The 243,793-nt window shown below is 49.3% G+C and overlaps 11 protein-coding genes and 1 long non-coding RNA gene across 16 annotated transcripts; 6 read left to right on the top strand and 6 right to left on the bottom strand.

The window, feature by feature from the left end:
• Window positions 1-3,256: 3,256 nt before the first annotated feature.
• On the top strand, window positions 3,257-41,353 carry FANCA (FA complementation group A; the record flags this gene model as incomplete). Of its 2 annotated transcripts, none has more annotated exons than XM_082489354.1 (43): window positions 3,257-3,296; window positions 3,896-4,005; window positions 4,990-5,062; window positions 5,512-5,654; window positions 6,267-6,362; window positions 8,553-8,626; window positions 9,760-9,875; window positions 10,628-10,710; window positions 11,176-11,209; window positions 13,618-13,684; window positions 14,265-14,377; window positions 15,340-15,416; window positions 15,872-16,013; window positions 16,592-16,725; window positions 17,714-17,824; window positions 18,242-18,337; window positions 18,435-18,494; window positions 19,956-20,044; window positions 20,453-20,513; window positions 20,612-20,661; window positions 21,829-21,905; window positions 23,802-23,906; window positions 25,125-25,267; window positions 25,729-25,799; window positions 27,240-27,339; window positions 28,152-28,351; window positions 28,803-28,899; window positions 29,139-29,315; window positions 30,307-30,380; window positions 30,845-30,973; window positions 31,461-31,527; window positions 31,775-31,941; window positions 32,542-32,647; window positions 33,798-33,857; window positions 34,243-34,347; window positions 35,055-35,167; window positions 36,384-36,525; window positions 37,905-37,967; window positions 39,109-39,214; window positions 39,615-39,690; window positions 40,090-40,246; window positions 40,650-40,739; window positions 41,246-41,353. In XM_082489354.1, the coding sequence occupies 43 exons, from the start codon at window positions 3,257-3,259 to the stop codon at window positions 41,351-41,353; spliced, it is 4,302 nt and encodes a 1,433-aa protein (XP_082345480.1). The 2 variants fall into 2 exon arrangements, with proteins under 2 accessions (XP_082345480.1, XP_082345479.1); XM_082489353.1 differs by having other exon boundaries at window positions 40,647-40,739.
• A 113-nt stretch (window positions 41,354-41,466) lies between these two features.
• Window positions 41,467-49,814, bottom strand: ZNF276 (zinc finger protein 276; the record flags this gene model as incomplete). Its single annotated transcript, XM_082489325.1, has 11 exons — window positions 41,467-42,243; window positions 42,668-42,767; window positions 43,041-43,158; window positions 43,600-43,675; window positions 43,753-43,863; window positions 44,279-44,359; window positions 45,580-45,658; window positions 46,661-47,158; window positions 47,735-47,787; window positions 47,902-48,211; window positions 49,613-49,814. 11 exons carry the CDS (start codon window positions 49,812-49,814, stop codon window positions 41,958-41,960), a joined length of 1,914 nt encoding a protein of 637 aa, XP_082345451.1. The 3' UTR covers window positions 41,467-41,957.
• Window positions 49,815-49,952: 138 nt separating this feature from the next.
• VPS9D1 (VPS9 domain containing 1) lies at window positions 49,953-54,845 on the top strand. The gene is made up of 16 exons (XM_082489292.1): window positions 49,953-50,079; window positions 50,417-50,489; window positions 50,599-50,691; window positions 50,796-50,958; window positions 51,097-51,208; window positions 51,378-51,440; window positions 51,774-51,826; window positions 51,905-51,992; window positions 52,243-52,328; window positions 52,420-52,883; window positions 53,082-53,211; window positions 53,290-53,483; window positions 53,570-53,651; window positions 53,809-53,913; window positions 54,263-54,390; window positions 54,722-54,845. The coding sequence occupies exons 1-15, from the start codon at window positions 49,966-49,968 to the stop codon at window positions 54,336-54,338; spliced, it is 1,896 nt and encodes a 631-aa protein (XP_082345418.1). The 5' UTR covers window positions 49,953-49,965; the 3' UTR covers window positions 54,339-54,390; window positions 54,722-54,845.
• SPATA2L (spermatogenesis associated 2 like) lies at window positions 54,723-56,013 on the top strand (the record flags this gene model as incomplete). The annotated part of the gene is made up of 2 exons (XM_082489634.1): window positions 54,723-55,040; window positions 55,120-56,013. 2 exons carry the CDS (start codon window positions 54,723-54,725, stop codon window positions 56,011-56,013), a joined length of 1,212 nt encoding a protein of 403 aa, XP_082345760.1.
• A 456-nt stretch (window positions 56,014-56,469) lies between these two features.
• CDK10 (cyclin dependent kinase 10) lies at window positions 56,470-60,470 on the bottom strand (the record flags this gene model as incomplete). Of its 3 annotated transcripts, none has more annotated exons than XM_082489376.1 (13): window positions 56,470-56,972; window positions 57,043-57,095; window positions 57,271-57,410; window positions 57,485-57,608; window positions 57,721-57,780; window positions 57,909-57,978; window positions 58,087-58,139; window positions 58,480-58,547; window positions 58,972-59,053; window positions 59,214-59,316; window positions 59,411-59,482; window positions 59,724-59,796; window positions 60,360-60,470. In XM_082489376.1, 13 exons carry the CDS (start codon window positions 60,468-60,470, stop codon window positions 56,869-56,871), a joined length of 1,113 nt encoding a protein of 370 aa, XP_082345502.1. In that variant the 3' UTR covers window positions 56,470-56,868. The 3 variants fall into 3 exon arrangements, with proteins under 3 accessions (XP_082345502.1, XP_082345503.1, XP_082345504.1); XM_082489377.1 differs by having other exon boundaries at window positions 60,338-60,364; XM_082489378.1 differs by lacking the exons at window positions 59,724-59,796; window positions 60,360-60,470 and adding an exon at window positions 60,338-60,356.
• Window positions 60,471-60,818: 348 nt separating this feature from the next.
• On the top strand, window positions 60,819-66,521 carry CHMP1A (charged multivesicular body protein 1A). Of its 2 annotated transcripts, XM_082489279.1 has the most exons (7): window positions 60,819-60,840; window positions 61,090-61,109; window positions 61,642-61,719; window positions 62,071-62,217; window positions 62,778-62,906; window positions 63,401-63,588; window positions 64,383-66,521. In XM_082489279.1, exons 1-7 carry the CDS (start codon window positions 60,834-60,836, stop codon window positions 64,402-64,404), a joined length of 591 nt encoding a protein of 196 aa, XP_082345405.1. In that variant the 5' UTR covers window positions 60,819-60,833; the 3' UTR covers window positions 64,405-66,521. The 2 variants fall into 2 exon arrangements, with proteins under 2 accessions (XP_082345405.1, XP_082345404.1); XM_082489278.1 differs by lacking the exons at window positions 60,819-60,840; window positions 61,090-61,109 and having other exon boundaries at window positions 61,116-61,719.
• A 1,232-nt stretch (window positions 66,522-67,753) lies between these two features.
• On the bottom strand, window positions 67,754-71,286 carry DPEP1 (dipeptidase 1; the record flags this gene model as incomplete). Its single annotated transcript, XM_082489250.1, has 10 exons — window positions 67,754-67,924; window positions 68,286-68,421; window positions 68,606-68,681; window positions 68,759-68,843; window positions 68,923-69,099; window positions 69,293-69,362; window positions 69,491-69,641; window positions 69,723-69,855; window positions 70,008-70,140; window positions 71,168-71,286. The coding sequence occupies 10 exons, from the start codon at window positions 71,284-71,286 to the stop codon at window positions 67,754-67,756; spliced, it is 1,251 nt and encodes a 416-aa protein (XP_082345376.1).
• A 1,237-nt stretch (window positions 71,287-72,523) lies between these two features.
• LOC309676754 (sulfotransferase 2B1-like) lies at window positions 72,524-74,704 on the top strand (the record flags this gene model as incomplete). The annotated part of the gene is made up of 6 exons (XM_082489383.1): window positions 72,524-72,662; window positions 73,253-73,461; window positions 73,622-73,748; window positions 73,820-73,914; window positions 73,984-74,164; window positions 74,263-74,704. 6 exons carry the CDS (start codon window positions 72,524-72,526, stop codon window positions 74,376-74,378), a joined length of 867 nt encoding a protein of 288 aa, XP_082345509.1. The 3' UTR covers window positions 74,379-74,704.
• A 3,020-nt stretch (window positions 74,705-77,724) lies between these two features.
• Window positions 77,725-84,671, bottom strand: CPNE7 (copine 7; the record flags this gene model as incomplete). Its single annotated transcript, XM_082489524.1, has 15 exons — window positions 77,725-77,862; window positions 78,047-78,283; window positions 78,455-78,588; window positions 78,678-78,729; window positions 78,892-78,946; window positions 79,051-79,184; window positions 79,416-79,475; window positions 79,563-79,649; window positions 80,193-80,291; window positions 80,517-80,606; window positions 80,693-80,776; window positions 80,889-80,963; window positions 81,504-81,578; window positions 81,650-81,832; window positions 84,447-84,671. The coding sequence occupies 15 exons, from the start codon at window positions 84,669-84,671 to the stop codon at window positions 77,725-77,727; spliced, it is 1,728 nt and encodes a 575-aa protein (XP_082345650.1).
• A 3,077-nt stretch (window positions 84,672-87,748) lies between these two features.
• Window positions 87,749-92,969, bottom strand: RPL13 (ribosomal protein L13). The gene is made up of 6 exons (XM_082489308.1): window positions 92,934-92,969; window positions 92,480-92,595; window positions 91,852-91,993; window positions 90,265-90,438; window positions 88,965-89,021; window positions 87,749-87,952 (listed from the first exon to the last, which is right to left on the bottom strand). The coding sequence occupies exons 2-6, from the start codon at window positions 92,581-92,583 to the stop codon at window positions 87,794-87,796; spliced, it is 636 nt and encodes a 211-aa protein (XP_082345434.1). The 5' UTR covers window positions 92,584-92,595; window positions 92,934-92,969; the 3' UTR covers window positions 87,749-87,793.
• Window positions 92,970-93,194: 225 nt separating this feature from the next.
• Window positions 93,195-126,645, bottom strand: SPG7 (SPG7 matrix AAA peptidase subunit, paraplegin). The gene is made up of 17 exons (XM_082489427.1): window positions 126,478-126,645; window positions 124,873-124,975; window positions 123,442-123,531; window positions 118,373-118,623; window positions 117,222-117,361; window positions 114,436-114,538; window positions 112,772-112,897; window positions 112,323-112,485; window positions 111,367-111,540; window positions 105,389-105,513; window positions 104,088-104,190; window positions 102,943-103,053; window positions 99,403-99,518; window positions 98,228-98,384; window positions 97,502-97,665; window positions 96,375-96,452; window positions 93,195-94,637 (listed from the first exon to the last, which is right to left on the bottom strand). Exons 1-17 carry the CDS (start codon window positions 126,613-126,615, stop codon window positions 94,428-94,430), a joined length of 2,352 nt encoding a protein of 783 aa, XP_082345553.1. The 5' UTR covers window positions 126,616-126,645; the 3' UTR covers window positions 93,195-94,427.
• Window positions 126,646-135,969: 9,324 nt separating this feature from the next.
• LOC309676696 lies at window positions 135,970-227,795 on the top strand. The gene is made up of 3 exons (XR_014269616.1): window positions 135,970-136,226; window positions 163,366-163,445; window positions 227,775-227,795. It is a non-coding gene; the product is annotated as an uncharacterized lncRNA (long non-coding RNA).
• Window positions 227,796-243,793: the final 15,998 nt, after the last annotated feature.

Here is a 243,793-nt window from a genome sequence, read left to right as displayed (position 1 = left end):
CGGTGTGACCATCGCAGTAATGATCTCCCCGGTTGGTTTTCTTTGGTGAAACCAGAGATGAGTCCCTGACTGTGCCCAGTCTAATGGAGCACTTGCTGCTCCCAGACTTTCTGGTTCCCCGAAATGCCCCGGCCAGTCCCAAGTCAGTCGAGCCCCTGCCCCAAGACTGGCATGTCAGTCTCCTGGGGAGGGACGCCGAGCCCTGTCCTGTGTTCACCACTGTTGCCCTATACCCCAGTCTGGGCAGGAGCAGGTCTGCACCATCGCTGCCTGTCACGCAATGGAGGCACCAGGCTCCTGCGCACAGACACTGTAAGAGTTCCCCAGTCTGCTCTCCACATGAATAAACTTCTGGAGCATGCCAGAAACCTGAGCTCTGGGTCAGACAGCCAGCTGGGGCCACCCACACTGGATGATCCCTTTGGAGGAGCACAAGCACCCTGATCTGCCCCCTTGATGAAAGCAGTGGGGTTGTGAGCACTGGTGGCCAGTCCTGTCCTCAATGCAAACGAGGAGGACCTGGGACACGGATAAGCCTGTTCCTGCCAGGCAAGGGTGGCTCGCACGTGTGATGCTTGAACAGATCAGGCCGGATTCTGCACTGCCGTCTACCTTGCAGACGGTTTTATTGCAAAGGTCTCTGGGGTTTCGCACTCCTCTTGTCCAGGTGCGAACAGCTAGGTCAAGCCTTCCTCTGAACAAGGCGAGTGAGTCCACCACCTCCCCTGCCCTCCTCCAGAGCTGCCAGCCTCACGTTACTGCCTCTGGGCCGGACCCTGTTCTCAGCACAGCCATACCCGGTGCTGCTGCCCAGCACAGCCGGGCTCTGCCAGATCTGCCCTGCTGCGGGAGCAGAGCAAGGCACTGAGAGGGCTCAGGGGCTGGAGAGGCAGACAGAATGAATCACACAACATTTGTTAAAGCTCCATTTCCTTTCCAGAGCCTTCTTCATTAATATTTTAATTAAAACCAATTCTCTGAGCAGACTGCATTAACTCGGTGTACCTCACAGATAATGCATTGAAGGATTAAATATAGCAAGTGAGGCTCTTTGCAGGCCGGTAAACCAGTGAGGCTGCAGAGACCTGCCGGTGGTGTTGATAACAGAGACATTTACTGTTCCATTGCCACCCGTGGGTGATGGTGTCCCCGGCCCGCAGCGTGGGACCTGACAGACGCGGGTCTCTGCAACACATGGAACGCCAGTACCGGCCTGCCTGCAGGGAGGCAGGGATGCTCAGGGAGGAGGGGACAGGGGACATCCCGTTGGCCCTGAGCCCCCACGTTCTTGGGACATGTCCTGGTGGCTTGAGCTCAGCTCAGCCCCCAAGGCTGTGGGTGCAGAGCTCACAGACCGGATGATTTCTCCTCACCTCCAGCCAAAATTACCCTCCCTGCCCGATCCCACACTCCTTTTTATCTTTGTACCTTGCTAAATAATTCCTTTTCTTCCTCCCTGCTTATCTCCGAGAAGGTTGGAGACAGGTCTTTTCCTTCCCTTCCTGATATAAATATTTCATTCTGTTGCAGATGAGTCCTTCCAGCCTCTTAATCACATTAATTGCTGGCTCTAACCTCAGTCCGGCTCCACTCAATTCCTCCTTACCGACCCCCAATCTGACTCAGTACTCCTGCTCCCCTTGCCCCTCCTGTTTCTCCTGCCTGTGCCTTCCCAGGGACAACACGGAGGTGTCGCGTCCCACAGCCCCACTCCCGCCCGTGTCCCTGCTCCCTCAGATGTCACCGTGTCCTCTGTTCCCCGGCCTAGGCCATCCCCACCATCTGCAAAATGAGCCCCCTGCAGATGTCTCCTGTGGCTGTGGGAGAGGTTTTGATTTGCTTTGCCAACTCAGGGGCAGAGGGGACAAATACTCCCTCTTTTGATGTGTCTCTCCAAAATCTGAGGCTGCCGCAAACTTGACAGTGGCTTAAAGCAATTCAGAAATGTGATTCTGGAAAGGGTGTCACTCGCTGTCTCCAAGCAGAGATTCGGTGTTGTGGCAACTTTCCACAGCCTCCCCGGCATGGTGGCAGGCTGGCTTCAGGAGCCCATCACACTGTCAGTACCAGACCCAGAGCTTTGCCTCCCACCAGCGCTGCCGGGAAGGGTTTTCTCTGGCTCTCAAGGGTTTTCTCCGGCTCTCGGCAGTGAGTGCTGCTGACTCACCCACTGCTGGGGCCAGCACTGCAATAAAAACATCCCATAGCCAATTCCAGCACAGCGTTTTCAACGTCTGCAAACAGAAGCTAACCTCCTGATGGTTAATAGCCTGGGGTTGTTCGTTAATAACCCAGGGTTGTTCGTGCTGCCATTCCTCCCCTAACGAATTACTGCCTCCTGCCCCAAACCCTCTGCGGGGCACGCCAACGGCTGTTCATCTCCAGGAAGGATCAGATGAGAGGCAACTGAGGAAAATCCCTGTGGGAATTCCACACTGCTCCCTCTGAAACTTTCATTGTCCCCAGCAATGCCCGGCTGCGTGTGGATGGTGATTTCTCCCTGTGGGAGTTCCAGCCTCCTCATCCCCTTCCCTGGGCAGTGCCAGGGGCACGCAGCACCCTTGCCCCCAAGTGAAGCGGGGCTACAAGGGGCCTGTTTCACCCTGAGAGCTGTCTGCAAGGGGATTCCGGCCAGGAGCGGGGAAACGCTGTGGCTGTTGGAGCCGGAGGTGGGAGCCAGTCCCAGGGACGCTGCACCAGGAAGAGGCCTGAGAGATGGTGGATGTCCTGGAGTGGGGGATGGACACCACCAGTCCTCACCACCCCGACCGAGCAGGTCTGTGGGGGTGCCTGTCCTCGCTGTAATGAGCCCCCCACAGCTGGGCCCCAAGTGGATGGCTTCCCCTCAGGGCCTGTAAGGGGAAAGCCCCTCTCCTGGTGGCCATGTCATGGCCAGAAGCCAGGGCCTGGGCCACCCACCCCTGTCCCACACACTGCCTTTGTAAAGTGTGTTCCTCTCTTTCCGTGCACTACCCCAGCGTGTCCCCCCACACCCCACCTCACCCATCCCGCCCCACCGCCTGACACAACGGCTCCCACCCCCCCAACCCATCGACACCCACCGCCACCCACCGCCCTCCCCAACATGGCAGCCCCCGCCTACCGCCACTACCAAGATGGCGGAAACGTGGGCGGGACCACACCGCGCTTCCAGCCAATGGGCGCAATGGGCAGCGGCGGCTTCCCCCGGCGGGTAGCCAATGGCGGCGGAGGGCGGGCGGGTTTGTTTGGCGGGAAGCGGGCGGGGGCTGCCGTGATGGCGGGCCCAAGCGGGAGGACGTGGCGGGATCTGCTGGGTAGGTGGGGGCTGAGGCAGCGCCGGGGTTCTGAGCGCGCTCTTGGCCTGGCGCTTCCTGCAGGGACGGCTGAGGGGAAGGGAGGGGTGAAAGTCACCTCTCTGCCCTTATGCATACACCCCCCTCCCCTTCACCCCCTGCTCCTCAGGCCTGTGTGGTGCTGTGGACTCCTGGCAGCCCCTCGCCTCAGCCCCTCCTCAGCCTCGCTGGCCCTGCTCTTCTCAGTAACGCTCTCCCAACGGCTGGTGGACTTCCTGTGGCCCAGCTGCGGCTCCTGTCCTGTGGTAGGGGTGTCAGGGCAGGCAGGGTTGTTTCGGGTCAAGGGCCTTCGGAGGCCAATGGCTGACAGTGCTTGACAGGGTTTTGGCTGTGCTGGGCTGCTCATGCTGAAGGTTGTGGGGCTTTGCCTGCAGAGCTGCCCAGAGCAAACAATACAGAAACATCCTGCACTGCCCCTGCCACGCTGCCAGATAATGAGGGTCTGACTGGGGCTGTCTTTGCCCTGTCCGTGGCGTGTGCTGTAGCAGCAGGGAGAGGGTGGTGTCATTGGGGGGCTGTCGGAGCAAGCTGTGGTTATAAAAGAAATCCAAACTTCTCAGCAGGGAGAGCCAGGAAACGAAAAAGCACCTTTGGGACCGGAACAGAGCTCCAGGAAGCAGCTCTGCGCCTTCTGGATCGCCATCAGAACCTGAATGACCTCCTTCTGGAGGTAGGAGTGGGTGGTTCAGGGTGTAATGGTCAGACTGGGGATCGCAGGAGATCCCAGCTGGAGGTGGGATCCAACAGGATCCTTCCTAGGGCAACTGTTGAATGAATGTGCTGGGAAAACAGTTTTCACGATAATTGAAAAGAAAAAACAGCACTGTAGGAGTAAGCTGAAGTTGAGAGGCCCGTGTTGCAGAAATTAGCTATTTTTTTTTTCCTTTATTCCTCTATGTTTTACTGTTACAGGCTAAAAATGGTTGAGCGTGGTTTGGATTTTGGATAAAGGGAAATCCAGCACCTTTTTCCTGAGGTCAGAACTGGCTTTTTGTGTTCATAGGAAAAAAAAAAAACAGGAGAAACTATTGTTTTTTCTCTGAATTACCAACCATTTCTGTCTAATGTGACTGTCTTTATGAAAACCTGTGTCATTGGCCTATATAGACACTTGAACCAATCTTCTGAATTGGCCACATTCTACCTTCTCCTCATGTACTGGAGAGAGCTTTTGATTTTGATAACTTGAACAGACAATTCAAATACTTCCCACAGTTCAACCACATGGATGTTTCTTTCTGTATAGAATATTTGCCTTCATAAAAAGAAAAAAGGGAATTTAATCAGAAAAGGATCCAACATTTTGACATGTTTCATCAACAATTCATGTCAGTGTGGCTTCACAGACGGAACTTGAAAGACAGAAATTCTGTTCCTGGTGCTGCTGATGATCTATTGGATAGCTGGGGACAAGTGACTTTGACCTGTATCTTCTTTTCTCTCCATAAAATGAAGATAACTGTACTTAGGCATCTTGTACAGTGCCCTGAAATCTCTGGTTTACCACGACTATCTGGGAAATTGATATTAATTTCATTTCAGTTGCTTCAGCCCCCAAGAATGCCAGGGTTGCTCAGTATGCTTTAGAGGGAATAGGTTTGTAAATGTGCGTACTAGACATGTAAGACTATTTTTGTTTTTATTTGGTTTTCAGGTAGAAGATTCAGTCAAGCCAGGTGGACAGGGTGGTGTAGAGCACCAGGAAGTATCGTCAGAATCATTTATAGGTGAGTGAAAGATTATCTGTTGGAGACAGATGTGGGAAAGAACTTTTCTTAATGTACTGAATTTCTGCTTGTTAAATGCAATCCCAGTTTTATGGTTTTTTTTCATTGTTTTGGTCTCCCATTTGGCTACTCATTTCTTACTTGTCTGGTGATGACACCGCTGGCAAGATCTGATTGTTAAATATATGATTATTTGAAAGTGTTACTGTGAGTCCCACAAGACTAAAATACAAAAATCTGCTTAGCAAGGTTATCCCACCTCTGGCCCTGGTTGTTCTGCACCTGTTTTATGTACAGTAAAGGAATGATATGTGGAAATAAAAATTACTTGCAATAAATGACATCTGTGTTGGAAGGAGTTTAAGACTTGGGAATTCTACTTTCATAGTCATGTTTTCAAATCTTTTTTTTCCCCATGCTGACAGCTTTCTGTTTTGGTTTTTGTTTAGTCTCAGTTCTGCAGGAGCAGGCCTCGAGATTGGGTGTACCCACAGCAGTCTTGGCAGCCAAAAATGCTGTTACCAACATTGAGTGGATCTGCCAGACTTCTGCAAGCCCCTCTGAAGTACCACTGCTGAATGTGGACCAGAGAGTAAGGGAAAATGTTTAGATTTTGTTTATCAAGAAAACAGTAATCTTAGCTTTGACTTTAAATCCAGTTTTATCTGTTCTGATAAAGTCACCCAAACACACAGGACCTGAGCAGCTGATTATTCATTTATGTGTCCAATATGCTCACAGAAGTATGGTGGTGTTCTCCTATATAAGAAAGTGGCTGGTTTTGACAGCTTGGAAATGAAGTTTTTTGTCTGTCGCTAAAGTGCAGCATTACGCAGGTCTCTCTAAGTAGATCCTGTGTTATTACCTCTGGTGTACCTCAGCCTTCCCTGGCGTGGTTTCGTCTCTTATCCACAGTTCCATCTTTATCTATCATCTCAGTTTGCGATGTAACCAGGCGTGGTGATTGCCATCCGTACAAAAGCTATGCAGTGGCTGCTGGCTCAAGTCACCTCTAAGGAGCTGTCAGATGTCACTGTTATCAGCCTGGCTGCCTTCAGTTCTGCCTTAAGATAAAAATTTGGGGCCTTTCCCATGAATTCTGTTTTTAAAAAGCAGTGATCAGGGAAAAGCAGCAAATTGTTTTTCTAAGAATGTATTATTTACAAAGGAAATTATTTCTGTTTCATTTTTGGGGTGATTCCAGAAGAGGTTGTCTTGCTTGCTTCAAACGGTCAAGGACTTGCTGGTGAACAATGTGTTCTGTCGCTCACTCTTCTGTCAAGAAATGTGGAAAACGAAGGTAAGAACTTGTGGAGAAATGTTGCCATATTACAGACCATTTAGACTTCATCTGTGGGATCTGGTAGTGTGTTTTCAACCCTCCTCTCCAGTGAAGGCCAGGGATAACTGTTAAATGGACTACTGAAGTGCTGTGATTTCCATCCAGTTTCCCTCTGGTTTTTTTTTTGGTGACCTAGAGCCGTCTTGCCACTGCTCATCCCTGCTCATGTTCAACAGCAGTCGTGAACTCCTCCTGAGAACGACTGTGGTCTTTCTGACCTTTCAAAAGCATGAACTGAATTATAAATGGTGGGGCTTTTTGTTTGTTTTCTTTTAAAGCAAGTCCACTGGGAGCTTCCTTGCCTCTGTAGCAGGATTTGCTTTTTTGAAGAGGACTTAGTAGAGGTATGGAAGTAGGTGAATTATTAAAAAGGTGTGCCTGTTTCTGCTGAGAAACTGCGACAAAGGAGGGCTTACAGCATCTTGGTGACCAAGCATTGGGTTTTGGGGAGCTAGGCAAGCAGAACCCTTGCCTCTCCGAAGGACATGTCTTAACTCTCACTAGGAACCAGCTAGGAAGGGCATGGCAATGGTTACAGCATGGTAATGGGATTAAATTCATCTGAGATGACACTGCAGTTAATAGAAGTTTTGGGGGTATCGTTTTCTTTCTTATTTAGCTTCACTGCTGCAATGAAATATACTCATAACTCTCTCCATCTGTTGGTGCATAGATTTGCTGTCTGGGCTAAGCAATCTAGGTCGATCCAGGCAGTGCCGAAGCTACCAGCTGGCAGTGGGGTGGCATGGTCCCAGAAGTCCTTTATGTGTTTTGCCAGCAATATTCAGTCCGTCTTTGGCATTCTGGTTCTCCACTCTATTTATCTGGAAATGGTGATAAGCTGAAGTGAGTTCACGTAGAAAATGGCTTGAGAGAAATACAATAGCAGATAACAGGTTGTGTTGCTTCACAAATGTGTTGTCTTGATTTCATTTGGGTGGTTTGTTTTCTTAAGATAAGTGGTGCTCTAAGTAGAGTTAAAGACTTTTTGTGAGCAGGACAGTTTTGGTGGCTTGCTGCTCTGGTGGGAAAGAAGGAAGAGGCTGATCTGCCAGGATAAAGAGGCATGCTCTAGTCTCAAATATCCAACCCTGGGCTGAAAATAGAATCCTGTGTGTTTTGTAGGCTGATTAAGATCTCCTTGTTCTCAGGGAGACATGGAGATCAAGTGCTGCTGTGTAATTGAGATTGTTACAGTAAAGAATTAGGTTGTCGAAGGCAAAGTATGTAGGTGAGTCTAGGGTCATGCTATGAGGCAGCTGCCGGTCACTGCAGAAAGCTCGTGGGGTTCTTCTGAATGGCTTGTGTGTTCAGGACTCCCAAGCACCTCTTCCTTCACAAGGTGTGAAGATTTTGTTTCTGGCTTGGAGCGTTTCTGCATGGAGGCTGGAATGAGCAGAAGTTGCTGCTGCACATTTTTCCCTGCCAGGTGTACCCTGCAGTCCTGTTTTGCTGGCACAGGACTCTCTCCAGGACACGCTGTTCCAGGCGGGAGCTGGAAGGGATGTTGCAGGGAGGCACGAAGGGCAGCAGTTTCATCTGCACAGAAGCAATGTGTAGTGCTGACTTTGCCAACGGCGAGCCTGGTGTTTAGTTGCAGTACAGCCTGAGTGATGTTGGTTTTTCCTCTGCATCCATCGGCCTCTCTACCCATACAGTTGCAGTGTCTCTTCCTTTAGTCTCCTATTGAGAAATGGATTTGAGACCAACAAACTTGCTTCACAGAGACTAATAAGCAGTTAATACGCTAACAGATAATTCTTCAATCTGTTTCTGGATCTGAATTAACAAGACTTGAAACTTAGTGGTATTAGCTGTTTTCTGGGATACCCACTGCTCCTTTAAATAGGCAGCATTGGCATTATTCCAGGTGGACAAATATGGATATATTTACTACTTGACCATGAAAATTTAAAATGATGATGCATCTACAACCCTAAACCATTCAAACTTTGTAGGAAGGAAAAATAAAGTACAGTCTTTTCTCATCTGGTATTTCCTATGTTGTCATTTTTAAATTTTAATAAGTTCCAGATAGTTTGAAGGAACAGAATTTAGTTTCATTTTTTTTATATGTAGTTTACATTAGCCAAATGTTAATGTTAACTGCAAAATGCAGACTATCGCCTAATTGTGACATCTCATTAGGACCATCCAGTGCTGGAAGCTGTGTGGCACCTGCACAGAGACGGCATTATTGGACTGGAAGAGCTGCTGGAGAGGTGAGCAGAGGTTTATAGGTTTGCAGATGTATTAAATCTCTTAAAGCCTATTGAAATGTAATCGCAGATTAATCATGAGTATTCTGGACTAAGAATATAGTCAGATGCTGGCAAGTGATCAAGATTAGAAGGATTTAAGAAGTTACCCCGGGTTTGAGAGTTTACTTCGGGTTAATTGGCACAGTTTAAGGTGTGGTGGCTGGTTGTCTGGTGGCTGCTCCATCAGTTGCAATGTGAAGAGAAACGGTTGGGTGAGAACCACCACTGCAGACCGTGCCAGGTGATGTTTTATCTCCCGCTTCGTTTCGCTGGCGCAGATGGCTGCGCGTGGGTGGTTACCACACTGCGTGGGAAAGGGCTCAGTAACCCAGCTCCTTCAGTTCATCTGGCTGTGCCTCCACATCTGCTGTAGAAACTCCCATTTAGCCTGAAAAAAATAGCACTGGTCTTGATGAGAAGTCTTCCTTTGCAGAAGCTCTGTGATTCTGTCTTCACAAAACCTTACATTTCAGTAAGGTTTGGCAGAATAATCTCCAGAGAACAGTTATTCTCAGGATTGATATTTTTATTTTTTTTTTCCCCCCAATACAGAGCTAACAACTAAAACCATTCTTTGTGAATCTTGGGTTGTTTTCTTATGGTGTTGAGGGAATATTATATCACACCGAACTTGTAGGCCTTTGATATTGGTTTACTTGTCTGATAATGGGATAGGTAAAAAGCCTTCAGTGGCCACTGTACTTCAAATGTAAGGAAACCAAAGGAGTAGATGAAGAGCTTATTTATTTTTTTTTTTTAAGCATTTCTATCCAACTATCTTAGAAATTGGAAGTAAAGTCTTTCTTCTAGCAGAACTTTTACAGTGGAAATATTTTAATGTCAGAGATGCGGAAATACATGAACACACAATTTCACATGTATTTTTTTCCTTTTGATGTGTTTGTTGTGGAATCTTTTTATAAGGCAAATAAAGCTCTTGCTGGTCCAAAACTAAAGAAAGGAAATGCTGCAGAAATGGGGCAGAGTTCTGCACAGATGGCTCTTTCCTGAGTCGAAGAGGATGGTGGAGCAAAAACCCAAGCGTTACAAAAGTAGGAGGGATTGAACTGAATGTGCTTTTTGTTCGTTCTCAGCAACCCGTCGGCCCCTGCTGTGGTGGAGTGGCTGTGCAGCAGCCTTCGTGGCCTCTGTCAGCAGGCGGAATCCTCCTCCTCCGGGGACGTGGAGCTCGCTGGGTGCCTTCTCTCAGGCAAGGCTTTCTGCTGGGCTCTGGAGAAGAGGGGGGCCCGGCTGCTGGTCTGCACAGCCTGCAGCAAGGGCTCTGCAGCTCAGAAGCTTGGAGGTGTCAGAACAGGCCTTACTTTGCATTTTCTTACCTCGTTTCAGTGAGGGGAATATGCATTTTTATATTTGGCAAATTTAGCAGTTTTTTTTTTCCCCTTAAAAGATAATTGGTTTGGAATTTCTATATCCCTTTGAGTTATAGTATCACAAGAAAGTGTAATGGCAGGGTGTGTGGGGTCAGGGATGATATATTGAGAGTGTGACGTTCCCGCAAAGTCTCTGAGATATTTTGGACCATAAATATTTAACAGTTCCATTTTCCCCCCTGTCATTCTCTATTATTTATTTTATGGTTTTGTTTAGAAAAAAAAATCACTACACACTTTGACTGAAGAGCTGTAATCAGACCTTTGGACCAGTGCAGTTGGTCAGGTACAACCCATATGAGCTCTGCAGTGGTAATAGAGCGTAAGACCTGTAAATTCTCTAGCCTCATAATCCTTTAAGTTTCTGTGCTCTTTGCCATCCATTGTTCTAGGTCCTTTTGTCAGGGGGTGATTTTACTCCAAGAAAATAAATGATTCCTGCTGACTGCTGTGTATTGAAAGAGGCTTTTCAGGCACTAGTCTTGTTGTGAGACTGAGATGGGGAGGCGAAAGAGCAAGTGACCTTTATTGAAAGGGCATGCTGATACACTAATTCCTTCCTGATTTGCAGACTTTGCAATCGTGTTTCTTCAGAATGGCTTTCAGCAAACTTCGGAGATGGGAAGGAAGTTGGAGTTCAAGAAGGTCCCCTATGTAAGGACAAAATGAACCTATTTACAAATGGTTGTTTAAAAAAGTAGTTCCATTATATACCTCTGTGCCTTGCTGAGTATAAATAAATGTGAGCTTAGAGTAGTAAAGAAAGGGTGGTGGTCCAAGTGCTGCAGTGGGTGAGGAGGAAATGGTGAAACCAGAACAAAGACTTTTTTTTGTAATAGAGAATTTCTCCAAGGTGAGGTGTCAGGGGCTTTTTAAGCTTCCTTGGTTTCACCTTGATTGCTCTCTTTTTCCATTTGAATGTGAGGCATGGAATGCTGGTAAGCACGGGAAATGCTTGCCCTTCTGTCTATTGTATCTGTTCTACTGTAAAGCCTGAGATAAAAGTTAAGCTTTACATTAAAAGGGACAAAACACTTTCTTTGAGTCAATGTACTTATTCTGCATAGAACTGTAGCTCTTTTAAACTCTAAATGGTCTTAATTTGTCAATTTTGAACAGATCTGTCATGCTGTCTTGCGAAGGATGTTGACATGTAAGTGTGTTTGTGATTCATAGCTTTGTGCATCACTGCTGTAAGTTCCTTGTTCGTTGCTAAATCTCTAAGCAGAAATCCTTTGCCTGGGATGCTTTTCCTCTGTTGTGCATAATACTTATGTCACTGATTTTATGTGCCTCTGCTGTCCCCTTCCCTCTTGTAAAGTGGGTGTCTTCCAACACTGAAGATAATTTCTTGCCTCTTATGCTAGTTCATTCTGATGCTCCCAGCTGCAACATCAGGTTGATATCTGAGCTGTTTTTTAACAAGTTTGGAAGCAATCCAATCTGTTGTAGCACAGAGGTTAAGCTAGGAGAATTTTTTCTGCTTAGTAAATTAAACTTCGAATTTACAAAGTTATGTGCAAGTAAGCTGTTTTGCTGGTTTGTGGTTTGGATTTGCAGACTAAAGTTTTGTGAAACTTTTTTTTTTGTGCTGAGCAAAGACATGTAATGTACGTGCATAGTCTTTAAATGGCCAGTCTTCAAGTGCTGTCCCACGGACAACATGGCCGTTTTGGCCTGGGCAGTCCTGATGCTGCTGGTGAGAGCTCCAGCGTAGTAGTGCCTCATTTGCATTGCAAATCTCGATGCAGCAAGACTAAACACACACGAGGGTTATTTTTGTCTTGTGTCACAGATGATCTTCACGGTAAATTGCTGTATCCGCTGTACAGCAGAGGAAGGGTTCACTCACACCTCCTCATGTGCCCTGCACCAGCATATTAGTATAATCTGACTGCGCGGCTGCCGTTAGTTTCCTGTCTCCTTAGTGACAGCGCTTTACCACTTTTCTTCCTGGCATGTTTCAGCAACATGCTCAGTGCTGCTGCAGAGGTTAGTGCCTTTCCTCTGCTGTAAGATGACTGAAAAGCAGGGCACGACACCAGGACTGCTCCCTCCCTTCCGCGTCTCTCCCCACGGGCACTGCCAGCCTGATCCCTTACCCCGTGTCTCACAGGGAGCGTTGTCTGTAGACAGAGATGCATTACAGACCTTGCGGAGCAGTTCTAAAAAGAGAAAGCTGTAAGAGAAGTGCTTTATTATTTAATGTGTATGAGTCCCATCTCAGGTTAGTGGTGTTGATATTTGGAAAATAACCCTTATAAACACAGGACTGGGGGGATTTTGGAGGAAGAGAAGCAGGCTGCTGGCAGTCAGGGGGGAGTCTGTGCTCACCTGCTCTTCATTTGACCTTCGCGTTTGTGCAGCCTGTGCTGCCACTGACTGACTTGCAGGCTATGTGGCTGAAAACGTATTAAACGAGTTCTAGATAAGATATTTTTGCTAGTGTATCCTTTAGGTCACCTTTGAGGGGTTTCAATTAACTAATCCGCTGTTTTGAAGAACATTAGGATTCTTTATGTAAAATAATTCACAATTAACGAAGACCTTCACAGGAGAAGGACAGGCTGAGTAGCATGGGAGCACTGTGCTTCATAGTAATGATCTTGCTATATTGAACTCCTGTGCCTGAGGATAAGTGGAGTTTATCTCCTTTTCTCTATTCTCCTCTACTTAACCTTAAAGTATTCCTCAGCAGGGGAGGAGAGTATTACATATTAACACTGGACTGCTTTACCAAAATCACGCAAGGGATGCTGGTTTTGCTGCCCCAGCTCAGTAAATTTCATTTTCAAGGGTGCTTCACTGAATGATCCTAATAAACAAAACAAACTTTTTCAGCTGTTAAAAGATGAGGCTTTTAAAGGTAGGATGGGACAAGAAACAGAAAAACTGCTGCTGCAGCAGGTTGTAAAGCACAGGGTTTCTCAGTATGTGGGCTTTGAGTGGCATGGGCTGATGGTCAAGGCAATGTGCTGTGCAAGCTGCCAACCTGTTTGACCTCTAAAAGTCATTTGGGGGCAGATCTAGATTTTGAAGGAATTTCTGCTAAGCAAATGTGAAGTCCCACTGCTGTAACAAACATGTGACACTAGCAGCAGTGTGCTTTTTGTTTGGTGAGGGCGGATAAGACCATTGTTTCCAGAGGTTCTTAATTCAAAGCTTGCTTGGGCAAATCCCTGCCTCCAGACTGACTTCTTTCACACAGCTTTGCAGTGTTTACACTCGCAGATGCACGGTACAGCACAGTTGGGATTGGGTTTGGAAACTGAATACTAATTTATGTGCATTTTTAGATGGCTTAATTATTAGCATGTTCGTGGGAATGCTTTTAAATTGATTCAAGGTTAGCGTTAATAGTTTTTGAGCCTGTGTCGCTCTTGACAAAATTTTGTAAGAATTTAATGCTGCTGAATGGCTTCTGCACATTTCCCTAATAGGTTCACTTTCTTAAAGGTGCACAAATTGCTTGTTCTATTTAGTTCCTGTGTTGCTTAGTGTCGCAGTCCTTCCATTTCCATTTCTCTCATTGTGTTTTTGTGTCTCCGCTTTGGGGTACAGGGGTGCTTGATGCTGTTGGTAAAGAGAAGCAGGAAGATGTTTCCATATTGCAAGCTATGAGGTTCTGGTAAGAAAAGCTGTTCCCCCAAGTAATTTCAGGAGGAGTTTTTTTATCCACTGTTACACTTGTTACTGAAAGAGGATGAATGTTCCCCACCCTGTGCTACTTATGTTTAATATTCTCCTCGCTAGTAAAATATGTGCAAGTGAAAATGCATATAAAAAAATAAGCGTCAGGTAGGAAAGGGTGTTCTGTCAGGGCTGGATCAAATCTTGGAGCATCCTCTTGGTGTGTGGTGAGTTTTCCCTGTCAAGTTTTCTCACTCTGCTTCAGAACAGAAACGTCTTAAAGGTGCCATCATCTTCTCCTCTGATTCCTGCTTCCAAACCCATTTTGTCTAACAACTTTGTACATGTCAAGCCAGTCCTGTCCTGAGCAGGGGTATATATGACTCAAGCTTGTAAATCTGGTAGCTACATAATATTGAGTAACCAATAGATTTTAAAAAATACATACAAAAAAGCATATATCTTTGGCAATTTGATAAGAGAGATGCAGAAGAAAAATGAGTCCTTCACCCTAATCAGTACCTTGGTTGATCATACTTCCTGTGTATTGTTTCTGAATATTTCCTTGTCATTTGTAGGCTGAATGTGTTCAGTGCGTCAGTTTATAAAAGTGCGGTTCATCCGGATTCCTTGCAGCAGTTTTTTAGACACACCCTGACCGAGGTTCTTACTTACAACCCATTGTTGAAAGGTAGGACTAGGCCGGGAGTAGTGAGTGTCTCCAGGGTGTGTTATTGTGGTGTGTCCGGAGCTCCATCCCAGCCAGGCCTTGCTGAGTAGAGTCCAGCCTGGAGGACCCAGAGCCAGAGAAGCTGCTTGTCTCCCCAGCTCTTTCCCAGGGGCTATAAAAGCAGGGTGCCAGATCAGACAAAAAAAAAAAAAAAAAAAGGTAATCTGGGCTTTAGAGGGCTGTAGTTCAGGAGAACACTTTAGATGGAAAATCAGTGCCTTCAAACAAAGCTTCAGCCAATGTCTTGAGAACAGAAATTTGGAGTAACGTCTAATAGCAGCCTTTATGGAGCAGACATGGGAGAGCTCTGGCCTCTGGGAGCAGCTCTGGCAAAAGGATAAACTGAGTGGGAGAGCTGGTACTGCAGAGAGTGCTTGGGGCTAAAATAGCCTGGCCCCTGTGTGTTTGGGTTAAAGCACAAAACATGGCCTTTCTCTACTGACTGGGTGTTTCTTTTGGTGGATTAGAGATAAAGGCAGGAAGGCTTCTAATCTGTGATTGGTAATTGTGAAGCTTGATGTTTTGGGGAAGAAATACGTTTGGGCTACAAAATCATTGGTAAAGTCACTCTGAACTTTGACCTAGAGCTGTGTACCTGTTGCGTGGGAGAGCTGTGTCATTGCTGTCTTCCAGTTGAAAGAGATGATTGAGGAAAAAGATGAATCCTTGCTGGTTCTCTGTGCATGCGTTATGCTGGGCTACGAACGTGTGATCTCAAGAACAGCTTTGAGATGACAGTGCTTTAGTGAAATGGCACAGTCCTTGTTGCCACCATTTATGTTCCAGAGGCGAATAAGAAAGGATTTCAGCAGACAGTTTTTAATGTCAAAGCCAAAGGGATATCTTGTGTGGTTAAGTTATGTCTTTTGGGTGTATTTTAAAATCTATTGCTGAAGAGTAAACTTTTCTTTTTCTGGGTACAGTGTCTGATGCCATCAATATGCAGAAAGAGTGGAGCTTTACAAGAACTTGTTCGCTGCTCACTACCTTGTATCGCAAAGTATGTCATCTTGGTTTCACAAAGAGAACTTTACTATGTTTGGTTTATATTTATTGAAATACCTAAAATGAGATTATTTAAAAAACAGTGCGTTCCAGTTGCAGAATCTGAACCAGCTGCCAGGAATTGTAGTCAGGATGCAGCATGAACAAAAAGTACTACAGGGACTTTTGTGCAAAGCTATTAATGAGAACAAAGATAATGATTGAAGATAGGCGTTTTTACTGTTACAGAATATGACATAACTTCTGAAAGAATTGGAATATTACTGTTTATTTTAACCAATGCTGGTTCCAGGCCAGAATGATATCTGGCCCTGGAAAGCTGATGCAAAAGACACATGCAGGATAGCTTTTTTACAAGTCATGCAAAAGACATGTTAATATTGACAGTGTATTTCACTCTTATGGGTGGCTGTATGTCATAGCTAAAATGAATTGCTATTGCTTTTCCAGCTCTTTGTGGCATTGAGTGCAAAGGAGTCGATCTGCCAGCTGCAGCAAGTCCTGGAGACTCATGAAGTGAACTGGCAGCATGTCCTGTCCTCTGTTTCCACGCTGGCAATCTGTCAGGCTGAGGCTGAGCAGCTGTTCAAAGGTACGTAGGTATTGGCAAGCCTGCAAGCTAACGTGTGCTTGTTGCTTCTCAGGGACTGAAGAGGGAAACCATGCCGACTGGTGTAGCAGCATAGTCAATTGTAGTTGCAGTTTTGAGATTCTTGCACAGAAAAGACCAGCAGAAAATCTGTTTTTCCATTCGGGCATTCTGTGTCAGTGGCGACATGAATGCCAGGTGTTGGGCCTGACACTTCTCAAACTTTGTGTACAGCGAAGAGTTGCTATTTGATAATTACCTTCATCATTAATTGGAGTAGTGATTACTGAAGCTTAGTTCTTCTATCTCACGTTTGCTAGCAGACCTTGTTTGTTAGAGTTTCTTACTGATTATCTCATTGCTGGACTGCCTGCAGTTCTTGCAGGCTGAAATCCTACAGTATTTGACCATTGAAAGCGCATGATAAAATATAAGTGAGTCCCAAAGTTTCCCCAAGGAGCAATACGCATCCTTCTTTATGTGGCAGATGTTTTATCACAGATATATGTCTTCATTTACTGTAGAAAATTACAGCACGGTTGTCAAGAGCAAAGTTTGAGGTTACTGGTTTATGTTTCTAGATCTACTGAGCCATCTCCTGATAAAGGCCTTTGAGAATTATGATATGGAAAGTATGATCACTGCATTCCTGATAGCTCGTCAGGCTGCTCTAGAGGGCCCTGCTGTGTTCATGCCTTACTCTGAATGGTTTAAGGTAAGACTAAATGAGGCCTGACTGGTGATCTTTGTTTTAAGTATGCAAGAAACCTGCACGTAAGGAGCGTTCTGCTGCACAGCGAAAGCCTATTTTCAGACAAGATAGCCAGGAATTAGCAGGGGGGGAAAGAAGGACTAACAAGTGATTGTATTGGTACTAGGAATGATTTAATATTTATTACTGCCTTTGTGTCTGCAAAGAATATATTGATTTGGCTTTCTCTGGTCTTCCCTTCTTTCATCTTTCAGGTCCATCTTGTGTTCTCTAGTTATTTGTCAGGAATGCAGACATGTAATTCCTGTCATAATCATAATCTTGGATGTATTTCAGTATCTTGATAACCAGCACTGTTGTTATTGCGTAAGTTGTGGGTTATTGCAGATGAAGCATTCCTATTTCCTGGATGTTTGCATGCAGCTGTAATTGCTGTGTTTGACCTTATAGATAATTGGTCATTAGCTTTTAGTTGTAAACATCTAGGTATTTTAGGTATGCAAATCTCCACATAATTTAAACCTGTAAATTTCTTTGTATAAGTTTGCAAATCTAAGCTCAGCCTTTGCTGATAGTGTTCAGGTTGTATCAAAAGGTAAACTAGTTATGTTCTGTTTAGACCTCAGACTGGCTTATTTTCCTTATAATGCCCCAATAAAGTTGTGTAGAAACCGGCAGATTTGTGGTTCCCTCGTGAATCTCAATCCTTGGATACATTTTGGTGTTGCCTTGTTTAACTCCTCTAAGTGTTCTTATGGTAGCACATCAGAACAAACTTTGAGCATCCATGGCAGGCTTTCTGGAAACTGGACAAAGAAACTCAAAGAAAACTTCCATAGAGATTTCTATAAACTTTTCTCCAGAAAGATTCCCTTGACAGAAAGCAGATAACTGTGGTGGATGTCTGGGATTTGTGTGCAGAGTTTAGCAAAGTGCTGGGATGCGGATTTTCTCCATGCGGAAAGGCTGTGTTGTTATTTTGCCATTTCAGGCTTCCTTTGGGAACGCTGGTGGTCACCATGGGAGCAGTAAGAAAGCTCTGGTCTTCCTCTTTGAGTTCTTGTCAGAGCTAGTGCCCTTTGAAGCAGCGCTGTACTTGAAGGTGAGAAGATGCTACTAGAGATGGTTTTCTAAAGACTGACACAGAACTGCTCCAAAATGAACATACCTGTGCCTTTGACTAGGTTCAGCTTATTATTATTGTTATTGTAGTAATTGCATTACTTCTGATACATTATTCAAAACCTTTTCTGCCTGAAATAAGGAAGTACAAGATTCTTTTATTTACTTGACAAGAAGGAGAATTCCTTTCATGGAGTTAAATTTAAACACTCCAGTGGTTTTTGTTTGTTTGTTGGGAAAAACTGCATGTTGGTGTCCATGAAAAGAGCTTATCTTAAAGCAAGCAATAACATCTTCCTTGAGGAATATTTGAGGTAAATGACTGCAGTCATTAACCAGAATTTTACACTGATTTCCTGTAAAAATGGCAAACCTTGTTTTGAATTTCACATTCCAGGTCCATATAATGTACCCGCCTTTTGTGCCAGCAAAACATCGGTCTATTCTCTTGGAGTACATCACTTTGGCTAAAACCAGACTGGCTGACCTCAAGGTTAGTAAAAATTGTCTCTTTGAAAAGAGTTCTTTCTGGATCTTTCAAAATACTTGCTATGTTGTGACCACGTGCGTCTCTCTGTAACCTCACACAGGTTGCTATAGAAGATATGGGGCTCTATGAAGACTTGTCTTCCACAGATGAATCTGTGCAGGTACTGCTGGTCTGTCTAATGGTTTTCTCATCAGTCATGCCCCCTTTCCTCTGGGAAAGAGCTTACGTTATCCACCTGTCTGCCATTCTTACCGAGTTTGAGCATGCTGCCAAATCTTCTCCAGCTTTAAGACAGAGTGGTGTCTGTAAATATGCAGGCTCTCCCCAGATTTTATGAAAACTAGACTTACGCAGGGGACAAACAGAAAAATATGATGATTATTCCCTGATGAGGCTGCAGAGGAACTCATTAATTAGCCAGCCAGCTACTGGCCAAGCAGCACCTACATTAGCCACCCAGTCAGCACCTGCTATTTGAAGCAGGGAAGTGCTGGCTCCCCCTTGCCCATCCTGTGCTGTGGGGTATAGAAAATAAATGGAAGATTTTGTGGGAGAGGATTTAAGGGACAAAGGGAGATCTAACGATGTTGTGTGGTGTGGGGATGCAGAGCACAGGTTTGCAGGAACTGGGGCTGTGTTAGCTCTGCTGATTGACCAGCATGTTACAATGGTGACACTTCCCTCTATGGATTTGTTCCCAATGATTTGATCACGTAGGAAAGCATTTTATATATATATTGATTCTTTTCAGTATAGCGTGTCATCTATTTTGTGTTGTGTTCATATTTAAAGGAGATTTGAGGAGGGAACCTACAGTCTGCAGTTTCACACTGTGGTTCCTAATAAGTTTTTGGGTAACAACAGTAATGGATAAGGAAGCATTTGACTCCATTGCTCCTTCCTATATATTGAGCACAAATATGGCAGTCTAGGGGGCCTCTTTATACAGTCAGTCAACTGGAGTAGATGAAATCCAGGCTGGTGATAGGGTGGTTGAATGTACTGCAATGAAATCTAGTCCTGTGATGAACTGAAAGTCGCAAGTGAAGATTTCATTTAATTTCTTCCAAGTTTGATCTGTTTGTCTGAGAAACTTGCCTGGGTTGTTGCAGTCTTGAGACGTCTTATGGCTTGAACAAGAGAAACCTGGGGTGGCAGTTCCTCTGCCTGGAGTGTAGTAGCACGGGCTGGAAGCAAAGATTATAGGTCTTGATGCCAAGTGTATGAACTAAAATAGAATAAAAATAAACCAAATTCAGAACAGAAAAGATACTGCCCCCATGGGGGACAACTGAATAAACAATGTGACGTTAAGCAGGAGTATCTGCTGCAGTTGCTGTAGGAGGTGTGTACAGAACTACACGGACCTTTGGGCTGACCCAGAAGAGCTGTTTTAAATAACAGCCTTATCGAGGCAGGCTGATGGTTCAGGCCCCGTTTCTCCATCCTGCAGTTTTAGCCTGCATAACAGGTAGTTCTTGTTACTCAGATGTGTTCCTTCAGTCACTTCCCTTCACAGCACAGACAACTGTTACTAACCCTGAAAGAACAAGCAGGGAAGATTATCATCATCCTTTATTTCTTACAACATCTTTTTCTCGTTTTCACTTGTGTGAGCCAGCCCCAGGGCCAGGCACTTCGTGACGTTGAAAAGGCCCTTCAGATATTTGAAAACACAAGGAAAATCCCAACATCTGTGATAGAAGCCAGGTACTGTGTGCTTCTCATGTCGTCTTGTTGTTACTTATAGTAATAATGTAGGCCAAGTCCAAATCAAAATAACAAAACAAGGAAAATTGAGGATGTGGGCAAAGGAGGCTTTGGAAAGTTCTTCCCATATTATGCACTTCCTCAGTAGTCATCTAAAGAAAGGCAGAGAGTGCAGAGAGTGAAAAAGCATATAAACACCTGCAAGAGAAGTCCACAATTGTTGTAATGAATAAAAAGCAAAATTAAAGAAATTATTTACTATTGGCTAATTTGAGCTTGATTTGTCTGTGTTTATTCATGTTTCCATGAATATTTCTTATTTGCAGGAACCAAATTCTTGAGGTAATGAAATGTCACTTTGCAGCTTTGGCATTGTTAATGTTTTGCTGTATTTCTCTTCTGTCTCAGTATTTTCAGGCGACCATATTATACTTCCTGGTTTCTTCCTGCTTTGCTCAGGCCACGTGTGGTTGGTATTTGTTTTTTGGCTTTTTATTTTTTTTGATCCTCCCATTTAGATGTGTGACAGGTAATTTGCACCTAACCTGCCTGTTTTTTCTATTGCAGCTCCCTAAAACCCCAGATGTGTGCATGGCTTTTATAGATTCTTTAAAGAGGTATTGAGACTTCCCAGTGTTATTTTCTGTGCTTCTGGACTTTCTCTTCAGAACATTTGACTTTATATCAGATTACTGGAGGCTTTGACATCTTGTTTACAAAATGCTGAGTGTAGGCTAACCCTTGGCAGGGCTTCCTGGCCAGGCTTCTGGCTTGCAGGTTGTGGATGGGTTATCTGTACAGCTTACCTATACAGATAGCTTATCTGTATAGGTGAATGTCTTCAGTTCTGTAATTAGTCCTCTAGCCACTCTAAAACCATTATCTAGAAGTTGTCCAATGCGGCTCTTTGACTGCAGGCTGGATATATTTTTATGTGAAGTTTGGACGATGCTGCCGAATATAAAATTTGACTGGGAAGATGAGCCCCCTGTGAAGTCTCCCCTCTCTTGCGAGAGGGTATGGGAGAAGGGGAAAATGAAACTTAAATGTCTATTAAAGCTTTATGAGCTGTTCTTAAGGGACACCAGGATAATGTCCCAGGAGAACACAGCCCCTCTCAGAACTCAAGCGTGTCCTGTCTGCATGTTTAACAGTGCTCTTCTGCATTGCAGAAACAGCTTTAGTTTAAATCCAGTAATTCCTCTGTAACCTATCATGAAGAAAAAAAGTTTGCAGCACTGCCCACAAATGAGGCATTCGGTCCTGCCTTGTCATTCCAGTCTGACTGTAAGAAAGACTGGATCATATTTTTAAAATTAAAGTTTTAAGAGAAGCAGCTGAGTTCTAGGGAGCCTCATGTAATGTGTTTTTAGTATCGAGTGCCTGCCCAGCAAGTGTTGGAGGTCAAACTTTGATCTCCATCACATTAGTGTTTTAGAAGTGTGAATACTATATGTCACATCATATAAGAGTTTAAGTTATCTTAGTCACGTACTCTTTATGAAATAGGTATTAATGCATGCATTAATAATATATATATTATTGTTTTTGTGTAGTGTGTTACACATGTACAATACTCGCTGTGAAAGCCTTGGGTATAAATTTCTGGCCCTCATGTCAGATGATGATTAAAAAATGCTTCAGATGCTCTGTATGCTTTGGAGCTGGAGCCTCTGTAATTACATTTCATAGCATAGCTGTTGTTTATGCTTATATTTAATAAAGCTGAAGTTTGAATGTGATTATGTGGTATAATAAATGTCTTATTTATTTATTTATTATAGAGCTGATAAAATACCCTCAAACTTGTACTCCACGTACATACAAGCCTGTCATGCTATGAAAGAGAAAATGCTACAAGGTAAAAAATACAACATTTACTTCTGGATCAGCTTGAAAAAAAACCTTAATATTTCCATTGATGCCCTCCTGAATTGAAAATTTTCAAAAAGTTACATCTGGTTACGTCTTTAATCTGTATGTAAATATGCGTATGTTCTTTATGTCTTATTCAGGTATTAAATAGTCACTCTCATAATGACTTTCTCTGCCTGTCCTGCTTGGATGGGATTTTTGCAGTCCATGTGGAGCTGTGTGCCGTGCTGAGGCTGCAAATGATGCCTGAGCTACCTGATTTACATCTAGCTCAAATACATCTCCATGAATCAGCGTTTGCAGCTTGAATGCTTCTCAGCCTCAGCTAGCCTGGGGTGTGAGCCTGCTGTGTTGATCCCTTGCGTAATGGCACTTGTGCTGTCTGAACTCACCATCATCCCCTTTTAAGAATGGATTACTCTGCGTGACTGAGATCTGGGGAAACAGGAGGGGCTAGGAATGGAGCCAGCCATAAAGGGATTGCAGCGCATAGTTTACATGCGCTTGGGTGGGAGGGACCCGCTAATTTCAGGTCCCATCACTGCAGCCACATTACTGGTGCAGTGTGTGTCAGTGTAAGAGATATTTAATGAGCTCTCCTGTCTCTTTCAGCAAGTGGGCGTTTCAAACGCACCTTAAAATGGGCAATGTCCTTACCACAGGTTTATATGAAATGAAAAGGTCAGGTTGGCGAGCAGAGATTATTCCCAGAGTGTGGTGGAGATAAAAGTGTACTCCATGTACACAGAGGAATCTGTAATTGACTCCTACTCAGGGCATTTTGGGCGTTTGAAGCTTTTCTGGAGTTGCTGTAGCTCGAGAGGCGTGACAAAGCAGTCCTGGGGAATCGCAGATGTGCAGCAGTCTGGCTGCGGAGGTTGTCCTGGCAACCGGCAGGGATGAAGGATCCCTTCGTGCCTGGGTCGGCAGCATCCCAACGGGCAGCCAGAGCTCTGCAGAAGTCCTTGAATTGCCAGGGGCCTCTAGTGGCACAGCCTGAGCCGTGTCCCCTGCATCCTGATCAGCCCGATCTGCATCCCCTGCGTCCTAATTCCATCCCCTGCATCCTAATCCATCCCCGGGGTTCTTGCAGAGACGCTGGATTGAGGGCAGGATTGAGTATTGGTCAGCTCTAAGCCTTCCCTGTTCCTTAGTGCTCACTCTTGCACATAAAGGTGACTCAGCAGTCCCATAACACTTTGTTGCTTTACAGTGTGTTTATAACAAGTATTAATTTTAACCTTTGTTATTTACTTCTCTTGTTCATGGTTGAGTTATTTCTGGTCCATGTACAAGATGCTGTTCCTGTCTAACAAACCGTACGGGTGGTTTCTGAGGCTGTGCTGTGGCAGCGTGTTGCTGGTGGCACTGTCTTTCTAGTGGCAAAAGGAGTTTCCTTTTATTTGTTTTTCTAAACAAAAAACAGAATAGAGTAACACCCAACATCTGGACATGTTGCGTGGTGTTGGGCTAGAGGAGAAGCTGATGATGTAGTATTCATGCTGTAATAATGTCTGTCTCTGTATTTTGAGACAGGTCTCAGTCTTTTGAGGGCAGCAAATGTTTCTGTGAAGGGCAGAGAGCTAAAGCAAGTAGAAAGAAAACTCTGAAAGGAGAACTCTTGCCTTTTGTGTTTAAAAACTGAATTCTTTTCTGCAAGTAGGAGTAAACTCATAAATGATTTATCAAATAGTAAATTTTGAATGTAAAAACAAAGCTGTATATGTGGCAGATTGACAGTTTGGGGATCCATTATAGCTTATAGAAAAGTAAATACTGCTTTTACAGAAAATGTATGCAAAGATTGCTGAATGCCTTTTATGAACTGGTGTAATGCACAAAGGTGAGGATAATGTGTTGCATTTCTCTCTTACTTGTCTAGATGAATCAAAAGTAGAGACCAACCATTCCAAAGAGCCGGTTGAGCAGCTGGAGGCTGAACTGGCTGCACTAAGGATGCTGACTGTGGACCAGGCTAATTATGAAGGTATGCAGGAAGGCAAGTTATAACTACCCATAAGTGACTATTACAAAAGCTGTGTTAATAAAAAGTGGCTAACACTAGCCACAGCAACAGCAGTAGTCACTTGCTACTGGTACTTGAAGATGGTAATCTTTCAGACCTGTCTAATCCTTCCAGCTATGGATATATATATTTTGATGTCTGATGTATTTCTCATGTTTGAACTTCAGGTCTGCATCTTTGTGGCAACTGCTTGGTACCACATTGACCTTTGCTAAGATGGGCAGCCCTGTTCCTGGGGCTCGCCTGGAGACTTGGGCCCCCTTTGGAAGGCTGTTTCCTTTCTGGTGTGAAAAACTGTTCTTGATGTGTGTTGGTGTTATCGTTTGAGAAAACCCACAACAGTTTATTGTCATTTAGACAATTATTCTATCACCTGATGACCCCTTCCTACCCGGGAAGTGGAATCAGGAAAAAACAAGGAAACCCAGGGGTTGAAATATAAACAGATTTAATACAATAAGATTAGATAATTAACATTAACAGCACTAAAGAACCAATATTGATCCTGATACCAATATAAAATATACAAGAATTATACTCAGCCAATTCTATCAGTAGGAAGCTGTGCACTCCCAGCTGTGGACAGTAAATGTTGGACACTGAGCGCTACGGCTTTGGGAGGAAGGGAAGGCCTTAGGGGTCTGGCAGTGGGGCAAGAAGTTCTCAGGATAGTAGCTATCAAGGGACAGAGAACTTTGCTGCAATCTTTCTAATTTACATTGAATGTGACATTCATGGTATGAAATAATCCTGTTGGCCAGTTTGGGTCAAGTGCTCAGGTCTCGCTCCTCCTCATCCCTGCACCTGGCAAGCTCGAAAACACTGAGATCTTGAAACCAACACACCATAGCTGGCTGTAAAGTAAATATTTTCACAAAATCGGACACTAGAGTCTTCTGAAAGTGCAGTTTTCCCAAGTATTAGAAAAGAAATTAGTCCTGTGTGGCTCATACCAGGACAGCTGGTAATAGTACTGGGGAAAAAATAATGCTTCTTCTAAAATGAAGGTGATGATCACTGTGTTCCAGCTAACAGTTTTTGCTCAATAAAGCTTTTCATAACATTCTTTGGGCTCTGATCAATTCGAGTATATATTTCACTTGTTCGTCTTCCTGTTATGAGGAGTTGTAAATCCTTCATGCCTTCTGTCCTGGTTCTCCTCCTGTTACTTTCCTGCAGATGTGCCAGCACAGATTGCAGTGATTTCTGACAGACTCAAAAGCGTCTTGGGTCACAGCAGTGACGAGAACGAAGCTGCTACTTTGAATTCTCCAATCCAAGTTGACATTTCTGCCCCCAGGCTGGAACCCTGCCATCAGAATGTGAGTACCATCTGGCTTGGGGTGAGAAACGAGGGGGCTGGGTAGGTAAAAATGCATCTGGGCAGTATGTGTGAAAGGCTGCTTTGTCTGCGGAGAACAGGAAATGCATTCTCCTTTTGTCTACCTTGTGCACAGACTATTCATATGTTTTAACCTCCTGGAAGTTGTTGGATGTCTGGTGGGGAGATCTAGAGATATATTCTATCAGAGCAATCCTGTGATGAGCTGGGCTTTCTTCACCAGACTTGTCTAGGTATTTGTGCGCTGGGATCATTCCTGGGCTGTTATGGGCTTAACTTTCCATCTCTTCTCAGTGCCAGTGGATTTGTATGACTTGTGAATGTCACTAACCAATTGTCTCCTTGTTTTATGTCGGGGAAACATAATACATATGCAGCACAAAACTAGATCTAGGTATCCAGCCTGACAAGTAGAAATTAGCAGTGTCTTTCTTATTGCAGGTTGTTGATCTTCTGCTGACATCATTCTGCCAAAACCTAATAGCTGCTTCCTATTTTAACCCTCCCGACAGGTAAGATGCAAGCAAAAGAGTAGGGAAATCAAAACTGGTTCATACACTAGAATTCCAACGCTTGTCCAGGGGCGAGGAGGGACTTCTGGTTGTTCATACCCACTGTGCCAGGCTGGCAATTGCAGGCTGCTTTATTCTGAGTTTCTGTAATCTAAGAACTAATGCACTTTGTATGTGTGTAAATAAAACATGTCTCTCCTCTGATGTTACTGATCTCTTCAAAAAAGGTGGCATTTGTCTCTACTTTGTGCTCTGTGACAACATATTAAAACTTTCCACAAATAGTACATGCTCAGGTTGGCATTTTCAGCTCAGTGGTGGGGGATGGGGAACAAAGCACATTCTTTTTGTCTGGGAATTACTTGCTGGCTGGCAGTAGAGATCAGGAGAGGACAGTGCTTGTCTTCTGACAGCGAGCACTGATGTATCTTTGGGTGTCCTTTTGGTATGTTCAGTGCTTTTGGTACACTCAGCCTTCATCCCTAATGCTGTCTCTAATATGAAATGAGTGAGGCGTAAAGTTTAATGCTGCAGGCACAGGAAGAGCTGCATGATACACTTTCTCTCTACCTCCTGGCCCCTCTTCCCCCTGGAAGTGACTCTGTGATTCTGGCCTGTATAAGGAGGGAGAGGTAGTGCTCCTCCACCACTGGAAGGACCCTATTAATGCCATCTCCTTCATGATCTAATAATTTTGTAAACATCATGATTAACACTTCAGTGGAAAATCGCTTTCTTGGAAAAAAACAATGTATTTACAAGCTGCCTGTGATCCCAGCTGCTGTCGGTACTGAACTAGGTGTCTGCCTCTCTGGATTGCAGCATGCTTTGGCAACCAGTGCGTCTTTCCCTCTTTTTTACACTGTTTTGCCCTGGAGCCGATGAATCTGTGTTGAAAAGCTATGCTGAAAAGTAGCTGTGATTAAACAAGAGTATCCCAGGAAATAGTTTCTAAACCCAGCTCGCCATCCAATCTCTTCTGAGGATGTCTTTTTCTGTCAGCTGGGTGGGAAAGTCCCTTCCTCCCTTCCTCTGTTTTACAACAGGACCTTGTCATATTAATTCCTTTTTGCTCTTGCTTTGTTTTTTGATCCCATTTATTGCTCTGCCTCTGTTTACCTTGTGCTCTCTGTCTGAAAGAAGCTGTCTGTGCCCCAGGCAGCTTCCTCCTCTCCTTGTCGGCTCAGAACACCTCTTTGACTAGATATTATCAAGTATTTGAGGCAGGGCACTGATGGAGTTCATGTCTTTTTGGGGTCCTCTGTGCAAATACTCGAAAAATTAAACTTCCTTTGAGCCTGTAAACAGAACGATAATTGTCCTGTATTTACAGACAAGCGTGGCTCAGGTTCATTCTGTTTAGGCATTTTTAAATACCTCTTCCTGTATTGGGGATAAAAAGAAGTAGTAAAACAAGCATGTGGTTTTTACCTTCTGCAGGCAGGGACCATGTCTCTCCTTGTTTGTGAAGATGATGTGTGGACACAAGAATCTCTTACCTGCCCTTCTGGGCAGGCTCTGCCAGCTTATTTATCATCAGGTTAGTTTTCCAACCCTGAATCCTATGGTTATAGTGTGCTGAAGGCTATCCTAGCTCCATTTCCTGAGCTGTGGGGCATGTACCTGTCTGGATTGGACAGGGGAGGGACTTCACTAGCTCTCAGGCTTCCAAAAAAACCCCACTTAATTTCAGACAAGTAGTATGGGCTTGCTCTCCGGAATGGGAGCTGAATGTTTTCCTACAGAACTGCTACTCTAGTAGATTAATGCATTCTGAGATGTATTTTAACAGGAGCTAAAATAAGCAAGCTTATGAACAGAGCCAAAAGAATACCGTAGAATGCTTAATTCCCAAGCTTCCATGTTGAATATTTGAGTTATACACCCTTTTTAAACATAAAAGAAAGACCCCCAAATCTGGGATGCAGCAGTGCATGGTTTTCTTCTAAAGAACTGTTGGTTTTATTTCCTTTACCCTGTGATATTGCAAGGGTGAAATTAAAAGGCTGATAGACTAGATCAGCTGTCGTAGAAGCTAAAAAGCCTTGAGGGTCTCAAATTCTAGGCTGAATATACAGCTCGTTGCTTCAGGTTACTGTGTTACAGAAACATACAAATTTTGCTGTGGGTTGACCAAAAATAGCTGTACGATTTCAAGGAAGGAAGAACATGTTTGATGTAACTGGTGTCTCTGATCTGCTAAATTGATATCGCTGCACTAATTAGTCAATGGGCAGCAGCAGTGTTCTGCTAACTGATTCATTCTGGGTTATTTTTTTTTTCTGAGAAAAGTTGTTTTATTACAAATGAAATGTGTCTCTCTTCAGTTCTTTACTTATGCTTGCTTTGCAGGGTCCTTCACTAAACAGTGCACACATTTTAGGACTAGCAGCTTTTGTGATCCACTTAAGTGAATCCAGAGCTTTAATTCCTGAAGTGGAAGCCAATTTTGGGATTTCTCATCCTGTACCCAAAAAGGTCCTTTCCATTTCTGAGTACTGGAACGCCTTGCTAGCGTGCAGGACGGAAGCGTCGTTTGCCTTCTGCATGAGGTGAGATCACAAATCCACCACCACGTCCTCGCTTCCCCAGGTGATGGGTTTAGGTTTGCCACAGGAGGGGCGCTGGTAAAGCTCCTGTGCTCCTGCAGAGTATTTCCAGAGCATCTGTAGATGTTTGTGCTTCACAGAGGCGCTACACAGAGAAACAGGTTGATGGTGGTCCCATGTGAAATAGCGTCCTGATTGTACTGCCTGCTAGAGAAAGGACTGACTGGATGCTGTCACAGGTTTTAGTTTAGTCTCTGGTTATGAAATTTGTGCCATTAACGTACTTGGGGTTGGGAGCACATAAATAGGAGTGGTCCCAAAAGCAAATAGGTTTGGAACGTGTTGGTTAAAAGCATTTTTAACACTCAGTCTTTGTTTTGACTTTGGACTTTGACTGGGAAAAGACACGATTGAATCAACCAGATAACGGAGTTCTTTCTTTTTTCTCTATCAGGTTTTGCACTGCAGCAGCGTCTTATCTCATGTGCAAGTTTCCAGCCTATACTCATGAAGATTTGTGTGCCATGCTTCCTCCTGGCCTTGTTAAAAAGGTAAAAGGAAAAACGTTTTGCTATTACTTATGAGAAAGATCAGTCTCAGTTCAATTTTCTGCTGCAGACTCCTGTGCATCTGTAACTTGTACAAAGAAAACTATATAAAAATGCATCTTTGTACCCTCCCATCTTACCATCTTGTGTATTTGCTTGTTTGGCAGCTTCACACAACCAGAGGTTGCACTGGGCCTTTTTTTGTGGTGGAAGTGTGCAGGGGTTTTATGCCTTTGTTTTAGCTGCAGTACATCGTGCCACGGCTGTGCTTGGAAGCTCGGGGAATCCTGTGTGAGGAGGGTAATACTGACCTCATCTGGAGTTCGCTGTCATGCCCCTCTCTAAACTACAGAAGAGCCAGTCTCTCTTTGTGGAAGCAAGCACGCTTTCAAGAGCTGTTGAAGGAAAAAGCATTCCAGGTATAAATCTTTTCTGTGACTTAAGTTCGCACTGTAATCTCTTTTTTCACATCTGCCCTTTGCAATTTCCTTATTGGTGATAAAAAGGTTCTTGTAAAAACTTAATGCCTGGAAAGCTGGTCAGACAGTTGGAAGATGTCATGCGCACTAGGTTATGTGCTTAATGTTATTTGTAGATTTTGACGATGATGATAAGGTAGAAATAGAAAACTAGAGGTAAAACTTTTGTGTCCTATTTGTTGCTAAAACAAAGCTTGACAAGATAAACCTTAACAGTAAGAAAATGATCAGGAAATGTAGAGAAAAGACCTGTCCATAGCCTTGGCTTCCTACTGTGTACTGTATCTGAAGTGATAGTGAATCAAATAGCTGAAAATACTTGCTTTTTTTGGAGCTTTGTCTAAATGTCAGTGTTCTCCTCAACCACCTGTGTAGCTTGGGTTGTTTTGCTCTGCCTTGCTATGAAGTGGGTTAACATCTCAGATATTCTCTTTATATCATTTGTGCAATGTATCTGATTTGACAGGATTTCTTTTTTTAACCTAGTTCATACAAAACCAGTTCCTCTTTGTGCAGAGGAGTTTGTCATGTTACTAGAATGACTCCTTGTGCTTGGCTAGCTTGATGTACAAGGCTAAAATACTTTTGTGTTATAACCTTTCTTTGATGCTTATACCAGTCTGCCTGACTATAGGGCTTTGTTTATTTTAGCATTTATTTCTAATAACATACATTCATTCTGGTATCTAGGCTTTAAGAAGATGAGCATGTTTGGAAATATCAAAGGGGTGGGTGTGTGTGTGTGGCTGTGTGCGAGAGATGCTTTGTAGGCTTATTTTCAGTACGTTTTTGAATGCTATTTCTTAATCTGCACTGGATTGTGTTTGAGTGTGGGTGAAGGTGGGTTTTATGTTGGGAAGAAGATGGCTGTTCTGCACAAGTTACTTGCCTTGCTGGTCTGCCCTTTTACCTAAATCGTTGCTTTTCCCAGTTGTCTTTCAGAGAGTGGCTGCTGTTGGAGCTGGAAGTGTACCCTGAAAAGGATATTCTCTCTGCTTCAGAAAGGTAAGTGCAGGGAGGCTCTGTTGAAAAGGGAAATAGTTCCAGAGTCTTTCCCACACAAATAAAGAAAAAGCATTGAAGATCAGGAAGTTAACAACAAAAGTAAATAAACAAGCTTCAGTGGGACACCAGTGCCTATGAACTACTATGGTTTGTCCAGAGTTCAAGCAGTGCTAGAATGAGCCGTGTGTTTTAACTGCAGGAAGTTCACCAGATAACCTCTGGCCTGCATATGGAGTCCTTCCAATAACTTTTCTCAAAAAACCCTCCCCATTTCTGGAAGCAAGAGATGGCTGACATCAGGACATGTGGTATCTGGTGCATGGCTCTTCTTAAATCTGCACTTATGTGGGTGCTTGTATCTGTCATTCCGCTTCACTTGGTGCGTGAACTTCCTTTTATTTTAAGGGAAGGCACCATTAAAACACTCTGATAGATTTTCTGTCTTCTCATTTTCAACATTGCAGACAGGATTTCCATTATTGGGCCATCTACCAACGGTATCTTCCAGCGCCTTCTGCTTCTGGTGGCTGCAACGGAGACCTGGAGAAGGCATGTGGCATTATTATCAATACCATTCTGGATTCCTCACAAAGGTATTCTGTATCATGACTTGCATTTCTGCAGAAGCAATGGTTCTGCTAATGACCTTGCCAGCTCGGATTTGTGAGGTTGTGCCTTACATGGGGCTGTGGAAGTGGTTCCTTTCTCACAGGTCAGGCTGGCAGTGAAAGCTGGGAGGTGGCTCTGTGTGACTCACCAGTCTTTGCATAAGAATCTTGCTTTAGGTGACAGAGGTCTGGGGTGGAAGTCACAGATAGTCCCTAGTCTGTCTGTCTTTTTTTAAGTTGAATTTGTATTCAGATTTGTTTGGCCAGACAAGCATCAGTGCCCCTGAGGAAGTGGCTGAGGCTGGAAAATAAGGAGGGAGGGTTAGAGGAGAGTTGCTTTCTCACCTACAGCTTATTTAAGGAACATTAATGTTAGAGCTTTATGTTCATCTGAAGCCATTTGACTTTATTTGAATTGCATTGCCCTCCTGGGCTAACAGGGTTAGTTACCTGGTGCGTCTCTTAATTTCAGGTTGGACCTGGGTAGCTGTGGCCAATCGAAGACGTCAGTCAGTCCCGATATTCTCTGCAAGCTGCAGGTGATTTCAGACTGATGCATATCTGTACATGCAATCCTTGAATTTGACCACTCAAAGTATTTCCTAATACCTCGGTGTATGTAAGGCAGATGTTCAGGTCTCAGATGCGAGCAGCGGCATGGAGATTGAGAGAGATTTTTCTTATTGATCTCTTTGTATGACTTCAGAGAAACATAGAGGGTTTGAATGCAAACTAGTGTGTAGTCCTGACAAACGCTGTTTCCTCCCTGTCCCCCTCCCTGTTTAGGAGATGGTACTGGAGCTGCGGTGTAGGCGAAAGCTGCTTTCTAGCTGTGGTGATGCCCAGAGACACCTCCTGTTTGAAATTCTCCAGGAAAGACTGAAGGACAGAAAACAGAGCTCTGCTTTGGGTGAGCAGTTAAGGAGGCAGCAGGAGCTGCTGCTGCACAGAAGGTAAATGCAGATGTGCACAGCTGGGAATACCTTGAACAAAACTGCTGTTCAAAGCAATTATGGTGTGTACCTGCGCGGTTGGGAAGCCTCCCCTGTGATTCCACTGCAAGTGAAGATGACACTATATGTCACGGTAACCATTGTGCAAGAGAGATTTATTCCCTGGTACCCACATGACTTGGTTGCGTTGCAGTGTGTGCCATATTGGGCTATGAGTTGCCCTTCCCAGTAGACTGGATTTCAAAGACTACACATCTTCATGGACTCTTTACAGCTGGCGACACTCTTAATGCCACCACTTGTGTTAACTATTGTTAAATTACTCTATTTGCTGCTGTAATCTAGGTGCACATTTCCATTTTTAAGCCACTGATAGTATCTTTGAAAGTGGTGTGTGTGTGTGTGTGTGTGAAATGCCGGTTCTTTTCTGGGCAACTGGAAAAATTCCTGGTGCAGTTTCTGTCAACGTGTTTGAGATCCCTCACATTTGACAGACTGTCAAACTGCTCTGAATATTAAAGGCACATGCCCAAAGAGTGTGGAGTCTGATTCTCTTCTTGATGGTAACCTCAATTTTGTTTTTATTCTTCCCTGCCTAAGGATTCTGGTAGGGCTCCCTGCATCTGCTCTGATCATGACATGTCGAAAAGGAAAGAAAACAATGTTGGACTGTGAAGACTTTTTTCATTTTGTAAACTCAGAGCTGGTATGTGTCATTAGCCAAATGATAATTTCTTGTTGGTAAATGCTGTAGATAAATACCTTAAACTTGGGTTTAGGACAGGAGTTAAAATGCAGCCAAACTTGAGACAAACTTGGCTTATATCAGTGTTGGGAGGTTCAACTCATTATGCTTGAGACTTTCTGGCTCCTAGGTCTGCAGAGGTCATCTCAGCACTGTCTGAATGAACTTTTGGGTTCATTCATTTGCAATTGTGGTGGCATTTTACGCTGCTGAGAGAGAATCCTTGGGAAATAGTGTAGGCAAAAGTGGGGTGGAGCCAGCCAGCATGTCAGTGGCTGGAGCTGGGTGTGCTCAGTCCAGGGCTAAAATCACCGCGGGTGATCAGAGTAGCCTGGTAGTGGCTTGGCTGGTTCTTGAGCAGTAGGAGTGTTCTTCTCAGTCACGTTGTTCATGACAATGTATGTCTCTGGTGCACACACAGGTGCAGCAGCCTTGGGGGTGCTCTCTCTTGTGTGGATACGTCATCCTTTTTGCCACCTGCTCTTCATTTATTGACAGTGGGTTAGAGAAAAGCCTGGAGGCCTAGAAGTAGGGGACTGAACATGAGCTCTTCTCTGATTCCTCTGTCATATCAGGGTGTTCAACTAATTTTCTGTGCGTAGAGTGAGATTCTGCTCATCCTCCTGTCTTATGTACGCTAGCGAAACGTTCAGAAACATCTCTGCAGCTTCCTGGGGGCAGATCAGTTGACTTGCAGGTCCCTCAGAGCATTGTTTTGTGCTCTGAGGATAGCTATTATTTCTATTTATTCATCCTGACTGATGCAGCCCTTTCAAGCCTTCCTGCACTGTTGTATTAGGCACAGCCAGAAACCTCCATTCATTCCAAGACTGTTAAACTGCTTCTGCCATCCACAGCATGTGGTAAGCAGCACTGTCTGATTTGCTTTCTAGTGCTGGGTCCGTAAAGCCCTGCCTAGGCATTGGTGTTGCTTTGTGTAGAAATGAAGTTTCTGCATTCTGAACTGATACTCAGGATCTCGCATGATGAATTTGTGCTATGAGTCCTGTTGTGCCAGACACACAAAATGTTCAAAGAATATCATAATTCAAAAGGGAAAGAATGATTTTTATATATATATATTTTTTTTTCTCTCCTTGTCTTCCTATAGAAAAATGTCTGTTCCAGAGGGTATGCGCTCTCTTACGACATCACTGCTCACTTCTTCCGGGTAACTCCTACTTTTGTCATTCTGCTCTATTGTTTGTGCTAGCCTGAGTAGGTGTTTCTTTAGCGGGATACCTGACTATATGCTATTCTTAGCAAAGAGATGTGCCACTTCTACCCTTGTTTTGAGACTCGTTGGTGTAAATTCCAAAAAGAGCAGTGCTAATTCAGGAAAGTGAAGTACCAGGAGGAAGTAGTGATAAAACTTAATTTTAATACAGTACAGCAAAGCTGATGGGGGAAGGAGAAGCTGTTGGGCACATGTTTCTTTTGATGGGCCATGCTGACCCCTACAGTTATCTTTGATTAGTTTATACATGACTTGGTGAGGTACTTCAAAGCAACAAAGACACATGTGTGTTATCATCTTGTAATTTATCCTCTTCCAGGGCCTGCTTAATGCCAGCTTGGACTGTGAGGAATCAGCAGAAGGGGTCAATGATGTTCTAAGAGCATGTCAAACCAAATGTCCCATTGTGCTTTTCTCCGCAGCGGTAATAGTTCATATTTTGTCTTAAGAGTGCTAGAGGAGAATTCAGTATCAGTTCAGAGCATTTGTTTTAAACTTCATTTAATGTAAACTGTGAAGTGTGAGGGTAGTAATTCTTAATGCCTTTGGAAAATTGCAGAGTGTTTTAGTACACTTGATATTGCTGCATGCCCAGGGTGAGGCATGCAGCCTTGGTTTTGGAGTGCCAGTATCGAAATGGAACAGAGGCTGTTTAAGAGTAAGAAGTTGGGAGACTTGTCTTGGTTTCAGATGCACTATGGATGGTGCTGGTTCTTACATGCCAAGCAACCATAAAGTCCATAAAGCACAGATTTTTCTCATTCCTGTGCATAACTCTTCATGTGTTGTTTTACATGGGGATACATGTTTTTGTTGCATGTGATAAGCACGTACATCACCTTTGTGGAACAGCTGAGTTTTGAGCTCCTTTACAGAGTGAGCAGAGGTCCTGCTAGAGGGCTTTCAGGGCACCGTGGTATGAACAGGGTTACAAATGATCCTCTTTGCATTTCCAGGATGCGGAACTTCTCACGTTTATTATGTGTGTGTATAACTTGGACTTCTTCATTGGGGGGGGAGGGAATCCTTTCTCGCTTTCTCGGAGTACCTGGCTGAGATAGTGTGCATACCTGCCTGCAGACAACTACTAAATACACCACTAATGCTGCTGACTTCGATCTTTTTTCCTAGCTTTGGTGGCTGAGGCTTGAGCCAGTACTTTGCTCCCAGTGGAAGAGACTTTTTGGGGCTCCACTTGCAGAAGAACTGGAAAGACTGAGGGAATGGCACTCCTCAGCTACCAGGTGTGTATGAGGAACTGAGCGTGGATCTGCAGGCAGGAGAACCTGCTTTTTGAGGGATCAGCGCCCAAGAGGCCGGTTCTCTGAGGCAGGCTGGGTTTCAGCAGGCAGTATGAAATGCTAATGTGGACTGAGGCTTGTAGGACAGCTATATACAGATTCCTTTGTAAGTTTAAACTCAAAAATGGGTCATTATAATTATTTAGTCTGGCCTTTGTTGTAATATGGGTCAGAGTGTTTCACCATAAGGAAAAGGGAATCTTTTTAGAGGAGACTGGAAGGCAGTCCTTGTTAGACAAACACTGGAAATAGCCTTTAGCACAGTGTTGACTCATTCACTCAAGCCGCCGCACCCTTTGCTCCCTGGATTTGGTGAATCTCTGGTTTCCTGAAGCTACTGACTGCTGCTCTGATGCATGCTTCCTTCTTTACCTGTCGTTACACTGTCTGTCCAGCATCCTGCAACTTTTCTCCAAAACCAGGGCATTTACACAGAATCACACAGAATCATGTGGGTTTGAAGGAACCTATGGAGATCATCTAGTCCAATGCCCCTGCTGGAGTAGGTTCATATAGAGCGGGTTGCACAGGATGGCGTCCAGGTGGGTTTGGAATGTCTCCAGAGCGGGAGACTCCACCACCTCTCTGGGCAGTCTGTTCCAGTGCTCTGCCACCCTCAAAGAAAAGAAGTTCCTCCTCATGTTAAGGTGGAACTTCCTGTGTTCAAGTTTGTGCCCGTTACCTCTTGTCCTATCACTGGGCACCATTGAAAAAAGACTGGTCCCATGCTCCTGACACCCTCCCTTTAGGTATTTATAAGCATTGATAAGATCCCCTCTCAGTCTTCTCCAGACTAAAAAGACCCAAGTCCCTCAGCCTTTCTTTTTCTTAGTATAAGAATCTCCTTGCAGATTATTGCAGGTAATAATCACATGCTTCTGAAGTAGAGTATACAGTTAACTATCTGTACAACCTCTGAGAAAAGAGATTTGGAAATGCTGCTGTATGTTTCTAGACTTTTAAAATCTTTTTTTAAAACTGTCTCCATGTAGCATCCAACTGCAGGGGAAAAAATTGGAGAGAAGAATTTTTTTTTTTTGGTCCCAGTCACAAATTTACACGCTTTGCCCCAGCCCCTGATTTCCTTCTTATTCACAGATGTGACTTTTTTTCTTTTTTTTTCCTCCCAAAACCATGACATGCTGGTTTTGTTTTCTAGCTTCCTTTCTTCAGGAATGGTTTTCCCTCTCTCTGGCCCTCCTTGGATTTCGGCTGCCTTCCTCCATTGTACTGTTCAACAGCAGTCACCACATGGACGAGAGAGAAATGCACTGAAGAGGCTGGGGACTGACAAAGAGCAGGCAAGACGATGCATTTTAAATGTCTGCTCTTCCTTACACTTGAAAACTAGAAGTAGAATGTCTTTAACTGAGAAACGGTTGTCCTGAGGTACAGCTGTATCCCTGGTAAACCCTGTTGTGAAATCTTGCTGGTGGCTAGTTGATGATAAAATGTAGCTGTAAATTACCAGTTGCTAAATACTTATCCTAGAGGCAAAGTTGTTCCAAACTTAAATTTTTAACTGAGATACTGGCTCCTCTGTGAAGTCAGGGAGGACTATTAAACAGCTGCTCTAAAAACTGAAGCTGGAGAGGGCGCTGCAGAGATTGAGAGCTCAATCCATGGCATGCCAGGATTACCTCTCCCTCTGACAAAGGAGTAGCGCCTGTGGATTTTAGCTCAGGCAACTTGGCTGGGAGGTTAAGGAGATGCAGAAAGTTTGTGAAACAGGCAGGAGTGCAGGCATTTTAAGGACTCTGGGAAGACATGCTGGGAATCCCAGGAACAGACCTCCTGAGGGTTTTACCAAGTGTTCCAGGAAATGCCTCCTATGTTTTGCCGTGCTCAGTGCCCTCCATGCATGGGAATTCTTCGAAGTGCTCTGCTGAGGAGGAAGCCGGGCTGCTGCCCAGTAGTTCTGTCTGTTACCTTCCAGGGGATAGTCGGAACCAGTGCACAGTATGGGGAGTGTCCCTGTACTGACAGGTACGCAGGTATTCACAGGTAAATAGTGTTGAAGCGGAACTTGTGTCTCTTTACTTTTATTGCTCCCGGCAGCAGTTACGGTAGCAGCTCCTCTTGCTATGGGATTGACTCCACTGTTTATACTGGTCTAGAGCCAAAAGCTGCTAGTCAGAAACTGGTGTCACTGAGTTGATATGAGCATTTAGTACATGTGGAATAACAGCGGCTTTCATCTCAAAAATCTGCCTTGAGATAGGAAGAGGATGCCAGGAAGGGATGTGGTAAGCGATTAACAAGTGTATGTCAGGGCAGGATTACAACGCACTTGCTGAGGTGGGAGGCTGTGCAGCATCTGCTGGTGGCATGTGGACTAACATTAGCTCTCCTCCAGGTTTATATCCATGGTAGCTCCCTCAGTTTTGCCTGTATTTGGGAGTTGTTGTCATCTGTTGTCTGATTTGCTGACTGCAGCAAGCCTTGCTTCGAGAACAGTGAATTTAGTGTGGAATTTACCCTTAGAAGCAATGAACGATGTCAGGCTGCAGTCTGTCTTTTTCAAACACACTGCCTTTACCTGGAAGGAACAGCAGTACTTGTAGTTCATCCGGGTCCATGCTGGGAATGTACTCGGTGAAATGTTATTTCCTGATTGGAAAGCACAAGTTTTGAGTCACCACCAGAGATATAACTAACAGGCAGTCTCTTTTCCTTGCAGCTTCTTGTGTCTCTGCTGTTCTTCTCACTCATGGATGTCATCTCAGCAAAAATAGCACCAAAGGTAAATTCAGCCCTGAGGGAATTCTCATGACACTAAATGTGTCTGATCTGCTTGGTTTGCTGCCTAAAAATGCTTTGTACTAGTACTGTGAATGCTGGTAGCTTGTTCTGCCAGAAGGAAGGGATCAGCAACATCCCAGACAGAGCCTGCTGAAAGCCCTTCTGTTCTGATCAGATTAAACCTGTATTTTCCTCTAACTGACGTTATCTGCCCTTTCGCTGGCAGCTTTTATTTCTCTTCCTGAATGACTTACTATTTTCAGTTCCCTGCTCAGACTTTACGCCTCCCAGGTAGTGCAGGAACCTCGTATCTCTGTCTTGGCTTTTGTGTAGCATTTCACATTTGTTAGATGATGTTTTTCCCCAGGCTGGAAATGTTCATGTTATTTCACAGGAGAAGTTGTCCCCAACACGGAGGAACATTGGTTTCCAAATTATTTAATGCTATTAAATGAAGGAGCAAAGATGACAAGTTTCTTCCAGCAGCTGTCTGCCCTAAGCATCCTCCCGCCTGTGAATGCTTGTTTCTGTCCCTTTGCTATCTTCTCAGCTTTGAAGTGCAGCCATTTGTGTAGTCACCTAACAGATTGGATCGGGGAGCAGATTCAAGTTCAAAATAATCATTTGGTCTCATAGTCTGTCTTTGGGAGAGCATGGAGGAAGAGTCATAGAGGGAAGAAACATCTTAAGCAACGCAGATCTGGGAGATTATTCCAAGTAAAATGAGTAATGCAAAAAAAAAAAAAACCCAAACCAATCCCAAGACATGCTGTCACTAGAAAGGTTAGAGGTGGGAAAAAAAACCTGCTCCGGGGATCTTCAGTGCAGAATGTGCAGTGGCTCTGTGCTGAGCACTACGGGGAATTGGGCTTGTGATGAGCTGGGTGCTTGTTGATACTGCTTCCCCCTCTCTCACAAATCATTCTTGGGGCCTAGTTTGGTGCTGAAGGCACTGCGTTACTCCTGTGCCTGATTGCCCAGAGGGAATCCAGGCTGCCAGGCAAGGGGAAAGGCTTGCACTAAATTCTTAAGGGTCCCTTAACAGAGCACTTCTTGTACATCATCTCTTCTGTGGGGTTCCTTTCTGCTTTCATGCAACTAAAGCCTAAGACAAACTAGACCTGTCCTTTATTGACACCCAGGAAGGAGTGGATTTTCAGATGTCTCTGGAATGGTCCCTGGAGATCTTGCAATGCCTGGAAGAGAGAGGCATGTCCTGGCCACTTCTCTTCCATTCAGCAGAGAAAGGTGAGCGAGTCCTGCCTCCAAGGGGTGGGAAAGCAAGGTTCAGTGCTGGGTAGGCATGCCCCATCTCTTTGATTAACAAGTGTAGCTGTAGGAAGGAACTGGTAGCCCTTTGTAAGCAGCATGAAAAACACTTGCTTGAGTAAAAGCTGAGAAGAACATCCTGCTTCTACCCTACAGTATGGTGACCCAGCTGATGATCAGGAACAACTGAAACTCAGTATTGTTCCCTCTGGTAGAGAAAGGGTCAGAGGGGACAGTGTCCTCTCAGGGGTCCCCACACCCAAGTACTAATGTTTATTGTGGGTGGGAAGGAAACTCTGCAGGCCCCGTGCTGCTGTAAAAGTATGCAAGGTGGTGTGAGGACCACTAAAGATGCTGAGTGTTTCTCTGGCTATTGTAGACCCTAGAAAATACGGTGTCCTGCGCAGCGCAGCCTCGGACCGTCACATCCGGCTCCTGCCTCTTGCATTCTACAGGTAAGGTCCTGCTGGGCTCAGATGGGAGGTGTTTGTGAGGGGCACATGGCTGATGGTTTGCATGTATGGCAGCTGGTGTGGCAATAATTGAACTGCTGACCTGTAGGTGAGCTGAGCCCTGACCTTAGCTCTGCAGGAGTGAATACTTGATCATGGCAGGGTTGCTATTTAAGAGCCCCGTATCTTTTGCTAGAACTTTCCCTTTGGCTTTGTGCTCCAAACAGCAGTGTCCCTGGCTGCTTTCCTGCTCCTGACAGTGAGTGGGGTGGCCCTGCATACAATGGGACTTGTAAAATGGACAGTGGCAAGAGCACCAGCTGTGTTTGCCTTGTGTCTTTCTGCGTTTTGAGTCTACCATGGAACCAGTGCTAACCAGACATGGTATGTGATCTCCTCTAGCCTCACTCCTTGCTTTCACCAAGAGCTGCTCACCAGAGAGCCGACCTTCCTCTACGTGGCGCTCGATTTGTACATCCAGCTGCTTCAGCTCTTTGTGGAAGGGAAAGACCTGCCACAGTCTGATCAAGCGGGGCAAAGCCCAGACCCTGCAGAGCATGTGAGTGAAGCTTGGCCTCTCTTTTTTTTTTTCCCCCTCTTGTAACTGTGAATCCTGTTCTTTATCCCTTCCCCTGCCACTTGCAGTAGCCTTCTTGTTCCCACCCTCCTGTACAAAGCAGGGGTAGCGTGTCTGGCTGCCTTTGCAGGCATTCACCTTGGGGACTGAGAAGCTGCTGGTGCTGCTGTCCCACTGCTGCCTGAAACCTAAGATGCCTCACTACTCCTGTACAAAACCTCAGGGTGAATGTAGTCACTGATCGAGTGATCTGTGTAACCTGTGAATAGCCCCTCGGTGCAGCGTAGTGGTTCCTGTTTCACTTTTGGAGGCAGGGACCGAGAGCTGAAAGTGACATTGCCCTTAGCCTTGATTGGCCATGTCTCTTCTCTGTGTTCTCCAGGGGGAACCCTTGGAGGTGATCTCCATGGCCCGGCAGTTCCTGCTTGGTGCGATCCCGCGATGCCCTGCCCAATGCTGTGGAAACATACAACCGGTACGTTGAGATTTTTTCCTCTTCCCACAGTGCGTGAAAGCTGGGAGCGCTGCTTCTCCCTGTGTAGCCTTTCTTGGGCACTGATCCTGTACTGGTGCTGCCTGCTCAACCCCTGACACACACTGCATTTCTGTAAGACATTTGGGAGTGGTGGAGGACACCTGCTGCTCAATCACTGCTATAGCCACATCCTCCCTCTCCCAGGCTGCAGGCTCCATCTTTCTCCACAACATTAAACACTGCCCTCGTGCTGTCTCGGTCCCCCTGCTTGCTTAATGCTTGGTCTTGGGGGAAATATCAAGCACAGCTAAGTGGCAAGTGTTGGGAACTTCCCACAAGCACTACATTGTCAGCCAGGAAGCACTGTTATTTCTGTGTGAGTCAGCAACAGCCTCCCTCTCCTCTACCTCTGCTTTGCCAAGAAGCAGCAAATGATCTGGTGTTGCTGTAAACTCACTTTGAGGCAGCACAAGTAGGTCTCATACTGGCTGTTGCCCTCTCCCCAGCTACTGGCCACATGTGAAGAACTTGACCCAGAGCTGGGAGCCACCCTCCTGCACTTCTCGAGGCCTGCTGTGGCCATGGAGCTGGACGAAGAGCTGGTCCTCTTCTGAGTGACGGGCAAGGCAGCAGGCAGGCACCAGCACGGCAAGCTGAGCAGAACACCCCCACTACAGACGAAGGAACAGATAAGGTGCTGCCTTTCTCACCAGTGCAGTTTCTTTCAAATTACTTTGTAAATAATTTATTACAAGCATAACCATGAAGCTCTTGTTACAATAAAAAGTAGGTTACAAATTTCAGTTTAGACTTGCTTTGGGAATCATATTTTTTTTTTCTTCAAAACGTCTGTTTAAAGTTGTTCCACTGTCCTATGTACCCTTACAGCCACCTGAGGGCACTTCTGTACAGGCAGCAGCTTGTGCAGGCAGGGAACAGTTGTGGCCAACTCTGTTTCTACAACTGTGTGCATGGGAAGAAGGGGGACCACGAAGGGGTGCTGCCGAACATCCATTCCCCTGGGATTAGACAGACTCTTAGTACAACACTGCTGAATTGGACGTGAGCATGGAGAATCACAGCATGATAACAAGCTTTTTCTGAGCAAGCTGAAGCTAATTCCACTGAGTTCTTTGGGAGACTAAAACGTAGATTAAAAATCTCCACTCTGCCATATGGTTTCTAAAGGGCTGGACTGGGAAAGCATCCCCGTCCCCCTCAGGTGGGCTCCTGCTGTGCAGTCACTTCTGGCTTTACTGCCTGGCTTTCTGAAGTCCCTGAAGTATTTAGGAGGAGAATGGGCTCTGGCTCCAGTGGCTTGGCTTTGTCCTGAGTCTGGGTCAGAGGATGCACCATGGACATGTGGACGTTAAGGTTATGGGCCTTCTCGAAGCGCTTCCCACACTGGTCGCAGGCAAACTCCAGCTCCGTCTCAGCTTTGTGTTTGGTCATGTGGTACTTGAGCGATGCTCGCTGTCTGCACTGGAAACCACAGATTTCGCACCTGCCAGACAAAGCAAGGGCTTAGAACTGAGCTTGAAACCACAGCTGTGGCGTTTGCTCTTCATTACGAAGAATAAGCCCACGAGAAGATGACTGCAGCCTCAGAGCTGCTCACTCATAGTGTCTCCTACAACTACCCTGGTCACGCAACACAATTCTCCTCCTCAGGCCTGCAGCTCATTGCTGGTAGCTAAGCATTCACCTGCTGAACACCGAAGGGCAACAGGAATAGAAGGAGGCATAAGACTTGCTCAGCAATGTAGATGAACATTTAAAGTGATTCAGCCAAGACACTACCAGCTATAGACAGGGTTTGTATCACAGAATGACTCTGTGCTAAGGACAGCAGCTGAGAGCTCAGCAGGACTTCATTTTCCCTTCTATCCCTTTTCTTAGCTATAAATGGATGGTTGGTGTACACTTACTGGAGGGGCTTTGCTCCTGAGTGCCGCATCTGATGGACTGAGAGGTGTTTGCGTTGCTTAAAGGTCTGCCCACATTCATCACAGATATAATTACGTACCTCTGCAGTGGAAAAAAGGAGAGTGTCATCAATTCTGCTGATTTCTTAGTACATGAAATGCATACACACAGCTGCCCACACTTACTGGTGGAGTCTGTATTCCTCCCCCTGCCTCACATCCCCCGCATGATGGCTTGTTACAGGTTTACAGACAAGGCAAACAGTTCTACACCCCGCAAAGAGTCTTGATGCAGCACCGACAAGCCTTGTGCAATGCATCATTGGGTGTTTGTAACACTCGTTGCCCAGTGTGAGCAGAGCTGGCCAAGACACACCTGTATGAATGAGTTTCACGTGACGCTGTAGGTACCGGTCAATCATGAACACCTTGTTGCAGCCAGGATGAGGACAGGGCCTCTCCCGAACCTCTTCATGATGCTCTTTGATGTGTTTCTGTAAAGAAAGGACACAACTTCATCTAGTGGAGATCAGGGCTTCATTGCCCCCAGTGAAAAATGGGGATCCCCCAATAAATGAGACCCCCATCTTGGCAGGCTCGCACATCAGCGCTGTTTCACTGTGAAAAAACAGAGACTCGCATCCAAATCTATCCCTGGCAGCAGGGGCTTTAACAGGACACAGCAGAGCTTGTTCCAAGGGCTGCTGCCAAGCCAGCAGCAGACTTCCAGAACAGGAGGAGCACGCAGAGCCAAAGCAGCTCCTGTTGCTTTTGGAAGCGCAGAAAAAGGCCTCTGTCTGCTTCATTTAGTCACTTGTCACCTCCTGTGGAGCTAGGCAGTGAATTCTAGCTGTCACAGATCCTCTCCTCATATGGAAACCGCTCTTTAACACTCAAAGCTACAGGTTCGGGACAGGAGCAAACCCTGAACTCACCTTCATGCCATCTGCCCCTCTGTAGACAGCCGTGCATCCCTGGTAAGGACACTTGTAAATGGTAGGCAGCTCCTCCCTGCAAAGCAGAGGCCTGCCGTCAGCCAGTGTGCCGAGCGCAGGGGTGCTGCCCGGCCACTGCCTGCTCCTTATTACCTTTCACATTTGATTTTTTTTTTCCAGCCTGGCTTAGGCCCTGGCTTCTTCCTTATTTTGGGTTCTTCCGCCTTCTTTGCTTCTTTGCTGTCGCTTTTCTTGCTAGAAACCCTCCAAAAAGCAACAAGGAAGAAGGACAGGGGTTTAATACTTGATGTTGGGTTTAGTCCTCCCACCTAATTGTCCCTGAGTGTTACACCTGGTCTGACAGCTTCACCTGATGCTTGACCCAGCAAAGCAGGAGCACGTGTACATCAAGTACATGTGAGCCAAGCTGCAACACTTAGTGCTAGGCCTGGGGAAGAGGAAAATGGTCCAACCTCAACCTGATGGGGAGCTTGGAGAACACAGGTGCTGGGGCAGCGCTGTGACCTCCAGGCAGGGACATGGAGGGAACTGAGGCCATAAAGGAAAGCAATCGTGTTGGCCCAGCTGAGTTCAGCCTGGCACAAGCACAGGGGAGGTGGGCACCAGCCCTCCCGCTCGTCCACAGAGCGCTCTGCTAACCACACAGTAAGCCCCTTACTTCTTTTCGGGGTAAGGCTCAAAGGAGTCATCTGAAGACTGCATGTTTCTCTTCTCATTTTCATCATCGCTCAAGAAGTCCCTGAGAGAGAGAAGATGCCCTTTACTGACACAGCACCAGACTGGCACTTCAGCATCAGTGTCTGAGGCAGCAGCAATATGTGTTCATCCTTCCCAGTGTATCCATCTCCCCGAGGCTCCGTGTGTTCTCCTCCCCTGTAATCTCCCCAAGCAAATACAGCCCCGGTGAACACAGCAAATAGCAAAATCAGGTCCTTTTAGGACTAGATCTCTGTAAGAATAATTGAACCACTGTCAGGAGAACAAAAAATGGTTGTTACTGCAAAGATCTATTCATTGTTGAGGATGTTGCCGCTGCTTTCTATACTATGAAAAGAAATTTTGTAGATCACGAATGGAATATAATTGCCTGGCGCGGGTTAATTAAGCTGCAGGTCATTCTGTATTTCCTCATATGTAGTGGCCACATAGGTTTTGTTCTTTTTTTCCTTTTAAATCCTAAGCTATACAAGAAGCAATTAATTCTGAAGCCAGGAGACAGGCAATAAGTTGTTGTGGCACTTTTAATGTGACAGCTGCCAGATTTAGCTGACACACTGAAATAAGTCTCGGCCATTTGGTACTTTAGACTCAGAATGACTGGACTCAATTATCAGTTATTTACAAGCCTCACTTTAAATACCTAAGCTTGAAGGATTTAGCCAAATCTTTGATCATAAAGACTGCTAAGCTGCCAGTGTCCCTCCCGCTCCCGCTTCCCATTTAATTGCTCTCCCTGTGAGCAAAACGGGTGATTTCTCTGAGTGCCACCACTTGCCTGCCTTCCCGCACCAACCGCTCTGCTGGAGTGGCAGCCTGGAGCAGCTACAGAGGGGAATTGGTCTGAAGCTGAGGGGCTGGAGCAGCGGCACCCAGGACCGAGCAAGCCCCCACTGCCCCCTACATGGTTCCCTCCCCAGAGCAGAGGGGGGGGAACGAAACAGGACCGTGTTTGCTGGAAGCAGCCAACAAACACAAAGGGCACACGTGGTGCAAACACACACACGCCACTGTGCAACACCCCCCGCCCTGCAGCAGAGGCAGCAAGGAGGGGAGATCATTCAGCGCGTCAGCGGTGTGAGCTTCATCACAGCCACTGCAGAGCCACCGCTCTACAACCTCCGAAGCCAGTTCCAAGGGGCCTCGAGGGCCAGGTCACTCGTGGAGAAAGCTCTCCAAAGTGGGTCATTTCATACTCGCAAAGAAGACATTAAGGCTATTTTAAACCCACTCTTCTCTCACCCCTCAGAAAGGTCACTGAACTCGTCTTTTACCCGCTCATCCGACGTTGCAGACAGAACCTGCTTCCCACTCAACTGTCCTAGGGAATGAAGGAGAACACGGTGCGTTACAAGGAAAAGCAGCAAAAACAAGCCAGCGGAGACAGCTGCCGAGAAGGAACCAACCACTCCAGGTTCATTCAGTGTGACTCATACCATGTGAAAATATGGGCTACACAACAAGTTAATGATTATTTAGACCAAAATCCCTGTCTCGTGTGCTTGGAGACCCGTCTCCTGGCACTCCAGGGACGGGAGAACCTTTACCCTGGAGTTCCCACAAGCATCTTTTGGTTTCCCCCCATGACACCTCCTCCGCAACTGACAGACTCATCCCCAAGTGAGTCCCAGCTGCCCTTCCTCTTTCTGGCAGCGGACATCTCCCATGGCTGTCAGAGCTAAACACAGCCTGACTTCTGTAACTCAACAATCATGTTAATGCCTCTCTTCTGGAAGTGGCGTTTGGGGGAGTTCAGCAGTAACTCAGCCCGCAAGCAAGCCCACCCGGCAACTTTCCTTTGTGGACAGAAGGGGCTCTTGCTCTTCAGAATCACCTGCAGCCACAGTGGGGTGAGGGAAACCCCTCCTTGCTGTAATACAGACGGGTTTTGGATTAAGCAGAAAGAAACATCTGGCAAACGTGCTGCTGGAGAACCAGTGACTGTTCTGCACTGCTCGACAGGCACATGTCCCCTGGCAAGAGCAAGGGGGATCTCGCCAGCCAGGCGCAGCCTGCTAAGGAATGGCCAAGTCTCACCCCTCCATCAGAGGTGGAAATAGCGCACAGGATGAGGAGACCGGCTCTTTTTGTGTGACGCAGTTGGCTGAACACATGCTCCCCTTTCCCTTCAGCGAGGCTCAGCATCCCCGATCAGAGGTGATTCTCTGGGCAACCCACACTCCCCAGCCAGGGTCTGTGTCCTTCCTGAGGAGCAGTGGTGTCTGAGGAGGGGGCCAAGCCCCGCCATCGCTCCCTGGGCCCACTCTCCAGCTCTTTGCCCTTCCCAGAGACCTGCAGGGAGATCAGAAGGCAAATCCCTTACCTGTGGCGCTGCTCAGCGGTGACACGGGCTGCGGCAGGTCTTTCTCCTGTAAGGAGGCCGTGCTGTCCAGTTGTGAGTGAGATGAATCCCTGTTCTGCGGCGGCTCATTTTCCACGTTCAGTGGCACCGATGTGGTCCCTTTGTTTGCAGGTTGCTGGCAAGGACTTGTCCTTACTGGTGCATGCTGGGGTTTGGGAGCAGAAACAGCCTCGGCATTGTCTGCTCCTGCCCCGTTGTCAGTCAAGTGCTGTGCCGTGCTCTTGTTCCACTCCCGTTTGACAGACAAGGCGTTGTCAACAAGCACCGTGCTACAGTCCGAATCCGTATCCATGACGTAGTCGTGCCCATCCCCGCAGCCCCAGACGGCGCGGATGATGCCGCAGTACTCGGAGGAAAGCACGCTCTGCAGGCTGGGCACCGACGCGCAGCTCCCGGCGTGTGTGTGTGCCCATGTCACCAGGCTGTGCAGGCACTGGGGGCTGGAGGTGATCAGGTCAACTGTGGGAGGGGAGAGGCAGAAGGCGCAGAGTCAGTCCCCTGGGCCAGCGAAGGACACAGCCAGCCAAATGGAGGGACAGGGAGGGACCTGCTTCCTCCCCAGGGAGGGGACAGGGCTGCGGACCTGCTCCTGCACTGCACTTCTGCATCAGAAGGCAGGTGGGAGACACCCTGAAGGCACTGCACCCAGATGGATTGGGGCAGAGGCAGTCCCATCAACTGCCAATATCTTTAATTTTACAGCTGAAAGTGCATTTTACAGCTGAAAGTGTATTTCCGATTGCCCCCAGTGTCTGACAGCAGCTGGAGCAGGCCTGGCACTGCCACCCAAGCCCGCTCTGCCTGCTCTTCATACCCCCCACGTGAACCTGCACTCTGCTCGGGGAGGCCGGTGCCAGTGAGGATCCTCCTGGGGAGGGAGGGAGGGAGGAAGGGGAACCGTAACCAGCCAGAGCAGAGCCAAGGGATGCAGGAACCACCCTGCTGTCTGGTTGTTCCTCGACACCCATAAAACCCAGCCCTTCACTGATGGTATCACAGAAAGAAAAGGAAAGAGCTCCAGGAGCAGGCACTCACCCAGGCAGGAGGCACCTCCTTCTGCACCCGGCTGGGCCTGGGCTGTGCCACTCCTGCAAAAGCCAGAACAGCACAGTGGGGTCTCGGGGGTTACGGAGGGACCACGCGCCAACAGACAGCAACTTACTACTCCCAATAACTCCCGGAAAGGAAGAAACTCAACGTACTTTCCTTTTGACTTCACATGGCCCGTGGGAGATGCGTTCACCCTCTGGATAAACGTCCTGAGGATGCTGCGGCATTTGTAGAACTGGGCATGGCATTTCTTGCAGACGAACTGGGGGAGCGCAGGGTCCTGCCGCACTGCCACGCCGACCAGCCGCTGGAAGTCGGTGAAGAAAACCTGATCCACGCGGCGCTGCTTCTCGGAGTTCTCCCCCATCACAGGCACCTTCCCAAAAGCATTGCGCAAGCTCCTGGAGGAGAACTTCCCGTGGCAGAGGCGACAATACCCGGTGCTCAGGGCTCTGCCAATTCCTGCCAGAGAAGGATTGAACACAGCTGCTGGGTGTCTGCTGCAAGAGTGCGGCAGATGGCTATGGCCTGAAGGATCCAGCGTGATGGAAGATGTTCCCTTCATCCAGGCCGTCTCCAAAGCCCCAGCTTCAGCACAAGTACAGAAAAGCCAGGTAGGAAGAGAGAGACCTTCCCTGTGACCCTCCCCTGCAGATCAGGGCACCGCTCCACAACCGACTGACCCTAAAATCAGCCTTTCTGGCCCGACTGCCCCTGCAGAAGAACCTCCTCCCAGCTGTGGCGTTCTCAGGGCTCGCTCACATGAATTTGTGCTTTTGCCAACACTGTCCCTTGGCTTAAGCAGTTCTTCTCCCTCCCCAGTGTTTATCTCCAAAGTATTTATAGCTGGCGGTCGCGTCCCTCAGCCGCTGCGAGCCTGAGCTGCCCCAGCTCTCGCAGCCCCATTTGAGAAGCGCCGATTCTCAGCCGCCCTGGCGTAGGGCAGGGAGCTGGGGACATGGAGCTGCTGCAGCTCCGAGCGGGGAGCGAGGCCGACATGGAGCAGCAGGGTAGGATGCAAACCATCGCTCCCGCTTCACCGACTCTCCCACCCGGCTGCCTCCGTCCCCATTCCATGGCATCCCTTCTGCCCGGAGCACGGCTCCATCGCTCCGCTGGGCCCTCACTGCCTGCCAGCACGGGGAAAACTCCCTGACGCAGCCGCTGCCCGGCCCTGATGCAGCCCAGCTGCGCCCCGAACCCCCCCATCCGCCCGCCCCGGGGATGGACAGGGAGCAGGGTCCTGCCTGCAGCCCCCCAGCCATCGCCGAGGCCTTCAGAGCCATTCGGGGTCCCGTTGCACACCGGGGACCGGTGGGGACAGCCTGCAGTCCCCCCCTCCCCCGGGGGAGGGGACAGCAGCGGGGAACGGCAGCAGTTTGTCTTGAGACACCCAACTTTGTACCGTTTAACGGCCAAACTTATCTCAGCCACACCGGCAGCGCAGCCTTCGGCTATCGGCCGCCTCCAAACCGGGACCGGACACCGGCAGAGCCCCCGAGGACAGAGGGAGGGGGAGCTCCCGTCCGCTCCCCCCGCGTCGTACTGCCGAACTCCCCCCGGTTACCTCCCTATTACCGACACCGTGAGCCCCAGCTCTTTAGAGGTGAAGCCCCTCCACGCAAACCGGCAAATCCAGGCCCCGCGGGCTCGGAGCCCCGGGAACGGGGGTCTGCTCCCCGGCTGAGGCGAGAGCCCCCCGGGCGGCGGCGGGGCCCGGCCGTGCCGGCCCTCACGCCCGCCGGGACCCACGCGCCCACCCGCGGCCTCTCCCGGTGGCCGGCGGGCCCCCGGGGCTTCACTGGGCCTGCCCGCCTCCCCCGCGGGGCTGCGCCCCGGGCCCGGCCTCCCCCCGGGCCTCACCTGCCTCCGGGGCCCCGCCGAGAGCGGCGGGCCGTTCCCAGGCGGCCGCCGCCGGGGCCCACCCCGCGGGGGGTTCGGGCCGCGCCGCCGCCGCCGTCTCGGTCCCGCGGGCCGCCGTGCCGGGCCGCCGTCGAGGCTCGGGGGACGTCGTGCCGGGACCGCCCGCGGCCGCCAGGAACCGGCCGCGCCGATCGCGCTTCATCGCCGCCGCCGCCGCCGCCGCGGGCCCGGCCCGCCCCGCCCCGCCCGGCGCAGCGCCCCCTACCGGCCGGAGGACCCCGCCGCCGGTCCAGCCCCGCCGCGCTCCCCCCCGGCGCCGCGGCTCGATCACGCCGTTCCGGGCGGCGGCCGCCATGGCCGCGGCGGGCGGCGATGGGCCCGGGGGGGCCGGGGCGGGCCGGGCCCTACAGACCGCCATGAGGGCGGCGAGCGGCGCTCTGGAGATGGACAGCGCCGGGCGGCCGCGGGTGAGCGCGGGGCGGGGCGGGAGGGGACCGCCGGGACCCCCCTTTGCATCCCCCGGGGCCTGGGGACACCGGGAGGGCCGGGGTCCCGCCGAGGCCGTGGGGTGCCCTCCAACCCCCGCGGGCAGGATGCGGGGTCCGGGGGTCCCCAGGCCGCTCCCCGCCCCGCCCGGAGCCCCGACGCCCCCGGGGAAGGGCCCGATCCTGCATCCCCCGGTCCAGCCTGCCTCCCCCCGGCAGTGCCCGGAGGGTGGCGGGGGTCTCACCGGACACCTGGCGGGGCTGGGGCTGCCTGGGGAGCCGGGGGGGGGGGGCGCGGCTCATCCCCCCTCTCTGACAGGAGGCGTACGTGGAGTACCTGAAGAGCATCGCCCTCATCGCCCAGGCCCTGCAGGAGGAGGCGGCAGGGACAGGTATGGCAGGACCCTCAGCAGCCCCTCCCGGGCCCCCCATGCCCGTGGCATGAACGAACCGGGGCCGGTGGGCACGGGGGTGAGCCTGACACCCTGCCCCTCCCCACAGACGGCAGCGAGGGGGTCACTCCCGACACCCCGAAGATGCTGAAGCTCGCGGAGCAGTGCCTGGAGAGGGTCAAGTCCATCGCAGCGGCGCTGGGTGAGCGAGGGGGTTGTGGGGTCCTGCTTCGTGCAGCCGGGCGCCCACCCGGGGGCCAGGCTGGTGGCCGGGAACGGCCAGATGACCTATCCTTCCCTCCTCAGGGAAAACCCAGGCTAAACCGGCGGCGCAGGAGCGGAGCGGGGGCCCTGCTCCCCTCACCAGGCACCGCCGGGTCTTCTCGGACGAGGGGGGGAAGCTCTCTCCCTTTCTGCCCCCGGAGATCTTCCAGAAGCTGCAGATCGCCGAGGCGCAGAGCGCACGGAAGTATGTGAGCTCGGACACGGGGGAGCTGATGTCTGCCCCACTCTGCCGGGGTCCCAGCTGGGGGGGGGCACGGCAGGGAAGGGGCCCCAGGTCTGCCACTGTGCCCCGCCGTGGGTGCTGAGGGCTGGTTCCCGGCAGGGAGCTGACGCCACTGGAGGAGGCATCTCTGCAGAACCAGAAGCTGAAGGCTGCCTACGAGGCGCGGGTGGCGCGGCTGAACCCCAGCCAGGCCCTGCAGAAGACCTCCCTGGCAAGTGGGGAGCCCTGCTGGGTGGGAGGCTGGGGAGGGGTGGCTGCTGCCGGTGGGTTGGGAGGGGAGAGGGTCCCTGTGGTGCTTGGGGGACCCCCTGCTCTGTGCCTGGTACACTGATGGCCATGGGTTTTGGGGAGGTGTCCCCAACATGCTGCCTGCTTTACAGACGCTGTCCCTGCAGCGGCAGATGATGGAGAACCTGGTGATCGCCAAGGCCCGGGAGGAGACTGTATCCTTCACAGCGGGGGAGAGCTCTGGGGGCTGGTCCTGCAGCCGTACTGGGCCCCGGCAGACCCCCACGGCTCCCAGCCCCACACGCCACTGCGGGTGCCTGTGCCCTGTCCCTGGGCTGCACTGATCCCACACAGGCTTTTGGGATCCCAGTCCTGTCCCGCTACTGGCTGATCTGGCGGGGTGGAGGCGGGAGAATGGCTGATCCTGGTCCCCGGGCTACCATGGCTGTACTGGGGCAGGGGGTTGTGCCAGAGTGGTGGGCGAGCGGTGCTGGCTGGGTGCCGCGGTGGTGTGCGGGCTCTGGAACCTTAACTCTGCCATGGCTCAGCTGCAGCGGAAAATGGAAGAACGGCGGCTGCGGCTGCAGGAGGCTGCCAACAGGTGAGCAGGGATGTCACTGCGGGGAGCCTGGGGGCCACCCTGACAGGTACCCTCAACCCGGGATCGTTGCACCCCCAGGAGGTTCTCCAGCAGCGTGGCCCTCACCCCCGAGGAGCAGGAGCAGAGAGCCCTCTACGCCGCCATCCTTGAGTATGAGCAGGACCATGTGAGTACGCACCGGAGGCTACTGCCGTGGGGACAGAGGACCATGCCGTGGGTGCAGGATGCATTGCTGTCCTTGGCTGCTGTGGGGCAAGAGGTCTTGGCACCCCTGGGTGCTGCTGGGGCAGGGTGCTGTGCTGTCCCTGGGCACTGTGGGGGCAGGATGCTGTGCCATGGGGCAGGATGCTGTGACATTGAGCAGGGTGCCACACTGTGGGGCAGGGTGCCATGCCATCCCCACTGACACTCCCCAGGACTGGCCAAGGCAGTGGAAGGCCAGGCTGAAGCGGAGCCCGGCAGACCTCTCCCTGGTGTCGGGGTTTTTCTCCTGCCTCCTCAGGTACGACTGGGGTGGGGAAGGGCCCTGCTCAGGGCGAGGGGGCTGCGGCCGCTTGCCGGTGCCCCCTGCCCACCCCTCCCTCTGCTTCCAGCTTCCCTGAGCACCCCATTGCCCAGCTCCTGCGGCAGCTGCAGTGTGCGGTGTACACCCGCCTCTACCCAGCCATCAGCCAGGGCACCGCTGATGTCCCCCCCGCCTCCCCCACCGGCCTCTCCTTCCTCTCGCTGGATGCGGGGGGCTCGCTGCCTGCCGAGCCAGGTGGCCGCCGGCTCCGAGCCTCCCGCAGCCTCCACTGCATGTTCTCGGTGCCCGAGCACAGCCCGGCCGGGCTGCGGCACAGCCTGTCCAGCACACCCCTCGCCGATGGCGGTCCTGGTACCCCAAGGGCGACGGCAGCCCCCCAGACCCCTCGGGAGAGCTCCTTCGAGGACCTGGAGCGGTTCCTGGCGTCGCCTGAGGGTTGGACCCCCGGGGAGCCCCCGGCTGGCCCTGGGCAGGAGACAGCGCTGCCGGAGCAGCTGAAGGGCATTGTGCGGGACATCCACAACGCCATCGGTGAGGGATGGCCAATGGGGTCAGGGGGATGCGTGGGATCTTGGTGGGGGCTCTCCCCAGCCGTGGGCTCTCTGGGAGGGGAGGGAGCCCCCTGCACCCTGTTGTTTTAGCCGGGGAGGACTCGGGGCACAGGGGGGGAGGACAGGGAGGGTCTCACTGGCGCCCGCTGAGCGTGCTGCGTAACTTGTCCCTTCCCAGACAGGCTGCTCTCCCTGACGCTGCTGGCCTTTGAGGGGCTCAACACCGCCGCCGGCAAGGACCAGTGCCTGGCCTGCCTGGAGGAAGCCTTCTTCCCCCCGCTCTGGGCCCCGCTGTTGGCTCTCTACAGGTACCGTGGCCCCGGGGCCAGGTCCCCCGTGGCCCCCCTGGCCCCTTCCCCTGCAGCCCCTCACCTCTCTGCCCGCAGGAGCGTGCACCGGCCCCACGAGGTGGCCCTGGCTCGGAGCATGGAGCGGCACCGGCACGCTGGCCCTGCTGACATGGGGCTGTCCTCCCGCCTGTTCCCCCCGGCCCCCGGCTGCCCTGCGTACGGCTCCGCCATCGAGGACCTGCGCCTCATCCCGCTGGAGACCTGTCCCCGCAGGAAGCTGGAGTGCATTGGTGTGTGGCGGGGGGGAGGTGTCCAGGCTGGCAGGGGGGTCTAGAGGAATGGCAGGGTGACCCTCAGCACCCGCTCTGTGCCGCAGTGCGAGCCCTGCGCAGCATCTGCGAGTGTGCCGAGGAGTACTGCGGTGCCCGGGATGGCCGGACCCCCGCCTCCGCTGCCATGTGAGTACCAGGGGGGGCAGCCAGCCCCATGGCCAGGCAGAGCCGAGCTGGGGCCATGACGGGGAGTGGGGTGCTCACCCCTCTTGCACTCGGGGTGCAGACGTGGGGCTGGGGGGTTCCCGGTGCTCATGTGACTGATGGTTCCCATTGGTGGCAGCGGGGCAGATGACCTGCTGCCTATCCTGTCCTACGTGGTGCTGCAGACGGGGCTGCCCCAGCTGCTCTCCGAGTGTGCCGCCCTGGAGGAGTTCATCCACGAGGGGTAGGAGCTGGCGGGGGGTTCTGGGACACACGGGGTGGGGGCACCACTGTCCCCTCTCCTGGGACAGGGCTGGAGGCATGGGGAGGGGAGCTGGGTGGGAGCCATGGCTACTGTGGGCGCAGGGCTCTGGTGGTGTCCTGGCTGTGATGGTGTGGTGGCCATGGTGGTGTCCCAGTTGTGGTGGTGTCCTGGCCGTGGTGGTGTCCCAGGTGTGGCAGTGTCCCAGCCTTGATAATGTCCTTGCTGTGATGGTGTGGTGGTGGTGATGGCATCCTGGCTGTGGTGGTGCGGTGGCCATGGCAGTGTCCTGGCTGTGACGGTGTGGTGGTGGTGGTGCTGTGCCGTGCAGGTACCTGATCGGGGAGGAGGGGTACTGCCTGACGTCCCTGCAGAGCGCCCTGTCCTACGTGGAGTCCCTGCAGTGAGGAGGCAGCACCGGGGGGGGGACGACCCTCTCCCCGCCACCCTGGGGCACAGGCAGGTGCTGCTCCCCATCCCCGCGGCCCTGGCGTTGAGGGGGTCCCCGTGGGGCGGGACGGGCCGAGCCCCTCGTGGAGGGGGCACCCCACGCGGGGTCCCGCGTGTCCCCCCGGCCACGCTGCTGCTGCTCCCCCCCGCCCGCTGGGGGGCGCTGTGGGCGCTGGCTCAGCCCAACTCCGGGAGGGCGGAGCTTCGGGCGGGTACCGCCCCTCTAGTTGACGTCACTGTCCGCGGTGGGCGTGGCGCGGGAAGCGGAAGTGGAGCGGGTGCGGAGCGTGGGGCAGGGAGGGAGCGGGGGAGCCGGGCGCTCACCCGGCTGTACCCCCAGGATGTGCGCGGGCTCGGCACTGCGGCAGCAGTACCGGGAGGAGTACCGGCGCTGCCTGGAGCGGGAGTTCCGCCGGGGCCGCGCCGGGACCTGCTCCGACCCCTCCTTCGGGGAGATGCTGCGGCAGCGGCTGAGGCTGGAGCCGGCGCTGCTGGGGGCCCTGCAGGAGGACGGCCCGGCACTGCTGGACCGCGGGCTGCGGGGCCGCCCTGCCCCGGGACCGGCGCTGCGGAGCCTGGCCGGCGCCTTCCGGCTGCTGGAGCTGGCGGCCGTCAACCTCTACCTCTTCCCCTGGCGCAGGGAGTTCGGCACCGTCCAGGTGAGGACCGGGGGCGGTTTTGGGGGGACACACGGATGCACTGGGAGTCTCCAGCCACGTGTCCCTGCTCTCTTTACAGACCTTCTCCGGCACGTACGTGCACTCGCTGCGCCCAGCCCTCCCCGAAGCTGACCTGGTGCGGAGCTTTGGCCGGTTGGGCTATGAACGGTGTGACCCGCACCGCCTGGCCATCTCCCGGCTACCCCCGGGGCCCGAGCTGGTTGCCGCTGCCTGCGGCTTTTTTGCCTGCCGGCTGGAGTGTGAGATCCTGGTGGAGGTGGTGCTGCGGCTGCAGCCGCACCGGCTGCACGCTGAGGAGCTGCTGGAGGCACGCTGGCTGGCTGGGGACGTGGAGGCCTGCATGGAGATGCTGCAGCAGCAGCGAGAAGCGGCTGCCAACTGTGGTGACAGTGTGGACCTTTACCAGGAGATGCCAGCCAACCCCGAGGACAGAGGGGAAGACGATGCAGCCACCCCAGCGCTGTGGAGGGACCCTGGTAGCCCACGGGGTGCTCAGGATGTGCCCAGGAGGGGCTGGGACCGCTGCAGAGACAGCAGGTGTGGACAGGAGCCGGTGCCCTCCATGGACACTTGTCCCGACCTAGACACTTCCTCCTCTCACCTCTTCCTGGAGCAGGAGCTTGGTGGGGCCAGCAGCACCCTCTCCACTCCAGCTGTGGGGAACGGAAGCCCCCAGGTGCTGGGGGAGACCCAGGATTTGCCCCCCGCTGCCCCTCAGGAAGCCCCTGAACTGCCCTGCTACCAGCTACACTCCTGCCTGCGCCGGGGCGTGCTGCCCTCCTACTGCTGCACCACCTGCCAACAGCTCCACGCTGGCGCCTGTGTGGCCGGGCAGGCCTGCCGCAGCCGCCACCACGGGCAGGAGCTGCGCAGTGAGAGGCAGCAGCGGCTTTGGCTGCAGCGGACAGAGGTGGACATGCTGCTGGCTGATGGCTCCAGCCCCTGGTCCTAGCCCCCCTAAGGTTCTGCTGCATGAGGACAGTCATGCTCCCAACCCGAGGGGCACCGAACTTGCTCTGCTGGGAGGTAGTGGGGCCTGTGCCGTGCTCTGCTTTGCCCCCAGGGTGGTAGGAGCCTGCCAGGCTCCGGAGGACATGCTCCTGCTCCAGCCCCAGTGCTCCCGCTGTAAACGGTTCGGTGCATCTCAGTAAAGTGTGGCTACCTGGCAGCATGGTGGTCTGCTCCTGCCCTGCTGGGGTGGGAGGGAGAAGGGACATGGCCTGTAGTGCCATCTGGTGCCACAAATCTCTCAGGATGGGGGGCAGGCTCCTCCAAAGGCGTTTTGGGAGGCAGAGCTCAGGGGATGTCCTCGGCCCTAGGGCTGGATGTGTGGCACAAGGGAAGCAGGGCAGAGCTGCGGTTTCTCCCAGCCCAGCTGGAGCTGAGGCAATTCACTCCACACTGCTGCTGCTGGCAGGTACTTTTATTGACAGCAAAGTCAGGGTCGCCCCATGCAGCCAGCACCGTCTGAGGCTTCCCTCTGGCCCCTTCATCCTGGGATACAGCTGGCCCTGCCAGCGACCCCTCCCTCTCCCAGGGTCCCTGGGCCCAGTCTCTCCTGCCCCTGGTGCTGAGTTTGCCCAGCGCTGTGCTGGACCCTGCCCAGCTCCAGGGCAGAAGATGCGTATGGGGGGTGGGTCACAGCACTCCCCTGCTGCAGCTGGGCAGTCCCCATGCCGGTGCAGGGAGGGGAAGTAAATCTGGGAGCTGTCCTGGGAGGGGATTGAGCCTGTGGTGCTGGTGGTGTTCTGCACCAGGAAAGCTGCCCTAGCTGGTGTGCGCCACGCCTCCTCCCACAGGCCAGGGCTCAGGGCTTGCTGCGCTTTGCCTGGCTCTCTGTCCCTGCGCTGGTGGTGGCCGCCCGCTTGTTGCGGTGGTGGGGGAAGGTGGGCATGAGCTCTGGCTCGCAGGCTGTGGGGCAGAGAGAGGGATTAGCAGGGCCCAGAGCTCCCCAGCCCTGCCTCGTGGAGGGTTTACTTACGCAGGGGCTTCTCCTTGAAGTAGGAGCTGTCCAGGCAGTCTTTTGCTGTCGCCCTGTGGGGATGAGGGGACATAGCAGGCACCCCCCGAAGGTACTGACCTGCCCCCAGCTCTGGGGACAGCCCTGTCACGGGGCCAGTGTGACGCAGGCAGCCCCATCCGCAGGCAGGTTTCCTCCTCCCCTGCCCGCCCCAGGTTCTGCCCACGCAGAGCAGCCGAGGGCTCTTACCGCTTCTTGGGATCATACATGAAGAGGAAGTTGAGCAGCCGCAGGCCGGCCTCCGAGAGCCAGGGGAACTTGTGCTTGAGGTTGTTGTAGGGCTGCTTCCGCAGAGTGTACTGACTCACCAGGGGCAGCTTGGAGAAACCCTGAAGGGGACGGAGTGTGAGGCGGAGGCAGGGAGAGCAGGCAGGGCAGGCAGCAAACAAGGGACTGCTCTCACCGGCCAGATGTTTTCATTGGGCGTCCCCAGGAGCTGCACAATGAGGTCGATCTGGTGGATCTCAGAGGTACCTGGCAGCAATGGCTTGTGGGCCAGCAGCTCAGCAAGGATGCAGCCCATGGCCCTGCAGAGCAGAGAAGGTGCAAGATTCATTAGGAGCAAGAGAAGCCCCTGCATTGACATGCCCTCCCCCCCCGGGTCTGCAGCCCCTAGACCCCCTCCTGCCCTCCCCTTACCACATGTCGATGCTGGTGGTCTGTGTTGTCATCCCCAGCAGCAGCTCGGGCGCTCGGTACCTGTGCAGGGGACAGCACTATCTCAAGGTGTCTGTGGCAGAGCCAGTGCTAAGGAAGCCCCCTGCTGTACTGCGAGGACTCACCTGCATCACTCCCAGCCAGCACATCCCCCCACACCGACCACTCACCACAGCGTGACGACTTTGGGGGTCATTGGCTTTGACGGCATCCCATAGGAGCGTGCCAGTCCAAAATCGGCTAAAACAGAGACTTGAGATCAGGAGAGAGGCAAGCTCCTTGCTCTGATTGTGTCATGGTGCGGAGGGAGAGCTGCAGGCACATCCGTGGCGGCTGCCAGGAGCTCACCTATCTTCACACAGCCTTTGTCAGTCATGAGCAGGTTGGACACCTTCAGGTCCCTGCCAAGGAATAGAGAGTGGCTGGTCAGCATCATCCTTCAGACAATAGCTCCTCCTGTACCTGTGCTGCCCCAGGGCTTGTGGGCAGCTGCTGAGCCCCAGAGCTGAGCAATCACAAGGAGAAGCGGATCTCATCATTCAGTGGCCTCCCTGCCCCGCCAACGCTCCCATACAGACACACTGATTTGCTCAGAGCTACTCCACACCATGCTCCTTGCTCACAGGACATGGGTGTGGGAGGTGAAGAATCACACCACAGTTTGAGGATCAGCAGGCTCCCTTCCATCAGCCCCTTCTCCCCACATGCCCGTTCCCACCACGTCTGTCCTGTTGCTCCCACCTGTGGATGATGTAGTTCTCATGAAGGTACTGCAGACCCTTGAGGACTTGCAGGATGATACACTTCACCTGCAGACAGGGAACAGGAACACCGACCTCTGTGAGAGCAGCATCAGCCAGGCAAATCCCCGGAGGTTAAACCCGCTCGGGTGCCCTGCGGTCTGCCACATCTGTCACTGCTCTGCAGTGCCTCAGTCCCTGTGTCCTGCCACAGTAGCTCACAGGCTGTCTAGGGGCACATCTTTCCCAGCTCTGTTTCTGTGCCAGTTTGCTCCAGCCCAAAACCCAACCTGGAGAGTCCCTGAAATGTTCTGCAAGTGCCAGCTAAGCCCAGGAATGCTGGTTCACCTGGGCTTCAGCAGGGCTGGGGAACACCAACACAAGGTCCAGGCGTCACAGGGTCTTAGGGAGTCCATGCTGGTGGCCAGCATGTTCTGGCTGGAGTAGCAGCACCCTCTCAGGGGTCACATACCTAAAGCTTAGCCCAACTTACCTGAGCCTCTGAAAAAGGTGTCTGCATGTTCTCGAGAAGGCTGGCTAGGTCCTGCTCGCAGTAGCCCATCACCAGGAAAATACTGTCATAGACAAGACACAGTCAGGAGTCTCTCCTGGGACACCTCTCTGGTGTCCCAGCACTCACAGCGCAGGTCTGTGCCACGAGAGGCAGCTCAGGGAACCAAGAAGGGTCTGAAAGGCAGAGAGAGCAGAGGGAGGGGACAGAGGGGAGACTCTCACCTCTCCAGATGGTTCCCTACAACCACGTCCTTCAGCTCCACAATGTTGGGATGCCGAAGCTGCAGGAGCAGAGTGATCTCCCGCAGGCTGCTAATGGGCATTCCTGCAGAGAGCAACAGCTGTGCTGCATGACTGCCTCAAGCAGGGGCTGGGGATGCTTCCACCCACCACAGGAGTCACCCCTGCTCCTCCATTACCATCTTTCTCATTGTCCATCCGCACCTTCTTCAATGCCACAGTCTCATCTGTCAGGGTGTCCCGGGCCCGGTCTGAAAGCAGCACAGGGCATGCACTCAGCCCCAGAAGACAAACACTGGTTTTATCGTGAGCCAGGGGGACCCCGGTGCTGATGAGCCTCCTCCCAACCTTAGCACCCCACAGCCCCAACCCCAACTGGAGCCCCAACATGCTCCTGCTACTAGGATGCAGGTAGATAGGCTACAGCCCCTCCTTCTGACCAGGAACTGGCTCTGCCGCAGGCTCAGAGAGTGCAGCCAATGCCACACTTACACACTATGCCATAGGTGCCTTCTCCAATCCGATTCAGCTTTTCGAACTCCTTCACGCTCCGGCATCTTCCCAGCTGGAACCAAAGAGCCAAGTCACAGGGGAGCACTAGCTCTGGGGCAGCCCTCAATGGTTTCTCACCAACATTACCAGGGACACACAAACTTGATGGCAGACTAACACCTTAAGCTACACCTCTCCCTCTCACCGGGCAGACTGTGGTGCTGCTCCAGTGCTTACAGAGCAAACCAGCGCTTACAAAACACCACAGCCATATCAGCTCAGCCAGCAGCCACGACAGAGACTGTTTCTCTGGTCCCTCCTGCCCCCAGCCAGGTGCCAGCACGCCACCCCTGCCACTGCCCCCACCGAGGAGCCTCCCTGTTCCCCACACAAGCTGCTCCCAGCCGGGTCTACAGGCACCGCACGCTGCCCAGCTCCCACCCTGTTCCCAGCCCGCCCCGGTAAGGGGGAAGCCCACGTAGCTGCTGGCGCAGGGCGGCCGCTCCCCCTCAGCAGGCCCCGGGCCTACCCGCAACACGGGGGCCTGAAGGCGCTGAGACCCTCCTCCCCCTCCCCAGACACCTCCAGGAGCCCGGGGACCCCGCTCTGCTCACCCACATGGTCCCAGCTTCTCACCCGGTCGGCCGCCGGCACCTCGAAGAAGCCCTCGCCCCGCAGCCGCCGCAGCCGCAGCGGCTCCAACTCCCCCTCGGCAGATCCCCCCTCCGCCATGACGGCCCAGCGCATACGCAGTGTCCCCGCCCACTTGGGGAGGGGACTCGCCTGTACGCATGCGCAGTGTAGCACTCACAGCTGCCACGCATGCGCTATACCACCTGCCCCGCAGACCCCGCCCCCCCACGCTGTTCCATGGCAACGGTTGCTAGGCACGGCGTCGGGCCTGGGCGGTGGGGCCCACCGCCGTCCCATTTGGCCACGCCCCATTTGGCCACGCCCCACATTGGCCACGTCCCCTGCGTGACAGCGCCCCCGCCCCCTCGCAGCCGACGCTACTCACGTGACCTCCCCGCCCGGCCGTGCTCTCGCGAGAAGCGGCGCGCCCACCCCGGAAGCGGTGGCGGTAGAACCCGGAAGCGGCGGCGGGGCAGGATGGACGGTAAGGGCGGGCGGACGGGAAAGAGGGCTCCGACGCACTGGGCTTGGGGGGGGGGGCAGGGGGGAGGGCTGGAGCTTGTACTGGTGGGTGGGGCCGGGGGCATACCGAGGGCGGGGGAGCGCGGAGGCTGTGGCCGGAGCCGGGGCCTAGCACCGGCCCCAGTCCCGGCATTGTCCCCGGCCTCCGATCCCGGCCTCGGCGTTGTCCCCGTTGTGCTGTCTCTGAGGCTGTACTCTCCTTTTCTTCTAGACACGCTCTTCCAGCTGAAGGTGAGGGTGACGGCGGGCCCTCCACCTCCTCTCCCTCACGTGTCTCCGGTCCTGGAGGGCCGGCGACGGCGTCCACCTCTCCGGGAGGAGCCGGGGACCGTTGCGTCGGCTGACTCGCGCCTCATCGGGGCAGGAGACCCTGGCCTGCAGAGATCCGCCTTCCAGGAGGCGCGGGTTTGCTGCCGCTCTGCCCTTCCCGGCCGCGGAAGCCCCGCCGATGCCGGCGGCTGCGGGAAGAGGGAGCTCTTTAGCCGAGTTTGTTCTCTGGGGCCACTGTTCCGGGGCTACCGTTCCGGGGCTGTTCCCGGCGCTTCCCTTCTTGGAAGCGAGGAAAACGAACTTCCTGGTGTGCTCAGGGAGCCTCCGGTCCTCGGGGAATTCCGTCTCCCTGGCCCCGCATCCCGCAGCCAGAGGTTTGGGGAAGCCGTGGCTGGCGTTGCTGGGGGGTGGGAGGCAGCTGGGGACTCTGCTCACACCAGTCCCTGGTTCTGCGCTGCCGTATCCTGGCACTAACCCTTTGTTTTCTCCACAGTTCACAGCGAAGCAGCTGGAGAAGCTCGCTAAAAAAGCTGAGAAGGACTCCAAGGCTGAACAAGCCAAAGTCAAAAAGGTGGGTGGGAGCTCGCTCTGTGCCGGGGGGCTGTGGATCCTGCTTCTTGCCGTGTTCCAGCAAGGGAGTGGGGAAAGGGGTGGGTTCCCCTCTCCAGGCCTCACTGTGCGCGCCAGCTCAGCCTCCAAATGTTTTGCATCTCATTGTCAGTTCTTGAATCTGCCTGGTGGATGTGGTGCATCCCTGGAACACTGAGAGGGATTTAATTCCCGTTCAAGGGCGTGCTCAGCATTTTGAGGGTCACAGGAGGGCTGTTTCCTGCTGGAAACCTGCCAGGCAGAAACAGAGCATGCTTGTTTATAAAATCTGTGGTGGATTCTCTGTCCAAGCAGTTGCCCTTTGCCTTTCCAGGCCCTTCAGCAGAAGAATGTGGAGTGCGCTCGTGTCTATGCAGAGAATGCCATCCGCAAGAAGAACGAGGGCCTTAACTGGCTCCGCATGTCTTCTCGAGTGGATGCGGTGGCCTCCAAGGTCCAGACAGCAGTGACGATGAAGGGGGTAAGAGCCTCTGCAATGACATGGGGCTTTGAGATGGGTCTGGGTCCTGCAGAGAGCGAACATTGGCTATTTCCCTCTCACTACCTTGAACCACTTTGAACTTTCATGTCCCTGGAAAGAATCCTGCCATGCTTTGCAGTTAGCCAGACCCCCTGGCTTTGGTGCAGCCTGTGAAGAACCCGTCTGGGATGGCTTCACAGCGGGGCTGCTTCACTGGGGGCTCAGATTAAAACCTTAATCCGTGGCTGCAGAGAGGGAGAGGCTCATGCCTGAAGCCTCTTGCCTCATGGTGTGTATGAGGGGGGTGGGCTGGGACCTGTCCTGCCAAGAATGCTGCCTGAGGTCTCCAGTCGCTGAACGTGGCTGGAGAAACCTGTGGCCAGCCTGAACCTGCAGAGATCTAGCTGCAGCATCTGGTGAGCAGGCAGAGCCCATCCTGCCTCGTAGTGCTGCTGTGAGCATCAGATATGCTCGCTTTTCTCTCACTGGCCTGGGTTTTACTCTCAGCAGTGGTGTACCTTGCTTTTGGGGAGCACCGGTGAAGCAATCTCCTCTTACAGGTGACGAAAAACATGGCCCAGGTGACCAAGGCCTTGGACAAGGCTCTGAGCTCCATGGACCTGCAGAAGGTGTCTGCGGTGATGGATAAATTTGAGCAGCAGGTTCAGAATTTGGATGTTCATACGTCGGTAAGTGCCAGTGGCCTCTGCAGGGTCTGGGAGCTGCTGGGTTCGGGAGGGTGGGTGGGTTTGTCTCTGTGAACCGTAATATGGTGGCTCCCGGGAGAGAGCTGGGTCCCAGCTGTAACTCTGGCTTCCACAGCAGCGCTCTCTTCCCCTTTGGGGCTCCAGCCTCCGGTGTGGGAAACCCCCTGAGCTGTTCATGTAGTTGTGTTCTCTGCATTTGAAGGATATGAGAGACACTGGGGAAGACACAACTTTGCTGCCTGACGGGGAAGGAGCTTGCTGGGCAAAGAGGCAAATGCGGCAGTCGGGGAGAAGAGGGAGGGTGACTGTCCCTGTGTCATAGCTAGTCATTGCTCAGAGGGGGTCTGGGGAAGAACCAGACCTCGTGCCCCTTCGCTGTAGCCCTGCTGTCAGGCTTGAGGCTTTGGAGGCTGCTCTGGCTAAAGGGGCGGGTGGCTTTGCCCGTGGGGCAGGGTGACACGCTATCTCTGTCACAGGTCATGGAGGACTCCATGAGCTCCGCTACCACGCTGACCACGCCACAGGAACAGGTGGACAGCCTCATCGTGCAGATTGCAGAGGAGAACGGCCTGGAGATCATGGACCAGCTCAACCAGCTTCCTGAGGGGGCTTCGGCAGTTGGGGAGAGCTCAGTCCGCACCCAGGAAGACCAGCTGTCACGGAGGTTTGTTCTCTCCTGTGTCCTTTGCCTTGTGTCGAGGCAGTTTGAATCCTTCCCAAGGATCCCTCACCAATATGAAGGGCACGAGTTAGCCTGTCAAAGCAGGCTGAGTGGGTGCTGAGCCCCCTCTATCATGTTCAGGCAAGCCACAGCCCGGCTGTCCCTGTGGTACCCTGGGCAGGCAGGCAAGGTGGCTGTTCGGGACTCTGGGACCGCTTTGGGCCTGGGGATGGGGGTGGCTTCTGGCACTCACCAGCGAGCTCTCGTTGATGAGGTGCAGAACAGTCTCCCCCTGCTCTGTGCTCGCCCTCACGCAGCTGCTGCTGCTCTGGGAATGCTTGGCTCTGACCTTCAAACAGCTCCGGGAACAGGCTGTCTCCCTGGAACTGCCCCAGGAGAAGCTGATGAGCTTCCTTTCCCTGGTCCCTCCCTGCTGCTCCCCACGCAGCCGCCACTGGGGTCCATCTGGGGACAGCCCTGAGGCTGTGGTATGCTGCCGTGGAAGCTGGGAATGGCCCTGGGAGAGGGACCAGGTGGGCTGCAGTGGCGAGACACCCAAAAGAGAAGCCAGGAACCCCTCCTCTGCAGTACCCTGCCTGTGTTGATGGCAGACACCCCAAGTTAACCTCAGGCAGCCACAGCCATGTGCTCCAGTACAGAGTTTCTTGCACCTCTGCTGCAGGAGGGAGGTTTCTGGGCAGATATGTTCTCTGCGTGCGCTGCCTGAAGGGTCCTTCTGAGTCATGGCCGTTTCTTGCTGCTATCAAGTCTGTTCCCTCTCATGTTCTCCCTTCCAGGTTGGCTGCCTTGCGGAATTAAGGTCTCCTGTTGCCCCTGCGGACTGCTGCCCTGCACTGGTGGTATGGTGTGTGGGGTGGAGGGGCCCGGGACTTCCTCACCTCTGCTACATCCTTGCTCTGACCCACTGGCCAGGCGGAGTCGGCCATTCCCTCCTCCAGCAGCACGTCCCCAGCCCTGCCTGCCTGTGTTTAGACTCTTTTTTTTTTGGGGGGGTGTGATGGTGACAACTTCTCCCAGAGCAGGCAGCGATCCTGGCAGGGGGTTTCTGAGCAGAGACAGCCCCTCTCTGGGCTTGAGGAATGCTTTGCTGGTTCTGATTTCGGGGTGTTTTTCATTTGATGGTCGCTGCTGGTTTCTGGCAGCATCTCACAATTCAACGTTCCGCTCCTGATTGAACACTAAAGGAATCCTTCTGGAGGCGGGTGGCAGAATCTTCTGGAGTGCTGCTCGCCGCCTGACTCCTCTGTGCATAGCACACTTCTGTTACCTGTTTTAGACCAGGTCTCCGAACTGCGGGCTGTGTTTTCCTCAGGGCCCGCAGCAAGGAGCTGTTTACAAGGAGCAGGGAGATCCCCACAGGGCTGCCTTCCTCTCACAGCTGTTTGGGAAGGGTTGTTTTCCCGGCTGTGGTGTTTCTGGGAAGGTTAGTGCCTTGCAGGAAGGGGAGGTTATGCTGTAGCATCTCTTCCCTCGCAGTGACCTTCCCGAGCCATAGCTGGGTGCCCTGTTTGCAGACTTTACCTTCCCAATCGCTAGCTCCTTGTCCTGCCGGGCCAAACCTCCCTGTACCACAAAGTGACCTTTGAAACACTCATCCTGCCCTGCATAAGCCTGTGTATGTGTGCGTGTAAATCCACGCATTCCACGTCTCCAGCTGCTGTGGTCTGGAAATGGTTATCCAGGCACTGACCTCCCACATGGAACCAGTCCCTGCCTGATGTCCAGCAGCTGGGAATGGATCACAGCAGCTTTCACCCCCAGGCTTGGAGCTGTGGTGGCCACAGCCTCGTCCCCAAATGTCCCCCAGCTGGATGGGTGTGACAGTAAATGCTAAACCATCCTGAGAGCATGTCTGCCTGTGCTGGCTGTGGCTCGTCCTCTGGATATCTGCTGCCATTTCCTCTCTGTTGTCCCCCCCTTGCCGCGTCTGCTGCCTGTGGCCACCTGTAGAGCATGGTACTGAGCTGGATGAGCTGGGGGCTGCTTCCGGGGCACTGCACTGTCCCCTTGCCTCCTGCTGCTCACTGGGAAACGTGGCTGCTTGTCCCTTGGAACCTACCCTTGAGGCTGAAGTTTTCTGTGCCCCTCGTCTATGACTCCCAGGCACTACTGAGCTGCTGGATTGATGGGAAGCTCACCCGGAAGGAAATGTAGTTTCCTTTGGCTCTCACGAGGAGGATCTTTAACCTTCTCTCCGCGGGCTGTAAATGGGTCCTGTGCAGGTGCTGGGTCTGGCAGTGCTGAGCTGTGCTGTGAGCAGCCAGGGGCGGGCAGCTGGTCCTGCTGCAGTGGGGCAACTCTGATTCATCGCTTTGAAAGGGAATTTTAACGCGTGCGCAGCTGCTTTGGGCTGTGCTGAGAGGAGGAAAGGGGAGAGGGGGAGGCAGCTCCCTCCCACACCCAGTGCTGGCTGACCTCCCGGGCTGCCGGTGCGGACATGGGGCAGCACTCACTGGGCCAGGGGCCATCTTCCCAGCACTTGCAACACAAACACTTTTCACTGTCTTGATTATTTCTTCTGAGTTCAGTGGCCTTGGCAGTGTGTGTCTAGTGACCGACAGAGCCTTCTTCCCCGCTGTGTGCTGTGCTGGGGACATGGGGTGGTGACCCAGGAGGACAAGGTGGCTTTGGGCTACAAAGTCACTTGTGCATGGTGAAGCATTGGATCATGTCCCCCCTCCTGCGGGGCCAGGCAGCTTGGCCCTGCACGGGTGCCATGCATGGGTGCCACCTGTGGGGCTGCGGGCCACGATGGGCCCTGAGGCCCAGGGAGCCCCTGCCCCTGGAAATGCTCCTTCCAGTGTGATGTATCTGTGTGTTTTTTTTTTTAAAGCTTGTCTCATTTGCCTTTTTCTTCTTCTCCAACTCCATGTTGATTACCTTCTGCTGTTTTAAATAAACAATCCCTGAACAGCTGTCGTGGTGTGTCTGGGCCTTCAGGTGCAGAGAGGGGGTTTGTGGTCCCCTCTGCCCTGTGGTGCAGCGCGATGGCTGCGCCCTGTCCCCTGCCTGGCACAGAGGACCTGGTGCCACGGGGCTGAGGTGAGGAGGAAGGGGCTGGCGGCCTCCCTGCCTCCTCTTGCCTAGGGGGATGGAAGCAGTCACCGGGGCAGAGCTGTGGCTCCCCACCGCCGGGGTCACCACCTCTGGGGTGCAGAAGGGGAAAGGGCCCTGACAAGTCCCCCCATGCTTTCCCTGCAGGGACAGGTTCCTTTCATGTAGCCGAGCCAGGGGGGAAGTGGGGCGAGCAGGAGCTGCTATGGCCCCGGTGCAGCCACGGGCAGCTGGCTTGAGTTGAGCTCCTTTGCCCCAGTGTGGTTTTTGGGCTGCCCAACTCCTTAAGTTCTCTGCACCGTTCCCTGGCCTTTGCTCATGACCCCATGGAGGAAGCCCTGGTGCTTTCCACCCTGGTCCTGCCATCGGCACCTGCTGACAGCAGCTTCACCATCAGGGATGTTGCCATCCCGGCAGGGACCGGGCACATCCCTTCCCCGTGCCCATCCTTTCCCGGTGCCTGGCTGGCAGACGGGGCTCTGTGCCTCAGCCAATTTGCGAATGCCACAGGAAGATGTCTCTCCTTCTCCTGCCTGTTTTCCTGGTGCCCAAAGCCGCCTCCGCTCAGAAGACAGGCTGTTCCCAAATGTGAGAGGAAATTGCTAAGAAGATAATTGAGTAGCCAATTAATTAGCTAATGATTAATGTAAGCATCCTGCGGAGGCAGCCCTACAGCCACTCTGGCCGTGTGTTGCAGCGATGTGTCACTCCCAGTGTGGTGACAGTGTCTCAGTGCCCCGGGCTGGGCACCCACCGGGCCCCTGTCCCTCTGCCCTGCCGGGGCCGTGCAGGGGTGGCTGGCAGGGTGTTGGCATGGTTGGTGACCTGCCAGGGTGGCTGGTGACCTGCTGGGATGGCTCATCCCCTCCAGCCAGGAGCAGGGCAATGGGGCTGGGGCTGGTGGTCCCCGCAGGGTTCCAGCGTGGATGCACGTTGCTGGCGGTGCTCGAAGCACGGCTTTATTTTACTCGCGGGGCCGGTGCGCAGGTGGGAAGGGGCGGCAGGGTTGGGCACAGCCTGGCAGCCACTGGGCTGGCCACCGGCATCCTGCCAGGCAGGGTGCTGGGGCTGCGGCGGGAGCCGGGCCCGGGTGCTAGGAGAGCAGGGAGCAGAGCAGGCCCAGTGCCAGCGCCAGGGCTGCCGGCAGGTGCCGGATTGTGGCAGCACCGTTGGTGTACCCATAGCTGGTCCTGCATGATCCCTCCAGCTCCTCGAAGGTAATGGGTGTCTCCTGAGCAGCCATGCCTTGCATATTGTTCTTCACCTGTGATGGGGGGACAGGGTGGGCTGCCGCAGTGAGGGGAAGTCCCCGTGCCGCATACAGCCCCCTGTCACCTTGCAGGTCCCTGTGCCGCCATTCCCAAGCTCTGTGTGTCTCTGTGCCCCCGTTCATCCCACTATCTCCCAAGTCCCTTTGCCACCTCATGTCCCCGTACATCACTGAGTGCCATGCATCCGGATGTCCCACTGGTCTCTGCTGTTCCATGTGTCCCCATGCCCTGTCCCCATGGGCATCCCCATTCCTGGTGCAGCCCTGTGCTTGGTGCATCCCCATGCCCCATGTGTCCCCGTACCTCCCTGTGCCCGGTGTTCCCTGTGCCTAGTGCTCTCCATGCCCTGCTCACCTCCTCCACCTTCTTGAAGACGCGGAGCAGGTTTTCGGCCAGGGCCATCTTCACCTCTGCCTCCGTCCAGTTCCTTGCCAGCAGCTCAGCCACCAGTGCGGGGTACGTGGAGACGTCCTCCAGGTTGGTGGGGAGCCTGTGCCACCCCACAGCTCACAGCTGTGCTGGGGGCAGCCGAGTCCAGCAGCACCCACCCCCCGCACCACCCAGCTGCCCATGCAGGGCACAAGGGAGACACCCCCCCCCCCCCCCCCCATGGCCAGGGACACGCTGCCCTGTCCCAGCAGCACAGCCCATCTTGTGCTCATCACCTGCATTACCTCGTCACACCGTCATAGTCCCCACCGAAGCCGACGGACTGGGCACCGGCCACCTTCTTCACGTGGTCCATGTGATCTGTGGACGTGGAGAGGACCGGGTGAGCAGGGTGGGGGGACACTGCCACCTCCCACCCACCCAGGCGCCCACCTCACCTGCGACGTTGGCCAGTGTGGCCGTGTCCCCGCACGTCACGTACTCGTTGTAGAAGTTGACCATCACCAGGCTGCCCGTGGAGGCCTGGGGGAGAGGCACCCTGAGCCCCGCAGCCTCCCCGGCCAGCCCCCCTCCCTGCCCATGGCCATGCCCCGGCGCTCACCACTATACTCAGCACGTCATCAGGCACGTTGCGGTGATGTGGGCAGAGGCTGTAGGCGGACGAGTGGCTGAAGATGACAGGGGCTTTGGAGAGCTTCAGCACAACCTTCATGGTGTCCACCGAGACATGGGCCAGGTCCACGATCATGCCCAGGCGGTTCATCTCCGCCAGCACCGTCTGCGGGGACGGGGACAGGGCAGGTGAGGGGTGTGCAAGGCGCCATGGCAGCCCTGCATGGGGGGACACCATGCATCCAGGGCACCCACTGCTCGGTGTAGCAACCTGGCGTGGGGCTGGTGGGTGCCAGTACCACAACCCCCATCCTGAGCCATTGCTCCCAGATGCCGCCATCAACCCTGTCCCCGCTCACCTTCCCAAAGGATGAGAGGCCATGATGTTGGGGCTGCTCATCCTTGGTGTCCACCAGCCAGTTGTCAGCCCTGCGGAGTGGGGAGACCATCAGGGTGGACCCCCCTGCCACGTACCCCTGCTCGGCCACACGCCCCATCCCCCCCCATGCTGGCCCTGTCACCCCGTCCCCGTCCCCATCCCCCCCAGCGGCTGCTACCAGGGGGTGTTGCAGCTGTGGGTGAGGGTCATGTAGCGGACGCCCAGGCGGTAGAAGGTGCGCAGGACACCCAGGCTGCTGTCGATGGAGTGGCCGCCCTCCACCCCGATGAGGCTGGCCACCTTCTTGTTCTGGAAAGCCTGCTGGATGCCTGTGGGAGGAGGGGGAGCATCAGCCAGGGAGGGCACCGGGGCACCCACGGCACGTGTGTCCCAGCCCTGCGCCCACTCACCATTGCTGTCGATGACACAGGAGAAGGTCTCGGGGTACAGCTCGCACATGCGGTGCACCACGTCGATCTGCTCCAGCGTGCGCTTCACCGCATCTTTGTTCTGCGTGTCGCAGGGCACGTACGCCGACCAGAACTGCCCACAATGGCACTCGGTGAGCACTGGGAGCCCGGCCCCGTGCCCACTGCCACCCACCCTGGTGTCCTCCGTTGTGCCCCTGCCCACCCCGGTGCCCACCCTGGTGCCCACCCTGGTGCTCCCCCTCCCCCCCCGCCTCGCTGTCCCACCTGCCCGCCCACATGCCCCCTGCGCAGTTTGGGGATGTTGGTGTGGGTGCCGTTCAGCGTGGTGAGGTTGGCCTCTGGCAGCCCCAGCTGGTTGTTGAACTTCTTGAGGAGCTGCCAGGGCAGGTCGTTGTGCCTGGGCAGGGGAGAGAGTGGGAATTGAGAGGCTGTCTGCCCGCCTGTCCGTCTGTCCGGCCAGCCTCCTGGCTGCCCATCTCCCTGCCCATCTCCCTGTCTGTCTGCCCACCCATTCCCCACTTATCTGTCCATCCTTCCATCTATCCACCCATCCATCTGGCTGTCCATCCATCATCCATCCATCCACTCGCCCACCCACCAGTCCATCTGCCCACCCATTTGTGCTCTCTGCCAAGAGCTACCCGAGCGGCTCTGGCCAGGAGTTGTGGACAAGTGACTCCCAGGGGACATTCCCATATGGGACCCCCTTTGCCGGCTGCAGGGAGGCTGGGGACCCCTCTGTGCACCCCTCCACCCACCATGCCCACTCAGCCCTCTCACCCGGCGTGGTCCAGCATCCCTCTGTCAGGGACATCACTGTCACCGCTATGGGGATGTCACCGCCACGGGGACGTCACTACCACACAGTGTCCTGCACACAGCAGTATCGCTGGGGAAGTGCTGGGTGCCACACGCATGGGCTGCCTCCCACTTCTCCCCTCCTGCGTCACGGTCCCCACATCCTCCGGCACCCCCCGCCCCGCGCCTGCTTCCAGGGGCTGCGCTGCACCGGGCTGCCGTGGCTCAGGTCTGGTGCCATGGGGGACCCTGTGGAGGACCTGAGCCGCCTGAGGGTCCTGGCGTGAGACTGGGGACATCCCTTAGGACACAACCCTGCAGGACCTGTTTGCCCCAAGCAGGGACTTCCCCTGGGGCAGTCTGGTCCCCGGCTTCCCGGCACCCTGCCTGCTTCCAGCAGAGTGGCTCTGCCGGGGATCCCCTCGGCTGCGTGGCCCCGGGGTGCCCGGCACGGGGATCCCCCAGGAGAGCTGTCCCCTTACAGCCCCGGGGTGCCCGGCACGGGGATCCCCCGGCAGGGCTGTCCCTAATGGGGTTTTCTGGCTGGGGTTTTTCTCAGGGTGCCGAGAGCCGCAGCCCTGCCGCGGTGGCCGGGCACGCCACGGGGTCAGGCAACCTTTGCTCACCCGTCGATGACCGGCGTGGTCGTCATGATGCGCTCGGCCTCCTCCCGGTGATGCTGCCCGGCGCAGGGCAGGAGCAGGCGCAGCGCCAGCGCCAGCGCCAGCACGTTCCCGCCTGGCATCTTCGCCCGCTCGGTGCTGCTGGGGGATGATCCGGCGTGATCCTCTGCCACCGCTGCCGGGAGACTGCTGAGCGCAAGCACCGGGACGGCTACCCCGGCTCACTGTCCGTCCCCTCCCGCTGTAAATAAATAACCAGGAGTCGCAGCCGTAACCCCACCCTGCGCGCCCTGCGCCCCGGCCCTGGCAGCGTCTGGGCACAGCGGGCACTGGGGCGGCGCGACGGCAGCCTCCCCCATCCCGGCCCCGGGTGGCAGGGCTGTGCCAGGGCCTCTCTGCATAGCTGCGGTGACGCTCCCGGCCCCTCTAATGCAGCCCAGATTTTTTTTTTGCTGGGAAAGTGCCGGTCCCATCCCCGCCTCGGCATCCCCAGTGCCGGCTCCCGCCGGCACCCCCAGTTCAGCGCTGGCACTGCCGGCACCCCCACAGCCAACGGGCAGGGCCCGGCACCCCTGTCCCTCGCTCACCCCGGCCCCGGGACGCTCGGGCTGCTGCTGCCTGTAACGGCGGTGAAATAAGTTTTCCGGCTTGCGTGCTGGCGGCGGAGCTGGGACGGGCTCCGGCCACCCCAGATGGCGTCGGGCGCTGGGGAGCGGCCGAGTGCTGGCGTATCCTGCGGCTCTGTGGTGAGGCCGTCCCGCCATGGAGGAGCTGGGGGGCAGCAGACAGGGTGGGACGTCTCTGGTGTGTGGCTGCCAGTGGTGTCCCATGTGTGCCGGGCTCCCCCCACCCGCCATCCTGCTGCAGCATTGTGTGGGGGGAAACTGAGGCACACATCGGTCCTGCGGCACAGCACCCGGGGTGGGGGAACCCCGGCTGGGGCTGGCAGTGGCCACGGGGCTGGCGGTGGCTGCGGTGTCGTGTGAGGCAAGAGGCACCGCGGGGCTGCTGGGAATGGCACAGATCCACATGGAGACGGCCAGCCCTGCTCCTTGTCCCTGGGTGTGCCAGGACGGGAATTCCTTCCTCCGGCACGGTGCTGGCTGTGGGGAGCTCGGCTGTGTGGTGTGGTATGCCGTGGGGCTGACCTCCATCCCTCCCCAGGGGTGCCCCCAGCCCGGGGCTGTCCTGCAGCCCCCCGGCCCCGCAGGCAGCGCTCTCCCGGCGATGGCCCCAGCCGGATCCCCGTTTCCCTGGCAGGAATGTGCCGGGGGAGCCCGGCCCCCTCACGCCTGGACGGCTTCCTCTTTTCCAGCTATTTAAGGCCGATTGCGGCGCATCCCCTGCAGTGACTGGGCCATGGAGCGGATGGAAGTGACCGAGACCTTTGCTGGCATCTCCCTGCCGGGCCACCTCCACACCCAGGAGTCCCTCAGCTTCGCCACCGCCTTCTCCTTCCGCCCCACCGACGTGGTCATCGCCACCTACCCCAAATCGGGTAAGGGCCGGCGGGGTGGCAGGCAGGTGGGGTCTAGGGGGGGGCGAGGAGGGTCCCAGAGGGATGGGGACAGGGAGGGGACCCAGGTGGGTGGGGGGGTGGGGGGTCAGTGGGGCAGCACTGGGGACCCCCAGGCTGGGGGTGGGGATGGAGGGGCACGGTCAGGCTCTGCCGCGCGGCCCCCGGCTCTCCGGCAGGACCGAGAGCTGCCTGCGTGGCTGGGAGGTGGCCGGGCTCGGGGCCAGCCCCTCCCTGGGCAGAGTCCCCGCGTCCCCGCAGCCCAATGGCTACTGTCTCCTCTGGCCACAGCACAGGGGAACCCAGCCCCAGCCACTGGCTCCCCCCCCCCCAAAAAAAACAAACCCTGCCCTGCGGGTGGGGGGCAGCCACCCCCACCCCCTCCCCTGCCCCAGCCCTGTCCCCAACCAAAGACTGGTGTGGCTGGTGGAGGTTCTGGGGGTCCCACACGGCACTGCTGCCCCATGCCACATTGTGCCGTGCCGAGCCATGCCATGCCGTGCTGTGCCATACAAGGGCACGCCGTGCTGTGCCGTGCCATGCCGAGCCGTGCCTGATGGCCGCCTCCCCAGGCACCACTTGGATGCAGGAGATCCTGACACTGCTGTTCAGCCATGGGGACGCCCTGCCAGCCAAGACCATCCCCAACTGGGAGCGGGCGCCCTGGCTGGAGCAGATCTACTTCAGGGATGCGCTGCAGGACACGGCCGCCCACCGGCTCATCACCACCCACCTGCCCGCCCGCGTCCTGGCACCTGCCCTGCAGCAGAGCAAGGCCAAGGTGAGGGGGGAGCCGGGACGGTCTTAGGGGGGGGTCCCAACTGGGGCATCCCGTGCCCACGGGACTTCCCGCTGTCGGGGTGATCGCAAGGGGCTTTCTGAGCGAGGTGGAGTGGAATCCCCCCCCCCCGGCCATGTGGCTGACACTGTCAACCCCCCAGGTGATCTATGTGGCCAGGAACCCCAAGGATGTTGCTGTCTCCTTCTACCACTTCCATCGCCTGGCCAAGTTCCTGCCTGACCCCGGCTCCTTCGACACCTTCCTCACACGGTTCCTCGAGGGCACGGGTAAGGGCCGGGGGTTCCTGGGGTGCTTGGGCTCAGCTGCAGGGCCTCCCATCACCCCCACCTCCTTCCAGTGCACTACGGCTCCTGGTTTGACCACGTCAAGGGCTGGCTAGGCCAGCGGCACCTCCTGAACATCTTCTATGTCACCTATGAGGAACTGCACCAGGTGAGCCCCAGCATGTCCCCATCCCTGTCCCTGCTGGCTGCCCTGGGCTGACCGTCCCCTCCGCCGCAGGACCTGCGTGGCACAGCACAGCGCCTCAGCGCCTTCCTTGGCTGCCCGCTGGGAACAGAGACGCTGGAAGCCCTGGAGCAGCACTGCAGCTTTGTCTCCATGAGGGACAACACCATGGCCAACTACACCCTCATCCCCTCTGAAATCATGGACCACAGCCAGGGCCGCTTCATGAGGAAAGGTGAGGGGGGGCGGGGGGATGGGGTGAGGGAGACATGGGGGGCCACCGGCCCTGGCTGAAGCCCCCCCCCCCACCACTCCGTCCCCTCCATCCCGCAGGCGTGGTGGGGGACTGGCGCGACCACTTCTCCCCCCTGCAAAACGCCCTCTTCAACCGCCTCTACCAGGAGGAGATGGGCGACTCAGAGCTGCCCACACGCTGGCCCATGGCCTGAGGGGCTGGGAGACCGAGGGGGGGGGTCTACACGACTGCTTTGCTGCCTGCTGAGCCCTGCCATGTCAGGGGGGGACCCTGCATGGGGAGCCCCCAGCACCCCCATAACTTATACACCCCCATTCATTGCCCTGGGGCTGCGGCGGAGATGGGGGTCCGGCGGGCGGGCACAGGCTGCATGACATCCCCCCAAGGGATGGGGGGACTTTTCCGGCCACACATTGCGGCCATCCCCGTGGCCTTCCTTCCCCTTGGGTGGGGGCATGTGGCCGTGACCCCCCTTTCCGCCCAGCCTGCCCTGGGGAAATAAATATTTATTGCTGTTTCCATCCAGGCTGCGTGTTCCCATGGGCGTGGGGTGGGAAGCGGCGTGCTGGCAGCGCCAGCGGCGGGAAGCACCCGGCGTTATCAGGATCCCCATCAGGGTGGGGACCCATCTTCAGGGACCTTATCTGCGGCGGGGGGGCAATGGCCGGGTGGGCAGCGCAGGGGGCCGTGGCGGGCTGCCAGGCGCCATGGTGGGGTCATGGCACGGTGGACGGTGACGGTGTTTGCTGGCGGAGCCTGTGGCACAGAGCTGGTTCCTTCACCAGCAGCCAGGGCTGCCAGGCCCTCCCAGAGATCCCCCCCAAGTCTGGCATCCCCCTGCCCCTCCAGATACCCTCTGCCCCCCGCCCTGCCCCAGTGCACCCCTCATGGTGCTCTGGGGGGGTGGCAGTGCCCTGACCAGCCTGGCTGGATGTCCCCCCCCGCTCATCTCCTCTCCTGGCGTGTCTGCACCCAGGGGCTTGTGCCCACCACCCCATCCCAGCACCATGGGGTGCCCCAGGCAGGCAGCACCCCCCCAAGCCCTGCAGACCCTGTCATGCCATGCTCCAAGGAATCGGTGTGTCAAGCCACTTGGGAAGTGCAGGCGCTGTCAATAATTAACCCTTGGCTTAATTAACCAGCACCTGCCAGGTCAGTGTGGCACAGTGCCGGGGTGGGGGTGGGCAAGCGCTTGGCCCTGGCATGAGCAGGACCCCTCGCCAAGGGCTCGGCTGAGCCGGGGGCAGGCGGTGAGACACCCCCGGGGATGCTGGCACTGCAGCCTGGTGGCACCGGGACCCTGCCAGCCCTGCCGCCGCCGCTGCCCAGCCCAGCTGCCCCGCTGGTGGGCGCAGCCCGGCTCGGTGACGCTGGGCACCCCCAAGCCCCGTGGGGTCCCCCTGCACCCACCGTTGGGGCACCCAGCCGGCCCCACAGAGCAGGGTGCCATGGCAGACCCCTGCCCGCGCCGAGGGCCGGCTGCATCCGCAGGCTCGTCAGGCGCTGGGTTTCTATGGCGACGTCTATTATCCTGTTTTATAGAGAGATGAATCAGGAGCTATAAATATGCGGGTTGATCGGGGTGGTGCGGGCAGCGCGCTCTGCCTGCGTGCAGAGTGCCGGCAGCAGGCAGCGCTGGGTGGGCACCGCAGTCCTGCGTGGCGTTGCCGGTGGATGGGTGAGTGGCTCCCAGCCGGCACGGCTGCGTGGACAGGGGCAGGCTGGCACCCCTGTGCCGGCACCCGCGGTGATGGCCGCATCCCCGGCCACAGACTCCAGCTCCCGCATGGCAGGATCTTGGGCGGCACCTACCCCGTGACGGCTGCCCCGAGTCCCAGTTTCAGTCCCCATGGTGGCCTTGGGTCACGGCCCACCCTGGTGGACATCACCTCCCCAGGGGGATCTGCCAGCACCGGAATGGTGACACACAGCGCATGGCACAGGGTGAACGACACATGGCACGTGGCACAGTGTCACACAGCATGTGGCAGTTGGCACACAGTGAACAGTGCACAGCTTTCGGCACAGCAAATGGCGCACAGCAATTGGTGGGCTGCACATAGCAGCAGTGCGGCACAGCACCCGGTGCGCAGTACACGGCGCATGGCACAGCATGGCACACGGCACGCAGCACACAGCCCATGGCCCAGAACATGGCACATGGCATGCAGGACATAGCAAGTGGCACATGGCACGTGGCAATGCGTGTGGCACATGGCACACCGCACATGACACGCGTCACGTGACTTGTGGCACAGGGCACATGGCACATGTGGCGGCACGTGGTGCAACATGGAGCACATACCATGAAGCACGCATCAAGCGGCACACGGCACATGGTATGTGGTACATGGCACACAGCACATGGCACACAGCACATGGCACATGGAACATGTCACACAGTGCATCACACATGGCACAGTGCATGGCTTGCAGCATACAGCACGTGGCACACGGCACACAGTGTGTGGCACGTGGTGCACGGCATGTGGTACACAGCACACGGCAGAGTACATAGCACATGGCACATGGTACGTGGCACATGGTGCACAGCACACGGCACACAGCACACGGCACATGGCACGCGGCACACAGTGCATGGCATGCAGCGTACAACACATGGCACAGCACACGGCACGCAGTGCATGGCATGCAACCCACAGTGCGTAGCACAGCACGTGGCTCACGGCACGTGGCATGTGGCACGTGGCACGTGGCATGCGGCAGAGGCAATGTGCTGGGCAGGGGCAGGAGGAGGGTGCCGGCGCTGCCTCCACTCCCACTCCCGTGGCCTGGATTTCAGGGCCGCGGCACAGCGGGGCGGGCGGCCGCTCCGGCACAACTTGAAAGCGGCGGCTGCTCAAAAGTACCGCAGCTCCAAAGCTCCGGCGCTCCCCTGCATGCTGCCAGTCACGAATCCCCCTAAATATAGGGGCAGCCAGAGCGGCCAGTGGCAGAGCCCGTGCGGCAGCCGGGGCTGGGGACTGCGTTTGGCCCTTTGCTGGCTCTTGCCGCTGGCCGGGGCTGGGTAGCAGTGAGGGGCACGAGGGGGCCGGGCAGCACCCCGGGAGCTGCCTGTCCCTCTACCCACGTCCCGCTGAGCACCCAGCGGGGAGGATGGGAGTCGGCACCCAGAAAGCACATGGCACTGGCACAGGTCTGGTTGCTTTATTGGGGGTCCCCCCCACACACCAAGGGGAGATTCGTCATGCAGCCTCCAAACGATGTCACAGCGACAGACAAGCGGGGACCGAGGGGACCACGGGGACAGCAGGGATGGAGTGGGAATGGGCTGCGGGGCACGGACCACCGGGACTGGGCAATGCCTGCTGGGGACCCCCGGCCCCCTGGGCAGTGCAGTGGGGGTGTCCTGCACCGGGGCACTGAGGCTGTCCCCGTGTCCCTGGCCAGGTGCAAGTGGGGGCACGCTGCCAGCTCCCGGTGCCCTCCCTGCCTGGTGAGGAGGGGTCTGCGGCAGGGCTGGGATCCGGTGGGGACCTCATCTGTCCCTGCGCCACGCCAGGGGAGCAGGGGGGCCCTCACTGGGGCGAGCTGAGGTTGGAGTCGGGGGTCTCAGGCTGGGGGCAGCGGGGCGGGAAGGCCTTGTAGCTGTAGTACTCCACCACCTGCTTGGGCACCTCCGCCAGCACGCACTTCGCCAGGGCTGTCGGTGACGCCTGCGGGATAGGGGACACGGGGATGGATGGGTGAGCCAGGGGATGGTGGCACCCACCCGCCCTACTGTGCGGAGCAGAACCCACAGGGCACTAGCATGGTGTGACGTGATGCTCGGTCCTGCAGTGGGGACAGGAGGGGCCAGGAGGGGCCAGGAGGGGACAGGACCACTGATGCCCCACTCACATTCTTGAACTCCCGGAAGGGGACGAACTGGACGATGTCGCGGAGGACAGGCTCGCCCTTGGGGGAACGCAGAATGCCATCGTCCCCATCCAGGATCTGCATGTCGGTGAAGTCAGCGTTGCCCACTCCCACGATGATGATGGACATGGGCAGGTAGGAGGCGCGGACGATGGCCTCCCGCGTGTCTGCCATGTCCGTCACCACCCCGTCCGTCAGGATCAGCAGGATGAAGTATTGCTGGGAGGAGGAGGGTTGCTCTGGGGGGGGTGCCCAGCCCCGCTGCCAGCCCCATGCGGGAGGAGCCGGACAAGGGCTCTGCTCCGACATGGGAGCAGCCACAAGTGGCATGAGCGTGCTGGGTCTCAGCCCAGCCTGCAGCCTGCTGGCCGGGGGGCAGCAGGTACGTACCGAAGCCTCCTTCGTCCGCTCCTCGTCAGCTGCCACACGAGCCACCTTGGAGATGATGGGGGCCACATTGGTGGGACCGTAGAGCTGTATTTTGGGCAGACAGCTCTGGTAGGACTCCACAACGCCTTGGATGCCTGTGGGGGGATGTGAGAGGTGAGGGGGTTAGCACTGGGCTCTGGCACGGGGGGAGCCACGGGACCGGCCCTGACAGAGCTGGGCTCACCCTCGCACTCATCGTTGTCAGGGTTGAAGTTGATGGCGAAATCGTGGGAGACCTGCAAGGCAAGAGGGGAGGGGGCAGCCAGTGCCTGCCCACCCACCCACCCCAGCCCCCGGTACCTGCCGAGCCCCACGGGAGCCACGGCCAAGGCATGCCCAGAGGGACGAGTGTGTCCTTGGGGTCCCACAGGGCCCCGGCACCCTGGCCACTGCCTTACCTCGTACTTGGGGGGGATCCTTGCACCAAAGCCCAGAGCTGAGAATTTCTTATCGCTGCAAGGGGAGAGGTGTGAGGAGCCCCAGCCCCAGCAGTGCCAGCACCGGTGTGGCCATCACCGGGGTGTCCTGGCCCTGGGGGACCCGCTGGAGCAACCGACCTGTCGTAGTCCTGGCAGATCTCGCCCACTGCGACCAGCGCCTTGAGGTACTCGTTGGGCTGGTAGGGGTTGATGTAGTGCAGGGAGCAGCTGTTTCGGGGGTCCCCGTTGGAGGCTGTGAAGTCGATGGCCACCTGGCAGGTGGTGGTGGTGATGGTGAGAGTCCCTCGGGGCAAGCAGGGCCACTGGCATGTCCCCACTGCGATGGCTCTGCCAGCTTTGCTCACCAGCACCGCGGCAAAGCCACGGCTCGGGGGAGCTGGGATGCGCTGCCCATGTCCCCCGACCCTGGGGATGGGCGTGTGGCCCAGCACTGGACCCCCTGCCCGGCCCCCGGTGCTTTGGGGTGGGGGGACACCGCTCACCGTGAAGTGAATCTGGCAGCCGCCCATGATGTAGTCCAGGAAGGAGTAGACCCTGTGGATCTTCCAGAGGGACCTGTGTCAGCCGGTCCTGCCCCACGGCAGCTGGGCACGGCACAGCATGGCATGGTTTGGCATGGAGGTGCTCACCTTCAGGTCCAGCAGCACCACGACCCCAGAGTTCTTGTAGTTGCGCTTCTTGATTTTGTACTTGGGGTTCATGCATTCCCACTGCACCTGTGGCACACAGCACCTGCGCTGCCTGCGGCCCCCCAGCCCCGGCCCATGCGCCAGCACCCCCCCACCGTGACCCTGCAGCCCCCCAGCCCCATGGTTCTGCAGCACTGGGACCCTGCAACCCCACACCCCCATAACCCCCTACCCCCATAACCCCATAACCACCTAACCCTGCAAACCCACAGCCCCATAACCCCACAGCCCCCTAACCTTGTCTTCCCTGAAGCCCCGTAACACTCCAGCTCCATGGCCTCACGACCCCACACCCCCACAACCCCGCAACCCCATAATCCTGCTGCTCCACAACCCCACGGGTGCAGCTGCCTTCCCATGCTCCCAGCCAGCCCATGGGCTCCATCCAGCCCTGCTGGGGCCATTTCCCCAGAGGAGCCCAGACCCACCATCCCTTCCCCAAAGAGGGGGGCAGCGAGGGGAGAACAGCCCCAAAACCAGAGGAAGAGCTGGGAGGTGCCTCCTGGAATGGGATCTGTTGGCAGCATGGAGGGGTGACCCCACAGGCTGTCCCCACGTCCACGTGCCCACCTTGTTCTCCCCCATCGCCTTCTGCATCTCCTCGAAGGTGGTGAAGAACTCTCCGATGAAGTCGTGTTTGCCCCGCGAGTCGTAGTCCCACACCACACACTGCGGCAGGGGACAGCTCAGCCCCAGCTGAGCAGCACCCGGCGGGGGTGTGGGGGGGGAGCCCACACACCCACACCCCCTAAGCTGCTCCCAAACCCGGCACCGTCCCTGCCACCATCCCTGGAGGCTTGGGGTTCCCCGCATGCTGCCCATGCGGGGCTGCAGGGAAGCCGGGGGACACGTGCTCCTGGGGCAGGGATGGGGGTCCCCATTGCCCTTCCTCACCCTCAGCTTCCTCTTCTCCTCGCAGCTGCAGAGCGAGTTGAGGGAGACCTTGAAGGGCTCCCAGATGGGGCTCAGGTTGTTCTTCACCACCTGCAGGACAAGGGGCTCAGCGGGACTGGGTAGCCACCAAGGTGGCCATGGGCTGGCCGAGGGATGGATCCTGCCCAGGGCCTCACCTCGGTGCGGTACACCAGCTGCTCACTGCGGTCATCGTCGATGCGGTAGATCTCCAGGAAGGGATCCGATTTGCTGAAGAGGTCCTGGAGGAGGGAGGATGGGGCAGAGCACCTTCTGCCCTGCCCGCTCTGCCCGCCCTGCCTGCCCTGCCTGCATGGACCTCCCCGCATCCCCTGCTCGTGGGACCCAGCTCACCTTGTCATCCAGCTTCTTGGCCCGGAAGGCGAGCTCCACATAGCCGTTGTTCCCTGAGATCTCCTCCGAGATGACCTGTGAGGAGAGGCGGCCATGGGGCGCTCAGCACCTGGCATGGCTTTGTCCCCCTGCGCTCCCTGCCTGCATGGGCATGGTGGTGCCCTGGGAGGGGACAGGGTGCCACGCACCCTCCCTGGCACAGTGGGGACCCCCCAGGGTGGCCAGCAGATGTCAGCAGGGACCCTGAGCCCTCCCCACCCCCAAGAGCCTGGGGGGCAGCTGGATGACAGCTAGGACAGGAGGAGGTTCACGTGTCCCAGCTCAATGCTCCCCACCCCAGCTCAGTGCCACCCACATGTCCCAGCTCGATGCCACCCCAGCACCCCAGTCCAGTGCCACCTGGGTGACCCAGCCTGGTACCACCTACATGCCCCACTCAGTGCCACCACACCACCCCAACTGGGTGCCACCCACCTGTCCCAGCTTGGTGCCATCCCAGGGTCCCTGCTTGATGCCACCCATGTGCACCAGCTTGGTGCCACCCATACAACTCAGCTCAGTGCCACCCACATGCCCCAGCCCGGTGCTGCTCCTGGCGCAGGTTTGGCTACTTACCGTGATGGTGGACTTGCCCGCGAACTTCCCGTACTTGAGGAACAGTGGCTTTGTCACCCGCTTCTGTGCCACGATCTGCAAAAGCCGAGGGGTTGGGAAGGGGACACCACTGGTGAGTGTTCTCAGGACAGGGGGTGCGGGCTCACCTGCCCCACGGTGCACTCCATGCCCCCAAGGAAGTCATCGTCATGCGTGCCCACGCCGGCGTGCCCGTGGCTGTCGTACACCTCGAACCGCAGCTTCTGCACCTCCTCGAAGTAGTAGTCCACCGTGAAGATCTTGGCAAAGACGGGGTTGAGGTTGCTCTTGATAACCTCGCTGCGATCCACCTGTATGGCAGGAGCTCAGCTGGGGGGCAGCGGGGCCAAAGCTCGGCTTGGGGCCAGCAGAGCTGCTCAGGACCTTGGGATGCCAGAGCTCGCCAGGAGCCAAGCACAGGGATGCAGGAACTCTGGGATGTGGGGATGCAGGGACACGGGGATGTGGGGATGAGAGGACGCAGGGATGGGGGATGCCAGGCAGCTGCTGGGAAGGACCAGCCCTGCACAAGTATTTACCTGCCCGTGCCAATTCCCAGGCAAATGGCATTCGGAGGCAGTCCCGGTGCTGGCTCGGGCAGGGAGATGCGCCCCTGAGGGCACCAGCCCTGCCAGCCCCAGGTCCTGGGGCAACGCTCCCTCTGGATCTCCGGGCAAACCCCATGGTCAGTTGGAGGGGATGCTCTGGCTCTGGACCACAGTTTGCCACGGCCCCACTCAAACAGGAGCAATGGGCTGATGCCCAGGACAAGCCCCTGCGCTCCCACCCCGGGCTGGCCTAGGGCAGGGGACACTGGCCACCATGGTCCTGGCAGGCAGGTGGGTGCTCAGCATCTCCTGGCTGTGCTGGCAGCAGGTACCGAGTGGCTTCCAGGAGCCTCCCCCGCACCCCATCCCTGCCAGCGGTGACTCAATGGGACGCATCCTGGCCAGGGCACCCTGCCAGCCCGCCAGCCCCTGCCCACCGCCTGCCCGGTCCAGCAGCATCTGCCGAGCCCACACCACCGTGGCGCTGGCAGGGCCACCCCCTGCAGCTCTGTGCCTCCTGCATGGGCACCACCAGCCCCACAGGCCCACCATGGGGCTCTGTGTCCCAGCCACCTCGGCCCCTTGGGTGCCAGCCCTGCCAGCGTGTCTGAGGCCGTTTTGGCTCTCGACCCCAGCGGGCAGTGGCGGAGCCAGCTCCAGCCACCATCCTGGCTGGGCTGGGGGACACACGCTGGCAGGGACAGGGAGGGGACAGCTCAGAGTCCCTCCAAAAGGTGGCCCAGGAGGGGTCCTCTTGCTTCTTGGATCTGAACCTTGCACAGCATGGCACGGCATAGCATGGCATGGCACGGCATGGCACATCACGGCACGACACATCATGGCACGCACAGTGTGGCACGGCACACCGTGGCACAGACAGGTATAAGGGGCTCGGTACGGCACAGCCTGGGTAGCCGCAGCTGGCACGGGGCCCCTCGCCGCCCGCCCTGGCTCTGGCTCCGGCTCTGGATCCAGCTCCAGCTCCGGCGCGCAGAGTCAATTACACGCAGAGGGATTTAGCACTAAATCTGCCGGCTGAGCAGCGGTGATTAGCGAGCGTGGAGCTGCCGGCGCCAGCCCAGAGCTAAGCCATGCGGGAGCGATGGAAGGAGCTGTGCCAGCCCCAGCGCCAGCGCTGGTGCCAGTGCCGGCTCCAGTGCCAGCCGCGGCTCCTGTGGGCACCAGGGCCCCACAGGGCAGCGCAGTGAAGGGCACACGGTCACGGTGGTGGCCCTGATCCCCCCCACCTCTGAACTGCCCCACTGTGTGTGGAGGAGTGGGTGATGCCACCCGGGTGTCCCAGCCCAGGCTGCCTGCCTCAAGCAGGGTGAGACCAGCCCAGAAGCCCCGATCCACCCCAGGGGTGGCCATGGTGTCCCTTGGCCCTGGCCCGGGGCAGCGGAGCTGTGCTGGAGCCATGCACCACGGGCACCCCGTACCCCAGCCCTGCCGGAGCCCTGGGGGACTCGCTGTGACCCGGACATCTGCACTGTCCCCACACGCTACCGAGTGTCCCGCAGCTCCCTGCCCTGTGAGCCCCATGCCCTGCGCCCTACACCCTGCAGGCGCCCTCCATCCCGCACCGTGAGCTCTGCACCGGCTGCGCAGCATCCTCCCTATGCTCCCTGCACCTTGCGCCCCAGTCTGCTCCCTGCACCCCCCTCCGCATTGTCTTCTACACCTGCACCCTGCTCTCCACCCTCTCCTGCACCCTGCACCCTGCCCCGCACCCCGCTCTCCATCACCTCCTGCGCCGTGCACTTTGCTCTGCACCCTGAACGATGCTCTGCACCCTGAACCACACTCTGCACCCTCTTCTACCCCCTGCGCCCTGCTCTCCGTCCTCTCCTGTGCCCTGCACCCTGCTCCGCACCCTGCTCTCCATCACCTCCTGCACCCTGCTCCTTGCTCTGCACCCTGAACTTCACTCTGCACCCTCTTCTACACCCTGCGCCCTGCTCTCCGTCCTCTCCTGTGCCCTGCACCCTGCTCTCCATCACCTTCTGCACCATGCACCTTGCTCTGCACCCTGAACGATGCTCTGCACCCTGAACGATGCTCTGCACCCTGAACCACACTCTGCACTGGCTTCTACACCCTGCGCCCTGCTCTCCGTCCTCTCCTGCACCTTGCACCCTGCTCTGCACCCCACTCTGCACCATCTCCTGCATCCCACACCCCGCGCAGTGGCTCCTGCCCTGTCTCCAGCCCCGTGGGTGCCGCAGCCACCCCGGTGCTGCCTCTGCTCCTGCCCCATCCCCCAGACGCAGACCCTGTGCCCAGCACCCCACACCCAGCCCCGTCACGTCCCCGATGACAGCCTCCCCCCGCCCTGCCCCACTGCGGTGGGTGCCGGCGGTGCCCCCCACCCTCCTACCTCCATCCACTGTCCCTGGGACTGCATCAGCAGCAGGACGCAGGGGTCCGACTTGTTGAGCGTGTCGCGGTCCAGGAGGTGCTTACAGCTCACCCGCAGCTCCACCTTGGAGAGGACAGCCAGTGGGGCCTGGGGTGACAGCTCGGGCGCTTCGCCCATGGTGGCCGTGGCACGGTGGGCGGCCGGGCGCGACGGGGGGCAGGCAGCCCCGTGGGCGAAGGGCATGAGGGGGGAGCGGGGTGGCGATGGGCGGCCGCTGCCTTTGTTGCTGTCAGGGTGCCGGGCAGGCGCCCGTCATGCCCGGGGCACGTCGCCCCGCAGTGCCAGGCGTGGGGACGGAGCCCGGGTGCAGGTCCGCAGTGGCAGCGGGTGTCGGCGAGATGCTCTGGTGGATGGAGGGGACCCTGGGGACCCTCTCTGAGGCGGGGTGGCCAGTTCCAGTCCTGGTGGCTCTGCGGGGCTCTGCAAGGCGTCGAAGCACAGTGGGGTGAGCCGGAGCTGGGTCACCCCTTGTGATGCTGCCCGTGTACCCCCCAAGCACCAGCCAGCCCCATGGGCAATGCTGTTGCCCCCGTCCACCCACCAGCCCCCCAGGCCAACCAGGGAGTCCCGCAGGGCTGTGTTCAGCTCTGCCCCAGCCCGGGGCAGGATGCAGCTGTGGGGAAGGGGCACCAGAGTGGGGCCGAGAGGCTGATGCAGGAGCTGGGGCTGTGCAGGCAGCCCTGAGCCCCCCACCCCAGGGTGCCCCTCCTGGGGCCGGGGAGCAGAAACTCCCCTGCCGTCCCTGCAGGCAGCGCACCCCCCACCCAGGCAGGGCTCGTCGATGAGGGCAGTAGGGACACCGGGTTGTCATCCGTGTCGCTGGGTGATGCTGGCAGTGCCAGCCACATCCTGCTGCCCCGGGTGGGACTGGTGGCACCCCAGGGTGACAGGGGGGGATTCCCGCATGCTGGGGACAGGGGCCACCCTCCACCTGGATGCTGGTGACACTCAGCCAGGCGATGCTGCAGTGATGGGTCACCGAGGGGTTCCACCAGCTCCAGACCCAGCCTGGGGCTTGTCCCCGCAGCTGCAGCCCCCGGGGGACAGGGGCAGAGTGGCCATCCTGCCCTCCTGCTGCGCCCCAGCATGCCCAGCCCAGCCGAAGTTTCCCAGCAAAGTCATGCTGGGCATGGGCCCTCCCCGTGCACATGGCTCTGGTGCCCCAGCTCCGGTGGGCATCGTCCCCCTCCCCCAGCACGGTGGGCACCCCTTGGCATCCCCTGGTGGAGGGGCACCAGCTCCCCCCCTGCCCGGCTGCCCCCCTCACCTGGGTGCTGGTGGGCTCCGCACACGGCCGGGCTGAGGGCTGGGGTCGGTGTGCCAACCGGAGCCGGTGTGCCAGCCGGAGCTGCCGCCGCTGCCACCTCCACACAACTGACTCAAGCTGCAGTTCGGGAGCGGAGCCCTAAGAGGGAGACGACAAGCTCCGTTAACTGCCTCGCTGCCGGCACCGGAGTGGAGCCCACCGACGGGCACCGGGGCTGAGCGATGTCCCCGGCACTGCTGGCCATGCCAGGGCAGGCGCTCCTGCTCCAGAGGAGCCCCCCCGTGGCACAGCCCTCCTCCCCAGTGCCCCACAGCCCCTCGCCCTCCCTGGCTGCTCCCCGTGGGGTACCTGAGGCCCATCCTCATCCTGGTCCCCCACATTCTCAGATAACACCCCAGCACAAGGATGGGGTGTCCCAAAACTTCCAGGTGCCCTCCTCATGTGCCAGAGCACCCAGACCCACACTCCCCCCCCCACGGAGCCCCAGATGCCCCATTTGGGGGCTGCCCCAGCACCCCCCCCCCAACCACATCACCCCAGCACTGCGGTGCTGTCGGCTTGGCTTTATGAAAGATGATGTAATTAGCCCATATTTGGAGGGATTAAAATGCAGATAGGGCTAATAAGCACGAGGGCACCGCGGGGCCCCGGGCTTTGGGAACTAATCCCCAGCTCCGGTGGCAGAAATAGGCCACCCTCCTTCCCTGCTCCTCCCGCAGCCAACCCACGGTGGGACGCAGGATCCGACGGCAGGCATGGGCAGTGGGGCTCGGAAGGATAAGCCAGCAGCTTACCATGGCACGGGCAGCCCTACACTGGGCAGCTCTTGCTCCCGTGTTTGAGGAACCTGGGGTTCATCCAGCTGTGCCGGGGCTCCAGCCACCCAAGCACTTCACAGCATCCCATCCCCAAGTTTCTGTCACCCGACTGCTAATGAATACAAATGACTCAATTATCCCAGCACAGGGCGATTCGCAGTGCAGCCAGGCTGCGGAACAGCCCCAGAACTGATTAGCCAGCAAAGGGGCTCAGTTGAGCACTCCCCAGAGCAGGACAGCCGAGGCTGCCCCGTGACCACCATGCCTGACCCCACATCAGCCCCCTGCCCTGGGACAGGCAGAGCTCAGGAGCCCCCAGCAGCCTGCAAAGACCCTTCTCCAGGGAGGGGTTGGGCTCCTCTTCGATGCCACTAAGGTATTTCCCTTAAAGAAATGGCGTAGAGGTCCCCGTGAAGGGCAAAGCCAGGCAAGTGCAGGGCAGCCCCTGCAGTGCAGGGTGGCTCCGTGCAGGACGCTGCAGTCCAGCAGCGGGACCCCACTCCAGCCCGCAGCAAGCAGAGCAGGTGCCCCCCCCCAGTGCCCTTCCAAACCCAGGGAGCAGCACCCCATGCGCGGGCAGGGCTGCAGCCCGGCTGCGGAGCAGGTCACTACCCCACGAGGACAATGGGACCTCAGGTGAGGCATGCGTGCCTGCAGCACAGCAAGCACCCACGGGTGACACCCACCAAACACCCCACCTTCCACAGCAGAGCCAACTGCTCTGCCTCAGGGAGAGCCACAGGCAGAGGTGTGGAAATCATTAAATCTGAAATAATGGCACAGCAGAGAGCTGGGTGGGAAGCAGCAGACAAAGCCTGTCAGGGATGGGGTATCCCAAAAAAACCCCCCTCAACTGTCAGCGGCCCCCCACGCAGCAAGACAGGGTCAGGCTCCAGCACGGGTGCCAGCATCCCTGGAGATGGAGCAGAGGCCTCCCAGAGGGGAGCTGCGCAAGGCTGAAGCGTGTTTCACCCATTTTCAGGGAAGTTCAGAGTCTTTAACCACAGCAACAAGGCTCTCCTACATCTGAACAGGAACTCCTCAAGACCATGTCCCTCCACGCAGGGTGGCCTGCGATATGCACCAGCTCCTGTAACACCCCAACGGAGCGGACAGGCACAGGGCGGCAGAACAGCTCAATCCCATGCCTTTGCCCTAAAAAGACAGCACACTCATTTCTACATTTTTTTTCTTTTATTGATAGTTCTAGGGAGCACAGTTCATTTCTTCTTCTCCACATCCTGCTCTGCCGCTTCTTTGGCGCGTTTTGCCCGAATCCCAAAGAGACGGGCGTTGGCCCGGGCCATGCGCAGGCTGGCAAAGGCCTTGAAGTTCTTCTCATCTTCCGAGATAACACGGGCCTTCTCCCGTTTGAAAACCTAGTGGGAGAGAGCGCCAGACAGTCAGACTGCACATCAGAGGCTCCCAGAGAAGACTGTATTTAAGGCTTAACACAATTAATCTCGCTACATTTTTACCACTAGCTCCAGGATGCTGTTAAGAATAGAGCATTTATGCCATCTACAGGCCCTGCCCTTATCATCACTCCACCAGGCACCTCGTTTCAACCGGTTCCTCATTTGCCAGCGCACGTCAGCACAAGACCAGAACATACCAGGGAAAAAAAACAAGCGCAACATGCCATCTGAGTCAGGTTTGTGGCGCACTATCAACAGCACCTTTCGGAAGCAGTGAGGGTTTGCGAGACAAACGGTGACTACGCAACCTGCCTGGGCTGTCGTGGCGCCAGCACACACTCCTCACCCCCACCCGCAACCCAAAGCGTCCCAAATTTCACAGGGGGATGAGCTCCCTCAGAGATACAAGAGGACAAACCACCCTGCAGCCTGCCTGGAGGACACAGCACTGAGCGCAAAAACACACTGGAGATATTTCATGTGTGCTGTGACCTTTGTCCTCACAGGAACTGTGCGATTTGGGGGGTTGCTGTGCAGGTGACCCTGTGGCCTGCTCCAGGGAGCGAATGTAGCTGTGCTTCTCCCATGTGCCACTTAGGCCAGAAGTGGAACACATACATGATTATTCCCAACCAACGCATCTTGACCTGAACCCGAGACAGGTGCCTGGAGCTCTCCTCTGGGTCCAGAAACACAGCTCGTCACATAAGGACTTTCTCAGATGGTAACAAACTCAGCAGAGCTGCAACTAATTAGTTCTTTGCAGTGTGCTCTGCAACACTGAGGAACCAAACAGATCTGGGCAAAAGACACGGTCAAGTGTGACCTGTTCCTGGTTTTGTTTAGTGCAGGATGGGAACTGTCTGGAGACAGCAACCCTTAACTGCACAACAGCGAGAAGAAAAGAGAATTCTCTCTGTGAAGTTTAAGTCTCAGTAATATCACACAGAGAACACGATTTAGCTAAACTTACATTCTTGATCGGCATAACTGGTCCAGTCAGCTGAGTTGCCATCTTGAGTTCCTCAGCCTGCGTAACAAGAGGACAAAAGACATTATTTAAAAGAACTATTTAAAACTTCTCAGGCTAGCACCTTGGTTAAAAGCACGCCCTGTACACAGGTACCAAGCTTAAACACGCTGTTAATCCTGACCGGAGATTTAACACCGACTGTTAACGAATTCAGCATTTCAGCCACGAACCACAGGAATATTTGGCACAGCCGTGCCGCATCAACAACCCGCGTTTTGCCTGGCTATCGATCAGCCCGGATCTGGCCAGGGGAGCAGCAGCCTTTTCGGGAGTTTTGCCAGTTAGAAAAATGTTGACATCTACTATGCCATTTTTAGTGTCGATACCCAGCGTATTCCTCAGCAATTCCTTCTAAGGCCAATTCCAGCTTCTTGTAAGCATATAGCATTGCACAAAAATGATTAAGTTTCATTTTAGATAGTTAATTTCACATAAACAAACAGTATTCCAGACACAGGTATCTGTACCTATTGGTAGAGGAGCTCGAGGCCCTTCCTCCCCTGTTCTAGAAAGCATGCAGAGTATGGTGGGCTCCACTACAGTTAAGGAGCTCAGAGCCAACAGACTCTCCAGAAGACTGAGGAGAGCTCCAACACACCACCCTGCTTCATGACTCGCACCGCCCCACGGGAAGCACGTATTTACTGTAGGCAGAGCCAAGGAAAGCAAATTGCACTCTGCATCGTGGTGAGATTTTTATGAAAAGCATTTTTGTATGTCAACAGCAACAACCTTCTTGAGACTGCTTTACGCATGGCTTTCACCGAACTACTCCACTGAAGAGTTTGTCCTTGCCTCCCTCACCCTTTCCAGAGCAGAACAGACACTCCAGACAGGCTTTTCAGCCATTCCGACAATTTAGCTTCAGGAACGAGAATTCAACTGGTTTGTCAACAACCAAAGCTCCACCAAACACACCATCCATCTCAGCTGCACCCCTTCAGCAGCATGGCAGTGTCTGGGCCAAAAGTCTGCCCAAAACCTTACTGTAACCCCGGAGATCCCTGTGGAAGGTGACTCTACCATTGTGCTGGGCTCGGCCATCCCCTACATACGTGCACGAGAACCATGCTGCCCCTAAGAAGGGCTGCACCCCCCTGGGAAGAATTTACGTTATGAAAAGTGTTCAAGAGCAGTGCCCGACCGCACACCACGGCACTGGGATGGACGGATGACCAGACCTCTGAAAACGTTACTGGACACAGACCCTGTGAAACGTTTCTAGTGGCCAAGTACTTACAGAGCTGTCTCCCTTCTTGGGCATAGCTGGCTTCCTTGGGAAGAGGATAAGCTTGGAGCGGTATTCCTTCAGCCTCTGCACGTTGGCTTGCAGGGACTCGGTAGACTTGTTACGTCGCCGGGGATCCACAGAGATTCCAATAGTCCGGGCAAATTTTTTGTTAATGCCAGCGAGCTGAAGAGAAAGGACACAGTATCAGCATCCGACAGCTCCCAAAGCCACAACGCTACTGCCAGGAGCCGCTCCGGTCATCAGCCAGACAAGGGCTCAAGCGTGGCCACCACAGGCTGTGGTGTCTGGAGAAAGGCTCAACACCCAACCAAACGGCCCATTGGCAGCACCAGGGCCTGGCAAAAGGCAGCAGCTATGCCACAAAGGGTGTCCTGCTGTCTGTACTTTAATGCTTAAAAAGTTCCACAGACTTTACAGTAATTTTTGCAGATGGATTTCCTCAGGAGAGCAATGTGCAACCCCTGAGTAATTATGAGTGAGGCATTTTAACTTTGATACGCATCAGACAGAAATTTATGAAGCTGGCAGGCGGGTAATGCTGGTTCACTGAATACTGGAAGCTCCATTAACGAAGCGTATTTTGTAACCATCCTTAACAAGAAATAACCTCATTTTCTGTTTGAAGACAAACATCTGTGTACCATTTTGTATTACGTCATTATCCAAAAATTAAAGAAAAATAAAGTAATGAAGCATTTGGCATCCAGAAGAACAATTTTACTGCTTCAATGCACTAATTTCACTGTTATAAATGTTTTAATTAGATACTAAACAACGCACAAGAGGCGGCTGTGGATGCTGGCTGCCAGCAAGCACTCATGTTTATTCCTGCCCACTGTGTGGAGATATGCGGGTGGGGGTTTCTACAGACCACTGCGATCCTGCTGTTAACAGCTCATCAGTTCAGCACACCTGGGAAGGTAATAGCGAACAGTTTCCCTGAAGTAATAGAGGGCACTGAACACTTCCCACAGACTTTTAAGTGTTCCTAAACCAACTCATAGCTATTGCATCAGAAACAGCCACAGCTACTCTGCGATGGGAGGCAGAACAGTTCCTGTTCCTGGCACAACATCCCTCACTTCTGTTAGGGATAAGCTGAGCATGGTTTACTTGGTCAACAACACGAACAGGTTCACACTGTCTAAAACTTTTAGGATTAGCAGAAACGTGTTTCACAAAGAAATAAAAGAATTGAATGAAGAAGCCATTAGTCTTTCCCCCAGCCCCCCAAAAAGTTTAGGAGACTTGACTAAGACTCTGCCAGAATCTGATTTTAATGGAATTTTGTCTAAGTGAGACTGAGAAGACAGACACTTACTTTTCAAACCAACCTTTCACTCTGATATACACTACTGCATCCCCACCCACAGTTACAAAGAAAAAGCAAGACCAGTATTTTCTATGCTCCTGTAGAGCCAGCAACACCAGACATCTCCTGTCTCAGCTAGTGTCAGCAGATACCAACACCCCAGCAAGTCACTTGCACATTGTCTACGTGCAGAACAGGAGAAGAAAAACAAGCTCAGACTCAGAGATAGTTTTATCAGGTTGATATCAGTTGTCCATACTTACTTTAAGCTCTTCTAGGCTGAAGCCTCTGCCAGCACGAACTTTTTTGTGGTATCTGATAGTAGGGCACCTCACTATAGGCCGGATGGGCCCAGCCACAGGACGGGGAGCGATGCGGCGAGCCTTCACCTGGCGGGCCTTCCTCCTGGATTGTTGAAAAGGACAGCGATCAGGAACACAGCATTTCTGCCAGATGTGCCACTCCTACACGGCTAAGAGACCTCTCCTGCCAAGCAGCATCTGCCGCATGGGGAGCTCTCAGAAACAAACAAAATGCAGGCCTGGCAGCTCAACAGGCCAGTGCCTGATTCTACAGAACAGCCGCAGTCATCAGATATACAAGGGTTCAAGGGAATCATCAATGCCGTACAGCGATTCCGGAGATTTCTCATCACTTGACCGCAGCTGGAATAGCCTGACCCTGACCCTGACCAGAGACCCCATGCCAAATGAGTACCCTGCTGCAATCTCAGAACCTTTAACAAGATTCGTTAGGGGAAAAGCTTAAAAGAAAGACGCAATACTTCCCAGGCAACCCAATACAAGATGAGAGGCAGCTTCCCCCAGCCATAGCCGGCGGCAGTAGGCCCGGCAGGAGCGGCCCTGTGGAAGCCGGGCCGCGGGTACTCACCTACGGGTCTTGCGGGCGGGTTGGTTGAACCATGTGGCCACTCGTCGCTGCCAGTCCTTGTGGAAGTGGGGCTTCAGGATCATGCCATTGCGGCTGGGCGCCATGGCTGCTGCGGCCTGTGAACACGGGCAAGGATAAAGGCGGCTGCCGGTCCCGCCGGGGCACCAGGGCTGCAGGACCTCCCCCGGCGAACCGGCCCAGGGCCCTTCCCCGGTTCTCGTGCCACCTAGGCCAGGCCATGATCGCCCCCGAGCCCGCTACCCCCAGCCCGGCCGGGCCCAGGCCCATGCTCAGGCCGGGACCCAGTCAGCGCCTCCCCCGGGCCCGGGTCCAACTCGCAGCCCCCGCGCAGGGCTCCGACCAACCCCGGGGCACAGCTCGGCCCGAGACACAGCCCACGGCGGGCGGATGGCGGCGGATAGAGCCCCCCGGCCACAGCAACGCCCCGACTCACCTCCCGCCACGCAAATGGCCGACCGGAAAAGGAAGCGGAGGCGTCGAGCACGCCGGAAGTGCGGCAGCAGCGACCAATGGGCAGCCCCGCCAGAACGGCCCAATCAGGACGAACGCACCGGAAGCGGCCAGCGCAGCTTCACCGCGCTCGTAATAAAGATGGCGTCAGCTTAAAGGGCCAGGGCACACCGCCCGGGGGAGGGACCGGCAGGGCGGCGGAGGTACGGACCCAGCTCGGGGTGCGCCGCAGCATCTCCTGCACGGCAGGAGGGGAGGGTGGCAGGGGACCACCACCCACCTTGGTGGAGCCCGGACCTTGCAGCGGTGTGAGCTGCGGCCTTGGCCGTGACAGCATACCACTAGATGGCACGGCCACGCCACTGCGCCCAGGGAGCCACCCAGGGCCCTGCACTGTCCTGCAAGCATCCCGGTGTAGCACCACTCGGGCTGGGGTCTTTCAGGTGACAGACAATCCGCATGGAATAACTCGAGGTAATAATCCTTCCTAACGGATTCACCCAGCCAGGGCACACCAGGCACCGTGGCTTTAATGCTTTCCCTGATGCACAGCCACAGCCACGTCATCACAGCTTGTTTTGGAAGAGCCATGAGGATGGAGCCAGACGAACTGTCAGCTTTTTACTGAGGGTCCCCAACGGACACACCTGAGCACTGCCAAGAGTGCCTCTCCAGCTCCCAACCAGCAGCGGACTCCAAACCGGGCAGTCTTCCAACGCATAACTCGGAGCCCCTCTCTGCGCTGCTGGTTTCTAACATCACACTGCGGGGTTACCTTGGGTTCCGCACACAGGATTTCCTCAGTCTGTGCTTTTGAGACACTTGCTATAAAAACTGAATGTAAGTTATGGGCCAGGGAGAAGAAAGCTCTTATCCTGTACAACGCCACAGCTGTGGTAAAGCTTTGCACGTGCCAAAACACATGTCCACGTCTCCACACATTCGACAAACAGAGCAGACATCATGGACAGTTTATTCTAGTGAAGACTGTTTTTCAGTTTCTATTTTATGTTCAGCAGCAGAGATGGTCAGAGGTTACAGCAGAGTCGTGCAAGAACTACAGCACCCCTGGCAGCTCAGAGCCTTGCAGGGATTTCACTACCCTGAAGGGAACGGCCCTGCACTCCTGCTATGTCCCATGTCACATGTCACAGCGAGAGGTGGCTTACAAGGACCCCACAGGACCTCTCACCCTTAAGAACATGTACACCGCTCCTGCATACAAGAAATCTTTGCAGCAGATTAGACTTACCCAACTCCTAATCACTACTTCCCTGCTGAGAATCAACTTCAAAATCCTAAGGAGTTCTCCTTCCTGCAGGGAAAAGCTCGTTAAGAGCACAGCGTAGCTATCCCTTAATTTTTTGGTAACGGCAGCACAGAGATTCCCTGCTCAGTATCTTTGATTCTAGAGCTGAAAAGGTCTGTGCCCAAAAGAAGCCTCTAGAGTCCTCCCATTCCACATCAGGGGTGGGCTTCATACTGGTCTCAGGCGTGGCTCTTCCTCCTCCTCCTGGTTTGGTGGCTGCTGGGGCATTTCTTCATCTCTTGTGTCTTGCTTGTCTCTCTCCGCTTGAAGCCAGCTCTGAGGAGCTATCATTTTCTTCGGCCCATGGGGCGGAGGCCCAATCAAAGCTTCAATGTCATCATAATTTATCACTTCTCTCTCCAGGAGGGCATTAGACAGCTAGAAAGAGTAAATAAGGCATAATGAGGTGCAGGGGTTTGAAAACAGCCTCTCTGAACTGATCCGATCTCCCCCTGCCAGCTCAATTCGGATCTCAACATCTGGACACAGCACGTGCTGCAGCCCGCGAGGAGCAGGCCCCTGGCTACCTCCCCACAGATGGGGTGACCCGAAAGCCTGCTGGAGCCAGTACAAAGTTCTCCAGGCTGCCAGCACCTTTCACAAGAGTGCTTTTGGCCAGGAATACATAGTATGACTGGAGGCAATAAAGCAAGCTCTAGGGAATGATTTGGCAAATCAGAATTCCGGGAGCGATTAGAGAAGTGCCCTTTCTGCCACTGTCACTGCACCTGTGGCCCTGCCCCTCTGCGATGCCAGAGCAGCACCAGAGGAGACCAGAGCCAGACCCCTCCCGTGTACACACAGCGATAACAAAGAGCTGTCTGTTCCTGCAGGCATGGGCTGAAGGTCATCAGAAGTTCCTCTCTAGAAAAGCTGAATTCTCTGGCCCCTCTGCCCAGCAGGACTGCACTTGAGCAGCAGGTGGCTGTCAAACATGGAATGGCTCAATCCTGCTGACAAGAAGCGACACACTGGCCTGGCAACTGAAACATTTACTCTACATACTTTGGCTTAACTTAAAAGTTTTTCTGTGATGAGCCTCTAGCAAACATCTGACTGCTGTTAAATGAAAGCATCGGACCAGAGGAGGCCTGCAGAGAGGAGACCCCCTAACAACGCCTGCCTTTGGAGCACTCCCAGGGCACTGTCCCGGGGACGGGACTGCAATATGGCCACCAGCAGCGTGTCCGAACAAGCAAGCAAGCTCTGGCTACTTTATTATGCAGGAAGCCTGCGGTTGCGTAGCTGAAGGGGTGGTTGTTGTTTGTTTAAGAGAAGATTTAAGGAAAAGGATTGTTTTATTTGCAAAACATGCAACACTAAGCTGACTCCTGGTCATTTGGATATTATGGACCGGACTTCTGAAGGAAAGATCAAGTAGAAACCCAGGGTGCTGCAACCCAAGCACAGCTCAGCCCAGAGCGATGGGTACAGAGCTCCTGGCAGATAGCTGGGGACGTGCCAGGGTGACTGGCTAGGGGACTGTCAGGACACAACGGGGAGGAGGCAAAGCTCTACCCCCGCAGCAAGGACTCTTTGGTATATCAGGTATCAGGGAGCTGGCAGGTGAAAACTGCCTGGAGTCACCAGAAAGCATGAACCAGCACCAGTCGACCAAGGTGACAGGTCCCATATTCTTTCACCAAAGCCAGAAATGGTCCACTCAATTCCTGTATGTCTACAGGACCTGGGAGGATGAGCTGTTCCTGCATTTGCAGGTGGCTTCACAAAAACAGTCACTGTCTGCTTTCCAGGAAATTACACTGCCAAGAGGCTAACAGAGAAGTGCAGGTGAGGGAGACAAATTCTAGCTTTGATCACGTCCACAGAGCACTCCTACTCCTCCACCCTGCAAATACCAGCTGGTGTCAGGAGGCAGATTACTCACTGCTGGAAAAGGCGCACATTCCTCCCCGTGCCTGTTCCTACTCTGGGGATATGCAGTAAACAGTCACTTGTTCACAACACGAGCCCCAGCACTCCCACTACAAGACTTTCTAGGACCACAGAGACACTGCAACTGCCGAGCTACAGAGCACAGAAATTAGAAAGGCAAGAAACACCAGTTTAAAAAAAACAAACCCAAACAAAACATCCCCCACAATGACAACTTACTGTTTGCAGCTTGTCCCGGTTCTCCAGTAGGAGTTTTTCTGTGCGCCTGTAAGCCTGAGCCACCAGGACTTTTGCTTCCTAGAAGAATAGTGACAAGAGAGATTTGGAGTGCAGGTGGCAACAAACACGACATGTAGATAAACAAGGAGAGCACTGAGGGATGGAATCTGCAGACTGAGCCAGGCAGAAAGTGGTTCTCATCAGCTGAAAATACAGATAAACTGTTTGGAAAAAAAAAAACAAAACACCAAAGGAGTACTCATGATAAGGAACAGTGAACTCCTGCACAAGCACAACTCTTCAGTAGAGTCTCAGCTGATGGGAAATGCAGTCTAATTAAGGAGGCTGCACAGCAGCAAAAGATGCAGTTCAGCACAAATCCCAGGGAAGCAAAACCATAGTGCTTCTGAACCACAGTTTTTTTTGTTTCCAGCTATTTGACTTTTCAACTAAGGCAATGTTTTTTGCAGCAGTGAAGCCCAATTTCCTGTCAAAACAGGCTAACATTTTTCAGTCAGTCTGAACCACCAGTTAGATAGCTTCTCTGATCTAGGAAGTGGAGACATTTAAATTGTGCAACTGAGACTTCAAGTAATGTAAGCATTGCATAGCCATACATGGGACTCCTGAGGGCCTGGAGAGACTTCATGCAACAGAATCTTTCCCTAGCTGGGTATTTGTCGGCAGTTCCACAACCACCCCCCAGTCTCCCCAGATTATTCTTTCTTCCCCCACAAAGCATTTCTCCCTCTCTCCAAATGTTGCATTTGCACCTCCTGTCTCGCAGAACCTCACCAGGGTCCTGTCTACACTGGAACCAGGACTGCAGCTTTTACAGTCAGTTTTATACACTGCAGCATCTCTCACAGCCACTCACTGCAGCTCCAAGCAGAACAGTGCTATTGGGCTGAACTCGCAGCTATATGTGATTTTGCCTGTTCTTAATGTCTCACTGCATAGTCCTAATACACCGAAACAGAACAGGTAAGTGCTAAGTTGTTGAAATTCACTACTTAATGGCTAACAGAAAAATGCAAATTGTTTGGGTGCAAGTGACTTGCATTTTTTCACTGAACTGCAGAAAGTAAAGAACAAAAACAGGAACGTGTAACCAAGAGTGGCCTTACATGGTCCATCATTTGCTGAAGTCCCTGGCTGAATGGGCGCCGACCAATTCCAGCTGCACTCTCCAGGTCCGGGAAGGAGAGCTGCCCAATGCTGGGCACCATCCCATACTGCTTCACCATGGAGTAGGCTATCTTGGTCACTTTCTTCAGGTCATCCTGCGCTCCTAGGCAGGAGAGAGAGATGCAATGCTTGCCAGCTCTGAGCTGAGTGCAAGAGAAGCACATCCTGTGCAAAACACACATTCCACTAGTTGAGATTTAGAGGACCCACAGGAGCCCACGGAGGTGAACACCCCACCTGCTGACAGACCTTTCTATGCATACTGCAGGACCCGTTCACAACAGTGGGTGAATGAATCCACTGGTAGCTAGCTCACGTGGAGTGCTTACCTGCCACTGCCTGCTGTTATTCCATTTGGATACAACTAGTTGGAAACACAGCTCAGAAAGCTCTAGGCCCTCCCATGAGCCAAGAGACTCACTGAGTAATTGCATCTGTGACCTTAGGCTTTGGGACAAGTCTAAGACAACACAGTGGCAACCAATAATGAGACATCTCCATGCTCACAAATGCAAGCCCAAGATCAAAACATACCATTTGGCACTTTTTTCCAGTGCAGGAAACCTCTGCCTCTTGCTCAGATCACAGTTGGATAAAGCAAGTGCAGAAGTTCAGGCTCTCTTAGTACAATCTCCACCTGCCTGTGCCAGGGTCTGGCTCCTCACCTGTAGTGACTTTGTTAAAGGTGATGGCCTCAGACACTCTCCCTCCCAGTGCCATACACATCCTCTCCAGCAGCTGCTCCTTGGTGAAGAGGTACTGCTCTCTTGGAAGGATCTGAGCAAATCCGAGAGCTGCATTTGTTCGAGGGGCTATGGAAACCTGCAACACAGAGCAGCTCCCTCAGTTCAGACAACATAAGAGCTCCCAACTGCAGCAGCAGAGGGAGAACAGGAAGAGGCCTGCATTCCCAGCAAAATTTGACAAAAGCTATGGGGGAGGCTGACCTACAGAGACACAGCCAAGGACTGCAGTATGTCACCATTCCTGTAGAGAAGGCTCTGCCTTCACAGCTACAGACATACACTTTCTGCTCATTAAATGAAAAGGAAACTGTCCTCAACAGCAAGCCAGTAAAATCGAGATTTAGAGTTGCTTTGGAGGGCATAAGTCAAACAGTTCACTTTACTGTGTTCCAGAATCACTGAGACTACCTGGAGAAAGATAGGTTGTGTTCAGAAAAGTAAGAGCCATTTCCCCCACCCATTAAATGAGAGTAATTAACAAAAGTTCAGCTTATACAATAGGTTATTCAGAGTGAATTTGCTGCTGGTGGTGAGCCAAGGAGCTGTTGCCCTTGTCATTTCCACTCCCCACCTCCTCCCAGTGTCAAGGCTTTTCGAGGAGGAAATGTGTATGGGAGAGAACGCCTCCTGGGGTGCCAAAGAGAGGCCTTTCCCTACAGAGAAGGGCTTCAGACAGACAAACTTGCAAGCACGCCAATCTGAAAAACACATCTCTCTCCATCAGCATCAGAGCAGTTCCTGCAATGGTAGCTTCGCTGGCTGCAACATGCTGGCAAGCCATGGCAGGGAAAGAGATCATATACACACATGTGTCCACAAAGAGCAGTGCTTTGTGACTGGAGGAAGTGCATGAACTGAGCAGCAGCATCAGGAAACTCAGGTTCTTTCCAACCTAAATGATTCTATAATTCTTTATTTGCCATATATTTTGCTGCAGTATTCACAGCTCCAAGCTTATGGAGGCCAGGGTAATGCCGCAGAACTCCACACAAGTACTACAAAACAATCAACGGGTCTTGGACAGGGGAACTCCAAAGGACTCTCTTCCCAACCAGCAACAGGCTTCATTACGCACCAGCTGGTTGTGGAGTTACCTTCATCACAGCCTCTGTGTGCTCCAGCAGCCAGCCAACCAACGCGTGACCCGATTCATGAAATGCCACAACCTTCCTCTCTTCTGGTGACAAGATCTTACTTCTTTTAGCAGTGCCTATAGGAACACAGACAAGGATTTGATAAGGTAACCAGCAGGACATAATCTTGTACAGCTAGGTGCACAAGCTAGCACAGTCTGGGGCTGAACAGCCAGCAAGCTTCATATTGCACTCTGTCTAGGGAGAGGCAGTAAAAAGCCCTTCAGTTACACACTGTGGGAGAGGCGCTCTCTGTCCCTGCAGTAGAAAGCAATCCAGCTTGGATTGCTTGAAAACACTAGCAGAAACTTTTCCCTCCTCTCCTCCTTACCACAGACTTAATCATTAGACAAATAATTTAACATTTGATTAGGTCACAGTTCTAGAACGCAAAGCTCTGTTCTTCCCCCAGCTCTGCCAAAGGCATGCTACACTACATCTTTGCCCAGGGACGGATCTGCAACAAGTCAATCTACCATTTGAAAAAAAAAAAAAAAACAAAAAAACAAACCCAAAAAAAACAAACACCACAAAAAAAACCCCAAACCCAACAAAACCCAAACCAGAGACTGGCTAGAGCATCGTACCGATTTTGCTGTACACTCTTTCAGTCCCTTAGGCAGAATATGAGAGAAGCAGGATGTTGCATTATATATAAGAGAGGTCCCAGTTGAGATTCTTGTGTGTTAGGAGTGTTCAAATCAGCAACAGACCAAGAGCGTGTAAAAAAAGAAGAAAATAAGAAAATCTTTCTCCAGACCCTGGAAATGTCTCTGATTACACATGGCATGCTCCGTATGAGCTTATTCCCAGGCTCCTCAGAACTAGCAAATTAAGCTGTAACTCACACTTAGTACTTCCTCCAAAAAGGTGATTTTTGAAAGTGGCTATTTTCCAACCCAGTAGTCCATAACACAGAATAAGTCCAATTAGGATTTAAAAAAAAAAAAAAAGGAGTGCTGAATTGAAGTAAAACTTTGAACATGTAGAAAATGTTAACTACAGAACACACTGCATATCAAGCAGTCATTGTAGCTCTGTATGTTGAATGCAAAAAAGGTACCAGTACTTTAAAGCCAATGTCTCTACACAGTGCCAGGAGCAGCAGGGGTAGAGCAAGCAGAGTCAAGAGCAGAATTACACCAAGCTTGCTTGATATCTTGGAAAACAACATTCTATTAACATTAATTTTTAAACAAAGTCAAGAGCTTTATTAAACAAGGAAACAGCAAAATTAGTGTGGCAGATCTTGTAAAATTACTGCTCAGGGACCCTGGAAACCACCATGCCCCGCAAGGCATAATGGTGATGGAAAAGCAGATTAATTGCAACAGCATTGATTTTCATCAGTCAGTCCCTTACCCTGCCTTCAGCAGCATGTGTATGCATGTGCCTATATGTCTCTCTCTGTAGAAAGATGTATACATGTACACTATATAGCCATTTCTATACACACACACACTTAAAAGCCTGGAAGTATTCCTGTCAGCCCACCAAGGAGGGAGGGATGGTGCTCTTCACAATAGCACACAGTGTGCCTACAAAGATTATTTCTTTTCCTACATAAAGTAATCTCCAGGCAGGAAAGTTCTCTCAAGGCCTGTACTTATCACATTTATGAGACAAACAACCCAAGAAACAACTCTGGTGCATTTTTGCTGGCCTTACACAGCATACATAAACCCCACCAAGAAAACAGGCTCCACTACATCTTCTAAAGACAACCCCTAAAAGCCTCTGTGCACTCAGCAGGTTTCCTCCCTCACTCCCAAGAGACCTGACTTACTGACTGCTTTCTGTTCCCAAACTAAAAACACAATGGGGACTACCGCAGAGACAAGTTCTTACTCCTCCCTTACAGCAACACAAAGCTTTAAGGCTGACAGGGCCTCTGGACTCGCAAAGTTCTCTTTTGATTCCACACCACTCTTATTAAAACCAGAAGCTTATAATGGAAAGCACAGTAATATCTTCTTTCTTTCAAGAAAAACTTTTATAGCAACTGAAATGCCCTCTGGATTGTGAAACCCAGAAGTGTTCCCATTATATGCCAAGGGTACATTTAATAAATGGGCCTCGAGGGTTGTTTGGGGCCTTTTAGACTTAGCCTACAAAAAACAGCCAGGTCCTGCTAATATGAAAGAATCCGATTAAGCAACAAAAGGACTTTATGGCCTCCTACACACCACAGAGCCTTAGCGAAGCAAGTCAGCTTGGCAGCAGTGAAACTGCTGAAGCCCATGCCCTGCAACGCCCCACCACATTAATCCCAGATATCCCTTCTGCTACACATCCCCTGTGGCCTTACTTGTTTTTTGCCTTATCTTCCAAGTCTGGGGAACTAAGGCAAGGGTGGAATTCAGAAAGAAAAGCCAAGTGAGTCCCTACAAGTTTGGTGCTTTCTCTCCTACAGACGGGAAAGTAAAGCACATTTGCTCTGGCTGACAAGGACTTCTGCGTTATGAGAGTTATCTTGCTGTCCATTCCTGGGAGCTGCTGAGTACACTTTGGGCTTTGTGCAAGCGTGGTCACAGTTACCCAAAGCACTCCAAGTGTTTTGTTTTTTAAGAGGCAGGTGAAACCCTGAGGAATTTTCTCAAAAATCTTCTCTTAAATGAGGAATTGTTTAGGCATTTTCTGATAAAGCAAATACTCAGGACTAAATTCCAGGATCAGGAAATAACTGACCCAGTACAAACATCCTGTTCCACATGCTCTACGAAAAGCACAGAATGCCAGTCTGTTTGCCCAGGCCCAGCCCCCAGTAATGACACTGCAGCCTGGAAGCACTTAAGCATCTGATTATGAAAACCAAGGCTTGGCTACAGGGCAGTTCAGACCAAAACCCACCATATTCAAGTCCCTCAGGTGAAGTCAAGAGTTCTGGGAACTCTTTTTCCCCTTCCTATAATATACTGCTGCAGGGTAATTTCCAGAGGTTCCTCTGCTGGCAATTGCACAAGTGACATGGAAAGGCTGACAGGATGTTCTCAGAGGGAGAACAGTACTCTACTGTCTGTCAGTTTATTCTGCCAATTCATCAAAGCCTGGGCTTTGAGGCCAAAAAGAAAAATCTCTTATTTCTTGCTGCTGAGGATGCATAGCCTATTTGCTATTCATGTTTATGTAGCAGGTGTCCAGAGCAGCAAGAAAGATCCAGAGATACTTCTACACTTTCTTTTTTTAAAAAAAAAAGCTTTTTAAACTAAAAAAAGCCATACAGATTTGAATTCCACTCCACTGTTTTGCTACTGGCCATCTTCCTTGAGCTACTGGTTCAGGCTGCCTGCAGATTCAGGAAGACAGATCCATTTGAGACCTTGTTCAGAGAACTTTCTGAGACTATGGCATCTAAGATCTTCAGGACAGCTCTACAGGACAGAGCACAGTAAAGACCCATCTGTCTTCCTCAAATGTAACCCACTCACTTGAGCCTTCACTCAAGAAGCATGATACACACTAGTAAGACAACAACAGAAATGGCTGGGTCACTTCACTTACCTGCAATAACTCTTTCCACAGCATACTCAAAGTTGGAAGTATCAATGGATTTGTGACCCTCTCTAGCAGCATGAAGAGCAGCTTCATTACATATATTCGCTATATCAGCTCCTGTAGACAAGAGGTTACAAGAATTACACTGGATTTGTTATGTGACAGATTTCAGAGGACAGAAGAGGCGAGAACAAATCTGGAGAAGGACCTAAGGAAGTCAAATAGCCTGCACTTTATTGTTCCTTGGGAACAGAGAGCAAACCTAGTCCATGGTGTTTATGTTGGATTTGAACAATACAACTGCCTTGGCAATGAATGCTGTGTTGCCACACAGAGGACAGAGTTCAGCAATCAATTAACAGGCTAAAGCCAAGGCTGGCGCTCAGCAACAAGGGAGTGGCGTGGGCAGTCTGGGTTGGCATGGGCTGCTGCACTGTTCATACAGCAACCGCACAACCTCTGTGTGGAAGAGAAAGAACATCTGTTCCGAGTTTGTGTGGGGGGGTGATGGTGACGGGGGGCTGCTGAAGGAAGTCACGAAAAGGCAGTGTGCTGGGGCCTGTTAGAGGGGAAACCCAGAAAGGATATTCCAGGAACTCCACATAAACAGGAACTCTGGAGCCCCTTGCTCAGCACTGTTTCAAACTCCCGAGGAACTTCTCTGGAAACAGGCTCAATGCAGGAGCCAGGCAGAATTGTCCAGTTTCTATTCTGACCGCCAAAGTAATTGCTATTCATTCCTCCTATCACTTTCCTGGTAACATATATCAACTTAAGAGTCTGCAGTCTCCCTGAAGTGCAACATCTCATCCTCAACAACAGCTTGGATGGGAGCATGAGCAGTGGTTCCTCACCTTCGGAATTAGGAACCCATGCATTATAGAGGTGTATTTTCCCTATCCCCAAACCCTGCTAGTCCCAGAAGTTTCAAAAGATTGAAAATAGCCATGAACAATTGCTCATCACAGCTCCATTCACCAGTGAGCAGGTTAGGTTCCCGCTATTGCCATAGAGATGGAGAAGGCTTGAAGAAAAAACCCTTTAGACCAAAATACCCTGTTAAAACCAAGCAACCATTAAGCTCCGGGCTGAACTGCAGCATTAGCGTAGAAGCAGGCAGAGCAGCCCCACAAGGACACAGCATGTCATACCACTGAAGCCTGGAGTCAGTTCAGCGAGGTGCTGCGAGTAGAAGCTGGCATCTTGGATCAGTTTGAGACCCTTCAGGTGCTGCTCAAAGATCTCTCTTCTCTCCTGTAAAGAACACAGAGCACCTGAACCCAGCAAGCCTTCCCAATGCGGCAGCAGGGAGCAGAGGAGATGACCTCTGGCAGTGGGGACAGTGACATTGCCACCAGAGGGCAGGGCTGTCTGTACAGCGTTTTAGTGCTACAGGAGCCCTGATAAACACCCAGCTCTCAAACTCAGAACAGATGTATGGAGGCTTACCACGAGTCACACTGCTTTCTCTCTCGGGGCCACTCTCCACTCCTAACTTTCACTCTGATCTGTCTTAACTTTTCTCTTACTATAAAAGCACTCGCAGGAAGGAGCTCCAACTGCCTCTACCTGCTCCCTCGCACACCACAAACGAAAACCCCATCTACTAGCTACTTAGTCCACGACCATTTCCCAGACAAAGGTGGGGATGAGATGACGGCTGGCAAGTAGCCAAGGAGTGACTCATTCAGCTGGTCCAGGAGATCCTGATTAAAAAAATAAGCTCAGTTGCCAGGGTTTTTCCCCTTCCTCTTTCAGGGCAGCTGCACAGTTCACGCTTCCGGTGCCAGATTGTATCAGGCATTTAAGGTATTTTAACTGAAAACTCTGAGGATGCCAGTAAAGCACAGATGGGAGAAGAAGAGCCTGTGCTGGCAGAGCAGACAGATCTTTACTGCAGCTGAGCCTATTCCCAAAACTCTGCTACAAATGTCAACACAGTGGACATGGAAGACTCCTAGTAAATGGATTTAAAAAAGCATTCAGAGGAGAAAGTCACTTAACAGGCTGCCTAAAGGAAAATGAGGAGCCTTACAAGGATAGTGAGGACAATAAACCTCAAGAACAAATGGTGCTCGAGGCACATGACAATTTAAGCTGTCACACAAGCCAACTTGCCAATTAGGTGGCTCCCAATTTCCTGGAGCGAAGACACAAACATCATTCTTCATCTGCATGGCAAAGAGAACCTCACAGAAGAATTCTCTGCCAAAACTCATACCAGAGCAGAGACACTTAAAAACAGTGAGCTGTCATTTCAGAGAAACAAGCAACTGCCTTAGCACGTCAAAGCCTTGATTTAGAGCACATAAATAAGAATGAAGGCAAACAGAAGTTTACCGTCTCTGTCTTCTCCAAGCTCAGCCTTTGCCAGGACAGTGAATCACCAGCAGAAACCGGGATGCCTTAGTTATTAGCCTTAGGTAAGGACTGGGCAGTAGGTGGAATATACCTGGAGTGTTGGAAGGTCAATAAAGATGTGCCTGTCAAGCCTCCCAGGTCTCATCAAGGCGTTATCCAAAACATCAGCACGGTTGGTGGAAGCCAGCACTATGACATGATCTGTGGTCCCCATTCCTGTAGAAAAACAAGCAAAACTAAAGGTGAAGGTATTCACCATCACAGAAACTGTATTGCAAGAATACAAAGGGATGGGGCAGGGCAGGATGCAGCTTTATCACAAAGCCAGAGGGTGTTTACAGCATCCCTTGGGGCAGCTGAGGCTGAGAAAGCATCCTCTTCAGCTAGGATCACAAGAGAGGAAGGAACCTCCCAAGTCACCCAGGCTAGTCTCTGGTCATCACAGGTACTCTGACATTCTCTTTTCATTTACTTAATAAGCCTTGGCTTAAAACTTTTTTCTTTTTTGCCTTCCTTTTGTCACATTTAGAAATTGCTCCAACAAGAAACCAGAACAGAATCCCTCTATTCTGATGAGTTAGGAGATGCCTTGTTATCCCCAGGCTTAAGTCAATTCCTTCTCCTTTAGCTCCAGGTTGTACAAACAATGTTTGCTAGCTGAAACAGCCTTTCCCTCCCAAATATTTCTGCATGAAGCCCTTTCAGCTTTCATTTACTTTTAGCTTTCAGTTACAGGTAGGCCACCAGGATCACCAGGGAAGGGACAGGCTTTCTTCTGACCAGCTCAGGTTAATACAGAAAGAGAGGACATAGCCTTGCCACCCAGCAAGGGGCATGTTACAGCATGATTTGATCTTTGTCTTCTCACTCATCTTTTATCACTCAGAAGGCACACAGGCATTCTGCAGATCAGTGCAAAGACCAGCCCTGCAGAACTTTCACCACAGACATGTAGGCAGACACAAAATGCAACCAAACAGCTTTGCAGTGATCATTAGCATACACTAGCTCAAGCTACAGTCAGAGAAGATTTTTGTCTCCAGGTCTTAAAGATGAAAGGAGCATCAGGATTTACAGGCTTCACGAGAGCAGCTGCAGTATGGAGGCATCAAAGGCAGAAAGGGCTTCCTGGGGAAGCAAGAGCACTAGCAGCTGGAGGAAGGCAGAAAAGGGGCAGGTAGTTGTGCTGCTTGGGTGGGGAGGCCAGAGATCACGTTTAATCACTGAACCGTGCTGCTTATTTATTACATTCCACCAGGTGCCCACAAGCCCCTGGGTATGACTCACCTGCTTACAGCAGATTCAACAGCCCTGGCATACAGCAGCTTTCCCAGGGAAGGACACATTAGTCCCATGTGCTTCCTTCGCTGCCAAGTCACACGCTGCAGAGAGGCAGCTTTATGCACGTAAGCTGGGCGAGTTTCAGCTCTCTCCAGCTCCACCAGAAAAGCTGCCAAATGTGTCAGCGCACAAGAGCTCAGCAGAGAGATTAAGGTTACAGGTAAGTCAGAGGACTGGCTCTGTCAGCTTGCGCTATAGCAAACCTCAGTTCTTCCTCCCTGCAGGATGCTGTCTAAATAAGCTCCTGGAGAGGATGAAGCCAGCCATTCTTCAGGCATGTATTACACTGCACTTTGGAGTGTGATAAATAAGCAGAGACTGGCAGGCACTTGGGGGATAGCAAGCTTCATTCACATGGCAGGATTAGATGGTACAGTACATTATCTGCTTCGCAACTGGGAAAACTCTCTTAAAATAGGTCTGACTATTAGAACAAATATAAAAAAACCAGAACAACTGACAGCATCCTCCTCACATTAGCTTCTGCCCCACTTGCTCTGAAGCCTGCATCCCAGTAGTGCAAAACACTGCTCAAAAAAAATCTACAACTGCAGCCTCCGATTTGTATTACTGTTCCCAATGCAGCATCTCCTGGCATGCCACAGCTTTGGCTTCCACAGGCAAAGATCAGCCAAAGGAACAGCCTACAAAAACAACACCTCAGTCACATTAACAAATGAAAGACAGCTTTGAAAATTTAGCCTAAAGAGAGCCTTCCTATCTACAATGTTTACAAATGAAGCCACTTCAAAAAGGAAAGGAAAAAAGGATCCACTTGAACTGGAGAGTGCTGTGCTCCCCACTGACACAGAGCACATTACTTTGATGGGCATCTCATCTGCATTATTACACCATGTAATTCTCTAGCCATTTGTTCAAAAGCCTTTTGGACATCATCTGTGAACAGTATCATTGAAACAGGGCCACCTTTGTGAGGGAAGCCTCGGGGTCAGAAACTTGCATACAGCACAGATCAGGGAAGAGGTCTTGTCTGAGGACTTCAGGTGAAGAGCTGCTACCAAAACACGTCCTGCATTTTCGTTCACAAAACACAGATCAGCCCAGGACTGTCAAGCTCCTCTCAAATGCATTCAGAACAGAGGAGATATTTGGGTCATATTCCTCTTCCGCTTGTTTGCAGTTTGTGAGGGAAGATTCACTATTCAAACCAGGCACCTGTTTTGACAAAGACTGGAATACATGTGTCACTCTGGTTTTAAAAACAACTTTTGTACATACAGGCTCCTTCCAGTCCCTCCCCCTCTCCCACCAGACTCCTGATGCTTCCAGAACATGAAGAAAGCAGTCAGAGTGAAGGAGACCAAGGTCGCTTGTAGGAAGAGCAATACAATTACCCCCAAACCCGCATACCAGAATTACCGAGTATCAAACTGCACATTCATCCCCTACAGCTTAGCATAATGGCTTTTTTTTTTTTGGTGTCCTCATCCTTCCTCCAGCCTGCAGAGCAGGTTGCATATAGCTCTGACCCTCCTTTTCTTCCTCTACCTTACCTCTGAGTAATCCGATTCAAACACAAATTCAACAATCACTGCTGATGACTCACAGATCTACTTTTGTGCATGATTTTTTTTCAAATTAATAGCTAACTTGGTTCTATGGTGTTGCCTTGCAGAACTTCAACCATCAATTTAAGCTAAAGACAGATAAAACAGAACTCGCAACCTTCCATTTCAAGGCTTCCTCATTACAAACACACACCACTCCTCCGCTTGTACTTGAGTAGAACTGTTAACCTCCTAAAAAAACCTTATTCACTATTATTCTGAAAACTATTTTGCCATCATGCCCATAGCACTTCAGCATTCTTCTAGGTAACATGCCTGGTTAGATAACATTTCAATAACATGTGCCAAGATCACTGCTTATGAGTACAAGCCAATAGTAAGTCCATGTTTCTTGTACTAGCCTGACAGTCCTTGCCAGCTGTCTCCTATTTGACATTGTAAACTCCTTGGGCTATTTTTTTAGTGTGTGTTTGATACAGCACTTAGCAAAATGAGGGACTTAGTACATGATCTGTACGAGACACGAATAAATAATGAGACAATATAAATTTAAAAATAAACTAGGCAGCATGCAGCAAAAAAGGGACTATTAAGTACACATTGAGAATAATATTTACCTTCTAAACTCACTTTCCAGTAGAGTTGTAGCCTAATTTCTGAATTAAGACTCACCAAGAAAACACTCTAAAAACCATGCCTAATTTCTACAGACTGGAGGAAATCAGGCATTTTCATTTTTGGTAGAGATGGGGATTGTCCTAACTACACATTCCTGAACAGATAGATGAGCCTCCACTTAATTCAGTGTTAACCTGTTCCCAGCTCACCCTACGACTATCAGGAGAAAAAAAAACAGCCAAGCCAGGACTGATCGTGCGTGTTACTGCTGTCCTTTTCTGTTGAGACCATCTACCATACAGACACAGCTGTAAACAGTTATATTCACTCCAAGTATATTATGTACTTAGCCAAGCCACCTAAGTTCGTACATGTGCAAAGTCCCAGGGAACTGCGTTAATGTATTTAAGGTGATATCTGGTATCTGTGTAGCACTGTGCGTTTCAGGGGTGTTCCTCTGATAACCAGAATTCTGACTTAAAGCTCATTCTTCTCCTTCAAAAACTTCACAGCACCTGTGCTGAAGCAGAGAGGGTTCTGCAGGGTCTCTGTAGAGCAGGACCACTCTACCCTGTGTGTACCATGCTGTGCTCCTGCTTACAATTTCTCCTCCTCCTGCAGCAAGGGCAGAGATCCAGAATTACAATCATCTTGTGTGCAGCATGAAGGAACATCTACCCTTTGCTGAAAGCATTTTTACAAGTCCCAGCTTCTCTCCTTGAAAAGGGAGGGTTGACTCCACAACCATCTCCAGAAGGCAGCTTTGCTGCTGAACTGTAGAATGTGCTCTACTTCACCAGGGCTGCATCCCCATTTCACTGCAAACATTCAGTAAAAAAAGCAAGCATTTTGAAACCACAATGTCTGGAGAGAGATGGATGCTTTCACTGCAGGACAGCTTTTAATTTTTCATATGAAGAGTGTGATGAGACAACAAGTGTCACCATTACAGTCAAGGGAAAAGGTGGCTCTGTCCCACAAAACAACAGACTGATACAAAAGACTCCCTGATGGGCTGGTAGTTAGTTATTCCTTACCCTGCTCTGCAATAATAAGATTTAGAAACAGAAACATTGCAAGTTGGATCAATACTACAGGTTCTGACAGAGTTATGACTAAGAATAGTCAAAGGATGATTCTTTTTGGCACTCATGCGAAAGTGTCAGAGAAAAAGGCCGATTCCACATGCAGTACAACCAGAAAACATCCAGAAGTGTGGCATCAAACCAGGGCTTGTTTGCAAAGCTTATCTCTCTCAGTTTAGATAGGGATCCTATAGTCAGACAGGCAATGTGAGAATAAGTCAAAGGATGGGAGAATTGATATATTACATTGCTTACGTCCCTTTGGGACAACTAAACTTTAAACCTTAACAGGCTTTAAACCACTACCTGTCTTAGATGGAATACAGTAAGTATCCAACAACATTTAACGGCCATCTGGACCTAAATGTTACCCTCTACAGACAGCAGTGCCCTTGCTGCCAATTAATTTTCTTTTGGTTCCCCTGTACTGTAAATAATTCTTCTCCAGTTGCCAGTGGGAAAATGTACTCCTGAACTGAAGCCATTTACTACTGTAAGAGTCTTTGGGGTTGCTGCCCTCTGCCAGCCATGATCTCTAATGCACATTTTCTGTTGATTTTATTAGCAGGTGGATGCTGATGTGGCTGTTGGTGCAAATTCACTCTGGATGTGACACTACACTCTGTTCCGACTCAGGGTCTTCAGTAGAGTCACAAAACCAGTTGGCTCCGGGGTTTTAAAATTTACTAGATTTAGCCCCAAACCCTTAAAAGCCTACATAAGTGTCTAGATTTCAAGAGGGTTATTCTCCACAACTTAGTCACAGCAGCTACTCAGAGATCTGTCCTGAGCCCAATTACTCCCTTAGGCACCATCAGCTCTAGAGCAGTCCTGCCTAATGAAGGGACAGATGAAGAGAGACATGCTACAGCGCCTTCAGAAACAGGGACTAATGATGGGGTGCATGGGTTCAGACTGGTGCTTGAGGAAATTCCTAAGGGTTCTGCAGGAAAACCTGGGTCAGCGTGAAGAAAGTACTGGGCACACAGCTTCCACAAACCCTGTGCTGAAGAGCAGCTGCTGCTGCTGCTTTTCCTCTGTACTCAGTGCAGCAGCTGGCAAAGGGGAGAGAGAACAGAAAAAGGACCCACTTCAATTGAGTGATATGATGACCTCTGAAACCAGAGCAAGGTCAGCCAAGGCCACACTGGTGTCCACATAGGAAAAAAACATCCTGACTTTCAAGGCCACAGCCCCTTCGCTAAAGCACCAGTCCAAAACACAGTTATCACTTGTCATACAGACAGTCTTTTAGCAAGGACATGACCAAGCTGTAGTTCTGGGCTTAGTCCTGAACAGGCTGCAAAGTGCAAGCTAGCCTTGTCCCAGGGACGAGGAAAATTAGATTTGATTCAATGCAATTGTATTTACCTCAGCAAGAAGAGAACACTAAAGAGGCATGGCAAGTTCAAGCAGGAAAAAGATGTACGTGTCAACAGCTTGAATACCTAAGGTGGTAAGAGCCCAACTGCTGTGAGGCAGAGCGAAATACTGACCGTCCATTTCCACCAGCAGCTGGTTTAAGGTCTGCTCCTCCTCAGCATTGGCAAAACCAGATATATTGGTTGAGCGCTTCTTTCCCACAGCATCAATTTCATCGATGTACACGATGCAGGGTGCACGAGCCTGGGCTTCTCTGAAGAGGCTCCGAACTCTGGCAGCTCCAAGACCTAAAGGGGAAGGGAAAAAGAGATAAGCCTTGTATCTAAAATTGTTAGCAAAGCTGGAGAGCAGCATTACTGGCCCCCAACAAGACACCTGACACCAGGCAAAACCTCAGTATGTGACAGTCCCTCTCTCAACACTCCCGGCACAAAGAAATAGCCACAGAACTCGTATGTTTAGTCCTTAGGCGCAGCTCCTCCTGGAGTGCACTGGCTTTTAACTGAGCTCCCAAAACCGCAGGGACTCCTACAGCAGCTGTAAGAGGAGCTCTGCTCCCAGCTCCTAACATGAACTGTTCCTTCCACAGGTCAGAAGAAGAAACATTCAGCGTTCTCCTGCACGCTGACCCTTGTTGGGTCTCAAGAGACCTAGGAGGAAGGAAGAAAAGGAGAAAGATGGAAATCCCAAGGCACAAAGAGGCCATATTTTCCCCATCAGCAAGGAACAGCAGAAAATCCATCCGCATTCTTATACAAGGAAGGAAGCCTCAGTCAGTGGCTTTAATAATAGGTACAGGGAAGTCAGAGATAATGCTTTCAGATGAAGAATCATGGATGCAGACTGTCAGAAAGAAGCAACTAGCAAATCAGACAGCATGCTTTTTAGTTACTACATAATTAAGTACTTTCTATCACTGAAAACCTTTTATGTTTTCAGTAGAAGTATCCAACTCATCCTCTCCACGCAGACAGACTAAAACTCTGTCCTTTGCAAGAGGCCCAGCCAGCATCCTCCAACTCCACAGCAGACCAAGTATCCTCCACCCCCTTCCTCCTGAGAAGTTTACCTCCTATCACCTCCACAAACTCAGAGCCCGCCATGGCCAAAAACGGCACTTGTGCTTCTGTAGCCACTGCCTTCGCCAGCAATGTCTTTCCACAGCCTGGTGGTCCAAGTAACAAGGCACCCTTGGGCACTTTAGCCCCAAGCTGAAGGTAGCGCTCAGGATTCTGCAAGAACAACACAACTCTGTCAGATCCACAGCTAACATGAAGCATCTGCACAAGAATATGGCCTCCCAGAGCTTCCTGACATTGTTTTCAGCCTGAGCAGCATTCCTGTTACTGGAAATACAGAAATTGAGTCACACCGATTACAGCATAAAAAGCTGTCAGTTTAGACAGAGGCTGCTCAGCATCATGAAGGATGAAGAGAAGAATATACCCCCCTCCCCAGGTCAGCCATCTTTCTCAGAAGACGGGTAGCAAACACTTATTTTGGTCTACTTTTGTATACCTTTAAATAGTCCACAAATTCTTTGACTTCCATTTTTGCCTCGTGCATTCCTGCTACATCCTTGAAGCCGATCCCTTTTCCAGATTTCCCATCCACAATGGTGAAACGAGCCATTTTCAACTGGTTCTGTGGAAGGCAGCAAAAGTACTGAAGACATGCTCTGACTCCGGACGAGGCAACAGCCTGGAAAGGCTGTTTGCTATACTTTGCGAGACAGCATAGCACATGTATAAGCTGTCCCTAAATAGAACACTAAAATGCCTGGCAATGCATTGGTGTTTTACCAGCTTTTGCTTTGGAAATACGTCACAGCTGGATTGTTGACTCAAAGTTTATTTACCCACATTTTGTTGGGAAGAGCTAGAATAAACCTGCAAAAATAGTCCCAACACAATCCAGCATAAACTCCATGTAGACCAGACAGCCATACTTATAAAAAACCCGTAGAATGCCTTAAATCTTATTTGGGATCTTCTCCCTGATTTCTAAATGCTCTGATATTAATACAGATGGTATAGGTATAGTTTTGAGGAATATGTATTGATGGTAAATAACTGTCAGTGGTAAATAATCACCAATACTGTCTTGTAAATGCATACAAACAGATGCTTTGCGCCACTGTCCAATGCTGCCACTGGTTTTTACTGCAACACAACTCAGGGACGGAACTATAGGTTCTTGAATTTGAACAGACACCACATTTTACTCTCCTGGTGTGTGTTAAGCCACAGTGACAGTCAAAACAAGAATTTAGTTAAATGCCCGACTTGTAACTGCTCATTATGTTCTACTGAAAACAGCTACTTGGGATTATTTTTTTTTTCCTCCGAGAAGAAAGTTTATAGTTTCCCAGGCCTCAGAAACATCAGCTTATCCAAACGAAGAGTTAAACACGCAGGGCCTAACTGTCCCCACTTATGCAAAGACACAGTCTAGTCCTCAAGGCTCTCATTACTCAACACTTCTTTAAAATATTCTTCTCCTCTGTGCAGCTGCATCCCTCTGTGTGAAGAGAAACCCAAAGCCAGAAGAGAACTGCAGAGGAGATTGAGTGGGAAATCTAACATGGGACTGAATTCACCGTATTTTCATCCCCAAATCCCTGCGGTCAATGGCAGTGCACCCCAGGCTGATTTCTACAGAGTTTCATCAGCTGATCCAAGCAAGGGTGGAAGAGGGGAGGAGGAGATTTGACTGATGTTGCAAGTGAGGCATGTGGCATGAGCGGAACAGGCCAACACATAATGAAATCCAGAATCTGAACATATTTTATAAATTGAGAACTCATTTTGCAGAAAGCAGCAATTCCTACTTCTGGCTGTATGGGAGGCATATTGGCAGGACCCAGTGAAAAACACCATCTGCAGCTGCAACTCATTAACAAGCTTTGAAAATAGCAGAGCAAACTGGACTGCAAATTCACTGAGCTCAGCCCTTCCTGCCATTGGGGAAAGAAAGGGCCTCAGCTAAGGCCAGTTACGGTACAATCTAGTCAGATGAGCAAGACCGGAAAAGATGCAAGATGTGTCAAGACTGGAGAGTCCTTGGCACCAGTTAATGCTCATTCTGCATTGACTTTGCCGGGGAAAGGGGAGGAGATTAGGCCAGCAAAAGACAAGACTACCCACAGGCTGCAAAACAACATCAAGATCCAGGATACTTACAAAGGCATTGAATCCTCCTACCCGGCTTGCAACCCTAATCAGGCGGAAGATGCTCCACAACATGGACACAGCCACAAGCGTCACTATCAGGGAAATGATATCACTAAAGGACAAAAACAAGACAGGTACAAATTGAAGTGTTTGGCCACAACTTGGTAAATATTACTCAACATAGATATTTTTGCTATTTTAAAGGTCCTGACATTTAGGCTACAAGTGCAGCAATGGGCAGACATTGCTAAGAAAATGGAACCTTTACAGGTTTTTTATATATATAAAAACCAAAACCCCCAACAATTACATAACCTAAAAAGTTAAACAGAGGACACTGGCAAATACTGCTTACAGCTGTGGAAGAAATTCAACCTCACCATCCCCTTCAGAGGCATTTCTGCTCATAAAACAAATAGGACCTTCAGGCAGTTAAATCACACCGGGAGTAGAATCCAGTGGGGCTGGCAGTCCACCCAAAGGAAGCTCACTGCAGAAGACCTGCGTCCAGCAACACTAGGGAGATTCCAACTCCCCTAATCCTGGCAGAAATCCCACTGCGGGTCTCCCATTAAGAGGTTGTTCCACTGAGTCTGGTTGGCCCTCCCTGGTCAAGTCTCTCAGAAGTCCTTTACGTCAGAAGGAAGTGCTACAGCAACCAACACCATCAATTTTCTAGTTCCTTTGCAATACCAACTGCATTAGGAGGGAAGTATGGAGCGGAGATGACACTGCAGGTCTAATACAGTTACGAGACAAAAACATCGAAGACAAATATCCTGTGAGCACTAAACAAAGGATGCTTTCAATAGGAGGAAAAATGATCATGTCAGATGACAGGTTGGTGTTTGTGGGACCCTGTTCTGCTTCACATGCCTGTGAAATCATCTGGTCTCACCACACTTCTGTGTCTTATCTTTAAACTCGGAACGTGTATTCTATCTCTCACAGAGGGATGATTTCCTGAAGCAAAGGGACCAGCATGTGCTGTATACCCAGCTGCATTTGTTCCTTCTCGGTGAGAGATCCTAGGCAATACTGGAAACTGAAAGTCACCTTCAATTTGTCAACCATGCAAATAGGATTAATTCTGAAACACATCAAGTGCCCACATCTCAGAGTAAACTGAACCCAAGCTGTAAGCACTCTGCACCTCACAGGTTCAAACTTCAGACTGAGACTCTGAAATCTGCAGACATTTATCAAGTCTCCTAAGAGTCTTCATACCCTATAATATCTCTTAAAAAAATAATCTCTTTTCAGGGGCAGGGGAAGCAGCTTGTGTTTGTGGCTGACTGTTCAGTCTACTTGTCCTGTTATACACAGGTTTGAAAAAATTGGCAAGTTCTGAATTTCAATTAAAGGTCTCATACTGTATGATCAATTAAAAAAGTTTACCTTCATATAAACCATGCATTAAAAACATGCAAATATTGTTCAGAGGACAAGTAACTAGACAAAATCCAGTCTAGGTATCTGTTTGTATACAAACGACTATTTTTCCCCCCACATTTTGGTAAGGTGTCTGGGAGGAAGAATTACACACACTAGCCATCCCCACCTCCAGTGGGGAAAGCCACTGTACTCCAAACCCTATGAGCTACTAAAAGCAGATGACGCGCTCTGCATGGTGCACAATCAGGTGATCAGGCCATCTTGGCAGATAACCGTAACATCATTCTATCTGTTGTTAGGAATTGGGATTTCTTTACTTAGCAGACAGGACTTCTGCACTATACCTCTCTGTTAGTACTTTAGAATAAGCAGTTAGTTGAAAGCTCTCCAAATGCTGGACTCTTTCCCCACACTTCTGGAAAGCATCTTTCTACAGCAGCGTAACAGCCATCAGTGATAGCAGTGGACTTGTTTAATAGCCCAGTGAGTAAGCTTCACAGGTCTGTTTTGTACTCTGGACCCCATAAATCCTCTTTTTCAAAAATAAGCTGCTGGTCTTAACAGAAGACAGAAATCAGCCACATCAGCAGCTAATGACCGCAAAACATCAGTACATCATATGAAAACACAGAACAAAGCCTAGCCAGTGCCCTATAGTCTTTTGACAGATCTTCCCTCTTCTCACTCATTATAGCTTATTTCAGAATTAAAAGCTTTGAGTATTATTATTATTTTTTTTTTAAGCAAAGGATCTTGGTTTCAGGTAACAGACAAGGGCTGTAAGCTTAATAGAAGTACTCCTCTCACTGAGATTTTGTATGTGAGCATCAAAGCTGCTCTGCTCAGTATGTGGCTCACAGCTGGAGTGAGCACCAGCACAGGCTGTCCTCTGATCTACAGCTGTTGGAGAAGCAGGCCAAAACCAGGTGTTTATTTTTACAGACCGAACAACCACCGCGGGACTTCCTTGAAGCATTTTAACAGGGGAAGGCTTGCTGCACCATGAGCATTCTCCACAGATCAGGGTGTAACATCACTTGTTGAGTCAGGATTTCTATCACACCCTGCACTTGAATAATTCATTATAAGGACAAAAAGTGCTTAGCTGTGCAAGAACACGCAGCAACTCACACAGACTTTCCTCACACTTGCTAACACTGACCTGAAACATTTTGGTCTGCTGCATGCAGACATCTCCTTGGGAGCCTTACTTTTAAAACATTAAAGGTACATCTAGATCATGCCTATTTCTGAAAGATGGACTAACTGCTCCAAAACTGGGACCACTTTTTTGTTCTATATTTATAACAACAACATTTAGTTGAAAGGGACTTTCCTCTCCAAGTGAAGGATGTTGTCACCAATATAAGATCAACAGTAAGCACAAATTTACATCATACTTTCCATAAAAGCCAGGATGTTTGTAGGAAACGGGGATTCTCTCTTTCTCATCAATATTCAGCTCATCCTCCGCAGCTCTCAGCTTCTCTTCAAACTTGTCAATGTTTGCCACCCGCATTGTGTACAACAGGGTAACGTTCTGGGGACATGCAATCAAAAGCAGCATATAAGTAATGAAGTATAAAGATACAGCAATGCACAATACTGACAACTCAGATAAAAGTTAGCCTTATGTTACATCCTTTTATACTACAGGAATAAGTCAGGAGCAGATAACTGACATGAGGGCTCCAAATGAAGTTAGGAACACCTCTAGTCTTTCAGCACCTTATGAAAGCATAAAAGTCAAGAACTAAGTCTCAGCTCTCTAGAAGCAAGGAGATGCAACAACTTTGTAGGCAAGCTAGAGGATGGCGTTAGTATTATAAACCCAGTTACACTGACACCTTGGGCTCAGATAAAATTTTGTACTATATATGGAAAACCACGTAATTGGGAAGGAGGTGTCTTGTGCTCCACTCAGACTACTTCGATTTTGTTTCTCTGTCTTTGTCAGAAATTAATTTCATCCAGTGGTATGCAAGTGGATCATAAGTCACTGAACAAAATGAGATGTATTTTCCATAACAACATGGAACAGTATTTTAACCTCTCAAGCCAGTTTGTAATGATTCTTAGTGGCAACTCCTGAAGTAAGCATGTGATCAAACTTTGCTTTGTTTCCATTTTGTAAGATTTAGTAACGAAGTCTGATGGAGTTTGGCAGAACACCTGAAACTAAAATCCAAATAGGAGAAAAATTTTGAAACAAGATCTAGTATTAAGAGTTTACAGTCTTCTAGACGCCTTCTCACATATCACACAGAGCTAGCAAGAAAAAAAACAACTGAATTTTCCCATTTTTTTTTAGACACACTTAGGATTTTCTTCCAGGCCATTATTAATGATTTTTACAATTTAAAATAAAAGTCTTAGTTTCTAGGTTGATATGAGTAACAAAAGTCTCCTGAACTTCAAATACAAAAAAAGAGAAAAACTAACGAAGAGCAAATTTACCAGCTAGTGTTTTACTGAACATATATTAATGAATTCAATTCTTTTCAACAGCATAATCTAAGATCATTCATGCCAATTGTAGAAAGTCACTCACAACTTGTCCATGTGGAGTTCCTCCTGGGTGCAGATAAATTTCTACAATATCGCTCTCTGGCACCACTTCAATTCTCTGGACCTCCCCCTTTGCTAGCATCTCATTCACAAAGTAGTTCCAGGAAATGTTGGTCCCTTCTCTGTTCTCGCTGACCGTGAATCGAAACATCAGCACTATGAAGGTTATGATGAGGAGCGCCCGTAAGCGTTCAAGATGCATCTGATTTTCCCTTTTCCTGCGTTTCTCATCCTCTTTAGGAAAAAAAAGAAAAAATCAGAGAAAAAAAAAAAAAAAGATACAAGCATGTAACCGCAGAGCTTTGTAACCCAAAGACAGGACAATTAAATGATAAAGATTAATACAACAGTACCTCCTGGGGTTTTTTTGTTGCATGTTCGGTTTCTCCTGAAGGACTAGGCTTAGAAGCAGTACCTAACTTGCACTGCACAGGCAATTTTCTGGCTTGGCTTACAAAAGAGGTTGTGTGACTTGCCCAAGGTTACGCAATTGAGTCAGTTTTTTGGATTGCATGACATTCCCAGACTTTTCTGGCTTCTAGACTGTCAGACCACCGGGCCTCAGCTGTACATATGAAACAGCACCAGGTCAAAAGCCTGGTTATGAAAGCACAAGCACTCAGATGTAAACTTAACAGTGGCTGGAAGGAGGCAAATTTTGTGTCCTGCTAGCCAGCAAAAAATCTGCTTGCATTACACTGTTGTGGCTATATTCAGCTGTTCCCCAATGCCCCAAAAGCCATGTAGTGAGGCACTGTGTACACAGATTACAGAGATGACAGAGGATCACCTCGTTTGCTTTAATTGTTTCTTCAATAAAAGGAGGAACTGAAGCATCAGTGAGCCAAAGCACCTCACTTCTAGAGGTTATTGATTGTGTACAAAGACAGACGGCAATCTCAGAAATATTTTGAAGAGCTCTGATCAGCATTTCCTGTTTTAAGGCAGTCTAATTCTGGTTCAGGAGCCTTCAGATGGTCATAGTCCTCTAGACTCATTACAGTCCCAACAAATGTCATTCTATTCTAAAATCTGAGAGACTAAAATCTCACTTGCCTGGCCTAATATGGATATATACCAAATAAAGCCATCACACCCTTGTTGCTAAAAAACAAAATCAAGAATGACTATAGCCCACTTCTACAAAACATGCCTCTACACAGCCTAGTCCTCAGGTTGTTGCTAATATATCCACTGGAAAAGATTAGGAGTCATAGTGTCACTGGCAAAATCGCATAACGCAGTATTATAAGAGATAATTGCTTCTTGGTGAGCTCCTGATCTGCTGGCATCCTGTATCACAAGACAACGCTTCTACTACCTAAGAAAATATCTGCATTTGCAGTAAATCTGAAATAGCACAGGAGACATGATATGCAGTTTACCTATGCATACAAATACACTGCAAATCAATCTCGCTGTCTTAGGAAAATTGCACAGCTTTTCTCCCATGCTTTACAACTAACCTCACGTTTAAAAAATTTGATAACGTGTCCAAATTAAGGACCTGTATCAAAGAGGGATTCCCATGCTAGATGTGCTTTCCCTCCCCTTTACCGCATTAGTGACATACTGAAGTGATGACATGAGAAAAAGGGATAGTTTACTTCAAGTATTTGCTACCAAACCTTTTTTTCAGACTCCCAACATTTTTTTGCAGTGCATAGGCAAATTTAAAATTCTGTGGTCTGCAAAGGACTGCCACAGCATAGTTCAATGTCAACTGCTAGCTAGTGTTTGAATTGTTAAGATGACAACAAATACCTCCTCCTTTTTCCAGTCATATGTGATGTTCTTGATATATAATTTAGCACTTGTTCTCGATATACGATTTAACATCAACAGCAATATGGCATACATAAATACTATTCTACACCCAGAAATAAATTAATTCTACAACACTGGACTGTTAGTGCATCTGCCTGCTGCAGCCCAGATTAGATTTATTTGCAAATTCATAACAAATGTTCTGACACTAGCATTTATCACTAGCCACCAATTAGACCCTACACACACTGCAACAAAACCAAGGGACAAACATATGACCCAGTCAGATGCTAAAAAAAGTACTCTGTCCTTCAGATACACAGCATCATTTTTCACTTGTTTCCTAGCTCTGCTCCACATTTAACAGGAAAGGCTTGTTCCTAAATAGAAACAATGCAGCTTTTCAGATAAGGTCATAATTTCAAAAGACAGTGACAAGCTCAGACACTGCGTCCAGCCCATCCACTTTGTTCTTCAATGCCATCTCCTCACTTCTGTGTTATCTGCTAGATCCAGCTTTATTAGAACAAAGCAATTCATCACAAAGCTGCATGATGACAACCACTGTAGTCTTATTAAAGAAAATTAAAATATAGTACGATAGAGGGCTTTAGTTTGGGCAATATCCTGAAAAGGTGAGCAAGTTATAAATAAAAGAAATCTATAGAGAAAATAAACGACTCTTAAAAAGTGAGTACTGACAGAAAGTCTGTCCATCTATTGCTATGCAAGTTCCCTGGAGATGTCAGAGTCAACTACTGCTAAAGCACTTTTCTGTATTAAATTTCAGACAAAGCGAGGAGGTATATAATATGTTCTAAAGCACACACAACTGAGGATACTATCACAAAAAGATCACCACAGCGTAAAAGCTGGCCATTAGATACCATGACATAAACAGCTTCCCCAGTTTCTAGAAATTGGACTTGTCTAGGACCTTTAACCTACAGCTGAATAATTTCAGGAAAAAACACCATTTCTAGAAAGCTAGAAGACAACACAAAGCTTTCCTCTACACTGCATTTAATTAAGGACAAAATCAATTTATTTCTAAGCTTATGTAAATTATTACTATCTTTACAGTATAACATTCATATTGCACCATAAGCTACCCCACAATATTCAGTAAATGAGAACCAGTAACTCAATGTGACACTTGCAAGCAACAGCTGTGGGAATACTTCCAGCTTTTTAGTCTCAAAAAGCTCCCATGAAGCAATGATTTGCCATTAACCCCAAATCTGAACTCTCCGATTAAAATCTTGCAAGGGCGGCAGTGACAGTTTGAAGAGTTCTTTTTAATAATTACTGTAGAGACAAGTATTCCCCTGGAGACATGGGGCAGCATTCCACCCCCCAAAGTCAAGCCATCCATTAATCACAGGAGAAGAGAGGCCACCGAATACGACATGTTACTGTTTACTAATTTTAAAAGCTACACTACTTCTTTAAGGAGCTGTGCTCAGTCACCCTGTGTGGTCTTGCAAACGCTGAGGGCCCCAACCTCTAAGTTCCAACTTCCTTAACAAGGACTCTGTGACACCTGCACTCGCATCCCATTGAAGACTTCAGCCCAGTTAAATGGATCAAACAGGCAAAGCCACTGCTCTTGCCTTAAAGAGATTGCATGTAATGACACAAGTCAGGCTAAAAGTCATCAGCAGCTGACTGCTTTTACTTCAAACGTTAGGTAGCCCAAGAGGACTCAACCACTGTGTTTAAGCACAACAAAGGAAAAGCCAAGCTATTACATCATCTGATGACACCTAGGTAAAAATTTATCATATAATTTATAAAATTGTATCACAATCTGTGTGACTTAAACGTGATGCTAAGTGCCTTCCAACTCACAGTACAAAAGTCTGGAGCCCGCCAACTACAGGAGGTTTATCCCTCACTCAAGGTGTCCAGGAAATAAGCAGCACAACAGATAGCCACATAAACTCTCTTAAGACATCACCAGCCTCTGCAAGCATCAACTAATGTCATAAAATGAAGAAAATGATCAGATCTTTGTTATGCTTCTGCAAGTGTTACTGACAAGACAGAGTAATGAGACCTTCACCTTGGCCACTTCTGAGATCTTCCTTAAACTGTCCCACCAGGCCCGTAGATACAAGGACGCGCCATCAGCTGTGGGACTTCACAGCTGAAGATCTACATCACAGAGTCTGAAAACATGCCTTACCCAGAGCCTAGAAAGTCTGCACGCACTTCAGTTCTTGGGAGGCTGGAGGGAAAGAGCATGTACTCACAAATGAGCAAAGAATTTTCTTTACAGAAGTGGAAGAGTCAAATTACACTTTTTAAATGGAATGCAGCTGTTGTCAATCTACAAATAGCACAAAGTTGACAACAATACCATGACTTGAAGAGACACCCACAAATCCACTCATATTTGAAAACATTTGGTGAAAACCTACCAGTACGAGATAACAGTGCCTCCTACAAGGATCAGAACACCGTCTATCAGGAGTTACGCCAAGTTTTTGTCTAGTACACTAAAGTTACTCCCCTTCACCCCCACCCCACATTAGCATCATTAAATTCCTAACTCCCTTAAGCTTAAGGTACAGAGAGGACACTCCTCTACGTCTCAACATAATCTGGCACACCACGTAGATCCCTAAGTTCTTGAACACATTTAGCGAGATAAAATTCATTTTCATCCTGTACAGCAGGATGCCTGGGGCTTAGGCAATATAGGACATGCAAAAAACAGTACCTGGGAAGACTGATTTTAAAAAAATAAGAAAACCTCTGAGCCAGTGCCATTATTAACACAGCTAAGAACCCTTTAAGGAATCTATTTTTAACTTGGAGCTCCGTAAATCACTAGAGACACATCCAAAATGAAGGCAAACAAAATAAGAACCCTCCCCCCAAACCCAGCTTAAACTTGCATTAACTAAATTCAGTTCTTTATTAAGCCAAAATGCTCTACAACAAAACCTATAAACCAAACCTCAGTAAATACTACTGTTCCACTTTGTAAAGTGGCAATACTACTACAAACACCAACGAAATTACTTGTACAGGATACAAAGCAGCACAGAGAGAGAATCAGTTTCATGACCCGTCTAAAGACTTAGTATTCCATCATTAAGCCAAAATACCCCTTCAAACTTGTTCTTAGCCACAGGGCTGTAGAGGTGGTAAGTCACAGGTACGGGTTTACAGTACTCAGAGACAGAAGCATTAAGGTGGATCTTCCATGCTGTCCACCCTTACCCCTCACACACACACAATTTGTTTCATTAAATTATCTTTTTGGCTCATACATACCCTCATCCTCCTGGGGAGATTTCTTTTTGAATCCTCCATTCTTCTGGTTATTCCTTTGAGAGCTTGAAGTAGTAAAATAGTAAGTGCTACCTGCAGGCAAGCAGAGTTAAGTAGTTACTACCAGAAGACTTCGGGAGATAGTGAGAGAGGGGGACTGGACAGCAGAAATACATGTGAGCTCCAAATGCAGAGAAAGCTAAGGTCTGCATCACCCAAGTGCACAGCTTCATCTGCGTGCCAAGGAAACAGGACAGCCAGAGGGAGCAATGGAAGGGACAGACTCCTTCAGTTTCCTTATGTAATATATATATTTTTTGACAATCCAATCAAAATATGGCTTTGTTCAGAGATCATTTTAATGTGGGAAAGAAAATAATTTGAAGCAATTTCTTCAGTGTTGAAATATGTACACATTTTCCAAGGCATAAAACTATAGTTAACATTGGTATGCTCAGTTAAGAATGGCCTCACACTAGGAACTGTAAATGCTTATGAAAGGAAATGCGTTTTAACTCCAGCACATACAGGTTTCTTAGTAAATGCTGTTAGGATACTCTAATAAAAGCCGAGAAAGTAAGGCTACAAACAGTAAGACTCACAGTTGCTGCTACAAAACAATAAGCAAAGGCTTTTTCACCAGAAAAATGCAAAAGGTTCAGAAGGAAAACTGAATTGAGGACAGCAGCTTCCATTTCCCATGGTCTTTTTTGAAGGCTCTGGAAAGAGGAGTAAGCCCAAAAACTGGACTGCTTGTCCCCTGATAGTTCTGCCAGGGGATTCACTGCCATTTGAGAGACTATGCACATAGTTTAATTCTAACTTAAAAAAAACCCAACACCTCTCAAAGGTAAAGCAGCCCAAGCTCACCAGCACTACACTGGCCACAATCGCCATGACCAGTTTTGTTCAAACCTCAAAAGGCATCAGCAAACTTGTCTTCCCAATTTGAAGGGGGTAGCATGAAGACTAATTGCCTTTGTTTTACATTTCTGTGCTTTTTGCTCTAAGAACTCAGGTAACATTTTCTAACATACCCTTTTAACTTGTTCCAATGCAAGGCTTTCAGCAAGGTCATACATTGTGATTTCTGACAAAGGTGAATGACATTTTCTTCTTAGGCTTTGCTAATGAGGCACAGAAAGATTGTCTACTTTAAAGCCTGCTAATTTTTAAATTAGCTTTTAGGTCTAATGACTCAAATGCTTACTTAATCACTATGAGCTCCTCACAGAAAGGTGCCATTGTTCATCCCTGCCACCACACAAAAACTTAGAACCCCTGTAAAAGGCACGAAGCTCCCAAAGCCAAGAATAGAATAGCTTTATTTCAGTTCCAGGAACACAGGCAGTAAAGGTAAGGAAAAGTCACCACTCTTACTAAACAATACCTTTTCCCCGTCCTCCACCTGTATGGTTGCTCTTCAGGACTCACCTAAGATATTCCAAAGCCTGACTGAATCTCGAATTGTGTGTTGTTTCACCAAGATTCTGCTGAGACCTTGATGTGTGGGGGAAAGTGTTTGTTGCAGAAGGCTCTGAGGGGAAGATAAAGAAAAAAAAAAAAGACAACTGTTGGAAAAGTACTGCGATTGCTTACCCTTTCTGTTTTCTGAGAGATTCAGATTTCTAAACATAAAAATATTGCGGGGAAGTTGAAGGACCATCAACTGGCAGACCTGAATATTATTTCCTGGTTGTGCTGTGAACTTGCCATGTGACTTTGAAGATGTTGTTTATAACCCAGTTTAAATAAAGGTTTAAATAGAAACTCAAAACACTTGAAAATTGAATCTTTTTCCTCCCTGCATCTCTGTTCTTCGCTTTAAAGATATGCTGGAAGTCATTTCTTAAAACGGTAAAGACACCTTCCCACAACAGGAGATCTTAAGGACTACTACTTTGTAACCCTGCTGCACAGCCGTAAGGACAACACAGCTATTTCCCCGTGGTAATTCAGCAGTAATCCTGCAATTTATACACCCATTTAAAGGCAGCTTCATAAAATTTGAACTGATATGAACTAATACCCTCGCTGAACACTAGTCTTGCCCCTTCTTCAGTGCATGATCCGTGTTTCACCACCCCTCTAATGCGCAGGCACAAATTTCTGTGCAGCAAACCAGACAGGGACACTGACTAGGCTGAAATCCCTCACCCTTTTTACCCTGCTTGCTGGGCAGCAACACAACAGCTTGTGCTGGCCCGAGATGGTAACCTCTTGGGATCAACACTTTCTAGAACAGAACCGTTTAGACTAGTTTAAACTGATCATAGAAAAACCTGGCATGATTCACAAAGCAGTCCCACAATTGTTCTTTCTCCATCACCTACTTGTACTGCCAGTGCTTTTACACTGCACTGAAGAACAACACAAGACAGTCTTAAATCATGCTGGAGGCCCAGTTTAAACAAGAACCTCGCCTTCTGCATCAAGGACTGCGTTGGAGAGCCCTGCAACATCAGCAGCACGGCAGGATGGGGAAAACACACCTGTGGCACACACCAATGGGGTGGGTGCTTATATCACAAGAGATGCAAAGAGCCACCACTAAAAAAGTTAGGGAAAAAACCCTTTAATCAACGTTTTCTTGCTTATGACAGACTAGTTGTTCTCTTTATACAGCATTTCCCCCAAGTTACTGCTATATGGTGGACCTTTGGGGTGGTCTAACCTGAGAAACCTTCTAAGGTAAGCCCTGTCTCGAAGCAAGAAGCCATTTAAACACCATAAGGGCTGACCCAGCTCTCCCCCGTTGGCCTTCCCTGCTGCTCCCGGCTGCGCAGGCAGAGCACCCCGCCGGGCCAGCTTCTCCCAGGGGTGACGCTGCCTGCCCCGGGGCGGCTCGGGAGGAGCGAGAGGCTCCGTGAAGCGGCGGCACCGCGCTGCCCCAGCGGGGCCTCCCCGCCCGGTGCGACCGGCGCCCCCCCGCCCGGTGCTGGGCACCGCTCTCCCCGCCGCGCACGGGGGGAGCGAGGCCCCGCCCCGAGGCCGGCCCGCCCCGCTCCGCTGGCCCCGCCGCCACCGCCACCCCGTTACCTGTAGGCCGCGTCCCGCGCCGAGGGGGCCGCCGCCGGGCCGCGAGTAAGCCCGGGCCCAGGCCGGAGCGGGCGGCGGGGCAGGCCGCCGCCAGCAGCTGCAGCGCCCCCGGAGGAGCAGCAACCGCAGCAGCGCCATGACCCGCCGGCCGTCCCGCTCCGCCTGGAGACCTCCGAGGGGCGGCGGCAGCTAGTGAGCTCCGAGGGACGGCTGAGGGGAGGGCCGCGCCAGCGGGCCGCCGCGCCGGGAGCCGGAGGCCTCAGCGGGGGCGGAAGTGCTCGATGAAGAGCGAGCGGCCATCTTGGAAAGGGGCCGGCAACAGTGGGACTGCCATACCTCAAGATGGCGGGCGCAACCGTTGGCCCCGCCCCCGGCTGCGGGCGGCGCGGGGGCTGCCGGGGCGGCCCGCGCCGTTACCGCGGCAACGGAGAATCCCGCCGCTCGGCCGCCGCCGGCCCCTCTCCTGAGCCTCGGCCCGGCCAGGGGCCCCGCAGCTCGGCCTCAGCCAGGCCCAGGGCCCGCCCAGCCGAGATCCCTGCGGCCCGGCCCCGGCCAGGCACGTCCTTCGGCTCTGCCTTGGCCAGGGCCCAGCCCAGCCCGGCCAGGATCCTGCGGCTTAGCCTTGGCCAGGCCCCCCGCAGCCCAGCCTCGTCAGCTCCCCCCCGCCCCCGCCAAGGCAGGCTGCCCCTCCGCAGACGAGCTCCACGCCAAGGTCTGCCTGGCCGAGTCCCCTGGAGCAGACGGCCCCCACAACCAGGCCTTGTCCAGTGCAGGCAGATCCCTCTACCCAGCCTTGCCCAGGCTCCCCCAACAGATTTAGGCAGGAGGAGAACAAACACCTGAGAGGAGCAAGCAGGTTCCTGCAGGCACCAGAGAGAGGCTGAGGCCACCCGCGTTCACCAGGAAGGCATGGCTGGCAGGGAGAGCTGGCACTAGGGAAACAGTCTGGTGGTGTGAGTACACAACTAGCCCCGCTCTGGGATTTTTATCACTCTTAATGTCACATCCCACGTAATTGTAATGGCTGGGAAAAGAAGAAAGAAGCAACCTCTGCAATCTTAAATTCAGCAGAGAGGAACAAGACCAGCTCCCTCCCTTTGCAGCTGCTGCTGAGGAAGACTCCCCTTCTGATAGCTCAAGGTATGAATTAGCTGATATAAAACAGCATTTAATGTCTGTGGCTGAGCGTGATGGATTAACAAGTACGCTCAGAAGTAAAATGAGTGAACACAAATATATACATTTATATGTTTTCTCTCTGCCAGGCAGGTTAGCTGGCTCCTGTGGAAAAGCCATTACAATGTGTTTGACAACTCACAGTAGCCAAGCCACAATGCGGCTGATAGTCTGCATTTAAAATTGTTCTGTTGGTGCATGTGCGTGGTTCCAACAGTGGTGGAAACCCCCCCTCAAGCATTACATCAGAGCGTGTCAAGGTTATGAGTGGTGTTAAGTTCCCCATGTACAGATATCACAAAGGTCATTGTATTTTAAGTCCCTGATCCTAAATCTTGTGTAATCTCTTCCTATTTTGTACTAGTTGTGCACAGCAGAGTGGGTGGGCTCCATGTCCTCTGCTGAGTATTTCTTTGGGGCAGGAAGGCATTTCAGAGCAAACATCACCTCCCCCCTCCCAGTTACACCCTTCTTGCTCTACTGAAATGAATATTCTGTTTGCCAGGCCTGCAGGCCTGATACCTCCTGCCCACTCCTTTTGATGTACCTTCAAGAAGTCATGTTTCTTTCTCCTCTCCTGTCTTGCTGACCAGGATGGTTTCTGCGGCTTTTTCTCCCTCCCTCCTGTCCATGTTTCTCCCCTCAGGTGGCTCCAAGACAACTTTTAGGTATCATCACTGTTGTAAGTTCTCCTAAACTACCTGTCCTAAAGTATCTCAGGCATTCTTAAATGGGAGATTGCAGGGCTACATAAAATAATAATAAATAATTATCTCCCTTCCCAGCAGGTCTGAATTAGCATCCTCTTTCTAGAAGAGTCTCTTAGGATGTTAATTGTCATCTGCCCCCTGGGATCTGTCTAAGTAAACCTTCTACCAGCAAGGTCTATTAGCATGTTAATGTCCTCCTCACTCCTGGAAGTCTCTTTGTATCACTGGCTTAATCGTCAAACAGCTTAATTTACAGACACAAAATTAAACTGGTTGCAATTAATCCGTATTGGCTGGTCATAGCTTGCAGTGTCACAGTGGGGATGTGACAGCCAGCTGTGGAGACACCAGCGGCTCCTGCACCCCACAGATCCCATCCGGCATGGCCGCAGAAGCTGAGCTGCCCAGGGAGATGCTGTGTGGTCCACATTGCTACCTGCCTCAGCTCCATGCTGTCCACGTAGGCTCTTCTGGCACACTCACGGTCTGTAAAGAAAGGGTCACGTGCACCTGCTCTGCCTGGGGAGGAATCTCTGTCCCTTGTCCTGGCCAAGACTGGAGGCTGCGAAACCCAAGGGTGGCCCCTCTGAGGCTGCAAGGAGCCCAGGACTGATACGGGCACACACAAAGCCAGAGGCGAGATGGGTGCTGCAGTGCTGCGGTGAGGAGTGACAGCAGAAAAAGCTCCGGCACAGCACAAACATGGTCAGAACGTAAGCCCTCTGTTCCATGCCAGCCCATGTTCAACACCCTGCTTGGCTGGGTGGCTGCCACAGAGACGAGTCTCATGTCTTCACCCACCCTGCAAAGGGACCCATGGAGGGGGGTTATTTACACTCCAGCTGTGTTTGGAGTAGGAAACGGCTTATTTGGAGATGCTGACTGATGGCGGAGGCTCCCTCTAGCACAGGCACAGAGCAGAGAGGAGCGGTATTTCTAGTGGGGAAACACAGGATACAGAAACCACGGCAAAGTGTGTCAGGAACCAAGGGGCTGTGGGGCCCCCTGCGCCCCCAGCCACTGCAGTGTACCAGCACCACGCACATCCCTACCTCGCCTTCACTCAAGACATGTCACACCTTGCTTCCATCCATCTTCTGATTAGACCTGTTGCTAATTAGGCCTGATCTATTTTTAAAGAGTTGCATCATTTAAATAGAATTACAGCCCGATTAGAAGCAAAGCAGCGCAGTTTTCTTAGACAGGACATTATTGACTTCTTCCAGGCAGACCTGAGAGAGAGCCAAACGGGTTTCATTATGCCTGCCCTACGGCTTTGCTCCAGCTTCAGTGAAGACAAACTTACACCCATTTAATGATGGAGGGCAACAAAAGCTGAACAGGTCTAAACTCCAGCACAGATGACCACCCAGCTGAGTCTGGGTGGGCTCACTGATTGCAGCAAGCAGTGTTTCAGGTCTATAGCGCAGCTGTGCTCTCTCTGTGATGCTCCCAGCCAGAAGATGCAAGTCTCAATGTGACAAAACCGTACTGAACTATGAGGACTGGTTATTTACAAAAGTACCACATAGCTGGAGTTGATGTGACTCCTATTCCTCCTTTCACGCTATGCCTCAAAGGCAACCAGATGATGAAGCACCAGAAAGGAGGGCTGGGGGTCCTCACTGGTGCCAACACAAATTTGACACCAGTCAAGAGGTTTTGCCCTACATGCTGCCAGCAACCACCATGGCTGCCCTGCGACTTTTGCGTGGGTGGCTCAGGCTGCACTGCGTACGCGGAAGCGAGTGCTGTCCTCTCTGTGTGCGCGAGAGATGACCTTGGGAAAGGTGGCTTCAGTCACTGCCCTTGGACTGGCAATATGCTCCTTTGGGAGTAAGCCAATATTCTGAGAAGACAGATATAACCTGATCCAGGCTTGGCCTTGCTGGGATGTGCTCCAGCCATGACATCACTCAGTAATGCCACGTGTATTTACTACTGGGGAAAGGTGCTGGATTGGAGTCTGAAATCCCTCGTTTATCTCCTGAGCAGGTTAGGAACAGGAAGCAGCATTAGCAGCCCCATCCTTGTATTTTTGAGGCCAAGCGAAATAATTTTCTGCAGCCAACACAGCCCTCAGCTCCGCTACGTCTGAGAACTCACATCTCCTGTTTCCATGCTCCCTGTAAGACATTCTTGCCACCCTTGGTCTTGCCCCTTCCCAAGACTCAGGAAGCTCCTTGCAGGATGCTATCAGCCCCCCAGCTTAGTTCAGACTAATTTCAACACAGCACTTTGCAAACTCAGTGAATGGATACCTGGAATCAGGTGGCCACTGCGCCATCCACAGACTCCGCATCAATAATGAATCAAAGGATTAAATGTAGAGCTGAAGCTGCTAGAAGGCAAATTCAGACTTTTATTTAAAAGATGAAAAATTGCTCTGTTACCCACCTGGCAGTGCAAGCCAGGACTCCTCTGTGGCAGGACAAAAATGCACAGCTCGATGCTGGCTAGGAGGCCCCAGAGCGTTCCAGCACCCTTCAGCAGTCTGCATCTCTGTCACGTACCAGATCAGTTTTTTCAGATGACTTCTTTGCAGATGACAAGTCAAGGTCAAGGGATAGATGCTCCCCTTCAGCACAGCAAGGCCAAGTATCCGGGAAAGCCTTAGGCTCAGGAACAAAGGACATACTTAAAAACCCACACGTCTGTCCCTCAAGCACTGTGAAACTCCTCACTAGGGAAAGATCTGTTCAGCAGATAGCCTTTTCATATGAGCCAGTCCAAAACCATCACACCTATTCCTCCAGGAGCAGCTTGGGATCACTGCAAGTTCCAGAGCTTCCTGCTGCCGCTGCCAAACCCACTTCCCGACCTGCGCCTCAGCGCACAGAGGACATTGTGGCACTTAAACTGCTCCTCCCTGGGTGCAAGGAGGACACCCCAGCCCCACAGTGAGGCAGCCGACAGGCTTAAGGCATAATTGGGACACAGTGCTGGGGTAAAAACTTTTATCTTTGAGTCACCTCTAATGACCAGAGAGTTTAACTAAGACAGGTAGGTGACAGATGGCTATAGGCAGGGGATCAGCCATACAGCAGCAGCGACTGAACCGTCTGCCAGTCACGGCTTACAAATCGCTACAAAAGCAAAGTAAATGCAGGCAAGAAGGAGCAACGCTCTGACAGAGTGACATGGGTACCTCTCAGCTTAGCTTGCAGGGGTAGAGCAGGAGGAGGGAAATAGCTTGCTTGTGACTCAAAGGCCACGAATGAGCAGATTGCTCCACGGGAGTGCACTCCCTGGAGAGCTGCTGAAGCGTGCAGAGCTCAGGAGAAGCCCAGGAATCCATCTGTGTGCAGGAGGTGGCTGAAGTCATCTCCCAACCCCGCAGACTGGGGGAGGTCAGCAAGCTCTGAGCAAGCAACTGTCACTCCACACCCCTGAAATCCATAAGCAGGCTAGAAACCTAAAGCCTGTCATTAGGAATCATAAAAACAGTAATTAGACCAGGACTGTCACGAGTTCACGCCTAGAACATCAATACGAGGCATTTACCCAGCAGCAGGGGACCACTACCCTCGGAAAGCATCGTCCCCTAGGGATGCAGGAAGCCTAAGGCTCCATGGACTTACTATTCACATAGGCATAAGGTCCTGCAGGGAACCATGTAAATAGGCTTACGAGCCACAAGAGCAGCTCAAAGCTTTGAGGGGTCCAAAAATACTGCTGCCTGTGCAGGCCAAGGGCATAGGAGCTAAATCAGCTCCTGGTTTGCTAGCTCTGCCTGTCATGGGCCCCAGTCCTGGTGCTTCACTGGGCTGATGCTGCAACTCAGCTGATTTACGCAGTGGGCTGCATTGAGGAGTTAAACCTTCAGCAGAATGCCGATTTGGGTATGAGTGAGCTGTTGCATGAGTTTAGCCTTATTATTTAATCACATCTCATAGAGCTGTGAGAAACCACCTCCTTATAAAGCAGGTGAAAGCCCAGTCTTTTAGTTCTTAATGGCATCACAGGGAGAAGGCCTTGTTTTAAGTTGGAGTTGTCCTTTAACAACAACAACAACAAAATAATACAAGGATAGCTTGAAAGTAGTTTTATTTAAGAAAAATGAGATTGTGTGCAGGATTAGGGAGGTTTCTGCTGCAGTACCAAGAGCATCAGCTGTACTCCTTGCTGGCTTTCCAAATGGCTGCCTTTCTAAATGGCTGCTTTGTTTGCCAAAACCATCTCTCTTCAGAATGTTAATAGATGACATTAATTAAAACATGAGCCATGCTTAAAGTAAAGGTTCTTCTAATCAAAGTTCTTCTAAAGTTTTATTCTCTTGGCACTTGACTGGTCACACAGGATTTACCCTGATGTGTGACCGTAGTAGTCATAAATCACACGTTGTCTAATCTATTAAAAATAGATTCCCATCTTTACATCCTGATAGGAGCTGAATCAGCAGAGAACTGCACCCACATTAACACAGACCACGTATTTTTGCCCTTATGGTTGACATAATGGTTCCTTCCATCACGAGACGGTTGCTATAGAGCTTCAAGGGAGCTCAGCTGAAGTAGAGAGATGAGTATGGTTACCCATAGGTTGCAAAAACAGGTGAGTGGCTGATGCAGATGCCACCTCCAGAGTTAGACAGGGAAAGAGTAACAGAGCAAGGACCAAAGGGTCACAAAGCTCTCTCCCCAAAGTTAGTGTCCTTTTAGTTTGCTGTGACAGACAGAAATAGGCCTGAAAGCACATTCCCCAAGTGGCCTAATTTCTCTGCCCTCATGCAATGTTCTCTTTCCTCCTCAGCACCAGACTATTTGTTTTATTTTAGGATTTGAGATCTCACAACCTTTAGTGAAGGATAAAGGTGCTCAACAATTAACTATGGTGGGCTTTTTTTTCCTCTTAAGTATTGCAATTAAGTTGCAAGGAGCAAAAGCCATCCCAGGGTAACAAAACCAAGCAGGTCAAACATCCTCAACACAGAAGTCTCACCCAGAAAAACAGCAGACACCCCCCCCCTCCCCCGCTGAAATCATTCCTCCCCACGCTCCCGCTGTTTGCTTTCTTTCACCAAGTACTTTTAATGTCCCTCCCTCAAATAGGTTGATAGTCCACACTGTTGTGTTCAAATAGAAAAAGGTCAGAGTGACACAGAAAGGCTTTAACTTCCTCCCCAGCACTGGATTTTTGACCTGGATGATATTCACGGCTGTCAAGGAAGCAGTTAGCCAACTATATTTAGGAAATGAAAAAACATACTTCCCCTCTCATCTCCTCACTCAGAGGCACCAGAGAGGCAAACACTTATTTGCAGTGTTTTCAGTGAAATATGACAAGAAGCTTAATGGAAGGGAGGACAAAAAAAAGCCCAACAACCTTTCTTTGGACTGGTTTAGTAGGTCTTATGGAGGAGGAAGATGGGTAGAGATAAAAAGACTAAGCCTAAGTAGAACACAGGACCAGCTTAACAGGCCCAGAATAAATCTCTCTCATGCTGTTATTTAACAGTGAAGTCAGACACATGCTCCAGAGCCACTCCTTCATCACTACTGAGCCCAGCAAAGAGATTTTTCTTCCTGGGGGACTACTGGCATCCTCAGCACATGAGAACAATCCTTAAGGCTGCCAAATGTGCGACTCGAAGTGGAACTGCAAATGCCAAAAATGCAATCACAGTTACGGGCCACGCTCCTGGAAGAGGGGGGTTAAAAAAAACAGAACAATTACTGATGAGATCACTGGTAGAAATTGTTTGAGAGCTGCTGCCTCAAGGCTTCCCAATCCTCAGCAACCAAACCAAAATGCAGTGACGCAGCTGTGCAGGTGGCTGCCACCCACACCAGGGCACCTGGGCCACCCGGTCTGGGCGGGGAGCCACGCACGTGTCCCCATTTTGTACTTGCTGTGAAGATCTACTCCGTAAACAGGATTCTTCCCTGGGGGATACCACAGCATTTGGCTTACCTTGATGACACGAAGGGGGCTCTGGCACTTAGACGTGTGATACAAAATACAGATCTACAACAAGCATTCCTATCCTGCAGAAGGGTTGTGTTGAGCTCAGGCACCAGCTGTGTTTGAGTAACAGGATCTACCAGTACTTTTGGGGTTACATTAGGACTGGAGAGCACAATCGTAACAGGCGGGAACACAGCGACCATCCAGAGGAGATACCACAGCCTTGGGCGGGCTCGAGGCACCACTGCAGCCCAACAGGAGGACAGGCACCAGCAGTATTGTCTCAAGCACAGGAACCGAGCCGTCACGTGGCTGCTTGTCTGCACGGCACAGTCAAGCACACCCGCACTTACTTCTGCCGCTTCCATGAGCCCAGTGGGACAAAGGCTTATCCAGCAGGAACGACCATCCTCCTTTGGAGAGTTTTGGTTGTTTAGAAGAGACTCTGTAAATAAAAACAGCACAAAAGCCTCTTGACATGACGCAATCAGCACTTGGAAGGGTCCAAGGAAAAAACTAGGCGCAACCAACACAGCCTGGTCAGGAGCAAGGTCCCATCCCAGGGCCAAGAAGGGAGAACAGCCCGTTTTGACATGCCTGCGTTATACGGCGGAGATGGCCGGGGCCCAGCAGAGCAGCCATGCTCATAACCTTCCCCTCGGGACAGCAGGAGCTGCGCTGCAGGTCCCCGGCACCCTCAGCTCCAGCCAGGGCAGTCCTGGGCCAGGCGAGAACATAACCTGGGTAATCCCCAGCGACACAGAAATAATGATTTTTTGTAAATAACTGCCAAGAGGAGTTTCTCATTAACACAGCCTCTTCTAGAAAGCAAAAGCTTTTGGCATCGAGAACATTTAATGAGTATGCGCCGTTACGGGATTCAGCCCCAAACCGCGCAGGGGTTTGTAGTGCAGCGCAGGTACAGCGGGAGGGATGAAGATACAGAGCGGAGTGCCCGCTGTCTGCGGACGAGCGGCGCGATACCGTGTAACCGACCGTCGACCGTCCCCCTGCGCCCGCCCCGACCGCTGGAAGCCAGCACCCTTCAGGGGCAGGGACGGCGCGGGGGAACAACCGGCGGGGAGAGCGGCCGGCAGCGGGGCTGGGCGGGGGGACGACAGGACACGGGACTGACCCCGCACCACCCGCCACCGTCCTGTCAGGCGCCTCCGCCCGACCCCACGGCCGCTCGGCAGGCCCGGGGCGGGCGGCACGACGGCCCGCAGCTCCATCCCGCTGCCGGCGGCGGAGCAGCGCCTCAGCGCACCCGCACGTACCTGCGGGGGCCGAGGGGAGCGGGGCCCGGAGGCCGGGCCGACGGCGGGAGGGGTGGGGGGGTGGGGGGCTGCGGCGGCGGCGGGGCCAACGCGCCCCCCCCCACTGGGCCCGCCCCGGAAACGCCACCGCGCTCGTGACCCCTGATAAGCCCACCAATGGGCCGCCGCGCCGCCGGGACACGTCGGCCAATGGTGGTCCCCCCCCCTCGGCTCCACCTCCCCGCTCCCGTCAGCCCTCGCGCGCGGCGGGGAGGGGAGGGGGGCGCTGCGGCGCTGCTTTTCGCCTTCCTTTCCCCCCCCCTTTCATTCCGCGGCGGTAGTGGCAGCGCGCTGACGTCGCGGCGTCGCTGGCCGCGTTCCGCCAATTGGGTGCGCCGATGCGGCGGGCCAATGAGCGTCAGCGTCTCAGCGGTGGCCGATCGGGCGGGCGGGCGGCAGCGCTGGGAGCCGAGGCCGAGGCCGAGCGCGGCGGGGCCATGGAGCGGGCGGCCGGGAGGCGCCGCCGCCACTGCCCGCGCCCCCTCCGCTAGTCCCGCTCCCCCCTCCCCCCGCTGTTCCTCAGCGCCGCCGCAGCCCCCTCACCCTCCCCCCGCCGCCTCCTCTATGCGGCGGGGCCGGCGGAGCCGCAGGCCTCGCTCCCCCGCGAGGCTGCCCTCGGCCCGCTGAGCCCGGAGCGCCGGTAAGGGGCGGCGGGGAGGTGGGCTTCCGCGGCCTGGTCGGGGAGGAGAAGGGTCTAGGCGGGGTTTAGGGGGGGATACCAGGGGGTGGGGGAGAGCCGAGACGTATGAGGGCAGAGGGGCTGAAAGAGGGGGCGCCGGGAATGGTCGGGGTGGGGGGGTTGAGGGGGGCACGGTGGCGTGAGGGAAGAGGGCAGCGCGGGGAGAAAGCGCCGTACCGAGTGTTTTTGGGACGGGTGGCAAAGAAGATAGGGGCTATTCCGAGCAAGAAAGGGCCTCTGGGGGCTGTGGGGGGAGAGGGGACAACCGGGGGTGGGTCAGTGGAAGGGGAGAGGGCCTGGGGGGGAGCAGGGGGTGCAGGAGGTTGGGGGGAGGCGGGACGGAGGCCGGCTGGCTGGGGTGAGGAGGGTTTGGGGAGCGTGTGGGGGAGCGGCAGAGAGAGCTCGGGGGGTGGTAAATATTTAGGGGTGGGGAGCTGTGGGTTGGGAGGAACACGGGGCTCTGGGTCGAGGCCGCAGCGTGGGTCGTGTTTCCCCCCCCGTGGTATTTTTTTTGTGGGGAGGCAGCGGCGTGCAGAGGTGCGGTGGGGAGCACGCATTTTGGGGTGAGCGCTGTGCTGGGAGGAACAATACCAAAAGTTGTCTGAAATGGTAATTTCCGTTTCCCATTTCATCATCCCTGGGTAGGCGTTAGCCCTACGTGTGTGTGCGCAGAGGATGGAGCTGAACAGAGCTGCCGCCAGCCAGCTTGGCTGATCCGCGTTTATTTATTTATTTTCTAGTTTAATCTTTAAATTGCTTGGTATTTTTCTCCTCGGAGGAGCCTTTGTGTGCCGGGGAGGGGCTGGTAGACACCTTTGCCCCTTAGCAAAGAGAGGAAGGGGGGAAAAAAAAAAGAATCCCAACCCAAAACAGCTGCACTTCTGCAGTCCAGAATTAACCTCCCCCAGTCCGGTAGATTGATTGCATGTTTAGAAAGGCAAATCGCCGCTCCCCCCACCTCTTGCCTTGCAAGGAGCCGGGATGAGCTGAGCCCTCGGTGCCCTCTGCCCTTTCCCAGAGAGAGCAGCTGTCCTGCGAGGGGGTGTGCGTGCGGATTGAAAATCGGCCTCTTCATTGAGGCACAAGAGTCGGTGTGTTTACGGATTGGCTTCTACTCTAAGCTTGGAGATCTGTTTTGATATCCAGTTGCAGGAAAGGGTTCCTCCCCCCTCCTGGTTTTGTACACAAAGTACTCTCTTACCACTGGGGACACGGCCCTATAGGCAGAGAACAAATTCCAGGCAGCTCTTGAAGCAAAATTCCCTCCTGAGATGGTTTCTGAAATTGGGTATAGACTTTTTTTTTCTTCCCTGTGTAGGCAAAGATATTTAGCTGAAAACATTTTGTGGATGTAATGCTTTGTAGTGGCTATGTGCTTTCTTGAAACGCTGAAATTTGTATAAATGTAAGGAACTTGGAGATTAAATGTATTTCTCCTTTTTTTTCTGGGTTGTTAATAAAACAGAACGTTTTTATATAATCACTCCCATTATTTTCTTTTTCGGGGGACGGGGGGGAAACACTCCATGGAGTCATGGAGAGGTAAAAGGAGATTAACTCTCGCATGTTTTCAAATGGCATTGATACATTCTTTTGTGTGTGCTCTACCAGGAACTAAATATTTGACTTGATTAACTTAAAAAGAAAAAGTTGGCGTTTTTACAAAATGGATTTACTGGCAGATTAAAGGTGCATATTGGAGCACTTCTAAATGGTTGTGGTGGCGTGCAGTAGAAGGGTTTTAAATGCTACGTGAAGCGAGACCTACAGTGACTTCTCTGTCTCGGCAGGGAAACTCTTAGGCACCTCATTTCGTTACGCCTGTGAAATGTTGCTGCTGAAGCCGTGTGACCTGTTTTCTTTCTGTGGGAAGCGCCCTGTCAGTGGAAGATCTTGCTCTGAGGGGTGTTCTATGCCTATGTGGGTCCACGCTGGGGGCTCTGGTTGAGCTGCTCCTACAGCACAGTTACCCTCACAGCCTTCATGTGTCTTTCCCCAAAGCAGAGCATTGTCTGCGCTACCGTGTCCGTCCTGGCGTCTGCTTTTGTTTAGGTGTGTCTGGGGTTTGTGGAGCTCAGCTCTTTTTTTATGCAGAGATGCTCCAAGTCTCTTTGGTTCTAGAAGAACTTGTCAGTCTTAAAGGAGGTAGCACAAGAAGGTATAAAACTTGCTGGGGCATATCTTGTGTGTGTCCTCCCTGGAAAAGAGCGGTCTGGGCTCTGGTGGAGCTTGCTGTGAACCTGTATTGTTGGGCTAGCTGGGACTTGCATCACCTCCAGACTTGTCTGAGTAAGTGGTAAGGGTTTGGTTTCCGAAATTCACAGCAGATTGAGTTGCCTGTACAGCGAAAGACACTTTGGAGGGCCCATACGAGCCCTTCAATTTCAGCCCTCCAACTTGATCAGTTCCCAACCTTTTTTTTTTTTTTTTTTTCTTATTTCTGTTCTGAATAGTGGTTATAGAAGCCCTGGTCATGTAAGCATTAGTGGCTTTGACAGGCTGGAAACTGGAGATGTTACATTTAGTGTTTCACAATTGGTTTTGCTGTTCAGTTCTGCTTCTCCTTTTAAAAATGAACTCTTGTCTGTATCTCCATTTCATAAAAACGTGGCTCAGGGTGAACAGATATTTTTTTAATGTGCTGCTTTTTGTTTTTATGATGTTGTAATAGCATTTCCTTAGACTTAAACATACAGGTTGTCCAAAATGAATGTTGGTTTTGGATGGGGGAAGAAAACTCAAAAAACAAAACCAAAAAACCCTCCAGCAAAGTGCTGGGCTTCATTTCTTCCTTCGTGTGTGGTAGACAACCTGTTAAGCTTATTTTATTTTCTACTCATGTTTTAATTGACTAAGTCCCCAAAAATGCTTCTAAACAAAATGAAGCGTATCACAGTGTCGTGCAGCGTTCTTCTGCTGTTCAGTAGAGCAGACAAATGTATTTCTCTAGGGTCAGTGAAGACTAGTCGTGTTAATCAATACTGTACCAGCAGTGTTCCCTTTTCAGTAAACCAGATGGACTACTTACAACTGGTGGTGATTATTTTAACTGTGTAATTGTAACATGGCTGCATGATGACAGTGTTTCCTGCAGATACTTCAAAGGAAGGTTCCTGACAAGTATATCTTTACAGCTTTTAATCTGTACTTTTTGTCTTTATGTTGTGGCTTTTGGACATATGTTTGAAGTACTAAGATTTTTTTTTTTTACCTCCTGCTTTTCTATACATTAAAAGAAGGCAATACTCTATAAATAATAAAGTGTCTCGAGGATGGGAATAAAACCAGGATTAACTGCTTTTTGGAGGCTCCCACGGTGGTGTATTGGTTTCAGTTATAGATCCACACAGTGACTAATGCAGAAACTAGGAAGAGCTTTAAGTTACCATGAGGAAATGGCAGCATTTTTTTAAAACAGTGCTTGAATCTTCTATATGCGTGCATGTGGCTTTGTTTTGGGGAGAATATGTTCTGTGGTGACTTGAGTCTTAACTGGGACGATCTAATTACTCGGTGAAGAAATCCTTCTCCGAGGGAAGGAAATGCCCAGGACCGGAGCTGGTTAATTACATTTTGTAAAATTAGTGAGTGACGGCTTTCTTACGAGGTTAGCCCCTCTTCCTCCCTCCGTGCTCAGTACCTGAATTTCAGGCTTGACAGTCTGCTTTATGGATTGAAATTCTTCCTCGGTATTAAGATTTAATGGTGGTAGATACATAGCAAGTAGTGACAGGTACTACTGCTTTTCAGTACAGCAAAGGAAGTAATGTTTGGAAATATTTACAAGGTGGTTGTTATTCTAATCGTATTTCCTTGATGAGGCTCTAGTAAAGGTGGCTTGTCTGCTACCTCCATCGCGAGTGAGAATTGTATGTATTTCGGTTGTAAAAGGCTAGGGAGAGAAACTGGTGTCTCCATAGCAAAGATTTTAGTGTTTCATGATAAACATGCATGTATTTTTACCCCATCTAATTTAAAACAGTCTGCGTGACACTTTACAGGAATGATTTGTATGCAGCTTTAAAATATTTTTTTTCCTGCAAGAGGAATTAGCGCTACGAAACTGCTTTTTCTGAGGGTGCTGAGCGCTGAGATCCTCAGCTAAATGCTGTGTAATTTGTATGCCACTGATGCACGGTCATAAAATATACTCACATAAATGTTAAAAGAAAGCCTGCGTAGTCAATTATTTGAAATCACAAGCATCTGAAACAGCATGGGTTTGTGCAGCTATAGCTTTAATAAAGTGTGCTTGGGCAAAATGCTGTCTTTGGTATCCTGCAGAGAAGGGGGGTAGGAAGCTGTCAGCGCCTGTGGTCTGGAGGCTGGTTTTGAGTGTATTTGACTGTACCTGGAATTTTCAGGCTTTCCTGTGTGAGAACTGGTGTTTTCTGGTGTATTTTCTCATGCAGCTGTTGGGTATTTAAAAATCTTAATTTGTCTGACTCTGGGTGGTGGTGCTAGCTTCATCTGTGGCTAGTTATAGGTGATGCCAATTTGTAATCCTTTACAAGTGTATTTAAAAAAAAAAAAAGCAGCTTAAATGCTAATAGCAGTGAAAAATCTGTTCAGTGTGTTACGTGTGTGTGAAGAAAGCAGGCACACACGTTGGTCTGTGTAGTCTCTGTCAGCTGAGCTGAGGGCTTTTAAAAATCTGCTCTAATTTTTATGCTGTATGTGGAATGGCTAATCCCATAAAAGCCTCGCACCTTTTGACAGATGAAACGCTGCTGTTCTTAACTTATTTGAGCAAAATATTTTTATAGATGGTATTAGCTCTGTGGCTCCAAGGGTAATGCAGTCCTTGCACAAGAAAGATCTTGCTTTGATCTGACAGCTTTCAAGATCCATTTCCAATCACTGAGTTCCATTAACTCTGTTTATAATGGTGCCCTCAGACTTTTTTCTGTTTATGTGACTCTTTAGGGTGTTAACATTTCTGCGTATATGAGTTCTCTTTAATAAACTGAAGGAGTAATTGGGGTCAGAAAAGGAAATAATCTTGTTAGAAGGCGCAGTTAATTATATCAGGTATTTTGGGCTCCAGCATTCTTCCTCTTGATTCTTTATGTTTTCTCCAAACTGTAGGATGTAGAGAAGTTATCAAATTGCCACCAAAATAGGACAGTGGGGCAGGGTAGTGTCTGTACAGTTAATTTTGGGAGCATGAAACGAGCGCAACTGCAGGCTTGCTGACCATGAAGGTTGTGGAGGAGAGGAGGGGAGGCTTCTCCGGCAAGCAGCCTCTTCCCTCTTCTGTGTTGTTGCAGCCTTCAACATAGTCTATGTGATCCTGTGTCCCTCAAGTGCGGTGCGGGAGCCCTGTCGCTCAGCAGCACCCTATGCAGTAGCTCGGGCAGAGGATGGGTGCCGTTCGTCAGCGGGAACGGCACCGCTGGTGTCTTGCGAGACTTCACCTACGAGACACCATCCTGGGGCTTCCTGCCTTCTTCAGTGTTGGTAGTGAAAAGGCATGAGCTCCTAAAGAGGCCTTCTGAAACCTGTGTCTCTTCTAGATAGTATTCATTTTCTTCTGTTCATTATGTGAATAAGTTGTTCTACTCACTGCGGTGTAGCTGTTGTGAAGAGAGGCTGAAATTGTAGTCTGCCAAGGGCAAGGAATTGGGTGATGCTACCCCAAAGTAAACAAAAAGCATGCAGCAGTCTTTAGTGTTGTGGGGTAGCAATGACGGAGAGTGAATTAACTGTTGTAGTCAGAAGAAAGTGATGTTTTTTTCTAGGTCAGGGTTGAAGGCACTGTCAGGGTGGTGATGTGAAGCATATATTACTGTCTGCATTGTCCCTGCCATATGGATGTGTGCAGTACTGCCCTTGGCATTCATGCATTGAATTATTTATCCTCTAAAAATCTGTAGGCAGCCTTTCTTCCTCTGTCTCTAATAAAACCAAACTTATCCAATGAGTATTTTTAAAATAAATCTTCCACTGTAAATTATTGCAGTGGCAGGAGCAAGCTATTGATTGCATATTGTGTTTGTATTAGTAAACCAAGGGTTATAACATTTGATATTTTGTGGAAACATTGAAATATTAATTCTGCTGTTAGGTGCAAGAGTGTTCATGCTGGCGTGGGGTTCCTATGTGACTAAAATGCATGCCTATTTCTTCTTTAGCAACAAAATCTACAGACTGAAAATGGAAAGGGTGGAAAACTTTTCAGTATGTATAGAAGAAGCTTTGTCTCAGCTAGGGGAACTAGCTAGCTTTGTCTCAACTGAGGGAACTGATCTTTTTCTCACATAAGAGCAGTGAGAAAGCTTCTCCTTTCCTCTTGTGTTGCATTGGATTTGCTCTGAGAAAAATGTTAAGGCGGTCCTCGTTTGAGTGGTAGGCTTCAATCCTCAGCTGAGGACATCAAGGTCTGGAGAGTGTCACGGTGGGGTAAGCCACGGTGGGGTGGCTGTGGGTAATCAGGGGAGGGAGAGAGGGGACATATAAAATATGCAAACACTGGAGGAAGCTGGCTCTGTAAATTTTTAAGAGACTGACAGCTTTGCTGTATAGAAAAGGTCTAAAATAATTTACCTTTAGAGCAGCATAAAGCTGCTAAAATCGTATCACGGGCATGGGAAAGAAGGGAGATGTTACCCTCTTAAAAAAAAAAAAAAATCAGCAGAATCCAGAGGCAGCCTGTTCCTGTGGGCTTGACAGCCTGTGCAGCAAGAAGCTGAAGGGGGTAGGTTTTGAAAGTGCCGTGCTGCTCTGAATATCTTGATGTGAAATGAAAGTACACGTAATTTGGAACTCCTAAAAAAAAACAAAAACAAAAAACAAAACAAAACAAAAAAAAAACACCAAAAACAAAAAAAAACCCAACCAACACCCCCCCCCCCCAACACCAAAAACAAAAAAAACCCAAACATTTTATTTTAAAGCTATTTCATAAGGTGAATGGAAACTTCATTATTAAGTATAAAATGCTTAACTGCAGTTCGTGGTGCATCTTCATTTTAAATAAAGTGCACATGAAAGTGCTCCCCTCCCCCTCAGCACAGAGTGTTATCAGCTTATCTGGGCAGGAGTTCAGAGCCATAAAAACTATATCCTGCTTACACCTTCCAGCCTATCCTATGACCTGCTCTGTGTAAACAAGTTGTACCAGGAGCTCCAAATTACTAGTAAGTAGCTGGGTTTTCTGCAGGCCGGTTAGGGCCAAGAGGAGCCAAGATAAAGTTCCAAGAAGTTCTCCGTTGGGAATGGTCTCCTGATAGCTGCCTTCTGCAGGGAGGAGGTAACAGATCTGATATCCTGCTGACTGTGGCAGTGACCGTATCCTATGAAAAGCAGTAATCTTTCGGGTAGACTTTACACTTTCGGTCTAGTGTTTTCCACGTTACACAGGATGATGGCTGTTGCAGATTGTGAAATGTCAGTGTTGTCGTAACAACACACACTGCCTGCTGCACCGACTGTCGTTCTGCTGTTGCATCAGGTCTTGGATGGACTGAACATGTAAGCCTATTTATAAAGTACTGCTGTAGTTATATCTTTAGATAGATGGATGAGATTAGCCATGCTGATGCTGGGAAGAGATATAGGTAGATGTGGGGAAGCGGGGTGTGTGTGTGTGTGTGTGTGTGTGTGTGTGGAAACAAACATCCTGCTCATGGTTGTTTAAATACCATTGGGTGAGCTGGTGCTCTAGTTACAGTGTTTGGCTGCTTCCCATAGCTAGCTGTCTCCTTGGTTTCATCTTGCAGCCAGGCACTGGCAGATACATTTATCCGGACTGGATCGTGGGTCTGCAATGAGTAACCCTGGATATTTTTGTGTGTAAAACTTTACCTTTCTGAGCAGTCCAAGAGTTGAATGCACTAGTCAGGTTCGAAGATGAAAGCCTGTTCTCCTTGAACATTGACCTTTTTATTCCAACTCGTGTGGTTTCTTGTCCTACCAACACACGACACGTGAGAATATGCTCATTTTGAAAATAAGAATTGCTGATAACTGCTGTATCTTCTCTAGTCTCCTTCCTTGCTGTAGTCTGCCTCTTGGCACATGTCGGGGTACTGTGCGATGACTGTCCCAGCCTCTGATCTGTTTGACACTCTCCATTTTGCCAGCAGCCCAGAAGGCTTCTGGCTTTCTGACTGGGATCTGAGGTGCCCTGCATTACTCGGAGCTGCTCTCTGTTGAGGGTGATGGTGGTGAATTAAATCGCCTTTCCCTGTGATCAGTACTGGTACCGGGGTGTTAAACTTGTTTTGTGGTGAGAGCTGAATTGCCTTTGAGTTAGCCTTCATCCAGGGGAGAAGAGATTACACGAGAAGTCAACTTTGTGGCTTTTTCCTGATATGCTGAGTAGTGCTCCTTAGTTAAAGCTACAGGTTGTATTCTTAAAATGCTGCATTTACTTCTGCAGTCTTTTCTGTCTGCTAGCTTCCCCTACTTCACCCACTATAATATTTCTTCTCCCTTCTGTCTGCCCCCCTCTTCCCAGGAGCCTCATCTGATGGAGATTCTGCTCGGCTCTCTGCTCTCGCCTTGGTCCTCCTCATCCAGGATTCTTGTCTCTAATTTTAGTTAGTCTGCCTTTTGATGTTCCCTCCCGTCTGTTCCTGCCTTTCTCCCTTTCTCTGAGATCATCCTGCATCTTCATGTCCCTCTCGAGATCTGGGCTGTGTTTTTGCGTGGTGGGAGGAAAGTGCTTGAAAATGAAATGAAGCTGCAGTAGTGTTGAGAGGTGAAGGATCTGAGGGCATGGAGACTAATGCCAGGGATGAGAGTTTGGGGTGCTGTCAGCTTGGGTCTGCTGTTGTGCTTACCACTAATGGCTTGTTACCTCTTCTGCATCACCATCACCACCTATTGTCTCTGGTTAGATCTGCTCTTTGGATCTTTCTGTTTTATGGGTTTGTCCTGTATTTGAACGATGGGGCTCTTTTCCACAACATTAACAGTAATAGTTGTAGGCAGAATTTACTCTTACGGAGCCATGCAGGTAATTGAAATCCGCAAGAATCCTTCTGATAGTCTCTTCAGAGCTGTTACCTTGTCCATCTGGTGCTAATTCACTTGATGCAGCTTGCAATAGAGAAGGGTGCATGGGAGGTCTGCTGGCAGTGTTGCATGCTTAGTATTGCCTGGCAGCCTGGCTTTCCTCTGAACCTCCTGCTGTTTGCTAGGGCAGGAAAGCTGCAAGCTCCGTGGTTTTCTCTAGAATTTTACTTAGTGTTAGCATGTATTTGCTTACATGCACAGAGAAAATAACTTTTCTAATGCAGATGCATTTTGACGTGGTAAGGCAGTTCTCCGCAAAAGGATGGAGTGCACATCAGCAGAAAGCTGGGTACCCGACCTGATTGCTTTGGCGTCCGGAAAGGTAGCTTGGCCTGGTGGGATTCATCTGCTTGAAGGCTAGTAGGGATGGTGCGTGTACACATAATCTCATTTGTGCATAGAATATAAATACCTGCTGTTGCAGACTTGCAGCCTGTGGTTTTAGAAGTTCTTTTGCGAAAACAACATTCAACCCCTCCACCACTGTAGCGAAGAGCTTCAGTAGAAACCCAATCCTAGCAATTAGTGAAGGCTTTAAAAGGAACCTAGCAACTGCTACTGTAGTTCAATTTGCAGATAGATTTTTTTTTTAGGCTAAGATTTGTAGCTGTTTTATTTGCGTTGTACGGAGATTGTCTGCGTGTCGCTGTAGAAAGAAAGGTGGAGGGAGTCGTGGTTATGTGGAGATCAGTGACTAAATTAGTTGAAATGATAATGGTAATGCTGCTGTGGACTCTGCAGCAAGTGATCCTCAGGGAAAGTGGAGCATGACTGGAATATATTTGGTGGTATGTGAATTTGGTGTTTGTGGGTAACCTGAGCTCACCTGTAAAGTGTTTTGTTACCCAGTTACTTTCTGACCTAACTTGCTTTTGTCAACAGTCACACCAAATGATTAACAAATGATGATTTCCATGAGTGTGGCTATGTAAAACGTTAATAGGCTGCATTTTTTTCAGATCAGCTTTATAACATGCGCTGGCCTTTAAGTCGAACTTCAAAGAAGGTAGTTTGCTTTATGGTTGAACCTATGAGCAGTTTTATGTGCAGGGTGGAGTGAACTTGTGGAGAATATTGCAGTTTTCCCGCTGCCATAAAAAGTTATGATCCTCATGATTCAAGTATTGTTCTGTAGGTGGAGGCAAGAGACAGATGCAGAGGTCAGTGGGAGCGTGTACGGAGTAAGTTCAGATGTGCCAGCGGAGTGAATGGCATCTTCTGTGTTCCCAGCTCACTGAAACGGGTTCAAAAAGTGCCTTGTGCTCTTTCTGGGTCTTCCTAAGAAACCTGCACCTGTGTTACTCGCAGAACAGGCAGACCATTTCCATGGGAAAGGAACTTGGCAGGGGAACTGTGAAACGCGGCTGAGAGGAGTGTTTTTTTCTAATGCAGTATTTTAAACCGTTCTTAAAACGTGGCGCTTCAGAGTGGAAAAGAGACTGTAAGTCAGTTTATAACCTACTTTCTTTTCTTCGGGCTTTTCTTTGGGGTATGAGCCAAGTGAGTTAAAATAAGTGGCTGCCTCTTGGACGAGTCTTATTCCAATTAACTTCACTTATGCTTCAGAAGATATTTAAAAACTGAGATATCTTCCCTAAAAAAAGGACTGTTTAGGCTAAGCGATTGTGGTGGGAGAGTGGGATAACCTTTTAAAGCCTTAATTGCAGGCTTTTGTAAAGGTATCGAATGATGGGTTCTCATTGGCCTTTGCTGCTTTTAAACCGTGGTGCGGTATAGGACTCTCCCAGCTGTAGAGTGAATGCCGCAAATGCCGAGGTATAAAACACTTTTCAGTTTTCAATAACTAAGTTATAGCTGATTAAAATAAGTCACTATTCCAGTTTCAGTCAGAACTCCATAAATATTCTGAGTGACTTAGCCTCTCATTTAAAACGCTTTCTCCTGGGATGAGGAGGTATAAATGTGCTCTTTGTTTGCAGCCAAGAAAATTAAAGGATCACAACACTCAAAACCGTACATGTTAGATCTGAAAAACTATTTCTTAAAGAACGTATACTATATCTAAATGTGCAGATACCTTTGTTAAAGTGGATTGTTTTACATTCTGTTAGCTTGAAGAATTTTTATTCTGAATACATTTAAACTTGAAAAAAAAAAAAAAAAAGACCGAGATCCTTATCTTTGGATGATCCATTAGCTGTTATAGCCTGCCTTTTATTTATTTTTGTAAACACATGTGTGAATGTAAACATTTTATCCAGAATGGCCTTGCAAATGTTGCTGCATTAACATATATTGTCATGGAGAATAATTTTCATTTAACTGTAATTTGCTTTATATTTTCCTCCCTGGTTGCCATAGAAACGCAGTCCAATGTGGCAGTGACTACTCACAGGAGCTAGGTTATGCATTGCCTTTATAATGGACCTCTGTTAATCATGCTGCAGTTTTCACTGAAGGAACCATGATTATTTGCAGGAGGCACTTTATTTATATAAACTGCAAGATGCCTGTGGTACCTCAGCTTAATATTCAGAGTTATCAAGGGTGCTTTTCTATTCTGCTGAAGTTTTGTCAGAAGAACTGTCTATGTATTACGATGATTGTGGAATTGATATATAGTTACTTAAATTTAATGTCAGTTAGACTCCATTTTCAATTTTCATTTAATTTACTGTAATAGCCTAACTAGTAATGCTCTTTCCTATGGTTCAGCTTAAGATTTCAAATGTTTGAAACATTCGTTATCCTTATCTATGCATAAAAAGTTGACTTGCTTTCCATAATAATATGTCTGTGCCTTTACAGTGGTGGTTTTGGCTCCGCAAACACCTTCTCTTCCACCCCAGGCCTGGCATCTAAGAACGGTGATCTTTGTCTAACAGTGATGCCAAAGCACTTAATCATGCTTATAAGGAAGAAAAAATATTGCCTTTTGGCTAAGGTAGAGCAGGGGGTGAGGAAGGATTTTAGTCCCATTTGTTGCCTGTCTGTGCATTTTGGATCTATTTTGTACCTCTCGTTTTTGGCTGCCCTGTCCATGTCTGCCTTGTGCCATGGATGCTGTTCTTATGAACTGTGCCCACATTTCCTTTTGATTTACTTCCACTCGTGAACCCCCAGGCTCACAAAATGCAGATGTGAGCGTTATATATGTCCACTGCAGCTGGCAGTAGGAAGCTGGTTTTACAGCTGAGGATAGTGGGGCCGTCCCAAGGCAGAGGTGATTTAGGGCTTTAAATAGTACCCCTGCGTTACAGTACACGCCACAGCGTGGTGGTGGGCTTTGCCCTTGTCTGAATGGGGCTGTGGTGGGTCCTGTAAGCATGTAGGAGTGGGTGCTTTCTTTTCTTTACTGTGACTTTAAGGGTAAAGTACAACACTATCTCCAGGAGTATCTGTGCTCCCATGCCTGATATTTTAGGATGCACTGAGAAAATAGAAGGATGCTGATCTCTGCCTTTGTCGATGGCTTGTTCAAACCTTGGAAGGACTTGCCTTCCAGCTACAGAGATAAGAATCATGGTGGCATCCCTTCAAACTGAACTTGTCAATTAGCAAATGATTCATTTTTGCTTAACGGGATGAACTAAAGGAGAGAAAATCGGCCACATGGGATTTTCTTTTTCCTGTGTGCTTTCATGGCAGGAGACTTAAATTGTAACTTAAGAGATGTGAGTTTCACTTGCCTCCCAAATCAGACTCCTCAAAAAGAATTTTTAGTTTGGTTTTGGGTCTTAAAGAAGATTTGTACGTTGGTTCTTTCTTTCCTGCTCTTCATGGTTAGATGCCAATTGTCAGTTACGTAAGTCCGGATTACTCCAGCACGTGGATGCTTTCAGATGCATATGGTCTCACAGTTATTTCTTGGTACTTTACAGAAAGAATTGAGTAACATTTTGTTCTGTAATGCAGTATTAAGAAACCGAGCAATTTTTTTTCTGTAATGGCGTATAAACAAGTAGTGATAACATGCTATTTAAAGCGTTTGGAGGAGGTAGGGCTAAGGAAGGGAGGCAGGACTGAATCAAGCTTTATTTTTCTTATACCTACACACCATATTTTAGTACAATTTTGCTTGCCTTCCTTGAAAGCTGTGAGCTATTATAAATGAACTATTTTTTGAGGTGTATAAGCACAGTGTGGTGTGTGTGCTGTGGTTATGGAGTAGCCTTGCTAATAGGTGTTACTCACCTCTGTTGCCCTTTGCGTATTTCTGTGTCTTTCACTGTATGATGTTGGTGCTCTTTTGCTGTTTACAAGAGGCAGATGTGAATCGTTGTCCATGGCCAATGTAATTTTAATAAAAGTCTGAAAAATGGCTTGGCTGTAGTCAGGACGCTTGGGTCTCGTGTAGACTTTTTGCATTTTTCCTCTTTTTTTTTTTCTACCTGTTGTCACATAAATGCTCAGAATTGACCATTAGTTTGTGTTATTTCATGACACGTTTGGGATACTCAAATGTACCTCTTCAGAGGAGGTAGGTAATGCATTCTGACAATGCCAGCATCTCTAAGCTATCAGATGGGACAGTCAGATCTGTAGACAATTTATGAAATAATGAACACTTACTCTCTGTAATTCATAGTTTTATCTGAATTTTGTTCCACTTTTGCTTAGCTTCAGCTACCCGAAAATCAAACGTTCCATACCAAATGCTTTTAATTTGGAAGTATTTTATTTGAGAGTTAAGTATTAAAATAAGTAATAGCATAAGAAAATATTAGGAAGTGATTTTTTTGAGCTGGCGTTGAGTTTATATTTCCAATATCATAGGAATGGCCACATATGGGAATGTTGGTAGAGGTGTATGATGGCTGTTTAGCCTGTGGTTCAAGACAAGGGGATGTCATTATATTGATAGAACATAGCTGGGCGGTCTGCTTAACTTGTTTAAAGCAAACAAAAAACCCACATGACCCTATAGTCAGTATATAAATGGGTACGTATGACAGCTAACTTGCCGTCATACTTACGTTTATTGGCTTCTTCCCAGCTCTGAGGCATCTATCTCAGCAAACCTTTGAGGTGTTTTTTTCCAAAGGTACAGTCCAGAAGGGCTGCTTGATGAATTGCAATGTGAGCGCAGTTGTAGGTATAAACTAATGCATGTGGTGACTAGCTTACCCTTTGTGGACTCCTCAAATAGACTCCTTTACCTGATTATTGGGTTAAACATTCATTTGTTAGTGTGAGAAGAGCAGAGTGGCTTTAGTGGCAGAGAGAGTATTTGACTCTTTCTGAAGTTTCACTTTGAGAATATTTTAAAGTTCACTTATTTGCACTTGGGTTTGGTCTGACAGCTAATACGTTACCTTATCAGAAGTCATGAAAAAGTGTTAATTGCAGATAAAACATTATAGAGCCAAACTGTTGTTCTGCTCCCTCCCTTTCTTGGACATTTGAGTTGACTTTGAGCCACTTTGCATCCTGGTTTGTGCCTTAAAGATAGCATTGGATTTAGCTCCATTAATTGTGACATATGTGTAGAAGGGAAGCGTGTTTTCTAACACAGCCTGGACACAATGCTGTTACCAAGAAAATGGTGCAAATCGGGATGAGATGTGGGGTGGTGGTGAGTTCAGAGGATCTGCCTTGTGTGCAAGTCGTGGGAAGAGGGATTTCTTCAGGGAGTGGGTGAATTGTTTCCTTCTGCTCTGAACAGCCTCTTAATGAACTGCCCTCTCCAGGGTGTAGAGAGATTAACCTCCCACGGCTAACTTCAACCTGGGAGACTTCCACCATATTGCTGCCTTCAAGTGTTTGTATCTAAAAATACATTCGTGCTGCTGCACAATGGGCTCAAGGCATGTTAATCCTTTTCTCTTTAGGAAGGAGACTTGTGTTACTAGGTGAACTACTGCATAAATTGTTTCTGCTGTGCAGTGTTACCATTTTTCTTCTTCCAACAGAAAAATGTGGTGGAAATAATTGTTCTGGTTGGAATTCCCTCTCTGACAACAATAGCAGAAATGGGGTGGGGTTGTTTGAAAATGTTTAATGATGAAAAGTTTTGGAGGAGCAAGCTCTCCCAAGCTGCACAGGCTTCACCACGTGATTCCTCTTTACTGTTTAGTCTTCTGCAGAAACTGCAGCGTTTTCACAACTGGCCGTTTGAATAGTTTTGGCCACTTCTGTCTCTTCTAAGCACAACCGTTTAAGAATGCTTTGTCTGTATTGGATGTCGCTTGTTCTACTACATTCTCTCATTCAGCTGCATTCATTTAGTTGTAATTTAGTACTACTTTTTCTTCGGATGAGGAAGAATGAAAGCCTACCAGGCTAACACCTATAAGCAGCACTTGGAGTTATTGCTACCTCTGTGTATAATGATTCATCTTGGAGGCAGACAGCTTGTTGCCCTCAATACCTCATTGTAGTTCTAGACAAATTCAGATGTTATGCTTCAGCGTTTCTGGCTTACAAAGTCTCAGCGGTGATGCTTCTGTTTATTGTAAGGCTTTGTTTCTAGGTAACTTTGGAGAATATTTTATGGCAGCAGTAGCACAAGGGCTAGTTCAGACACGGCGCGGATAGCTGTAGGTGAGTTTACTGCCTTGTGTTGAACAACTTGGTAGCTGATATACTTGCAGCGAGTTACAACTTGAATTCTTGCTGTTTGCGCCACTGGGGAAGCTGCAGTGGGGCGTTTGAGGTCTGGGATATAAAATGACTTGCAGCAAACATTGCGTAAGTATGTGTAGCTTTGGTCTCAGTGCTGACTGTTTTCTGTGTGTTCCTGAGAGAGATGAGACGCAGTTTTTACTTCTCAAGCTACTTAAGATTCAGAGTATATTTTCTCTCCTTTCATGTTTGGCTTACCTTGACTCATTTTGATACAGGAGCTCACCTGCTGCATCTGCTAGACTTTTATCTGCTACACCTGCCCCCGTTTTCCCCGAGACCTGCTGTTGATGCTAATCAGCAATAGGGCTCAGTCACAAGCTTCTTAGACAACCTAAACCATTTGTAAGGAAACTTCTTTAAAATATGGATGGCATTAGAGGGACTCAGGCTTAAAATTAGAAACTGTTTATGATGCACAGTTGTCGTTGTTTACCTTGAACCATAATTATCTTATTTCCTGAGTTAAAAACGTCATGTCAGCTTGCTGAAGCAAAATTTGATGACAAAGGAATTGTTTTTAGCCACCAACAGAGCAAAGACTGCTTCAAATGTGTGTTTAAATATGATTTTATAACCTGAAGTATAGCACACTCAGGATTTTAAATTGGCTCTGGAAGTTGCGTGGGCTTATGGGTAGGCCATTTGGCTGGGGATCAAGGGACTGGGTTTAATCCTAACTCTGTCCTTTTGTCCTCTGAGCGTTTTCCTTGCCACCCTCTGTGCTGTTTATTTGGACGACCGTGTATTTGAAGGAAGGGAGATGCCCTTTCACTCTGTGTTTGTAGATTTTCTCGGGGTGCGGTTTCATGGCACGGCCGGAGCCGGTTCAGGGCTGCTGTGAGGGGGGGTGAGGGTCCCCCACCCTCCCAGGGCGAATGCTGCCTCTTCCCGGGGCGCACCAGCCAATTCAGTCCCTTCTGAGATGGGAGACCAGCAGGCGGAGGACGAGGAGTAGGTTTTCTGCTGGGCTGGCAGGTTAAGCTGATTTACTGACAAGCTCCAGACGTGGCCCAAGGGAGAAACAAGGGATCCAGCAGCTGATCAGGGGCAGATCTCCTGGCTCAGCTCTATTCAGCTGTAACGGGTAACTTCACCTGCAGCCCTCCAGCCCCTCCTGAGGAGCTAAGGTACCACTAATGTACGCAGACAGACATTTGACTTCCTTATTCTATTATTTAGTAATGCTTTCTGGTGAGTCTTTGTGGCTGAGGTGGCCTGTGCCCTCCTCTTACCGCTTCCCAGACCTGCTGTCTGTAGCTAAGTGAGTGCGGCAGCCTTCTGCTTCATCACCCTTACCTGGTGCTGCCAGCATGTTCATTTTCCAGGAGAATGGAAAATGGGAGGGGAGCAACTTCCTTAATGATGGCAACTGCTACTTAAGCCTGTTCAGGGCTTATAATAGAAGGGCAAAAGAATAATCAGTGGAAGCTGTAGGTGCTTTCAATTTATGTGGTATTTTTAAAGAATCTCTTTTTATTCTGACCTTAACTTGTGAGGACCTAGACAATAGGGGAGAGATGCCATGTGTAAATCAAGGAGGCTCTTCCTTTATGGTTTCTCCTTGCTATGTAATTTGAGGTGATTGTAAGGCACTTATCATAACTCTGGAAACTGAAGACTTGAGCACATTTTAACAATTACATTTTGCACATCACTTTCTGGGGACCTCCTGGGTCATCAAGCCAGGTCTGCCTCTATGGCAGGTAACGGTGTCATCTAACCCTTGTAATGACTGTACGTATCTGGTTGTAAGCCTCTGAGTGAAACCTGCAGATTCTGAAGAAAATAAACCTGTATCTGAGTTGTTGAATTCCCTGGTTGTAACGTTTGTGTGACCACACAGAATTTTCTTGGCTGAGGGGGCTGTATACTGCTGCTTGGAGCGGGTGGTTGTGTACCCCTTGGGTAAGTTTGCTCTGTTTTTTTCCTCTTTGAGAGAGACTACATGTATGTTCTTGAAGGCTGAACAGTGACTTCCTTGACTCTTCCTTGGCTAATTAGTGTGTTTTAAAATGGGATGCTTCCATCCTTTTTACAAATCAGCTTTCAGAAAGGAAAGGAAATAGTTGAGTTATTAATAGTAACCTGTATCTAATTTGCCACTGGACTGCATGCTTGCAAATATCTGAGACTGTAAAGGTGATGAATGTGTCTGTCTGTCACTTTTTTTTTCTTCCAAAGAATGGTCTGTATTTTCTCAATGTGTTAAAATTGAGCACAGAGTAAGAAATTGCAGACTCATATTTTTAAATAAAGTGGTGCTCTTCCTGGCCTAGTAGCATCGTTAACCCTCCTTCCTTCCCTTAGAAGAACTTACAAAGGGAATTTGAGTGGAACTGATGAGTAAAGGGCTCCTAGTGAAGTTACAGGGAAGGTATTCAGTCTAATGATGGGAAGTATGTCTTTGTCCCACTTCAGACTTGTATTTAGGAGGAATAAAAAGGAGAAGGTACCTGAAATATGTCAGCAGTTGTGATCTAACTTGAAATTACTGGTTTAATTCCAGAGAACATACTACTTGTCTTCATTGGGTTGTTGAAGGCCAGTGTCTTGGGAGCTTAATTAGGATGAATTGAAGCCTCAAGATTTTTTTAGCTTGGCTTCATTCTGTTCAGCATGGTGAGGGTTTTTGTGCTTTTAAAGGTGGGCAGTACTTTTGTCTGTCTTTGAAATTCACCTTTGTGTGTCCCTTTTGATGGTGTATCAGCATATTCTTTATCATGCATCTTTTGGATCTGAAATGGTAGAAATTCCCCGAGGTCACTGGGGGTTGTTTTTGTTTAAGTGCAGGCGATAAGTTTTTAGGATGGCTATGACAAACGTAAGCTAGAAAACTGGCAGCTCAATTTGTTTGCCAGATGAATCTGTTGCGATTCTTTTATAGGTACCTGTGCACAGGAATTGAGTAATCTTTTGGCTGCTTTTTGGCTGCTTTTTGTTAAAAACTTGAATTTTGTAGCTTTTGAATATATGCTAAGTCTTCTAGTACTTGATTAATTTCTTTTAGTTTTCCCATAAACCTTTCTAATTGTCAACATCTGGGAATATTACTGCTCATGCTGTTGATTCCAGTGGTGCTAGTTCTCCTTTGTTACTTCTGGTTTGCATGCCCAAGAAGAGCCTTGTTTGTCTTTGTGCCCTACCTTTTACTTGAACTTACTGTGTGTTGCTTTCTGTGTTGACCTAAATGAAAGTCTTTTCCTGGATAACGCTTTCTAAAATGCTTGATTTTTGACTCTATTATACCTTTTGTTTTACATGTCTACGTGTATGTTGCTGTACTTAAGCTTTAAAAAAAAAGTGCTATTTATACTCTTTGTATTATCTGACTATAGAATAATTGGGTTGGAAATTTACTACTTTTACAGATGGGGCTCAGCAAATGTTTAGGATATGGAGGTTACAAATTCTTCTCATTTTCATGTGAACTAAAAATAATCATGGAACACTTCTGCTTTGAATATCCATGCCATTGTGCATCCTGTGTCTCTTCCAAATGTCTTAGGAATTAACAGCTTACTATAAAATAAACAGCTTGAGGGTTCTGTACATTTTGATGTTGAATTTTATGGCTGGATAGCTAACCAGTTCAGGTTATTTGAAAGTAGATATGATGCTGTTCTGTGCTGATGGTTTTCCCGGAAACACATTCTCACGTGCTTAACGTGTATATTCGTGTACCAGTAATAATGATGTGTTGTTCCATAGCAAGACAGTGGATCTTTGCTTTACATGTGCAAATCATTTAATAAATAAATGAGCCTGATTATGCATCTTTTTGGAAGAGATTCAACCAGGCTGGAAAGACCCAGCAGTCTTGGGTAATTATATTTCACATTGGAGCTCTAAAAAAGACAAGTGGTAAAGGTCTGGAGGATTATTGGGAAGCATTGGGGCTTACAAACAAGGATGCCTGTAGCTTCCTAGGCTGCTCAAGTGAAAGTGGATAATGATTTTTGGGTGCCTAACCATTTTCTTATTTCTATCCATGCCAGAGGTCACCATTTGATGTGGGTTAATGCTGTTGTAAGGCAAGTGTTGCTAGTATAGCTAAGACTTCTTTATCCATTTGCTTATGAAAGTGCATAATCTTTAAGGTATTTAATATTTTCTTAAAAAATAGGGGAGTGTTGTGTGTGGTGTGTGTGTGTTTTGGTTTTGTGTTTTTTTTTTTTTTTTTTTTAAACTTGTGCAGACTAAACCATATCATGGAAAACAGCATGTCCTCTAGACCAGCAGACCGAGTCTTGTCTCTGCTTGCTGGTACAGAAGGGCAAGCTGTATCCTTGAGCTTCAGTCCAAGGTTGGTTAAGGAAATTGCAGAGCTGTATTTTGACTTAATACTTTCCACTCATCAGAGAAGCCACAGAAGGGTGGTAAGGGTGAAGGAGGAGAGATGAGGGAACATGCTTGTGGATTTCCAGAACTCTTAATTGTGTGCACAGAATTGAAAAATCTGGTTCAGTGGAAACTGTTCAGGCTTGCTTTGCTCTTCTGCCACATCACGCCAAGAAAAAGAGTTACTTCAGTGATTTAAGCTTTCAGGTTGTGCTGGAAGCTGGGACTCTTCTGACAGCCCCAGTTTTTTTGCTTTGCCAAGTACCTTTCAGGCTGCTTTCATGGATATTTCCAGGAGAAATGGTATGCAATTTTAGAGGTTAGCAATTTTGAGATATTCTTGAGAGTCAGGAACTTTAAATGTTTGCTATGAAGAAACCAGATAACCAGTAATAAAGTTAGAATGCCCAATAATTTCGGAGTTTATTGCTGAGCTGCCTGTTGTGTGTTTGCAAGGGTTAAATTCTGAAACGTTAGGTTTCTGCTGATAATTAGTTTTTTAGTTTAGTGCAATTCACACATAAAAGTAGTCAAACAGCTTTATACTATCTTTTGACCTACTGAAATGAACTATAGAATTTTTATTTGAACTTCTCAGGTCTCTTTTCTATGAAAGAAGACAAAGCAGTGTCCCACACACAAGCAACGTTGCCCATTGCCCTTGCAAGCATGAGATTTGGAGTATTTATAAAGTAGGCAACAGTGGTGTGCAGTAATTCTTCAGGATTACCCAAGAATATTGGTGATGGAAGCCAAGTCCAGTTGTTATATCAGTATGTAAATACTGCAACTAATGTCATTTAATGGATTCAAAAAAGCACAAATCTTGATGAATACCTGAAACGCATTGAAACTATTTGACATCACAGATCCTGATTTCTTTTCATACACTAAACAGCTTGGTTGTTCCTGAATTTAGACTACTGTCAACCCCCAGTTTCTTGTGGACTGTGTTGTCAATGTCAGACTTTTTTAATTAAAACACTTAAAGGACTATTTGGTTCTGCATGAACCACATCTTTCCCTTCCTTCACGCTTGTTTTGGTGGGATAAATTGAGCCTTAGGCTCTTCAGCCCACGCGGAAGTATCTTGATCTGTGTTTTTGAGGACAGTATCAGGTTATTTTGTATTTTTATCAAGTGGCAAAGATGACAGGAGCTTTAAAAAAATGTAGATCTCAGCATACGTATTATCTGCAGGGCAAGGAACTTTGAGATCAAGAATATATTACCTACTTAGTTTCTGAAAGTTATCAAATCAAATTTTACTTGATGCTACAATCTTGTCACAGTGAAACATACTGTAAGGTGTTTTTTTTCTTTTTTTTTTTTTTTGTTGTTTAAGCACTAGTGGCATTCTCTCTGCACTTTGATTTTTCACTTCAGTAATTGGCACTGTATGAGCATAGTAGGCTATCATGATTGCTGCCGAAATATTTGTTTCTTTGTAAATTCTAATGAAAGGCAATTTCTGTAGCGCACACCATGACTGGAAATTTCTTCTCAAAGTATAGGAGCAGCTGCACATGTGAGCAAGTGTGACTCTGGTCCCACTGAACATAACAGTTTGCTCAGCACACATGTATTTGGAAATGGTTGGTCTGTAAGCTACTGATAGGATGCAGGGCATTTCAGTTAAAGGCATGTTATTTTTCTCTAATTTCTGTGTATTTCTTGGAAACAACTCCTTCTCCCCCCCCCCTTCAGATCTCTGGTGTGATACCTCTGCTTTTTCCTCCTCTTTCTAAATAGGCCTGAGCTGTGTAGAGTTGTCTGGGCCTGCTTTTTCAGGCTCTTAGGTGAAATTGCCACAAATCCGATGATCTTTTAGCTGTACGTCCCCTCAAGATGGGGCAGAGGAAAGCTTTCACTGCTGCAGTGGGCAGGACTGTTCTTGGCTCTCAAGGGGGTGTGAGCAAAACCTATAGAAAGGAGCGCAGGCAGTAATTTCCGCACTGTTTCTGTATATGTGGCACTGTGATTTTTTTTCCCTGTACTCCAGCACTTGTTGTTTGGATTCTTAACTGACTTGGGTGCTGTAACCAGGCAGGAATATAATCCCTGTTGTTGCAGAAGGTACTTAAAATATTCCTCGAAGATATGTTGTTAAGTATGTGGGGTTTGGAGTACTGTTTGCTTATGGATTCTCACCCTTTCGCCACCCTCCGTATTCTCAGGTTCTTGAATTGTAATGTGATTTTTACAATTCCTGAGAATAAGTCTTTTTCATCATTTCAGCAGGGTGAAAGATGAGTGTTTTGTATACAGGGTGCTGCATAAAGCTATACAGGCAGTGTTGTTGAGTTGGTTTGAGCGTGCCTATGGAGTGCGTTGGAAAACATTTCTGGATTTCACCTCCCTCCAAATTTGTTGTACTTGTACCTCCTCGAGTTCTGCGTCTGAGGTAATGGAGCTTATCTGCAAGCATAAGCTCATTGGTGTCTTGTGTGTTCCCCAGTGTATATTTTTACTGAAGCCCTCAGAGAAATGCCTCATTGAAATTCTGTCTCTTCCTGAAATTATTGCAAGGGAAGCTGATGAGTGCTGTGGAAAAAGGCTATCCTACTCCCTACAGATTTTTTTTCCATTCAGAAGTTGGTCTAAACCAGAACCTACATCTCATACTGGTATCCTGTTACGCTTCTTAGTTCTGGATCACCCTAAAATCTGAATTCATGCAAGTCTGTCTTTAAATCAAAATACAACTTTTTGCTTTTTGCTTCAAAGAAGCAATAATAAGAAAAAAATGTACTTGCTTGTGGGGAGGTTGGCCTCTTGATTGTTTGAAATGAAACTTCAGCAGACTGCTTCTTTCCTATTCCCTTTAAAATATAGATTTGAGTAGAACCCTTTTAGCATTCAGTTGATCAAAATTAGAAATATCTAGATGTGTAAAATTGTTTAATCTTGAACATTTTGTTCATAGAGACCATTCTAAGTGACTGAATCAGTACAGGGCTGGTCCAGTTTTATTATTTTATTGTTGATGTCTGTCCGTGAAGCCGCCTCCTGCCTCGCTGCTGTTAGTGTCAGCTGCCTGCCCAAACTGCTTTTTGTAAATAGTCTACAGTTAATTTTAATGCAAGTATATATATATTTTTTTTTCAGGTGACCTCTTGTGATTGTAAAGCATTTTCCATCTTCTGTACCATTTCTGTAAAGTTACGAGATGCCCTTTTATTGAAGAAGTTTGAATTACTTAATTCCCAATTTTTTCAGTGAGTGCTAGGAAAAGTTGCACCGTGTGCTCTAAATCTGAAGTTTACTGATTTGTCTGGGAGTGCAGCAAGAGGAATCAATAACTAATCAGTGGGGAACTGCTGAGGACTACGTGTTACAGAACAGAAGTTGGTGGGAGAACTTAGAGGTTGAAACACTTACTTTTTTTTTTAATGAAACTGTCTGCTTACCCAGAGTTTCCAAATTACTTCATGTTAATATAAAATAAAGCATCAGAGGTCTTGAAAGACTGAGCCTGTTTTAAACCAGAACCTGGTCACCTGGAAAACTTAATTATTTGGTATTTATTACTACCGTTTCAACGCAAAGGAAAAAGGAATGTCTGCCGTTTTGCATTGCAAAAGGGTTTGTGTGTAGCTGCAGTTAGCTTGCTACATGTCTGAGCGTTGTCCAATGGTCAGTGTTGTAAATTCATGGAAGGGAAAGCAAAGGATAGTAATGTCAGTTTGTGAAGCGATACATTTTCGTCAGACTAAAGCGAAGAAAATTGGGTGGATAAATGTGGCTAACATTATTAATTACAATTTAGTCTTTTGGAAGTAAAGTTATTTATACAGTGAAATGTTGGATTCTACACAGCAGGAACAGTGTGCGAGTGACCCGAATACATATTACCTCCCAGGTTTTGCCCACGGTCTGTGTGTTGGGCATCTTCCACTGAAGTACTTGCTGTACTTCACAAGTAATTTGATAACTGTTTCACAAAAAATAGTTCGCTTTGTAGTGAAAGTTACTTGGCTCATATGTGGTCACTATTTCAGTGTTACAATACTTAATGTGTATTTTCTGTGTGAGCTAAGTAATGAATACAATTACTATATGTAGGCCAGGAAGCAGATGTAAATAGGGCTTCACAACTGTATATCGTTATGTCATGGGACAGGATTTCTGTAGAGTTTTATGATAATTTTGTTCACAATTGATCATAGCCGCTAATGTCAGCAAGTAGCACTACTGATATTCCAGATAATGTGGTTGGAAGTTACGCTCTCCCCCCCCCCCCTTATCTTTTATCACCGTTTAAGTGGATAGCTCTAATTAGAGTTGTGACTTTTATTGTGGAGGAGAAGAGTACAAAAGGAGTAGGGGACTCATGCTGGAAAAGATGCTGTGCAAGTATTGTCATCATATTCCATAGGACTGTAGTTGCCCATCAGGGGATCCTTCAGTGCCCCAGGACTCGCGTTCCTTGGAAAAAAACATGGGGTAGCTGTATGTCTTTATCTCCTTTGCTCTTCTGAGAGAAAAAATGTCAGAAAACTTTCATTTGTTTCCCCTTTGCTTGTCCGGAAAAGTTTACCTGCGGCAGAATTTCCTTTCTTTTGAGTCAGGACCATGTGCCCTTGTGCGTTCCTTTAGGTTTTTTGATTTTATTTTGGCCTGCTCCTTTTCACTATTGTTCCTAAGACTTTCCTTAACTTCGTTGGTAGCAGCTCTACCCTGGATGCAGCTGTGTTGCTCATCTGGACATCTTCCCTTCCACTTTAACTCTGGGAGTGAAAGTTTCTCGAAACAAACTAGGTTCTCCCAGGGTTCCCAGTCTCCTCCACTGTGTACCTGTCCTGGTTAGCCTCAGGGTCTCTCCTGGATGGTTCTTTAAAGACCATCCCGTTTGAAGGCAGATGCCCAAATCCAGCTATATCAGAGAAGTAGTTTGTAAGGTGATGAACAGCAACGAAGCATAAAATTTAACTACATGTCACGAGCTCTACTTAGGCTACTCCTGTGGACTGTGAAGTTGTGAAAATGTTATAGGAAACTGAATCTGTTGCTGTTTAAAGAAACAGTGCACTCAGGAGCATGCAACGAGGGAGCTGGGCCTCCTTGGAGTTGTGCAGGCAGAGTTTGGGAGAATAATAATAGCTTAAACCAAGATTTAAAAAGTAGTGGTTGACTGCCCCAAGGGACCTCCACGGTAAAGGCATCGGTGTGAGAGGTTGTAGAAAACAAACACAAGCAGCAGAGTGTAATTAGGAGGAGGAGGACGGGTTTGTGAAGGTCCTAGGAGCTAAGGCGGTCGGTGTGAGTTGAGGAATCCTTAGCACTTTGTACGGGGCAACTGGGAATGGAGCAAGCAAATAAAAGCAGTAGTTTTGTTGAAAAGAACATACTTTGTAGTTCCCCACTTGTAACTTAAATATATTTGAGTTCCTTGTTTTATATATAAAATTGGTCTTTAGAAGGTCTCCTTTTAGAAGAAAAGGTAATTTAGAAGAAATCAAAATTTTCCATTGTCAGTTGGAACTGGGGTTGGTCATTGTGTTCCTCACCGTGGTTTAGAGAGTCTAGAGATCACACTGGACATGGGATTTTGTGTGGGGAATTTGTCAGTCATACTGCTGTATGTGGAGTTGGCAATTAACCCTTTAACCTGTTTGTGCAGACCTAATTACCTTCTGTCGGACCGGGAAGGGCCAGTGCCCGTGCTCCTGGTGACTGCTGCTTGCTGGCACAGCTGAGCTTTAGCAGTTGAGGTCTGCAGTACGTCGTCAGCCTGTTTCATTTTATAAAGTTCCTTTATCGAGCTGCTTCTCTGTGGAAGTGCAGCAGAAGCTCAGGCATTGTTATTACACATCTCATGCATGTTTTGAAGAAGTTCTGTTGTTTTGCTTAGAGCATAGAATGACTCTTCCCCATATTTACAGGTCCCTTACAAGTAGAAGTAAGAACCTGCTAATGCTGAGCAGATATCTGGAGGTGTTTAGGTTCATCATAGACATAAAAAAATTGGGATAAGACAGTGTTTTACATGTGGCTTTGCCCAAGCTCTCTGGTTTTCCACATTGCAAACCCTCAAACATGCTTATTTGTAGTTCAGGCTCGCCCTTGCTTGTATGACTAGTACGGGCACCTACCAAGCTGTGCCATCCGAAACTTCTCCCCTCTGCAGTCGCGGAGCGGGCCAGACCACCCGCACAACGATAGCGACTTGTGTGGAGATCTCATCTGGAACGGGCTAGTTTGCTCTGGCTGGGAGAGAAATTTATTTCTGAGCAAAGGTGCTCGTCAGGCGCGCGGGCAGCGCTGGGTGACTCATGGGATAGGACGGGTTTAGCTGCAGCCCTGGCGCTCGTCAGGCAAGTCGGGTTTCTGCCCGCGCTGACGTGACAGTCACCTGAGACTGCTCACGCCGCGCAGCCGAGCGTTCCTCCATTGTGAGAAGTGGTGAAGAGTTCAGGTACTGGGTTTTGGGCTCGGAATTGTCTGCCAGCCCTTTCATGTACCAGTTCAGCCGCCCAGTTAATGAATGTAATTCCCCTTTGCCTTGGGTGCTGAGAGCTCCTGCTGGCTCCTGCCCCGGCGTCGGAAATTTCGCTTTGGGAATTTGCAGCTGGAAAAATATCCTTGAAAGGTGCAGCAAGAGCTGTTTAAGAAATAAAGAAAAAGTTAGAGGTGTTTAATAGATGAAATGCTATTCAGAGCAAGGATCTAAAGGTATGCTTAAAAAGAAAGCGCATGTGTCATGGGTAATTCCACATAAGTTGTTCAAGAAAGTGAATTAGCGGCACAGGGCACCTGGTAGCACACCGTGGGCAGTTCACGCTTTCCCTGCGTACGTAGTCTGTCGGTTCATGAGTTGCTCACAGTTTGGGGGGGGTATGTGTGGTGGTGACATACCGTTTTTCGTAAATAAAATGACGGTAAAACCACACAGATGGTTGCAGAAACCTTGAGACAAGCAAATTTTTTTTTAATCTATTATCAGAAAGTTATGGAACTTGGTTGATGCTCTGCTAAACTTTCCACAGTTTCTTTTATTCTTCTGTTTGTGCAGACTCGTTATCAGAAAGTTTATTTCTAGATTAGGCAAGGATTTGTATTTAGTAGCCTTCGTGTATATAGCATGCTTGTTGTAAATAAAATTAAACTGTGTGTTTTAATTTTCTAATGAACAAATTCTTGTGTTTTTCAGATTACACAGCGTTTTTGGGACACACCTCTGTTGGATTTTAATATATGTCCTGCTAACAACAGCTTTCAACTATGGAATCGGTAAATATTTACCTTGCTTCTATCCAAATTTTCTGTTTTATTACCTAACAAGTGCTCAAGTGCTTGTGTCCATGTGTTTGTGGTGGTTTTTTTTTCTTTATTTTCTGAAATTTGAAGGTAAAAATTGCAAATTTCCATGGAACAACTTAAAGGTACTAACCAAGAATATATTAGGAAATGTCTTTAGTTCTGAGATGCCCTTTTAATTTCAAATAACTTCAAATGTAGCAGGTTTTTCCCTGACTTCAGTGAAAGTGAAAGTTACCTTTCCTGTGGGGGCAGTTCCAGTGCTGGTTTGTCCAGCAGACTGCTTGCCTTCTCGGTGCTGCTGACTGCCGAGTACTTAATTTCCTCCTACTTCTAGTGTATCACAGTCCTCTTTCTTTCTCTTCACTTTTAAAATGTCTTTAAAAAAAGTCTGTTAAAAAGTGCCAGTTTCACAATGTTATGTCTCCTTGTGATTAGTTATAATTGAAACAGATGGCACCTATGTTTCATTTTGGGCAGAGAAATGTCTCAATATGCTGAGACTACAGTTTGATTCAGTGTTAGGATTCAACTTTTTGGTAGCATTAGCAGATGTAGAAATAATAGGCTGTCCTAGAGTGGAATGAGGGGGGTGGAAGAGATTTTTGCCCAAGCGTTTTAAGAGAGGATGAGAGAGGTCGGTGCTGTTCTCTGGAAAGCAAAAGGATATAGATGTAGCTGGTAGGGAAGGAGTTTGTTCTTGCAGGTTTTTTTTCTGCAGTACTGGCAGTTCGGTGTGTTGCAGGCTGAATACAAGCTGTTGTTCTCTGCTCCCCGTGAGCTCAGCTTTGCAGCGTGTGTCATGGCGGTGCAGAGTTGAAGGTCGTCCTCAGCACGTACACAAACGCTATGGAGAAGGCTCTCAAGGGATAACCTACAGCATGTGGCTTCTGCCGTGAGGCTTTGGGTACTTGGCTGACCTCTTGGTTTATGCTGCAACAGGATTATTTGTGTTGAAATTGTCATTATGATAAAGGCCGTTATTGAAGGAGAGTTACTCTGGGTAGAAACACAGGTCTGCTCTGGGTGGCTTTGCAAGCTGGTAGATTTCTTTTGTGCTGGGTTTTGAGGTGGAAAAAAAAATATCTTTGTATTTAGTTTGTCCATAGTAATTCCAAGGTACTCAGGTGGAAACAAGACGTTATTTGTTTCCCTTGGTGAATATTAATAGCAGTAGAAGCCTTTCACAGTGAAACAAACCAGACTAGGCATCAGTAACTCTCCCCTGCTGCAGCTAAGTAATTAAAGTGTATCAAGTGTGAGACCTTTTGCTGTAGTGTGCACTAAGGCTTTCCTTAATGGGTGCTCTGCAGTCCCCTGAAAAACTGAGCTGAATCCTAACACCGATTATAAACCAGGTTGTTTACTACCTATTATATTTTATAGTTCGGTACGAAGGTGTTTCATTCTGAGTTTTGAAGTAAATGATATTTTTTGCTTTTCTTGAATGCAAACCATACTTTAAAAACCAGGGTAGTATTAATTGCAGTACCTTTCACTTAAACGAAAACTAAACATTCAAATGTATTTGCATAGTATACTTGCCCACTGGGCAAACTGACTTGCTTCCTGTCAGATTATAGAGCGTTATGGCAGACTGCATCTCTCAGGGCCTTTTGTCTGCATCACCTGCCTTTTGGCCACTAATATCTTTTAGGATTACTACTGAGAGCTTAAATTATGCACTACACTGCTATGGTAGCTACTCTTCAGAAAAGTTTGCCACGTATGCTTTTTCTCCATCTTTAGGCCTTTTTTCTTTGGATGTTTTGTACTTTGTTTATATAAAGCCATGCTATTTTGATTATGGGTCTAGCTGAAACCGTGGATGGAAAAACTTGACAGATGAAGGTTGAGGATGTATGATGTGACAAAACATTCACACTGTGTAGAAAGAATTACTATAGAGTCAGATGTTTCTCCGACTTCTGAAACAAAACAAAAAAAAAGTGATTTTGCTTTGTGCATTTTGTGAGCCCTGAGAGATGATAGTTCAGTGACCCTTTCCAGTAAAATAAGTTCTTATCCGCTGCTCTACAAAGACAAACTATTGCATTACTTAAAATGCTTATTGGTCTGGGGTCTAATAGCTCCATTCCTGCACCGCTACAGTATGGAGATGTTGGAGAAGAGAACAAGGGGAGAACATCAGAATCCTCCAGTGTTGGCTGAAAAAAATTACCCAAATCTGGCGTGTTCTGAAACTGTAGAGATGAATTCATAGGCTTTGTGCTGGTGGGGAGGCTACAGCATACACAGTCACTGCTGTTTATCATGCAGGTATCTGGATGAAGAATGCGGCAATCGTTCTGAAAGCGGATCCTTGTTGTCTGTGTTAACTCCTTGTGCTGTGCCTGGGTAAAACCCCGGGGTGCCTTGGTACATGTGTGCCAAAGTAGCGGAGTGGTGGCATGCCACCACCTGTCTTGTCTGAAGAGAAGGTGTTGTATCGCGAAAGCACTGGGCTTTAGTCACTTGTCTGTTCATGGCTATGAGAGTGAGGTTGCCTTTGCTGTAAACCTGTGAGTGAAAACGCACTGGGGCACAAAACTGGTTAGTTTGGGTTTCTTCTACCCCTTTCAAGCAACTTGTGCGTACCAGCATGTGACTTGCTGTAAGGCATACAGCCAGCATTCCCCATTGAAAGAGGCAGAGGAGCCTGATCTCCAGGACCAGGCTTACCTCTGTGGTAAGATCCTGCTGTGTTGGTTCTATTCTGATGATGCCGTTCCACACTTCATAGCTTGGCTAATGGAAATAAATTGTTGGTGCTGGAAGAGGGCTTGGAGGGCATCCGCTGTGCTGTTCCCTTCGGTTGCAAACCCGATGCAGGGTGTTTCTGTCCCGGGGAGGTGGCTTGTTCCCGTCACATGTGCCAGTATCACTGTTTGTGATGGTGTGCTGTCAACCTGATCGCCAAGATATTCTGCATTTAAATAAAATAGAAATATTTAGAGGTTTATGTGGATTGTTTGCGGCATGATCTGCTGACCCAGAAGTATTTGTGTTGGCGCAGCTGGAGGACCAGAAACGCCGTCGTACGTTGTGGGGAGGGAGCAGAGGGCTGTTCCACTGCAGGAAGTGTTATGAAAGTCTGAGATTTCTCCATTTCAGTAGATGGCTCCTTCATTGTGAAATACAGGAGTTGCTACAAACATTACTACCCTGCAGTTCTCTAAAACAAACTTGTTTTTTTGCTGTTTTGTTCCCCCCCAGCTTTCTATAGTAATAACAGCAGAAGTCCTGTCTAAATGGGTTGAGGAAAAGGGAGTTCAGTCAACGGTGTGAGATGCCGGCTTCATGTAGCCTGAACTGCTGCAACATGGCAGCACTCATGCTGCAATGAGTAGGACAGATATTTTCTCACTAAACTGTTGTGAGTGGTTTGCTTGAAACAAGCCAGGTTCATCATGGTAGCTTCTGTTTACTTGTTGACAGCAAGAAACAGCTGCATCGCACTGGGCTTATTCTGGGGTTTGGTGACTCCACTGGTTTCCAGCACCGGAGCCGACAGCTGGTGTGATTCACGCTTTCCCGACATCTTCATTAGGGAAACAGAGGGGTCAAGGCTTTCTCTGAGAGATTGTGGCGGCTTTTGATGGTGGTTTTGGCACTGGTATTTTGCAGAGTTCATAATGAATATGTAGGTGTAAGATTAAAAGAATGAATAAGGTAGCGCTGCTAAACAGAATTGCTTTTCAGAGCTGCAGCCGTGCCTTGTTCTGACCTCCCGAGAAGGATACAATTGTAAAGCTGAGGCCCATAGTGGAAAAGCAATTACAATACATGCTTCCAGGATTGAATTGTCCTCGGAAAGTCAGATGCTGCAATAATGGTAGTGTTGTTTAGCTGGAACGTGACTTTACTTAACTGCTTGGTGTTTTTCTATTAATGTTCTTAAATGTGTTCATATAGTTTTCAATTTTTACTGCTTTGGGGGAAATAGAGCTTAGTGTTGCACACAGAAGACACTTCTTTGCATGGGAGTGTTCTTCTGAGCTTTCTGGCTTTTTTCCATGTGTTTCAATTCTTATCCCTTCCAAATTAGAGGGGCTGGAAGATAACAGAAGCGCAGCGTACATTTTTGTCTTTAGCATGTTGGTCACAGCCGAGGTAAGCAGTGAGTTTTTCCGTGTGGTTCTGGGGTACGGTACAGAAGCGTTGGCTTTTGGGGAGAGAAGCTGATGTGTTACAAAGCAGGGCGTGGAGAGGGGAGGAGAAGCCATGTGGAAGTGGAATTAGTAGTCTCATGTGACATTAAAGAAGTGGAGCTGCGTGGCTTGTGGGTTTGACTGACTTCTGCTGTGGTCCTCACCCCGCCCCTGAAATGGTGGAGCCCTTTCAGAAAAATTCAGATTTTGGAAGTGCCTTAAAGCAGCTGGGTGGCTTTTCAGGTGCAGGTTTGCTCGCTGTGTTTCAAATGGGGCGGTTTGGGTTTGTGCTGGAGTGTGGCCCAGCCTGGGAAAGGCTGCAGCCAGGGTGGACGGGAGGTGGGTCAGTGGAGAGCGTTTCCTACCCACTGCTCTTCTCTGGCACAGCGCTCATTCACTGTCGTACCTGTGTGAATGTGAGGAGGGTTTCTGCAGCCCTTAGGAGCAGTAAGCTTTTCTGTGTGTCTGTTTTGTGCTCTGTAATGGGTAGCACTGATGTTAAATAACCTAAATTTATTTTTTAAAACCGTGTCTTCACCGTAAGCAGAGGTTAAACAGAGGTGGCTTTATTGTGAGCTTAGATTCCTTTGTGGGTCAAATGGGGCTTGAGTTTTCGGACACAGGACACTGCTGAGACCTACAGAAAAGAGCTTTAAAATCCTTTCCCCTGCCCCAATGAAAAAGCTGGATTCTCAGATGTAATCTCAGCAGAAGCATTTGATTTGAGTGTTTGAATTGCTGCTTTTACAGTTTTCTGTATTTTATCAGAATTTGTTAAATTGCCAATGTTATTCACATGCCACTTTTGGCAGATGCCACCTACATGCCCTCAATTTGAACGTACCTTTTAGGAGAAGTGTAGGTAGGGAAGCTCCTTTCTTGCATGTCAGATGTTAGAGAGCGGAGCACTTACATTAATTCACTTTCACTAACCTTTCCACCGCTAATAAGCTAACCTGGCCCATGTGCACAATACAGCACCTTTAATGAACAGATCTGAGCTAAGCAACTTCTTTGAAAAATGTCTTGCTTGGCTTGTTTTTTTTGGGTGTAATTCAGATCTGTGTGTTCACCATGACACAGAAGGAAATTCTTGGTAAGAGCAATCCACAACCAAATATAACACTTGTCCTCCTTCCTCATTTAGAACTAGACAAAGCCATGGCAATAATTACCTAAAAAGAAAAAGAGATATCCCCACCACTCATTTTTTTAATAATCTTATTCTCCAAAGGGGCTACGTTATGACTACAAAAATCCTCGTTGTTTTTTGGTTTTTTTTTAAAGTATACTTTTCATTTAGGATTTTGTAGGTGTATATCAGCTAATATACTCTACACTTAAAAACCACAGTTGCATTTAGGAACAAGTTCATTAAAACAAGCTTGTAATGTAGTTGGTGCATGGGATCATCATTTCCAGTAACTGGCAGAGTCTGTTATTTCATGGAGGAAAATTCCTATGAGACATGAAGCTCGGGTGACATGTGGTAGCATGATTTTGGGAAGGGAATTGATAGGGTATTTGGTGTGTAAGCAGACAGTTACTGCTTCCATCGCTGTGCAGCGGAGTTCCTGGGTGCGACCTCTTCTGAAAGTAAAAGCTCTTTCAGGCAGGTTCTGGTGTGTTGCGTGGTAGGAGGCTTCTGCACGCAGAAACGCTCACTGAAGAAGTGAGGTGCAGTGTTTGGAGTGATGGCTTTATTTATGAGTGTTTTGTGTAGCACTAAAGTGTATTCTCTAAAGAGACTGAAGTTATGGTCTCCACCCTGAGGAAGTGACACCCTGGATGCGAGATGACAGGCTTGGGAGTGAAATGGCAGGATTACACAAAATATGGCTGAAATCACTTGTTTTCAGAAGATATCCATCATGCTATGATTAAGTGCAGATGATGCATTTGGCAGCAAGAGGTGTGCAATCTGTTCCTACCCTAAGGAGCTTGCAGACCAAAGGCCTGCTGATAAGACCAGACTCACTGTTGTACTTATTGAATGAATAATAGTTTAGGATGTTCGTCTTCCCTTATCCTTTGCTCTTTTAAATAATAGTGTAGGTAATTGTGAGCCCGGTGATTTTGACACTCAAATCCCTAAGTTCTCTAAGGGGGAAAATAGTGGTGGTTGGGGGAATGCGTTCCCGTTGTGTGAATACCAAGGGAGATGTATCAGTGACTTGGGCATCTTTAGTGGAGCTGCAGATGGGACGGTTGGTGTCCGACAGGTACAAGCAGCTGCCTGACACCCCCCGAGGCGGGAATCGTTGCTTGGTGGTGTAAAGTGGCAGGACAAACCAGATTGTGACTTTTATGGAAACCTCACATGGAACATGGTTTGGCTGAACCACCACTGTCTGACACTGTAACAGGGAGGTGCAGCCTGTTTCTTTAATATGTACATGTAAAAGGGGGAAAATGTTGTTATTGCAAGCAAATGCAAACTTGATGGATATGCTTTATTGATACTCTTTGGAAGGGGGCTTTTGTTAAAAATGGGAAATGCTTCTGAAAAGTAAGTCTTAAACGTGGAGCGTGAAGATGGAGACTAGGCGTTATCATTATTTCTGTTCCCTTGGTTAAATTCTTGGCAGAGCTTTAATTTTAGAAGAACAAGACAACAAGGGCTGAGATTTTTCAGGCTCAGTCTAATTCATTACTCGCTTAATTAGATGCTTGAGAACTCAGGTATTCTGACAGTTTTTGCAACGCTGCGTGTTATCCCTATTTTATAGTAGTTTGCTGGACTTCAGCAATTCAAAGATAGGTAGAGGCAGAGGCTCTGAAGGGCTTGAGTTCCCAGAACCTCTCTTTGTGCCTGGGCATTTTGGGAAGCTGGCACGCCTGGCTTTTCTGTCCTCAGAAGTGGCTTTGGTTTGGTTGACAAATACTGAAAGCGCTGCTTTTACTCAGAATTGTTTAATCCACATTGCCCGCCTGCACTGCTGCCCAGGCTCATCTTGGGTGCGGGCAGATGGCTGCAGGCGACCACATCGGGGCATTTTGGGAAGTCACAGCCCATCGGTGAGGGCCGGGGCAGAACACAGCAGGGAGTAAACAGATTTCTGAAACGCTGTGGGACTGGCTAAAACTCTCTCCCGTTCCCCCGAGAGCGGCGGTCTCAGCTGTAATGTTTTTAACTCTTGAATTTGGAACAGACTTCGAAGCTCACCTTTGGGGGTGGTAGCTTGTTAAGTTGTCAATACTATTGCCTGTAACCATCTGTTCCTACCACTAAGTAGCTGCAAAAATCGGTAATTCATTCTTTTTTTTTTTTTTTTGAGGCGCTTGGGTGTAAATCTTCTCCCTTGTTATTTTTTATGGGCTCCCTCGTTATAAAGACAAGCATCTCCACTGTGCGGGAAGGGCAAAACGACATTCTTTCTTTAATCTTTCATCTGAATTTATTTGAAATTTAAATTCAGATAGTTACCAATATTGGAGGTTACTTTGGAGCACAATAGCTATTTCTGGTGAAGTCAGTGCGTGGGTCTCCCTTATCAAACAGCAATGTGCTTGCGTAACTTCACCTTTCTGGGTTAACCACTCCGAAGAGGAAGGGAGACGGTAGGCATGCGTACAATTTATTTTAGGAAATCGCCACTGTAAGTGGATGTTGTTTGCTTTTCCAAGTAAACTTGTCATGGATTTTTATTTATTTATTTTTGCTCTAGTGAATTAATAAGCCAAGTGGGCTGGCTCTGCTAGTTCTGATGTTAAGATGCTGGTGGTGGTAGTCAGGGTCACAGAAAGAGGGGTGGTCTGGAGGAAGCTCTGGTGGTTGTCGTGTGGGAGTCACGGGAACATTGAAAACAGCATTGATTGTAGGATGGACAGACAGACTAACTGCGTAGTGTACCTTGAGTTATCCGGGGCTGGGATTTCACTCCTGGACTTAAACTGCAGAATCAAAATGGATTGACATCAAATAATGACATTAGTGTTTTGGGACACGAAATTCCAGTTAATGGGGTTGTCTTCAGTGCTGTCGCATGGGGGGTAGTGGTGACATTTTTTATTTTTATTTTTTAATACAGAAAGATTTTGCAGCCTGAGGCCAGGTGCTCTTCAGAGTTATTATTCTTTTCCTTACAGTGTCACTGGAGTTCAGTCTTTCCAAATGCTTGTTTTGGTGGTTATCTAAACTACAGGGTGTATGCCTGAGGGTTCTGGCTAGGTGATGTCCAGTTTTCCCAGCTTTATGCCATCTACATGCTCACCGCTGATGGCGAAAGTTGGATTTTGTCTGATCTAAAAGAAAAACTCTTGGATTTTGATTGCGTTTGTGTGATGCATATGTCTGGGCTCGTCCTGTGATACAATAATGTAAAAACACAGTATTACCTTGCATTAATATACAAGCAGCAGTGACTTGACCAGCTCTACTCTGGGGTCAGGTGCATGCTACTGCCTTTTGTATCTCCATGGGCTTTGCTGGAAACCCCTGGGTGCTGTGCTTGGCTGGGGAAGGCTGTGAGCAGCACTCGGGTGAGAGTGGGTCCTGTGTCTTGCCATCATGGCAGGGGAACAGCCCTGACACCATGAAGAAACAGTGAAGCTCTTGGAGGACTTAGTCCTGGTTGTAATTAATATTTTTGGGAGGATTTGCAGGATGGGAGCAGTCTCTGGTGATTGACAAGGAAGCTCAGGCAGTGCATCTCTTGTTCCTGGTGGCTGTAGCTGCCGTAAAAATGGACCTGGCATGCCACTGTCAATTCCTCATGTACCCTTAGAAAATTTTAATACTTGCAGGCTTCAGGTTTTTTTGGGAGAAGTTGTTAATCTAAAAGTTGTCATGTACCTTGCAGGGTGGCTGGGACTCTGTGGGACAGAGCTCAGGTGTATTTAAGAGTACATTATCTGTGAGTTTCCTTGGCTTCAGATGATAACATTTCACCTTAATTCTGAATTTTCTGGCAGTCTTGACACTGGGTTTGTTTCCAAGTTTGGTGAAAGGCATGATGGCAGCCTGAGGACTGGATGTGTTTGTGTGCACTTGGGTACCTCAAGCTTTGCCCCAAGTCTGACTCGCAGTCTGGCATAGCCAAGCTTGAGCAGTTGGCCAGATGTTGACAGCAAGCAAATACGGGGGGGGAAAGTACTGGGAGGAACTGCAAAAATGAGAAGAGCTGGTCAGTTTGGTTGTGGGTAGGTATGGCAGGAGGAGTTCTTTGATTTTAGTTGTTTTTGTCCCTTTATATAATTTTTCAGCTGCGTAAACTAACAGTGTAAGGATTCAAAGGTCAGTGTTGAATAGCTCTGGTTATTCTCTGCTGGACCTAGACTTATTGCTGGTGTCATATAAGAAATACACTTCCCTTTTTATGTTACACAGTCAGAAGAAAATTATTTTGTTGTCTTCAGTAGTTTTTGCCTCATTCTTGTAGTCTTGCCAATATCCTGTGTTTGTTTTTTTGCAGGAAGCCTTTTCTTAATTGGAATTAAGTGTTGTAATAGAAATGCACATTTTGGTTGGAGATAATGTAGGAAATAAATATTCACAGAAATTTATTTTAAGTTAGTGGAAAAACATTCATTGGAGAGCGTTGCTTTGGGACTTTAACTTCTGAGAGTTTTAATGAAAGCTTTTTTTGCTATTGGGTAATAATAAAGGAATAAATCAACTTTACTGTTCCTGATTTATCTTGAGCAACTAATGTCACAGACAGTAAGTCTATTTGTTATTATGTTGTAGATGATGCTAATTAACATCGTGACACGGATTAAATGCTATATAAAAGTTAAATGGAGTAAGAATCAAATGACAACAGGTAGTAAATAATTTAACAAAATAAAATAATAAGAACAAATATATTATGAAAAAAAAATCGTGTATTCTTTTTCTATCAGCAGTTGTAACTGCACCTGGATGTAGCAGCTGGCCAGTCCTGAATTCTTTTTTCCCCTAGTTTTTAATGATGCTTTTACAACAGTCTAAAATGGAGATCTCTGAATGAAATGGTAGTGGGGACGTAGCAGTTCCTCTGAGTATTACACAGCTAAGTTCGTTCTTTATCCCTGCAGTTTCTTAGTTATTTAGTGCTTTAGTGTAAGGAATACCTGAATATGAATTATCTACTCAAAGGTTTGGTTAAAGCTATAGAAACTTTCTTCATTTGTTGGCCTCAATCTTGCTGAAGGTAGGAAAGCATTGAAAATGCCCATAGCTCTGGGTGTACATAGGCAGCTGTATGTGTACAACCGTATGTATTTTTAAATGTCCCCCATTTCAAGGTCATCCACGATTAAAGCTGAAGTGCAGATTGGATTTCCTGTAGCAAGATACCTGTTATTGGAGCTAATTCTCATGGTCCGAAAGGAGTGTGGGACGGGGACCAAAGGGGAGGTTTTCATCGGAGTCCCGTGTGGTGCTTTGTACCTGCCTGGGTGAGAAGAATGTGGATTGACAGTCTCTCTTCCCACAGTAGTCTTCAGAGATGCTTAATCTATTTTTTTTTCATACTTGCGAAACGGCACCAAGCTTTGAGACACTCCTGTGTAAGCTTAGGCGATGATGAGCAAGAGGATTAATTAGATCTTCGAGACAGATAACTAGAGCAATGAGTTGTGCATAATAGTAGCTTGGAATTCCAGTGACGTGTTTGCAAAGTGCTGTGCAACATGCATGCCTTGGCTGAAGCATAATTATTTCTCAGCGTTGCATGCCCAAATGCCTCTGGGCACTGAAGCAAAATTTAGTAAGCAAATTATGTGAACAAAAAAGCCCAACTTTGATGGTTTTGCACACACCAAAATAGTATTCAGTGAAGCGATTAACTGCTGGTTTGAACACCTATTGGTGGTGTCTTCCTGGTACGTCAAGCTGACAGTCTGAAATTTAGACTTAGACTTACTGTTTTGTAATGCTAAATTAAGAAAAAAAAAAAAAAAGGATTCAAATTAGATTGCAAGTGTAGGGATTTTCTGTATTCTTACCATACAAATTGTATACTTTTGACCAGGGACATAGGCAAATCTAGTTTCTTTCAGAATACTATGCTGCCACTAATACTTCTGCCCCAGGAGAAAGTAGAAGTGGTGGCTCTAAGGTTAGGTGTCACTAAAGTAAATGCTTTTTTTTTTAGGAAAGCTTCGGTTGGGGGGGAGGGGGGAAAAAAGAAATCCCCATGCAGAGCTTTCCCTTGCCCACAGAAATAGCTTCTGTATTCATATTTAATTTACAGTAGCTCAGAGGGATGAAGAAAGTATTGGACTAATATTTTTTTTTTAATATGTAGTCCTTATTGAATTTCTTTGGAAAAACTCTTGGATATAAACAAAGAGGACAGAGTGTACTGGGCAAAGTAGTGAGACATTTTTTGTTAAAACCGTAAGTGTTCATGGTTTTAACATTTTGAAGGTAAAAGCCGGTGAAGTCCATCAGATACCTTTGAATTGTTCTAGTTATCACTTGCGCTTTTCCAGTTCCTTTTCTGCTATGATTCTTTGTAGCTTTACCTCATGATACAGATTTAGATTTCTTTTTTTTTCCTAATTATTTAAAACCTTGCATTTCTGAAGATGACAGTAAAGAGCTGTGCTCTGTAGCTTCGGAGAAGGTTTGGTCATAATTCAAGATGTGATCCTGGAGAGGCTTCTATTAAAAGGTGTTGAAAGAGGGCTGTATTTTGCAGTTTTGCAAAGTTGGATTCTTTTTTTTTTTTTCCCTGTTAAAACCTTGGGGAAACCTGGGAAAGGAGGTTGATCCTGTTGTGGGGTGGGTGTGTGTTTTTTTTTTTTTTTTTTTTTCTGCTTGGTGAGTAGGAATTTAAAACTTCACCCCCCTACATTGACCTAGTTATGAAACCCTTGCCTGTAAAAGTACTAATTTGTGGACTCTAAGCCATTTTAGTATTAGAAATGCAGAGCAGTGTATGCTTTTCTGTAGAGCCACCTTGAGTTTAGACATTAAAGGATGGTGATCAATCTGATAAACTTAGTAGAATATATATATTCTAGTGTGCTACAAACCTTCATTACTCTGGAATTAATCAATTACTTTGACTTCTTTTTTCCCCTGCTCAGCCATACTTTCACGAGGTATAATTAAAAAAAAAAAAAGCTATAGTTTTCCTTTTTGTTCAAATCTGCTGTTGTTGAACTATGTGTGGTTTGGATTTCAGCCTTCCAGAATGTTGGCAGAAGTTCTTGTCTGGAAAGAAATGCTAATTCTTTTGGGGTTGAAAAATGGGGAAGGAAAGATCGCTGTAGCAGAGATGATTTAAAGCAGGATAAGTCAATATGCATATATATCTCTTTCAATGTACACCAAAGTTTATGTGATTTTTTATATAGAATGTTCCTCATTTTTGTTTTTGTCAGGTTTGCTTATTTTTAGTTTATTGTAGCCAATCCTAGTCTTAAACTTTTTGTATGAAGTTTAATGCATTAGTTAAAATTGCTGAAGTTTAAATATTCAGTTGCATTCAGCTAAAATGATACAAAAGTGACCTTAAACTATCTTTTAAGTACAAACTGCTTTTTATTTGCCTGAAAGCCCCCGAGCGCAGAGCAGAAGACTACACCTATCCCTCTCAAGCCGCTCGTGTCCTCTCCTGGGGTCATAGTCTTAATCCAGCAATCCGTGTGCCGGGCTGTTCTCGGGTGAGTCGTGCCTGTGGAAATACCGATTAGAGGAGGAGGAGAGGGCGCAGCCAAGCTTGGCCACGTTGTGTGGGGGTGGCCAGGAGCAGCTCTGGTCCTGGGGCATTAGTGCATACCTCTTAACTTCATCTTCATTGATGGGAGATAATTGAACAGCTGGGTATATAGCGATATTCCTCCTGTCTAGTTTACGGCCATAAGCCAGGTCAGGCCCTGCAGGGAGGGATGTTGTGTTGTGCTCGCAGGCTGGCAAGCCCGTCAGTGGCCTGTTAGTGGCAGCCTGCAAAACCCCACCGAGGAGCAAATAGTGTTGTGCAACAACACAAGGTGTTCTGTGGTGCTGCTCTAGGTGGCTGTGCTGGTGCTTCCGCTTTTGTTTCAAAAACAAGCGTGCTTGAGGAAATACATATATGTGTTTAGATACACAAACTGAAAGGGGAAATGTCCCCTTCTTTCAGCTGAGAGAGTTGTCATCTTCTCTTTTTCCTGGACACATTAAGAATACTTCTCTAACAGCAGTGTTGATGCTTTTGTACTGGCAGGATTATTGCCTTGGCGATACTAGAGGTCAGAATAAATTCATAAACCTTTTACTTTGGGCTTTCCCAGCAGAAACACAGGCAGCAGCTTTCCCAGCTACTCATCTCAAAAGAATTAAATTCTTGTGGAAATCTCTATTCAAGTGCAGGATCAAGCTTAGAGTTACTCTTAGTCTAACAATGTTAACTCCTATGTAGTTTATTTTTATTCCTTTATTCAGCTTTGTTTTGCCATGTGGGTGATGTAACTGCTCTGGCTGGAGGGATGGCTCTGTCACTGTGTACGTATGGTGCTTGCGGCCGAGCTGGCGTGCCTGGCTGCTCCCTGCTCCCAGGAAGCAGCAGAGCTGGAGCTCAGCTTCTCTGGGCTCCGGAGCAGGAGGCAAGAGTACAGGACCCGAGTCCAGGTGCCTTCCCGGGGTCCGTGTGTGAAGCTTGGCTTGGATTTGCAGAAGAGTCTTAGCTGGGATTCCTTTTTTAATGGTGCATTGTGAGGACTTGCACCCTTTGAAGAAAGCAGATGTGAAACTGATGTGAAGTGTGAGACGAGTGGACTTGTGCATCACGCTTAAAATTAAAAAATGGGAAAACTCGGTACTTGATTTCCACTATAGAGGTCTAATGCTAATAACTTCATTTTAGAGCTGTTTTAACAATTTCGCTGACAAGTTGGAGATACAGATGTCATCATGGGTTTACATTTAGTAGTCCCCTTTGTACCTTTAGGATTTCAGAAGGCTGATGAAGCAACGTAGTATTGAAGTACTTGAACAAAGAATGTATCTGGAAGTGGCTAGTGGTCATTCTGGCAGATACTTAAGACCAAAGCTGCTATTGTTTTTCTCTTAGTTAAACAACAGTCAAGCTCATGCTGTGGCTTTTTTCTTTTCAATTGCAGTATAATGTTAGCTTTTATATATCCCCCGGGCCCACACCCGGCTATGTGGTGGGCCAGCACACAGATGCATTGTTCGGGGTCCTGCATTCCAGGCAGATCAAATGCTCCAGTGCACCACATCAGCTGCACATCTGCAACTGCTAAATCCTCCACAGTCCTTCCGGATCCAGGTGCCATGCAATTACTAGGTTAAAGGCATCAAGAGCTGCTGCTTCTGGGTCCTTTCTGTTTAATTCTGCCTGCTTTGATTCACTACAGCTGGTGAAACAGTTAGACTTGGTACAGGCATGTGTGGAAGAGAGCTCATTTCATGCTTGGAATTGTAATTATGTTCTTTTCTTTCAAGCTGCCAGCAGTAGAAGATGTCTTCCAGTGTGTATTATCTAAATAAGCTGTAGTGTTTAAATATTTTCTTATTTCATTTTAAGAATGTGGCAAAATAAATTGTGCTTACTCTTCTAGTTTTCATTCTGGAGCAATTAATTCCCCGTAGCTCTCTCCTGTGAATCAGGCATGCTCGTTGTCTCTGTGAAGCTGCTAAGTTATGCTGCTTTTAAATAGCCGTGCGAAGGAGAGCGTTGTGTAAGTGTAATGGCACTGCCCTGACTTGCCCAGTTGGCACTGGTCGCTCCTCTTGTGTGCTCTGACTGCAGTCCGTACCTGGTGTCTATGATCTATTCTGTCCCAGTAATCTTTCATGCTGCTAGTACTAGCTGCTTACTTTTAGTGAATTTTAATGTTTAATATATGCGAGCAAGAGACAGTGCAGTGCAAACATTAGTTCTCTCTTTAAAATAGCCTTTTCTGCATCTGAGCTTTCCACCATGAGAGGATCTGTTTCACTGTGCCAGTTAACAGTGGGCACTGCAGTGATGCTCCAAGTTTACTTCTGGAGGCTGCAGGTGTGAGATTTCAGGCATGTAGGTTTCCATGTCACACTCTTGGTACTAGAGGATGGATTTGGGGAGGAAAGAGCCTGACAAGAACACAGCTGGTTTTAACTCATGCTCGTGGGTGTATCTGCAGCTTGGATCAGAGTACCCTTGTAGTCAGCACTGATTACCTCTCTCTCTTCTCAATGTTATTTTTCACGTAGTGCCAGTTGTACAGGTCAGATCCTTCTCTTCCCTTGAAGGATAGATACTGTTCCTTGAAAGCCCATCTTTCAGTGGCCTGATCTTTAGGAAGAGTATGTTCTCTCAAAGATGGTTGACAGAAGACAGATCTGCTTCTCTTCCCTTGATGGCTGAGAGTCCTGTTGACTTGGAGCGGTAGTTGACATTTAACATGCAGGATAGTTCTCTAGCAGGGAATTTGAAGGCTGCTGTGGGGCACTGCTTTGGCTTATGCATGTGCCGTCTTGCCCGAGGGTAGGGAATGTGCTTCTCCACACTTCATCCCAGCACACAGTTGTTCCTTGAATGGACCTGATTACCTGGAGTGCTCTCTGTATGTGCTGTGACCCAGGTGAGTTCATTTGAAGCTGAACTTGGGCCCTGGTTTTGGTCTTCTGAATTCTTTACAGAGATAAACATGAGGTTTTTTTATATGCAGCAGTTGCAGCTTTTCTATGATTTTTGGGTGTCTGGAGTCAGCACTCTGGTCTGCTTTCCCTTGTCTCTGGAGTCTGTCTGCTCGTCTTGTGGTCTCGAGATGAGAGTGCCTGATAGCCATTTCAGTGTCTCTGTGATTGACTGGAAGTCACAGTGGATAAATCTTTCATGATTGGAAACCACTTAAGCCATGAGGTGGCTGATGATCACTGGTTATTAGTGGAGAGGTTCTACCAAACAATCAGAGAAAATTGAGTGGCAAGGCATATAATTTATGACTTCATCCCAGCACTGTGGGGGCAAGTCAGTGAGAATTGAAACAGTGAAAGAATTATATTTGACAGATATTTTAAAGAATGGCTCCAGTTAGTGTCATTTATTGCTGGAATGTGTGGACAGATCCCGAGTCAGAGCCCTCTTAGGGGCAGTGCCAAAACCAGATATGAAAGAGCGTGCAAGAAAATGAAAACGCGGCATGTGGCCAAGGGCTTGAATTTTCTGACAATGGGCAAAAAGAATGTTCTAATTTTTTTCAGGCATTTTCCTTTGATAATAAAGCTTATGGACCCTACTTAGTGTTTGAAACCCCTGCCTGAAGGCATTATCAACGTACAGAGAAGACCAGTTAGAGAAACTTCTGGAACATTCTGGAATTTAATTTTCTTGCATTTAGTGAGTGCTTGCAAAAAAGGCCTGTAAAATTATCTCTAGGATATCTTAAATTTTGCCTAGGAATGGTATACGGCATAGGAGGAATCTGTTGCCCTTTGCTGTATATTAAAAATACCTGGGCAATAGTCTCACTGCTGTTCAGTGCAGTTGTATCTTCCTCCGCATGCATGTGACAAATAACTACCATTAACTCTAAAGGAGGAAAAATTCTAGAAAAACATTCGTTCTTCAGATGTTTTGTAGTGGTAATGCCTCTGAAAGTATTAATCTCTCTTGTCACAATTTGGCACTCACTCTAGTTCCCAGCAGGGGTTTCTCGGCTAATCCCCGTCTGGAAGATTTTGCCTTACCTTACATTAATTTCTGATCCCCACCACGGCCTGACATCCTTTGAGGGTTTGTATTCAGCTTAAAGTACATCATAGGCCTTCCTATCTGACTTCGGGTTAAAACATCAGGCCAGTTGAAATATCTGTCAGCGTTCCTGGAGCACTCACATGTGCCACTCATCTCTTCTCTTCCAGCCGTCCCCAAAAACTTTATGCAGTGGACTGTGTCAGAGTGTTATTCCCTTGTGGCTCTGGAGAAATTATTTGAGAAATTTGGTTTCAGATGCAGGATTTTCTTAACATGAGTAGCACACTTTGAGAGGGAAGTGGCAGATGTTCTCGCTTTAGCCTATAAATGACAGCTACTGAATCAAACATCTGCCTTTCTGCTGGAATTGTCCCCAAATGCTACCATGCTTGAAAGCCCATCTAAGTCTTGTAGGAGCCAGATAAGCCTGTGTTTGGTGTGCTGTTGGAAACGGAGGCAGCTGCCATCAGGATTGCTGTTCAGCAAAGGCAGTTGGTGACCCAGGGAGGAGCGAAGCTGTGGCATCAGGACTCCGTCCTCCACTCACCTTGAGCACCCAAATCATGTTGGGCAAGGAGATCACTGCTTCCCATGCACAGAAACTCATTCTTGGCATCGCAGCTGACCTGTGCAGATACGTCAGTGTTAGACCTACACCAGCAGTGCTGTGGCTGTGCACACTGGAGATGTGTTTGGGTTTGGTAGGTTTGCCCCCGTGTATGTGAAAAATTGCTCTGCTTATGTGTTGGTGAGGATTGTCTCGAAGTAGTGTCCCACTTCTGTCTGTGTAAGTGCATGAAAAGGTTGAGGAAAAAAGGAAGAATCCTAAATTTTAACCTTTAAAATGGTAGCCTTTGTCCTGTTGCTTACCTGTTTGACCAACACATTAGTCCTTTCTATCACTACAAGGATGTGAAGCCGTAGGCCTGGATTAGGACTCTGTTTACTGCAAACTGCAAATGCGTCCCGATATGGACTCAGTCTAGGGGAATGGGTTTTATTCACAGGTTTTGTAACTTAAATTCTCAGGAGCTAAAGTTTCTGTCAAGTCTCTGCTATAGACCCAAGGGGGGAGAAGAAACCCTTCAGCTAATAAAACATTTTTTTTTATTATTACCTTTTTGAGGGCTTGGATTTGTAAAAACAGTTCAAAACAAAGTTTTCAAAAGCAGCCATCTTTGTTTTAAACTTTCCAGGCTTAGCCTACAAAGAGACCCAGCTTTGCTTGATTTGTGCTTGAATATTCCCCCCCCCCCCCCCCCCCCCCCGTTGCGATGGAAGCAAAGCTACTGGCGATGCAGCTCCAGAGGCTGGTGCTCCCCTGCCAGCTTCAGTGCTTTGGCTCTGCCTACCTGGCTGCGAGCTCTGCCTCCTGTCGAAAGTACTAAACCTCAGTCTTGAGTTCAGACTCAGTCTGCTGCTTGTCTTAGCTAGAGCAATCCCGAAATGGTGTGCCTCAGCCCTGCCGTGCCTAGGTGAGGATTCTGCCTGGCTTTGGGGAATGTCTGTGGTGTCTAAAGAGAAGCCTTGAGAGAGGGAGCTGGCAGTCACACGCTGTAGAGGGGGTGTGAGTGTGTAAACTTAGTCTAAAGATAATTTATGGTTTCTAAAGCTGCTGCTGAGTAAAACTTTCCAAGGCTGGCTTCTGACCTAGCTATCATCAGTGCTAAAACTGAGAACAGTCATCTTTAAAGTAGCATTTTTAGTTGCCTTGAGGGGAAGGAGGAAAATGGGCTACCTTACTTCTTAACGTTTATTCTGCTTTAGTTTTGTAGCAACTTTTTTCTGTCGGACTTGAACCTACAGGGTAACTTTTCTGTTACCTGAGCCTAGACTGGTTTAAACTTGGCTTATCACTTAGTGTGTTGTGGGTTTTTACTGTGTTCATTTTAACAGCAAATGTGATGTCAGGGTTATAATAAAACCATCCTCGGCTGTCTCCGCAGAAATGCGGAGTGCGTCTCGCTCTCTCCCCACGTTGCCGCAGTAGCACGCCGGCACTGGGAGGAGAACTTTGGGTCACGCCGGGTTGAGCTGTTGGCAGCAACACCCGCGTGTTGGCAAGAGCTTTCCCAACAAGATGCTGGAGAGCAGAGGAAGATCTCTCCTTGTTTTTGCAAATTAGCAAATGAAACCCTAAATAAGTTGCTAAACTCACTTTCCTTCTGTTGGGTTAAGAGGAGTGGTGTGCTTGGAAACCTTCGAAATCTTAATTGGCCTGAGCGTGCTAAAAACACCTTCTTTCCACACCAGGCACTGCTTGTATCTTTCCAATACATTTGGCTCGCTTACTGGCAAATCATTTTTATAACACTTGAGAAACTGTATAGCTTCAGAAAAACAGGATGTGTGCCCTGCCTTATATTTTGGATTCCCTTTCCAAGTATTTTTCAGGGTTGCTAAAAGAAAAAACCCACCCCCCTTTCAGGGAGCACGTTAAGAGTTCTGCTCTGTCAGTTTAGCGCTGGCAGGACAGATAGCGGCACTTGGGTGCCCGTTCATCAAATGATTGATATATTGGGCTAACGAAAGTGTGTTTTTATTTGAGCACAGATATCAAAACAGGCTTACCAGCCCTTCCTTACTGGTTAACCAAATTTCTTTTTGGAAAGGCCAAGTCTCTGTCAGTTCCTAACCAGGATTACTTGCTGAGATCATGTTCAGATACTGTCCCCCTTCCCCTCCCAAGATGGGGACAACAAGTTTCTCTTCTTTTCCTTGCACTGATATGGCAATTCCCTATTCCTACAGAAGGCTCTGGATTTTTTTTTGAAGTACAGTATCAATACTAACTATTTTCCAGGGTTTTTTGTATTAGGTGGTTTGTTTCTGTTCTTCATGGCTTTGCTCACTGATTGTGCATCTGATTTGGCATTTTAAAAACATTCTCTTTTTTATATTGTCGTTTCCTGTGAGCAGGGCTGCAGTAGCAGGAGAAGTGCAGGTTGTGGCGGAAGACCCGTTCATATTTCAGTTTGGTCAAGAAGCGGGGATTATAAACAAGCTGTGGTAGTGCTCACAAACCTGGGAGGTGGCACGTGTGAGGGTTTGTTTGGCATGGAAGAGGGCAGCAGAAGAGGGAGATGGAGGAAGAAGATGGAAAATTTAACTCTGACAGTCAGTTTGAGTGTAGATTAACTGAAAAGACTGGCCAGCCAGAGCTGGAAATGCAAGGCTGTTTATTAAAGTACTTGTTTATAACTAATTTTAGAGTGAACAGCCAAAGTTTGAGTATCTTGACTGTGAGGTTTTTTTCTCTAAACCAGTAGACGAGATTTCCCCAAAAGGAACTAAAATGCACCTGAGGTATCACAGTTTCTAGCAGCATGTTTCCTTCCTGGCAGTAACTGAATGCACGTCTGCTTAGTTAATTAATGTAGTCATCGTAGTGCTTTATGTGGATCTAGAGGTAAGAAAACCTTCTCAGAAGGACTTACATTTTCAGGTATGGCAGAATAATTTTTACTACTGCTTTCTTCAGCTAATTGTAAATGAGCAGTGGGTGGAGGAGGAGCTCGCTGGGTGGTGGGTGCTCTTGTCCCTCCCTGCCTGCACACCCCGCCAGGGACGGCAGGAGAACCCACTGCATTTCTAAAAGCAACCTCTGGTCTCCACTTACATTTTCTTCCTAGTTTGTGTTTTACTGTTGTTAAATGGTGTTTCACTGCTTTTGAGCATAACCACATTATAAAATGTTTAGTCTCAAATAACATGTCTGAGCTCGGGTGAAGGTGAACCTTTCGGTGCACACAGCAGTGAGGTTTCTGGCTCTGGGACTCTCCTGATCCATTTCTTTGTCCATTCTTGTTTCTTGAATTTTTCTGACTTGCTCCCATCTACTCTTTTATAGGGCAGGGAGTGACAAGTTATTTGAGATCTTGCTGTGTATTGTGATTTCTTGCTTTTAGGATTTTGTGTAGAGAGCACTTGAGTTTTTACAGTTCCCCAAGGAAGTGATGTGCTGTTATTAAAAATAAAACATTGACTTATCACATTTTAGACCTGGCCTACTGGCTTGTGATTGCAGTAAGCTTTAAAGTGACAGTAAATTGCTTGTTACCACCTCCAGCTGCGGTGTCCTGGGGTACGATGTGTGGTTAATGTGAGTAATGCAGAAGAGCCTGGTAAGCCCTGGCCCAGGTGCTCACGTCTGGCTGCCCACAGCCACCCACCTCAACAGGTCTTGATAGCACCATGCCTGAGTAAGTATGGTCTCAGGGTGGGTGTTGGGTCACCCAGAGCCTGTACAGATGTCTGCAGGTTGTGAATACCTGGCGCCTTCTGGATGGGGGAAGCAAGAAGCTGGAGAGGTGTTCTCATCATAGAGAGTGTGCGTCTGGTCAAGCGTTTCAGACAATTTCTCCTGCAGTGACTTGGGTAGCTTGGTTTCGGAGCAATCCTTGTTCTATAAAATCAAGTCCCCCTTGCAGTACGCCTCCTTCCCTCCTTCCAAAAGCCTCTGGCGTTTGGCAGGACAGGCAGTGGCCAGGCGCTGCCTTCCCGCAGGGGTGAGAGTCTCCTGCTCAGCTGCCTGAGCTCCTGTCTTCCTTCAGACCTGGCTGCGTGGAGGAGAGGTGGGCACACTGCAGCTGTGGGCCTCATTTCCTCAGGAAACCAGGCTAAAAATACACTAGAAATGCTATGGGAAATGTTGCACATCGTTGGTCCTAAGCAGCCTCTGTTCAGCTTGTCCCTCAGTTATGTACATCCTTGAAGGCTTGTATTAAACGTACGCACTCGCTGGCTGTTTCTCATTCACTACGTTCCTTTCACTGTAAAAGTACGTTTACAAGTCTGTTTCTGAAAAACAACTCCCCTCCAAATCCTTACTTCAAATTTTAGTTTCCTTTTTGGTGGTTAGGAGAACATCCAAATCAACAGGAGCTTTCTATGGAGAAAATAAAACTGCAATTGGAATCAGAAGAGTGGACATAGAGGCCATTAAGAGTTTATCTTATAATGAAAATGATGCATTTTTTCTCATGGCTTGCTGGCAGTGGAATATCCTTTGATTTGAGCATCACAGAAAATTACTTGCGGCTGTGGAAGGCTGGGGTGCAGTTGGGCTTTGCCTGCATCTGTAGGTACAGTGTTTAATACTCCCCTGTCCATTTTGTAGAAGCAACTCTGCACATGGGTGCTAGGTGTGTTATTACTTTCATTTAGAGCATTTCGCCTCTGTGGCGGTTTGGTAAGGTGAGGAGGTCTAGCCCTGCTCCCCCCTCGCCAGGGGCCAGTGCCGGGAGGAGGATGGTGCAGAGCATCCTCACGGGAGCATCTCCCACTCTTCGTCTCTGGTGCTCTGCTCCTGTCCCTGTGGATGCTCACAATGAAATAAAGGATTTGGAGTCTAGCGTCTGGCAATCACGTTTACATACGCATATACTGTTAAAATATTCCACTTTAATAAAATTGAGCTATATAGCCCTTGGGTTTCTGGCATGCTGCCATGGTGTCCCTGGGCTGGGCAGAAGTTTCGTGATTGCTCTGCAGCGGCCACCCATGGGTGGGATCCCGTGACCCTTTCATGTGGGGAGAAACAGTAGCCCATCTGGCAAAATTCTTACTCTAGTACTTTTAAGTATTTTGTTTATTCCAGTTGCTTAGCATAACCTGACCAACAAGAGAGTCCAACTCTTTAGGTATAATTTTTCTTTAAAAAATATCTGAAGTGGTTGTATACAGTCAAGAAGTAGGGGTTTTAGTGGGGGTACAGCCTTGGGTGCCACTGTCTACCGATCCTGCCCTTGTCCTTCGTCATGTTGGAGCTTTACTGCTGGGAGAAGTGCTCCCATGCTGCCGGTCTGCAATACTGTGACTGGAAACCTAAACTGGGATAACATAAAGGTGTGAAAAGAAACGTGTCATTGGAAACTGATCTCAGTCAAGAGATTTGCATGAAGAAAGCTGACTTCTATGGCTATTAAAAAAGTTCCCGTATAAAAAAAAATCCTTCAAATATTAATTGAAAAAATGGCTTTAAATATGGATGTGTTCTCTTAAAGAGCTTTAAAACATCACACTGAAATAATAGACAAATTGAAGCTGAAACATTACATTTTTTCCATAAATGTGGACAGGGTCCAGGACCATAAAAACAGTTTGGAAAGGCTGTAAAACACATGTTAAACAATTTTTTACTTGAGGCACCTCTAGAAATATTTCTTTTCAAAAGAATTAAATATTTAACTTGAAAAATCTTTTTTTTTTTTTTTTTTCAAAGACTTTGGTAATTAGAAACAGAATGTTTCCTCCTTAGCAGATGTGTATTAAGAAAGCGATACAGCAGTATAGTGAAATAAAATTCTAACTGTATAAAAAGGTGATTGTACTTATGGATGTTCCTTTAAAAGAGCAAATGTTTGACTTTACTGGCATAAGTAGCTCCTGTGGTGTTTTTTTTTTTTTTTTAAATATTTACTATGGTATATATCCTGAACTGGAATTAGAAGTATAAGTAGTTTTGAGATTTAAAATCTGTGGAGAGACTGGGCAGCATACGGGCTATGTTGCTTTAGGGTCTTTAACTCCTAGTCTGATCAAAGAACTTTAATATTTGATGCTGAAATTAGTGTATGTATGACATACCATTGTATTTTTGTACAGGAGGTAAAACTGGCACTACTGATAGGTATAAGTGGTGTATTTAATATATTTAAAATTATTTAAAGTTGTTTTAAAAATGTATTTAAGCTGAGCGTTATTTGAAAGGGAGGATAGACTTCAGATCTCCGCACAGAATGTATTAATACAACTTAAATGTTGAAGCAATGGGTACTTCTCAAATTTTTTGAGTCTAGATGCATCTTTTTAAATTAGAAAGGGTTTTGAAGAGAGTGCCTCCTAACTGGAGATTGATTCAAGCTGTATAAATGCCAGTGATATGTCATGTGTTAAGTATGTATTATTTTCAGTTTTTACAGAGGAGTAAATTTTGATATTTAAACTTTTCCAAATGTCAACTGCTTTTGCACAAAATAGTCTTGCCTTAAGCACTCAGTTTCAGCCTAGCCAGTAGGTGCGTATGACTGTTTCACTTGTTACACCGGTTCATTCAAAATCGGGAAACCTCGTGGGAGTTCAGAAGCAAGAAAGTTTTTCCTTCTGCCCATCTCAGAACAAAGTTGTATAGGAGAGGACGTAGTCAAGGAGGGTGGAAACGAGCTCTCAAAGGCGGACATATGTGCCAGAGCCATCCTCTCTGTACAGAGGTGTTGAACAAACTGAGCACAGGACTGGCGGCGCGAAGCTCCAGTGCAAACCCCAGCGCAGATGTCATGTATCCCTCATGTTCTCAAAATGGGTCAAGTTCAGTGCTAAATCCATAGTGTTGTCAATATGTGCCAGTTTCATTATTGGTCGGTGGAATAAACAGTCTTATGGGAAACAAATACAATGTTCAGTTGATTCACCAAGCAAATTTAAAATATTTCTGCTATCGTCATCAAGTTTCTCTGAAGAAGAGGCCTCTCTTGTTAGACCAGCATTTGTCTTCAAAGCTGCTCCAAGGACGTTGTGGTAGGGAGGTAGCAGAATATTAATCTGTTCTGTAGCTCTAGCTGCAAACCTGACCATTTTTCCCTCTGAGGCTTTATTGAATAGAAACATAGTTGGTGTGTTGGACTTAAACAAACAAACAAAAGAATGGCTCACGTATTTAAAGAGGGTAAGGCCAGAATTTATTGGTCTCCTGAATGTGTCCATAGCCATGGAAGCATGTGTTGCTGCTTCTGTTCATCGCCAGGAACAACTTCAAAGCCTTTGTGGAAGTACTTACTGGCGTTTTGCAAGCGAGACTTCAAAATGCACCACAAATAATGGATGAATGAAAGCACCATTGGCTATAGAGCCCATCCGCGTAACTGGACCTGTTTGCACAGCAGGTCCGGGAGCTCTGGTCTCATCTCGGCGCCTTTGCAGCAGAGAAATCCCCATTCCTGATGCTGTTTTGGAGACTGCTCCGTGCTGTCTTCTCTTCCTCTCCCCGTATCCAGTTCCCAGCTGCTAAAGGATCACCAAAGTCATGTCCTTTGTTTTTTAGAAAGTTTTCTTCTGCGCATTATAATAAATGTCTTGTCAGCAAATTATCCTCTTAATTACTTCTTTGATGCTGTGTCTCTTTGCAGTAAAGCCAGCCAGTGTTACACGGGGTTATAATATGACAAGCGCTGAAGAATTTTTCAGAATTTCAGTTTTATTCTGTTGTTTTATTTTTTTTTAAATACAATTTCTAAGAAAAATTCTTCCTGCCACTTGGTGGAATGGATGTTACTACGATGTTAGGGCATCTGGTGCTACCAGCAAGGCCAGTATGCTTTGAGCCTTGGTCTGAAACCCCGAACTCAAGCTTTTCCCTGCTCTGCTCACTCCAAACCTGTTGCTGACATGGTATTTACATATGTCTGTCGATGTAGGATCTGAGATTTTGAATAACTCACCAGGCTGACCCATACCCCAACAAGTAAAGCTCACATCTGGCTTCCATGTTGATTCTGCCAAAATGGTAGGCAAGAGCAGGAGCTGCTTCCGAAGGTACCATTTGGCACTTTGCAAGGATCCTGCCCGCATGTCCTGATGCAGCTGTTGAAGCATCTCTGTGAAGGCAGCTGGAGGTGTTCTCTGTGCAAAATGCCTCCGTTATGTCCCACGGGAACACTTGTTGGACTGGGAATTTCTGTGCATATTAGTCCCATGCTAGAAAAAATACTCAGTTCCTCCTGACAGTCTGAGTAATCGTTAGGGCTGGTGACTTTCAGTATTTTTCCTAAGCCTCAGCAGAACTTGGCTGACTTAATCTTTAATGAAAATGTAGAAAACAGCATACTTTAGACTTTATATAGTAACCAGACCAACCAGTTCAGTTGTCCCACCTCCCTGGGAGGAATTGCTAAGGAGCTTGTTGGTCTAGATGCTTTTAAGTGGATGGTATTTTAAGGTGTAAATGTCGTTAACCTTTTACACATGAAAGGTTGCTTTTTAGCCAAAACTCTTAACACACCCAGCAAGGAGGGCAGCTTCAAAACTGCTCAGAGAATTGTTCACAAACAATTTCTTTGAGAAAGAGAGTTAATTTTTTTGACAGCTTGTTTCTAAACTGTCTGGTCTTTGGGAGTAATGAAAGGAAAAAAAAAAAAAAAAAACCGAACATTTTCTTATGAATGAGGAGTGTTACACGCTTGCAGTTTAATAGCAATTGCTTTTATTCCGAGAGATGGCTTCTCTCTCTTAAAGGGGAGACTTGAAGGACTCCAAAACCTAAAAGCAGAGGTGGTGAATTCCAGACTGTCCACTTTATGCTGTCCACAGGCAGCTGTGGGTGGTAAAAAAAGGCTGCTGAGGAGGAGTGCTGTGTTTGTCAGAACAGATTTCATTAGAAAACTGAAACCCTTCATATAAAGCTTAGTTTCAGAGTTGCAGTTGAAAAGGTACCAAGTTATTGCATGGTCTTTGCTTCTAATTATTTTTAAAAATGCTGTTTTCTAGCCTTGATGTGGTGCATCTTCTAACACCGAATGCTGCTCACTTGTTTACAGAACCTGTACCTGGTGAACATTGTGTTTGCTCTGCTGAGGCTCCCTGTTGCCGGAGCTTTCAGTAACTGTCTGCAAACTTACGCAGCTATTAAAGAAACTGCCCCAAACCACTTGGTTTCTCAGGCTACACTGAAAGTGTGTGACTGCTGGAGGGGGGAGGTACTGACAGTTCAGAAGGAAGCAACTTTTAAAGATAACTTTTAAAGAGTTGTCTGTAAATGTTGGATCATTATAGTTGTGAAAATTGTGTAGAAATCCAAAATGGTCACCAGACATTGCAGCGGTATTGCAGAAAAACTGCTTGGGGAATACAATTATGGATTTTAGAAAAACTGCTTGGGGAATATCGTCATGTGTTGTAGAAAAATTACTTGGGGAGCACAGTCATGTACCTACAGCTTTAGAGGAGCAAAACACAGTGGAGCAGTTCTGCGTTTGTTATGGCTTCTGCACAGTGTGATCTTCCACGCAACTTAATCTGGACGTGATTTGAGTCAACTTTTCACTTCCACGTGAACTGCTACACGTGGTCATGTCTTGAAACACCTTTCACGCACCGCTACCCTCTAGCTACAGGGAGGTGGTTCCTGGCTTAAACCCCCAGACTCGGCGCTTGTCTCTAAGGAGGCTGCTCAGCCGCAGAAAACGCTGGTGAGGAGGCAGCTGTCTTTGCTCGCCGGAGCTTCTCCTCGCTGGAGGCACGGTCCCGGCAGGCTCCCTTGAGGAGGAGCTGGAAGAGGCTCCAAGAAAGGCACATGAGCGGGGCAGCCTGCCAGCTCGCGCCTCTGCTCTGCGCTGGAGCACGTCGGCTGAGCCGGGCACGGCAAGACCCGCTTCTGTTCTTGAGGCGCAGGAGCGCTTGGATCTTTCCTTAATGCGGTTGCAGTGCCATTTAACTGCATGGTTTTGATGTGCCTCAGCTCTCCTGGCCGGGCGGCAGGGCACCCGGCAGAGCTGTGTTTTTTGGGGAGAGTTAAGGTTTGAGCTGGAGCCTGTCTCGCCTTCTCGCGCGGAGCAGGACCGACCCAGGCATGCACAGGGGTGAGGTGGTCACAGCCTCCTTTCCCGCTCCCTCCAGGAAACCAGACCGGAGGAATTTTTCACATCTGGCAGTAGCCGTGCTTTTTTTTTTTTTTTTTTTAAGGCAGAACAACTTTTCAGTGATTTCAAGAGGAGCCAACTCAGTTCTACCTACTGTAGCGTTGCGTGCTGTGCCGAGGGCCTGACTAACAGCGCCGGGTGGATTGCAGTCCTTCCCAAACCACGCGGCAGTTGGGGCGGCTTTCCCCTCCCCTTGGCAGTGCAGCCCTGGCGATGCGTGTCTCTGCTTCGTGAGTCATTTCATCTGTTTCAACAAGTTTCTGGTCCCGAGCAGCAGTGGAGTCCAGTGCTCTTCTGTGGGGTTGTTGCGGTGATTGCACAGTGGTGTTGCCTTACAGCTTTCGTGAAAAATGCTCCAAATCTGTTTTTTGATCTCTCTTGCTTAAATGTTGAGTATAGAAATATATTTATTGCAGTGAAGGAAATTAAGACCTTTTCTGCATATTGTAATTGCTGTTACTACTCTTAATTTTCTCTAAATCTATTAAAAATTATATTCCATGTGGGCTCTTTCTGCTATAATGTAGGGTTAAATACTTCTCCTCAGTTGTGCCAGCAGCCACTTGTGGGCTCCTCAGAATTGGATTAGAGATACCAGATTTTTAGGTCGGTGTGGGTTTTTTTGTTTGTTTGTTTGTTTGTTTGTTTTTAAAAAAAGAAAACTTTTTGCCTGGCTGTGTTTCTTCCCAGCTGAGTAAGTGCCTGGATCTGAATTGCAAGCATGGCAGGTTGGTGAAGAGGGTGGAATAATTTGACATGGTGGCACTTTTGAGTGAAACCTTGGGTGTGCTGGGACATGCTGGCACCGTGTGATGAGGAGTTAAAAGTTGATTAAAAGGGGTCTTTAAAGATGGTGCAGTTATTAAACATCAGCTGCCGTTTGCCAAGGTCTTGGCTGTGTGCTTTCTGTTGAATGATCCACTTAATGCATGTTTAAAAACAAAACTGAAAGCCTTAAGATACTTGAATAAGTCGGTGCGTGTGGAGGCACCGGAGATCACCTGGCTGTCCTGGATTTCGTCCTGCCTCTGGTGGGGTAACCTGTCTGAAACTCGCTCCGTCGCCGGCTGATGCGCCTGTCTGCTTGCCAGCTGTGTAATGGTTTATGCATGCATGGCTGCTGCTGTACAATCTGCAGGGACACGTTCTGGCAATTAGTTGGGCCTTTTTCTTCTATACTTAAAAATACCTTATAGGGAAAAATGAATCAAATTGAGTCTGAGCTTCTGGAGATGCGGTGACAGAAATAGCAAACGGTTTTATTGTGAACTTGCTGGCAAGCATGAGACATCTCTGCGTTCAGTTTAAAGGGATTTCCCCCCCACCCCCTCCAAATACTTTCAAATTCTGTTATCCTATTTGGACCATGGGGTTTCTTTCCTGAGATGAGTTTCAGGTTTTGAAAGCGTGCCCGTGTTTTACCATTCCTCAGACAAGCCGGACTAGTGTTGCAGCTCAGGGAACCCAGGTTTGCCGGGAGAAGCAGTCTGTCCCGATGGAGATGGAGCCTGTGCGTGTGTGGTGGTGGGAGGGCTGGGAAAGGGGAGCCGCGGGCAAAGGGGCCGAGCGTGGAGCACCCCCATCCCCACCCTCCCCCCAGCCGCTCGCTTCCTCTCAGACTATTGTTGGCGTTTCATGTATATTCTCCCTAGGAATTAACTTGTCCCTGAATCGGGGAGACGTGTACACACCAATTTGGTAAGCTTCCTTGCACCTGTCTGATGCGCTTTACAGCCTCAGCGTCACAAAACTGTTTGTCATTCAGGCGGGACAATGTCCTCTTGTGTGCCGGGCTCCCAGCAGGGAGGGGACAGGCGGCTGGGGCACGGCCCCGCTGGCGGATGGGCTTCCCATGTGAAATGAGATGGGAAAACAAATTGCTTCCAGACCGTCGTTTCACACAGTCGGGAACAGCGATCCTGCTCGAGCTGCGTTAGCGGCCCGGCTGTCATTCACGTTTTCCTTATCTAGGTTAAATATAAAAGGGTATAAATGTGGGTGAAGAAAACATGGGTAAAGAAAAGAGCTTTCAGAGAGCTCCTAAGGCTCCGTTGGCGTGCTGCCTCCTGGAGATTGGCTGCTGATTCTGATGGTACTTAAAATCGGGCCTTGAGCAGATCCAAGGTGGAGGATGCATAAAGATCTCTGCTAGTGCAGAGGAATTTTCTAGTCACATTTGCAGAAATAGCTTGGTTCTTGTTCAAGGTTTCTTTTCTGGGGAAACTTTCTGTATAATGTTCTTCTCACGAGGACCTCTTATGCCTGTAAATATCATGAAACCTTACATGTGACTACTGGTCTTTAAAGAATAGCTTTGTGTCGTGTGTGTGCCTGGAAAATGTTTGACTGTAGGAGAATCCAGTGTTTTTTCCATGTTGAGTAGGTATGTCTTAAAGAAGACACAGCAATATGACAATAACTTCATTCTTCTGATAATTAAAGAGAAATATAGTTTAGGATTTTAAATAAATACGGGAATTAAAGTTCAGTGGAGGTGATGCAGAAGGTAAAGTACAGACTCACCTGAATTCTCTGTACCTTTGCAAAGCACAGGTTTTCTCATAAACTGTTTCAAAGGACATAAAACAAAAAGCTTGATGTTATATAGCACAAGCTTGCAAGTTTTGGGTAGTTATGATCAAGAAGAATGTTTTATTTGGGGAAGTCATGATATTGCTACTATATCCAAGCGGTTTGTGAAGTTTGCTGTTTGTTCTCACTTCATTATGCTCAGAGAAAGAGAACTGATTGGCAGTTCTTGTCATATGTATTTGCAAATGTTGCAGACCCAATAGTTAAAAATACAGTCAAATTTTAAAACTTTTTGTGAGATGGGAATTTCTAACTTGTTTTTTCCTTTGCCTAGAACAATTCAGTTGTCTTCCCATTAGGAAAGAGGTGAAAGAGAAGTATTTCCGTTTTCTTGGTTGCGCTGTGTGAGTTAATTCCTAGCCTTACGGTGTGCTCAACACGGTGTCACTTTAAGGGCTGCATTATAATATTTTATTAGTGGCAACTGCAGCATCAGCACAGCAGATGATCACATTTATTGCTGGCAACCCCTGGAAGCACAGCGTGGGAGCAGTATGCTGGGACTCTCCATTCACGACCGGTGGCCCTGCCTGGGTGGTGGCAGGAGGTGAGTGAGGGGACACGAGCCTCCGAGCCGGCAGCTGTGCCTAGGAAAAGTGGAGGTTGAGTTGCCAGCGGAGTGAAGGATGGGCAGCGGAGGGAGAAACTGCAGGGGGTGGCGAGGGAGTGTTGCAAGGTTGTAGGGGAAGAGCTGCTGCAGCGAACGTCCAAATGGTACTCCCAACACCCTGGTCCTCCTCCAGCCCATGGAGTGACACTGGCGTTTGAAGCCCAAACCAGCGAGGGTAATGTAGTTAGCAAGATTTTACTTTCTTATTATATGTGTTTACTTTAAGGCTCCTTGTAGTGTTGAAATGGATGAGGGGAGAGTCCCCTGCTTGGTTCCAGCCAGAGGTGAGTTGGTGTTTTTGTCGGCTGTTGCCCATGGTTGACTTTCTGCTGAGCTCAGGGCTGGGCTCCTGAAGTTGAGTTGGAGAGTGATGTGTCTGAAACAGCTTTGCCACCGTTAGGAGTCAGGGAAGCAGAGCGATGAGGGTTTCTAAGAAGAGCTCTGTGATAATAGCCATGCCATAAAGTACCTTTCGTAGGTTGTTGCTGAGGATGGGGACCCATGGTCACCAACCTGCTGCCAGTGCCGTGCTCCCAGCTGCCAGCCAGCAGCTGAAAACCAAATGCTCAGCAAAGTCCTGCTGTGCATGGGGCGATCTGTAAGGGGGTGTGTGGTAGTTTCAGTGGCTTCGTGCTGCTTTGCAGGAAGCCTCAGATGAAAATGTGCTTTAGGTCCGGTGGCTGCTCGGCACAGAGGGCCATTGTGCTCTGTGCTGCGAGCCTCCCCACCACTGTGTTTGCTGGGCCGGGGTCTCTGAAAGGACCTGATAAAGATAATGCAGCCCAGTTGCTTAGTCTCCCTTTTACTTTCCCCTGTTCACGCATGTCCCCTGTGTTAGGAGAAAGCTGTTACTGAGTCTAAAAAGAGTGTATTGCACCAAGTTGAATGAACCCTTGTTTGTGGGTTTAAGTAGTAGAGAGAAACAACAACCTTTGCAGATGTGATTGTGTGAGGGGCCAGGAAAGCATGTGTTCCCCGTAGTGCCACCTCCTTCTCGCCGTATCTGCTTCTCTGACAGTGTTGGCTGTGGCACAGTTCCAAACTGTTTGGTTAAAACCCAGCATTTTGGCCAGGTAGGTTACCTAATAAATTAATTGTTCTATTGAACTAACAGCTATGGACATGTGGGGAGAAGCAGTGTGGGTGACAAAGGAGTCATAGGCAGTGCCATCTCCAGGGTAGGTGTCCTGAACCTCCAGTTGGTTTTTCATTGATTGATATATTCCTCCAATGAAGAGAGTTGAGCAAAAGCCGTGAGCAGTGGTCCCTACTGAAAGATGATGATATTGAGGGCATGCAGATGTCTGTCACCACTGTGAGTGTAGTCTTGGCGGTTTTTGAAAAATGGTAGAGGTTAAACCATGTCATTGGTTAGTGCCTTTTGAAGAGGAAATATGGTGCTTGACAGCTCATCGATGGTGTCTTGTTTCTATGCCAGGCAGGGGCTCCTGTTGTGTTCATCCAGCGGGAGCTGGGTGATGCTGCTGTCCAGGGAACATCTGCCCTGGTCCTGCTTGTGCTCTTTCACATCTGCCTGTGTGCCATGGAGCGGTGGCTCCTGACTCAGACCCAATCTTCCTTGAAAGCTGCAGTAAACTACTGTTGTCTGTGCCCAAGTCATTGCTAGCACCAGTAACAGACCCAAAGTGTGTGAAGGCAGTGTGCGAAAAGGGTCTAGATTAAATGACCATGAGGGCAATCACTGGTTGGTCTGGAGGTGCTCTTATCATGGCTGGCAGTTGGAGCACTGCTATCTCTACAGTTCCAGCTATGCGAAGGAGGCCTTGAGACTCGTGCAGAGGGTGGGTGTCAGATGCCCGTCACGGGCTGATGGAGTGCTCTGCTGTTGTGTCTTATAAATGGCAAACCCCGGCAATAAATAGCAGGGCCACGCACGTCATAAGTACTGAAAGAAGGGATCTGTGGAGCAAGAAGTTCAGTGTAAGATACCATAAGCTTTGGGTTGAGCACCAGAAGCTCTGCAAAAGGAGATCAGAGATGGCCTCAGTTTACAGGATTTCAAAGGAAATCTCTAATTCTCCTCACAGCTCTGTCTGCTTTATTAGAAGAAATGTAAATGTTTTTAAATGTAAGCAAAGCTTTTTATTTGCAGTGTGTAGAAGTTCATTCTAGCAGCTCATGATCCACATGCAGTGCCATGTCAAACCTTCACGTTGGTTTTGGTTTGTAAGCGGTGTCGCTTTGAAACAGACCGTTCCCTTTAAATCAAATCGGTGTTAAGCAAAGTGTCGACCTGAGGAAGGATCTGTAAACACCAATGGTATGAGCTGATCTAGGCACGTACAAGTGCTCTGCTTGCACTGAGGGAGTGCATGGACCTCTTGGAGTCCTTTCCAGCGCTACTCAGTACTCTGCTCTAGATACATTTTCATTTGTTTACATAGGCGCTGCTTTTTTTTTTTTTTTTTTTTTGCCAGGCTTTGTAAGCTTCCACTTTCCATCAGCTCAAGCTGGGTGTGCGCCTGGCTCCCTCCCTGCCCCATTGCCTCCGGCCTCCTTCCCATTGCTCCCTCGCTTCTCCTTCCCGCATCTTGCTTGCCTTTCTCTTCTGCCCTTGTCCTCATCCCACGCCTGCCGCCCAGACTGCCCAAGCACTTTATAGCCTTGGTACTTACGGTAAAGTTTTACAGTCTCAGCGCAGCTTTTCTGCCGAGATGTCTTCTCACCTGTCTTCAGTGTGTGCTTGAGGCTTTAGTCAAAACATCGGTCAGCAGATTTCACCCAAGTACTAAGATGAATCAACAGTCTTTGTAAATCTCTGGTGAAGGAAAGTGGGTGTAGGTGGTTTATGGGAACACCTGGGTGAGGCACTGCTTTTCACTTGTACCCAGGTGAAATTTTGCGCAGATGGCTGACCACAAACGATGCTGGGTTTCTTGTAGAAAGACTGAAAAATATGTGTTGCTCAGGCTGCTTTGGGATCTCTGGATGAGCGTTGTTAACTCACGAACAAAGCTTGGGCAGAAGTTGCGTGTCCGTGACTGTGGCCGTACCGAGGCGAGCAGTGCCCCCCTCTCGAAAGCCCAGGGGCACATGCTGGGCACCGCTATGAGTGATGCTGCAAAGACGTGGATGTGTGAAAAACAACCGGGGTGCTTGTCAGATGCTCAGTGTCCTTCTGAGGAGCTTTTAGATGCTTTGATGCTGACTGGACTCTTCAGCCTTAATGCTATTGAGTGAAAATGGGGACTGGGTGGGTGATGACGAGGTAGCGCTGTGCTGGTTCCAGTGCATTGATGTCCAACGTCTTGGGAGTCATCTCTTTACACAGGGTAAAAATAGCTCTGCAGCTTGCCTGAGTGCAGTAGCACTAACGGAGACTGCAGGGTAGGCCAGGCTGGTTTGTGTCAGAGGCCATTTGGCATACAAACGTATGCCAAAAAAAACCAAAGAGAAAACTCTCATACTTCCCCAAAAGAGATGAGAATGGTAATTTTCTACCTGTTTGGTTTTGGATCAGTTTGTTGTACAGGAGCGATGGAGGGTGTGGAGCTGCTCCCAGTGGTAACTGTGATGGCTTCAGTTTAATGTGTGTTGTCAGGTGACTGCCTATGTAGCCTGGTGATTAAAAAAAACCCCAAGTCTGCCCTGTGCTGAGGCCTCTGCAGAGCTGAGCTTCAAGGGACCTGCTGCTTCTAGCGTGGGGCTGTAGCCAGGAACCCGCCGGGCCACAGAAACTGCGGCTCTTTCACTCCTGACGTGGAAGGCGGACGGCCTCTGCTAGTCAAAGGAAGTTTCGGGCTGACTACATTGCTATTTTATTAGTAATGCATTTTGTACTTTTTAGAATTGGAATTACAGTGCTTAATGCACTGCCCAACATGTACATTTTTAGAGAAGGTAGTGTCGGGAGGAGCGGGGGGGGCTATGGATCTATTCTGCAACGGGACTGGTGTGGAGGAGGCTGACAGGAGCTCTCAGTTGTATGTGGCTTTCTTGATCCAGAATAGAGGAAGGGAAGGAGGAAAAAGAAAAGGCTCAGTTTGCTGCTTGTTTTGCTCTTCTCAGCAGACTTTGTTTCCTGGGCATCCGTGCAGAGGGGGGTCTGTAACAACCGACTACTGAGACTGTATCAGGGAGTTTCTCAAACATTGGGATGCTCAAGGGAGAAGCCATGTGTCCTTGTGCTCAGCGTCAGTCCGGGTGTGGGCTAGGAAAAAGCTTCTGACCTGGGTGTTATCCTGCACGCTCGCGTGGGCGAGCACATCACATACCCCAGCTCTGAAATGAGCGGTGCAGGGCTGAGCACAGGGTCGGTGCCTGCGGGTGGTCTGCTGGGTGGCACGGAGGGGGAGAGGGCTGCAACAAGAGAGGGTGTAGCAAATACAATATTGAGAAAGATGAAAAAAATGAGTGGGTGGCAATGAGAAGGAAGAGGAGGAGACAACCCAGATGATGAAGGAAAACAGGATCTTCTGTAAGAGATGGGAATACTGGAAAGAAGCCAGGAAGGAAGCCTGCGAAAATGGAGAGAGCACTAGGAGGACCGGTGGTGCGCTGATAACTTCAGCAGGTATTCCTGGCATTCAGCTTCCAGAAACTGCAAAGCATTTGAAAGCCCAGGGAAAACTGGTGACGTGCACTGAGTAATTTGAATATGTTCGTTTGAGTTAAACTTTTATTGTCTTGACTTCTTTTTTCAAATGGGATTTGGCGTGTGCTGTTGTGTTGTCCAGGGAGGAGGGAGCTGACCGAGGGAAGGGCTTAGGGCGCAGGTAAATGTTATTGTGGCCAAGAGAAACGATCACTTATTTAGGCTGCTATGTGTGAAGAGATTTAATGGATTTTTTTTTCTGTGGATTCTGATGGGGAAGCCTCTCTGCCAAAAAAAAAAAAAAAAAAGAAGACATTAAAAAAAAAATACCACTTTTGGATTTGGTGCTTGTCTGTGTGGGCAGAAGAGCCCCGTGCTCTGCAAACGGCATCTGAATTCCCTCCTGGTCCAGCAGCGGTGGGTGCTGGGCTCCCACCTCGGCCCCGAGAGCCGCCCGGATGCCTCTATCCTGGCTGAGCGCGGTGAGCCGGGCTCGGTGGGGAGAAGCAGCTCCTGCTCCGGCACCGCAACCCATTGGTTAGTAAAAATAGCTCGGCTGTTGGCGTCAGTGCCAGGCCTCGCATCTGGCTTCCCCGAGCGGCTCCAGCACGCCGCCCTCCCTCCAGACAGGGTCTGCTGGAGGACACATGGTGTGTTACGGCTGCAGCGCCGTCCTCTCCCCTTTTCTTCCAGCGTCGTGACAGCCCTGCCGTGACAGCCCTGCCGGCTTCAGCCGGGGCGGGTTTGGGAAATGCCTTTGTGCTGGTGGCTTTCTGCAAACCATGGTTTAATGAAAGAATTGCCACTGCTTGGTGGCCCCGGCTTGATAAAACGGGGAAACAATCTTTGAGTTAAGGCAAAGGCGTCTCTGTGAAGGCCATACCCTGTGGCGGGAGGTTTTGTTCGGAGCTCTTGGGCATTTAGGGAAAAGGTGAACACCTGAATGAGTGTGCAAACCGTGTCTTGCTCCCCTATTGCGCAGTTTTGACTGAGTAGGTGTTTAAAAACAGTTTTTATGAAGATGGCTGTTTCCAGTGTCGTGATTTCTTTTTTTAGTCTTGCTTTTTTCAGCGTTTAAGCTACTGAAAACAAGGAGATGCCTAACGAAGGCAGCAATGCTCTCTTTGTAGACACAGACAGAAAACGAAGCAGCCTTGCAAAATTGCCTTGAAAATGTAATGGTGTGCTTGCATCTGCTCACCTGCGTGACTGATAGCAGACACTGAACATTTTACACCCTTTCCTAAAAAGTGAAGTTACTGGGGCTCCAGGGGATGTTGCAAAACTGTTAAATAAGGCAGGTTCTGCCGGAGTGCTCGTGGTGTAGCACGGCCCCGCGGACTGAGCTCTCTTTCTGGCCAGGGCTGCTGCCACCGCTCCCTGCCCCAAATCCAGACTTTGCCATCTGATCAGGGATTCAGCCGGTGTCTCACACGTGCCAGGAAGAGTAATTTACACAAAAAGACTGCTGTGGATGTTTTCTGCTTTGATGTCGGTCTGCAATCAGTGCTAGCTCACTGGTGGGAGCTTGCTCTGTGCTCCACTGAGAGTCTGCAGAGGATTTCCCTTCCCGTGCCACTGGTGAGCCTGGATGGCTGCCTGCTACCCAGCAGATGTTTCTTGCATTTGCAGCCCATAATTCCTAATCCTTCTCGTGAGAAACACCTCGAATGGAGCTTCAGGATCTGGTGACCCCAGGCGAGCTACTCCTGGCCTTGTCCCCAGACCTCCAGAGACATCCGTCCTCCCAGGAGAGAGCAGGAGCCCCATGCCCAGACCCACCACTGATCCATGCAGCGCGTCGCTACTTTAGGTGTTCATTCAACGGCCTTAACTCGTTTTGCCTCTTACTGCGTGGAGTTGATGAAATTTTTAGTTTAAGAAGCTGTGAACTAGCTCAGTGGATGTGCGAGTTTTTGCAACTTCGGTAATAGTGCTGTTGCTTCTATGTTGAAACTGGTTTTTGGAAGGCAGAGGGTGATACAAACCTACCCTGTTTCCAAAATTAAGGCTGAGGAGGTTTGCAGGTCTGTAAGGAGGAGGGAAACAAAACCATCCCAGACACCCGAGCACAGTGCCGTGTGTTTTGGGCCTCCAGCAGACCTTGAAACCTGGCAGCAAACCTCACTGCTGTAATCTGGGAATTTTCCTCACTTCTGTTTGAAGTATAAGATACATTGAAGCGTTTTTGTTGTAGTAACTGGAAAAATATTTTCAAGTTATCAACAGTTTTGTTTTGAAGTTACTGGGTGTGAAGTGTGTAGTTTTCTTTTTTTGGGGAATTCAAAACAATTAGCAACATACCTTATGTAATTACTGCTCTGCTGGAAATTTCGTGGTCTTAACATATATGCACAGTGCATGTTCGTGTGCTTTAGTTCAGGAATGCGAGCCTATTGTTTCTGAAATCTGCATGTTCAAGTGCCTGTTCATTAAAAACTGTATAAAGTATTTACTCAGTAGAGAATAAATGAGACTGTCTAGTGAATGTGTAACTTGGGAGTCTTCAGAGATGCAGACGGGCTGAAGGAGGAGTAAGTAGGAGTAAGAGGTATGCAGCACTCAGGACACCTGCAGATTTTGAATTTCATCCTTTTGTGCTTTTCACTTCAGGGCTCCGTGCAACTGAGCGTTGCTGTGATCCCCTAGGATGGAGTTAACATTTCTGGATGCTGGTGAGGCCAGGAGCTCAGATTTCTGTTGGGTAGCGTTTGTTAGGGGAGGGATTCCATGCCCCTCTGCACTTTGGTATGGTGCACTCGTGTGCTAAAATGCGTGGTATTGGAGGAGGGACAGAACTACTTTCCACCTTTTCTTTAAGAATTTAGATCAACTTCTGTGGTTTTGTGAGCAAAGTCCAAACTGGTCATTAGTCTAATGTTGGTTTCTTCCAGAGTCTTCAGCTCTGAACTCCTGGGGACAAGAGCAGGGGTATGAAAACCAGCTGCCAGTCTGCTGGTGGTGTGTCGACGGGTGCTTTTCAGGTTTTTAAGACCTCTTTTTCTTAACTGAGAAAATTTGGCAAATACCTGATCTGTACAGAGGTTTTCATGCTAGGCTTTGAGACTTTTTCAAAGCACTTAAGTAACATGGTTTCTGATTGAACTTCTCCCTGCCCCTTAGCTAAAGGAGGCCTGAGTTGCCAAGCCTGGGCCAGGCAGTTCTGGCTTCTGCCTGGGGAGCTTCTAGGCACTGTCATTCCCCAGTGCCCATGTTCTTTAAAGTAGGCTGTCTCTAGCTGCAGTGTTTGCAGTAGATTTTTTTTTTTTTTAAGGAGATTTTATTCCATAAAAAGAAAAGCTCTTTGCTTAAAATTGTGGTCTGTTACTGGTTTAGTATTGCCTTAAATTATTTAAGGTATAGTGATGGTAAGGAAATAAACTTGTATGGTTGAGGGCTGTGATCTACAGAGAGTTAATCTCTCTTCCGTCTGAGGAAGCTCTGTGCATCATGTAAAGCATTATCTTTCATTTCAGTCATTGATTAACAGCTCCCAAACCTACTCTATAGCCTGCAAATCTTGAATTTTGAATAACAGAGATTATAGCTTGTAGTCAGAGTGGCATAATTTAGCCTCAACTATTTTATGCTTTCTTTGTTTGGTCAGTCAGCTTGAAAATTTACCTGTCTGTGATGAAAAAAATAATTGTACATTTTGCATGAGCTGAGGTTTAATTTATTTTAATTCATTTTAATTCACTGTTAAGCATGTAGAAGTCTATTCTTGCACCGGGGAATTGGCAGGGGGCAGGTGCCCGGCTCTCTTGGCTGCCTCTTCGTAGTCGCTGGGTTCCTGGGGTAGTTTATAGACAGTAATTTATAGACGGTGTTACCCTGCCCAGGGATTGTCTTGGGGAGATGCTGCCACTGTGGTGTCCTGTAATGGAGGTCCGGATGCGAGTGGTGCCTGGCCTTTGGGGCGGGCAGGGAAGTGAGGATGGGGGCAGGAGCTGTGTGGTTGTACTTTGTCACTTGCTGTAAGTTACCCAGCTTGAAGAGTTTCAATATTTAAACTTGAAAGAGCGTGCGTTAATTGAAGTAATGCTTTGGAGTTAAAGGAACTCAGATGGGAAAGCAACTCTTTGGTGCACTTTCCTGTTTGGTATTGAAGGAAAGCATGCTTGTATGGAAAACCCAAAGCGATGTGCTGGCTCACAGGGGCTTTTAGGAGCGAGTTGAAGCTTTAACCTGTCCTTGCAGCAGCAGAAGCTTTACGATTGGACTCCAAAATAATTTCTCCTAGAAACTGTGGGCTGTTGGGAGGTGCGGTTGTCTGGGTGTTTTTGGTTTTGTTTTTGTTTTTTTTTTTTTTTTTTCTAAAGTGATCATACTCCTGTGCTCCTGATCCTGGTTTTATGCATATAATGTACCATCAGATTTTTATAATTGCTTCCAACTGAAAATAAACAACAAGCGCTTTTGTGGAGGTAAAATACTATTTTATTTCAGTAGGAGATTGGGGAATCTATCGGTAAACAACACAGTTCAGCTTCAAAGCCTTTTCAGCTAAAACGCATTGTTCATCCTTTGAGCCGTTCTGCCTCGCACCCTAATAAAAGTGGAAATCAGGCGTGGGGGATGGGGACGCAGCAGAAAACACAAGCTGAGAAGGGGAGATCAAAAGGACAAACAGAAGCAGAAGGCAGCGAAAGGGAGGCACAAAGAGTCACAGCTGAGCGTGCGAAGCCGGAGAGTGATGGAGGAGAGAAAACAGCTATTAGAAAAGGCGAAGGAACAATGGGGTGAACGTAGCACGTTTTTAGCTTTCATTTCAGTTTAACAAAGCCGCCTTCCACCAGTGTAACTCCACGGAAGCGGTGGCCTTAATTCATCTTGAAAGTTGTTGGCTTGCTGCTCTCCAGGGCGCTGACTGGAAGCACGCTTCGGCACAGAAACTGCCCCATGCCGAATACATGAATCTCTTAAGTGGGTGGACCCGTTCGAGGGCCACTGCGATGATTGTTTTCTCCCAGTTCGTACCGTGGCAAAACCTTTTCCCAGTTTGAGTTGGTTTGGGTTGGCGAGAGTTGGGAGTCGAGTGGACTGTGGGAAAGAAGAGCCGCCGCCAGCAGCGGCTCTTTTCACTTCAGTTGTGCCTTGCGAAGCCTGAACGGGCTCCCTGAGCACACTAACAGCTTCTCCAGCTGATTAAACCAGTTCTCAAAACCTGGCAGCCTGCGCGCAAACCCAGCTTTGTTAGTAAAGCCTCAAGGCTTTCCGCGCAAGTATTTATTGTAACAAATAATTTATACGGGATTAAGAATGAGGAATATTATTTTTGTAGAGCCAGCAGTACGTGTTGCTTAGGCTAGCACCAGGCGAGAAGGCTGGCCCGCAGCGTGGCCCCCCCGGCCGGCTGCGCCCCGGCACGGCGTGCCCCCGGCATGTGCGGCGCGCAGGCTCAGTCTTGCCTTCCCCGGCTTAGTGGTGAAAGCTGCTTATTCCCTCTCCCCATCTGCCTCGTCCCGCTGGGAGCCGAGCATTTCTGGGGACTGATCTACGGCATCCCCTCTTCCTGGGGTGCTCCTGGGGCCGGGTGTGCGTACAGGGGGATCCCCGGGGAAGGAGGGGGGTTTATCCGGCAGATGGGGAGGCGACTCCTCATTCTGCACCAGTTATCTGCGGTAACTGCAGCTGGGCCGGGGTTTGAGAGGTTTTCATTTTCTGTCTGCACGCGGGATGAGGGCTGTGCTGCTGGGGAGGTTGCTGCGAGGCGTTCTCAGGCGGGCGAAGCCTTCCCTTCGGCCGTAGGAGTTTCTAGACCTCGGTTTGATTGCGAAAATAATAGCTGGGCAGGTCAATGCAGTTGTATCCTGCTCCTCCCTTACAGCCCGTGTTTGCTTTCCTTTGTTTGGGTCTCGTCTTGCTCCGACTTGCCGCTCTTGGCCTTGCTGGATGCGGCTTTGCAGGGCCACCGCTTCTGTGTGAGCCGCGCTCTACCTGGGCGCTTAATTAAAAGGAGGAAAGATGTATTCCAAAAATACTTGGCTTTCTCGTCTGACATCTAGCGTGTTGTGAGGCTTGCTGAGCTGGTGGTTGAGAGAGGAAGCGAACGTAGCATTCAGCTGACATAGCATCTGAATAGCCGTTTGGGGCCCAGGGAGCGATAGTTCGAGGGGGGGGGAGGGAAAGTGAAATGGATGCTGAAATCCTGAATCTGCTTCTTAAATTTCCTCTCTCTCCCTGGAGAGGGAGGGGGAGAAGTTCAGCGTTGCGTGTTTGGCTTGGCTCCCTGTTACCTGCTGTCTCCTCCTTAGCTCTGCGCTTGTGGCAGAGATAAAGGATGGGGGGTTTTTTATGGTGCGAGAAAGTACTTTTTCCTTCAGCAACATTTGCTTGTTTGTGGTTGAATCACATTAAAAAAAATAATCCAGCATTATTGAAGAACGAGTGGGCGAATAGCTGCATCAACTACCATGGTAACTTTTAAAGGGCTTCACCCATAACTGTCAGAGCTAGATTTTTAGTGCTATAGTGACTTTTAATGTGGAATAGTTTCCAGGCCATTTAATTATTTTGCCTCCTCATTTTAAAACAAAACAACATAAAAAAAACCCGCTTCTCTGAACTACCTTTTTGTTGATGTTCTTCTTTTTGACCTGAATACATCTGTACAGTGGGGCCCAGTGTCAAGTACTATACCGGTGCTCCTGTCTAAGGAGTATACGTGCTGCAAACCACTGCTGGCCACATTCTGCATGGCAGACAGCCCATCGCAGAGGGTCCTACTTGTATCGTCTTTGTGGAAAGAAGCCCAGTGGCAGGTCTGGAGTCTAGCAGGTGGTCGGAAGACCTGTCTGGTGACCCATCCCACTGCAGGAAAGCAGTGGGAGGGCTCCTGTGCTCCATAGCACTGCTGTGCTGTCCGTTTCTTTTTGCAGGGTGGCCCAGTTCCTCCCAGCAGCTCAGGGGGTGTTGGCTTTGGGACACCTCCATGGCCTTGCCCCTGCTTTTCTCTGATGGGAGCTATCTCCTCCCACCTAACTGTGGAAGCAGCCCACAGTGTTGGGAGCCTGGCCATGCCTGGTCACCTGGGAGGAATTTGGCAGTGGTCAGACTCCATGTGCCATCCCTGCTTTCGTATCCCATCCCCATGGGTAAGCACAGTCACAGAACTGCGTCTGCAGGAGCATCCATGAAGCACATCTGCATGTGTGATGGCTGTGAGGCTGCCATGTTGCTCACCAGGCTGCCCTGGCATGTGAAGGTCACTGTGCAAACCATGCTCTGCTCAGCTGTCCTTATTTTTGCTATTTTACACCATGCCAGCAGGAAGAAGATACAAAAATAAGGGCGTTTGGTGCTCAAACATCACTGATGGGGTGGCTTTGTGGGAGCCTCCCACGAATGGACTTAGCATGGCAGGTCCCTGCGCCTTGCATTCAAGTTGATGTTGTGTCTCTGGGTGTGATGGAGTACTCTTAGAGCTTTGTATTCAGTTACTTCAGAGTGTTTTGTGGTGTTGGGTTCGAGGTGGGATCAGCTGTAATTGCACTTTTAGCCTTCTGTGTGAGGAAGACCTGGTTTCTGGTCGTGTCCCTGGCAGCTTCCTCTATAGCACCACCCATCTTAGCTTTGCTCAGCATCCCAACAGAGTTTAAAATGGTTTCATTCTGAATAATTTATCTCCCAAAGAGAGAGAGAGAGGGTGGAGAGAAGCGGGGAGCCGTTGGTGACGGGAGTGCTGCGGCATGGGCAGCGCAGTGTGGGGGATGTGGTCCTGCTGCCCACGGTGGGCTGACCCCCAGGAGCAGCGTGCCGCACATCACAGCCCCGTGGCCTTGCCGGCCTTTGTTGCTCCCGGCATTTTCTGCCGAACAAAAGCTCCGGGTCCCGGTCAGAGGCTCCCGTGGGAGCCCTCCCGCCTCCTGACCTGCCGCCCTGCCCTCCCGCTGGCTCCGGCACCTCTTTGTTTCCCCGCAGGTCTTTCCAGCGCGCTCCCCCTCACCCTGTCCTCTCTCGCCTTGCCTCATCGCAGTGGCTGCGACGGGCCGTGGTGCGGGCAAGTGGCCGAGCGGCGAGGTGGCCGGATGCTTCTTTCGTGAAGAGTTTCAAAATGGAGGCAGCTCTGCCTTGCCTCCCCATTGTACGGCATGGGTATGCGCTGCCCTACTTCTCGCCGGGATCAGACAGCCCTTTCTGAAGCCGTACAAAGAGGTTTGAATGCATTAGTTTACATGGAATTAATCTCCAGATTCCAAACATGCTTTCAAGCTGGTTTGGCCTTATTTTCCTGCAAAAGGAGGCCAACTCCGCGTTGTAGGCAGTGACTGTTGTAAGTGAGAGTTGAGCTGGAGCAGTGAGAGACTAGCACAGGCACCATATTCAGTCCATTAAAAGGAATTTTTGGCTCATGGACAAAACAAATTGAAAAATCTCATTCTTTGTGTACCACATCAGCAGTGACGGAAAAACAGAGCAAGGTTGCGGGGTGATCCTTCTAGTAACGCAGTGCCTTTCATAAAGGATCTGAAGTCTAATTTTTGATAGGAAAATAATAAAGTATTGAAATGTGCCACAAATAATTGTACAGAAAATCTAGGGTGAGGGGAGCACTGGAAAAATGTCATTATCAGAAGTCAGGAGAAATTGTTACACTGAACTAAGGTGAGGTGCTCCCCGCAACAGGTTGGTCCAAAAGTCCCGGTGCTCCTTTGTCTGCCGCTGGAGCGATGCCGGGAGTGACAAGCTCGAGCGCTCCTGTTATTTTTTTGGATAGCCTGTCATCCCTCAGAAAGGAACAGTTGTGTGGGGGTGGGGAGCGTCGTATTCAAAAGTGGGTGAAATGGAAACGAGCCAAAATTCTGCAAATTTATAAGGAACAGCAAACACTGATTTCTTTGAGAAAGGTCGGTGCGTTTACTTGTAAGCACAGCCCTGGTGGGAGTGTGCGAGGAAATGGAAACTGTGCTCCACTATGCAGGTTTTTTTTCATAATTTAGCCAGGCAAAGATACACAAAGATGCTTGTTTTGGGAGATGGTGGAATGCTTCTGTAATAATTTCAGCAAATTTTGGTTCACATAGAGCATCTGTAAGAGTAGCACACTCACAGTTTCATGTAATATGTTCTATTTGTTGAAAAAAATTGCTTTCCCTCTTTCCCTTGAATTTTGGAAGTGGTTTAACCCAGAAGAATCTATGCTGCCTGTATTTTTCTTCCCTGTTTAGTTTCCTAAATCTGTCAGGTCCTTGCTGCCCGTCTCATGGACGAGCGTAAGGCATTTCTGTCTGAGCGATACCTGTCCCGGTTGCAGATTGTGTGGAAGCCCGCGCTGGACTGCGATGGGCAGAGCCGAGAAGCACACTGAGCTCAGCGAGAGGAAAATAATTAGAAAAGGAACTGAGATTGTTCTCAAAAGGAAAGGGTTGAAATGAATGCAGGAATATCCCTGCAGGGTCTTCGCAGTGCACCTGGTAGCCTGCTGTATAGCTAATAACTCATATTAGGAAGACTTCATTTTGGTCTGACAATTTTTTCACCTTGTTGACACTGAACATGTAGAAGCATGTAGTGTTTGAAACACAATATGCAAAACACTGTATTAGTAACCGACTACATAACATTCCTGTGTTGCAGCTAGGCTGCCTACAGCGTGCTGATTTTATAAGCTCCTCATATGAGCTGGCAAAGGGAGGACATGGAAGTGGTGAGCTGGAGTCACAAGAGAGCACAAGCGATTGCCTTTAACCATTTACACAGTACTTAGGCTTCCAGCGGCCCCTGGAGCCTGTGGGTGTTTGCCCTTTCCAAAGGGAGGAAGATATCAACCTTCTGCAGCTCTGACTGGTGTCGTGTCTCTGGAACCCGTACAGAGTATTTTTGTATCAGTGCTCACGTTGGCGGTGTGGTATGGCTGTACCTCTCAGAGGCGGTCGGTCGTAAGAGAAGCGAGGGTTCGGGCACGTGAAGTTGCCACGAGGTACAGGGAGGTATCAGCTGGTGAGCATTTGGCTGATTGCCTGTGGGCAAGCAGAAACCGGATTTATCTTCAGCAGATAAGCAATAGCAAGAAAACACGATGGTGTGCTTTACTGCATGCAGGAGTTTATTTTTTCTGTAAACAAGTTCTTTTGCAAAAATGTCTGCTTTCAGACAACTGGCAAGGAAACTGAGAAGCCAGGTAGTGTGAAAACGTTTGGCTAGAGAACAGGGCTCTTAGTTGGCCACCTTGGCATGAAAAGGAGATGCTGCAACAAATTGCTCTGCCACTTTAAAATGAATTAAAAAATACATTCAGATCAACAGCAATGCTGGACTAGAGCGCAGCCCGCTTGCTACAAAGATATGAAGGAAAAGCCACCAAAATAGAAAATTTCATCATTGCTCACGGGGTGGCAAGAGCTGAGCGCAGCACGTTGCTGAGAGCAATTGCAATAGTGGAACAGGAAGTCTCCTCCCCCTCCCCGGGCTCCGTGCAGAGCGCTGATCAAAAGGATGTAAAGCTTGTTTACAAGATGTATGCAAAATGTATTTGGGAAGGAATATAAGGGCTTTACGGACCGGGATGCACTAAGAATATGTGATGTCATGTTAATATAGGTTGCAGTCTGAGGCTACAGAGCACATGACCCAAAGTCATCTTGAGGAGCAAACCAAGAAGGTGCCTTTCTCCGAAGGATTGCATCCGGTGAGCTGCTCAAAATACATGCCGAGAAAGCTTCCTGTGAGCCTACTAATGAAAGCTAGCTGTCATGAAGTCTTAATAGTACTCCACAAGAAGCCTTGCGGCCGCAGCTTCACAACCCAGTGGTGCTGCCATCCTTGGGATGGGTTGTCTTGGGCCAAGCGTTTTTTTTTGAGTAGTGCTCCTGATACTTAAAGGTGGGAAAGAAAGTGGTTGGCATTTGGAAGATGTATGGTGTTTTTGAAGCTGCTTCAGAGTCTGGAGCGAAATGGCAAAGGTGTCGCTAGACTGATGATGGATCAGTGATAGACTCGCTTACGTTAGTGCGTATAGAAACGGGCCACTTCTGCAGTGATGATAAAGTCGCGTTGTACAGCCTTCAGCCTCGCTCACCTTCCTCTGCTTCTGTGAGAGAGGCACTTTCTTACCTCACGGGGAGTCTTAAGGCTTAATCCATTGTTTGTAAAGCTCTTTAAGATTCTTGTTTGGGAGCACTAGAATCTGGAGGATTAAAAACAATTTATTTTTGTGTATCTTGTATAATGTGCATCTCAAAGACTTTCCAAAGAAGGAGGAATTATGAGCCAGAGGGAGATGGCAGGTCTGTAAGGTAAACATGCGGGAGGCAGCGGCTTGGAAGAACAAAGAGGGTAAAAGCAAAAGGCTGGTTCCCCATCGTGGAGGCTTGGCTGTGAGGAGGCTAAGTTTCCAGCCCTGGAGGAAAGGGCTGGATGTAGTAGAGCCCGTCTTCCTCTTAATCCCATTTAAAGACCCATCTGGTCAGTGCTGCTGCCTCGTGAAGGGCAGCATGCGGATTTTCCCTCTGCTGTGTTTGTGCCCTTTGATCGGATGTATCGGGAAGCAGGAATCACACTTGTTCTCGCCTAGTCTGTTTTGTCAGCTCTAAATTACAAACTATGCTCACAAGAATTAATGTCAGTCATCTGGACAAGGATGATTTTTAAAGCACAGATCTAGAACGATCAGCGAATGGCCCTGCTTCCCCTCTCACCACACTGTCTGCAGGCGCCTGTGATTCTTGCCCTGGTTTCTGCTTCCATATCCATGCCCTGCCATGGACCCACTGGGGACATCAGTGAAGGTGCTTCCTCCGGGAGGGCCTCGGTGCCCCTTGTGGGGCAAGACCTTCACCATGAAGCTCCTCACACCTAACAGAAAACTGTTGCTGGAAGCATGTCCCCTCTGGGACGTATCTTCGGGCCATTGTCGACCTCCCCAGTGCTGCTGCCTCTCTTCTGAAGAGGCTCTATGTGTGCAGACATCAGTGCTCCTGCCCTCGGAGAGGGCTTTGCCACCTTCCCTGTCCTCCTCCCCATGTCCCTGTTGCAGTGCTGGTACTATTGTCCTCCGGGGCAGCTGCCACAGCTTCTCTTCATCTCCAGAGCCTCACGTGCCAGGTCTAAAGTGCTGGAGAAGAGGCGACTCAGTGATTTGGACACGGGTGGTGCTTTCGCTCCCGTGGGGAAGCAGAAACTGGTGATTAAATTCTTTCCCCAGGTGCAGGCCTGAGTGTTTTGTGTAGGTGTGTTGCCATCATGTGACTCTTTGCATTTTAAACGCAGTGTTTTCCCATGTGAACTTGTTTGGGGTCACAGAACGTGAGCGTTTCTATTGTTCTTGGTTGTAGCTGAACATAATATGGGGCTGAACTAAAGACTGCACTGGTTGGGATTTCTGGTTTGGGTTCTCACCAAAAGATGCCCTAAATACTGGTGATGTTATAAGCAAGCATCGAGGCAGTGGTTTCCAAATGATGTCCGAGTACACTCGAGACCCTCAGTATTTGTTATTTGAGCCCTATAATTTTACAGAAATCACAGAGCTTGGCAGACGTGGCCATCAGCTGTTATTTGCTGTTACTTGTGTGCAGGGGAGACTCGTGTGGGGCTGGAGATGGCTGAGGCTGTTGTGTATGTTGGCAAGTAGGTGTAGGTGTGGCGCGGGGAAATTCTTGAGGTATGGGTGTGCTGGAGCCAGGGAGGACGAGCAACTGGTGCCAAGGGCTGGGTAAGGCCAGTGACAGGCACTGCTCACCTGGAAATGATGCTCGGTAGCGTTGCAATATGATAGAAAGGATGCTCTGGGTCCCTGGGCCACTGCTGTTTTCATTGGTCTGGTACCATAAGGTCAGGTTTATCCTAAAACCAGTAATATTTCTTGTTCCCCTTTAACCCTGGGGTTAGAGTGCTCCCTGTGTTATGGGAGCCGCTGAAGATTATTTGGGTAGTAGGTGGGACCAATTCACAGACTGGCTTCGCAATAGCATAGCTAATGAGATTAACATAGTATTCACTTAAAAAAGAAAAGAAGAGGCTGGTTGGTTGAATGGGACTCAGAAGACTCATTTCATGCATTAGGAGTTGGAAACACAAGCGGTTTAGCTTAGCAAGGAGAAAGTTGAGAACATCTGGTGGGTTGGAAGCCCGTCCGTTGTTGACTGCCAGAGCCTGGGCAGGGTGCTGGGGAGTATATGCCCCTTCTCAATATCCGCTGCCTTCAGGTTTCGGGCCGACCTTGCCTGACACCCATCCTGCTTGCTTTGTTCCAGGGTGTTTTTTAAAAATAGAGAAAAAAAAGTCCCTGCCTGCTGGAAGTTGAAACTAAAGAAATTAAATTGAAAAATAAAGCACCAGATTTATTAGGAAGGTTGCTAGTATAAGAACAGCTTAGCCTGTGCCTCTGGCATACTTTGCGTCCATTAAATATTAGGGGTTTGGGCTTTCCTTTCAATACTGTCTTAGTTTTAACGTATCTACTGTAGTTGGTCCATATCTGTAGAAAATGCGAGGAGAATTTACTCAGGGAAGTTCTTTCGCCTGTTGGGCTGTTTGCCGAGATGACTGCAGCAGGTCCTTTTGGCTTTGAAAACAATTAATTTTAGTAATTTGAACTATTTTCCTACTTTTGCTTTCTTCTTCACTTCTCTCCTTTATGTCTGTGACTCGCTTGCCTGCTTCACTAATTAATTCTTAAGAACCAGTTGTTTCAGGGAGGGTACTCCAACTTATTGATGGAGCTGTGCTAAATACCTGCAGTTCCGCGTGTCTTTGCTTTACTCCCCTGTGATCTGGTAATCCGTGCTGGTTTCCCTGCTTCCTCCTGGTTCTGTGGAACCTCAGTTGATAGTTATTTGATGGGACTTCACGTGCCGTTTGAGCTCTAGAAGTAACATTTCCCTCAGAATATATTTTTCCTTTTGTTCTCCTTGATCTTGCAACTATTAAGTAGTTTTAAATACAGATTATTTTTAGTCTCTTGCACCCTCCGCAATGAAGCACGGTAACATTGAACAGGTACCGAAATTATCTCTAGCACAGCAGAGAAATAATTCCAAACTTGACATAAACTTTGGCTTCCCAGTGACCTTGTTTGCCGTACACAGAGCTGCTGTGCATCCCCCATCCCCAAACCATTGCACTGAATTGTCGTAAAGCAAATGGCATATTGTGTGTGTTACAGAAACCCAGTGCATGTAGAGCAGAAGAGAATGAGAGCAGGTTTCCTCAAATCCCTGCGGGAGTGGGAGTTGAGCGTTTCAGGAGAATTTTTAATTCCTCGGGGTTAATCCGCGGCACGTGAAGAGCCACGCCTGAGCTCTCTACCATCGGAGCAGAGTTTTTATGAAACTCCACTGCTGACACCGTGAGCTGCTGGCAGATATTTAAGTTTTTACTTATGTCAAATTTAACCTCAGCCGATGTAAAGCACTGATGCAAAGCTGCTCTGCGCATATTACAGTGGGAAGATTCGCTGGGGTTGCTATAGCGAAAGGCTGGAGATGACTTCAGGAGTTTAAATTAGGCCTGCGTGCTGGTAAACAAGGGCTCTGCCTATAGCGTGAGCTGCTGCAGCGTTTGAAGATGTTTGTGTCGGATGGGGTGGGAGGAGGCGTGCGTTCGCTCGCGGGGAGAGCGCCGGTGCTTGCACAAGGCTGTCAGACCGAGCGTGCCAGCGCTGTGCCCGGGGAGGAGCGGGCAGGTGCCAGGGGCTCGCCGTTCGAGGTGGGGTGTTGTTGCTGTGTTTAAGGAAAAAGAGAAGCTGGAGATACTGGTGGCATTCAGAAATCTGCTGCTGATTTTTCGTGGGTGAGCGACAGCCAGTTATTTGTGGTGGCTGAACCTCTTCCTCCTCCGCTGGGGTACACGGAGAGGGTCTGTGCCCTGCTGCTTTAGCCCTCCTGTAGTCCAAGCCAACAGGCTAGAGATATCACTCACTGTAATATCCCAGCCGTGCTTTTATTGTCCTCTTCTTCTTCACTTCATTACGCCTTGATCTCTGTAACCTCTTTAACATGTGTAAATACTGAAATGAGATTATCTTTAAAGAGCCCTTTATTAAAAATGTACTGACCTTCCTAATCAGAAGAAATGTTCCCGTAGCTGCTTTTCTCCTTTCCTGCATTTCGATGAGTAGCGAGGGCAGAATGGTGAATCATCTCACCAGGACGACAACTCAGGCTGAAAACCGGGCAGGTTTCTTCAGACACCGCACCGACGTGATGCTCCCCACGCGGCACATTCCCAGCACCTGCGACGCTGGCTGCTCTGCAGCACGGGAAGGTGGGGTTGCTCCCACGGGGGTGTCCTGGGGACGCATACCTCTTGCTAGGTTTGCCCTTTAAAGCACCTCTGGATCCTATTAATATTTAGCTTGGTGGGCCTTGGTGTGGCGAGCGCGATGCTGAGGACCTGCTCTGCTCGGCTGACTCACGACCAGACTTTTTGGGCAAGCAGTTGCAGTCACTGTGAGCATTGTCCCAGCACCTGCCGCGGAGTTTGTGCGTGGTGGGCATGGCTGGCTGGTCTCTGGTAGATCGGAAGGCCCTGATGAATGTCCTTGTCCCTTAACTTCCCAGCCCTGGGTCTGAGCAGCCGCCTGGTCGGTGAGGCCAGCCAAGCGTCCCTGCCACAGGGCTTCAGCTCTGCAAACCCCTCACTCTGGAGGCTGTTCTAAAGCAGAGGGAGGGTGAGGTAGAGCTGAGCAGTCGGCGTGGTGGGCAAAGCTTTCACCAGGAAGAGGAGACATACCTCAATACAGCTCTCAGACCCTGCACAGGGGACTTTGGGTTCAAGGGAAGACCTGTCATGAAAGACTGGTGTGTGAGGGGCTAAACTGCAAATAGTTTGAAGCTTTCTTTCAGTGAATGCTTTTAACAAGAGCTTCACAGTTATTTGACTCTGGTACTTGTTGCATAGAGCAGGGGCAGGAAAGCAGGTGGTTTCCCAACCCGGGCAGCCGAGGCCCCGGTGCCACCTGAAGAGCAGATGGGGGTACCGTGCCGGGGTGCTGAGCTCCTGCAGCCGCGGTGCTGCCCATCCTCGGGTCCTTGGCCCTCCGGTCAGCACTGATAGTTCCCTGGGCAGCTGAGCCTTTCCCTCGGACCCTGCAGGCAGCTGTGTGCGCTTCTGCCTGGGATCCTGGGTTTCCTTAAGGGATTGCTGGAAACTCCCCACGTCCATGTGCTGTTTATTGCATCGGAGACGATAGCTAGATGAACAGGGTGATCTTATTGCTTTGGTATCGGTAATTATTGCTGGAGCTGATGAGCCTTTCCTGCATGGTTCTGGTGAAGCCTTTGGCGTACAAGAATGATCAGAGAAGGTTTGTATTTTTTTCCCCCTTGTAAAATATATTCCAGCTCCAGTTTGTAATGTGGTGAGAGGGGGAGCGAGAGAAGGGAACAACAGCATTAGCGGATGTAGAAGTAGCTGGAATGAGAAGCTTTTGTGCCATTAATAACAGTCCTGGCTGGCAGCCAAGGCTGGGAGTGTGGGATTAGCCTGAACAATCAAGACTGCAGGATCAAAACAAGGAGGCAGGAACAGCGAGGTCACACTGCTGCCATCTGCGCTGCCGCAGTGGTGGGAGGGAGCGGAAGAGGGGGCTGCGCTGGAGGAGCGATGCCGATAGCGCAGGCGGCGGGGCGCCTGCCGCCTCCCCAAAACCGGCCCTGCGCCGCTGCCGCGCTCACACCAGGGTCAGGGCTTTGGGCTTCCACCTCCCAGCTCTTGACAAGCACCTTCCCGGCGGCGGAGGGGAGGGCGACTGCAGATCGTCGTTTTTAGGAAATGGCTTCTGAAAAAAAAAAACAACCCAGAAGCGGCTCGTTGGGGCTTGGTTGTGTACTTCGGCGCTCCGGACTGAGGATCTGGATGGCATTTATGGCTATGGGTTTGGGATGGGTGTCTTCGTGTGACAGCACCGATGGCCCGCCCCAGCGTCGCCGTCGTGCCGTTTGTGAATCCATCTGGTGACCAGGGGGTGGGGAGAGGTCACCGGACGGATTCGGCTGCAGCTTTGCTGTGGGCGAAGGCAGCCGTGCTTTCTGCACAGCCACTCTGCCGGGGCGTGAGGCATACGGACCTTTCCAGGGGCTGTATTTGCTATTTTACATCACCCTTTTAAAAGGAGTGACTTGAGAGTTCTGCTGAAAGATGATTTTTGAAGCAGATGGAGGCAACTCTTGTTCTGTTTCGCTCTTGTCTCCATCAGCTTTTGCTGAAGTACCTTCCAAGAGTATCAGAAAACAAAATGATTCGCGTGGTTTACATTGCTTCTCCTCTCTTTTTTTCCTCTGACCTAGTAAATCTTACTGTCCTGCAAATGTAAATACAAAAGCTGAAATGCAATAGAAGCGAAGCAGTGTCCCACAAACAGCCTCCCAGCTCTTGCTAAAAATATCTCTGTGCGGTGCAGTAACTCCCAGGCATTCTTTTGTCTGACTGCTTTTGAATTCCCTAATTGAAGTTGGTTGGAGGGCAGTGCACCAGTTTCCTGAATAGCTCAGATGTTGATTGTGAGTTAAAAAACAAGAGCAAAATTGTTTTTCCTTTGTGCAGCCACGCTTTTATTTACGCGTCTCTGTCCGTCCCCCCTCCCCCCCTCCCCGTTTATAATCTCTGTATTTTTACTTGCAATTTTATTTTGTAAGACAACTGCATTAAATACATCTGTGGAGAAGGGGCCCAGGAGGCAGTGAGCAGTAAGACACAGTTTTCAGTACGTGATGCCACGTGCGTGTTGGAGCCGGAGTGCCGCTCCGTCGGAAACGTCCAGGCTGGCGCCGAGATGCGGTGCAAATGGAGCTTAACGTAGTAGGAAGTGTTAATAATGGTTCCTAATTGCCTACTAATAACTAAATCTGTGGAATTTGGCAGCAGTTGGGATATAGTTTTCTCCTGCAATCTGTCTGTTCCCTCCAGAAAGAACAAAGTTGCTTCATTGACATACAGCAACGAATCTTAAATTCACCGAAGGTAACAGGGGAAAGTTGTCCAGTTCCCGCATGGCCTCCAGCCCTCGACAGAGCCTGCGAGGGTGCTTCCCCAGGCGAAAACTACCATGTCTTGGTGCACCTCTCCAAGATTTAACAGATGAAAAAGAATAAAATCAGGCTGGTTTCCTCCTTCTTTTTTTTTTTTTTTTTTTTTTGTGTGTGTGTGTGTGTTTGAACTTGGAAATAGAGAAATCCAGGCTCATTTCAAGTGTTCCTGAAAGGCTGCTGGAAAGCACTGTGTGTATGGGTGGCTTGCCTGGCTGACAGGGACTGGTCCCTGGGCTCTCATGGGGACAGGGAAGAAAAGCTTGTGACCGGTAATTTGTGATAAGTCACAGCCGGTCCAAGGAGCTCCCTAGAATATATCTGTTGGGTAAATGTGATAAACCGCGAGTGCTCAGAGCTCCTCTGTGGCCAGTAAACAAACACAAACATTGCTTTCATTTGAGCCTTAGTAAATTAAAGGTTTGAAATTGTGATGGAGATGGGTGAGAAGCTGATTTCAGATGCTGATTCAGGAGCTGGGATTTATTCTGGCTCTCCGTGGTGGGAGACATTTCATAGCTGCTCAGCAGCAGCAGCAGAAAAACAAGCACAATTTTTTCTGTCTTGAGGGATAACTGCAGTGAAGCATGGGGGGGGGGGGGGAGGGTTATGCAGCTCGATGGTACTGAAATACCTCCCCATCCCCCACACACGTCAACACGCCCCAAAACTTCCCCGGTGCATGGGGTTGAGTGGTGGGTGCTGCACCCGCCTGCGGAGCAGGAGCAGGCACAGGGACCGGTGCCTGCAGCCCCTGGCCTGGGGGCTGCGGGGGAGCTGGGCTCCTCCGGTGCTTTCCTTGGAAATGGAGCATCTTCATAGTTCAACACACACAAAAATAAGATGCCAAAGGGGTGTGAGCTGGCAGCCTGCTCGCCGGGTTTGCTGCCTCTCGCTCTGCCATAACGCAAAACCAGGCAAAGGTGTCCAGAGGCACCTGCAGCATGTACGGTGGCGGCGAGAGTGATGTCCTGCCTGCGGGCATCCTGTGGCAGGGACCCAGGTGCAGGCATCCATCTTGCCTTCCTTGCCCCCCCCTTTCCGCAGACAGGTGGGCTCTATAGGTGAGAAACACCCTTAGCGTCCAAAAACCCCCATCCTCTCCAAAACCATGAAGAAGCAGGTGCCGGTGCCTCCTGCTCGCAGGAGAGGTCAGGGTATGGCTGGTGGAGTTGGGCAGGAGCTGTGCCGAAGCCAGGCTGTCAGCGCTGGGGCGGGATTGCAGCACCACGGTCGCATGCCCTCCTCTTAGTTCCTAGGTTAACATTTAACCTATTTGTGTTTCAGTACCTCGGGTTGTTTGATGTTACGGGGCACTTTGTATGGCCGTAGATGAGCAGCCCGATGGAGGGGTATGGCTTATGGCTTATCTGCTGCAGAGGAATGTGAAGAATTTCATGGGGAGGAAGATGAGATTTTCCCCTTTCTCAGTGGAGGGAAACCGAGTCTTGGCAGATGACATTGCAATGTTTTACATACACAGGCAGCTCCCTGCCTTGAGAGACTGTATGTTAAGTTTCCACCTGGCCAAAACATTTTTGCTCTGACTGTAAACCTTAGAGGGGAGAGTGCTCAAATGGAAAAGTTGACGCAGCCTTATCTGTGGTGCAGCCTCGGTACGATAGAGGAATCCGAGCCCTGGCTTATGTCAGGCTTGAAGCTTTCCCCTTTCCTTCCAGCAAACTGCATACCGTTGTCTTGGAGCCGGTCCTTCATCGGGGGCACATCCTTCAAGGAGCATAGTTTGGTCAAGAATACAGGTCTGGGTTAATTTTAAATATATATTGAGTTCCCCGATGGCTGTCTCTGCTACCTCCTTGCATCAGCCCAATGTCTTTCAAATGGTCCTCCTTGGAGTGCTGCGGCATCGTCCTCCCAGCAAACAGCAGCATCCCTTCGCCAGAAACTTTAGCCCTTGCCTTCAATGTGCAATTATTCTTGCAGGAGACATTCAGGTCATCCGTTCCCCTCGTGCAGTAAGTGACACTTCTACGAATGACTGATGCTTAACATAGTAAAGGGTCACCTTACCCAGCTCTCGGTGCCTAAGGCTTTCATTGTAGTGTGCGGGAACGGTCTTTCAAACTTCCTGCTGGCTTTGCTGCTGGCAGTTCATTAGCGGGGATAAAAAGCCTGGAACTAAATTTGCCAGCTGTGCCCAGACCCCATCGCTAGTGCGGTGGAGCCATCCCGTCTCTGCCTGGTGAGGTGGGAACCACCGCTGGAACTCACTGCTCCCCTTGCACCGTAACCCCGATAACTGACCCGAAACGGCGGCTGCGGGGTCAGGCTGACATCTGGCACGCTACCGGCACCGCTGCCAGGAGGGGAGGGAGGTGGAAACACTGGCTGGAGGGGAAGGAGCTGGAGGAGGACGGGAAGGGAGGGGGAACGACAGAGCCAGGAGCTTCTGAAGCTGCGGGGTAAGACATTAAACTGGAGAAGGGGTAGAATATAATGCTCAGTGATTTTTGCAAGTGGCCGGCTGCTTCCACAGGATGTCTTAGGGCTAAGGGTAGTGCTAGGGTAGTTTTCTAGCAAGACACTACAAATAGTGAAAATAACTGTTGCAGTTAATTGCCATATATCCATCACACCTTGGTTTTCATTTGTCTTAAGGCAGAATGCATTTGCAGATGAATTTTGAAAATAGCTGAGGATCAAATGTTGTTATTTGTTCTTTGGCACTGAACATTTTGCTCACTGTTCGTGTTCGGTGATGCAGATCTGCGTGCACATTCGAAGTCTGTAGCTAATGTTACAATTTCCTTCCTGCTATGAGTTTCTATTTTCTATGCTCACACCTTTCTGGAAGCCTCCTTTGGGGCTATGATATTCCCTACTTGGTTTTGTATTAAAGGAATCTTTTTCGTAAGGGCTGAGAAAAATCTTTTCCTTTTAGCTTTACATACATAAAGGAATAATAGTCTTTTCACTTGTTAAAAAAACAGACCAACATTTCGGAAAGCTCAGCCTGCTACAGCGCGTTTTGTTGGGGAAAAAACATTTCCCTAAGTGGAGAAGCTTTTGCTGCTGTAGCAGAGGTTAAGGGTTGACAGTGTGTTGTCCTGGACAAAATCTTGTTCCCCAGCTCTCCGGGGGGAGGTGGGGTGGGGTGGGGGGGTGAGGACTCCCCCGCTCCCCACTTCCATCCCATACACCCAGGTTTTGGGAAGCGGGGTGCGTTCCTGGCGTTGCATTGCAGAGATGGGGGCTGTCCTGCTCTGGAGGCCTGTGGGCTTCGTGCTCAGGACGTGGCCTGATCCAGCGTGAGTCCTGCTGCATGGCATGAGGAGGGCTACGGTGCCTGGTTACTTACTAGGTGGCCCGTTTCTGCGCCGAGATTGCCACAAACCGTCTTCCTTTTCTCGGGCGCTCTGAGCGTGTCGTGTCTGCAAATGGGGGCTGATGCTGATGCACCCTCATAAAGATCATAATTTGTTCGGATGGGAATTCACTATTTTCAAATGGCTTTGATTATCATACGGAAGAATTGTTTACTGGCTGTACATATGCTTTGCTGTCTCCGTCCCGTGCTTTGCTAAGAATAGAAACCAAAGCATTACTCTGCGCCTCGTACAGCTGTGGCTGTTGAAAAACTGACTTGCCCAAATGTTTTGTACGTTTGTGGCTGAGTAGGCAACGGAGCCGAGGTTCAAAACTGCCACTTCTCTGCTCAAACCACTAATCAGCATTGCTTCTGAAAGGACTATAGATAGTGTGTGCGAGCTGATACTACAAAAATAAACTTTTCATAACCTCCCTTTGTTTTCTGTAAATCCCCAGACTTGCAGGTCTGCACTGTTATCCATGGGCACTCACAAGGCCGTCCTCACCACTATGTTCTCACCACTCTATTTAATTGCAGAGGAGCCTTTTGGAATAGCCTTTAAAAATCCCTATCACCATTGCACTATCCTTGTTAAATGAATGGGGCTGTTGTACATCTGACAGCTGCCATTTTAATGCTGTGGTATTGTATTTCCTTGCAGGAGGCTCAACCTCACAAGGCAGATTAGGACTGAGAAAATCCAGGTTCCATTAGAAACCATTGGAAATGAGTTCCCAAGTTGTTCTAAGGTAAATCAATAATGCATATAATCTCCCTGGCTGGACTTAGTGACCGAGCCAACACTTCATTTAACCACTTTTTTTTTTTTTTTTTTTTTTAAAGCACTTTCAAAATCGTTCCTGTTGAGACTTACTTCTCACTCTGAATTGCTGTTACGAAATTCTAGGGCAGCATTTGTTTTTGAGTGCTGGCAAAACTTTGGTAATTTACTCATGCCTGTGCTTAGGAGGAACCGTAGTCACTGCTGTGATGATGAGCCTGGCATCAGTACTGAGGTAGCCGCTGAATTCCTGCGAGTTTGGGGGTGGAGGATGCTGCTCAGCCTGCACATACCTCCGCTCCCAGACAGGCTGTTCAAACCCAGCGGCTGGGTCCTGCGTCCTCACGTGGTGCTGTGTGAGCCCGATGCTTGGTGTGTCCCCATCCCCCCTTGCGGTATTCCAGTCTATGTGTGTAGCTGGGATTGTTGGAGGCGGAAACGTATTCCTTCATTTATGAACATTCCCAAGTGCTCTGTTGCGCCTCCTCTGCTGTTTTGCAGACTAATCCTGGAAGGAAAGAGGAATTTGGTTACAGAATAATCAAATCAAGACAGGTTAAGACTTTTCAGTGTTGCAATAACAGGTTTTGCTAATTTTTAATTTATTTGAAGTTAGCTTTAGTAAGTGAATTGTCCTTTCTCAGAGCAAATACTCCAAACTCATGAGTCTTCCAAGCTAAATATGATAAAAGACCACTGACTTTTCCTCTTCTGTTTAAACTAATGTTTGAGTGAAGTGAGGAAGATGATTAGTTTGTAAATGAGTGCAAGAATGCAGCCAATTCCAGTGGCTTTCCATGCTGGTGCTGCTGGGTTGCTCGGCACTGCGGGTCTGGTCGAGATCGGGCGTGATATTGCGTGTCTGTGGAATTAGCTGGCACACGTGGGACAGCGTTCATGCAAGCCCTGCTTTGGACTGGCAGTGGGCAAGGGAGCAATACCCTGTACTACACACAGCTTGGAAGGGCAGGGTTACAAATTACGTGGAGGCTTTGTTCATGTTTGAGGTGATTCAGTGAATTTTTGTACTAGATAACGGCTTTGTGTCATGTGATAGTCATCTTTTTGATGCTGTAGTAGGTACCTTGCAATGAAGTTTATCATCTCTTGGAAACTGAGCCTTATTTAACAGTGCTTGAACTGTCACATATTAAAATAATGTCTCTTCAACCACTTGAATGGGATAAGACTTGGCTTGATATAGGGCTGTGGTCTTAGAAAACCTATAATTCCCCCTCCTCCCCCCGCATTGGTATTACTATCAGATTTTTCTTTTCAGCTGTGGCAAAGAAAAGATTGAGTTGCTAGAACATGATCTATTTTGATTACTAAAAATCTCAGCGCTGCTAAATTAGTCAGCTAGTACGTTACGAATGTAGGTTCTGTGTGTTCAAACTGTTCTTGGTTTTTTTACTTAAGTTCTCTAGATAGTTGCCATGGAAATAATCCTGGATTCGGAGAGGATCTAAAGGCCTTGAAGATGCTGGTGTGGTGGGAGCAGCTCATGGTCTGCACGCTTCAGGCTCGGCTCCTGGTCAAAACACATTTTCTGACGGTGGTGCCGCCGCTCTAGGACAGGAACCAGCTTATTCCTCCTGCAGCTGTCCCAGTTCCCCTCTTTTGGGCAAAATTCTCCCAGTTTTCATAGTGCAGAAAAGTTGTAGGAGATGCTCACTGCTGGTTTTCACTGATTGAAGTTTAATTACGGTTTTCTATCTTGCGTTTGCTTGAATCATGCTAATGTGAAATGGGGTGGTTGTTGCCTTTGCCTTACCTGTTGCTGGCCTGGGGGTCTGCACCGAATTTGAGGAAGTTTGCCCCACTTGGCTCCTGGAGTGCTGGGTGCTGCTGGCGGTGCTGCGCCTGCCATGCCGGACAGTGCCGGCCCCGGCAGTGCCGCAGCAGGAGCCTCTCCCGGGCCCCTGTTTGTGCCGGAGAAGAACGAACCTGCTTCCTCTGGGGCTGTGTTTTCTTTTTTCAACAACTTCCTTTTTGTGCAAATGTTGTGTTTTTCATGAAATTGACGTGCGTTGTTTTCAGACACGATCCTCAGAATTGTTTTGTACCTCTAAACCAAACCTGGGTACTTCTTGTTGCTTGAAATAAGACAGCCAGTCTTAATTGCAGGAAAATTCAGGTTATTTTCCTGGCTTCGCAAGACTTGAACAATGCCTTATTATTTAAGCTGGAATTGACTTTAGTTTGAGACCTGGAGCAGATATTGGCTGCAGCATACTGGATATGTGAATCCCATTGGTTAGCGGGATAGGACCAAGCGCAGGAGCTGCAAAAGCAGCAGCTCATCTACTGGTGCCTGATTTTTGCTGGAGCAATTTCCTAGGGACGTGTCTTTTGCAGCGGTGGAGACCCTGAAGCGGCTAATCTTAAAATTTAGTTGCGTTGATATAGATATCAGGCCAAAGGAACAGCGTGTTAGAGCATATTGCAAAGGCTTGAAAAGTGGCCATGGTAGATTTTGTGGGCAAATAGTGGCAGAGGTGTGCTGGTGAGTTGTAGGGACAAAGCACTGAGAGCTGCTTCCCTGCCTGGTGGGCCAGGACAACGGGACGCTGTCCCTTACTTGCTGCGGTGGTGAAATGTGGGTGAATCAGACCGTGGCTGTGCACTTTCAGTTTGTAGCTGAAACAAAAACCTGCGAGACATTTTTCCTTTTTTAAAAAAATAACAAATTAATTTTTAATTTTCTTTTATATCTGGAGAGCTGAAGTGAGCTTTCTCTTTCCCCCTCATATTTACATACATTATTGAATAGCTCTTGCCATGATACGTAGGAAAACATGGAGAACCCCATCGCATCACTGACGTCCCACCTTTTGCCTCCCCGGAGTATGCCATGAGCTTGCCCTGAAACGCTCTGTGTTTTGGTCATACCGGCAACCGGGGGAGTCTCAAACGCAGATTTTAAACAGCTAAGTCAGCACCTTAACGAAGATTACTGAGACCCCACCAGGTCTCAGTAAGAGCCCACCTTCCTCTTCCAGCCTGGGGAGGGACAAACCCAAGCAGCAGTCCTGCATCCTTCTGCGCTGCTCTGGGTGTATTAAATTAGCGAGCAGAGTGACAGCTGGGCAGGAGGCTGGGAACAATGAAGATAAAGTTAGCTTTCAGCGATGTGACCCTCTCCAGGCTGCGCGCCAGAAGACTATAAATAATTGATAGGAGCAACCACCCTCGCCAGCACGCTAATGTACAGCGCGGTTCATACAGCGAGCGGAGCTGCATTACCCATTACATCACCGCTGCTCTCAGCCTGGGCTCTCCTATCAGCAATGTAATTTTACTGCTTTTAAATAATAAATTGCACTGGGAGTTGAAATACTCCTTCGCCTCATTCAAGCCTACTAGGGTGTGCAACTACACAAATGAATTTTACATATGGTAAAATAAATTTTGTATCAAGCTAAAGAAAATTTCTTGCGGGAGGAGTTTGGCCCCGTGGTCTCGCCCAATATCGGTAACAGGGGTTTAGGGTATCAAAGGCAGGCAGTTCCAGCTAGCGGCTTTTGATGTGGCTCAGTATCTGGAATGATTTTGAAGCTTGACTCAGGGTCATTGGCCTAAGTTCATGGGTAGTTTCTGGGGGTAAAGTTCTCCTGTGTTGCAAGTCAGAAAAATCCCCTTGGCTGCCGCTGTTTCCGTGAGCGGAAGGCGTGCGAGCGGCGTGCACGAGCTCTTCGGCCCCGTAGAGCGGGAGCTTTCACTTTCAACGGCTGTAGTTTTCGAGCGGTGAAAAAACCTTGATGTAACCCCAAAACCTGATTTCTTTCCCCTAAGTCTTTAGAGAAGTTCTGTAACCTCTGCTTATCCACATATTTGTGTGGAAAAGCTAAAATGGGCTTTGACTGTTCTAGGCTTGAGGGACAGGCGGGCGGGGGTCTCTGCGTGCAGGGACACTTTTTTGGTGGACCCTTGCAGGTTTTTATCCCCATTTGTGTGGGTCTTCAAGGATTTTGAAAATACAGTTAAAAAAAAAATAAAATCAACTGCTACACTAGAATCTGCAAGCATCAAAAATTGTCCAGAAATTGCACAGATTGTGATGCCCCTTTCCTGTTAAATTAGTGATGAGTAAATGGAGAAATCCAACCGGCGAGCTGTTAGTAGGGAATAAATGAGTGAGATTATGGGAAAGCACAGAGCAAGGTCCTGTTGTGCGTGAGCAGAGCAGGATGGCAGCAGTGGGAGAGACGCAAAGGTGAAAGATGCTGAGGAGCAGGCGCTGAGGATGATGCAGGTTTACCCGGTGGGGCATGGTGCGTGGCCGAAGGCACCGTGTGTGGTGGGAGGGTGTGCTCAGTTGGGTCGTGTTCACATCCAGCATTGCCGAGGTGGGTGCTGATCCAGCTGCAGGAGCTGGTATGGTGAAATACAATGTACGGGGCATTTGGTGCTGTGCAGCAAGAGAGTAACTGGGCAGGGAGGAGAGCCACCAGCCGGACAGTGCTCCCAGGAGCTGTGCTGGCAGGTGGGCTCTCTCGCACATGGTAATTTAAGTACAACCAGCCTTGTTTATAGGAGAAATAAAATGCCGGAATGGTATCAGAGAAGATGGCTTAATTTGTTGAAAGAAGATAAGGAACAGATTTTGGCTAAGGGTATGATTTGAGGTAAGATTAGAAACACCTTTTGACATTATAGACACTGGCACCAAGGGCTTGCATCTGGATGTAACATTTCTTCTGTGATCCCTCAGAAAAAAATCCTCTGCTTTACTCAGCACTGAGTATGAGGTAGAAGTTTGGGACCCTCTTCCAGGAGACATCTGTCCTATGCATGCGTCTTACAAGTCTCAAAATCTGTGCAGGGTTACTGTGAAAACGGTGGTTTTCACACCTTCTAGAGCAAGACTTAAAGAATTATTATTTCCAAATCAGGAAGTGAGCAATGTCGCAGAGCTACATAAGAAAGCATAAGCTGATTACAGTGGATTAAAATGACTGACCATTTAGCTATGCAATTAGATGGGGAGATGGTGTGATAAATCATGAGTAACTAGCTTACCTGTCCCATGATGTTGTTTATCTCCAGGCACGTGTGTGCCAGTTTCCATAGGGTGTTTGAGCATTTGCTTTTAAAGGCACAGGTCCCTGAAAAGAGGGTGAGTGTATGTGCTTTCTGTACAGTTTTCTGAGGTTTTGTAGCTGTCCTTGGACATCGAGTTTTGCCTACAATTAAACCAGATGAGTCCAGGTGTGGGTCACTGCACTGGGCAGGCAGCTGTGCTGCTGCTGGGGAACAGGGCTGCCTGGGGCAGGCAGCAGCCACAGCTCCTGCTTGGAGGCGAGGTGGCTCCCATGTCCCAGGGGGGTCCTGAGCTCCTCTGGCATGAGGCTGCGGTCTACAAGGCCGATGAGGATGCTGGCACCAGCCTTTTTGTGCCCTTCTTAGAGACAGACAGTCTCTTGTCTACCTCTTACCAATACCATAAGAGCGAGCGCAGCACCCACAAGCTACCCTGCAGTGGGAGCTAGCAGGAGGCAGGACGGACAGGCTGTAGTCAAGGAGGGTGTTTTCCAGGGGTACTGAGCTGCATCAGCATCTCAGCATTGCACATGCTTCTGACGGGACCTTGTGGTTATCGGGCAAAAGTCTTCGGATGATGAGGTGATGCTTGGTGCCTCCAGCTGCTGCGCATGTATATGCCTGCAAAGGTTTGAGGTGTTATCAACTTAGATTGGCAAATGCTCTGGCCATAGGAAAGCTTTTATACGGCTCTAATGCATAAAATATTTTAAACTGACCATTGGTCCTGCCAGACGGTCGGGCTGCAGCATGACCTGACTATCTGGCAGCTCTGCGGTCGGTTGGTCCCTGCTAAGGCAGCCATCCGTCCGGTGCTTCGCTGCTGTGAGGCTCCAAGTCCCAGGACCAGCAATTGAGTGCTGCCAAGTTTGCTTCTTCCCATCCCAAGAACTTTGCCTTACCTTCCTCTGGCTCAGCAGTGTCTCCTTTACCTCTCGCAGACGTACAGCTTAGCAAAAGCATTCAAAATGCTTGAAGATTTTGGCCAGCTCCAGTTTGGAGAGCTGGCTGAAGGCATGGTGCTTGCATGGGAAACCAGCACAGTGAGAGCATGTCTCTTTCATAACAACATGACTGTTTGAATCGGTCATTTTCTTGGGTGATGGTGACAGGTCACTGCTGCCAGACAGGAGCCTGACCCCGCACGTGTGCTGGCTGTACCTGGGAGACGGTGGTTCTCATGCTGAAATAGCGATCCAGAATTTTAGGGTCTCTCTGAAGATCTGACTCTGAAAGCTCTGAGGAACACAAACTGTGATACAAGCTACAGAGAGGGACTTCCAAAAAAAGGAAATAGATGATAGATGGCAAACAGACATCCTAGAGGTCTGCTGAGAGCAGACTGCTACCCTAAGCCTCTGCTCCTGCAAGCAGAAGAAAGGCAAAAAGTAGGAAATGGTGCTGCACCTCCTTGTGTAGGACGTCCCTCAGACAGGTCGCGCGCTGGCTGACCCCCTCCTGCACCGTCCCCTTCTCCCCTTGCGGTTCTCAGAAACTTCATCCTTCCCCTGCATCTCACCTTACCAAGCGCTCGGGAAAGGGGCTTTGCTATTCTTAGCATCTCGGCAGAAGTTCTGCTGCTCCAGCGAGACGCACACAGGAGCCTTTGATAAAAGGAGCAGGGGAGTAACCATGGCAGTCTTGCTGAAATGGGTAACCATGGATTACAGAAATTAAAGGCATAAAGCAAATAGCAGGATTATCTTTGGTGTGGTGGTTTTCTAGTGAACAGAAGGCACTACCCGACTTCCACATTTAGGTGAGGCCCTGTAAATTACCTGCAGTTAAAAAATAATGCTAATTAAATTCAAATGCAATAACGATTAACACTGCTGATCTCAATTCACTGAATTTCTTTGCAACTCTAATTGACAGAGAAAAAAACCACCCAACCCTGCACAGAAGAAAGGAGGGGGAATTTCTTGCTTCTGGCTCCGTGCTGCATCCTTCTTTCTGATGCAGCTGACAACTTTGCATTTTCTGTCTCCCTAGCCTTACTATTTTTTATTTTTAATGCAGGGCACTTCACAAATAAGACGAACTCGATGTGCCCGTCCCTTTGCAAGCGAGCGTGCCGCAAGCAGGGCGCCTCGCGGGCCGCTCTGCGGGGACCTGGCCTCAAGCACTGCCTGTGCTGCACCCAAGGGACCTCGCCAACTGCGTGGCAGGCAGGGGCGGCACGTGGTGAGCACCGACGCTGACCCCCCTCTCCGGCACCCCAAATCCCCCAGCACCTTCCCGGCCCTAATGTAGAAGGCACTCTGCGTTCCTCTTCTCTTGATGGTCCGGAGGCGAGGGCGAAGGAGCCGGGTGGCTTTGTGCTGCAGGAGCAGCGTTCCTCAGCTCCGCTTAGCATGCAAGCTGTGTTCTTTGCACAGCAATTTTTGCTTTCAAGTTCAGCGAGTGCTAAGACTCTGCGTAAATGGGCCTGCTAAAGATATTTTTTGACATTTGAAAATCCTATTAAGCCCGTTTCTCCCCTCCCCTCTCTCTCCCTCCCAGCGTGCCAACTTAACATGGAGGCACTGCAAAGGTTTCTTTAGCCGGCCGGGTCACATCCTGCACAACAGACCTCAGAAATATGGGTCACAACGAAACAAGGAAAACAAAAAGTATATTGTCCTCGTGTCTTACGCTGATGGCTGATTGAGGGACTCCCTAAACGGACAGTTTAAGATCTTAATGAGGTACCAAACATGAGGTAATTCAGAATATGCCCCTTTCACGCTGTCTGCTCGCCAGCACGACCTTCCAGAAATGGGTTCCTCCTGCCTGTTCGTGCCTGATGCTGCTTTAACTCTTCTTTACCAAGGGCACAGGCCTGGCAGCATGTCCTCGAAGCAGAGTTTGCCACGGTTCCTGTTCATAGTTCCTGCATGAGTCAGTGATAAAGCCCATGAGCACACTGTTTATTTTCTTATTTACAAATAATTCTCCTAAGTTGAGGTTATTACTCATTGGCTTTAAACACAGGGTTGTAGGTTGGAGCAACTTTCCTTTAGCCTTACTGCATGTTGGGGGAGGTTATCTGTGGATTTGTCTCCAGGCTTTTTAAAATTAAATTTGAAGAAGGATTTCTATTAAATCCTCGTTTCTGGGAAATTTCTGAAACTGAGAGTAGCCTGCAGTGGGACAATCACCAGTTGTGCTGGTAGGTGTGTAATTACCCAGGTTTTGGGGAGCAGGGATGCAAACAAGTTTGCATACATTGAATTACAGGCGGTGTTTTAATAGTATGTTTTTTAGGTCTTGGCTTTAATCCAGAATTTTTTCGTGCTATTATCCTCTATTTACAGCTTTCAGAAATCAGCTGATGTCACTGCACATATGTTTAGAGCCGTTGCTAAGGTGATTAGCTCCAGAATTCAACGCCTACGCAGTCCTGATGAAAGGCTGAGAAACTGCTCGGCAGCGTCTGTTCAGAGCGGTGCATTGTCGGTTTGAACTATTAAGAACCATAAAACAATATTACCCAATTTTAGGGTAAATACGCTGGCCTTCACTGATAATCGTGCATCAGGTTTTACAGGAACAGAGGCTTTATCTGGCATGGTTAACTAACTCTGGGAACGTTTTTCACTGAGAAAGCGTTTAAAATTACCCAGTTCCTAATTTCCATGGGCCTGTGCTGTGTTAGTGCGTTTGGGGTTTCCTCTCCCTGCTGCCCTGGGAGGCAGAAGGTGGCCATCCAGGGACAGGACTGCTCTCTTGTAGGTGCCTTTATGCCTGTCCCATCGCTCGGTAAAACTTGCAGAGCACACAGAGCAAAACCATGGACTGCAGCCCCAGCGCGGTTGCTTTGCAGCCAGAGGGTTGCCCAATCACCCGTTCAGTGGTCAAGTTAAACCGGGAACTGTTCCGAGACCATCGCAGTGACTGGGACACACCAAACAGTACGTCTTGGTGCTTCCCGGCATTGCCTGCTTCCTGGCTGAACAGAAAACCCCTCCTGAGAGGAGATGGCCATCCGCCACCTCAATTTCCACATTTTCTGTTTCAGGCGTCCAGCTTGCGAGGTGCGGTGTGCTCCAACAGAAAGACCCTACCTCTAGTGGGAGTCTGTCCTCTCTAATAGAAATTAAAGTAATTTACCTTCCTCTCCCCTTTTAGAGAACGGTATCAAGTTGCCGTTACCGGCAGGGCTGGGATCCTGTTACCCCCCGAGCTCCTGCTTTCAGTGCAGCAGAAGAATAGCTTTTATTCATGGCAGAGAAGCCATGAAATACAATAAAGTTGCCCACAGCCTGCACCAAGAACATGCTACCAGATTACATTTTAAGAGCTTTATAGGTGAAAACATCTTTTCGGTTTAAGTTGGTGTGTAAAATGTGTATGAAATAATCTTCTTTCCAGTCCAAGGTACTTCAGTGTCCTTTAAAAATAATAATGTAGAAAATCTACCATTTAAACTATGAAAAGATGTGGATGTGTATATGCATTTTTTCCCAGTCATCTAGTGCACGGTAAGTATCTTAGATGATAACAAACGTGTTCTTCCCTGGGAGATCACTGCTCTCCCACTGATTATTTTTTTTCTTTCCCTTTTTTTAAAGGATACTGGCTCAGGCTTGACCTAGTTTGGCTGTCATCACACCGTGAAACAGTGCAAATGTTCACCTAACATAGCTACCTATATTTTTATTCTGTAGGCTGTGCAGAAATAGCCACGCAGAGCAAACAGCTGTGTGTGAGTAACAGTGCAGCATGTGGCTCTGCAAGGACCGGGGCTGAAAAGGTGGTTTTGCTCATTCCCTTCCCTGGTCTCTGCGCCGGGGGCTCTCTCTGGGTGCAGGCGGAGGTTGGACTTAGTCAGTGGGAAGGGAGATCTTCGTCTACAGAAGTAAAACCGCATTTACAGCTCCTGTCCCCCACTGAAACGAGGAGGTTTGGCTGATGGAACGGGTGTGCCGGCACCGCTGTGGGAAGCACATCCCTGGGCAGCTAATTTTAGCATAAAACATAAATCATGTTAATGACTGACTGTGGGAGAAGCGCTTGGGTCAGGGGTGTGCAAAGGCACTTGCATCATCCAAAACGCGTTTGTGCGTTTGCAGGGTGAACTGGGGTCTGTTGCGTTTGCCGTACGGCTGCACGCCGGCACCCCCTTACTCCTGCCCAGGCTGGCGGGTCTGCTTGCCTGCCACAGGACTTGATGATCTTAAAGGTCTTTTCCAACCTAAATGATTCTGTGATTCTGTGAAACGCTCCTCTGCGTGGGTCTGGAGTGTGTGCTTGCCCGAGGCAGAGTGGGGACCTTCCCTGGAGGGTGTCCCCTCTTGCCTGCCCAAACTGGTCCACGCACAGCCCAGCACTGCTGGACATTCCCCCTCCTGCTTAAACGCACTGTCTCCTGTGATTTCTAGTGTGGCCTTTTCTTTCAAGAAGTGGCTTGTTTTGGATGAATCGGCTGGGGATGGTCGCGGTCTCTCTGCACAATTTCCCACGTGCAGGATCTGTACCGAACCCCTCGGACGTTTCCAATGAAGAAGGAGATTAAATAGGTTGATGCAGCGCATCATCCTTCCACCGAGCCTGGCTCCCAAACTGTCTTCAGGCCCCTTCCCTGCTCCTCCTCCTCCTCCCCCAGCTTTCCTGTCCTGGGCTACAAAGATGTTCCCAGGGCTTGGGGAGGGTGAATAGAGGTGGCATAACCCGGCTCCTGCTCCATGGGGCCAAGAGGCCAGGAACAAAACCCAGATTACGGCCTTTCTCTGCAGAGTTGAAGGGGCCGGGGGGGACATTGATATGCAGATCCTGTGTGTCGGGGCACCGCGGCGGCATTGTTTTGAAATGTCCACATGTTGGGTTCATGAAGCAATATAGAAAAGAAACTAAGTGAAATATTCTGTGCTGGAGCGTGGTGCGGGAAACACTGCGGTGATGTAGCAATTTTGTAATACAACTGTATTGCCAGGAGGCCTCGACTACTAAATTGCACTGCTTATATAAAATTTTCCCACTTTCCCAACCTTCTAATTTTCTAGGGTTCTTTTCAAGTGGATTATTTTTTGCTAGGCTGTCCTTTTGCAAGAATGACATTAAAAAATTTGACAGTGATGTTTGGGTGACTTTGTTCTGCCGTCCTGGGGCCAGGCGTGAACATGCACAAAAGCAGCGGGAGGATTGGTCCTTATCCGATGCCTTTTAAACAAGATGCTCATGTTTTGCCCTCTCTTGAGAGCAGCACAGCACCGCTCGAGCGTGCCCGGCTCCTTCTGCACACCCCTCAGCTTCTGGCAGAGCAAGGGGCTGCCCATATTGAGCAGCTCGGATGAGTATCTGCTCCTGACCCACCAGTCCCAAAATGCTGTAAAACATAGAGGTGAGGCCTTTACTTTGTTGTGATGTAGGAATGGCAGCATGCGTACGGTATACCACAGGAAAACACTTTCTAGACCAAAACTTGGTGTGAGCTGCAAGAGCCAGAGCCCATCTCATAACTCTCCAGAGGAAAAAATGCCCTAAACCAGAAGAAAGTTTGGCAGGCTTGGTCAGACCGGCCCGTCTGCTCTCGGCAAATTGCTTGCTTGGAGTTTGCTACTTTGATGGTCTCGTTTCCTCGCACAACGGGCCCCTGCTAACTAAGTGCTCGAGAACCTTGCAACAGCACAGCAGCCGGCTTGCGGGGGAGACGGGCAGAGCATCCGCGCCCTCCGCCCGAGCTGCTGGTTCAGCTGTGTGCCTGCAGACAGGCGCTGCCGGGGCTGCCTGCCAGCCGCCGACTGACGCTGAAGGCGAGAGCTTGAAGGCTCAGTAAAGTTAGAAAAGAGGGTGTTTTTTTTTTTTTAAAAATAAAATGGTGCATTGAGACGTGTTATTGTAGTGCATGTAGCTGACCTGCCTGCTGCTTCTCTTAGTTTTGCTTGTTTGGGTGCATGGAGTGTGTTGTGCTTCGTCCCCACAGCAGTCCTGGGCTCAGGGGTGAGTTAAAGGAGTAAAAAAAGGATTGAAACAGTGAGAGTCTGGGAGGCGGGTGGGGAAGAGCCCCAGGTACATGTGGCGTGTGAATTAACCACCAGCTCCTCTGGGAAAAGGAGATGGCAGCTGGGCGGTAGGTTGCAGACATGGATCTGAGTAGGTTTTGAAAGCCAGGAGGTGAGTTTTGTGGGCTGCCTTTGGGAGCGTGGGGCCTGGGCAGGGGAAGCACTGTCCTGGCGCTTTGGTTTGGTTCAGCTGCTTCGGAGCACCGGACCCCCAGTGAGGGCAGACAGCTGTGGCAAAGCCAAGAGAGCAGCTTCCAGGGTGGGCTCCTCGCTCGTCCGGCTGGCAGAGTTCAGGGCCACTGCATGGACACTCCTGGAGGCTGTTGATCTGTAGTGGCCATAGAAAAACTAAAAAAAAAAAAAAACTAAAAAAAAAAAAAAAAAACAACAACAAATAGCGGAGGTTTTATCTTAGTAAATAAGAATTTCAGAAGTTGTACCTTAAATAAACAAACCATCAAACCAACTCATAACTCCAAAATGGCATTGCATGTTCCGCTGTAGTGGAGAAATCTGTGGCTTCTCCCCTGCTTTGGAGGAGCACAGGCATTCCTTGAACAGAGAGGTCTGTGTTTATCAGTGCTGCTGTACCAATCACATTCCCAGCATCTGCAGAAAGAGGGAAAAGTTGCACTTGTTTTGCCATTTTCAGAAAAGTCTTCTGTCTTGCTTTCAGCCTGGGTTCTTTGAAGAGTGCTGGGCTCTCTTTTCTGTCGTCTTAAACCTGTTCCCATGTTGCGGCATGTTCCTGCAGTTCCTGGCCTAGTGGTGTGCATCTGCTGTGGTGTGGGTGCAAGTGGGGATTTGCACGTGTGGCGCGTAGCCATGCACATCCTCCCGAAGATTTCAGCTTTTATTCTGGGAATCCAAATATAGTTCCATGTGATCAAGCGCTCAGAAAGAAATCAAGTAATCTATACTTGGGACGAGTCCAGGGCTTAAAATTCTTAATAGCCTTGGTCCTGGGCTCTGCAGCGTGTGCTGCGCTGAATACGTTCTGGGAGTCAAGGTCTTTGCTTCTGATGGTTTAATTTGGACAATGAGTATCACTTAATAGTAGCATTTTATTACATTCGTTTCACTCTTACTTTTCAAAGAATTCTTCTGATGCATTCAGGCTCCTGCCCTTTGGATGCTAATGGACTTCTGCTGAGATTTTGTTTTTGTTATTACGTAGCACCAGGGCTCCCATTTGCAGGGGCTTGGTATGAAGAATGCCCTGCTCTGAGACAATGCCTCCATTCACGGGCCCTGATACAATGGGGGTGGAACAGTTATAATGTAAATTAGTATGCAAAGCCCCATCCTAATCAATGCGTTTTGCTGGGTGTCTGTGCACTGCCTGTACCACTCCCGCAAAGTGCTGAGTTGTTCCTTCTGCACAGCCAGACCATCCTGCACATTTCAGTGTTAAAATAAATGTGTTCCTGAATCAGTTTTTAGAAAGCAAGAAAAAAACTCCCAGTTCACATCTTAGCAAGAGTGGAGCATCTGCAAAAATCATGGTAGATGGAGACCAGCTCTATGTGATGTCCACAGCTATTTTTGCCTGTCTTCCTTGAAGTAAAACCCACTACAGATAGCGGTTGGTCCTTGTCTTCTCCATCTGTGTGGATGGCTGGAACCGAGGGACCACACGGTGCCGGCTGATGGGGAGAGCAAAAAGCGCTCCCCTGAGGTGAGCCTGGCTCACCACCCCGGCACTGCACGGTACCGGTGTATTTATGTGTGATATTGCTCATCTTCCTAAGAGCTGCAGGTAAGCATGAACCTGCAGCAGATGATTTTTGCTACCTTTCACGTGTTCTTTTAGTCCATGCGTGTTGTCCCCTGTTACTGACCGTCACAAACACCTTAGCAACTATACGACAGATGTTTTGTTTGATGGTGTGATAACGGCACTGTTTTGTCCTAGCCTGAAGCTAAGAATGGCTTTTAAATGCACTTCTGGCCATATAGTTGTGCAATTTAAAATGTGAGAAAATAAGGAGTTCTTCGGACTGACCTACACAAATCCAACAGGCTGAAACTTTAACTTTCCCTGTCTATAACCAGCAAAGGAATTGAGGCTGAGCAGGGGAAAGCCTGGCAGAGGATCTGCAGCTCTTTGGTGGCAATGGTTGAGCAGAGGGAATCACCCCAAGGTCCAGACTGAGGCAGCTCAGGGAGAAGCAGAAAGGTCAGGATCCTTCAGCGTCCGCATCCACGTGTGTGCTCCCTGTCCTTTTCCGAGTGTCGTGGTGCTCTCATCGCCCAAAGCCAGCTCACAGACCTACCTGCGTAACAAATCGTGGCTGTTCAATGATAGCCAGGCCTCAAGAGAGCGTTTTTGGCTGGTGTTTCTGCATTGCTGTAGCAGGACAACATTGCATGTTGGAGGAATTTGCAGAAGCTTGTACCAGAGGAGCTGTAAGCAGAGGCTGTGCATGAAAGTAAGCATAAAATCCTAGAATTTATAGCAACCTTTGCAAAGTGTCATCATCGAGAACCTGGAACAAAGCTCTGATGCGCTGGGAAGTATCTGTATCTTTTATGAAAGCAGTGTACGTTTCTCCATTTGTTCCTTTGATAACACCTTTTGATCTAATGCCAGAGTGAATTAATCCATCATGAAGTGGGGAACAGAGACTCAGATAAATCCTTGCAGAAATAGGGAAAAATGGCTAATGGGGGAGCGTCTTCTGTGTGAGTCTAGCCAGGCAGAATCCATTTGTTCATCCAAAGGTTAAGCCTGTGATCCGGAGGAGGATACCAGATTCATTGAATTCACTGCCATTCATCCTAGCAGAGGGCCAACGTAGCCATGGTTTGCTGTTACTCCAATACTAAAACATTCCATATATTCCAGTATCATGGGATGTGCTGGGTGTCCTGCATGGGCTAACCGTGGTGGCAAAGCATTGCCCCTCTTATCGGGATCAGTTCCTACACAGCCCCGGCACCGCGTGGCACCCGGTGCTGCAGCGTGGTGCATCTATCCCACGCAACGTCCCTGTGCCACGGGAGCTGCCGGCGTGGCCGTCGGCTGTGCTGCCGGCTCCTGCAGCGCAGGGCAGGCACGTGGGCGCCGCATGCAGCAGCTCCGGTCCCACGGGATGGATTAGTTGAGGCCGGGCACTACGTGGAAACAGCTCTCCTGTTTCTGTGTCAGAAGCGGCTCCGGAGCAGCACGGCTGGTGCAGCGCCACAGCACGGCGAACAGCCCTGAGCGGGCTGGCCTCTGTGCCATGGATAACCTCAACCTGGATAATCTGGCCGCGGAGAGCTGGGAGCCAGTGGTATTAGGGAATCTCTGGGCCCAGAAAAGTGCAGAGGTTGCGGGAATGACCCGGTGGTGCCCAGAGCATCTGCTGGAGAGGGCTGGGGGGTGAAGCGAGGGGTGGTGGAGGCGGCTGAGATGTACCATTGCTTGCAAAAAAACACCGAGATCGGGAAATGCACGGTTTGTCCTTACACCCTCTGCTTGGTACCTAAAGTAAACAATTATGCTTTGTGTTGCAAAAGCTACTTTTAATCTCTCTCATTCTCAGTCACGGGGCTCTAAGGTGAAAGGGTTTATAAAGACCAAAATGAATCAGACCTGCCTCCTTGGGCATCAGGAGGGGGACCACTGAGTGATGCAGTCATGGAATAACTGGACCGTGTGATCCGACGTGCCGGGAGGTGCAGGAGGCTGCTCCGCTGACTGGGATGGCCTCTGGAAAAGTCTGAAATGCAACGGGCTCTGTGGCTGGGACAGGAGGCTCCAGAGGTCCATCTCTGCTGTGTCCTGGTACACGCAGCAGCCAGCAATGGAGTACCACTGGGTGGGTTTGTTAGTGAGTGGTATTTAAGCTGGTTGTAGCTGATGTGTGGCCTTAAGGAGTCTTGTCGCTCATGCTATTTTCTGTGAAGGCTTGTTTGGCCTCTGGCAAGTGACAGATTCTCTGGGCAGTGTGGGTTGGAGACCTGGCCCTCGAGTCCCACCGCACTGAGCTACCTTTCTGAGCCGCAGCTCGTGAGCATCAGTACCTTGGTGGTGTCCATGCGCTAAACCTGAGTGTATGAGAGGGTCTCAGAGCTGTGTCGAAGTGGTGCTGGTGTGTACCATCACCATCCTGCCTCTCTGGCTGCCAAGAAAAACAAGTCCAGGAGCTGACGCAGTTCAGAGAAACTCCACTGCAGTGGGATTTTCAACCGAGGCAGGCTCCACAATCCAGCTCGGGGCATGGCCCTGAAAGTGATTGCACTTGATAGAATGAGATGGTAAGGGAACAAAGGTGGCTTCAGCCAGTGGTTCTGACAAAAGCAACACTCAGCAAGCAAAGCTGTAAAGGCCTGCTGCGGCACGGGGCGGTGTCGATCAGAGGCAAGCAGCGGTGACGGCGATTTCGGTCACCCAAATGCCCATTGATCCAATGTTAATTCAGGACACAGTTTAGGGAACTGCTTCTGGACGTTAGCAGTGGCTTTCTGTTCTGGCTGCGACACAGGCGGCTGCCCGCTGTGCCATGCCGCGCAGGCACGTCAGAGGGAAACCGGCCTGGCAGCAGAACTGCGTGTAAAAAACTGCAAAAATGTTTTAAGGCCAAATAAATTCCTTGATCTACTTGGTAGTGAGCAGTTATGTTGGGATGGCTGACGGAAAGCGGGAAGAAGACATAGTGACATTTCACAAAAAACACTGTAAACAACCATTTCACTGAAAAGCAGATAATTGTTAAGAAAATAAGATAGGAAGTCATTAGAAAGGCTGAAAAGCATATTGAAGACTTGCAGCATTCTGTCGGTATTGAATATCACAGTGAGGTCCCTGTGCAGGGACTCAGAAGCACAGAGCAGGGGACAGGATGCTCGAGGAGGCGTGTGCAGTTTAAAGGAGATGAATGAGAGATGGCTTGGGTCGTGTCCTCATCTCAAATGCATAAGTAAATAATGTGCGTCTGACCTTTACTAGGTGTCACGATACTGTTTGCAGCCTGTGCTCTTGTGTAATGGCCCGCTCGCCATGATCGGCAAACTTAACTCTGCGGACAGGTTATTTTTTTCAAGTTTAAGAATTCTTAATGGACATAGACTTACAGGGTAGCCATCAGAGGTGAGTAGTAGAGGAAGCATGACAACATTGCTTTTTTTTTTTCCCCCTTTTATTATATGGGAGAATTTAGCACTGAAAAAAATATAAAGCCTATAGAACTCAGAAGCAGAAAACTTCAGAGTAGCAGTTTTAGGGTTTGCTAAATATGAATAAATAATACCACTTTTTATAAAACAATGCCAGGTATAATTTCTATGTTCAGCTGTCCTTCCGAACCTGCGTCTGCCCTGACCACTTGGAAAGGAACTGCATTTCAGAGCATGTTGTGGGGTAATTGCCCGTAGAATTTTCCTTGCTGTTTGTCTCTTGGACTTCATGGACGTGTTTCCCTTGTTGTTGTGGCATAGAAGGTGGGTTTGAGGGAGCACCAGTCAGTGAAGCCCCCCCCCCCCCCCCCGTGCTGCAGGCCAGGCTGTGGAAGCTGCTGGGAATGGGCAGAGCTGGAGATGATTCCCAGCTACGGCAGTTGGGTCTCTGTTGGCTCAGAGCACACCTACCCCAGCTGATGAGCTGCTGCAGCGCAGCAGTTCGGTGCGATGGGGTAGAGACAGACTTTACCCCTACAGTACTGAGGTGTTAATGTTTTCCCTTGAATTTTAAATAAATTACTTCATGTGCAGGCTTGGTTGTGACTGACACCCTTAGGCTGATGGCAGCAGCGTGTTTAACTTGCACTAAATTGAGGACAAAATTCAGCTTCAGACTTGAGTGACGTGCCAAAGATGCAAAACAATAAGGATGGGAGAGAGAACCAGCCGGGTGAAGTGCCCCGACCCAGCGACTCCCATCCAGCCAGCCTGGCTGTGGAAAGCCGTCTGGGAGGTTGGAGAGCCTGCTTCCAGCCTGGACCTGCCGTGTTACCTGCACGCACACATCGGAACTAGAGCCAAGTGCTTTCTAACATTAGAAAGTCAGAAAATTGCCCTCTTCATGGCATAAGGGTCTTGCCTCTGCGGTCTGAGATGTTTAGTGTGCCTTTAAAATGGAAGAGAGTGGAAATGGTATTGTGGATGATTTTTGATTCCACGTTGACTTGGACCACAGAAAACTGTACTGCTGATATTAAAACAAAAAAACGGCAAGCTGGATTAAACTTACTGGTTAAAGCTGTTCTCGTAAAACCACATGGCCACTTATGTGTCCGGTGGGATGAGGACATGCAGAGTAGTACTGGGAAATATGTTTTGGGAGGTCTGAGGGGAGAAGGAGAAAGGAGAAAATAAAACAGCAGAGAGCTAGTGCCAAAGGAACGGGTGACTTGACTTCAAATCCGTGCACTATTACTTAACTTAGTGAAAATAGATTGTGACAGTGTACGGGTCATACAGAAACAGCTTGGAAATAGAAGGGGACATGAAAATACCTTTGGATTCAGTCAGTGGAAACCTCTGCCTATATAGATGGGCAGTGAGATGCGGTGATGTGATACGAATGGAGCATATAGGTCCCATGTTGAGCTGCTGCTTCTCCTTGCTCGTTAGTGGTCTCTGGTGGGGTGGGAGGAGAAGGGAGGCCGGGGAAGCCCTTGAAGGTCACTGCGCTCCTGAGCTCTGACTGGCAGAGCAGCACACCAAGCCCCTTAGCCATTAGAAGACATGAAAGAATTTCTGTGTGGATCTATTTATATTGATATTTGCAAAAACGTGGCGAGTAAAAAGCTTTTGGAACTGCTGGGGAGTTCATTTCAAGTTTTGTAGGTATGGTACACTTCCCTTCCAAAAATAATGCAAAGGAAGGGATGACTGGAGCATATGGACTGACGTGCTTTGGTGAACTGCCTCTCCGGCAGCACCGAGCAACACAGCAGGGAGAGAGGCTACACCGGGGCACGGGGCACAAGAGCCTGTCTTGGGCGTATGGCTGCGGCATGTATCTGAGCTCCTGGGTCGGGCTGCTCTGTCCCAGGAGCTGTGTCTGCAGGGAGCTGAACACTCCTGAAGAGCAGGTTTGTACAGGAGCTGCATCCAAACTGGGCTCTGACTAATTCAGTGCGAACCCCGGTGCGTGCGTGCAGGCACTTCGTGCTGATGCCAGGCAGGGTTTTAAAAAGTGGCTACGTTAGCTTCCTTGAAAAACATCTCGGCTTATTACTGTGAGGTCCCTTATAAAACAATGCTCACACAACAGTCTTTTTAAAGTGAAAATTGAGCTGCTGCAGCAACCAGTGCATCCTGAAATCCCTGACAACTGCCTTGTAAAGTAATCTTAAAGCCTATCTGTCTTGACAGTGCTTCTTAATGGCTTACTAATAATGTTTTAAGATTTGCTGGAGCTCTGCCACAACCCTGCTGTAGGTCTGTAGTGGTCTACTATGCTCTCCTCTAAGCCGAGATCCTCTCGGTTTTCCGTGATGAAGCCAAATTCTCCCAAACCAAGCACCTCGGAAGGTGTTTTCCAAGTGCCCTGTTGCAGAGAGGCAGCCAGGGCAGGCTGGGAGGGATCTCCTTGGCTGCTGGCGGAGGAGCTGTGCGTGGTGCAGCGTACAGGAGGACTTTCTTTTGCGGCAGAGCCGTGGGTTCATTATCATCTACAACCATTTTGTCATGGGTGCTAGTAGGGATTTCTACAAATTAAGGTAATTGCACAAGTTCCACAAGCAAAAATTCCAGCTCCGTAAATACGTGTTTTGCTATGACATGGGTTTTGTGCCTGTCAGTATGGGGAAGGGGTCATGTAATCCAGACATACAGTGCCGGATTAAATTACTGTGTGCTACAGGGTATTAAATCTCAGCTTTTGCTCTCCTGTGTGTGGGTGGGAGGGCGATTACTGGTACAGACCAGCATCACTGCTAAACTGAAGGATGTTTTTAATCTAAAGTAAAATAGCAAGCAGAACGCTCGGTGCATACCTGGGCCTTAGTCATCGCCAAAGAAGGTTTCATGTACAATCCTGACAGCTCTGCCAAAGGGGTGGGTGCCTCCAGAGCGTCTGCTGGGGGAAGAGAGACGTCAAAGCAAAAGCGAAGAGCTTTGCTGGTGAAGTATTTGAATGGCCAGTTTTACTTGGTAAACATTTGGGAGACTGTGTAGGTTCAGCCAAGCAAATGAAGAATCCTTGGGCTAAACATGGAACAAAATGCGGCATAAGGCTGGATTTTATATTTAAAAAGTACTGACGTGCTGTATGCTCTAGCGAACAGGCAAGTGCCCGGCTCTCCTCTCCGGCCAGCCTTTCCTCCCACTCCCCTGGGGTTAACTTATGCCATGTTAATAATTACTAGAATGTACTTTCGGGCAGGTTATTTGTTTTCCCTCCTCATGATGTGCAAGAGCGGATAATGAAATTAATTTGCACACTTTGTGAGTTTGCAAAGCTGGCTTCAGCCACGTTGCCACGATACTGTGTGGGTGCCGGCGGCTCCCTGGGCCGGTGTTTGCACAGCCGGGGCAGCGCGCTGCTATCGTGGGTAAACAGAGCTCGGAGGGGAGATGGGATGTACCCAGCCATGAGAAATGCTCTCTCCAAAGCCAGCACGGAGCGTGCAGGCTGTAAAACCCCTTTCCGACACAGAGCGTTTAACTCTGCTAATGCCAATCAGTTAAACCGGTAAACAGCCAAACAAAGCCCTGAAATTCCGGTGTTGCTCCTGCAGATTGTGGAGCTCACAGTTACCGCCACTCGGGCAGCCGAGGAGCCTGCTGGTGAATTCAGATGTCACGTTATACCCTTGTCTTTAAGTAATGAGTCTCATATCCTCCAGCTCGAGGTTTGTGGTATGCAAACCACAGTGTTTTCTGGGAGTGCTGGGCAGTGGTCTTCAGAGCTGGCCGGGCTCTGCAGGGCTGTTTTTGGTTAGAAGCTTGTTGGTAAGGCTGCATGGTCCATGGGAAGCTCTCAGATGTCAGGGCTTCACTGTGCAGAGGGTGAGAACTGCAGCTCTTGGTGTTTTCCATCTCCCTTACCACTGTGCTTGGCTGAGCGGGGTAAATGCCATTTGCAGACGTAGACCTGGTTGAGCCATTTTCTGCACCCTAATTCACTGCACAGGTCCGTGCGGTGAAGGACTGAGCCAAGAGCACGAAGCACGGAGACTGTCAAAGACCGATGCTCCTGTCCTGCTCTCAGGCTTCCCGGGGCTGAGCCCTCTGCTGGCACCTCGTTGGGCATCTGCCTCCGGGCGCGGGTGGGCACCGGCTTGGTGTGGCTGCGTGCCAGGGTGGGTACCGCCACGCAGCCGGGGGCCATGTCCCGGCTTGTGAGAAGGTTTAGTCCTCGGATCACGGAGACAGAAGCTGGTTGTGTTCACCTCTCGAGGCTGCGGTTTACAGGTGGTGCGGTGCTTGGCGCGGTGTTAATGGCATGACCTAAAATGTCTCCTTTGCCTGCTGTGATCCTGCTGAGAGCACGTGTGCTGTCTGCCAGGTGCCAGCCACGTCAGACTGGCGCAGACCTGGGGGACCAGGTATAAATAGTACCACTCCGGTTGCACCATTCCTACCTGTATCCTAATGATTTACGCTCCGAGGCTTGGCTCCACGGGTCCCTTAATGTGTTAGTTTGATTTATTTGCAGACTGGCTTTGGGCTGCTCTTGGGGCAGAGGCTACCTTTCACTTGTGGCTTCTCTTCTTCTCCCCTGGGGTCAATAAACCTGACTTTGATCCCTCACTTCTCCAAATTTTGCTACCGAGTGCTGTGTTGTCACATTGGGCTCCTCAGCCTGGGGGAGGCAGGCGAATCCAGCATGCAGCTGGGAGACAGACCTTTCTTTTTTAAGGAAGACAAGGAGGCGGCAGAGAATCTGGTTTTCTTCCCCCAACTTGCCACACATATGTTTTGTCTGAACATTGCCTTTTCGAAGATGCTCGGGCTCCTGGGCGAGCCGTGGTGGGGATGTGCCACGGACATCTGCAGAGCCTCACGCTTCCCAACACGGCACGTGTCTGGTCAGCTGCCGAAACGCAGCCCCAGGTACTCTTAACTTGGCTTGTTTTTCAGCAAGTGTTTAAGTAATAGCTTTATAACAAATTGTCTTACAAAAGGCCTCGTGTACATGTTAATTAGGCCCATAGTCAGGAGGGGCTCTTGTGTTTTTTTGAAGGGTAGGGGCCCAAGTCCTTATGGAAACGATCTGTTAAAGCAGGCCCATTTTTACAGCTTTCCATCACTCCTGCTCTGATGACACAATCAACAATAGCTTTGTAGAGAAGATTGAATTTTCCCTATACAGGAATATACTCGTTTTGGTAAATGCATTCCTATGTCTTTATATACAATAGATCTCCTTCAAAAGCACTGTAATTTGAGAGATGGAGATGGAGGAAGAAGAGAGGAGGGTTGCGATTCATGAAGAATTAACCTTGATTTGGTTCTTGGCAGACCATCAGCAGGGTTGTGTTGTGCCCAAACCTTTCCTGCCGTCCCCTGGAAGAGGATGGCCGCTTTATTCTTACGTGTTGATGGCCGGGGTCCTTGGCAGTGTGCTGAGCCAGGCGTGAGCCTCCTGGCATCGGTGCGGCTGTGGGCAGGGACCCTGCCGGCACCTGCGGCAGCGGAGGCACCGCTTGCTGGACCAGGAATGGGAAAACCGGACGGGGAATTTGGCTTCTGAACCAAGATGAGCAGAAGTGACGAAGGTAACCGGCAAGTTGCTTCTCCCCGTATGCCTGGCAGCCTGCGGCAGAGGGCATGTGGTTTGCTTGGAGAAACTCACGCTTTGTTTTTTATCTGCGTCGGCTGCAGCACGCAGAGTCCTACGGAAGCCACAGCAAGCTTTTTTCCTGTCGTACAGCTTGTTAAATAGCAGCGTGGCGGTGGTCTGTCGTCAGCAGACGCACAGCTACAGACGGAGAGCTCCGCTTCCAGCTTGGGCTGAAATAATCTGGGAAATCCACTGTTCTTATCATCGTGTCGGGACTCGGGGAGCCACGACATCTTTTTAAGGAGTATGAAAAGTGTGGTGACAGTTTTGCTGGGAGGGGGGAGCGGTAGTGGCTGGGAGGAAGCATTAGCAGTTCAAAACCGTCTGTGGAGCCA

Source organism: Vanellus vanellus, assembly GCF_965231255.1.
Source record: "Vanellus vanellus genome assembly, chromosome: 12".
In the NCBI taxonomy this organism is placed as follows: domain Eukaryota; kingdom Metazoa; phylum Chordata; class Aves; order Charadriiformes; family Charadriidae; genus Vanellus; species Vanellus vanellus.
This window is presented reverse-complemented; position numbering and strand designations above follow the sequence as displayed.

Coding starts and splice junctions, on each gene's coding strand:
- RPL13 (XM_082489308.1), bottom strand. CDS start 92,583: ATGGCGCCCAGCCGCAATGGCATGATCCTGAAGCCCCACTTCCACAAG. Junction 91,994..92,479: donor CCCGCCCGCAAGACCCGTAG/GTGAGTACCCGC, acceptor TCAACAATCCAG/GAGGAAGGCCCGCCAGGTGA. Junction 89,022..90,264: donor CCAAGAAGGGAGACAGCTCT/GTAAGTACTTGG, acceptor CTTGTTACGCAG/GCTGAGGAACTCAAGATGGC.
- VPS9D1 (XM_082489292.1), top strand. CDS start 49,966: ATGGCCGCGGCGGGCGGCGATGGGCCCGGGGGGGCCGGGGCGGGCCGG. Junction 50,692..50,795: donor GTCCATCGCAGCGGCGCTGG/GTGAGCGAGGGG, acceptor TTCCCTCCTCAG/GGAAAACCCAGGCTAAACCG. Junction 53,652..53,808: donor ACCCCCGCCTCCGCTGCCAT/GTGAGTACCAGG, acceptor CATTGGTGGCAG/CGGGGCAGATGACCTGCTGC.
- CHMP1A (XM_082489278.1), top strand. CDS start 61,327: ATGCCGGCGGCTGCGGGAAGAGGGAGCTCTTTAGCCGAGTTTGTTCTC. Junction 62,218..62,777: donor CAGCAGTGACGATGAAGGGG/GTAAGAGCCTCT, acceptor CTCCTCTTACAG/GTGACGAAAAACATGGCCCA. Junction 62,907..63,400: donor ATTTGGATGTTCATACGTCG/GTAAGTGCCAGT, acceptor TCTCTGTCACAG/GTCATGGAGGACTCCATGAG.
- SPG7 (XM_082489427.1), bottom strand. CDS start 126,615: ATGGCGCTGCTGCGGTTGCTGCTCCTCCGGGGGCGCTGCAGCTGCTGG. Junction 118,624..123,441: donor ATCTCCCCAGGAGGATGAGG/GTATGTATGAGC, acceptor TTTTTCCTAAAG/AGGATGAGAAACGCAGGAAA. Junction 117,362..118,372: donor GAACTCCACATGGACAAGTT/GTGAGTGACTTT, acceptor GCATGTCCCCAG/AACGTTACCCTGTTGTACAC.